The following is a 288,358-nucleotide window of genomic DNA, read 5'->3' as shown; positions in this document are numbered from 1 at the left end:
AGTGAATGGGGTGGGTTTAGTACGCAAAGCAGTAGCCAACAGCAAGGAGTTAGCATGTTCCCAGTGCAATGGTCCTCCCTCCCTCCGAGAGAAAGAAAAGGAGAAAAGAAAGAAAAAGAAATATAGAGCAAAATTTCAAAAAATAAAAATAAAAAAAATTCAAGAATCAACAACGGCCAACGTGGCCAACAAGTCCTATTCCAGTCCAAGAACTGGCTAGGCTCAATAGCACAAGCCATTCCAGAGATATCACTCTTAGGAATAGAGGTTGGGGGCGAGTCTCGTGAAACAAAGCACAACTGCCAGATGGGATACACCGGCTCTGCTGACATGCTGTAGCCAGGGCAAAAAGAGAACAGTTGCTGCGTATGAGAACCCATCCTTGTCACAGCAAGGAGAGCTGGTGACAACCTCGATCGAACCTTCTAACGCAGGAGATCTTTCAGTCCTCTTTTGTTTGGGATATTGGGGGTGACTTCTCTCCATCCATGGAGTGAAGATGATGAATAATGTCCTGCTTGGCTTGGGAGGAGGACCATTCCCCATGTTTAGTCGACTGACGCTGTCTGAGCACCCTGGTCCACTGCAGCTTCGCGGGTTCCCGTCCAGAGGAGGCAAGTGTGACGGGCTAGCTGACGCAGAGGATGCCGGGAGATGGAGCAGCTGAGTGGCCCTTGAAGAGAGCGCAGCACCCGATGTTTAGTCTCCCAGTTGAAGATGAGAGCAAAAGGATGACCCCATTGGTATTGAATACCCAGCTCATGGAGCTTATCAGTGACAGCTTTAAAGTCCCTGTGGCGTCGGAGTGTGGTGGGTGCAAGATCTTGGAAGAGCTGGATAGTGGATCCCTTGTAAGACAGCTCCAATTTGGTGCATGCTACCTTTAAGATTGCCTCCTTCTCTGTGAAAAAGTGGACCCTAGTTAGTATGTCAGGAACCAGACCAGAGCGCCCAGGGGTTACAGCTACATGGTGAGCCCTGTCAAGTGCTGGCGGGGAAGCATCATCGTCCCCCCTGATCTCGTGAAGGAACACCGCAACGAAGGTCATAATGTCCGAGCCATCTGACCCTCTAGAAACACCTCTGAGGTGCAAGTTGTTGCGTCGGCTCCGATTTTCCAAATCCTCCTGCTTTATTTGGAGCTCAACATGTTCTTTGAGGAGGGCTAGTCATTGCCAGAGTTGTTCTTGATGTCCTGTGCGAGCATCCACTGTCTTCTCAAGATCGTCCACCCTCTTCCCAATTTCTGTGACGTCTTTCCAGAGTTCCTTGATGCATGTTTGGACCTCAGTTCTGAGGGATCCAATTTCCGACTTGATCTCCTGCAGTCAATTGGCCATGAAGGATTAGGTGAGAAGGTCTGAAGAGCCCTCAGCTGAAGACACCATGGTCGCGGAGGGTGCAGGTCTGGGTTTATTCTACAATGCCATTACAGGTTTGTCTTTCAGGTCACGGCAACTTCTTTCCCAGCTTTAGTGCGTGACATGACCCTTCAGACACTGACGCATACAGTGGGGATCCAGGTCTGGAGAGTGGGGCAGGGGATCCAGCACGCCCCTGGGCGGAAGGTCAAGAGTGTTCGTGGTACAGGTGAGTAGGGCCACCAAAGCAGGCAAGGGGCGCTCCCAAACAAGAAGCCAAGCTGAAAAAGAAAGGAGACAACGACTTCACCCAACCACGTCGACAACCCCTCCAGGCTCACTCCCTCAAAGCATGTGGAGGACAAATATAGACAGGTGAACGAGGTAGTTATCCCTAGTAAAGTCCCAACAGGCCTCTAGCTGTCACGTGTCACTAATCTTGTGGAGCCGCCACCGGCCTCTACAGAGGAAATCCCCATGGGAGCAGGAGCCGGGTGTGCAACAGGGAAGAAGGGCTCCCCTCAAAGCGCCAGAAATGTGCCACAACAGAAAAGTTCTTTCAGGGAGCCAGTACCGCTCCAGGCCTGCACCCCAAACCGCAGGGGGGGCCTAGTGTGCCCCCACCAGCCAATTCCGTTGATGCAGTCCCAAAAGTGCCCACAGTACTCGTGCTCTGGGGGTAATATGGCACCGTGTATGTAGAGCACAGCCCAGCAGCCTCTGAATGTTAGGTGCCAGGTCCTCCGGGTGGGGGGGCACCCCTTCAAAACACCGTGGGGGAGGGAAGTCAAATTGTCAGCGGGACAAGGCCGGGTCCCACACCCAGCAGGCACCTCCAGACACAGGGAGCGGCGATCCCCAGGGAAGTGGCAAGCCGTGCAGAGCCGCTAAATCCATCGCCCCTCAACTGGTACCTGTTGGTTTAATGATGCGGGTCCTCCGGGGCCCTGATGCCATCAGAGGGGATCAGCAGGGAGTGCCTCAGCACCGACGTGATCCCGCCGTGGGAAGCCACAAGATGGGGGCGACAGGTCTCCGTCCTCGCAGCGCGATGCACCCCTCGTATTTCAGGGCACCAGTCGCGGGTCACCGCTCTTCCGTACTGACGTGTAGCTCTGCCCCAGGCGGCACGGTGGGATGTCTCAGGGTGCCGCCATCCTTCACAGGAGGGATGCATTCACTCACAGCCCATTCCCCAGGGCTCGAAGCGACCAAGATGTTCAGCCGCAAATACCAGTCCTAGGCCCCGCCACCATGAACGCGAGCACCGGCACCTGCAGCGCTGCGCAGCCAGGAGATTCCCAGACGCCTCTGATGACCAGGCAGGCCAGGCAGAGCTGTAATCAATTCCCCGGTGCCACAATGTAGGCCATAGAAGGCAGCGGCTGACCGGAGCTCTCTCGGTGTGTGTCTCACTGCATGCGTAGCGAGACCACGCCCCCAAGTCCCTTTTTAGGTTGAGCCTAGACAGCGCATACGCTGTCGCAAGACCTATAGTAAACAAAATATCGAGGATAATTTCTCCTGCTGCTTGCCATTGGTTAACTCTGGAATTTCTGTTATTAGCTGGCTTATCGTTGGTTTGCGATCCGTTATGTCACTTTCGTTTTACATCCGTTTTGAGGGAAGCAGCACCGACCAACTACAGTTTAGTTCCGCTGCTGGGCTGTTATCTATTCATTTAGGGACTACTTCATTGTTTGTTTCACTGCACTACTATGTCTTTCTGCTCCCTTCTCTCAGCAGGCAGTTAACTTAAACTTCTGGGGCCAAAACAACAACACTCGCCCCTTGCAGCTTAACCCCTTCCCCGCTCATGACGGAACCACTCCGTCATGAGCCACGGGTGCCGTGTGCTCATGACGGAGTGGTTCCGTCACGCTGCGGCCGTTGGCCGCCGCTCCGCCCACGCGGCGCTAATTCCCCGCCTGTGCGGGCGATTAGCGCAGTGGGCGGAGTCGTGACGGAACCACTCCGTCATGAGCACAGCTCAACCGTGACTCATGACGGAGTGGCTCCGTCATGAGCACAGCGCCACCGTGCTGCCCCCAAACCCCCCCCAGCGCTGCGGCGGAATTCCTGCCGCAGCCAAGGGGTTAATATTTGCAGTGTGTGTTATTGTTGTCTAATCGCGCCACGTCCCACACTTGGCTGTTTGCATGGCGCTGCCCATAACAGATACATGGAGCCTCGGGCAGTAAAGCGCCACTTGGCACGCACATCAGCTTTGCCACAACTTCACTTTTACTCCATTCACACATCCCCCCCATGTGCCGTGTAAGGTGGTGCAATCCAGAACGGCCGAAGGCACCCCAGCTCCCCATAGCACTGTTTCCCCTAACATATGCCAGCTCCTGGGAAGGCAGGGCTTCCTCTGCATTTATATTACAGTCATAACGTAATATTTAAGCAAATGAAAGTGTGTTTCTGTTGAATGTTGTCTTCCTACTTCCTGCCTGTTCCATCATGGTGGCCATCCTGAGCAGGCGCCCCCCGCGCCTAGCGGAGGGGCGCCCTTAGTAGCACCACGGGGCTGAGCCTCCTCCGGGGTTTGGCCCTGAGAAGAGGGGCTGGATAATGAAGGGCTGGACAAACTGATGTCATTAGGAAGAAACGAAACTTAGCAGGCTATTTAAGGGTGGGCTCTGGGAGTTTCGTTCTCTTTGTCTCCTCGGACCACAGCAGGGCCACAGGAGCGTCGTCGACCACCCACCCACCCTGCATAATGGCAAGATGTCTCAGAAGCGGAGGCGGAGTGCTGACAAACAACAAAGGGGGATGCACAACAATGGAAGTGCAACCATTCCATGGAACCCAGGAGGGGGTAGATTCCACGTGTGAACAGGGTAGGCGGGGAGGAGGGACGGACCTGACGGTCAAGATCTTTGCCAGGGCCGGTTTTCGGCCGATTTTGTTACAGGGCCGGAATCGGTCCTGTAACAAAAACGGCCCCCAGGGGCCCAAAACCGGCTCGCACCGGTGCGGCGCACCCGGGGATTGCCCGGTGCCCGCTACGGCCAGTCTGGCCCTGGCTGCAAAGTAAACCGCGGTGAATCCCAGAAAATAATGACCTCCTTCTCAAGAAGACCGCCATGAATTCTCCCCATTCCTTCGGGTAGGAGGCTTGATTAAGTGTCGGGCTACAGGCAGCGGTTGAATATCATCTGCAATCTCCGCCAGATGCAATTATTTATTGTTGATACGTACATCCTTAATTGATTCATCAACCAACTCCTAATAAGAATTTGGTGGAAAGATGAGTTAAAAGAAAAAAAGTTAATGGATGCCTGTGTGGAGAAGGAGGAAGGAGGGAGGGCTCTGTGACTGCTTTCCTAACACTTTTTTATTATAACTTTTCATTTCATTTCAGAAATCTTTATTTCGATCACAGATCATAAAAGATGCATAACATTAGTAGAAAAAAAATTTAAAAACGAATTAAACAACAGTGTGATCCAATAGTTAAAACAGTGTTAAAAGAGGGTGCATGAAGTTCAATCTGTAGCCATCAAGGAGTCTTTTTATACGAGTCTTTTTACCCATCGGCTTCGGATGTACCACATGGAAGTTAAAAATTTCGAGAGGGCAAAGACTACAGTGGGGGAGAGGTCTGTCTTTAAAACTCTATAAGCAGGTTGAAAGGATCTAAAACCCAAGTTCTTAAGTAGGGGGACTAACCAATATTTCCTGCTCCTCTCATAGCCCTTGCAGAAGAAAACAACGTGAACGTCATTCTCCTTTGGATGTGCGCACACTGGGCAAATTTCTATGGAGGAGCGGCATGTCCAGGACGCTGTAAACGATGCTAAGGGAAGTGTTCCGTATCTCCATTGTAAGAATAATTTCCTCGCTAGTACAGGAGACATGGCATCTAGAGTACTTTCAAGATGGTAAGAATCTTTTACTTTTAGGAACAAATGGGTCAAAGATCCTTCTCGTGTGGCATCGATAGCTCTGGTGAGCATTAGTTCTTGGTATGCTCTCACAAGAACCTTTTTTGGAGTCTTTAAACAGGCGTTTGTAGGATCCTTCCATAGTTCCGGATGACCAATCTCCTCTAGCATTCCCTTAACATAAATCATCCATGGAATTCTCTTGGCGTTCCGTAGGTGCAGGAATTCCTGTAACTCCTCTCTGTAGTTTATGAGATCTGGGCTGCACCACAAGCGTCTCCAAAATGTCAAGGGTTTAAGACCTAGCTCCTCAGTTATCGATCGAATTCCCATGTCCAATCTTAGGGGCAGTAGTGGAGTGCTCTGCGGTAGGGCAACGATCTGTCTCAGAAATTTATTTTCCATTGACTGTAGTTTAGACAGATTAGTATGTCCCCACAGCTCACCCCCGTATGTGACACCCGCGCGGGCTTGAGTTTTGTAAATATGAATGATTGGGGTTAGTGGGCGATAGGAGGATTTGTTCGCCAGACGCATAGTGCCACCCGCCAACTGAGCCAGTTTGATAGTCACTTTAGTCTGGTGTGACGTCCACGTTAGATGTTCGTTTATAGTAATCCCCAAGTATTCAATATTATGCACACGTTCTAATTGGACTGTGCCTAACCTAGGTGGAGCTCGGTTATGGGTATTGGGATTCAAAATCATAAATTTCGTTTTTTGAGGATTAATTTCCAATCCGCGCTCAGAACAGAACTCTAAAAAACCGTCTAGGATGCGTTGGATCCCCATAGGGGATTTAGACAACAGCAGGGTGTCATCTGCAAACATGATTGCAGGCACCCTGCTGCCCGTCAACTTGGGGGCATCGGTATTGGCAATCCTGTTCAGGTGGGCAATTACCCCGTTCACAAAGAGGCAAAACAGGGTCGGTGCAAGGACACAACCCTGTCTAACCCCTCTGCGAACGGGGAAACTATCGGTTAACTTGCCACCTTTGCCGCACCTTACGCGGGCGTAGTTGTTATAATGAAGTCTCATCAGGATTGCCAAGATATCACCAGGGACGTTTAGCTCTTCCATGACTCTCCACAACCGTGCCCTAGGTACCAAATCGAAGGCGGCACGTAAGTCTACAAAAATAGTATACAAAGTACCGCCCTCGATTACGGCTGTTCTCCAGTAAAGGAGATTCAGCCGGAAAATTTGATCTACTGTCGATACACCCTGTCTGAAGCCCGCCTGATAGGGGGACAGGATGTCCATCTCCTCTATCCAGGCGAGAAGCCTGTCCAAAATCAGTCTTCCGAAAAGTTTTTGGGATATGTCGATGAGACTGATAGGACGATAGTTGGCTGGGAGCAGAGGGGAACCCTTTTTGAAAATTGGAACCACCTCTGCTCCCAGCCAAGTATCAGGGACCTCCATTCCCCGCAGTATGGCATTAAATATTAGTGTAAGATATGGGACCCATATCCCTGGTTCCTGTTTGACCAAGTCCCCAGGCACCCCATCGAGTCCCGGGGCTTTTCCCGCAGCTAGACCCTTGATGGCCTCCCTCACCTCTTTTTCAGTAAAGGGAGCTCCCGTATGACTAGATGTCTTTATGCCACCAACTGTATTTTGTTCCCCCCCTTCCTCAGCATAAAACGTCTCAAAGTGGCGCTGCCATATCGTGGGCGCTATGTTGGGCTCTATTGCCGAGGATAAATCCTCAGTACCATTGGCGACTATGCGCCAAAATTTGCGCGAGTCTCTGTTAGTTAGTGTTTTAACAAGATTTTCCCAATAATCCTGGTCCCATTCCGCCCGCGCATTTTCCAGGAGCCTTTTGTAGGATCTTCTCCTAGCTTGGATTTCTTCCTTGCCATAGCGTCCTTTTATAGCAAGTAACAGATGGGCCTTGGATTCCCTGCAAGTGGCGTTATACCAGGATGTTTTGGACAGGGGGCCTTTCCTTTTCCCTGAGGATGAAAACAGATCCTGCTCTAAGGTGATGATTATGTCTGCATGAATTTGTGCAAGCTTTCCTCTATTGGGATCATCTTGCACCTCCTTTCCAATCTGAAAGGCCCTCTCCAGCAATGGGATGATCCTTGCATATAACTGCGGTATTCTATCTGGACTATTGACCAATTTCTCCCACTTGACTCTCCGCCGATTGTTTTCAAGTAAGAGCCCTGCTTTATCTTTATCCGGTCCGTAGGATGTGTCCTCTCCCCCTGGCAGGGAATAAGTCAATTCCAAAGTGTTATGGTCACTGTCCATTCTTTCAGTGACTTTGAAATCGACTATTAATGGCCACATGAACAATTTGACCAAAATATAGTCCAGTCTGGATTCACTACCTGTTTTATTATAGGTATACATGCTAGGGATGTCCGATTTGCAGCGGCCATTGCAAGCCCTTAGGCCTTGATTAAGAGTGAGGGCGGTTATCTGCACGGCCAAGGGAGTCCAGGCCCTAAGTGGTGGGGCCACCGTTTCTGGAACAATCCAACATGAATCTTCCTCATAGGAAGGGCCGTCACGTAGTCCAGAAAGTGGTTCGTACTGTGAAAGTCACCTCCCACCAAGCAGGCAAGTTCACAAGGAATGCCTTCTAGGAACCCGGATAATTCATCTATAGTGCAAGATTCTTTTAGCATAGGAACAGGCCTTGAATATATGTTAATGACTAACAGCTTAGTAGAGTCTGACCACTCGAGTAAGACAGCCAATATGTCATCCGAGGCGGTCTCTAGGCAAGTGGCGTGACAACCTAGGTCAGTTGCTACCCAGGTCGTAAGTCCCCCCGACGGCCTGCCCCTTCCCCCCCACTTTGCGGGTTTAGAGAAGAAGGCAAAGCCCGGAAATAATATTTCCTCACGTGCCCAAGTCTCCTGGAAAAGAAGTATATTTTTGGAGCTAATGTACGAGCCCCACTCTATGGAGTCTATTTTATTGGCTAGGCCTGCCACGTTCCAAGAGATCACAGTTATATGCGCCGATTGGGTGGTGTCTAGGCCTGCGGAGACAAAGTTATTAGAGTTAAGCTCAGTGGGCGCCATTTGGCTAGTGGGGGAATAATTTATGACAGAGGTTATATTAATGGGAGACAGGATGAAATCCGTCATGCCTAATGCGAGAGCCGGCTTGTGTTCGACTATGTCAATTGCCGTAGTATGTATATCCGGGACTGGGGGTATGCTGATCTCCATCCTGGGAGATACTATTAGAGAACTCCCCACTTCATCCACCTGTCAGTCTACCATTTCCAGACTGCTGTATCTATTGTGGGTGGGTAAATAGGCTGGGTAATGTGTTCGATGTGGCCCTGGGATTCCTCTCTTATATCCTCCACCCCCGCCCCTCCTCCGTGTAACAGTTTCCCAACCAGCCTCCCCACCATACTGGTGGAAATTATGTATAGATCTTCCCCTATGGTATTGGGGCACATTGCTCTCCCTGGGGCAATTTTCCCAATCGTCCAGCAACTCTTGATGGTGCCCGCATCTCTGGTCCTCTGAATTATAGAGGCTCGAAGGGTAGAAAAATGAAAGAGGAAGTGATTGAATGTTACTGCCAAAGTCCTCGTCAGAAACCCACGTGCAGATATATGCGACTGTATTCGGGTCTCTAAAGGTGACCAGAATGCAGTCCCCACTAATAGATTTCCTGGTGTAACCCACCCACGCTGCCCTCCTGGCCATGGAGATATCACTGGTTGTTCCTCTCGGAAGGGGTCTATTAATAGAGAGCCAGTTGATGACTTTATTCCTAAGAGAGGTAGTGGATTCGGATGTTGAGGATTTTAATTCCGGGACCCCTACCAGAACTAAGGTGTAGGGTGCTGCTTCTGGGGGGAGGTTTACAGGCTTTTGTCTGCGGTTAGGGTATGGTTTCTCGCCAATAGGTGGTGGATCACCCTTGTTATTGGTTGCGGGTATAGCAGTGGCTTTAAGCGGGGGGGTTACAGTTACTATAGGCTGGGTTGGAGTTGGGTCCTTGTTATCATTTAAGGGTTGCAAGGTCTTATTTAGTACAACTTGTGGAGTTTTGGGGTTTGTGAGTGGAGGCTTGTTAATTGTGGCAATAGGTGGTCCATTACCCTTAGTGGGCTTTGGTCCTAGACCCTCTATTGTAGTTTTAATTCCACTATTGTCAAGTTTCCTTGCGTCAACAAGTTGTACAGTGGCTTTCTTAATGCTAACTAATCTAGCTTCGATTTTAATCAGTCTAGCTTCAAGGGGACTCAATAGGGACCTTAAGAGTGTGCCTATGTCCTCCAGTGTGATGTCATCAGAGGTAATATCCACTGGTGCGGTATTGGTGGACTCTGGTAATGGAATTGTATTATTAATTCTAGGGGGAGTTGTCATTCCCGACTTCTCTAGCATAGAGACAGCGGTGGCTCCTTTCCCCCCTTTGCCTCTTGGTTGTTTGGATTTGGGGGATTTTGTCCTATTATTTTTTTCTTTGTTTTGGGGCCCCCTCTTCTTTTTTTGTATTGCCCCTTCTCTCACCCCCCTATCTCTATCTGTGTTAGGTTCTATAGCTTTAACTGCCTCAGTGTTCTCGATTAGTGTTGGTAGGGTAATTTGAGTGCTAGGTAGGGCCATTAGGCTCATGTCCTCAAGGTCACTCGGCACCTCAATAGTGAACTCTGGATTAGTAGTTGAGGTGCCAGGGAGTGAGCATGGTGCTTGGTCAATTCTACCACTAGTTGTTAGGCAGGATCTAACTTCTGGGGTTCTGGCTTGGGCCATTGGGCCCATTGAAGATCTCCTTACCCAGTCTATTTCTTGGGAGATTCTTCGCTCCAGCACCTCGATTTCCTCGATCAGGAGAGAGCCCGCTTTAGCAAAGTAGGTGTCAATAGGTCCTTTGACAGCTCCGGCCGCGGCAAGGGAAGATATTTTACTTCTGGTTTCCCTGGTGCTCATTTCGCTGGTGGTTGAGCGGCCTAAATGTGAAAATGAAAGGGGAGGGGCCCGGACCGGACTCTCACGTACTCGAACGGCCTCAAACGGCCCGCTCTTTGCCCGGTCTTCGCAGCGGTAACTCCTATCTTTAATATAGAGCTGGGGTAGGGCGGGGGGCGTGGCCGGCAGGGAGAGCGGCCACAGGTGTGACACGCAGGGACTCCTGGGCAATGGAGTCCCTGCTAGGCTGCTCGCAGCCCTGCCGGAGTGCAGATGGTCCAAGAAGTTTCCAGCTCCCCACACGAGCCTCTCACTAGGTGCAGGCGCAGCGGGACCCGCGCAGCGGGTCCTGCAAGGAGTAGAGTTTTCCGCGAAGAAATCCAGCGACGAAGTCAAGAGGGGTAAGAGCCTCCACATAGTGCTCTGGTCGTCCAAAAGGCAAGGTTTCCCAACATGCTGCACAGCAGCCACAATGCTCTACTGTCTACAACATAGCTTAAAAACATTGGCAAAGTCAATAGCTCTGGCTAAACACTTGCAAGGTACCCAAGGTGATACCTATTGGCTATGCCAATGCTTGTTAATAAAGAAATTGCATTGTTGTATCTTGGCTATTTTGTTACGAAACTGTATTGTAGTATCTTGTCTATTTTGTTATGGTTTTAATTAAGTAAACAATAAATCACTTAAATCCTTAAATCCTGGATCAGAGTGCATACCCCAGTGTGCAGTCTTTGTATAACTCCTCAATTGCTGGCGGCACAGCACCCAGGATAAGGTGCTGCAAGGCTAAACACTTATAAGGTCCCAAAGGCGAGACCTATGGCTATACTGATGTTTGTGCTTTTTTGCACCACGACTCGCGCCCTGATAATTGGATGTTGTGCAGCACGTGGTTTCTCTGAAAGGGGCGTGGCTGCTCTCCGGGCCACAGCAAAAAGTAGGAGTCGGAGAGCGGCTGTGTCACAGCATCGGCCTCCCATGGCCATCACCAACAACAGAGGAATCGCAGTGGCGCGCGCCTGTCGACGAGTTTCGGCGCAGTCTCGCTAGCGCTTGAGTGCTATCTCTGCTGCTGCTGACGTGTAAGTACGCAGCGCGTCCTGACCAGCGCCCACCGAGGGACAGGGAGAGAGGCAGGCGCTACAGGGGCCAAGGCCAGCATCAAAGCGGCCAGAGGCAGCACGAGGGGTCCTTACTAGCATGTACTGGGCGCAACCAAAGCCACTCTGCCGTCTGTACACGCCCTCCCTAGCTGCTTTACTTTGATCTCTACTTACATCAAAGAGGGTTGTGGCTAAATATAGCACCAACAATTTTGACAGGGGCCGTTCCATGTCCTGTTGCTAAGGCGGTATTAGTACAACCCGTACCACCGTGTAATAACAAGAAGGCGTGTGCATGTTGATTATGGAGTGTTTCTGTTGTGGCGGTGAAATGTTGTGTTGTGTGTGCTGTTGTGTTTTTCTGTTTTTGTGTTGTTGTAATTGTGTACTGCGGTGGTTGCACTGCATTCTCTTCTACGTGTGTTATGTTGTTGTGTGTGTATTTTTGTGTTGTTTTGTTGTAATTGTGTACTGTGGTGGTTACACTACATTCTCATCTACGTGTGTTATGTTGTTGTGTGTGTGTTTTTGTGTTGTTTTGTTGTAATTGTGTACTGTGGTGGTTGCACTGCATTCTCTTCTACGTGTGCTATGTATTGTGTGTTATGTATTATTTGCTCTGTTACTTGGTGGTGTTGTTTCGTTCAGAGAGTTCAACAAATGCTGCTACATTCCCAGCCAGAGGCAGCTCTTTTCCTTTATAGATCGCATGACAAGCACCATTCACCACAATCGGAGGCGCCACACACGCTGCTGCTCTTGCGCTGTTCAAGACCCCAGTGACCCCAAAGTGTGGCCAGTGGCGTCACTAGGGGGGTGCGGGGGGTGCGGACCGCACCGGGTGACACCCTCACGGGGGGTGACACCAAAGGGCCGGTCCGGTCGGTGTGGTGTGGTAAATCTGAGGGACAGCTCTCAGATTCGACCCTGTGACTTGCAGGCGATACGCAGACCACAGGTGTAGGCAGAAAGTCCCCCTGCCTGCCGCCCTCGCTTGGTTAACAGGCAAGCATGCTGCATTCCAGGCTGCGGTGCGTGTGTGCTCTGCTCCGTCATGACGCAGTCCACGCTGAGCCACTTCAGCGACGTGACTCCTGTTTACCAGGCCTGCGGGGCACAAAAACGTACGTCTAGATGGTCTCCGTGCCTAACTCCACGCCACAGATAAGGTTTCTTTCCTTACGCGGCATTTTGTAATAAGGGAAGCAGCCTTCGGGGCTTGCTGCAGAAATTTCAGTGTTCCAAAGAAAGCAGCACAGTTAGCTCTGACTGGGAGGTAAAGCCTTGCCTGTGTGTGGTGCACCTTAACCTGTCCATGTCGGAGGCTTGCAGCTGGGCCTACCCTGCAGGAGTCACACTGTGGGGGAGAGGCAGCCATCTCCGGGTGAGGAAGCTGACTTTTCATTCACTGCTCACTCGGACAGCCAAGTGAAACTTGCCGGCTGCCACCGAGGAGAGGATTAGAGGAATGGTCGGCTAGCACTGTTCAAGGACTCGACCACTTCTGCTGAACCGCATCCCCAGCACTGAACAGGACGATTCGGTAAGTACCACTCACATTGCCCAGCCCGTAATGAATCTTGGAACACCGGTTTCGTTCTTTGAAAATGACATTGACAGATGTCCGTCTTTTGATACGTGTCGAATCTAAAAACAGACCATGGTTCTTGTGGTATACATCTGCTTTCTTTTGGCTAGCGCTTTATACAGCCTTTTTCAGCTTATAGGCACAATAGAGGTCACTATTTAAAGAATTATGTGATACTTAATTGCCAAATATCAGGTTGTTATAGCTTGTCCAGTTAGGATACCAGTGCATTGATTGAATTAACTGCCATTGTAGGTTAGATAAGACTAAATAAAGGCAGCTTTTGTAAATTGACTATTGAAACTAAACTGAATAATTTTAAATAAGCAGGATCATTCAAGAAAGCAAGGAAATTACACAGACACTAATCATTTAGGTGACAAGCCTATTTATTGTAAAACATTCAGGGGGCATATTATCAACAAACAGCAATGATTATCGCTAAGCGCGTTAAGCAACAATAAAACATGTCCAGAGAACTGGTGATTAATGATCCTGCTGGAGAGCAGTCCTTTGCCTGTTGGTAGTTTTGAAATGCAGATAAACTGTATTTTATTTAGATAGCTCAGTGGGTTACTGCCTTTGTCACAGAGATTCTTGTGTTACTTGCAGTTCAAAAGTTACAATCCTAACATAGGACAGTGGCTATGAACTGTCATCAAAGACCTGCAGACAAACATGAATGGTATAGTTAGAACTTCACTTTTTTTGTGTTACTATAAAGTTAGAAATTCCCCAGTCTTTCATTATTTTAATGTTGCTAAAAAGAGTTTGGGCCGATATCCATTTTTATTAGTAAAGCCAAGCCCCAACCACTACGGTATGCTTTAAATCCTGAGTTTGTGCTTCCCCAGCCCAAACCCTCTTTACATTTACTGCCCACCAGTATGGATGCCATGTGATTCCTACATCTTGTAATCCTCATTGGCTCATGTGACATTCCCTGTAGATGGAATTACATACTAGCGATAAAACCTGCCCTGTCATTGCCTTTCTGTTTTTATTTAATTAGCAATCAGGTCATTAGGGCAACTGTGGAACATATTTTAAAGTGCGTGCTAATTATATTTACTGCTATATTTAATGTTTTAAGTTTGAAGGTGATTTTGCTAATGTTTTTTACGGGAATAATGAAAGTAGAGCTGGATGGGGCTGATATGGGGCTGGGGCCCGAAGGTCAGCTGTGAGATAAGGTACACAGGAGCGGGATGGTCGAAAAGTGGATAATCGGGCCTGGAAGTAAGTACTTGTGTTAAAACCTGGCCTCTTGGAATTTGAGGGTTTGCACTTACATCCAGACATCGCTCTTACTTTCAAATAACTCTCCACATGCTCTGTATCAGGGCAGGCTTTAGGGTGGTGCGACCGGTGCCACCGCACCGGGTGCTGGCTTCCTGGGGGCGCCGTGTTTGCAAGTTTATTATGTTTTTGAAGCACCTGCTGCATTTCTTTCCTCCGGCAATTACCAGGCCTCACAAAAATGTCACGATAACTCGTGTGATTAATTATCTTCCTGGAGAGAGATCAGCGTTTTGTATAGTTGAGGTTTTGACCTCTGTGAAGTTAGTGCAGAGGGTTAATATGCCTGCTGCAAAGAACGTGTACCAAGTTGATTACAGACTGCATATGATGTGAACAGATCAGCAGGTTACTGCTTTCAAAAGAGACATCCTTTTGTTACTTGCAATTTATAACTTAAAGTCCTAATATTCAACAGTGAGCTATTAACTTTCATCATAGAACTGCATACACACTGCAAAGCATACATTAGAGCATTGATTCATGTTGCATAAAGGGTTAATTTGACTAGAAATCGATTCTTCTTATTAAAGAAAACTCCCAACTATGCTGTTTCTTTTTCTGAGTGTGTGCTTCTCCACACCAAGCACTCTTAAACTATACTGCCTACCAGTATGGATGACATGTGACTCCTACACTTTTAGTCCTTTGGCTTATGTAAACATTTCGTATACTCTAATTTAAAACACGTATGATTGATTGTCTCTGTGTAATGTGTGTGTGATGCAAAGTGCTCCGACACCCAACACTAGTATGAGTGGTGCTATAAAACTAATTCAATGTATCTGAGAGAGTGTGGTTATGGAGACTGTTAAAGGGTGCTAGTGAGAGAATACGTGGTGGAGGTGGACATGGGAGGGGGGCGACAACAAACATTGTCGCACAGGGCGCCACCAGCGCTAAAGCCAGCCCTGCTCTGTATACACACAGAATTGATCCGTTGTATACTGGTGACTGTTTGCAAGTAGATATAATCTAATCTAGGGCTTGTAGGCTAGCGGACTCGGAGCGGAGGAGGTCCATGCGGTAAGTCGTGAGGGGGTGACACCATGAGTTACCCGCACCGGGTGACACCAACCCTAGTGACGCCACACCGGACCTGTCTTGACTCAGCAGCTGCGGTGCGCACTTCATGCGCCTCCACCAGGCGCTTTAAAGAAGTTCAGCACTTTGGTCCATCTCAAAGCATACAGCTGGGGCTCAGTCAGTCACATCTCAGTAGGTTGGTGCAGGCGCAGCTGTCAGTCTTTCAGTCTACATGTCTGTGACATGTCTGTTGTGCCTAACCATGATGTCTGGCTTCCTCTTGCGTGACACGCTGAGGGACGCTTTGCTGGAAGCTGAAACGTGGTACCTGCTATGACTCACAGGTTTGCATCAAAATCACAAGCAGAGCTTTCAAGGGTCGCGTACTCGCAGCTACGGAGTAGCGGCACTTTTTAATTTAATTTAAAGAGACAGCACCTTCACTTCTCTGCCAGAGCGCAACACTTTTAATGGAGGAGTACCCGGCACTTATAAACAGCAAACATATACTCGGGGGAGCGAGTACCTGCACTTTTCTATTTTCGTTTCAAGCACTAATTAATCACAAATACCGTAAAAAAGTGACGAGTTGACTTCTCGCTCCTATCACGGGGCATTTGGACTAACTTTCTTCTCTGGGCCTCGTTATGAGATGGGAAGTAACTCGCGTCAGCTGATAAGAGCAGGTGCCGGACACTTTCACATCACACATTACACGGAAGAAAGCCATGGACGGGTTTTCCAGGAAGGAACATCGTGAAATGTTTTTCAGAAAATGGGCCAGGAAGAGGTGGAAATGCATCCAGCGGGTGTGCCAGTGCCCACAGGCGGTCCCTGCTTATCAGGTTCTCAGCAGAGATCTTTAATACCGCGCCCAGGATCACACAATATGTCCGGATTCCCAGGCGCTGCATTACAGCGCTGGGTGCTACCAGGACGCCTTAATGAGGCTGCTGTCTTAAAATTCTAATTTCTTAAAAAATTATGACATTCAAGCCAAAGGACCAGATACTTCCAGCAACATAACAAGAGAGCACAAATGGCTGTGGCGGTGTGCGTTGGCCACCCCTTCTTATTTCCCCTTGCATTCCATGTTATCGGCTTTCCGATCAGAAATACAGAATCACAAATTGGAAATCATATATACCAAAATGCATTTTACAGGACACAAACGGCACAATTCTGCGAATCGGGCCATTTGAGACCAGGAAAATGCATGATATTTTATGGCCTAATAGGACAGCCCCCCCCCCCCAACCCGGTTGGAATGTTGGTCATTTGGGGTGATTGGCAGAAGGAAGCCACGAGGGGTTCCCTCAGCAGACTGGGAAGGGGTCCAAGAGGAAACCTCCACAGTTAACCTGAGTGGTGGGCGAGTCATGGAGCCACCGGACCTTAGATATGAAATCCTCTTCAAGACTAAATCTCTGGAGCGTTGCAAACAGATATCCCCACTCAGTCCTGTCAAATGACTTCTCGGCATCCAAGGAGAGGGCTAGCGTGTCTTTGCGCATATCCTTGGCGGACTACAGAGCATGAGCCAGGATGCGGAGGGGATTCCTGAGTGATCGCCCAAGGATGAACCCCACCGCTCTCCGCTTGGAAGAGAGCCGCCATAACCGTAGCCCGCACTCTGGGATGTACAAAGCCTGGTAAAAATCCGTAAATTTGTTCACAATGTCCTGCTGGTGGCTAAGGATGGTGCCACTCGCGGTCCTGATGATGAGGATTCCCAGCTCTGCCTCCCGTTGGTGCAGCTAGGCCACCAATAGCCTCCCCACCTTTTCGCCCACTTCATAGTGACGGAACTTCATCCGTTTCAATGCACACTCAGCCTTGCCATTTATAGAGTGCAAGAAGGTCCATACGGGCATCTGCCAAATGGTGCCAGACGAAGGTCGAGGAGTGGGCAGTGTAGAGGCGAGTGAGGGACTTGATGTCGTTCTGAAAGGGCCTTTTGCTGCGTCGCCCTATGGGTGTTGGCGAGGGCAGAGTGTCTCATCATCTGGCCTCGGATGGCCGCCTTAGCTGCTGCCCACAGGGTACATGGGAAGGCGACAGACCCTTTGTTGTGCTCTAGGTAATGGGAAATGTGTGACCGCAGTCGAGTTTTGCCCTGGGGGGGGACCGATTACATGAGACATTGAGGCACCAAGGTTTGTGACCTGGGGAGCATAGCCCCAAGTGCAGGGATTGGAGGGTCAAAAATGATTCGAGATAGCACCCTGTAGGATCTGCGTCCTCCATGAGAGTCCTACCACTGGTTAGGAGACTAGGAAATAGTCCAGACGGGATTGGCTGTCATGCCCCAGTGACACAAAGGCTGTACTCTCGGGCTCTGGGGTGTGAGAGGTGCCAAAGGTCCATGAGGCCATGATCTGTGATGCTGTCCCCCAGAAGAGCCTGGTCCGCTGTTGTCCACATCAAGTGGACTGGTGCAGTCGAGGACCACATCCTGGACCAGGTTACAGTCCCCCCGATGAGTCAGTGGGTGCCCTCAAGATCCATATGGAGATGGTTGAGCCAAAGGAAAAGCTGGCGTTTGAGACCCATCAGTGCGCATGCTGATTTTACACAATGTGTCCGCTCACCAAATAGAGCCTGACAAATACATAATGGCCGTCGGCGTTGGTTCACAGCTTCAGGATGGTGAAGGGCTAGGATATGCACAAGAGGATCGCTACGCTGCATTTCCAAGGCTTCCTAGGTCCTTCAGCTGCTGAGGGTGGGCAGCTGCTATGGACCACCATCTCCACCCAGTCACACCACAGTTTCTTTGATTCCTTGTGGGAGAGGTGAGTTTCCAGTGGGAGCGACACATCGACTCGTTTGGACTGGAGATATGCCAGTACCTTCTTGCGCTTGGTGGAGTGTGTGAGGCCATTAACATTCCAGGAGATAATTTCGAAGGGTTTGCGAGGATGAGGAGTGCTGCTGGCCTTTGTGTCACAGAAGCACTTAGGTGCAGAAAAGGAAAAAAGAAAGAGAGAGAGAGTCCCTGGGTGAGGGGGAGTAGGGAAGACACAGGAGGAAGAGAAGGGAAAGTTGGAAAGCCAGGCTAGAAGTAGAGGCCGTAGGGAGACTCAAGATTAAAGAAGGGACAAGGAAGCCCTGGGGAACGCCAGGGAGTGGGAGAAGGAGAGAAACAAGCCGGCAAAGAGCTGAGGTCTAGCGCCTCGACGTATGCCAGAAAACATGAATCGCGAGATTAAACCTGAGAGCCTACACTGGGCTGGAGGTCACGGGGTGGCAAGGAAGTAGGGAAGCGTGGGACCCCAAATCGAAGCTGGGGACACAAGGTCCCGGGCAGCAGAGTGCAGGCAGCATGCGAAGGAGAGGGGCCATTGGAAGCACTGGGCACAGTGGGGAGTTTGAAGCTTGATAACGGGTGGGCACAGGAGAAGAACAAGAGAAATTGAGCTGAACATGATGGGCAACAAGTCAAAACCCCTTCCCAACAGCAAACAGTGAAAAAAGATGCATGTGGGGGGCAGCATCAATGGCAATAAACAGCAAAACATAGCAAGACATAGCAGAGCCGCAACGAAGGAGATAGACATTCAGGAAATAAGGAGATACTCAGCCATCCAACTGGAGAGTGCTGAATGTCCTACGGAGCAGCAGCCAAAATAGGTATGAAGCAGCCGGGGCATGAAGGTAGCCGCCTCAGTCCATGGGTGGGCTGGATTTATAACTCCCACAATCTTGTGTGAGCTCCACCGCCACCCTTATTGCCTTGTCCTTGCCACTCTGGGATCGAACTGAGCAGTCCTGCAACCTGTCTCGAAGTCGGCCCCCTCCAGGGCACCAGCTCTGCTTGATGACAGGAGGTCGTCTTAAGAGTTGAGCACAGCTGATGTTTTCACAGGCGAGGGTGTCCATCCTGTGATCCATGAGGCCTTCCAGGAATAAGCAAAGATCCCCTGGATTGAAGAAGTCCTTAGACATGCCATCCTTCGTGATCCACATACACGCTGGTTCGAAGAGGCTGAAATTGATGTCCAGCCTCCTCAGTTGGGGCCGGAGGGCTAGGAAGGCCTTCCTCTTGTCGTGGGTCTCTCTGGAGAAATCTGCAGGAATGTAGATCTCATGTCTCTCAAAGTCAAACAGATGGAGGGAGAGGGCCGCAGTGAGGACCTATCGAACCTGTTCATAATGGAGGAAGAAGGCAATGAGGAGGCGTGCATGCATATCTCTTGTATACAGGAACTGAACAAAGTCAAAAGCATGCCTCTTCTAAGTACCTGTGAATTGATAAGCTACGTGTCTTTGTTTCACCCCAGTTGCATTTAGGGGTACAAAAGGAGGCCTGATGGCCCATTAATTTTGGCCTTTGTTTTGAGCTACCTGGAACTTAAAATAAGAAAGCCTCCTCCCCACTGACAATGTGCCGGCGCAGCTGAATATGTCTCTGTGTCTGAAGCCTACACCCTGGTGTTGGAAACCTACAGTGGAGCCCAACTTTATGGTAGGGTGGTGATATACGGAAATCCAAAGAAATCCAAGAATTCACAAAGGAAAACAAGTGTTATTGTAAAAGAAGGGTGTCTCCAACAGAAAATTATCCAGTCAGTCAAACGCCTCAACTGACTGTCACCAACATTCTAATCTGCACTCCCAGAAAATCAGGAGTTCCATGGAACACAGTATTATAGTAAAACAGAGAGGGGAGTACAGGGGAAGGTACCAACTACATTAACACTTGAAGCTGAGGAAAAATAAGTATAATAATGTATATACAAAGTTAAATTACAACACGTCACCCATCCTACAAATAGGGAAACAAAATTGAAACACAGGAAAATGAGATACTACAAGATAAAATGACATAATAACAGAACATAGAACAAGGCATGTCAATCGGAGGATTCCGTTTGATTTACCCTCTCTTGAGTCCCTGCATCGTGTGGAACAAGCCTGTTCATGCTCCACGGCTGTCCATTTTCCAATATTACCACATTTTTTTTAATCTCCTTTATCTTTTCAGGATCATAGTATTTGTTGTATGTTGTATTTGGTTTTCTTACTCAAACCCATTTTCCAACTCTCCATTTTTGATCTTTAACGCCTCATCTGGTATCATACTCCTTTTTATATCTCCTTTGATGATTGATAATTTTCATTTTATACTCATGCTCTTCCAAGTGGAAGAAGTTATCATCAAATAATCAATTTGGAGTCAGCTTAGAACCAGGTTTGCGACCTTTTAGCAAACAGAATGGAGAACAACCTGTAACAGAATTGGGAGTGGTGTGATAAGACCAAAGTATACTTTTGATGGATTGTACAATGGGTTTATTAGAAATCATAGCTAACTGTAAGGCTTCCTTTATCGTCCTGTTAGTGCATTCAATCAAATCATTGGCACAAGGACAATATAAAGGAGTGGTAACGTGTTTGATGGCCAAACTATGAAGAAAATCTCTCATCTCCCCAGAGACGAGTTGGACTCCATTATCTGTTGCAAGAGTATGCAGAATACCTTCACTGATGAAGACTTCTGACAAGAAACAAATGAGAGTTTTTGTATCAACACATTTGACAAACTTTACTGTAACCCACTTCTAAACATAATCAACCAAAACAATTATATAATTGCCTGCTAAGAAGGTTACTTTTCCTAAGTTTACACATTTTCCAGCGTTTGCCACTTTAGTTCTTTATTTGATTGCCACATACATTTGCTTCCTTGCAGCTTGTTTTGAATTCCAGGCCCTACTTTTCCCAGTCATCGAGAAAGTGTCTTCTCTGTCAGTCTGGTCCATTCGCCAGAGGAGAAGTCTGTCAGCTCGCGGGTGACTCTCTGTTTTCCCATGTTTGAAAAGTATGGATCAAACGTTCAATTTTCCTGATGTCAAGAGTTGATTAAATCTGAGGTGGTACACAAGTGCAATATTTCCACAGTGCGAAGGCAGTGTTCCATTCTGTGTATATGCGAATGACAGGTGACTGTGTTCATAGCTGGAAATGAAGCCTCTCCTCACTGTTCAGAGGACACATGCTGAAAATAAAATTATGGCCAGCTGATGCATCTTTTCCCATCATACCCAGAGCTAATCCTCAATTTGCCCAAAATAAGCTCTGCTTGTAGGGTGGCCCTGCTAGAGGAATGTACTGCCAGTATTCCTCAGAGCAGCTGTTCTGGAAAACAGGGCTCCGTTTTGTACTAGTTCGACTACAAGTTGAACCCGCGTGCCCCTAAATGCCTTCTTTTAATAGAGCGTTTTGCCATCCCGAACAGTATGTACGTTTTAGAACGTATGTCCTTCTTGAGTGTTCTGTTTACATTCTAAAGCTGTGAAAACCCAAGCAGCTAGATTATCCTCTGTATGGCACTATATTGACAAGTGTTTGACAAATAACAACCTAGGCAATCAATACTGATAAAGCTAAATGTGTGTCAAAAGGTCAATAAGTCAGAAGTAAAAACAACAATGAAAAAATAGGTATGTGTTTATTTTCTCAATTAAAATAATTCATAAAATCGATGTCTGACTACTTAACAGCCACTCTATAAAGCTGGCTCACAAGATTTTCTTTTGTGCATTTAGGAGCGCTGGTTGATTTTTCTTGCTGTGGGTAAAGGCAACTGGTTTGTTAATCACCTCACGCTTCATTTCTTTTTTTTTTTACCTGACTTTCCTTTCCGAGAGGCTTCAGAGGCAGGCATGGCTCACCGAGTCCCTCTTGGTGTCATTGGGGAGGTATTTCTTGTGTCAGAGTGTTTATTCTTAAATGCATGATGACAAGAGGAGCAGTGCTGGGGCCCAATTTTCTTGAATCCATTTATCTCAAGAACCCACTCTGGCCGACTGAACCTTTTTTACTTGCCTAATAGTGTGGAGGGAGCAAATACAATTATCAGAGAATACTTCCCGCAATTTGACATAATTGAAGACTCGGAAGTCAATGGCTATTTCTATCGAGATTTTATTATCAGGAAAAACATCTGCAGATACAAGCACCTTAGCACAAGGCTCAACAGATAAATGGGTACTAATACAAATGCCACTCTACGAAGAATCCGCATACGACTAAATATGAACAAAAGTACAGCTTCTAAAAGCATGAGGTAGATAACTACCAAGCTAATGTGATATTAGGAATCATTAAAGCAAAGCATTTCTGTCCCTACTCTGGATGCTGGATGACATCCCTGCTTAGCATTCCCTTAAGACCCAAGAAGTTGTGAAAAGGTGTCAGAAGTGAACTTCCTAAGAAGTCTTCACTTGGAGAACTTAATCTAAACGTTCCTTCTAGCTCCTCGCCTACCTCCTCTCTCTCTGAGCTACTCTCTTCTCTCCTCAACCCTCGGGGTGCTGTCCCTAATACGAAACCCCATAACATAGAACACCCCCCCCCCCCCCCCCCCCGGCATACCTCCTCGACCAGGTCTTCTTCCAGTGATTTTCCATTCGGCTCCGTCCTTCTTCCATCGTCCATCAGCTTGGCCTTGAGTCCCAGACACTGTCGGTACGAGGAGTTGCGATTGGCACATTCCAATGCACTCCCATGTCTGGCTTTCTCCATAATTCAACTGTTAGACAAAGACCTTTTTACTAACGAACCAACTGTCCTTGCACCTGCGATGAGATCATAGGATGAAGAAATACTTCGCATCTTTTAACTTTGCAATTTACTGCAGCCCAAAACCTCTACTAGAATAAATCACTTGCGGCCTACCGCATTCAGCTAACATAAGAAATGCCAGGCCTTTCTCCTCGACGATATATGTGACTTCGGGCCTCTACTAGGTTAAACACACTATTAAATTACATCCTAACATTAGTACTTTTACTTTCACATACGTGGATAAATGACATACATAAATTAATTCAATCGAGTTACACATTTAGTCTAATACATTGCATTAAACAGAAACTTATCGTTATGCATTTTGCTAAATACTTCCATTATACATTATCGCGTCCCCTAACGCCTTTACATGACGATATAACTAAAACATTTCTTAATACGTTCAAGCAGTGATAACTAAGGATACACTCGTTATATGCGGATGCCAACTAATGGTGAGTATAATGCACCCCTACAATTTTCAAACCTTTAAGCGCTACATCAGTTCCCCCCTTTGATGACAACTGTCATCACACCATCATTCTCATTTCTACTGGGATAAAGCTGATCTAAACTGCAGTTGCTACCATCCCACCATGTCGGATCCCTTCCATCCTCTTAAGATTCTGATACTGACGATCCTGTAATCTCTCCATTCTCTGCTCATTTGCTCTAAGGGCTCCTTCGGCTCTATTCCCTCTATACCACTTCCAGGCTCTTAAGAGTCCCCACAAACAGATCACACATACTACTGCAATTATGATTGGCTTCAACACAGAACCCAGGAATCCCATTCCCAAGTTCGCAAACCAAGTCCCCACTCGACCAAATCCTTGGCTAATCTTTTCCCACACATTCTCTTCTGTCAAATCTTCTATTTCTTTATGGATCGTGGTAATATTGACAATGTACTTCGCCAGGTCCTTAGTGTTACCTGGAATATACGTGCAACATTCTTGGACCTTCAGCAATTTACAGACTCCGCCCTCTTTTGCCAATAATACGTCTAGCGCAAGTCTATTCTGCAAAACCATATTTCGTATCGATAACATTTCTCCATTCACCAACAGCACTGACCTCGCCGAATTCATTGACAATTCATCCACCACAGTCGCCAACCTTCTTATCTTCACATCATTCAGAACCACTCCCAAGCTAGGTATTGTCACTCCATATATATCTCCAATCACCATTCCTACATTTACAGCTCTACGCACCTTAGAATGTCACCCCGTCTCTAATAGCTTCAAATCTTCCGTGTGATAAATCTTTGCGAAGATAATCGCCAGGTAACACGTACCATACCAATTTGCAGGTAATATCACATATGCATTTCTCCCACACACATAGAACACAGTCGGAATCACCTGTATCGTATTCTGCAAGAAATTCTTAACAGAGTTCTCCATAGTAAAGGTATGTTCGCACATACTATGCCCCACTAGAAACTTTTCCTTGGGAGTTTGAGGCCGGGCAACACACAATTTCCCCTTCTGTACCTCATCTAATGCAATCGGTCCATAGCTTCCCTTAGATTTATGCCATCTCTCCTCATCCGTCCAATCCACTGGACTATCTCCTGTATTGCGTGTCTGAGTCAATTTTCTATACCTATCCTCTATCTGACCTATGAACTTCGTTTCCGTTTCTGACAACCAGCATGTCAAATTATGTCTATGAGCATATGCTGTATCCAGCTTCACAGTCGGTCTAAAATACTTCTGAAGCCTATCCTCTGACTTGTAATAGTCATACTTATTCAAATGCTTATAGGCCGGAACTTCAGGAAGTACTGTGTCATAATTTGAGAAATAGTACTCAAACTGTTTCCTTTCATAAAACAAACTAAGCAATAGGCTGCAAGAGATCCCATATGTCAATGGGAGATGATGATACCTAATACCCTCGTCTACCGAAGCAGGCAACTGCATGCACACATAACAATCTTTCGCCTCCATCGCATCCACGTATTCATACAACAATTTTGCATAAGCATTAAGTTTAAAATCGGCTCTGGATACGTCTATGTGAAACATCCGATTCTCCTCGAGCATCTGAGCTCTCTGATCTCTAATAGTGACCCCTCCCTGTCCTAGAGTGGTAGGTGTGGGTGCTCCCTGTACCTCCCCCTCTTGTCTATGGGCCACCATGTATGAAGTTACTACTACTACTAATATAACCATTATCACTACTCCTAACAATGTGCCTATCACTAATTTGGCTCTACGATGCGTATTTCCAGGCTCCGCCATCTCTGAAATGTTCTCGATGTTTAGTACAGTCTCTGCAGACACAAGTCTCTTTCTCATCCAGTGAGCACAATCCAGCTACTCTCTTGAACCGGGGAAACCTTTTAGCAAAGTCCAATTTCTCGTTTCTTCTGATCGGGAAGGCTTCCCTAACTTGTCTTCGTTTCTTCACTGAAAAAAATCCCTAAATGTATTCTTCTTCCTCTCGGGCCTAGGTTATCTTCTTATCAAACCTTATGTACAACACTTTACAATCAATCCAGGATCACTGCCGGTCCCAACAGCTCTAGGACCGCCTGCAGTATTTCAAGCTTAAGAGTTGTCACTTCTTGGGGTGCGGGTGTGACTGCAAAGGTTGGGAAGTCGAGCGTTTCCAAAATCAGACCACGGATGATACTCAAGAATGGTGGATTCGGAATATTGATGGTCAATACTCCTGCGATCTCCAAGCCTGGGATCTTCAACAACACTTCCACTCTCGGAAACGGGAGACTGTTGACCAATGTGATCGATCTCAATCTTCCCGTGTTCAACAAGCTTAGCATCAGTCACTGTGTATGCCCACTCTGGTGTGGCGTACTTTTGGCACGGCACTCTTGTTCTCTTCGACCTTCTCAAAGTACCTTGGGGTCGATCTACGTCCTCTTGCTCTGCTTCAGATTCTTCAGAAACCGTGGCAAGATCTGTTCTTGGTGCCGATTCCGAGTTTCCCCTTCTCTGACTCACGGGCCAAACTCTTTCTGCTTCTGTGGCACCTCCGCGCTCCCTACTGATACCCTGTGCACTGCTTTCTTCTTCGGTAGAATCCGACTCGGTACTGCCCCCTGCAGCTCCTTCTCCTTCTTTTGAGTCTCTTTCAGTTTTCTCTTCACGTTCCTGGTTCAGTGCACAACTAGCTGCGTCAGCAACCCCTACAGCTTGACTTGCCCTCTCAGATGGCTCTGCCACCTCAACTGGGTTTTTGTTCTCAAGAGGGGCTGTTTCTTCCAGGGGTGCTGGAACTCTACGGGTATGGGAAGCGTGTACCCAGTTCGGCAGTCCCCCACACTTCACGGCCGTATTCATCACCAGGATTATCTGGTACGGCCCGTGCCAGCGAGCATCCAGACAACTCTTCCTCACGTGTTTGCTGACCAACACCCATTCGCCTGGACACAGGTCGTGGCACAGGTCGCTTGCGGCGGGAACCGTTGCTGTCTGCACCTGCTGAGACACAGAACGGACTGCGTCAGCCAGGCCTTTAGAATAGTCCAGTATCATATCATCAGTGATGCTAATCAAAGCAGTAGCAGGTATTGCTGGCAAGCGCATCGCCCTCCCCATTATTATCTCGTGGGGTGACAATCCAGTCCTTCTATCAGGGACACTCCGGAGACTCATGAGAACTAAAGGTAATGCATCTGGCCATTTCAAAGATGTCGAGGAGCATACTTTCGCCATTCGGGCTTTCAAAGTTCCATTAACCCCTTCAGCGCGGCGCGGATTTCCGCGCCGCGCTGAAGATTCCGTGCGCGGGCGGGGCCATGACGGAGCGGTTCCGTCATGCGCACAGCGCAACCGACGCACGTGACGGAACCGCTCCGTCACAAGCGTCGAAGGGGTTAACTTGCTCCACGATCCCAGAAACCTCTGGTCGGTAGCTGCAGTGCAATCTTTGGTCTACATTCAAGGCAGCACAAAGCAGCTTCATGATCTCGCTGTGGAAATGAGTGCCTCTATCTGATTCAAAAGAGGTCGGGAAACCGTACCTCGGGATTAGTTCCCTCAATAACAATTTAGCTACGGTGAGTGTGTCGCACCTACGTGTTGGGTAAGCCTCCACCCACCTGGAAAAGACACATACTATAACTAATATGTACCTCAACCCATTACACTTCGGCATTTCAATAAAATCCAGCTGCATCCTATTAAAAGGCCCACCTGATCTACCTATGTGACTCATCGTCACAGCGGTTCTTTTTCCTATATTCATCTGTTGACAGGTAACACACCTCTGACACACAGCCTCAGCTACTGTCCGAAACTTCGGATTGTACCACGTTTGGCGAAACACTCGCATCATTGCGTCTCTGCCAAGATGCACAGCACCATGTATCAACCTCGCCATAGGACTCAACAAACATTCCGGTAACACAGCACGTCCATCACTCGAAACCCATATATCCACCTCTCCCTTTACACATCCCGCTCGTATCCAACTGTCCCGCTCTTGGTCAGTGACCCCATCTTGCAGTTGCAACTGCTTCAGTTCCTCCCATGAGTCTGCTATAGCTAACATCACATCGTATTCTGTTTTCTCTTCACTTTCCACAACATGGTTCTCAGTAAAATTACATCCCTGTTCTGCACAAAATCGAGCAACTTCATCTTCATAAGTATTACCCAATGACACAAAATCGTTTCCTTTAGTGTGTGCAGAACATTTAACAACAGCAATTTGATCAGGGCCTTGCAGGGCTTCCAACAACTGTCGCACATAATCCCCATTTCTAATGGGTGAACCAGAAGATGTCATGAACCCTCTCTGGGACCATAGCTGTCCGAAATCGTGAACTACACCAAACCCATACTGGCTATCTGTGTAAATCGTTACACGAATCTTATCAGTGGCCAAACAGGCACGGGTCAGCGCAATAAGCTCAGCCACCTGTGCAGAGTGTACTCCTTCAAGACAAGCGGCTTCAACCACCCCTGTAATGGTACACACAGCAAACGCTGCTCTCAGTCGACCGACACTGTCTCTTAAGCATGAACCGTCCACAAAGAAAATCTCATCTGAAACTGGGAGCGGTTCATCGACAATGTCAGGTCTCGGTTTGGTGCATAGTTCAGTCACATCGAGACAATCATGGTCCTCACAATCTTCATCTACATTTGGAATTGGCAACAATGTAGCAGGATTTAAAACAGAACACCTCTTCAGCGTCACATTATCTGCAGCAAGGATGACCTGCTCATAACGAGTCAACCTGTTATTTGTGAGGTGCTATGTTTTAGTCCTAGTCATCAATAGTTCAACAGAATGTGGCACATGAACAGTAAGCGGATGACCCATCACAATGCTCTCACATCTTTCGATACTGACACCTGTTGCAGCAACGGATCTGAGACATCCGGGCAACGCAGAAGCTACTGTATCTAAAGTAGCTGAAAAATAGGCAACTGGTCTACGGACACCTCCATGATTCTGAGTTAACACTGCTAATGCGCAGCCTTCCCTCTCGCAGCAGAATAATGCAAATGCCTTGTTATAATCTGGCATTCCCAACGCAGGAGCGCTACATAAGGCTTCTCTCAGCCTCAGAAATGACCTTAAGCAGTCGTCGTCCTATGGTACCGGATCACTCACATCCTTTCGTGTCAGCCGCTGTAAAGGCTTCACTTCAAAGGAGAAATTTGGGATCCACTGGCGGCAATAGCCCACCATTCCCAAAAACATTCTGACCTCCCTCTGAGTCGAGGGAACTGGCATTCTCAGAATCGCATCAATGCGATCTGGAGACACCTTTCTTTTTCCCTTCTCAATTCGGTGCCCCAAATACTGTACTTCACTCAAACAGTATTGCAGCTTGTTTGGAGACACCTTATGACCATTCTCTCCTAAGTAATTCAACAAGGCAACTGTGTCGATTCTGCAGGCGTCTTCCGTCTCTGACGCAACGAGCATATCATCAATGTATTGCACTAAAACGGAGTTCTGTGGCAACACAAGCCCTTCAAGATTTTTCTTCAAGATCTGATTAAAAATAGAGGGGCTCTCCGTGTACCCATGTGGGATACGACACCACATTAACTCACGATTTCCTAGCCTAAATGCAAAAAGAAATCGGCTGTCCTCATGTAAGGGAATCGAGAAAAATGCTTGACACAAATCAATCACCGTGAACCATTCAGATTCACATGGGATCTGAAATAGGATCACAGATGGATTTGGTACCACTGGACAACATGGAACAACTATTTTGTTTATTTTTCGCAAATCTTGCACAATCCTAAACTTCCCACTTGTTTTCTGTAGTCCCATGATAGGTGAATTACATGGGCTACCCATAATCTCCATCAGTATTCCCTGCCTAATCATAGACTCAATTACAGGTTTAATCCCTGCAATAGTTTCAGGAGATAACTTATACTGAGGTGTCCTCGGAAACTCTACATTTGGTTTAATCTGGATCTTCACTGGATCTACTCCCTTGACCAAACCAATCTCCTCGCCACTAAGGTCCCATACGTCGATGGACACTGAGTCCCTCAGATCAAATGGAAGTTCCTCCACCGTTAACGCTGGGTACATTTCCACACACACACGCTGATTCGCAACCTTGAAGGTTGCGTCATCATCTCTTGTCTGTACCTCCACTCCCTTCGGGGTACAGTAAATCGTGCAGTTGAGCTTGCACAACAAGTCTCTTCCTAACAGGCAAACCGGACTAGAGTCGCACACCACGAACTGGTGCCGGTCACTGAAATTTCCTATCCTGATTGGAATTGGCTCCGTTAATGGACTAACCAGCTTCTTATTTGCCACTCCAATGACTTGGATACTTTGTCCAGAAAGGGCCAACCGTGGAACCACTGCCAACCTTATAGTCGATCTAGTAGCCCCCGTATCAACCAGAAAGGTCGTAGGATGGCCGTCAAGATCTGCTTCCACAAAGGGTCCTGCTTGATCTACTTCTAGAATGGCCCTAAGCATACAATCCGCATCCCTGTTAGACCCTAATCGGGCCAACAAGCTTACATCATTTCCCTCACTCACTTCAAACATTGGCATCTGCAAATAAGTGCGAGCTCCCTGCTGTACCGTCTGTATTCTGGGTAGCTGGGGAACCTGCACCTGCGGGACGCCAATCCCCCCTTTCATCATCCTAGGTCTGGTTACTGTCTGTACTGCCTCCGTCCCAGGGACCTGAGCTACCTCTTGTTCTGGCTGCATCTGATTCCAAGGATTCAGGGGACACTCGCGTCTCCAGTGTCCAATCTGGTGACACTGGTGACACGCTGTAGTCTTTTTCAATTTCGCCACATCCATCCCTGTCCTAGGGTCTATTGGTCTTGGCCTTCCTTGCCCCTGAGCATTCTGATTTCCTGCCTGATAATTCCCCTGCCTCCGTACCAGTGCTTCCCCATTAGACTGTCCCTGAGCGATTTGCATCTGAACGAGCATCAGGTTATCCTTCAATTTCCTATGCTTAGATTCAATCTCATCAGTACAGTACCTAGCGTACCGCAAAATCTCGTCGACCGGTTTATTCTGCCAGCAGATCAAATGTTGCTGTATCATGAGGCTAACCACTGGCCTCAATCCCAACACAAACTTTGAAACAAACTGTCCCATATCCTTGGTGTCCAACGCATCTAAACCACTGTACTGCTTAAACGCCTGCAAGAGTCTCTCATTAAATTCATGCACCGTCTCCTTAGGTTCCTGCACTGTCCTATCTATCTTTACCCAATCGATGTCTTGGGGTGAAACCTTCTCCTTTAACCAGGCAATCACTCGGTCATACAGCCTCATTACTGCCGGTGATGGACCGTTCGTATATACATTTCTCTCCGGCTCTTGAGTTGGCCAATCAAGGGCAGTCTTACATGCCGCCCACAAATCTCCCGGGACCACAATGTCAAACAAAGTATTCAGATCGGTCCACAATACCTTTGAGATCTTAACAAACCGATCGACTTGCTTATACCACTCTACTGGCTTCTCCCTAAGCCGGGGGAAGTCATTGGTAAATGCTGCCAAATCGCCCCTGCTCCAGGATACGTACACGTATCCTCCATTCTGCACTTCCCTTAAAGGGAAATTCCCTATCTTTACCTGCCCTCCACCGGGAGGTGGGGTCCCTCCTATCATTCCTCCAGAGCCTTTCTTCCTGGACCACTTTTCTTCCCATTTATCAAGCGTCATCCATATTCGGATGGCCAGGATCAAATCTCTGCTATGGGCCCTCAATCCGACGACCCTTTTCTCCTCCAATTCCTGGTCACTGTACTGCAACCTATGGTTTCCTTGCAATGCTTTAGTTTTAGACAAATCTACCCCATATCGCCTAGCCAAATCTGACAATTTCTCATGTGCAGCTCGTGCCTTCCGAGTCACATCCTTCGCCACAAAAAGGATTTCATCCGGTGCATATGTTACCACTCTTTCAAGGGACAAGCTTCTGCTTATTATCTCATCCACTTCTGCTTTTAACCTTACTACATCTATCATCCCCGCTCCCAGGGCTCCGCTCAGCACCTCTCGGTAGACCACCCTTCCTCTACCGTCTTCCTCACATTCCTGGTCCCGTGACCTCCCTGCTCGGAACATTTCCCTTGGAGCGGACCGATCTCCAAAACCGACCTGCTCTCTTTCTGCCATTCTTACCCTTGGGTCCTGGCCTCTCAGTGGCGGTTCCCATGATCGTAAATCTGATCCCGACTCCATCAGAGACCTCGACCTCTCTGTTCTCTGTTCTCCTTGTCCCCTAGATGAATCTGACATGGCTGGCAATGGTGTACTCCATTCTATGGGTTCGGAGTCCGGGCCATTCCACTTTCTAACCCATTTCCTCCCATAAGACCACTTTCCGCGGCCTCTCTCCTAACCCCTTCGGCTGTCCGTTCTGGGTTTTCACCCTCCTCCCTATCTCGGTGATAAATCGAAACAATGGGTCCTATGGTAACCGGTACCTTGAAGGCATCCGGTAACCTCCCCTCTCTCTCACCCTGTACGCTTGCCTCTGACTTGCTTCCTTCTACTCTCGTCTCTGGTTGGAAGGTTACTCTCCTGTCATCGTCTATCTGAACCAGCGTCTCTTCTGGGACCTCTGACAATAATCTTTCCAATAAGTCATCGTCTATCTCATTCTCATCCTTCTCGTCTGACCTTACATTCTTTACCCCCTCTGATGTGATCAATAAGGGATGAAGTCTCTCTCCCTCTAGTGTCTGTACCCTCCATCTTTTCTCCACTGTGTCCCATCTAGCATCCTGATAAGCCCTGATCGACTTTTTCACTCTTTCCTGATTTCTCCCTCTATCTCTATCATGCGCTGCTCTAATCCACGCATGTAGTGCTTCGAACTGTGTTGGCCTTGGCAAAGGTCGTAACCCCGCCATTACAGATTTCAATTGGTACAACACTGCTAGCCTGAACGAACCATACCTCGGGAATGCTAATTCCCCTTCACTTTGGTTCATTTTATGCCAATTCTCAAGCCAAATGATCGTATGCAACCCCACATTCTTTGCCATGTAATGTGCTGGAGTATCCTCGGGAGGGGCTTCTTCTCCCTCTCGAGTAACCACATGTTTATCGCCCTACACATTTCTCGAAAAACCTTAAAACACTTCATGATTGACAAATTCAAGCTCACGCTCTGTTTACCCCTTGATGTCAATCCCTCCAATAACAGCGCGACTACCACCAACTAACCTATCACAGCGCGACACTCTCTGACGTCACCTCTCCTTGTTCGCAGCAGTTCCCTCTCCTTACTGTTTACGTTTCACCCCTGCATTCGTCCCATTCATACACTGAAATAACCGTTTATCCCAAACAAGTTACTTCTCTGGCTGTCCGTCCACAGCCTCTGACTGTTCGTCCACAGTCTCTCGAAATTGTTGACCTCGGTTGGCAACTGTCTGTCCCCGTCCGACCAGACAGTTCGCCTCTGATAGGTTACAAATACTCAAATCCACATACAGCAACCCACGACCAGCGTCGAGTTGTCATGCACTCACACATTCGCTCCCCCTATCTCGGTCCAGGTGATCGATGGTACCTCACGATCTCCTTTAGGTGGTCAACAAAATCTACCACGGGTGTCTTCGACACCACATTTCCCGGGCTGCGCGTGCTCACAGCCTGATCTCACAATCACTCAACATTCACTCTAACTCCGCAAGACATCACACGAATCAACACCGCAATCTACAGCATCTCAGCCTATTCATACTCACTCCACGAACTGCTGCTTCCTGCCGCGCTGCTACTCGCAGTCTATGTTCATCATCCGCCGTCGTCTGCTGGTCACCTTCTAACGATGCACCATTACTTATCGTCTATGGGTCTCAAGGATCACTTATCTTATCTAATCAACCCTCGCTATCGGAAGTAACCATCCTCTGCTACCAACTGCTGGGGCCCAATTTTCTTGAATCCATTTATCTCAAGAACCCACTCTGGCCGACTGAACCTTTTTTACTTGCCTAATAGCGTGGAGGGAGCAAATACAATTATCAGAGAATACTTCCCGCAATTTGACATAATTGAAGACTCGGAAGTCAATGGCTATTTCTATCGAGATTTTATTATCAAGAAAAACATCTGCAGATACAAGCACCTTAGCAAAAGGCTCAACAGGTAAATGGGTACTAATACAAATGCCACTCTACGGAAAATCCGCATACGACTAAATATGAACAAAAGTACAGCTTCTAAAAGCATGAGGTAGATAACTACCAAGCTAATGTCGATATTAGGAATCATTAAACCAAAGCATTTCTGTCCCTACTCTGGATGCTGGATGACATCCCTGCTTAGCATTCCCTTAAGACCCAAGAAGTCGTGAAAAGGTGTCAGAAGTGAACTTCCTAAGAAGTCTTCACTTGGAGAGCTTAATCTAAACGTTCCTTCTAGCTCCTCGCCTACCTGTTCTCTCTCTCTGAGCAACTCTCTTCTCTCCTCAACCCTCGGGGTGCTGTCCCTGATACGAAACCCCATAACATAGAACACGCCCCCCCGGCACACCTCCTCGACCAGGTCTTCTTCCAGTGATTTTCCATTCGGCTCCGTCCTTCTTCCACCGTCCATCAGCTTGGCCTTGAGTCCCAGACACTGTCGGTACGAGGAGTTGCGATTGGCACATTCCAATGCACTCCAATTGTCTGGCTTTCTCCATAATTCAACTGTTAGACAAAGACCTTTTTACTAACGAACCAACTGTCCTTGCACCTGCGATAAGATCATATAATGAAGAAATACTTCGCATCTTTTAACTTTGCAATTTACTGCAGCCCAAAACCTCTACTAGAATAAATCACTTGCGGCCTACCGCATTCAGCTAACATAAGAAAAGCCAGGACTTTCTCCTCGACGATATATGTGACTTCTGGCCTCTACTAGGTTAAACACACTATTAAATTACATCCTAACATTAGTACTTTTACTTTCACATACGTGGATAAATGACATACATAAATTAATTCAATCGAGTTACACATTTAGTCTAATACATTGCATTAAACAGAAACTTATCGTTATGCATTTTGCTAAATACTTCCATTATACATTATCGCGTCCCCTAACGCCTTTACATGACGATATAACTAAAACATTTCTTAATACGTTCAAGGAGTGATAACTAAGGATACACTCGTTATATGCGGGTGCCAACTAACGGTGAGTATAATGCACCCCTACAATTTTCAAACCTTTAAGCGCTACATCAGCAGAAAAGATTCATTCTGTTTCTCTCGTTCTGCGAGCTGGTGTAGGGTGTGAGCACCTTGTAGAGCCTGCTAGAGCAGCCGCGTCCAGCGCCCTGGCTGATGCCCTGTACATGAAGTCGCCCCGAGATGAGATGGGGGCCCGCTCCTGCAGATTGCTCAACACCGGATGTGGTACACGCTGAGGACGCCTGCAAAGGACAGGTTCCATTCGCTCTCCAACGTGGACATGGCCAGTCCGTGTGGATTCACAGTAGCGAAGGCTCTCCTGTTGCTCACTGTAGCAGATGGCAGGCAAGTCAGCTGAACCCTGGAAAATTAATGGACTCTCACAAAGCCAGAGCATGCTAACAGCCTGCTTTCTATACAGCAACTGCCCTCTCCTATCCTCCTAAAATGTCTAAGACAAACACTAGCCACGCCTCCACATGAATGTTTGTATGAGCCAAGCACGTGCCCCTTCCAAACTAAACACGCCACTTGTTGACTCCATGACAGTTGTGTGACGACACGCTGTAGTTCAGGAGTTACCAAAATGGACTCTGGTACTTTGGCGTTTAGAGGCCGGATACTTGAAGCAGCAGTGTTGGAACTGCTAGCCCCTCTTCGGTGTCTGCGCATTTACTTGCTGGTTCTCACGCTGCATGTGTATGGACACCAGTGTCTTCTGGAGGCACTGACGTCACAGCACGGAGTGACAAAACAATAAAATGGCTGATAGTTTAGCCCCAACAATGTGAAGGTGACTAAAACGACGACTTTTAAACTAGAGCACCGGGTTTGAATCGCTGCAGGATGCTCAACATTGTGTGCGATTGCTAAGAAGAAAAAAAATAATAAAGATCAAGCATGGTGTGCCGCTCTTTTTTTTTAAAAAAACATAGAAAATAACAAGCACAAAACACCAGCATTAATTTTGTACTAACCAGGTTCAAGTCGCTGTGGGATGCTCAACATCGCGCGTGATTGCTAAGTAAAAACATGAAAGGCAATGTGTACATGAAGGGACAGGCCTGTATCTTCATCTGCGCGGAGTGCAGCTTCATTAACTTTAAAGAGCCACGCCCTATACCCATATGCAAACAAACCCTTAATAAAACTAGAAGGTGGTGACTGATTAGAACAAGCACAAGGCAGCAGGGGGAGGAGCAGGGAGGAGGAGGGGGCTGCGCGATTCCCTTGCAAGAGCGATAATTGCTACCATATGGCGGCGCTTACTCCTGCGAGGGAATCGCCACACGTGCACGCGTTGCCATTGAAGGCAATGGAACAGGTGCACGTTTTAGCCTGAAAAAGGCACTCGATGGCTACAGGTCTCTTTCCTATGCAGCGCATGCGCGCAGCGTAGGCGAGACCTAAAAACTAGAGCTCAAAGTAGACAACTTGCATGTCTTTGCCACCCACATTTCTGGGATCAAGAGGAAACCCCAAGATTTAAACTCACTTACTGAGCTGGTGCAAAAAGATCCCAACACCACACATATCGTGTGTCAATGCACTAGCACCATAGATCATTTAAAATCCATTCCCACCATATTAACAGACATTTTAGCAGAAGTAAAACCGCGGACCACGACCATATTAACCAGCGCCTTGGTCATCACAAATGTGAGCAACCGGCCTCCTCACTCACAAGGGGGACACCGGCCAATGAGAATGGAGGAAATGGCATTCCGAGCCACCCGGTCAAGACCCAACCACCCATTGATGGCCTGCAGCCTGCAATTACACCAACAAATCAACAACGTGGAGGCCCGTTGACCACAGCAGTAGACAGGAAATTGCAGGTATGTAAACAAAGTCTCCCCCCAACAAAAAGGGAGCACAAACAGTTGAGGGAATCAAGGAACAACAAATCGATAAAGCCACAAGAAAAGGCCCAGACGCCTTCGAATACACTACTCCAGGAACAAGAGGCCCCTCGAACACCAAGGGAATCATCAGGACAGCATGGGTCTGACATCCTATCTCCTGCTAGCCCCACCTTACCAGTTGATCACGGATACAGGGGCCCTTGAATTACAAAGAATATGGTCCCTCAACAAATCATTTAAGAAACTGAACCACAAATTGAGCAGCACGTAAATCCAATGGACTCCTCAGTCTTAAAAACTCTTTATGATACCTGTTACCCAGACGATTATCAATTGTTATGCACCTCAAATTCCATGCAAATTGTCCAAACAACTTTTTGCAACCCACCCCACAAACATCGGTTTGGACAGTCACCAATACCCCATTAGAACAAAGAAATCCACACAACATAAAAGGGGTGGACCACGAGTGGACACAAGATCCATCGACACACGATCAATCAAATCATAATCAAAATAATCAGACAGTTCAGTTTAGATCGAGCAGCAAACCAGGAGAGAGTCAGACAAACACAGATGAGCAACAAGCCCTTTGTTTGGCCTCCAAATACAATAAAACTAAGGGGCATATTATCAAGCACGGCGTTAAAATTATCGCCGCTTTAGCGGCAGAAAACTGCAGCTAAAGCGGCGATAATGGGCTTGATAATATGCCCTGGAGAATTCCAATAGAAGCCCATGTTGACACAAGTGCATATTATCAAGCCCATTATCACCGCTTTAGAGGCAGTTTTCTGCCGCTAAAGTGACGATAATTTTCACGCCCTTTCTTGATAATCTGCCCCTAAATCTTCTTGTAGCTGAGGAGAGACCCTAAGGACACTTACACCGCACAGATTTAAACCGTGCGGAGACCCGTCCTTCCGAAGAAGCTCATATACCATCTGAAATCCAAGACACAGATGAATTAGTAACACTAGAAATTATTCCTCATTATAAATCCAGAGGACACTATGACATACGAAACCAGAGTGCAATATTAAAACTGGCTAGCACATTTGATTCCCTAAAACATCTTAATACTAAACATATTTAAGGCATAAAATGTAAACTAGATGCATAAGCAACCAGAAAAGAAATCACGGTGGTCACCTGGATCAACCCAATGATTGCCATGTAAGTATGGCTTCACAGGGATCTCTTCTTGAAATGAGGAATAGAAATAAAAACAACAGAAAAAGAGCGGTATCCAGAACCCCTCTGTCCAAAACAAAAAAACACCTTCACCATGGCTAGTGGGGTTCTTCTGGGAGCCACAGGCCCAGTAGAATACTGCCTGGATAGTCAGCCTAATCTACGAATCCACCAGAGAGTCAGACAAACACAAAAGACCAGCAAGCAGTTCGTTTGACCCCCAATACAATAAAACCAAATCTTCTTGTAGCTGAAGACAGACTCCAAGGACACTTTTAAAAAAAACTTTATTCAATTTTTTCTTGCTTACAGTCAGTTAAGCAGAACCTTATACATAAACACAACAATACACGTGCCCTCACAATTATCATATGGTCACCACATTGGGAACAGTTCAACAATACCTTTGTATATCACCATTTGTATACACTTCTGTTCTGTGTAAGTCCATTATAATCGTCAGCTGCCTTCATCTGTAGACCTGTTGTTATTTTTTCCCTGTGTACATACTTGTGTGGGTTACAGGGCCCTCCTCAGTAACTCATTATCCCACACCTGTTCTACTGGCCGCTTCCTGTTGCGCTGCACCTGCAACTCCCTTTGCCATATAAGTTTGATAGGGCCCCCATATATCTTTAGGTCTGCATCTTTCTGGAACTAGGGCATTACAGTTATCCGATTGCGTGGAGCAATAGGCCATGTCTGTTTGCCAATTGGATAACTTAGGCAGCGGTCCCCGCAGCCAGCGCAGTGCTATTCTGCGTTTCGCTAGCAAACGGCCAATAGCCGCCAGCTTTCGTCCCGACTTGTGTATGTCTTTATCATATCCTAACAGTGCAACCAGAGGTGTCTCAGGGACTGTAAGCTCCAACATCAATGTCAAAGATGAAAATACCTAATAAGCATCATATAAATACCGTAAGCTAGCAGATGAACAAATACATTAGATCGAACTATATGTAGAACATGAACAAAGAGAAATAAAAACAGCAAATTAAGGGACATTTTGAGAGAGAAACTTAGTTAATGGCAACCATAACAAATCTTTTTTGATCAGAAGAGGAACAGTGGTAGCAAAAGCACGATCCAGCCGATGGTGGTGGCACAATAAATTCCACCATGCATTATATGAGATCTTAGAGGTGTCTTTCCAGTTGGACGTAATTATCTGTAAGGAAATGGCTATATACAAATCTATAAATTTACGTACATTAGTAGAAACATTCCATAAAGGAGCCAAACCACCCAAAAAGATATGGACGATCTCAAATGTGTGGTCGGTAGCTAAGATATCATTCAGTTAAGACCAAATACGGGACCAAAGGGACTTAACCAACGGGCAGTGGAAAAACATATGAAAAAGGTCGCTATTGTCAGAGGGGCAAGACCAACATTTTTTAGAGTCAATTAATTTGAACCTATAAAGATCAGAGGGAGTAAAAAAAAGTTTATTATAAAAAAAATACAAGGTCTGTGTGGTGCTAGCAGAACGTGAAGCAGTGTACAATGGTTGCATTTCCCCCTCCCTTCCCCTCTTCTCTACCCTCCCTGCCCACTAATCAAAACCTTAAAATGCTTTTTCCCTAAGTATATGCCCTACCTTTCCATTGGCATCTTTTCAGAGTGTAATTGATTCTCTTTTATATATTGTTCTATTACATTGCCTTTGTTTTTCTTTATTTTCTCTGTACTGATGTTTTACTTTGATTATGATATTTAATAAAGCTTTTTAAACTTAAAGATGAAAATACCTCTCCCCCAGAACGCACGAACCCCATGACACTCCTCTTTAGCCCACTTTGCCACTGGATTCAAGCAAGCCTGGCTGAAGACGGCTGAAATGCCAGAAACCGGTCCTAGGAAGCTTGTTTCCGGTCCAGGGAAGGCATGGCTTGGCAGTTCGGGCCGGACTGTTCCCATGAGGCACAGGGTCAGACTGATTTGCATATGGCCATGTCTGAACTGGGGTGGCAGAGTGGGCTAAAGAACGGTGATGGATCAAACCCAGATCTGTTGACTGGGTGTGAGTGTTTGATTGGTTCTGATGCTCCGTCCATCACCACCCCCTTTTGTATCGCTTTGTTCGCCATAAGTTGGCAGGGTATGCTCAGATGTGAGTCCCTTGCTCACTTTGCCACTGGATTCAAGCAAGCCTGGCTGAAGACGGCTGAAATGCCAGAAAACGGTCCTAGGAAGCTTGTTTCCGGTCCAGGGAAGGCATGGCTTGGCAGTTCGGGCTGGACTGTTCCCATGAGGCACAGGGTCATACTGATTTGCATATGGCCATGTCTGAACTGGGGTGGCAGAGTGGGCTAAAGAACGGTGATGGATCAAACCCGGATCTGTTGACTGGGTGTGAGTGTTTGATTGGTTCTGATGCTCCGTCCATCACCACCCCCTTTTGTAATGCATTGTCACAAGCCAGGGAAAGGCAGCACAAGTGCGCATGAGTGGGCATGGAGATTAATTTTTAGTCCGTGCCCAGTCATGCGTACTTGTGTTTTTACTGCCTTGCGCATGCCCATTAGGAGCCCCTCGGTCTCCTAATGGGCAGGCGGCGGGCGTAGCGTAAGCTGTGCCCTCAGCCAATCCTGGCGCTGCTGGCAGCGCCAGGATTGGCTGAGAGGGGTTGGCAGGCCCCTCCAATACCGTTAGTGAAGGCGCCCAGGGGATCAGAGGTCCGAGAGGTGGCGTGGACCCGTGGACCGGCTGTGAGGTAAGTTTTAAAAAAAAAAATATTTCATTCCCCCCGTGCGTGACCCCCCACCCCCGCGAGCCGCGACTGCAAAGCAGGCGTAGTTAGCCAAGTGTATAGGGGAGCGCTGTAGTCTTTTTTTTAAGGGGTTGTGATGTGGTCAGTCACAGGGAGGGAGTGCCAGAATCATTCTTCTGGCAATTACGGAGAAGAATAGAGTCATGGAACCCCATAGATGATGCCACTGCGGCGACCGCTGTTTATCCGATGCGATGAATTACACGACTGTAAACTTTCCTGTGAACATGGTAAACACCATGCCGATTTGGGTGTTTATGTCATTAAAATCTGCATGTTCCTGATTGACATGGCTTTTTTGTCTGGGAAATGTCGATACGTTTGACCTGCTGAATTGTAGTGGGTGGGTGGGTGTATGTGGGGGGAGGGGATAGCTCATAATTTAGACTCGTGTGCCATCCGGGGTTTGCACCAAGTACCAGAATGAAAGCCCGATTCAATCGCTGGGGGTTGTACTTCTATTTGATTAAATGAAATGCAGAGATCGGGATTAAAATCAAACTATTTCGCCCTGTGTTAGTGCATCAACCATGCGACCCCTGAACGTGGTACCAGCCTGAAGGAGGGTACGCTGATGCTCGGCAGTATATACTACACTTAAGGCTGGAACAAAAAAATAGGCCAGGGCATCAAAATAAAAGTGGCCCCCATTAGCGCACCAGATAGCAAAGAAAGGGCCCACATTTACAAATCACGTCAGATTAGAACTTGTAAAGACGCGTGGTATGGATATGTTGGCTGGTGTATTGAGCATGGCATGGGCACACTCTAGCCATATCTCATAGCCTCTGGATATTGTGCACATGCAGCGCTCTAAAACACAGCAGCTTCCAGGCACACTGGACTCGGCCGTATCATGCGGATCATGTGCAGTCATGCGAGCAGCCTCCTGGCAAAGCGAGCAACTTCTTTGCACAGGTAACAGCCATGCGATAAACCCAGAAATACTCAATCACACTCCACAGAATTCCACCATGTTGTGCAAGGTCTGGGCATACTGATCATCACTCTATTCCTATCTGAGAGGTTGATTCCCCGGACCATTCATCACCCATCTCCTCTTAAATGATAAATAATTAAATCGTATTGCTTTATCAACCTTCCTGCTCCCTAAAATTTGCTTAAAAATGCACCATTTGTCCACTCTTTTTTCAAAATTTTCTCGGGGGAGAACCCTCCTGACTCCCCGTAGGTTGTTCAGGCTCAATCTAGCCGCAATAATTATACGCCCACCACTTTCAAATGTCACCAGCCGCCACTGGCCGTGGGATCAGTGTATAGTACCTGAACTAACTGCAGGAAAACCTCACCCACCCCTACCCTCCTGAGAACGGCATACAAAAAAACGCCATTCCATTCAGTTGAAAGCCTTCTCCATATCTATGAAAAGGGCGGCAGCACAAACTTTTGGGTCAATATTTGCAATGGTGCAGAAAAGGGTTCTCAGGTTGCTCAAGAGGGAGCGGCCCGGGACAAACCCTGCCTGTTCTTACCGGACCAACTTTGGCAGCAGGGGAGCCAATCCGTTCGATACGATCTTGGCATAACGTTTGGCATCTGTATTCAGCAGCGATAGGGGTCTATAAGAGGAGCAATGCTCTGGCTGCTTCCCTGGCTTGAGTAGCGCGATCAGGATAGCCTCCTGATTCGAGGGTGGCATAACACACTCCTTAGCCATTTCTTTAAATAGATTCATTAGGTAGGGCGTTAGGCGATCCTGATACGCTTTGTAAAAAGCCACCGTCAGGTCGTCTGACCCCGGTGCCTTGTCATTGGGCATGTCCTTTAAAGCTGCAATAATCTCAGTTGGGCGAAATGGGCCAGAAGCCTTTCTCTGTCCAAATTATAATGCCACTTCATGGCAATATGGGCAAGATAATCCACATCTGTTTCTGCTATGTTGGGCTCCCGCATGTTATACAGTTTTTGGTAGCAGTCACCAAAAGCCTCCACTATCTTAAGAGTGCTCCCTACTAGATCTCCATTTGCCTTAATATTTGCGATATATCATTTTCACTTCTGGGAGGGCGAGTTAGCCTGGCCAGTACTGCACTGGGTCTGTCCCCTTCAGCATAAGCTCTTGCCGTGGCATATTTCCCCAGTTGTTTAACCTCAGCGTCCGCAAGCTCATTGAATTCATCTATTTGTGACCTAATGTGTGATAATAGCTTAGGGTCTCCCTTTTCTTGAAATTGCTTCTCTAGTGCTTTCAATGTTATTTCAACTTTTTAGGTCTTGCGACCTGCGTTACACTGCGCATCAGTGCTCGCGCAGGTCGCGAGACCTTTAGTAGGTGAAAAACGGGGAAATCAAGCTTACCTAGGAATCGCACATGCGTGTGCGTTTCCTTTTCAGCTCCCCCATTGGCCTTTGCGTGCATCTTATTCTAAAAGACTGCACACAATTGGCCCAAGCCGCGCGCCTAGCTCCTCCCATGGCCTATTGGTGTCTATTACGCGCACCAAGCGCGTAATAGACACCAATAGGCCGTGGGAGGAGCTATGATCGTGCCCAGACACAGGCGTGACGCGCACACCACTTGTTTTTCTTTACTTTTGGTATAAGCGCGGCACCCGTACTTTACTTTTGATGTTATAAGTAAAGCGCGGGTACCGCGAATATACCAAAGGTAAAGAAATAGAAAAAAACATCTATTTCTTTACTTTTGGTATAATCACGGCACCTGCGCTTTACTTATAACATTAAAAGTAAAGCGCGGGTGCCGAGATTATACCAAAGGTAAAGAAATAGATTTTTTTTTTCTATTTCTTTACTTTTGGTATAATTGCGGCACCCACGCTTTACTTATAACATCAAAAGTAAAGCGCTGGTTCCGCGAATATACCAAAGGTTAAGGATTTGCAATGCAATAAGTCTGCCATTACTGAAAGTTTGAGCTATTGGCTTTGCAAATAATTATGCAACACTAATAACTCAAACTTTTAGTAATGCGAGACCTATTGCATTGCAAATGCTTGTTTAGTTGTGTTCTGATCAATTTAAGGACCCCAGCATGTTTCGCAATAGTCATGCCTCTGATGTAAACCTTAAACTTTTCCCAGGTAGTACTCATCCTGGGTACGCTTCCCATATTGGTGGCGAAAACTCATCTATGGCCTTACCCAGCTCATCGTGAAAGACAGGGTCTGGTAATGAATATTTCAGGAACCGCCAGGTAGGTACGCTGTGCTGTATATCCTTTATATTCACCTGCAACAATACAGGAGAATGGTCGGAAAGCATGCTGTCCATGTGCGTGCATTCGGTCATGAGGGGCAACATTTCCCGGGATGCATACCAATAATCTTTCCAAGTGTGGTTATCGTGCACAGATGAATAGTGTGTGTATTCCATACCCAGGGGTGAGTAATATCGCCAGACGTCTACTAAATCCCCCGCCTCTGCTATGTCGGCTATCGCTCTTGCAGCCTTAGAAGGATGTCTGGGGGACCTTTCGATCTGTCCAAGTCTGGGTTTTGTATACAGTTAAACTCTGTCCCCCAGAGTTGTAGCATGCCTGAGTGTCGCGTTATTTTGCCGCGCAGCGTGTAATAAATTTGAGGGTCATCGTGATTCGGCCCATATACGCTGATTAATAACATGTTAAAGTTATCCTTATGGCATTTAGCTATTACATATCTGCCCTCTGTGTCCACTTCCACCTCCTGTACTTGCAATCCCAAATTTCTGTGCACCCATATCAGGACCCCTCTGGCGTGTGATCTGAATTCCGACGCTATTCATGTGCCCTTCATTCTTCTCGACGACAGCAGGACTGTACCTGAGTGAAGGCGGGTCTCCTGCAGTATGGCCACATTCACGTGGTGGCGCTGCAAATAGGCCACTACATTGTACATTTTTCTGTGATTAGTTAGGCCCCTTACGTTCCATGACAATAATTTTAAATGGACATTAGTAATAGTGGTTTGTTCTATGGACATAGTATGTTCCTATGAGTTTATACAGAATACTCTCAATGTAAAACCATACACATGAACAGCAGTGCTAATCACAATTAACTTAGGGTTACTAGCTAACAGCCTGACTGTGTTACTCCCCCACCCCCCAGCCCACGCCATGGCACGGAACTTACGACATGACTTGACTTCAACATCTAAAACCCACCCGTCCCCATAACCAAAAGAAATACAATTTAAACGTACTCCCCGGTGTGTGTTACACTTGGTGGCGGTGGTTGCCCTCCTAACTGTGCCAACTGATGGCCTCTTGGCCGCCCTTCTAATACATTACCATACAGGTAATTATCGCTACTGAGTACTGCCGATTATGTTTGGTACTACCTTGTACATTCTACTGCAATTATAGAACAAACACATCTTTTCGTCTTCATTTGTGATGTCTGTGGAGCATTGTTGGTATAAGCTTATCCCCTCTGCCAGATACAAGCGGGGCTTGTACCATTCCTGTACGTTTTACCATTATTCGCTTATGTAATGTTCTGAATGAGACTCAAAGGACGCCCCAAACCCGCATGTCTGGTTATTCTGAATTGCCGTGATCTTCGCCCTCCACCCCCCGGACTTCTGAGTAGGTTTCTTCTTGTTTGCTTTGCCGTGTAGGTCTCGCGAGCCAAAGGCTCGAAGAGACATTTTATAGGTCTCGCGAGCGAAAGGCTCGAAGAGACATTTTATATCTGGGCTTTTCAAAGTGCTGCTGTGGCCTAAAGCTACAGTGCACGTGAACGAGCACGCGCGCAGCGCCATGTGTTTTTTCTCCGTAGCGATCGTAATCACGATCACTTTCACTTTCGCAGGCTCCTCTGTTGCTGCCATTCCCCCCTCCCTTCTCGCCCAGCCCTTCTTGTTAACATGAGCTTTGGGACGGAACACAACTGCTTGTGTTTGGAGTAGCTGCATGCCTGGCTGCGCACAAAGTTCACGAAGAGACCGGCGCCGCCTCTCACCACGACACACCTCGCACTCCACCAACACACCATTTCTCCCCTGCGGGTCACCTCGTCGGCTCTCTGTTTTGTACCCAAAAACGGCGATCTTTCTGGTCGTTCTGCAGCAAAGTCTCAGCGCTCGTGTTCCGTCCAAAAACACATGTTTTTTCCCATTAACCAGTGTTGCTTGTTTTAGCGTGGTGCAATGACAGACTAAGTTAGTCTTGTGGAGATTCTTGTCTAATCATTGTTCGGAGGAGTTTTGGCCTCTAGTCTGTGGAGCATTTCTTTCTCTCTTGGCAGACAGCACTGTGCACTTCACAGTAACGAGACACTTAAGAATCGAATCCAGTGCTCTGTGAGTGGCGCAGCCCCTTTCAGTGAATCCACGGGCCAGACTGTGAAACCGAAAGCAGCTGACAAACATGCTGTAGCCAGCCCCGCTTTCTTGCCTCTCCATCCATCATTCTCTCTCTCCTACGCGCCTCTCTCCTCTCTTTCTGATCTCGATCTCTCTCCCCGTTCCCTCTCTGTTTCTTGAAGCTCCGTGTGCCTGCTGCTACTAATCTCTGTGAGCTGTGGAAAGAGCTGCTAGAGGTACCAGCAGCAGCCCCGGGCTTACAAACTTGGTCTGAGGCCTCCAGAGCTCCAGTCCACCTCACAGGATAAAAGGCCAGGCCGGGTGCAGGACGCATTTCAAAACAGGACCGATGGAGCACGGAGGTTTTCTGACAGGGCAGTGGGACTGGGAGAGAGTCAGCCTTATATGTCATGTTAATATATCCCGATAGGTCGGTGCCTCAGAATCCTGGTGCGGATGGGTGAGCGCCATGTCAGGCAAGATCTTTACTAGCCCCTGAAGAACCTAAGGCTCTTGAGAAATGGTCATTTTTTTTGACAGTACACAGGTCGGTGTTTTTTAAATGCCAGTGGGCTGGGTCCGTGTCAGACGCACATCAGAACGAAGAGGTATGCGAATAGACGGCTACCTCTAAATGACCAGTAGGCCTGCCACTGTGTCGGTCGCCTGCCCGGCTTTCTTAAAAGACCTCTGCCGAGGGTGGGCACATACAGGGTTCACGTACCACGGCTCATATGAAATTGTGCACTGATGCAATGTAAGAGAGACTATTTCCAACATTTTTTATGCTTATGTAAGACGAAATAGGAAAACGATCTTTGCACCATGACGAAACACAGAACAATAGCTTTTTCACTATTTTTGTTAGCATGCGTACAAAAACAACTAGGGAAAATAAATGTGATTCATTTTTAGCATGGACATGACTAGGCTCGAAAAAGACACTATTTATCTGCCACCTGGTGGGACCTTTAGTGGTATAACATGTGATCTTATTCAATTTGTGAGTGGGTGAGATTTCTTGTAGGGGGTAACAGAAGAGTCATGGACTGCACAGGTGGGCCTGGCCCCCTTAAGTCGGTTTATATACATACCATGTGTGTGAAGTGCCTGTTTATTTTCACTATGGGAGACTCTCCTAACACGAGACAGCACAATACGGGCCTCCTCCCATGGTGCTTTAATTAAACAGCATATATTTTGTTGTTGCATACATCAAAGCAGTATCTGTTTACATCATACAATAAGAACAAAGGAAGCCCTGCTGCAAAGAAATAGGCGACGAGGCTGGTAACATCTCTGTGTAAGGTGGAAGGAGTGACAGGGTGTTTCTATTTAACATCGTAAACTCTGCTACTACCGTAAAGCACAATTTCGAACTCCTCCCACCCTGCTTTAATTAAACAGCATATATTTTGGTGTGTATTATGCGAGTAAACATTTTTTTTTAGTGAAAACATTGTTGTATTAAGTTACAAAATATATAAAATTATTTAAACAACAAATACACTGCCCTTTAAAAACCAGAGCAGTCCGCAAGAGCTACTCCTTTAGCAGCATTTTGCGTTCACCTAGCACCTACTGACATTATAAATAACAAACCTTTTATTTATTTGTTGGTTTTAAAAACCAATACATAAAAGACATTGCCATTTACAATACCAATAACTTTAAACTTTGCAAATGCGAGACCTTTTGCATTGCAAATGCTTGTTTAAGATCTTGCTGCAGTTCTTGAGGGTCATTATATATCTTGGTCTTGCCATCAAATGACGCTCTCAGTCTTGCAGGGTATAACATTGCATATTCTAACTGCAGCTCTCACAGTTTACGTTTCATGGGTGCGAATTGCCTACGTGCCTCTTGCACCTGATGGGTAAAGTCAGAGAAAAGTGCCAACTCCGAACCTTAATATTTTAACACCCTCAACTCTGGCTCATTGAAGGGCCGCGTCCCGGTCCCTATAATTCAGTAGTCTTGGTACCAGGGGATGAGGGAGGGCTTCCGTAGGGGGCCTGGGGGCCAGTGAGTGGTGAGCACGCTCCACGATGAACACTGATGAGAACGTTTCGCATCCCAGTAGAGACACCAGGAGCTGCTCTGTGAATGACTCCATGCTGCCGGTTACTGTGGACTTAGGAAGGCCCAGTATACACACATTGGGACGTAGCAGTCTTGCGCCGCTTGAATGAGATCTTGGTCTGTGCCTTCTCTGTCTTCCTCATGGTTTGGCCTGTGCTTCTCTACACCAGGGACAGGCATCGCAGGAGAGATCACTATGAAGGACTGCGCGTGTGTGCCTCTCCAAGCCCCTCTGCCTGAATTCTGGTGCACTGTGGCATCCCTGGCCATGCACTTGTCTGCAATGCTATTGCTGTCTAGCCGCTTGATGTCACTGGTTAGGACTCATCCGCATTGAACCAGGCCTCCTCTACGTATAGAGTCACACAGTCTGGTCACCGCCAATACACACCACAGCAGCTGGGAAATGCCAGGGAGGGAGAAGAAGAGGGGAAGTGTGGTCGGGCTCCCGGCGATCACTCATCGCCGCCAGAGTTGGGTGTGTGAGCCACCACCATATGGTGCGCGACTCGCTGGATTGGCCCCAGGTCACCATCTGCAGACCCAGCCATTGGGGGCCCAGGATACTTTGATGTCTTCTCACCGCTTGCTGCGCCTAGCTAGAACTCAGCTGCATCGTCCCCAGGCCTCCTCTGTGTACAGCCGCGGGTGGCACAGTCCGGTCACCGCAGATCCACACCACAGCAGTTGGGCAGCACGGTTACGCGGTCACCTCCGGAGAAGTTCACCCGCTCGAGAACAGACCCACTCCTTGTGCACAAATCTTTGCCCTTGAGTGCAGGCTCGCCTCGGGCTGTTCCAGGGTTTCCAGTCGCGGCACACGACCACCGTGGCCTACGTGCTCCGCTGGGCCGCACCTCCTCTGTTCTAAGTGGCCGTAGCAGACTTGGCAGGCCGTTAACGAATTATCTCTGCTCTGGATTTGGTTAGTAACGTGCCATCCGACTCATGCAGAACGGTATGGTGTCTGGATTAACGCAGATTCCTGCAGTATATTCGGGCGGCTCCAGGAGGTCACTCAAGCCGTGGCCATCTTGTTTCTAGGCAAGCTCCGCCCCCGACTCTAAGGACACTTACACCGCTCAGTTTTAAATGGTGTGGAGGCCCTTTCTTGCGAAGAAGCTTATATACCATCTGAAATCCAGGACAGTTATGATTTAGTAACAGTAGAAATGATCCCTCATTATAGCTCCAGAGGACACAATGACATATTAAACCACTGCCTAGCACAATTGATTCCCTAAAACATCTTAATACTGCACATATTGAAGGCATAAAATGTAAATTAGATGCGCAAGCTACCGGAGAAGAATTCACAGTGGTCACTTGCAGCAACCCAATGATTGCCTTGGAAGTATGGCGTCGCAGGGATCTCTTCTTGAAATGGGGAATAGAAATAGAAGCAACAGAAATAGAGCGGTATCCAGGACCCCTCTGTCCAACACAAAAAAACACCATCACCATGGCTAGTGGGGTACTTCAGGGAGCCATAGACCCAGTGGAATATGCCCTGGATAGTCAGTCTACAAATCCTCCATTCTACAGCACCCGGACCCGTTAGTCACACAAGACAAGTCTCCATACCTACAGCTCGGGGTGGCACAATCACCAATAGAAACACATGAGTATGCCAATCCACAGCCCCAGGAAGAAGTTCTTTAAACTCTGCTCTTGGAATATTAACCGTCTCGGTAGTAAGACAGGGAGGACTGATCATATCACTTTTCTACAAGACTTCGATAAATTGCTACTTCAGGAAACCTGGGCCGTGTCTGCAACGCCAATCTCGGGCTTTAAGGAGTACTATCAACAAGCGAGCAAGGCAAAAGAATAGGGTAGAGCCTCCGGTGGACTATCCATCTTTATCTCATCTGACCTACAGTGGCAACAAGAACTGATCCATTTAGGCCAACCATGGGCCCAATGCGTCAAAATTTCACTGCTGCAAGACACAAATAAAGAAACTTCAAGTAAAATCCACTATAGATATATTCCTAATCTGCAATGTATGCATTCATCCAGCCAAGAAGGATAAACCAGAAAACATAGAGACTCTAATAGCAGTATTAAAATCACTACAATTCACCTTTGCACAAGCTGGCATCCTGCTCTCTTGGGACTTCAACATGTTCCTATTGCAAACAAGTAAAACAAAAGGAAAGCAACCTCCCAAATCACCCGTAATCAATATTCCTTCAGTTTTCAAAAACTATTGCAGGACAGATCGTTTAGGTAACACTTGTATCACATATAGGGTTCCTCACTTTAAATGGACGTTTATCTCAAGATCAAACAGCGGCATCCACTAGAAGCTCAAAAAACACTAATACCATCTTAGACTATACTCTAGTTGACACCGAGCTCTTTCAAGTGATTGCTAGCTTTCAAATTACATCAAGATTAGAGAGCGACCATTGTCCTCAGCTCATCGATCTCCTCATCTACCATCCAAGAGATCTACCAAGTAATGATCTTATGGAATTCACAAGTGCACACAACCTGAAAAGGCTAGTATGGAAGGGAAAAGATGCATCCACACTAATGAACTTCATAAAAACGTTGATTAAAACCAAATTTGATAACAATTTACGGACATTGTGGCAAAATTGGGAATCCATAAATACGACTCTCATTTCTAACTTCTCACTACATCACTCCCAACACTAAAATAGAATAAGGAAAGAAGTATCTTGGTTTTCAAACTTGCTATTATGAAAAAAAAGGAATTCACACAAGGAGATTAGAACACCCAGGAAAAATGTGTCAATGAACAGTACAAGTATGAACCAACAAATCAACACTCTTAGGCGCCAATAGAAAAAGGCAGTCTGGTCAGAAAAGAAATCACATCAATCAAATATCTGGACAAAGCTGTTGCAGACAAGTAAATAAAAACAATAAGCAGTTTTGGGCAGAAATAAACAACATAGCCAAAGGCTCTTTCCGCCACCACAATGCAAATATTTCTGAGACAGAGTGGATAGAACATCTGAAAATGACTGACGATCAAGCCCAGAGGTCGAACACCACCAAGCTCCGATACCATAGACACATGAGCCTCCCGAGGGAAAATGGCTAAACGAAACACAAGTCAAGAAAATCTTTTAAGAAACTCGGACCATATTGGGCTCCCAGACTGAAAGGCCTTTCGAACGCGCTATTCAAGCTCGACCAACCATTTTGGGCCAGGCACCTCACTCTGCTGTTCGTCACACGTCATTAACAAATAGCATACCCGCATCATGGAGAGGCAGTATCCTACATACATCCAATCTTTAAAGCTGGCAGTAGATCGGATCCTGCAAATTACGGATTGATAGCACTTATAGGTGTAGAAGCCAAACTATGGAGCCCATTAGGATGGCAGGCAGATCGCCCCCGCCGGCCCGGCAGTAGCCACCGTCGGCCCGGCAGGGGCTATCCACCTGCCATCCTCAGTAGAATGACCCCCTGCCACATTAGGATGGCTTGGGGGTCCGCAGCTGACAGGAAGACCGTCCGCCGCTTTTCCGCTGGTCGACTCGTCGACTGGCGGAAAAAGTGCCTGCATATGGTGGCGGTGTCTGCGAGACACCGCCATCCATATTAGGATGCTGGCAGTCAATGGCCTTTCCACGGCGGCGTTGCCGCGATTGAAAGGCATACGGTCCTTGCATTGGGGGCACGTTGCGGGCCCCCAGGGTGAAGGGGCATGGGGGGTGCACATGGTGGTTACCTATGGTACCCCCCTCATTGCCATGCACTACGCAGCATCGGCGGGCGGTCACGCGCTCCGTTACGGTCCGCCCGCCATCGTAATAGGCCTATTTATGCCTTGAATCTCCTTTTGGACCTTGAAGCCTGGGGTGAACAGTCAAAATATCGTTTTTTTTGTTGTTGTTGTTTTTTTTTAATATCGAAGTACATTAATATCAAATTTTAAATATCGTAGGTACAGAATATCGACATCAAGAATATCGACAACCAGAATAACGAACTGAAGGTAAGAAATATCGATGTTGCAAATATCGAAGTTAGTAATGTCCATAGTAAAATTATCAATGTTAATAATATCGATTATTATATTAGTGTTATGTATTTTAGTATGTATTTTGTATGTATGTGTTCTATATGTTTTGTTAAGTATTATACTGTTTTTTGAAAAATATGTATACATTTTTTAGAAATTAGTAAAAAATAATTAAAGTAAATCATGCGTTTTAGTATCGTAGTGGGTTGTGGGTTTATAGGGGATTAGGGTGGGAAGTAATTTAATTTTAATTAAGTAATTATTAATGATGAATTATTGGTATGAATAATTAATTTATTATTAATTATGAATTGGTTATTTTTTATTAATTGATAATTATATTATTTGTATTTTATTATTGGAGTCGGTTGTGGGTTTATAGGGGAATAGGGTGTGAAGCAATTTATTTGTAATTAAGTAATTATTAAAAAATAATTGGGTATTGATAATTAATGTTTTGGTGGATTAATTATTAAATGCTTCATTTTTATTAAATAATATTTATTTGTATTGATAGTTAATTTATTGTTAAGTAATTATTAATTGCAAATTAATTTTTATTAATTGATTAATCGAAAATTAAATTAATTGTGTGAAATTCCATGTGGAGTGTGTTGTGTTTTTATTGGGGAATAGGATGGGAAGTATTTAATATCATTAAAGTAATTATTAATTTTGATTTATTTGTAGTTTTTATTTTATTTATTGTTAATTTATTAATAAATCATTATTTAATTACAATATTTATTTGATTTATAAGTATATTATTTTTAACACCTACGCTATCTAACGCTTTCCCTACTGTTGCACTCTCTGAAGTAGGAATAGTTATTTTTACCCCTACGCTATCCAACGCTTTCCCTACTGTTGCACTCTCTGGAGTGGGAATAGTAATTTTCACCCCTACGCTATCCAACGCTTTCCCTACTGCTGCACTCTCTGGAGTGGGAATAGTAATTTCTACCCCTACGCTCTCCAACGCTTTCCCTACTGTTGTACTCACTGGAGTGTGAATAGTAATTTTCACCCCTACGCTATCCAATGCTTTCCCTACTGTTGAACTCTCTGGAGTGGGAATAGGCATTTTTACACCTACGCTATCCAACGCTTTCCCTACTGTTGCACTATGGAGTAGGTATATATATTAATGTATATGTTTATGTTTAATTTATTTTAACATTACATGTGTTAGTTATTATTTTGAAACATGTTTAAATATTTTTTAACTATGTTTCTTTTAATTATATGTATTATTTACTTAATTTTACATTATTATTAAAACATCAAAAAACGATATTTTAAATATCGATATTTTTGACAATGATATTTGTTTTCTGGATATTTTTGCACTTATTATTATGTAGATAGGACTTCGTTATTTTTGACATCGATATTTTTGTGTCAATATTTTTGTAGGTCGATTTACTGTCCGTCGATATTCTGTCAGACATTCGAAGCCTGGGTCACTACTAGCAAAATCCTTCCAATCACACAAACAGACTTGAGACCAAGCACAAGCACCACAAGCAATCTTTTGGCTCTCTGCCTCCTTGCAGAAAAACCTTTACAAAAGTCCACCAAATTGTACACCTGTTTCAAGGACCTAAATGTGGATTTTGATATGGTCCAGAGAGAGTGCTTATGGTTAAAGATAGCAAAATGGGGCGTCCTGCAGAACTTACTCAGAGCCATAGTCAATTTGTATTCACAGAGTCAAGTTAGGCAATGGCGAGAGAACTACAAGGAGGATACCCACGTACAGAGGCCTAAAGAAAGAATGTGTGCTAGCCCCTAGTTTATTCAACATCTTCACGGCAGATTTAGACGCCAGGTTATCCGAAGCCCAAAGCGATCCACCCAAGCTTGCAAATCACATAGTCAGAAGCCTACAAAATGCAGTCGACATAGTGCGATACAGCCAGACTCCAATTGGCCTACAGCGCTTGATAACCAAACTTATGGAATATACAGAGGTGCTCAGACAAACTAAATTATAATAAACAAAGGTTATCTGTTTTTCTGCAAATACTATCTGCAACAATATACATTACAAATGGTTTGCAGCAGACAACAGAATAGAGTGGGTGGGTTTCTACAAATACTTAGGGGTGGTTGTAGACTCCAAATTAACATTCAAAGAGCATCTAACAAAAAGACGAGCCCAGGCAAACTAACGGCGCTTCTCACTTAATACATTACGAAAAAAACTAGGATGCCCGTCAAACTCTCACCTTTTAGAACAAATCGTTGCAAAGTTCATTCCAACATTCAACTATGGCTCTGAAAGTTTCAAGTGTAAAGATGCGATTTTTTAAAATCAACAGCAATTCACCCTTTTTCAATGCATTTTTCGAATCCCGAAATTTATCTCCCGGTGCAGCTTCGACTGGTATTTGAGTTATTTCACCAACTGCTGGTTAGGTCAGCAGCAATAATCAAACTGTGCTGGAGAATGAGAGGGGCACACCTAAAATCCCTGGCAGCTCTCTGCTGGTCAGATATAAAGAATCAGCCCAAAAGGAGGAATGACTGGCTAGCAGAGCTTCAGCAAGCGTGAACCACCCTCCATCTGCATGAAGCATGGGGTCTAAACATCAGCTTCCCGCATTCGAAAGAATACCCAACAAAGCAGCTAAACCGGAAGCCTGGTTATTGGATAAAGCAGCGCTAGCAAAGAAAAAAACATGGATGGATGGTCCTATCTTCATATGGGAAGTAGACGCATCAGCCGTATCTTGTAAATCACATATCTCCCACAATACAGCAGTCCCTACTTCTCATTCGACTGGGAGCCTTTTCCTTAAAAGATCAGATTCCATTGTGGAGACAAACCTGGCTGAACAATTTTTGTCGACTATGCGGGAGTGCGGAAGAGTCAGTCCAGCATTTTTTGTGCATCTGTCCTGCCGTCAGCCAATTGAGACAACAATTTCTAGTTCCAACTCTGCGGTCACTCCAGATGAGATCTTGCCGACCCGCCGTGATGGCCTTGTTGAACAGCCAGTCACCGCAGCTTTCTTGGTGGACAACAAAGTTTCTGCAACAAGTCAACAAACAGTTAACAAAAGCAGCAATGGTAGAGAGGACTGTAGGAGAGTAGGGTCTGCTATCCTATGGTCACCCCAAATTTTTGCTTTTGCTTCACTGGTTTTATTACTTAGTGTGGCTGTGGGCCTGCTAATCAGACCCACAGCCCTGCTGCTCTCTCCCTAAATTAATGCCAATGCACACTAGGTGCATTACCAATTGGAACTGGTTCACCTTATTGGACCCTGTAACAGTGTACCCCAGGTACCCAGGGCATAGGTGTATTCAAGGCCTACCAGGGGCTGCAGCATGTATTATGCCACCCCTGGCCTGGCCTCACTATTTGACACAACTGGCTGATCACTCAGCTGGGGTAAGTTGGTGTAATCACCTCTTACTTAGATATAGTATATCTATATCTAACATATGTGGACACATGGTAACCTATCAGTCACTCCTATGGCAGGCCTTAACAATCCTGGAGGCAGAGTGCTTCGTTTCATGTGAGATGTTGCTCTGGCATGAGCTGAGCCTGTCTGCAGCTTTCGGAACAACGTCCTTTAGCTGTTTCATTATATTGCCATACCATATACTCTTAAGTGCATTATGTACCTCGCGGTCAAATGCTAACTTTGGTTTGGCTTTATCAAAACATGTCGAGTAAGGTGTCATACGATTTGGAATACTACCCCCTCGCCAATTCTGGCGACGGGGGTTGCATTCCACCCTTCTAGAGGGACACGACATGTACCTAACCTGAAACCCGGGTAAAGTTAGACAGAGCCTCAGCACCACAAAATGGATGCTGCCACCACAGACACAAGTCTTCCCTCCTGCTGCTGGGAGTCCTTACAGCTTGGGAGGTGTGGACAAAGGGTTTCCTGTCAGGGGAGGTGCTTGCACCACCCCAGACAGGATTTTGTGTAGTGGGTTAGGGAGGGCTGAATAGATTGAGACACACCTGGGGCACACAAGGTGTCCCTGTGCATATGCCAGTTCAAACCGGAGCTGGGGCTCTCCAGCCCCAGTCCTGGCGCGAAACTGGACAAAGGAAAGGGGGTGTAACCGCCCCCTTCCTGGTCCCACCCAGAGGAGGGACCTAGCAGGTAATCCGGCCCCTAGATTTGCAATAAGAGTAGGAGCTGTGTCCCAAGACTTCAGATCATCCTGAAACTCGACTTTAAAAAGAAGAACTACTGGACTTCGACGTTCTGCTGCACAGAAGACTGAAGAGAATCTCCCTTGTGGCCAAGGAGTGACCACCCTGTGAATACAGGCACCATCCAGCGACTCAACAACTGCTTTGCCGCCGCCTCCCGCCGGAAACTGAGCCCAGAGCCCGACAAGACCCAGACTCCCAGACATCTCTGAGCCTGATCCACAGTCCCTGCAAAGAAGAGATCCGTGGAGGCACCAAGAGACGTGGGACCGGCCATCTTGAAACTTCCATGACAAGCTGACTGCGCAGCACCTGAGGCATCCTCAATGCTGTGCTTTGGGCCCTGAGAAGCCCCAACACCGAGCAGCATTTGCACGCATCATCCCGGTTACTGGCCCGTTGGCTAGTGGCCATCTTGGCGATGAAATCTACAAACAACCCCGCTGGCCTGGTTGCTCCAGACTGGCCCTTGCTCCTGTGAAAAGGAGCAGCCCCTCTGACCTTGCTGGTTAGAGCACCAAGCTTTCTTCGACTCCTGCGTGGCTTGCATTATCCAAGGCCTGTTTGCTCCAATCGAGAATCCGACACCGCCATCAGCTAGAGCCTTTATGGGACAGCTCGTGAGTGACTCCTGGACGTCGTCGACATCTTCACTTCCACGTGGCTGCAGAGACAAGCTTACTTTCTTTACCTGTTGGCACCCGACATCGCCTGGTTCCTTCCTGGTTCCACGCCGGTCACTGGCTAGTGACTTTGAATATTGTCCCCTCTGCTTACGGGTCGTCTACTCTTCAGATCCATCCTTGGATCCACCGGAAGTCTTCCTGCCTGGCCGCCTGCAGCATCTTCACCCTCAGGCTCCATAGACCTGCACGATGAAACCCGACTCACTTTGACCCCTATGCACCCGCTTCCTGTGGGTGAGGTAACGCTGGCACTCCGGTGCTCCTGGGTAGAGAAACATCTCTAGTGTCTATGTTTCAAGTTGTTAGGTTCTGGTCCATCCGGAAGACTCCTTTTCCTTTAACTTTGTGACTTTTAGGCACCCATTGAAATCAATAGGTGCACGCGTGTAACTTTTCACACTGCACGCGCATCCTGTGGGCCTCCTGGTCACTAACTACAGTTAGCCCCTTGTCGTCCCAGCGATTCCCAAGGCCCTAGGCCTTCCTTCCTTTCTATTCATGGTTCTTATACCACTATTTTAGTATATGGTTTAGCTGGCCACCTGGCCCATCCATAATTGTGCAACTTTTGTATATTTAAACACTGCCTTGTTTTAAACAAATGTGCTTCTGTGCTCATAAAGAGTATAGGGGATACTTTTAGTAAATAAATACATATATATTTTGAATATATATCTGTGTGGTGTCCTTTCATTTGGTATTCAAGGAGGTTACATATGGTAAAACAGCTGGCTTCACATGCCCTCAAGAGTTTAGCCTGCAGACTGCACTGTCCACGTTACCACTAGGATAGCTGGTCTATCAAGGTTGACTTCAACCACCACCATAAGGGTTGTTTGGCATGGTACAAGGTGATTACTAGAATTAGTGAGCAGCATATACCAGGCCAACTTCTCACATTGGTGAGCAGCGGTTGGGATTTGAGCTTGCTGTGTTTTACCAATTGTAATCTTTGAAAATATCATTTGAAAGATCATACAGGTACCTTTAGGTACATATAAAAACAAGACTAGTATACATAAGTTCTACTGAACTTAGTTGTTGTAGAGCAAAGGGAGTAGCACACCCTGACTACAACTAACTAGAAAAGGTACAGTAGGAAAACACCAGTGTAGGTAGGTTGCAACACATCCACCTCACTAAGAGAATGGCTGGAGCAGCAGGAGCCACTGGGCTCCCAGTTGAGAGTGACCCTCAAAAGGCACCATCCAAATATTCTATGTTAAACTATCAGGAGTTAAGACAGCTGTGTAACAACAGAGGTCTTAAGCAGGGTCAAAACCCTACTATAGCCCAACTCCTAGAGCTATTAGATTACTCTGATACTCTAAGTCCCCCTGACTCAGTCCCTACAGGGTCTGGAGATGGAGGTCACCCATCTGAAGATGATAATACGAATGCCCCTATCACTCCAGAGGGAGATGATGTAGCTGAGGAGGAGGCAGATTCAGATGATAGAGATAGCCAGGTGCCAGTCAGGAGACTTAGCCAGGCTAATTTAAGCTTACATGGGACTGGAAATGGGATACCTCCCTACAGACCCCCAAGCAGGCTTAACCAGAGACAGAGGGATAGAAGATCCAGTTCGAGTGAATCTGACCATTCCACTGGCTCTAAAGGCCACAGTGCCCCTGCTCAGAGGAGGACAACTTCCCCTCAGAGAAGAGAGCATGAAGCCAAGATGAGAGAGGCTGAACTTAGGATTCAAAGGCAAGAACAAGAAGTTGCCTTAGCTAAGGAGAAACTTGCTAGAGCAAGACAGTCTAGAGAGAGTGGATTAGATTCCACTGGTGGCAGCAATATCCCTAAGGATAAAGACAGGTCCTATGATCATAGAAACCTGAGTAAGATTGTGCCCCCTACAAAACTGGGGATGACATCCACAAGTGGATAACTGCCCTTGAGAGGGCCTGCAGAGTACAGCAGGTCCTTCAGGAGCAGTGGGCAGCAATCTTGTGGCTCTCCTTTGAAGGTAGAGGCAGAGACAAGCTCCTCACAGTTAGTGATGAGGATGCTAGAAACTACCTGGTCCTGAAGAGTGTTCTGATTGATGGGTTAGGCTTAACCACTGAACAGTACAGGTTAATGTTCAGAGACACCCAGAAGACACAGACTCAGGACTGGTCTGAATTTGTTGAGTGTGCCACTAAGGCTCTGGAGGGCTGGTTGCTGGGAAGTAAGGTTGCAGATTACACAGGATTGTATAATCTAATTATGAGAGAGCAAATCTTAAATAATTGTCAGAACCAGCAGTTGCATCAACACCTGATTGACTCAGATCTGACCTCTCCCCAAGAATTGGGAAAGAAGGCAGACAAATGGGTTAGAACCAGGGTTAAGCAAAAGAACCAGAACCAGAACCAGGGTGGTGACCAGAAGAAGGCAGACCAAAAGGGTGGGGAACAGAAACCCAAAGACCAGAAGTCTTCACCAGGCCCCCAACAGAATAATGAGGGTGGGTCCCAAACTTCCAAGACGAAGAAGAAAGTAGGTCAGAAAAAGCCATGGTGTAATGTCTGTAAAAACACCTCTCACTGGACCAGTGATTGTATGAAAACTGGAGGTCCCAACACTGCAGCCCCTAAGGCACCTGCACCCCCTAGTACAGTTGGCAGTGTTGGTCCTCAGGCTAAGGGAGTAGTGGGGTTAACCTTGGGTACTGAAGGAGATTCTGGCCTAGTCAGAACTCCTACACAGGCTGTTCTGATTTGTGAGGTGGACATGGATTTGTCCACTACTGTGAGCCCTAGTAATCTAGGCAAGTACAGACAGACACCTCTAATAAACAATAAAGTGGCTCAAGCATACAGGGACACTTGTGCCAGTGTCACCATGGTGACACCTGGCTTTGTGGACCCTGGACAGATAATACTAGGTGATAATTACCTAGTGACCAACGCCAGCAATGTCTCTACTACACATAGTGTGGCAATTGTTAATTTCTCCTGGGGAGGGGTAACTGGCCTCAAAAAGGTTGTGGTAAGTGCAGACCTCCCAGTTGAATGTCTGTTGGGCAATGACCTAGAATCCTCTCTATGGTCAGAAGTGGAGTACAGGACTCATGCAGAGATGTTAGGGATTTCATCACATGTCCTTGCTGTGACCAGGTCACAGGCCAAAAAGTGCCTCACTGAACCTCAGGTCTTGGAGCCTGGAACAATGGACTAAGCACCTACCAAGAAGAAGAACAGAAGGGTCAAGGCTGTGCCTTCCGTCCTGCCTGAAAGTGAAGATCAGTCTTCTCAGGAAACTGATTTTGAGACCCCTGAAGGAACTGTCCCTGAAGAGCTTGAACCTGACCAGGTTGAGTTTCTGGGGGCAGGGGGACCTTCTAGGGCGGACTTAAGGCAGGCTCAGTTAGACTGTCCTTCCCTTGAACCCCTCAGACAGCAGGCTGCTGCTGAGGCTGCTGGGAATGCTCAAGTACCCATAAAGTATATTGGGATGATGGGCTCCTTTATTCAGAGTCTAGAGACCCAAAACCTGGTGCAACCAGGAGGTTGGTTATACCTCTGCAATTTAGGGGCTTCCTTCTTACCTTGGCCCATGATATTCCTCTAGCAGGACACTTAGGCCAGAACAAGACTTGGGACAGGCTTGTCCCTCACTTTCACTGGCCTCACATGAATGAAGATACCAAGGAGTTTTGTCGCTCCTGTGTAACCTGCCAAGCCAGTGGCAAATCAGGTGGCACAACAAAGGCCCCCCTAATACCACTACCTGTGGTGGGGGTTCCCTATGAAAGAGTGGGGATTGAAATTGTGGGTCCCATGGATCCCCCCACTGCATCTGGGCACAGATTTATACTGGTGGTAGTGGATCGTGCCACCAGGTATCCAGAGGCAATTCCCCTTAGGACCACAACAGCTCCTGTTGTGGCCAGGGCCTTACTGGGAGTTTTCTCCAGAGTAGGGTTTCCTAAGGAGGTAGTATCTGACAGAGGTGCCAACTTCATGTCAGGATACTTGACAGCTAGGTGGAAGGAATGTGGTGTCAACTACAAGTTCACCACTCCTTATCATCCACAATGCAATGGGCTTGTTGAGAGACTCAACAAGACCCTAAAGGGTATGACAAAGGATTACCTGAAAAGCTTAGGCGAAGATGGGACATCCTTCTACCCTGCCTTCTGTTTGCTTACAGAGAGGTCCCACAAAAAGGAGTTGGCTACAGCCCCTTTGAATTGTTATTTGGGCACCCTGTAAGAGGACCCCTATGTCTGGTGAGGGAAGGATGGGAGTTACCTCTCAAAAAGCCTAAGCAAGACATAGTGGACTATGTACTTGGTCTCCGCTCCCGGATGGCTCAGTTGATGGTGTGGCCTTAGGTGGCAGCCTCACTGAACATCAGCAAAATGACTGCAGACAAGTTTTACAGTCATATAGACATATGTTCTCCTTGACACCCAGTCAGACTAACTGGTGTACCCATGTGGTGGACACTGGTGACAGTCTTCCTGTGAAAAGCAAGATTTACAGGCAAGCTGACCATGTCAGGGACTGTATAAAGACTGAGGTGCAGAAAATGCTGGAGTTAGGTGTCATTGAGCCTTGAGAGAGCCCCTGGGCTAGCCCGGTGGTTCTGGTCCCCAAACCTCACACACAAGATGGAAAGAGAGAAATGAGGTTCTGTGTGGATTACAGAGGACTCGATGCTGTCACCAGGACAGATGCACACCCAATTCCAAGGGCAGATGAGCTCATAGATAGACTGGCTTCTGCCAAGTTTTTGAGCACATTTGATTTGACGGCTGGCTATTGGCAAATCAGGTTAGCTGAGGAGTCTAAGGCCAAAACAGCATTCTCAACCCCAGGAGGTCATTACCAATTTGTGGTGATGCCCTTTGGTCTGAAGAATGCACCTGCCACTTTTCAAAGGTTGGTGAACCAAGTCCTCACTGGGTTGGATGACTTCCGTGCAGCATATCTAGATGATATTGCTGTCTTTAGCTCCACCTGGGAGGATCACCTGATCCACCTGACAAAAGTACTAGAGGCCCTGCAAAAGGCAGGCCTCACTATCAAGGCTACTAAGTGCCAGATAGGGCAGAGTAAAGTTGTATACTTGGGCCACCTTGTAGGTGGAGGCCAGGTTCAACCACTGGAGAGTAAGATCCAGACCATCAAGGACTGGTCCCCTCCAACTACCCAGACTCAGGTCAGACCTTTCTTGGGCCTGACTGGGTACTACAGGAAGTGTGTTAAGAACTATGGGTCCATAGTGACTCCTCTTAATGATCTGACATCCAAGAAGATGCCCAAAAAGGTTCAGTGGACAGTAAACTGTCAAAAGGCATTTGATGACCTGAAGAAGGCCATGTGCTCTGCACCTATCCTGAAGAGTCCTGACTACTCCACAGAGTTTATTGTCCAAACAGATGAGTTGGGGGTGGGAGCTGTGCTTTCACAACTTAATGTAGATGGTCAAGACCATCCCATTGCTTTTATTAGCAGAAGGCTGACCCCTAGAGAGAAACGTTGGTCAGCTATTGAGAGGGAGGCCTTTGCTGTGGTGTGGGCCCTGAAGAAGTTGAGACCATACTTGTTTGGAACTCACTTCAAGATTCAGACCGACCATAAGCCCCTCTTATGGCTAAATCAGATGAAGGGTGAAAACCCCAAACTACTCAGGTGGTCCATTTCCCTACAGGGGATGGACTTTACAGTGGAGCACCGCCCAGGGACTGACCATGGTAATGCAGATGGTCTCTCCCGGTACTTCCACTTAGAACATGAAGACACAACTGGTCAAGGTTAGTCTAATGTCCCTGCATTTGGGGGGGGTTGTGTAGGAGAGTAGGGTCTGCTATCCTATGGTCACCCCAAATTTTTGCTTTTGCTTCACTGGTTTTATGACTTAGTGTGGCTGTGGGCCTGCTAATCAGACCCACAGCCCTGCTGCTCTCTCCCTAAATTAATGCCAATGCACACTAGGTGCATTACCAATTGGAACTGGTTCACCTTATTGGACCCTGTAACAGTGTACCCCAGGTACCCAGGGCATAGGTGTATCCAAGGTCTACCAGGGGCTGCAGCATGTATTATGCCACCCCTGGCCTGACCTCACTATTTGACACAACTGGCTGATCACTCAGCTGGGGTAAGTTGGTGTAATCACCTCTTACTTAGATATAGTATATCTATATCTAGCATATATGGACACATGGTAACCTATCAGTCACTCCTATGGCAGGCCTTAACAATCCTGGAGGCAGAGTGCTTGGTTTCATGTGAGATGGTACTCTGGCATGAGCTGAGCCTGTCTGCAGCTTTCGGAACTACGTCCTTTAGCTGTTTCATGATATTGCCATACCATATACTCTTAAGTGCATTATGTACCTCGCGGTCAAATGCTAACTTTGGTTTGGCTTTATCAAAACATGTCGAGTAAGGTGTCATACGATTTGGAATACTACCCCCTCGCCAATTCTGGCGTTGGGGGTAGCATTCCACCCTTCTAGAGGGACACGACATGTACCTAACCTGAAACCCGGGTAAAGTTAGACAGAGCCTCAGCATCACAAAATGGATGCTGCCACCACAGACACAAGTCTGCCCTCCTGCTGCTGGGAGTCCTTCCAGCTTGGGAGGTGTGGACAAAGGGTTTCCTGTCAGGGGAGGTGCTTGCATCACCCCAGACAGGATTTTGTGTAGTGGGTTAGGGAGGGCTGAATAGATTGAGACATGCCTGGGGCACACAAGGTGTCCCTGTGCATATGCCAGTTCAAACCGGAGCTGGGGCTCTCCAGCCCCAGTCCTGGCGCGAAACTGGACAAAGGAAAGGGGGTGTAACCGCCCCCCTTCCTGGTCCCACCCAGAGGAGGGACCTAGCAGGTAATCCGGCCCCTAGATTTGGAATAAGAGTAGGAGCTGTGTCCCAAGACTTCAGATCATCCTGAAACTCGACTTTAAAAAGAAGAACTACTGGACTTCGACGTTCTGCTGCACAGAAGACTGAAGAGAATCTCCCTTGTGGCCAAGGAGTGACCACCCTGTGAATACAGCACCATCCAGCGACTCAATGACTGCTTTGCCGCCGCCTCCCGCCGGAGACCGAGTCCAGAGCCCGACAAGACTCCCAGACATCTCTGAGCCCGATCCACAGTCCCTGCAAAGAAGAGACCCGTGGAGGCACTGAGAGACGTGGGACCGGCCATCTTGGAACGTCCACGACAAGCTGACTGCGCAGCACCTGAGGCATCCTCAATGCTGTGTGTTACACCTGGCACCTTGGCGTGAGTCTCCCTTCCTCTTTTTGTCGCTGTGCCTCATGTGTTTTTATGGTGTTGGCGCGCTGTGCCACTGCCAATCAGTGTCGCGGTGCGAGTGCTCCCTTGTAAATTGCATATGTTGGTTGGATTCCATGATTGGATCGTTTGGTTTACTGTCAGACCCCAGTAAAGTGCGCCAAGAGCGCCAGGGCATGTAAATGCAAACACCGCTGGTGGGCTTGCAGCACTGGTTGTGCCACCCACAGAAGCGGCCGGTAAAATATGTCTAAGGTCTGCCATCGCAGAACCTGCGTGCAGTCTGGTACTGACATGCTGACTGGCAAGTGCCCACACTTGCCGGTCCCTAAACTTTCCCTTAACTACATGTTAGTCACCCGTCTGGTAGGCCCACGGGCAGGGTGCGTTGTAAGCATAAGGTAGGACAAGCCTGGATGCGTGGCATGTCCTAGTAGTGAATGACCGCCATCTTGTTGTTCACTACTGCAAGGCTACCCTGTTCTCATAGGCCAGTATGGGCGGCTAGGATTGTTACATCCTATGATCCTAACCGACCCAGGGAACATGGTAGAAGATCGAGTTTAGTATGCCTGAACTCGGAATAATAAGGCACATCTTTTCCCAAGGTTTATTTTAATATTCCGCGTTTGCAAATGCCGCTTTTAGAAAGCTGGCCTTTTCTTGCCTAAACATTTCAGCCCGCCTCTGCGTGATCTGTATCTGATGTCTGGCTGGTGTGAGTGACAGGGCTGGGGGAACCCAGATGGGCAGGGCTAGGTAGCCTGGTGGTGAATAGGACGATCAACAGGTAGATGGGGGGAGGAGCACCCCTAGGCTCTGAATAGGACAGTGCTCTGCCACCTCAATGCCGGCTCCGCCCCCTGTGGAGCGTCTGATGACTCTGCCCTGCACTCTGAAAGAAGAAGCCTGCATCGCGTAAACAAAGTGCTCAGAAACCGGACTGGACTAGGCAAGGGCCCCCTGGCCTGGGAGAACAAAAGATTTGCTGTATAAATGTAGGAGCCCTGCTCCTAAGAAACTAGATCCGCTTTTGACCAAGAAGAATCTCTGCCTGAGGAGGAGGCACCGGGAAAGCTGTAGGAGGAAGACTGTCCCTATCCTGGGGGATTGGCCTGCAGTGGTTACCTTGCTGCCAAAGGGGAGAAGAGAAACTGTTGCTGAAGACTTTGCTTTATTTTTACTTTCAAGGCTTGTGCTTTTCAAAACGATCTCCAAGGGCCTGAGACGAACTTGCCCCCTGAACGGAGCCCCAGGACCATTGGGCTCTACCTGATCTTCACTCGCCTGCCGCTGGACTGTGGTGTCCTTTCCCTCGCCGGAGCTGTGACCCTCGTGCCCCAGTCCCTCCCTGAGCCGTGACCAGGACTGCTTAGCCGCCCCCGCCTTGGGAAGAGCCTCGCTCGATCGGAGCCGCTCCCCCTACGCTGTGCTGGGCTGCCCCTGTCACCTCGCTCGCTGGAGGCTCGCTGTGCACCTTCACCCTCCCGCCGGAATCGGCGTTGTGAGCATCTCCAAGCCTCGGACGGACCGGACGTAATCTGCGTGCCCGGCTGCCCTGCTTTGTTCACCCGCCACCTGCAACACCCCGCTCTTGTCGTGAGCCTGAAGATCAGACCCCCATCGTGAAGTGTGGGAGCCCCGGACGCCGCCTCGCCCTTCTGTCGAAGAGCCGCTGAAATCCCGCACCCGCCTTCGCGTCAAGAAACAAGGTACTGTACTTACGAACTCGAGCGCGAGCTCGCATCGAATCCAGGGTCCGCAACGTTCTGATTTCCTTGTCATCTGCCGTGTGCTTCCCGGACGCCGCCTCAGCACGAAGTGCGCTGAGGCCCACAGTCACCTTGTGCCCGCCTAAAGAACTTTCCGTAACAAAGAGACTTTACCGTATTTCCAAGAGTTGTGGCCCCATCAGTTCATCGTTACTGGGCCTTGTATTTGAATCTGCTGAATCTACATAAAAGCTTATTTTTATATACTTCCTGATTGGTGTCCGTTTGTGGTGCATGCAAGGGGTTTACTGTATGTGTAATTGCATTTGCTTAACCGTGTACGCCTGAGACTTAGCCTAGACTGCTCGCGCCACGCACCTAGAGGGTGAGCAGGGGTTATTCTGGGGAGTCATCCTTCGCCCTGACAAGAAGTAAAGGGTCCCTGCTTGTTGAGGGTACACACCTGCGTCAACCAGAGCCCCCTCATTTCTAACATTGGTGGCAGCGGTGAGGATTTACAGATTTGCATTTGTGGTTTGCGTATAGTGAACCACTGATCACCACGTAGTGAGAGCAGACCAGTAACACAGCCACAAGACTAGCAGTTGTTTTTGTTTTGCCAAGAATGTCCGTTGTTGGCACAGAAGAGTCTGCAGGGGAAGGGCCCAGCGATCCTGAGGAACATGATCCAACCGTATAAAGCAGCAAGGGCCCTTCGCTCTGATCATAAATTTCTTCTCCAGTCTTATAGAGTAAGACGAGCCCGTACCGGAGGGAGAAGGTTCTCAGTGAATACGGCCTCCGCCTGGAACTCCCTGCCACTCAGATTGCGGGCAGAAACCAACACTCTGCGTTTCCGCAAACTATTAAAAACTCACCTGTTCCCGGTTTGAGATGACATGCGCTGGGTGCTGCTCCGATCTATTGACAGCGCTGGGATGCCCAAGGGTAACCGTGCGCGGTATAAAACTCCAAATAATAATAATAATAATTGTTAAAGCCATGCCTGGTTCACTTCCCGCCGGAAGGGCAGCTTCTATAATCTCTGGATTTGAGGACATAGATTGGGAAGAAGGCGCACTTCAGAATCATACCAATGAAGAATTGAAAGGTTTTTGCTCCAAGTTCAGGATTGCCCAAACTGGATTGAAAAACAAGGCCCAACTCGTGAAGGCGCTGAGGGCCTGGTATGAGTCAAAGGCACCAGAGAATCAGGTGGAAATGGTTCCACCAGAAAGTGTCCATGAGTTTGGCAGAGGCCTGTCGCCAGAAGAGTTGGCAGACAGGGCAGCAACCCGGGCACACGAAGTGGAGATGGCAAGACTTCATGGGCAGATGGATATGGAAAAACAAAGATTAGCCATGGAAGAAAAGAAACTACAATTAGAGCATGACATGAAGCTGAGGGAGCTGGAGCTGAAAGCAAAAAGTTTGGAGCTTAATCCCTCTGGTGGCAGCACACCGCCAGTACCGGCGGAACCAAGAGTTTATATTCCCAAGGATGTAGTGAAGGAGTTCTTTAAGAATGACGACATCGGGCAGTGGTTCAGAGCCTACGAGGTAGCCATGTCTTCCCACCGGGTCCCTGAGAGAGATTGGGGAGCGGGGTTGTGGGGACGGTTCCTGACTTAAGGGCGGGACACACTGTTAGATCTACCTGCTGATGTTCATAATTCTTACGCCCATATGAAGGAAGCCTTGATGACTAGGTATGGGTTGACCCCTGAGTTATATAGACAAAGGTTCAGGGGTTGCACTAAGATTCCCAATAGTATGTATGTGGAGTATGTGACTTTCTTTTGCAGAGCGCTGGATGGTTGGGTAAAGGGTAGTAAGGTACTTGATTATCAAGTGCTTCTTGATTTAATGGCATGGGAGCACTTGTCCAGTAATTGTTTTCCTGAGCTACGCCAGCACCTGATAGATAGTAGGCTGACTAACCCTAGGAAGCTTGCTGAGGAGGCGGACCGCTGGGTCAGTACCAGGGTCCACAAGGGTCCCGTGGGAGATTCCGTCAAAGGTGGGCAGGGTCCCCAGCAGAAGAGTGGGGGGGACAGGGGTAAACAGAAGCAGTTCCAAAAAGGGCCCCAAAGTAGTCCCCAAGGGAACCAAGGGAAGGGTTCTCAGCCTCCCCCACCCCAGAAACCGACCGGGGCCCCGACAGGTCCTCCTGTTCAGAAGGGGCCCGTAAGATGTTACAGGTGTAACAATTTGGGGCATTTTGCCTCTGATGTAAAATGTCCATTGTTTGGTAAACCAGCACCCACTGGTGCTCCACCCCGGCAGGTGACTAGTGTAGCCTTGGGGGAGGAGAGGGATATCCAAGGTGGGTGGGGTCCCGCAGAGATGTCCTTTGTCTCGCTAGGAGACCGTGAAGTGGTCCCTCCAACCCAGCTGCCTGAAAACACTAAGAAGTACAGGAAGTGGGTGACCATAAATGGCCATAGAGTGGAAGCTCTTAGAGATACAGGAGCCAGTGTGACAGCTGTCAGGTGTCACCTGGTGTCTCAAGAGCAGGTGGTCCCCAATGCATTCTATCCCGTTGTTGCCGCTGACAACACAGAGAGGCACTGCAAGGTGGCTCAGGTTCCCTTTGAGTGGGGGGGGTCTCTGGTACTCTTCAGGTAGCTGTGAGGCCCGCCATGCCTGTAGACTGTTTGTTAGGGAACGATTTGGAGAGCTCACCTTGGGCTAAGGTGGAGCGGAGTGCTCACCTGGAGATGTTGGGTATGCCGGATTGGGCGTGTGTCACCACACGGTCCATGGCAGCCGGTAGAGGTACTCAAGAGGTCCTGGAGCCTGAGAGGGAGGCCCAGGAACCGGCCTCAGAGAGAAGGAGCAAGGGGCGCGGGAAGCCGGCCCCTGAAGTTCCCACGGTCCAGGGGAAAGCAGACCTTGAGGGAGATGCCCTGGAGCCTACAGGGGAGTAGATAGCGGAACTGGGAGACCTGCCGGAGCTGACCCATTGGCAGCAGGAAGGAGGTCCCACCAGGGAGGACTTTTGTAAGGCGCAAAAGGAATGCCCTTCTCTCGTGGGTATGCGGCAGCAGGCTGCAGACCAGGCCGCAGGTGATCAGTCAGGATCACATTTCGTTTACTGGGAGAACGACCTCCTGTATACAGAGCCTAAGGTTGCTGAGCCTGGGTCAGCCCGTGCGCTGGTGGTACCCCAGGACTTCAGAGCCTTCCTACTGGGGCTGGCTCACGATGTGCCATTGGCAGGGCAGTTGGGGCAGGACAAGACCTTTGAAAGGCTTGTCACCCACTTTTATTGGCCTCAAATGCGCAGGAGTTCAGATACTCGCTGCAGGACATGCCAGACTTGCCAGGCAAGTGGAAAGAGTGGAAGGAAGCAGAAGGCTCCACTCCAGCCATTCCCTGTGGTCGGTACCCCATTCCAGCGAGTGGGGATTGACATTGTAGGGCCACTGGACCCCAGGACAGCGATGGGCAATAGGTTCATCCTGGTCCTGGTGGACCATGCCACCCGGTACCCGGAAGCCATTCCTCTGAGGACAGTGACGGCCCCCGTGGTGGGACGTGCACTGATGGGAATTTTCTCCCGAGTGGGATTCCCTCTAGAGGTGGTGTCTGACCGAGGTACCAATTTCATGTCCAAGTACATGAAATCTCTTTGGCAAGAGTGTGGTGTAACCTACAAGTTCACCACACCTTACCACTCCCAAGGAAACGGGTTGGTTGAGAGATTCAACCGAACCCTCAAAGGCATGATAATGGGCCTAGAAGGACCCATGAGGCGTAAGTGGGACGTCCTCTTACCATGCCTTCTCTTCGCTTACCGTGAGGTGCCACAGAAGTCTCTGGGGTTCAGTCCCTTTGAGCTTCTGTATGGTCACCCAGTCAGAGGACCTCTAAGTCTGGTCAAGGAAGGCTGGGAGCAATCTCCCAGGAAACCTCCCCATAATGTATATAGCTACATGCTGGCCTTCAGGAATCAGACTAGGCGATTCAGGCAACTTGCTGAGGCAAATCTGGAAGCCAGCCAGGAGGAGATGAAGCGGTGGTACGACCAGAATGCCACTCTGGTAGAGCTTCAGCCTGGACAGAAGGTATGGGTCTTGGCCCCCGTGGAGCCGTGTGCGCTCCAGGATAAGTGGACCGGTCCCTTTGAGGTGGTGGAGCGCAAGAGTCCTGTTACCTACGTGGTGGACCTGAAGTCTCCTAGGAACCCCTTAAGGGTCCTACATGTCAACCGCCTCAAGCCCCACTTGGAGAGGGCCAAGTGGGCATGGTCTTGGCAACAGATGCGGGGATGGAAGAGGAGACAGAACCTCTTCCTGACCTCCTGTCAGCCAAGGAGCAAGATGGGTCAGTGGATGGTGTCATCCTCTCTTCCGCCCTGACCCCTGAACAACAGAATGATTGTCGCCAGTTGCTGGGACAATTTTCTGATCTGTTGCCCCTGGTTCCCGGTGTCACTGATTGGTGCGTCCATGATGTGGACCCTGGGGATAGTACACCTGTGCGGCACAAAGCCTACAGGGTGACTGACAGGGTGAGGACATGCATCAAGGAGGAGGTCTCCAAGATGTTTGCACTCGGGGTAATTGAGTCTTCTAGCAGTCCTTGGGCCAGCCCCGTGGTCTTGGTCCCAAAGGCTGCAGCGCCGGGAGCCACACCCGAACTCCGGTTCTGTGTGGACTACAGAGGACTCAATTGGGTCACTAGGACCGACGCACACCCCATCCCCAGAGCTGATGAGCTCATAGATCGGCTAGGGGCTGCCAACTACCTCAGCACGTTTGATTTAACGTCTGGGTATTGGCAGATCGCCTTGACCGAGGGGGCCAAAGAGAGGTCAGCATTTTCCACCCCTGATGGGCACTACCAGTCCCGGGTTATGCCCTTTGGGATGAAGAATGCCCCTGCCACCTTCCAGAGATTGGTCAACCAGGTGTTGGCTGGGCTGGATTCGTTCAGTGCAGCCTACCTGGATGACATCGCGGTGTTCAGCTCCACTTGGGAAGAACACCTGCGCCACCTCTGGGAAGTGTTGATGGTGCTGCGCAAGGCAGGCCTCACGATCAAGGCGAGTAAGTGCCAGATCGGGCAGGGTTCCGTGGTGTACTTGGGACACCAAGTTGGGAGTGGCCAGGTGGCACCCCTTCAGCCCAAGATAGAAACCATCCTGAATTGGGAGTCCCCCAAAACCCAGACAGAGGTGAGAGCCTTCCTAGGTCTCACCGGGTACTACAGGAGGTTTGTCAAGGGGTATGGCAACATGGTTGCCCCCTTGACAGCGCTGACTTCGAGGAAGCAGCCCAGGAAAGTGATTTGGACTGACACCTGTCAGAAAGCTTTTGAGGCCTTGAAAACTGCTATGTGCACGGCGCCCGTGCTCTTGGCTCCCAACTTCTCCAAAGAGTTTATCGTTCAGACAGACGCTTCAGAGCATGGTGTGAGGGCTGTTCTTTCACAGATTAATGAGGAGGGCCTAGATCAACCCGTAGCCTTTCTTAGCAGGAGGTTACTTTCACGGGAACAGAGGTGGAGTGCTATTGAGCGTGAGGCATTTGCTGTGGTCAGGGCGCTGAAGAAGCTAAGACCCTACCTGTTTGGGTCTCACTTCCGGGTTCAGACGGACCACAGGCCCCTCAGATGGTTGATGCATATGAGGGGTGAGAATCCGAAGCTGTTGAGGTGGTCCATTTCCCTACAGGGTATGGATTTCACGGTGGAACATCGCCCTGGTACAGATCACGCGCTGTGCCACTGCCAATCAGTGTCGCGGTGCGAGTGCTCCCTTGTAAATTGTATATGTTGGTTGGATTCCATGATTGGATCGTTCGGTTTACTGTCAGACCCCAGTAAAGTGCGCCAGGAGCGCCAGGGCATGTAAATGCAAACACAGCTGGTGGGCTTGCAGCACTGGTTGTGCCACCCACAGAAGCGTCCGGTAAAATATGTCTAAGGTCTGCCATCGCAGAACCTGCGTGCAGTCTGGTACTGACATGCTGACTGGCAAGTGCCCACACTTGCCGGTCCCTAAACCTTCCCTTAACTACATGTTAGTCACCTGTCTGGTAGGCCCACGGGCAGGGTGCGTTGTAAGCATAAGGTAGGACAAGCCTGGATGCGTGGCATGACCTAGTAGTGAATGACCGCCATCTTGTTGTTCACTACTGCAAGGCTACCCTGTTCTCATAGGCCAGTATGGGCGGCTAGGATTGTTACATCCTATGATCCTAACCGACCCAGGGAACATGGTAGAAGATCGAGTTTAGTATGCCTGAACTCGGAATAATAAGGTACATCTTTTCCCAAGGTTTATTTTAATATTCCGCGTTTGCAAATGCCGCTTTTAGAAAGCTGGCCTTTGCTTGCCTAAACATTTCAGCCCGCCTCTGCGTGGTGTGTATCTGATGTCTGGCTGGTGTGAGTGACAGGGCTGGGGGAACCCAGATGGGCAGGGCTAGGTAGCCTGGTGGTGAATAGGCCGATCGACAGGTAGATGGGGGGGAGGAGCACCCCTAGGCTCTGAATAGGACAGTGCTCTGCCACCTCAATGCCGGCTCCGCCCCCTGTGGAGCGTCTGATGACTCTGCCCTGCACTCTGAAAGAAGAAGCCTGCATCGCGTAAACAAAGTGCTCAGAAACCGGACTGGACTAGGCAAGGGCCCCCCTGGCCTGGGAGAACAAAAGATTTGCTGTATAAATGTAGGAGCCCTGCTCCTAAGAATCTAGATCCGCTTTTGACCAAGAAGAATCTCTGCCTGAGGAGGAGGCACCGGGAAAGCTGTAGGAGGTAGACTGTCCCTATCCTGGGGGATTTGCCTGCAGTGGTTACTTTGCTGCCAAAGGGGAGAAGAGAAACTGTTGCTGAAGACTTTGCTTTATTTTTACTTTCAAGGCTTGTGCTTCTCAAAACGATCTCCAAGGGCCTGAGACGAACTTGCCCCCTGAACGGAGCCCCAGGACCATTGGGCTCTACCTGATCTTCACTCGCCTGCCGCTGGACTGTGGTGTCCTTTCCCTCGCCGGAGCTGTGACCCTCGTGCCCCAGTCCCTCCCTGAGCCGTGACCAGGACTGCTTAGCCGCCCCCGCCTTGGGAAGAGCCTCGCTCGATCGGAGCCGCTCCCCCTACGCTGTGCTGGGCTGCCCCTGTCACCTCGCTCGCTGGAGGCTCGCTGTGCACCTTCACCCTCCCGCCGGAATCGGCGTTGTGAGCATCTCCAAGCCTCGGACGGCCCGGACGTAATCTGCGTGCCCGGCTGCCCTGCTTTGTTCACCCGCCACCTGCAACACCCCGCTCTTGTCGTGAGCCTGAAGATCAGACCCCCATCGTGAAGTGTGGGAGCCCCGGACGCCGCCTCGCCCTTCTGTCGAAGAGCCGCTGAAATCCCGCACCCGCCTTCGCGTCAAGAAACAAGGTACTGTACTTACGAACTCGAGCGCGAGCTCGCATCGAATCCAGGGTCCGCAACGTTCTGATTTCCTTGTCATCTGCCGTGTGCTTCCCGGACGCCGCCTCAGCACGAAGTGCGCTGAGGCCCACAGTCACCTTGTGCCCGCCTAAAGAACTTTCCGTAACAAAGAGACTTTACCGTATTTCCAAGAGTTGTGGCCCCATCAGTTCATCGTTACTGGGCCTTGTATTTGAATCTGCTGAATCTACATAAAAGCTTATTTTTATATACTTCCTGATTGGTGTCCGTTTGTGGTGCATGCAAGGGGTTTACTGTATGTGTAATTGCATTTGCTTAACCGTGTACGCCTGAGACTTAGCCTAGACTGCTCACACCACGCACCTAGAGGGTGAGCAGGGGTTATTCTCGGGAGTCATCCTTCGCCCTGACAAGAAGTAAAGGGTCCCTGCTTGTTGTGGGTACACATCTGCGTCAACCAGAGCCCCCTCATTTCTAACACTGTGCTTTGGGCCCTGAGAAGCCCCAACACCGAGCAGCATTTGCACCAAAGACCAGCCCTCCAGCATCCACGAGATCTGCGTGGGGCCCTTTTCTTTTTGCCACTCATCCCGGTTACTGGCCCGTTGGCTAGTGGCCCTCTTGGTGATGAAATCTACAAACAACACTGCTGGTCTGGTTGCTCCAGACTGGCCCTTGCTCCTGTGAAAAGGAGCAGCCCCTCTGACCTTGCTGGTTAGAGCACCAAGCTTTCTTCGACTCCTGCGTGGCTTGCATTAGCCAAGGCCTGTTTGCTCCAATCGAGAAGCCGACACCACCATCAGCTAGAGCCTTTGTGGGACAGCTCGTGAGTGACTCCTGGACGTCGTCGACATCTTCACTTCCACGTGGCTGCAGAGACAAGCTTCCTTTCTTCACCTGTTGGCACCCGACATCGCCTGGTTCCTTCCTGGTTCCACGCCGGTCACTGGCTAGTGACTTTGAACATTGTCCCCTCTGCTTACAGGTCGTCCACTCTTCAGATCCATCCTTGGATCCACCGGAACTCTTCCTGCCTGGCCGCCTGCAGCATCTTCATCCTCAGGCTCCATAGACCTGCACGACGAAACCCGACGCACTTTGACCCCTATGCACCCGCTTCCTGTGGGTGAGATAACGCTGGCACTCCGGTGCTCCTGGGTAGAGAAACATCTCTAGTGTCTAGGTTTCAAGTTGTTAGGTTCTGGTCCATCCGGAAGACTCCTTTTCCTTTAACTTTGTGACTTTTACGCACCCATTGAAATCAATAGGTGCACGCGTGTAACTTTTCACACTGCACGCGCATCCTGTGAGCCTCCTGGTCACTAACTACAGTTAGCCCCTTGTCGTCCCAGCGATTCCCAAGGCCCTAGGCCTTCCTTCCTTTCTATTCACGGTTCTTATACCACTATTTTAGTATATGGTTTAGCTGGCCACCTGGCCCATCCATAATTGTGCAACTTTTGTATATTTAAACACTGCCTTGTTTTAAACTAATGTGCTTCTGTGCTCATAAAGAGTATAGGGGATACTTTTAGTAAATAAATACATATATATTTTGAATATATATCTGTGTGGTGTCCTTTCATTTGGTATTCAAGGAGGTTACATATGGTAAAACAGCTGGCTTCACATGCCCTCAAGAGTTTAGCCTGCAGACTGCACTGTCCACGCTACCACTAGGATAGCTGGTCTATCAAGGTTGACTTCAACCACCACCATAAGGGTTGTTTGGCATGGTACAAGGTGATTACTAGAATTAGTGAGCAGCATATACCAGGCCAACTTCTCACAAGGACAGCTTAATTTCTTTTAACAATTAAGCTCTTGATGTTTCTAAAGATAAACTATTGAGCAAAGAGTCTCACTGAATGTTAAGCATTTGTACTGCATTGTTTTATAATTTTAGCTTGTTCAAACGCTAATTGTTGCATAGGGTAACGCACAGACTTAAAACACACTCAGAATTCTCGGCAAATGTACATAATGGCTTTAAAATTTGTAATCGTTTTAACCAACCAGACAACAAAGATCTTGAGGGCATAATGCACCCCATATGCCCAGCTATTTGCATGTAAACTAGGAACACCAACGCCTTACAATGGAGTGTGAGCTGACCCTGCCCACTTTGTACACTCAATATACTTTTAAAGAAGGGATGCACCAGGCAGCCATGTAAGAAGTAAATACGCATGGCAGTTCCAGTTAGCACAGCGCACTTTATACTGTTGGTCATATCTGGCGAAAGCATATTTCGCTTATTTGCACGCTGAACTAATTCCTCTAATTTTTCACATTGAACGCTAATCTTAGATGAAACACGTACTTTGTACGATATTTAGACTGTGGTTTGTGTTTCAGACTTGGCTAGTTTTGAATACCATCAGCTTAGACTATTTCCATATAAGGATCTCATGGACTCTACTGTGTCATCCATGTCCCTTTTTAATTAAGAAATTGCATTGTTGTATCTTGCCTATTTTGTTACGCAAACTGTATTGTAGTATCTTGTCTATTTTGTTATGGTTTTAATTCAGTAAACAAAAAAATTACTTAAATCCTTAAATCCTGGATCAGAGTGCATAACCCAGTGTGCAGTATTTGTATAGCTCTTCAATTGCTGGTGGGACAGCACCCAGGATAAGATGCTGCATGGCTAAACACTTATAAGGTCCCTAAGGCGAGACCTATGGCTATACCAATGTGTGTGCCTTTAAGGCACGGGGAGGTTAAGTGATTTGCCCAGAATCACAGGATGTTGAGCGCACGCTGAGACTCGAGCCAGGTTTCCCAGTTTCAAAGCCGGCATCACTGGTCATACCCACATCTCCCCTGAAGTGCGTCTGCAATAAAATGCTTCAGGAACAGCTGCAAAGGGATTGGTCCTCCTCCTCACTCCTTCCTTGGGTGACCTTTGAAAGCACCACGGTTTATGGGAAAAGACACAGATTTTCCTTTTTTTCAGCTTTTACTGACAGGGGTGTGCCACTGTGTAGGAGAGTAGAATCTGCACTTATGTTGCCCCCCCTTTTTTTCTGATGTATACACTGGTTTCTGGCTATAGTCTGGCTGGGTCCCTGCTAATCAGGGCCCCAGTCTCTCTGTTCTCTCTAAACAACTTGGTGTGCATATTAGATGCACTAGTGATTGGATACTGTGGTACCTTATGAGCCCCTAGTATATGGTACCTTAGGTACCTAGGGCATTGGTACTTCACAGGCCTACCAGGGGCTGCAGCATGTATTATGCCACCCCTGGGAAGCATTCTCAATCTGACACCACAGGCCTGCTACTGCAGCCTGTGTGAGGTAGTGTTAGCACTCCTCACTGATGTATAGGTTCCTATATCTCACCATACACACACATATAAACCTATCAGCCACCCCTATAGCAGGCCCTATCAATCCTGAGGGCAGGGTGCTTGGTTTACTATGTGAGGGGGTGCCTCTGCATGAGCAGGACCCCTCTGTAGCTGGCAGAGTCTATTCTCTGTGGCTGTTGGTGGATGCGGTTAAACCATATACTCTTAAGTGCATTATAACCTCGCGGTAAATGCTAACTTTGGAATTACTGCATCAAAACATGTTGTGTTTGCTGTCAAGCAACTTGGAATCATACCCCCACACCAGTAACTGGTGTGGGAGTATGATCCCACCCTTCCAGAGGGGATGACATGTACCCACAGTACTTAAACAACAGAAATCCTATAGAACCCTGGCATCACAAAATGGATGCCACCAGCACAGACACTGGGCTGCCCTCCTGCTGCTGACTGAAACTCGCAGTGGAGGAAGCCCAACAAAAGGCATCCTGTCACAGGGAGGTGTCACCACCTTCCAGACAGTATTTAGTGTATTGGGGCTGGGTGGGTGCACTCTTAGAGTGCTTTGAAGTCCTTCACTGGGGGAGCAGTAGGCTCCTCTGTGCATATGCCAGCTCAAACCGGTTCAGGGGCTACCTGTCCCTGCTCTGGCGCGAAACTGGACAAAGGGAAGTGGGTGTAACCACCCCCTATCCTGACCCTCCTAGAGGAGTGGTCATGGAGCTAGTCCCTCCCCTATCTTCACTATAAGATAGCAAGCATTGCCATTGCAAAGCAGATAACCCTGGACGACGCTCTACAAAGAAGAATCCTGGCCCTTCGCCGTTCTACTACCTTTGGAAGACAGAAGAATCTCCCTTGGAGTCAAGGAGTCACTCCCCTGCTTGGCAGGCACCAAAAACCTTAATCAACGGTTGCAAACTTTCCCGCTCCCTCCGGAGTTCAAAGTCCCTGCTGCCCTGGAAGTGGATTTCCTGACTTCTTGATGGACATTGTGAGTCCCCAGCGAAGCTGTGGCAAGTGGACCCCACGAGTGACGAGGAACAGCAATACCCGGGGACCGTGCACTATTGTTGAGTGCAAACCCTAAACAATATTCTACAAACTTGCGCATTGGACCACTTATGGCCCAAGCCTCCAGCAGGTCTTGCACAAAAAACCAGCGGCCTACCCTGTCCCAAGTGACTGTGGGCTCCTGTGAAGCATTTCCTGAGGAGGCGTCTTTGCGATCACTTGCCCGTTGGCTAGTGGGTCCCCCGAAGACTTTCTCATCAACTAAAAGGGCTCCCCTGGTTGCGCCAGTCCTACCCTCACTCACCCTTGCTGGGTGAGTCCATCAGACCTTGCTGGTCTGCACCATCAACTTTCTTCAGTCTACACGAGACTTGCAGTTGCCAAGGCTTGTTGGCTCCAATCTGGTTGCTGATACCGCCATCAGCTGCAGACATCATGGTACACTAGGAATCCAGCTGCTGGTCATCGTTGATCCTTCCTGGACCTCATGAGCGAAGAGTCAAAACAACATTGATGACCTGAAATCACACAACATCTGTGGTCATCTATCTTGCGGGCCACCGGTCACTGGCAAGTGACCTTGAACACTGTCCCTTCAATTTTCAGGTCTTCTGCATCTTGAATCCACCTTCGGATTCCACTGGACACTTCTTCAGTCGACACAAGCAGCAAGTCTTCTTTGGTCCCTATAGAAAACAGCTACGCGACCCGACACCAAAAGACACCTATGCACCCTAGTGTGTGTTGGCCCTCGAAGTACTTACCTGGTAAGTGGCTTGCTTGTAGACTTCCTCAAAGTACCCTAGAACTTTAAAAATCAAACCACGACTTGCACCATTATAATCAATGGGGATCCAGCGGCTGTGTTCACACACTGCACGCGTCTCCCGTGGGCTTGTAACTTACCTGCTAACACTGGAGTAGTGAAGCCCCAGCGATTCCCCAGGCCCTTTTGCAAGTCGACATTGTTATACAATTTTTTTAGTATATGGTCTTGTACGCCCCTAGAGCTCCAGCCATATTTGTGCTTAATTTATTGTGAAACGTTGACATTTGAATGTGTACCTGGCTTCTAATCTCATAAAGAGATTAGTAGAGTGTGTCTAGTAATAAATACATATATATTTGATATAAATACCTGTGTGGTGTGCTTTCATTTGGTAATTCAAGAGATAAGGTAAAACAAGCTGCTTTACATTCGTCTGAGACTTAGCCTGAAGGCTGCTCTCCACAGCTACCACTAGGATAGCTTTCTTTAAAAGGTTTTCTTAAACCTATCTACCATAAGAGTCGAATTGGACTGGTGCAAGGGGGCCACTATAACTAGTGATGGGTTTTCATCAAAATACATCAAGGGATGCACAGGAACACCCTAACACCACCTGTGTAATGCCTACCTGACATAAGGTAAGGCAGGGCAATGTGCTGTCTTGCATTAAGTTTTTTTTTTCAAATAAACCCACTTAAATGGGATTTGTGTGGTACTGTAAATCACAAAATAGATTTTACGTCAGGGTTGTGCCAGAAAAAAGAGACAACCATGACGCAAAATCTGGGCCTTACCATATGCTTTTTTTTGTAACCTCTGCCACAAAGAAAGTGGCAAGAAGGAGAAAACTGCCAGTAAATCTCTTCTGCTTAATTGGTTGCAAAGACTGTATTTTAAAATAGCTTATGGGGTTAAGGCACCTACCTGCTGCAGAGATGTGCGTGTTCCCAGAATAATAATGGTAAGATACCTCTGGAGGTTAATGCACTTGCCGGACAAATCTGTGTTTTGTCTAGCCTTAGTTTTGACTGAAAGTAGCATAGAGGATTAATGTGTCTCCTGCAAACCACATTATGCAAGATGCAGATGACAGATTTTATTTTATGTAGAAAGGTCAGTGAGTTACTGCTTTAAACACAGAGATCCTTGTGTTACTTGCAGCTGCACTGTAATCCTTCTAATACAGCACAGTGAGCTATGAAGGGTGATATGTGACTTCTACACCTTGTAAACCCCACTGCCTTATGTAACATGTCCTGTATATTGATTCACAAACGTATATGATTTAATGTATATGTGATGTGTAAGTGTGATGTAAAGTGCTCTGACACCCTGCATTGAGATGAGTAGCGCTATACAAAAACAAATAGTGGTATTTAAATTATTTTAGCACCTCCTCATGGGTAGTAAGCGCTATATAAATGCAATGTATTTTGTGTAAATACTGGGAAAGACCAACACATTTGACATTCTTACAGTGCATGCATATCTCATAAACAGGGACTGAACCAAGTGAAAAGATGCCTCTCTGAAGTATGTGTGAAGTGCTAACGAGGTTTGAGCCTTCGTTTTCCCTCATCTGCATTTGCATCTGGGTGTGAGGCTCCTGACTGCTCCCAGCCAGAAGACTCTACCAAAAGGAGGCCTTTAGTTATTACCCCTCAAATTTGGCCCAGCAGGAGTCTGAAAGAAGTGAGCCCCCCCATCCCTCCCAGCCTGCACGTCGTTGCTGATCTAAAGCAGACAATCTACAGGTGCTGCAGAATGTGTCCCGGTGTTTGAAAAGTACACCAGGAAGGGATCAGCACATTATTTCAGTGGGGCCCAAATTATTGGCTGGGTGGACAGCGTCCTCCCAGTGAAAATAGTGGGTGCACGCCGTCCATCCGCGTGCACCCCCGACTTGTGCTCTGATTATTAGACGTGTGCAGCACGTGGTTTCTCTGAAAGGGGCGTGGCTGCTCTCCGGGCCTCTGCCTAAAGTAGGAGTCGGAGCGCGGCTGTGTCACAGCATCGGCCTCCTCCAGGCCATCACCAACTACAGAGGAAACGCAGTGGCGCGCGCTTGTCGACGAGTTTCGGCGCAGTCTCGCTAGCGCTTGAGTGCTATCTCTGCTGCTGCTGACGTGTAAGTACGCAGCGCGTCCTGACCAGCGCCCACCGAGGGACAGGGAGAGAAGAAGGCGCTATAGGGGGCAAGGCCAGCATTTAAGGCTAGAGGCAGCACCGAGGGGTGCTTACTAGCAGGTACTGTGCACAACCAGAACCACTCTTCCGCTTCTCCACGCCCTCCCTAGCTGCTTTACTTTTACCTCTTACACCAAAGAGAGTTGTGGCTTTATCACGAAAAATTTAGACAGGAGACGTTCCAAGTCGTAGTAGTAAGGTGGTACTTAGTGCAACCTCCCCGTACCACCATGTATAAACAAGAATGTGTGTGCATGTTGATTATCAAGTGTTTCTGTTGTGGTGGTGAACTGTTGTGTTGTTGTGTGTGTTTTTGTGTTGTTTTGTTCTAATTGTGTACTGCGGTGGTTGCACGGCATTCTCTTCTACGTGTGTTATGTATTGTGTGTTATGTATTATTTGCTCTGTTACTTGGTGGTGTTGTTTCGTTCAGAGAGTTCAACAAATGCTGTTACATTCCCAGCCAGACGCAGCTCTTTTCCTTTATAGATCGCATGACAAGCACCATTCACCACAATCGGAGGCGCCACACACGCTGCTGCTCTTGCGCTGTTCAAGACCCCAGTGACCACAAAGTGTAGCCCGGACTCAGCAGCTGCCGGCACACTTCATGCGCCGCCACCAGGGGGCGTTAAGTAAATTCAGCACTTTGGTCCATCGCAAAGCATACGGCTGGGGCTCAGTCAGTCACATCTCAGTAGGTTGGTGCAGGCGCAGCTGTCAGTCTTTCAGTCTACATGTCTGTGACACGTCTGTTGTGCCTAATCATGATGTCTGGCTTCCTCTTGCGTGACACGCTGAGGGACGCTTTGCTGGAAACAGAAACGTGGTACCTGCTATGACTCACAGGTTTGCATCAAAATCACAAGCATCATAGGTGACCAACCGTCCATAAATTTCACGGACAGTCCGTAATTTCGGCCGTCTGTCCGATTGTTTAACGGACGCCATTTGTCCGTAATTTTAAACGGGCACCGATCGCACCACCCTAAAGCCGGCACAGCTTCCACCCACCTCCCTTCTTGACTCCGATGCTGTTGAGGTCGGGTGTAACCGACTCCGATGCAGTACCAAAGCTCAGATCCCCAGCAGCATTGGAGAGGCGCAGCGTGATGGCAGCCCTCACACCTTCCGCCCTTGATGAGCTGTTAAGAGGTGCTTGAAGGTGACTGAGAGGGAGGGGCTGCAGCTTAAGGCGCAGGGGCATCTATTCAGATGCAAACAGCCTTGAATGCGTCATGTCGCTGCAATTTAGAGGGGCCTCACACATTCCCTTTCTGCCCACGGCCCCAAAAATCGTAGAACCGGCCCTGATTACACCGAGGCAGCAGGTGGTTCTCTTCACAGAGCTTAATTACTGTTACTAAATTGTAAGCAAACCTCGGTACTTAAAACATGCAGTCTATAATGTAATAAAGTAAAGAAATGGCACAGTCGCACCCACATGGATTAACAAAGTATGGAGGACAATCAGTTAAATCCGTTCTCTTGGGGTATCTCCTTTAAGTACTGTACATCACAGTGGGGGATGGCAAAACTAACATTTTGGAAAGAGAGCCTGTCGTCTCCTTGTCTTGTCCAGGGGGAGGTGAGGAGCCCTACCCCACCCTGGAAGAGACCAAGATGATACTAGAATACTGCATGCCCACCCCTGTGCCCATGCTGGTGGATCCTGTTCCCCTCCTGTGATGGCTCCTGCCCCCCCACCCCCAGTGATGGCTCCTGTCCCCCCATGTGGTGGCTCCTGTCTCCCCCCCCCGCCTGTGATGGCTCCTGCCCCCCTGTGGTGGATCCTGTCTCCGCCCTGGGTGGCTTCTGTCCCAGTCCTGGAATGGCTCCTGCAGCGAGGGTGAAGTTCTTGATGGGCCTCTTCTCAAAAAGGATCAGCTCAAAATTAATATGAAAAGGTGAGCGAGTGAGTAAGTGAAGGGATGGGTGGATAGCTGGATGAATTAGTGAAAGGGTAAATGGATGAATGAAAGATTGAATAGATGGATAATGAGAGAGGATTGATGAGTGAGTGGAAGGATGGATGAGAGAAAAGGTAAATAGCTGGATGTATGGGTCGGAGGGTAGCTGGATGGGTAAAAGGGTGGATGGATGAGTGAAAAGGTGGAGGATGAGTGAGTGGGTGGATGGATGGGTGAAATGATGGATGGATTGATGAATTGATAAGTGCAAGGGTGAATGGATGGACGGATGAGTGAAAGGGTGGATGTAAGGATGGATGAGTGAGTGAAAGGGAGGGTAGGTGGACAAAAGGATGAATAGATGAGTGAAGGAGTGAAAGTATAAATGGATGAGAGGATGGATGAGTGATAGGGTCAATGGATGGATTCATGAGTGGATGTGTAGATGGATGGAAGGAAGGATGGCTAAGTGAAAGGGTTGATGAAGAGAGAAAGGGAGGATGGATGGATGACTGAAAGGGTGGATGGGTGGAAGGATGAGTGACTGGGTGGATGGATGAGTAAGTGAAAGGATGGCTGGATGGGTGAAAGGGTAAATGGCTGGATGGATGAGTGAATGGATGGATGGGTAGAAGAGTGGATGGATGAGTGTACAGATGGATCGGGTGAAAGGGTGGATGAAGGGATGGATGAGTGAAATGATAGATGGAAGGATACATGATGGATAGATTTGCAAATGGTTGAATATGTTTAGATATGGCTGGGCTTACTTATATACTATTGCGCGACCTCCTCTGTCTGTAAAACGTACCTATTGTCCTGAAGTTTTGTCCTGAATTTTGACCTCTTGTCCTGAATTTGTGTCCTGAATTTTGACCCTTTGTCCTGAATTTTTACACTCACCGTCCTAAATTTGCACCAATGCCAGTTGGTCACCCTACTTTCAAGGGTCGCGTACTCGTAGCTACGGAGTAGCGGCAGTTTTTTAGGTCTCGGGACCATCCGGTCAGCAGACCGGAAGCCCGGAGATTTAATGTCTTGGAGAAGAGGGGCTTGCACCCGCCCCTCTTCTCCTCTGTTCTCCATTGGCTGGCCTCTTGAATGCTGGCCAGCCACTGGAGAACAGGTCAGTCACTCCGTTGAAGCCCCGTCTTTTTCGGATCGGGGGGCGTGTTTTTTGCGTTCCGTTTCATTAAACCGCAAAACACGCCCCCGAATCCGAAAAGGACGCTGCCTTTCTCCGAGGCATTTCTGCTCTGCCTCGGAGAAAGGCGGTGGTGTCTTCCGGTGCCCTCGGCTTGTTTTTAGTTTAAACTGTGACCTACTTACAAATTAACTCAATAAATGCGTCATTACACCTCAACCAAAAAACATACCGGGGCAAGCTATGGCGACGCAGCGGTAATCTATATGGATGAGTGTGTGTTTGGGGGGGGAGGTCAGGGATACATCTGAACCCTTGGAAAAGTCTTCTTCTTGGATAGCTTTATTTCGGTCGTTGACCATAAAAGCACAGGTAAAATATGTACATGCAAGATAAAACATAAATAATTATTCATACAAGTAAAAAGTTATTAAACAGCAGTTATCAAAGATGAAATTTACACATAATTAATTTAGTTGATAAGGGCGGACCTCCTCCGCCACATACTATGTAAAAAACGGGAAACAGCGAACACAATTGGGGGTGAGGTATCATAGCGTAATATCCTGCATGCTTGTGCACAGTGTTTTAAGCCTAAATTTCTACATAGAGGCACAAGCCAAGATCTGCGTATTTCTTTGTAAGCAGGACAGAAGAATAAAATGTGGGCTAAATCTTCTTTAATTGGAAAAGTGTTCACTGACTATATATCAGTTTACTACGATTTAATGTATTCCACTTTTTAGTTTTTTCACGAAGACGCGTGGGAATCCAAAAATCGTAATTGTTTGGACAACTTTCATTTTTAAATGCTCAATCCCGTTTGACTGCTGCGCTGTCAAACCAAGACCTATAAAGACACTAAGCAGAGAATATAAAGAATATAAGCCATGCAAGGAGTGCAAGTGAAAGAACACTAGTCACACAACAAACAATAACATTTGTTCTATAATGCGTACTAACAAGACTCGCCACACCAGCCATGCACTATATGTGCATATACATACAGGCCGTTGGACATTTACCAGGTATACGCGTATCCTGACTCTACGGACACTCTACGTGTAAACCCTGAGGGGGCCGTACGGGCAGCGCGTCGCACATACGTGTGTGCGTAGACGTGTGTGAAAACGTACGTGTGCCAGCGTATGCGTACAGCGCACGTACAGACAATGATGCCGTGTCTGCAGATTCCGCTGTCAGGGCAGTGATTATGTGGCTATGTACATGTAAACACAGCGAGTGCCGCAATTACTGCACGTTTAGCGAAAAGGTTTAACTGGGCTATTTAAACAGCTGGAGGGGCTCCCGGCTGGAAGCGTTTGCAGCGTGTGTCACGGGCCACCTTCACCGCAGTCATTACGGTTTTAAAATTATTTGGTGTCACAATTGCCAGCTGCCCCGATTCATCCCGCCCTCCCACCATATCTCACACGGACACCGGAATGTTCTTAATTAAAACTGGATTTCTGTAAAAAGGGTGTTTCACGAAGAGGACGCCATGTTCACCGCGCTCGGCTTTCTTCGTGGCTTCTTCTTCTCTGCAGACCAGGGACATCTTAAGGATTTTGGGGGCCCTGGGCCAAACATATTTTGGGGGCCCCTGTTCAGAACAGCTTTGAATTTATGATCCAATTTGAGCCCCTGTTTAACCACACAGTTTCCGCTTCCTCAGCGGCGTTAGCGATCCTGTTTGCATCATAGGCACCAGCCTATATATTCCAGATCGAAATGGACGCGTGCAGCTGACAGCGGTAGGAATTAGTGTTTCCTGCCCTGCTCGTAGTTTTTTTAATACTTTTAAAATGTATATGTGTGGCTGAATTACTCTGTGCTTTTTAACGATTTCTCCTACCTACGAGCACTTGCACTTTACTTGATTCTGCTTACCTACACCTCCTCAGCTGCTTCGATCCACATCTCTCTTTTCCTCCAGTCCTGGTCCGCCACGGCTGATATGCCGATTGTGCGGAGGGCTGTGGCTACTATAAGGCTCCTCACTTCCACGAAGGCGCACCAAAGGCAAGCCCGTCTGCGCCCGGAGGCTTCTGGCCCCGGCCATGCTGCCCAGTTCCCCTCCAGTGAGTTTCTCCCACTATATTACAATGGGGAAACACTGCTTAGCCTTAGGTGGCTACCATTATGTCAGTGTACAGCGGCTGATCCGAGCTTGGAGGTAGACTTTCGATGCAATAAGTGCAACTGGTCTCTCCTCCATCCCAGGAAAGCCACACCCAAGATCCTTCCAAGCAACAATAAGTGTAAAAACAATAAGAAAACAATGGACTTAAAGGCCACCCTTTTAAATTGTCGCTCTATGCAAAAGCATGAACCACACATTTATGGTCTGCTTTTAGACGAACAGCCTGCTCTTTTATTTCTCACTGAGACCTGGCTGTCTGAAGCCTCCAACCCTACTATCACCTCGGCCATCCCTACGGGTTATAAAATCCTTAGGAGGGACCGACCGAGTGGGAAGAGGGCGGTGTCGCCATAATTTACAATCAATTACTAGACTGCTCTCCCATCCCAATGGAAAACATTGAGGGCGCAGAGTCCTTAGACTTCGACTGTACCTTCTTCCCCCATCATAGCATAGCTGATTTTCTAATTTACAGACCACCCAGTGCAATTGGAAATGTTATTACTACGCTTAATACAGCCACCACCTCCCTGGCCTTTAAAATACAACAACTGCCTTATTCTGGGAGATTTCAATATACATATGGACAATGGAAAAGACCCTCAACCAATTTCCTTGTTGGAGACGCTGCAGGCCTGCAACACGTTTCCATCTATTTCTTCGGCCACCCATGAAAAGGGCCATACCATACCCTAGCCAAATGTTTCACAACTTTGACATATCAGTAAACCTACCTCTTCCCATTATCTGGTCTCACCACCTCCTATTAAAATTCGTCATTCCCAACTCTGCCACAGCCCCTCGGGCTAACGCAGGGAAGAGGGTTCCTAATTACAGGACGTTCCATAAAATATCCATCCCGATGTTAGCAGACACCCTCGGTCGTTCCTCACTGGAGCTGTCTGGCTGTCGGATGCCCTCTCAATAGATTCATGGCTCCGAACTAACATTGATGCACCTGTACCGGTTGTTTCCTGCTCCTTAAGGAGTTCGCCCCCACCAGCTCCATGGTTTAACAATTCCCTCAGATCTAGCAAAAGAAATTGTAGAAAAATGGAACGTAAATGGCGTAAATCCTATCTACCTGTGGACAGGAAGGTGTATAAAGACAACTTAAAAGCTCATTAGATTCTCATGAAGGCAGCCAAGAAAAACTTCTTTTGAACCAAGATAGAAAATGCCCAAAATAAGTGTAAGGTAATCTTTAGCATAGTTAAATCCTTTAACGCCCCGAAAGCTGGCACAAAGGAAGGGCCATGCACGCAAGAATGGTCTAAGCAAATAGCTCAATTCTTCCACAAAAATATCCCCGTGATCGAACAAGCCTTCACTAACATCTCAGAGGAAGAACTGACCTTCTACCTTATTTCTGATAGCAAATTTCACCTCTTGGATCCTCCATCTTTACTAGCTTTCCCTGAGTTTCAGCTTGAAGAGTCACTGACCCTTCTCCAAAGCATTAAGTCTGGCTCTCCTACCGACCCATGTCCAGCGAATATCCTGAACCTATTAGCTTCCACCATAAACCCCACTGTAAACCAGCTCTTTAATGCTTCCCTCTCCTCAGGCAACACGCCGAAATTATGGAAGAATGCTAAGATTCTCCCACTGATAAAAAAGACTAACGCCAAACCGACGGACCCTGCCAACTACAGGCCAATCTCCCTTCTTTTGGCCCTCTCCAAAGTATTAGAAAAGCATGTAAACAAGGCCCTCCAAAAACACATTGAAGATGGGAAGCTCCTTCATGTGTCCCATTCCGGTTTTAGGGCTAACTACAGTACGGAGTCCGCTCTGCTGGAATTGACTCAATATCTTAAGTGTAAGCTGAACCAGGGAGGCAAGGCTGTTCAGATACTGTTCGATCTGTCGGTGGCCTTCAATACGGTCCCAATTGAGAGGCTCCTGGAGAGACTTGCTAACATCCAGGAGCCATAACATGGATGTCATCCTTCTTGGCAAATGGATCTCAGGACATCTGGCTCCCCCTTCCTCATCCCCGGTTCCAGCCATGAATGTAGGTGTCCCTCAGGGCTCCATTCTTAGTCCTACCCTTTTTAATCTATATCTATCCCCCCTTGCATTTCTAGTAGAGGAAGAGGGCGCCAAAATTGTTTCCTATGCTGATGACACTCAGCGGATTTTTATGTGTGAAAAAGGAACCAACTTTGACGGGGCAGGGATTAGGTCTTGCCTCACAAAGGTTTTTAACTGGCTTAAGATCAATCAGCTGAAGTGCAATCCTGACAAAAGTGAAGTTGTTTTCTTTGGTAATCCAGGAACTTCTGACTGAAGCTCTTGGTGGCCAAAAGATCTGCCATCCCCACCCGCGGAAACGGAGAAAGTCAAAAACTTAGGAATTGTCATAGAAAAGACAATCTCCATGCGCTTTCAAATCCAAAATCTAACTGGCGCTTTGTTTGGCATACTCCGGATGCTAAAAATATTCCTGCCACTGTTGCTGCTTGAGAGCAGAAAGATCGTGATGCAAGCTCTGGTGACATCAATGCTTGACTATGTCAACAGCTTGTACCTTGGTCTTCCCAAATCCCTTATTCAGCACCTACAAGTGGTACAAAACACGGCGGCCAGGGCCATCCTGAGACCTAAACCCAGATCTGGAATGACCCCTATTCTCAAGTCTCTACACTGGCTCCACATAAAAGAACGTATCGACTTCAAAGCGAGGACCATCTTCTTTAAAGCTTTCCACTGCTTAGGAGCTATCTACCTAAATAAGCGCGTTAATCGCTATACAACAGCTAGACCCCTAAGATCTTCCAATGCCAACCTAGCCCTCGTGCCTAACAAATGCTGTGCCCGCACTGGAGGCAGATCCCTCGGCTTTCTAGGCGCAAAATTGTGGAATATAGCCTCTCTGAGTCTCTGAGACTAACCAAAGACCTACTCTCTTTCAGGAAGAACTTAAAAACCTGGATTTTGCTAACTGATGGGTCTTTTACGCACGTTTTCCTCCCGCTGTCACGTCTCAGGACACTCTAGTCTGAGTAGTTGCGCACTTTATTAAATACACTATTTCATTTCATTAGTTCCCTGACAGTGCAAAGGAACACTCGTTCAAATTCTAAGGGCCTTATTTATGAGGCCTTGCTTCACTTTTATGCTGCAAGTGCGTCACTTTTTGTGACGCACCGGCAGCGTAAAAAATGTGCCATGTTGCTCTATATTTGCAAAGTGACGCATCTAGGCAGATAAATCACTTTGAAACTCCTGCACCACATTATACATGCACCAGGTATAATGTATGCAGGGTGGGTGTTGCCCCTCAAAAAGCCTTGTAGAAGTTGCGCATTGAAATCTATGAGAACTCAGTGCGCCACTTCTAGGACGGCATTACCTCAATATCTTACACCTGCCTCACAGCAGGCGTAAGACCGACGCAGGCAAGCCCATGTGAAAGGACACACCCCAGCAATGCATCACTTTTGCGCCTACAGATACGTCAGAAATACTGACATATCTGTAACATGATGCGACATGATGCGTCATACAGAAAATATGACTCATCCATCATGTCGCAAGGAGGGTGCACTAAGAAGTGACGCATCTCTGTTTTCACACAGCCATGCATCACTTCTCATATATAAGGCCCTAAATGTGTTTACATCCAATATTCAGGGATAGTTATGTGTGTTTTCAATATTGTAACACAGCAGCAGCTCAGCAATATTACTGCAAATAATCTTTGTAACGCCCTCCCATTTCTTATATGTAAGGCCTTGTTTTGATCTAAAAGAAACTTTTTTATGTATATTGCATGAAACATAAACACAACATTTCTCTGCAAAATGGTTATACTAGACTCACTAATAAGATACATAAAAAATAAATTAAAGGAAAAAAGTATTTAAAACAATCTGTTTAAGAAATATTCAAGGTCATTAGGGCAAAACTCTGGAGAATGGAGCTGACTCTGTCAGGGGGCCCCCTGAAAGGCTGGGGCCCTGGGCCAGAGCCCACTTTGCCCATGCATTAAAACGTCTCTGCTGCAGACCAACGTGCACTCTCATTCCAGTCCTTCTCCATGTGGCCTTTTTTAAGCAGGAGTAACTGTGCATTGACTTTTCATGTCGCTGCATTGTCATAAAAGCTGTAAGTGTGTAAATACATATAGCACACGGAGGTTCGCGTGCACGAAGCTAGTTACACAACTGTCAATACAAAGACAAGCATTTACAATGCAATGGTCTCGGCATTGGTAAAGTTAGAGCTATTGGCATTGCTCATGACATTATTTTTGTTTATGTTTTTAAAACATTTAAAGAAACGGCATTGTCATGAGCAATGCCAATAGCTCTAACTTTAACAATGCCGAGACCGTTGCATTGTAAATGCTTGTTATTTTATTTAAAGGGACAGGGGCAGATTCACAAGCCCCTTGCGCCACCTTTACCATGTTTAAAGTGGCGCAAGGGGCTTGTAAATCTGCCCCACAGTACGTTCACCAGAGCGCAATACTTTTAATGGAGGAGTACCCGGCACTTATAAACAGCAAACAGATACTCGGGGGAGCGAGTACCTGCACTTTTTTATTTCCATTTCAAGCACTAATTAATCACAAATACCGTAAACAAGTGACGAGTTGACTTCCCGCTCCAATCACGGGGCATTTGGATTAACTTTCTTCTCTGGGCCTCGTTATGAGATGGGAAGTAACCCGCGTCAGCTGGTAAGAGCAGGCGCCGGACACTTTCACATCACACATTACACGGAAGAATGCCATGGACGCGGCGCCAGGAAGAACCATCGTGAAATGTTTTTAGAAAAGGGGCCAGGAATAGGTGGAGATGCATCCAGCGGGTGTAGCAATGCCCTTAGGCCTTCTCTGCTCATCCGGTTCTCAGCAGGGATCTTTAATACCGCGCCCAGGATCACACAATGCCCTGATTCCCAGGCGCTGCATTACAGCGCTGGGTGCAACCAGGACGCCTTAATGAGGCTGTTGTCTTCAAACACACCTTTCCTGGCGGGCTGATGGGGTTGTTATTGGTAAAGGAGCCGAGTAAACATCACCACCTAACCAAGTACTCCAACCACGCACACCTACAGTGTTACAAAATAAAATCTAAATGCTTTATGACAGTAACATTAAAAAGAAAAATCACTATTTATCGGGGCAGCCGAAGTGTAAAAAATACATATCTGATACTTGGAATTAATAAAAAAATACGTAAGTAAAATAAAATGCACTTTAAGCCAGTTTTGTTACTGAAGAGAAAGGAACTTCTTTTAAGTGGATGTGACGATGGGCACAGACTTGTGAAGGTGGCCAGTTGATAATGTAGGCTGACCAATCGCACCATGCTATATGCTGTGGTGGGCGGAACCCAAATGTGAATGTCAATTTACCTGACCAATACGTGAAGCGCCCTAACCAAAAGCCCCTCTGTGTGTGTGCACTATGTATGAATATTTGGAACAAAAATGGTCTGATGAGAAAGGCCAGACCTAAGACCTAGACTTGCTGATCAGCTTGCACACAAAGGATAATAGACTGCCTTTCAAAGACCGTCGAATACTCATATTACCTACTGATAATTAATATTTTAAATAAATCATGTATCATTTTACATTAAACCTGTTTTATTTATGATGCTGTTCACAGTGCACTTTCATAGAATCCAATAGTTTTGTGAAAAATAAACCGCAGGGTTTGGTGGAAAAGCTCTCCAACCCTTTATCAGCGGTTTCCGTAAAACAACCCGATAGCATAAAGTGTGGCCAGTTCCACCGCTCCTGCCCCTTCCAGGGCAACATTTAAAACCTCTTTTTAAGGAGGCTTGTGGCCTCTCTACCCTGGTGTCGCCCCTGATACCCTTTATAAGCAACCCAGATTATTTCCCCCCCCCCCACCCTTGGAAGGGAATAGCCACCTTAAGTGCCGAGAAGCCAACAGCAAGAGAATAGTGGACTGTCAAAAGTTTTTAGATATTCGAATAGAGTTTTTACGGCCGATTTTTAAAAAGTATGATATTAAAAACAGGGCACAGGCATTAAATCTTTTCACTGAAATGAGTCACTTAGATATAGCCTGCGCCATGGGGAAGTTCATCCAAAAATTCAAAGTATTTCTTAAAAGGGATTAGAACTGAATTGTCATACAATTTGATGTATAATGTTAAGGGTAAAGTTGAAAGGAAAGCTGAATGTATAATATGACATTTTACGATGTTTTAATAATGTTTTGTGATTTTAGATGATTTTTAACGTACCTTTTAAAATTGTTTAAGGATCTTTGGTCCAAATAAACTTTAATTACTTTGATGAAAAAGGGATTATGGACTTCCCCCAACTGGTTTTAGGCTTCGGAATCCCTAAGGAGGCTTACTGGCAATAGCTAGCATTACGGCATTGAGTTACCCAGCCACATATGCAACCCCACGCAGGTCGCCCCCTCACAAAATTTGAATTGTGGTCATAACCCGCACCTCAGACAAACACTTGCTCTCGGACGTATATGCATTCCTGAATAAACCCAAGGGAAGTCACAAATCCCCAGCGCAGCGCAGATGGGAATCCGAGATTGAACACGAGTTTTCCCCCAAAGAATGGCAGGACCTTTTCCACAGAGCAAGGACCTCCTCTTGTAGCAACGCAGGAATGGAGATGTTTTTTAAAATTGCGCATTACTTGTACTATACTTGGGCTAGAAATGCGTGCCGGAAGCCGGGGGGGAATGACCAGTGCTGGTGAAATTGTGGGCAACGGGGTACACTCACACACATCCTTTGTCAGTGCCCGCAAATACAGGCAAATTGGGATACAATCCTAAATGATATTGACATCAAACCGAAATTCCAAGGCTTCCTAGCTTCATCCTACTAGGCCTCTCTAACCCTCTTACCTACCCTCTTAAGTCAGACTGTGGGAAAGCAATCCCCCTAGCGTTAGGCGCTGCCAAGCAGTCACTGGGGTACGGCAGAAATCCCAACCAAGGTGGACTGACTACACATGATTTGGGAACAGGTAGGCATGGAGAAGATTACAGTAGGCCTCTCCCGCACTTTACCCAGATTCGAGAACATGTGGGGCTCCACCGTCTCCTTTATCTCCACAGAACTCCTGGACCTCACCTGCCCACGATACCTCCGGGTCCTCAGACTCTCTAATGCGAACACACCACCCAAAGATCAGCCCCAGGTAACACAAACCTCTATTACAGGAGCTCCCCCCTCTCCCTCCAGACCCATCGAAACACAGAGCACGCCCAGACACCTTCACTGGCCCTCTTCCTCTTCTAATATGTCCTATCTTTTGTTCTCTATCAACTCTTCTTGGATTCCCCACCGGCCAGTGGATGTAGGTGGTGGTTAATGTAAAAGTGTATATCCATATAAAATCAATAAAAACAATTTAAACCAGAAAACCTCTTTGTATAATTGTGAGAAGTTGGCCTGGCATATGCTGGTCACTAGTTATAGTGGCCACCTTGCACCAGTCCAATTCGACTCTTATGGTAGATAGGTTTAAGACAACCTTTTAAAGAAAGCTATCCAAGTGGTAGCTGTGGAGAGCAGCCTTCAGGCTAAGTCTCAGAGGAATGTAAAGCAGCTTGTTTTACCTTATAATCTCTTGAATTACCAAATGAAAGGGCACCAAACAGGTATATATATGTATTTATTACTAGACACACTCTACTAATCTCTTTATGAGATTAGAAGCCAGGTACACATTCAAATGTCAACGTTTCACAATAAATTAAGCACAAATATGGCTGGAGCCCTAGTGGCGTACCAGACCATATATTAAAATAATGGTATAACAAAGTCGACTTGCAAAATGACAAGGCCTAGGGCCTGGGGAATCACTGGGGCTTCACTACTGCAGTGTTAGCAGGTAAGTAACAGGCCCACGGGAGACGCGTGCAGTGTGTGAACACAGCCGCGGGTTCCCTATTGAATACAATGGAGCAAGTCGCTGATTGATTTTTAAAGTTCTAGGGTACTTCGAGGAAGTCTACAAGCAAGCCACTTACCAGGTAAGTACTTCGAGGGCCAACACACACTAGGGCACCGGAGTGCACGAGTTACCTCACCCAGGGAAGCCGGGTGCATAGGTGTCTTTTGGTGTCGGGTCGAGTCGCTGTTTTCTATGGAGACCAAAGAAGACTTGCTGTTTGCGTCGACTGAAGAAGTGTCCGGTGGAATCCGAAGGTGGATTCAAGATGCAGAAGACCTGAAAATTGAAGGGACAGTATTCAAAGTCACCTGCCAGTGACCGGTGGCCAGGAAGATGGATGACCACAGATGTCGTGTGATTTCAGGTCGTCGATGGTGTTTTGACTCTTCGCTCACGAGGTCCAGGAAGGATTGACGATGACCAGCAGCTGGATTCGGAGTGTCCCATGACGTCTGCAGCTGATGGCGGTATCGGCAACCGGATTGGAGCCAACAAGCCTTGGCAACTGCAAGTCTCGTGTAGACTGAAGAAAGTCGATGGTGCAGACCAGCAAGGTCTTATGGACTCACCCTGCAAGGGTGAGAAGGGCAGGCCTGGCGCAACCAGGGGAGCCCTTGTAGTCAATGAGAAAGTCTTCGGGGGACCCACTAGCCAACGGGCAAGTGATTGCAAAGACGCCTCCTCAGGAAATGCTTCACAGGAGCCCACGGTCACTCGGGACGGGGTTTTGCCGCTGATTTTTGCTGCAAGCCCTGCTGGAGACTTGGGCCACAAATGGTCCAAAGCACAAGTTCGTAGAACGTTGTTAAGGGATTGCACTCGACAATAGTGCACGGTCCCCGGGTATTGCTGTTCCTCGTCACTCATGGGGTCCACTCGCCACACCTTTGCTGGGGACTCACAATGGCCGTCGAGAAGTCAGGAAATCTACTTCTGGGGCAGCAGGGACTTCGAACTCTAGCGGGAGCAGGAAAGTTTGCAACCGTTGATTAAGGTTTTTGGTGCCTGCCAAGTAGGGGAGTCACTCCTTGACTCCAAGGGAGATTCTTCTGTCTTCCAAAGGTAGTGGAACGTCGAAGGGCCAGGATTCTTCTTTGTAGAGAGTCGTTCAGGGTTATCTGTTTTGCAATGGCAAAGCTTGCTATCTTATAGTGAAGATAGGGGAGGGACTAGCTCTATGACCACTCCTCTAGGAGGGTCAGGGTAGGGGGTGGTTACACCCACTTCCCTTTGTCCAGTTTCGCGCCAGAGCAGGGACAGGTAGCCCCTGAACCGGTTGGAGCTGGCATATGCACAGAGGAGCCTACTGCTCCCCCAGTGCAGGACTTCAAAGCACTCTAGGAGTGCACCCACCCAGCTCCAATACACGAAATCCGGTCTGGAAGGTGGTGACACCTCCCTATGACAGGATGCCTTTTGTTGGGCCTCCTCCACTGCGAGTTTGTCAGCAGCAGGAGGGCAGCCCAGTGTCTGTGCTGGTGGCATCCATTTTGTGATGCCAGGGCTCTTTCAGATTTCTGTTGTTTTAGTACAGTGGGTACATGTCGTCCCCTCTAGAAGGGTGGGATCATACTCCCACACCAGTTACTGATGTGGGGGTATGATTCCAAGTTGTTTGACACCAAACACGACATGTTTTGATGCAGTCATTCCAAAGTTAGCATTTACGGCTATGTTATAATGCACTTAAGAGTATATGGTTTAACCGCATCCACAAACAGCCACAGAGAATAGACTCTGCCAGCTGCAGAGGGGTCCTGCTCATGCAGAAGCACCCCCTCACATAGTAAACCCAGCACCCTGCCCTCTGGATTGATAGGGCCTGCCATAGGGGTGGCTGATAGGTTTATATGTGTGTGTATGGTGAGATATAGGAACCTATACCTATGTGAGGAGTGCTAACACTAACTCACACAGGCTCCAGTAGCAGGCCTGTGGTGTCAGATTGAGTCTGCTTCCTATAAAGAGGCCCCTCTTGCTGGGGTCACCACCTCCAAGTGACACTACCGCAGGTCTGGAGCGGTGCACATGAAATACACAGAAGGTAGACTCGAGAAAGGTACCCAGTATGTGCTGTCAAACTAACCTGAGATTTTTCTGTTTGTGGCCAGGGCCAAAGCGGCACTCTAGCACTTCCCCGGCAGCTTTCTGAGCCAGGTGGGCTGCCATGACCCAAATACGCCCACATAACCCCATTCAATTTGTGGCCTCCTGCAGAAAGGAGGTGGTTTGACCATTTTTCCCAGGGTTGATTGTAGATTCCAGTCTGACCCTGCCTATGGCGGAGCACTTATGTGGGAGGGGAGATGTTTTGTGAATGAGCGGAGTTTGGGATGGCCACCCTTTTCTTCTTCTGTGCCCCAGTGACAAAGGTGTTGCCAGCTTGCTGGCTCTGTTCCCTCCCTCCACTTAAAGTCTAGTGCCTGGGAGAGGTTGGCTCAAAGCTGGTGGGCACTATGGCACAAAAGCCAGTAGGTCGCGTCCCTTAAGCCTACCACATGACTCCTTGGCACCAGGACACAATGTTTGCAGCCCAGGGCTTTTCTGTTGTAAACATTTATTGTACATGTTATTTCAAAGCAGTCACTAGAAGAAAACCACAATGCCAACTTCAAGAATGCATTTATTTCAAACGAAGTACCAGCACTGAAAACATCACGACTTTCATCGATTGAGGTTGCAACCCTAAACATCTTGGCAAATGGCAGTCCCTCCCTGCCTGTATGCCTACAGCCTGGGTGGCACGAGCTGACATGGCACTGGGTCAAGAGAGACGGGAGACAGCATCTGCAGGCCACTCTGCTCCCCCAAGCTGTTAGATGGCCGAGCCTGTAGGTTGGCACGCTGTGGGGTCCCTCCCTGGCACCACTGACGTTTCAAATCTCCCGGAAACCTCTGCCTTTAAGGCAACCAGGAGGTTTTTAGGAGTCCAACCCCCTAAGCTTCCATCAACTGCTTTATACAGGTTGGCACCTTCTTTTAGTGAGAGAGCAGGGACAGTCCTGTGAGAAATTGGTCTGGTATATGCTGTCCACAAATTAAAGTAGGCACCTTGCACCAGTCCAAACAACCCTTATGGTGATTAGGTCAAAGATAAACTTTATAGAAATCTATCCTAGTGGTAGCTATTGAGAGCAGCCTTCAGGCTAAGTCTTGAAGGAATGTAAAGCAGCTTGTTTTACCAGAACAGAACCTCCCGAATGATCAAATGAAAGGAGAAACACAAAAGTGTTATGTAAAAAATATGTATTTATTACTAAACACTCTTTACTAATCTCTATACGAGATTAGAACGTAAAGCACACAATACTTAATCAAAAGAATATCAGTGAATAGCACAATACACAGCGGGCTCCAGGGGGAGACCGAACCATATACTAAAAAAAAGGTATAACAACAATGACTTCAATAGACACAGGGCCTAGAGCACTTGGAATCGCTGGGACCCCAAGGAACCACCCAAAGGAGTGACACAGTGAGCCCACGGAGGGCGGGTGCAGTGTGGGAACACAGACGTGTGCTCTGTACAACTCTATGGGAAAGTCGCGGTCGGAAAACTACAGTTTAAGTACACTTCGGAGAGGACTTCAAGCAAACCCTTTGGAACATAGAAGGTTCTAAGGCCAGCACCCTTGTGTGTACCGCGGTACTGTGTTACCCATCCCAGAGGAGCCGGGTGCATAGTGGTCAAGTGGTGTCGGAAACCCTCGTCGTTTTCAATGGCTTGATGCAAAGAAGTGCTGCTGCCAAGAAGAGGAAAAGTATGCGGTGGAATCCAAGCCTGGTTCCCAGTTGAGAAGAACCTGAAAGCAGAGGGGACTGAGTCTGTGTCACTTCAGGGTGACCAGGGACTCGATAGATGAATGCCCACCGATATCGGGTGCTTCAGGTGTGAAGAGAGGATGCTTGACTCTGCAGCCACGGGGACCAGGAGACGTCGACGATGACCAAAGTCTGGAGGTGAATTGTCCCACAAAGAATGTCGAGTGCTGAGGTGTCAGTGTCCAGATTGAACACCAACAAGCCTTGGCAAAGGCAACCCACACGGGCAGAGGAAACAGGTTACGGTGTGGACAAGCAAGGTCCAGGAGATTGTCCAAGCTATGGGGAGTCAGGGCACGTCTGAACCCACCTCCTGTGTTGCAGAAATCTTCGGAGTCCTCAGGAGCTTGAGAGATGCAAACTGGTCAGATGCATTTAGGTGCCTTCTGCTGCAGGGGAGTAACTCCTTTACTCCAAGGGAGATTCTTCTGTCGTCCAGCGACGTGTAGACCATTGAAGTACTTGGTGTCTGTTGCAGAGTTTAGTCCAGGTAAAATCCAAAGTCTTGGAATCAGGTTTCCCACTTTTTACCCATGAAGGGGTTGGACTGACCCTGGGGATCCTCCTAGGGGAGGGGCAGGACAGATGGGTGGCTACACCCATGTCCTTTGTCCAGTTTCACGCCAGAGCAGGAGCAAATGGCTCCTGGAACTGGTTTGAGCTGGACTAAGCATGGGTACACCAAATGTGCCCCCAGTGCAGACGTTCTGGCCCTCTGAGTGCACCCACCCAACCCCAATACACTAAAGCCTGTCTGGGAGGTGGTCACACCTCCCTGTGACAGGAAACCTATTGTCAGGCCTTCCCCTGCTCGAGATTGGCTCGGCAGTAGGAGGGCAGACTCTTGTCTGTGGCTAGCAGCATCCATTTTGTGATGGACAGGTCGAGAAAGCTGGTACCAGGTAGACCGGTGATCCACATAGGTCCCTCTAGGAGGGTAGAATCATACCCCCCGCCAGTTACTGGTGGGGAGGTATGATTCCGAGGTGTTTGACACCAAACACAACATGTTTCTAAGCAGCCGTTTTAAAGTTAGCATTTACCGTGAGGTTATAATGCACTTGGGTATATATGGTTGGCTGCATCACAGACAACCCCAGAGAATGGGTTCTGAAGGCTGCAGAGGGGCCCTACTCATGCAGGGGCACCCACTCACACAAAATTCAGCACCCTGCCCTCAGGATTTATAAGGCATGCCGTAGGAGTGACTGATAGGTTTATATGTGCAGTGATTTAGAATAGATATAGGGAACCTATATCTAAGTAAGGGGTGCATGCACCTCCTTAGACAGGCTGCAGTAGGAGACCTGTGGTGTCATTTTGAGTGGCCTCTCAGGGGTGGCACAATACATGTTTCAGCCCCTGGGAGGCCTCTGGAGTACCTATGCCCTGGGTACATGGTGTACCATATACTAGGGACTGATAAGGGTACCCCAGAATCTAATCTCGAGTGTACCTAAAGTACATGCAATCAATTTAGAGGAGAAAGCAGATTGTCTGACTGGGATCTTGCTATTTAGGACCCCAGTCTAAGTCAAAAACAGTGATCCATCAGCAAAAAGTGGGGGTTAACATAAGAGGCAGATCCTACTCTCCTACAGGGCACTAAAAGGGGGGACTCCTTGCAAAATACTGTAGGTCCCTGAGCTCCCTGGAGGAAAACGCTCCTTAACATTTCAGAGTTTTATTCCTCTGTACCCCCTCCTAGCGCATTTTTCTTCACTCGTGATTTGTTTTCCTTGTCTTCCTGTGGGGTGTGTCTATCATGGGTGCAGTGGCACCTAGGCACAGAGGTCCGAAGCCCCACTGCACCTTGATTATTGCTGCATTTCACAGTTCGTTCAGCAGGGGGCTCTTTTCCTTCCTTGCACAAGGGCCCAGTGCATACCTTCTGTTCTTTTCTTTGGACCTCAGGTCACGCCTAGAAACATTTAACACAAGGTTAGGGGTCTCATAGGGGAACCCTAGGAGGGTAGAGAGGTCCTCGACTAAGAGGATTGAAGGATATGTTCTCCCAGAAATATACTCAATAACACAAGAGTATCCCCTCTCAACCAAAATGGCTCCTTTGGAAACTGCAAGGATGAGGAATTGTCGGTATGCCAGGTGGCAGCACACCCACTACTGTGGGTGGGAAGGGAAAGGGATCCCACTCTAAGAGTGGCATGCTTCATCAATGGGTTCACCCCAACTCCCAAAGGTCGGGTGGGCTCAACCGTATTCCAGGGAGCAGTTATGAAGATTGGATCTATGGGGGCGTAACCTTAAAGATAAAATTCCTTACCCACTCCAAAGGTATCCTTTATTAGTGGGGTGGGAGGGAAGGTTAAAAAGTATCTATATAGGACTAGAAGGACGTAATAGTTCTATGACCCTAAGTCACCAACATGTTTCAGCCCTGTCCTATCTGCCTGCGTGATGCCCTGGGCTTCCGTCAGGATGGGTAGCGAAGAAGTCACTCACCCGAAGATGTGATTGACGAGCACATGCAATTTGCATGTGAAAAATTAAGTAAAGGGATATACTTGCCGCAGCATTATAGGGAATTACCCAATTTCAAAGGGGCAACAGCTCCCACGGGGTCATGAGAGGGAGGCCTTGTAGTCACACTTTCGTCAAGGTCCCATGCCTGCTCCTAACCTAGTTTCAGCTCAGCTCCCCTGCTTGCAGCCTAGAAACAGCCAGCACAGAGTGTGCATCCAGGAACCAAATTCACAACACAACAAACTAAAGGTGGATGTTCTCATGCAAATTCCTTGAGTGCTGCAATTCCACACCTGCTTTCACTTTGGAGAACGCGAACTCCAGAGCTTGGAAATCTCCCAATTCACGCAGCCTTCAAGAAAAAGACTCAAACCCTGCACCTTCACTGAGGGTTTCACATCTCTCCATGATCCCACTTTGTTGCTAAGGGGCAGAGCCACCGGGGGCGTAGCTAGCTGTCAACAGTGCAGCAGGTGCAGTAGCACCGAGGCCCAGGAGTCTTAGGGCCTCCTTCGCAGCAAGTACTGCTCTCTTGTACTGCCAGACACAGGGATGTCTATGCCTCTGTATTTACGTTTTCAGCCCCTTGCATAGGGGTCGGCAGTAGTAAAGGGCACTGGCAAAGCCAATTAGTCTGGCTTTTTGTTGGGGGAAGTGTTTGATAACAGATCAGTGGCTGTGTCTCATCACCAGCTGTTGTAGGGAGAAAATCTCTATAACCAAGCAACATCCTGGGCAATTTTTAAGCTGGGAGTAGGGACCCTTAACAGTCTTTATTATCAGGGTTAACCTATATCCTGAAAAAGGAGTGTTATGAAAAGGTGTCAGAAGAGAAAGTTTGCATTGTGAGTGGTGAGCTTAAATGGCATAAACAGCAAAATATTTCATGCTGAGAGCCTGTGCACACTTCAACGTAACAAAGTGGAGTAAGTACTCCTTCTTTCATAGTTCTTTCATACCACAAACAATCTATATTTGAATAAAAACAGAAACAAAGTGAACAACCTTGTGTGTTGTGTTCTTCTTTTACTGGTGACCGTTTGCCCAGCCAACACGTGTTTCATCCGGGGAGGTACCCCAAGACTTCTTCAGGGCTATGAGGCAAAGCCAGGAGGTATAAGGGTTCTCTGAGCCGGTAGCAAATCTGTCCCGGCAATCTAAAAGAGGGATGCGATCCGCTGAAAAGTAGGGTCCTGTATATGGGACACAGCGGTGGAGCCAATAGTATGCTTCACTCTAAACCGGATGTACTTCCGTCCCAGCTGGGAGCTAAAAAATACGGGGGCTTGAGGGTCCTGGAGGCGGGGCCCTGCGGTGTAGCCAAGAGTGCGCTTCACTCCAAACCAGTTGTAATTCTTTCCCGGCTGGGAGCTACTGAATAAGTAGTATGCATGAGTCCACAGTGGGGGACCCCCTGTATATGTCCAATGGGGTGATTCTGAGACTAGCGAGTACGTTGGCAGAAACGATGACTGCAGCAGAAGGAACCAGACCAGCAAAATATTTCATAATGGAAACTTTTGACAAAGGGTCAGTATTTTCAATCCATCTTTAGAAAACCTATGTGCATGCATATCTTTAGTGTGTGAGCAAATAAGTTGTAAATTCAACATGTTATCTATCACACAAAGCTGATGAACATGCAAGGACAATACGTGACTATCACTGTGAAATTCAAAAAGGTCAACAAACAGAAATCAAATTGTCATTGTGTCAACAAAGTAAATGTATATAAAAAAATAAATAACACAACATATCTGCAGTTTAACAAAAGGCAAACTGGATGCCAAACCCTATGGAAACACTAATGGGACAATGTAACCATCTTCGAAATGCAGTGGCCTGGTGGAGAGCCCCATTTAACAATGATAAACCATGCAAAACACATGAAAACCAGTGGATGAATGGGGTTAGCTCAAAGCAAACTCTTCTGTTTTGCTTCCCATTGTGCTCATTTGAAGAATAGATGACCTGAGGTCTTTCAGACAATGGAAGCTGTCTGCAGCCAGACCTAAACACTGGCTCTGTCTAGTTTACAGTCCTACGAAGCAGCTTTCTATCTCACGCTAAAGCTTTACGAAACAACAAAATAAAACTAAAAAAAGAAACCAACTCGGAGCATGCCCATGTAATCTGGTTTAGCCAGCTCAGGATGGTCTGGATGATGGTTTTCATTACTTTAGAAAGATCCAACAGCATCAGGACCCATATACTGCGGGAATCAATCTCAATTCCAGTTTATTGTAAATAGTGGTGGCGTTTAAGTTTGTCCTTTCGTGCATAGCAAAGAACGTTGTACAACATAGCACTGAATGTTGTAAATTGCAACAATGGCTTGGAGTTGTTTTGTTGCATCACACTTAAGTAGCTTCCTCGGCGAGGGACACTGCCAGAATCCGCTGGGCTCCAGGGGGATATCTTTTGACAGGAGGGCTACTGTTGCTTGTCTAAAGTGATAAACATCAAGCAGGAATAGTTTAATAACTGCAAGATCTCTTATTGTTACACGGTAGAGGTGTAGGAAGCTGTCCCTTTATGTGATGTATCAAAAATCTGATATGCTATGTAAAGAGTCCAGGGGTTCCCTTATGAGTGGACAGGGGCTTGCTATGCAATCCCAAAGTGCTCTGTTAGGGGGTAGTGTGGTCATGCTGCCTTGAGCTTAAAACGGAGGAGTGCAAGACATTTGCAAATCCACATAATGATCTGTTAATGACACACACGACTAAGATCCACACCAATTTATAAAAATAGCAAGTATCTTTATATATGTTTAGACAGCAGAGAAAAATCATTCAGGTAAGTATGTTTTTAAATATAAATACTTTTCAGTTCAAAAAGTGGACACAGTGCAATCTGTGAGTTCTGCAATGTTATCCTATGAAAGGAAGAAAAGGTTCTGCAAACATACAGTACAGCGACTTATGGGACCAATCTCCAAGGCAGCACCAGCAGTACACCACCAGGGGTACAGGGGTGCTGGGTGCAAAAAAGCATTGGGAGCCCAATATTGTGTTATAAACCCCAATGTACCGCAATATAGGCCTAGGTAGTTACACAACCGTTTACCTGCATCTGTCCTACCATTGTTCTACATAACTGGTCTGACACTGACCTTTTACCTAGTTAGGTGCTACATGACTGTCATGTGGTTTTCTCAGAAAACTAGCTTCATGTATTATGCATGGGGATTCTCAGTATCACAGCAGGATTACCATCTTCTGCTAATAACTATGTATACGGGTCACGTATATCGTCATCCTTGCCCGACATGCCCAAAGTACACTTCTAGGTAGAACCCCTAATGGTATCTTTTGGGTATATAAGCACTACATCTTCGCTGGGTAAACCAGAGGAGAAAATACTTCCATGCTGAGTTGCTGACCCACTGAGGCGAGACGCTGAGGTCCCTGCATGCAGACACTCCAGCAAGCAGTGGTCTGACGTCCCTTGCGGGATGTACATCTCGAGACCAAGATGGAGTCCTTCGTTCTCTGACATCAGGTAAGGGGGTTGGCTCTATCCTAAGGGGATTCTTGGCTATACACCTACATACATGCTAGGTACTTCTAGTTAGGGTTTACATTTTAGGAGTACACATTATTAATGTCATGTATCTACATGCCTGCACCTATCCATTGGTTTAGCACTATGGTAGAATTCTACCTCTTCTTTACTTTGTTGATGCTAATAACCGTATATATCTGTTTCTGTCTTATGGTTGTCGCAGCAGACGTATTTTATACTAGAATGACGCTAGTTCAATAAATGCTTATTGAAAACGTCCTGGTCGTTTATTCTGTGTATCTCTCTGAGACACAGTGAGCATAAGGGACTGAGCAAAAATATGGACTATTTCCACGATCCCTCAGGGGTCAGGGTTGTCATGTTCGATGGTTACCAGAAACTATTCGCTCCTTGATAAGAAAGGCTCATACTGGCACTGTAAGATAGCTGTTCTACTGACTAACCTATCCTCTGGGGGTGTCTGAAATCAGTCTGGATACCAAGCCCTCAGTTTATGTTGTCTGAGCGCGCAGATCCTATATAGATTTTTATGAAATACACAACATGGTGCTGCCAACTTTGGTTTGGTTCTTAATTAACGGTCAAATCTAAGTAGTTCAGTCGTACGTTCTCAAAGACCCCTATTCACATCTACCCAGAGACGTCTGGAGTGGGAAGGGAAAAATCTGCCACAGCTGAGTAGGTATACCCTATGTACTGGCTGTAGGTATATTCAAGCGTGAAGGATTATAGTTCTCTACATTGTGCATAAATATCTATATTTCCTTGAGAAACCTTTGAAATGTCTGTCCAGGGCGAGGCTGCGCCTGCATTAAATGCAAATGCAGCAGGAGAGGTAGAGCAGGAAGGTGTGATAAACATTTCAGAAAATGTCAGAAATGCACTTTCTTTAAAATTTGCAGATTTTGGAGTCCCAGCATTAGGTGGGACTATTACCTTCGTGGTTGAGGCACACAAAGGATACAGAATGGAGGTGTTCTATTCATTGATTAAATTGCCACCTGCGGATGCATGTACAAATACATTTCATTCTTACACTCCGGATGAAATACCAGAAGAATACAATGCATATGAGGACCAATGTTCCCTCTAATTTTTTTTCTCTGTGTGCGGCAGTGTGAGGTCTCTGTGCGCTCCAGCCACGGCAATGTGCGCCAAGAACCAGACCGCGTGTGTGGGAGCAGCGACAGTGGTTCTGCCTCGGGGTTCCTGCTTTATTGCGCAGATAACTGACTTTGGTACTGGAGCGGACGAGGCCCGTTTGATGGGGCAGGGAGAGTCTGACTGGGAACCCAAAGTAGCCCTGGCAATTTTGCCTCACCGGCTCCCACCCTCCAGTAACAAAACTGGCCCCACTGCTCCAAAACTGACCCCCACCCTTCCAGCCTCCCAGGCAAGCGCCTGATGCCTGCTAAGGCCAGTCCAGCCAGGGGGAAGGCCTTCGTATTGGTGACTGGAGTACAATGGATGTGGTCTGTCGGCTACGCTGCCGACTTTGGTGCTAGAAACCAGAGTTCGAGCCTCGAGGTCGCGTCCACATCCTGTGATTCTGGGCAAATCACTTCCCCGTGCCTGAATGTGTAATGTAAATACGGTGCTATGTAAAGCGCTCCAATACCTTCGGGTCGAGTTCGCGCTATATGAATATGCAACAACAAAAAAAAAATGGTACAATGGTTGTGTCATGTTCGACAATTATGGCTGTTGTATGAAACAAAAACACATTTGTCATAAAATGTCTGTAATACAATCTCACACATTACCCAGATTAAAAATAAATTAAAGAAAAATGCTATTTGCAATATTCTGTTTAAGAATTATTCAAGGTCATCAGGGCAAGACTCCTCAGAACAGTGCTGGCTCTACCAAGGCGAGGGTTACACCACTCTTTAAAACTGATAATCATAGTTCACTTATCCGCTCCGACGATGGTTTCTTGGATACGCAGGGGGGGAATGTACATAGAAGTCCACCATGTGTGCATTCTGAGTCACTAATATAGGTTAGTGATTCCGAAAGCACACGTGGTGCTTTTAGGCCTGCTCAGGGCTTTAAGTGGGATGAAAAAAACTGGGGGGGTCTTTCAAAGGGACGTGCCTGATGTAATTAAGGGCCTGGCTTAAAAGCACGTAAGCTAAAAATCTGTGCTTAGCATAGTGTGCCGCCCGACTGTTATTGTGCTGCCTCTGTCATTGCATCCAGATATTTAATACAACAAGTATCATTCTACCTACAACAAGCCAGGACTATTGGCTTTGTCAATGGTTGTTAGCTGCATAAGATAAATAAGCAACAACTACCGCTTTGTTGAATATAATATCGAAGATGCCTCAGTTCTGAAATGATCAGACTGTGAAAAAACTATAAAAAGTCCTCTGAAGTTACACCAAAGGCTTTGAGCAGTTGCACTGCTTCAGAGTTGAGATTTTATTTTTTACCCTGAGGGTGAGGGCAAAAATGAAGAGCCTGATAGGGACCTGTCTCAGCACCGGCTTTTAAAAACTCAGCATCGGCAGGACCCAGCCGACTTGCTGCACGCTTTTTGTTAATAGAGCGTGGCTGCGGGCAGATTGTGTACATTTTTGAAAGTATACATGCGAATTGCAGCAATTAACATGAATACTTTAAAAAATGCACACAGTCTGCCCGCAGCCATGCTCTATTAACAAAAGGCATGCAGCAAGTCTAGAAGCAGGATGTTTGCTTTCAGAATCACTAACGTATATTAGTGATTGTAAAAGCACACATTGATGTTAGGATATGTAGCAGAGGTGTTGTGTAGCTAATATTACTAGTCACGCATAGGCCAGGTAAAATATAGATGTAGGGCTCTTCCCCAAAAGTTCAAGAAAAGCTGAGATACATATGCAGGTGCTTGTGGTGAAATGGCGGCAACCTGCGCAAAATATTGCAACAGATTAGAGCCGGATCTAATGATGGGGCCCGTTCAGCAACAGTTTGGCAGATAGTATAAAAGCTGAAGCAGGCACTACTTGAACAAAGGTGGATTTTTCTTAATATCTGTCATCCTTGTCTGCATTTTAGGTATGATGCTTGATTTAAAAAAAAAAAAAAAACTAAGTAAGAAAGAGCAGTACTGCTCATGCACTTTCAACTTCTGACAGGCACCTGAAAGTTTGACTACCTCACCTCAGCCCTTACGTGCCTTAGCCGGCATCATTTAAAAGTCAAAATCAAATCCCAAAGCTTAGCACACAGTATAGTGTATGTCTCACACTCTTCCAAGGATCACTGAAGCCAGCCGTCGCTAATTCTGGAAATTGTGTTTTTAAGGCGCGGTGGAAACAGTTCAGAAATTCATGCCTTCGGATCCTTGCACTCGCACCACGCACGTGACATTCTGAAAACACCTAAATAAATTACTCCTCTGAATTTCTTTCTAAATAAATGTATTTGCGATATCTTGCTATTAAGTATCACTGCCTTTACATCCCCTTGATGAATCCGCTCCTCTGCCTGCTCCCCTGTCCTAATTTACATTTACTGAGTGTGTTGATGCGTTTTTTTGTCCTCTTTTCTTTTGATACCTATCTCTTCTTTTTCACCATGCAAGTTCAAAAGCACGACGTGTGCGCTAAATGTTTTTTTTGTGCTTGCTGCATTTATTTTCTTAATAAAGCACGGCTGCGATCTGATTGTGGGCATTTAAGAAAGCATTCTTGTTATTTGCAGCACCATCATGCGCTGCAATTAACAAATATTTTCACAATGGTCCCCATTCAGGCCGCATCCGTGCGCTATTAAGAAAAGACATGCATCCAGTTCAAAAGAACGACGTTTAAAACACACTTCGTGCTTTTGGACTTGCTTTTCTTCTCTTAAAGGTGCGAGGCTGCGGGCTGATTGTGGGCCATTGTGAAAATATTTGTTAATTGCAGCGCATGATGGTGCTGCATTTAACAAATATTTTTACAAAAGCCCACAAACAGCCCCCAGCTGCGCTTCATTAAGAAGGAAACGCAGCGAGTGCAAGAGCCGCGATAACCAGGAAATTACCACTTTTCGCGCCACTCGCATTTTAAATGCGGCGGCGCGAATTCTCTCCCGGGATCTACAGTGAGTGCGCGCTCCAAACACTGCACTGCGCGCTCATAGGAACAGACGTGAGCGCGCGCGCAGGCGCGCACCTTCCTGGGAACACAGATGAGGACATAGATGTAAAAAGAAGAAAGTAAATGGCCTTGAAATAATAAATGCCCAGGCTGCTGAGGACTCAACTTCTGAATGGTGAATGGGCTCTGATGATGCTAGACAGCGTAGCAGAAGTAACATTAGCTCGCCAGAACCTGATGGAATGTTTGGTGACCGCGGCGTTGAATGAACATATCATAGTGGAGAAACCTGATACTGGGGTAAGTGTCCCACACTAGTTATACAAAATAACACTCCATTAGGAGGGGGACATACCCAGGAAACTTAAAGATCTCTTTTAGGAGAACCTGTCCTTTGGATACGACATCCTTTTAGCGGAAAAAGATTGGCTGCCTGAGTTTGTTATGGACTACCTAAGGGGAGAAACGGTAATTTTACAAGCCTTTACCGACCTCGTTCCAGAATCACTGAAACATTCACTCGCATAAAAGTGGGCAGTAGCATTAGCTCCTGCATTATACCGCAATCATGTAGGGTGGGATGCTGAGTCACCTCACCATGGAATCCCAGTAAAAAATACTCCATCTCAACAGAGCCAGTACCCAATAAAACATGATGCGAAAAAACAAGTAAGGGAGATCTTAGACCAACTTGAAAATAACAAGGTGTGATTGAAAACTGCACTTCTTCTTTGAATAATCCTTTGTTTCCCGTAATGAAACCCAATACTTCATATCGTCTGATTTTAGAATACAGACATTTGGACACATTCACAAATATATTTGCAGTACAAAATACACACAGTGCCGCATTCATGAATAACAATGTGCGGAAAAAAACAAAACCAGGCTAGATATCTCAAATGGATTCTTTTGCCAAAATATAGTGTCCGAGAGCAGATATTTGACAGCATTCTCAGCCCTAGGCTCTCAGTATCAATTTTGTAGACTGCCCCAAGAGTATAAGAATAGCCTTGGGTTGTTCTCAGCAAGAGTATCAGAGTTACTTCAACATTTTTATGATGAGGTAGATGATATTTACCTGACAGATGATGAACTATTGGATCATTTGGCCAAGGTGAACAACAATTTTGGGGTACACCTCAGAGGGCTACAAATATAACTTTAAAAAAAAAAAAATTGCCCATCTCAATGTCCTATCTTTGGGATATGAAATCTCAAGTGAAGGGAAAAGACTTGCAGCAAACTTTTTAGAAAAATGTGCGCTGCTCCAACCTCCAAATACTCTGAAAAATCTGCAATCCATTTTAGGATTACGCTGAAAGAGTGAAACCTTTCTACAACTTAATCAGACCCGTTTTCTCAGTTCAACATTGGACACAGGAACACACAGAAATACTTTGTTCCCTGCAAGCTGACATGATGGCTTCCAAGCACTTACACACACGTGTAAACACTCCAAATTTGGTGATCTGTATAATAGCGGGTCAATCTGGATACACTCACCCCATCTTCAATGAAGGCAAAACTGTACCCATTGCATACAAATCTCATTTGTACACAAATGCTGAGATGCGATTTGCATCCACTGTGTTTTTATTTTAACAGTAGTACAGTGAGAGAGCACTGGCTCAAGGGAAACGATTACTTTTCGTGACTCCGATACCAACCTTGGAGGCTATTACAAAAGCATGGGTTCCTAATGCTAAAGCTCTACATCCACGTTGGATACAATTGGCTATTTCTCTCACTGCAACAGATGTAGACTACAAATTTGATTCTACATTAAAAAATAAATGCAAGCATTTCTGCAGTACGAGCAAGAAAATCCTCTCCCGAATAAAATAATGCCTCTAGATCAGTATGATAATTTACACTGATGGGTCAGCTCATCCAGCCGTAGGCAGTAAACAGCAATACAGCGCAGCATGTGCAATTGTAAAGGGTTGTATGCGGGACAGCAAGTTCCTCCTAGCAATACGCTGACGCAGTCTCTAGGAGATTGCACGGCTCAGCTGGCAGAACTCAAAGCCTTAGTACTGGCACTAAAAAACACAGATCGAGAATTCCCCACACTTATTGTGTGTGATTCATTTCATTATGTCCAGTCATACAATGAATAGCTTCACTACTGGTGTCAGATGGTTTTAAAGACTCAAAAGATTGCACAATAAAGCATAAGTTGCTCTGGGAACAAGTGGCAGAGCTGAAAAAGGCTTGCTGGGGGCTCATGTGATTTATACGCTGAGTCATCAACTTTTTGACATGCACGTTGAAGGGAATTCATTGGCTGACGAAGCCTCCAAGGGAACAGTGCGAACTGCTGCCGTTGCTGCAATCACTTTTTCTCGCACGAGAATAGACTTGCAGATAATGGTAGCTGTCATGGCTTCACGCAAAAAATGCTCCTCCGTGCCAATAGATTTTCTACTCCAGTACTCCTACAAGTTAGATGCACAAAATATTCTGTATGCTCTAATTCCAGGAGTGGGGGATAGAGTAATACCAAACATGGATTGCAGATGAGGTCTAATTGTAGCTGCACACGAGGGTCACTACTAAAACAACGCTATTGGTGGCCAGGTTTAACAAATCAAACTTAATCATTTGTCCTTAAGTGCGACATCTGTCAGCAGATGAAGGGTTCCACTGTAGCACGTCCACCGCAAACACCGCTACTAATATCAGACAAACCTCTCTCTTGTGTTTATTTGGACCACTGCGGCCCCTTACAATCTGATGGGGCTTACAAGTATATCTTAGTGAAGCAAAACCAAAGGAAATGATGGACGGAGTGTTGAACATTGCAAGAACTCACCCCCAGTCAACTGATCTGGGTTTAATCCATCACCGTTCCGTAGCCCACTCTGCCACCCCAGTTCAGACATGGCCATATGCAAATCAGTCTGACCCCGTGCCTCATGGGAACAGTCCAGCCCGAACTGCCAAGCCATGTCTTCCCTGGACCGGAAACAAGCTTCCTAGGACCGGTTTCTGGCATTTCAGCCATCTTCAGCCAGGCTTGCTTGAATCCAGTGGCAAAGTGAGCAAGGGACTCACGTCTGAGCATACCCTGCCAACTTATGGCGAACAAAGCAAAACCAAAGGAAATGATGGACAGAGTGTTGAACATTGCAAGCACTCACCCCCAGTCAACTGATCTGGGTTTAATCCATCACCGTTCTTTAGCCCACTCTGCCACCCCAGTTCAGACATGGCCATATGCAAATCAGTCTGACCCCGTGCCTCATGGGAACAGTCCAGCCCGAACTGTCAAGCCATGTTTTCCCTGGACCGGAAACAAGCTTCCTAGGACCGGTTTCTGGCATTTCAGCCGTCTTCAGCCAGGCTTGCTTGAATCCAGTGGCAAAGTGAGCAAGGGACTCACGTCTGAGCATACCCTGCCAACTTATGGCGAACAAAGCAAAACCAAAGGAAATGATGGACGGAGTGTTGAACATTGCAAGCACTCACCCCCAGTCAACTGATCTGGGTTTAATCCATCACCGTTCTTTAGCCCACTCTGCCACCCCAGTTCAGACATGGCCATATGCAAATCAGTCTGACCCCGTGCCTCATGGGAACAGTCCAGCCCGAACTGCCAAGCCATGTCTTCCCTGGACCGGAAACAAGCTTCCTAGGACCGGTTTCTGGCATTTCAGCCGTCTTCAGCCAGGCTTGCTTGAATCCAGTGGCAAAGTGAGCAAGGGACTCATGTCTGAGCATACCCTGCCAACTTATGGCGAACAAAGCAAAACCAAAGGAAATGATGGACGGAGTGTTGAACATTGCAAGCACTCACCCCAGTCAACTGATCTGGGTTTAATCCATCACCGTTCTTTAGCCCACTCTGCCACCCCAGTTCAGACATGGCCATATGCAAATCAGTCTGACCCCGTGCCTCATGGGAACAGTCCAGCCGAACTGCCAAGCCATGTCTTCCCTGGACCGGAAACAAGCTTCCTAGGACCGGTTTCTGGCATTTCAGCCGTCTTCAGCCAGGCTTGTTTGAATCCAGTGGCAAAGTGAGCAAGGGACTCACGTCTGAGCATCCCTGCCAACTTATGGCAAACAAAGCAAAACCAAAGGAAATGATGGACGGAGTGTTGAACATTGCAAGCACTCACCCCCAGTCAACTGATCTGGGTTTAATCCATCACCGTTCTTTAGCCCACTCTGCCACCCCAGTTCAGATATGGCCATATGCAAATCAGTCTGACCCCGTGCCTCATGAGTATATCTTGGTGGCAGTGGATTCATGCTCTAGATTCCTGTGGGTTTGGCCTCAGCGCTCGGTTGCTGTCCAAACTGTTTTTGCGAGTCTTTATAGGGACATATACAAATGACATAATACATTCTGATTGTGTCCCCGCATTTAGCTCTCAGGCTTAAAAGGAAGCCATGGTAAATTTGGGTGTTACATTATGGTACTCATCTCTGTATCATCCTGAGTGAAATTCAATTGTGAAGAGTAAAAACCGGTACTTAAATCAATCCTTAACAGCAAGGGTATTAGGCTTGTGTGGTAGTTGGGTCACTCACCTATATGGGGACCAGAGGGCACTTGATAACATGCTAAGAAGCTCCCTGGGAGGCTGCACTCCTTATGAAGTCCAGATGGGACTAGAATGTGGGTACCCAACCTTGATTGTGGCAGCACAGTGGCGGATTTGACATAAATGACCGTTTGGCTGTTTTACTGAAACTCCTAGAATTCTGGCAATTACAAAGCAAAGTCCAAATAAAACACACTGCCACTGGGGAAGTAAAATCAGTTACAGCAAGACCTGTCTTTGTCCCAAACGTTGGGGATCTGGCCAGGGAGAAAAATAGTGGACAAGAAAGAATTTGGGCCATCTTACAGAACGCCCGTATCTGTCCTGGCTGTCGAAGGAACAAGAACAAAACTTCTTCCACCTATTGCCGGCAGAAAAGAAAAGAGATTAATCTCCAGTGATCTGATCAAACCAAACTATGTGGCTGATACTGAATAGCAGGCCGCTCCGGCTCCTGGGTAGCCGCCAATCTCCTCTCGCTACTATACAGGAGGTTCAGACAGAAAGCCTAAAAACATTTGAAAAATCTACTCTAGGAAGTAATGGACTTGCCAACAATATCCACATTTGTAAAGCTCGAACACTCACCTGTAAGGGTCTCTAGGCGCTGGGGGCCGTCGGGAAGATTAAGCAAGCTATTGCCCAGAGTCACAGGGTGCTGGGCTAATCTGGCGCCGGGGATCGAACCGTGATCCCCAGATTCCAAAGTCAGTCGCCCTGGCCGCGGCGCCACACCTCTTCCAACAATGGAATGGAACTCGTGCCTATTGAAATTGAACATCAAAGCACAAATGAAACACCGATCTCAATTCGGCCTAATACCGATATCTATGTGAATACGCCTCAAAACGAGTCATCTGCCAGTTCAACAAAACCTGCTGAGCTACCGAAGATAGATCGAACTGCATCTGGCTATTTCATCAATTTTGATACCTTCTCTCTGGATCCAAGTGAACTTGAGTCAACGCCAGTGGCAGTTTTCCTGCAAAAAACAACTTCAGGAGTTCTACCTTTTGGTTGGGAAAGAGTCACCCTGGCTACAGCTCTGAATAGCAATTGGTCTACTGTTCCTAGTCTTCTGGATAGGTTTAGTAACTGACTTTCCCCTGCTACTGAATGGACATTATCTTCCAGAACGCTCCGCAGTATCACCTGTGAACTTTGTACTGAAATCACATCATCACACTGTGAACAGAGAGACCTGTCCTTTGTGAACATTACTGCAGTTCCTGAAGGAATAGTTTGGAATCTGGTTTCATATGATGTATTTGGTCCCACTGAACTTTTGAAAATGCCACATGTATTTAAAATTCCTTTGAATGATATCCTCACCTCCAGTACATTCCCTGACGATTGGGATTTTGAAACTGTAAATAGTATGCTGTCTGATTTAGAACAATCCGCATTATCCTCAAAAAATGAAATGTATGTTGATACGTCTGATTTTGACACCATGTATGTTACAAGCATTATGGTCATCATTTTCTGCTTAAAACAAGTACTGCACGTAATGTTTTCACATACCACCAATCGGAACATTACCTAACACCACAGAAAGGTAGTTCACAAACGTTTGCTTATTTTTCTGGGTTTAACACATCAGATCTACGCTCATATTATTATAAGCTTGCAACTACATCTGTGAAGAAAAATATGCTTACTAACACGAAACAGATATACTCTGCATCCTTCATTTCCCAACTGTCTGAACAGGGTTTCGATTTATGGAAAGAGACTATAGGCATAAAATCAGTCTGGGTGACTAAGGAATGGCAGGTTCAGGGAACTGAGGCACTATTTAGAGCATGTCTCATATCAAAGCAGATTATCTTCCTGAATGACCCTGTGCAACAGACTTCCCGTCTTGGGTTAGCCAAGATTAAGGACTTGAACACACCTTGTATTCCCTCGCCTCCACACTTTGGGGGATGACAAAATTATACAGAACACATTGAGGATACATTAGATGACGTCATGCATGATGTTTCATACAATTCGTCAGACCCCAACTGGAAGGGATGGTTAGTTTGGCCTATTGACCCAAACAGGTTTCAGTCAAGATTCAAGGGTACCACAGAGGGGTTAAGTATCCATAGACCAGAACTTCAATATGAACAATGAGATCATCCATGGGTGGTGACATCCTACAGTGTTGGAAAGCTATGCCTAGATTGGCTGAGAACCTCAACACTGTCCCAGGTGAAACAACACTTGTTCTCACTCTCAGATGACATGGATCTTAAGGATTTTTTGCTAGGTCCCCAGAAGCCATGTCGTAAACGCTTCTTATACGCTATGTACAACGAAGTGTGGAAAACCTCTCAACAGGAAGCTGCAGAGAGATTGCATGAAATTGACAGTGTTAACTTTGAAAAGGCTTTGCCAGTGGTTTTCAATGTAATGACCACACTAACATCTAAGATTTATTCACTGGGCAACATTGTATCTTCTGCTATAGATATAATGGAACAGGATCTGTCCATACTACAACATTGGCAATTGCAGTTACAATCAATTCTATTATTAAACTGGACGCTACAATCATTGCGCTCTCATCACATGCCCTGGCGGTAAATTAACAGTACGTCTCTTTACTCTGCTTATAGTCTAACAGAAAGGCAGACGACAATGGCACAGAGATGCAAAATATAAAATGCTGCACATTGAAAAATTGTACCAATTACCTTTTACCATAGCAGAGTCACCATCCACAGAATGGTTAATTCATGGCCATATACCATTGCCAGTAACAACTTTCCAATTCCAATATTGCCTAGAAAAATACAAGGTAGGCAGATATTAAGTAATGGGTAAGGACTTTATCCATGAATCATGAGAATTGCCATATAGATTTAGGTGCAGGAATGGGGACACTGAAGTGTTTCTCAGCAGTACAGACAGTGAGACTTCATTAAGTGGGTCTCTAATTTGCCAGGACATTATGCTTCATCATGGCCTGTCATTTGAAGGGATCTCCGGCTGCCGTGATTAATCCAGTGTTCAGGCTGCTCTCGAATGGGAGTTACTTAATGCTGAATGATTAAGGTTGTTGTGGGATGCTTCCAGGCATCGCATATATAGTCACAGTAAGTTCCAGGGTTACTTGATGTATGCAAGCATTGTTTCCACCAACCCACACAGTCAGGGATGCGCCATTATGACCTTAGTTGAATGTTTCCATTATACGGTTTGATTTTCTGAGCCGACTGAAAGACAGGCTTTTACAGGAGGATGTGCACTTAACCTCAGCCCGAGAGACTTTTGATCTTTGGGTTGCAAGGTCCTCCGCTGAGATACAGGCACTGGTATGAACAAATTGCCCTTACCATTTTGGAGAAATGGTACAACGTATCTTTAACATGTCAGATACGAAGGGTATAGTACACCTATTTAAGACCATAGGTTCAGGACTGTTAAGCACCTTTCAGACAGTCTTCGGAGTGATTCAAACTTTTATACACTCCGTGTTGGGAAGCGTTTTTGTCGGGCTGCGCTAATCCTGCTACTGGTAGTGGGTACCCTGATTTTAATGTTTCTGCTATGCAATGGACGTCCCAGTCACCAAGGAGATGGAAAGAATGCTCTTGCAGCGATGTTACTGTGACCGCATGGTACTCCATCTAGGCACACCTTGACTTTGGGAGCTAAGCGAGTCTTGGTTCCTATCATTCCGACCAGTCTGGATTGACTGTGTTTTGCCTGTTCTCCGCTGCTTGTTCTGCGGACAAGAATTCTTGTTGAACCTCTGTCAAACACATCCATCAGTTGCGTCTCCAGACCTGGGTGTATTGCTGGACCCGTTAACGGCCCACGTAGTGCAGTGTCCTCAGCATATGCCCATGTTTTTTTCAGCATTCTTAGAGCCACCACGGGACGCTTCATCTCCTGTTGAATTGGATATTCGCTCTGTTGCAGGCACAAAGACTTTGGATTTTTCAAATGCTTCCTCAACATCTACTGTGGGAACTGAAGAAGATTGCTTTGTGAGACACACTGGCAGTTGCCAGTAGGTTTTTATAGTTAGGACCATGTTTCCATAGGAAAAGCATTTTTGACTTTCCTCTATTTTTGGCGCTGTTTGACAAATTTTCACGAAATTACTTTCAAGAAAGTGCGTTCAATTAAAGATCGATTGGTGAGGTCACTTCATAAAAAACAAGCATTGGCATAGCCAATAGGTCTCGCCTTTCGGACCTTATAAGTGTTTAGTTTTCCAGCACAATATCCTTGGTGCAACAACATCAACTGTTGCATGGCTAAACACTTATAAGGTCCCAAAGGCGAGACCTATTGGCTATACGAGAGGGCAGAAATATAGACCTCACATGAGTTCTAGTCTTTATAGTGTGTAAATAAATAACTATTTTGTCTGATCTCAGAGTTTTGGGACAAGGTTAAATTCTAATCTTGTTTAATACATTTTACATCAATTTTCTCTATACAAAGTTCCTCATTTCACCAGGTATCGCAACTTTAATCACAATTTTAAACATATTTGATTTGGGAGTCCAATGAAAGGTGCAGTTTCATATTGAAATGTTTTAATAACACCCCAGCTGCGGCATTACGATGGCTTCGTACTTAATCTCTGAACATTACTTTGCTAACGAAGTCTCGCCACTGAACAGCACAGGGCCTATTTGGACAAATGTACACTGAACACGTGCTTTGCCTATTTCGTACAAACTAAAACATCACATTGTTGGGATGAAGTCGGAAGTAATCTGGAAACCGAAAATAAGCTATTTCGGTTTGCTAGATTAGTCTTCCAACTGCACCCAGATAAAAGATGAAGCAAACAGGTGCAGCAGGGTGCCGCGATTTATATTTCACCGACCAGAAAATAGCCAATTTCACTATTCCGAATACGTGGGGATACCGTGGATTACTTGCTGTTATTCATAGAAATAATTTACCCTATTATACAGCTGCCCATATGTGTTCGTTTTTTTAAATTCTAAGATCTAGATTAAAATGAGCCATGTCGGTCAGGTATTTCAATGACAAATTAGGTCCTAGGAATGAGAAGAACTTGTATAAAGTCGATCCCTGCAGCATTCTGAACCCCCTAGTCAGGACAGGCTCACAGCATCAATTGAATATTTCATAGAGCCCCCTTTAAGCAGATCAAATGATTTCAGTACAGAAGGTCAAAGCATTACTGTGCATGTGTAGATAGAAAATGTGTGTGTTTGTGTCTATATATCCTAGCTGCTGTGTGGAGGGAGGCCCAACACAATGCTGAAGCTTTGATCTTGCAGTCCTCGTGTGGGTGCTCTCTTCCTCCGAGGAAGTAGGGTGTTGTATGGACATTTCTGTGCGTTTACACACACACACACACACACACACACACACACACACATACACACACACACACACACACACATTTATATACATCACGCAAGCTGCAGAACGTTAATAATGTTGTTGATGAAGCGGGGCTATTACCTTCCCGGTGGAGACACTAGGTCTACTGTATGGATTTCCCCAACAGCGACATGCTCTCTCTGCTCAAACCTGCAGAGTGCACACCATTGTATATGCTGTGTGTGAGTGTGATGTATGCCTTAGTTCGAGTCGCGCCTTATTGATCGTATCTGGAAGAGAGGCCTAGATGAAACGTGTAGCGCGTCTCTTCTTTTGCTGCCGGGACTCACTTCCGCTTCTGCAAACGTACCCTAAAGGTTTCTCGGAATGTATAGTGTGCGCGTTTTCAATGGTATTCTATGTTATTGACGAAAAAGAGAACAGCTTTTTACACTGATGGTGACGTTGCAGCCTAGTCCATATAACATCATAGGCAATATCAAGTTTAAAAGAACGCACTCGTGGAAAGTGCTGTTTGGGAGCTTCCTATGCTTACATGTGGTATTAAACAGAAGGTAAAGTACTCACAGAGCAAGTGTGCTTACTTACACGATTTTATTGATGTGTATACATAAGTATGTCCACTTGATTATTTCTTTTCTCCGATGTGTAAGACAAAACTCTAGGTACCAACAAGTCAAACAGATTAAAGAGCGGAAGGCAATGTCTCTAGCTATTGTTCGGGATTCCACTGGTGTGCTACAAAGAAAAAGCGAATGACCAAATCATCTTAGTAGGAGAAAGTGGTTCAAGAGAGGCAACGAGAGAGAAGACAGGAGGGTGCCGTAGGGTTGGAGTGGAAATAAAATAATAAAAGAACAGCATTCAAACAGTTAGTACAGAGAGTACATAAAAACAAGCGCTAAAGGAGAGCGCTGATTAGAGATTGGCAGGGACGCATGAATTCATAACAACAAAAGGAACCGTACCTGTAGGTACCAAAAGAGAGAAGATACACGTGACTTGGGTAAGAAGAGAGAGGCTCAACAAGCTAGATTAAGCACCTATAAACTGGGCGGGAATACATGCTGTTTCTCACACAGTGTAACTGATTAAATGTTCTTAGTCAACACGTGTACTGTACTGCCACAGAGAGTGATCTGTAACTACCCCGTGTGTGTATATTAGCTCAAAAAATATCCATCTATGCCTCTGCGATGTTAGTTTAAAGGGCAGGAGTCGGTTGACGTTTACAGAAAAAAAACTAAAAACAGTAAAATTCATAGCTTATTTTAATGTTCATAAACACATGGTGGTTGTATCGATACATGTCCCCATATCAACAAACTATCGAATTGTGAGTATCTCCTCCACCTGTTTTGAAAGCATGATGTGTTCTCCGCAAGATCATTTAAGACGCAGTACCTCCAAAAACAAGCATTGGCCGCACGGCAGTAAAAGTAACGCCATAAAAGCGAAAGTGATCGCGATCGCTCTGAAAGCGAAAGTGATCGCGATGACACGCTAAAGCACAGTTTTCAAAGTGCTGCTGGCGGCCGGCTGCACGCGTGCACGATCGCGTGAACGCAAGCGCTAGGCCAGCCAGCAGCACTTTGAAAATCCCACATACAAAATGTCTCTCCGAGCCAGCGCATGCGCTGCGCTCAGCGAGACCTAAAAACGGGCACTGATGATTTTAGTTGTGCATGGAAAGTTTCAGGGCGATCTGTCAAGCTGGGGCTGAGGAAAAAGGGGAGGTCAAAAGTGTGTTTCCCATGTTAATTCTAATAGGGATTTTGAACACGACTACAGCCTGAACCCTTTGACGAAATTACACCATGTTTGTCAGAAAGCTAGCTCTTGTTCCCAAAAGAGTGCTTTTTGTATTTGGTGTAAATCTGTTCTGTAGTTTTAGACTTTATAAAAGAAATCCAAATGTGTATATCTACGGATGTGGCTCCTTCTCAAATCCTACGCGAACTCACGCACTAACAGAAATGCTGTAATTGGCTGGCCACAACCTGAGTGGAAAGTTGCAACTGCCATTTTAGACATCGGGAAAAGGTCCCTTGTAGAAAAATTAACGATGAAATACAGTAGAAGGGGGTAGGGTAGAGGTACCCTGATCTTATTGGGAGCTTACAGGGGCCTGTGAGGGATCTGTGATAGAGAAGAATATGCCCAGAACCCTATTTTTCCCACATATGATGATTTGTGAACTTGTTGCAACACTCAGCGGCTCCCTTAATAACTTTGCAGTGGATTCACAAAGTTTGCTGAAAAAAAATGTATACTCAAACATTCCCTCAGACACACATGAAAACACTCACAGACCCCCTCAGACACATATGCACTCATGGACAGACCCCCTCTGACACTCTTGCACCCACTCGCAGACCCCTTCAGACACTCTTACACCCACTTGCAGACCCCCTCAGACACTCTTGAACCCACTCGCAGACCCACTCAAGCACTCTTGCACCCACTCAGACACTTGCACCCACTCACAGACCTACTCGGACACTCTTGCACCCATTCACAGACCCACTCAGACACTCTTGCACCCACTCGCAGACCCACTCAGACACTCACGCACCCAGTCACACACTCACTCAGACACTCACGTACCCACTCACAGATCTACTCAGAGACTTATGCACCCACTCAGACATTCATGCACACATGCAGAGACTCATACAGCCACTCACACACCCACTCTCTAAGGTTACAGGTTACTGTTAGGTAATAAAATTCAAGAAAAACTTTGATATTCACTAAAACAAACAAAGGTTACAGGGAGGTTATAGTAAGCAAATAACATAAAAAACAATAAAATTTAACTGAAAAAACCAAAGGTTACAGGGACATTATGGTTAGTAAATAGAATTAAAAAATAAATCCTTAGAAATTCACTGAAAGACCAAAGGATACAGGGACGATACAGTTATGCTCACATTGCACTCGCACAAAACAATTAAAATTCAGCAGTTATAGTTAACGGAGGTAACTATACCTTTATACCCTGCAATGCACTGCTTGTAACCCATTTGTAATTCTCTTGACCCATAAACTGGTTTTAACTTATGTGATCATGGGCAAATAATTTATTGTCTACATTTTTTTTAGTATCACATATGTGAGCACCTTCAAATGCGAGAGTTCAGCATGTCTGGTGTACAAAAATATCTTTTGTTTGATTTTATAGACTAAACATTTTTCCCAAATCTAACCACATATAGGATACACATGACCCCTTACTTGCCTCTTAGTTCATTAACAGCATTTTCATCAGGGCGGGAGCAGGAATATTTGTCAAATCATGTTTCAAATCTATCACTTTTAATAGATACATAACTAAAGTATGAAGTGGTAGCACACTGTCATTTGTAATCAGAAGATTTTACATTCAAATGGCCATACACATTCCCACTGACATGCACTATATAGTGTACAAACAATAATGTTTTGGAATTGAGTTTCTGAAAATGTGCCATTTGCACATCAGAAAGTAAAGTGTTCTGGTTTGTTTTGCTCCTATTTAACTCTTTGTTTGCATCACACTTCTTAATTTAAAAAAAGTGCTTTTGTAAATCCTGATATATTTGGAAATATTTATAATAATTTGCAGGCTATTTATTTAAATGTTGTGTTAGAGAAAAATAATTTACATATTCAGACAGCTCACTTGACAAAAAAGAAGAGAGAAAAAGAAACCTAATTTTTCAAGCATCAATTAGTTAAAAGACAAACTGACATTTGACCTCTTTCCTTGAACAGACAGCAAATGTGTCAAGATAAAAACAACATTTAATGCAATCTTTATTGCTCATTCACTTTCTGGATGAACAGAACAACAGTTCCTTTTCAGCCTACTACTCATGGGACTAGTAGGTGCTAAAAATAGATCAACCTGATAACATTTTACTCACAAAAGAGTGGGCAAGTTGATTTTTTTGAGGCCTAGACCTCACATATTACTTTACTCATGACGGTCAGTGACATCACTGATGACATAATCCAGTAAGTGAAAGTATTTTGTAAATGGTTTTGATGCTTAAATATATATATATAGTAAGCTACTGTACAAGTTGTTACTATTGTTTCTTTTACTACTAATGAGTGATATTATTTCTAGCATATGTCATCTGAGCTGCTGCAAAACTGTCTGAATCTGTGTGTGATTGACTGTATGGGTGTCTGACTAGGTGTGTTAGTGTGTGTATGGGTGAATAATGGGTGTGTGAGCTGCTGGGTGGGTGAGTGAGTGGCTGTATTAGTGAGTGGCTCTATGGGTGGGTGAGTGGGTGTTTGAGTACCTATATGGTATGTAAGTCACTCCCCCTCCACACAGCTCCGCCTGTGCGTCCAGTCCCTGCTCCAGCTGCTGCTGCTGAGGTAAGTTCTGTCCCCCCGTGATCTGTGCCCCGTTTCCTTCCTGTGCCCCCATGATCTGTGTCCCGTTTCCTTCCTGTGCCCCCGTGATCTGTGCCCCGTTTTTTCTTCTGTGCCCCCATGATCTGTGCCCCGTTTCCTTTCTGTGCCCCCGTGATCTGTGCCCCGTTTCCTTTCTGTGCCCCCGTGATCTGTGCCTCATTTTTTCTTCTGTGTCCCCGTGATCTGTGCCCTGTTTCCTTCCTGTGCCCCCGTGATCTGTGCCACGTTTTTTCTTCTGTACCCTCATGATCTGTGCCCCGTTTCCTTTCTGTGCCCCGTGATCTGTGCCCTGTTTTCTTTCTTCTGTGCCCCCGTGATCTGTGCCCTTGCCCCGTGCCGTCCACCGCTCCCGTTCCCGCCGCTGCATCCCCTGGTCGAAGAGCCAGGTCTTGAGGAGTCTTCTGAAGGCCAGCAGGTCCTGGGTCTGTCATAGTATGGTGGGGAGAGTGTTCAACGTCTTGGCGGCGAGGTAGGAGAAGGATCTGCCGCCGGCGGTGGTTTTTCGGATGCAGGGGACTGTGGCGAGGGCGAGGTTGGCTGAGCGGAGGCTTCGGGTGGGGGTGTGGAAGTTGAGTCGGTTGTTGAGGTAGGTGTGTCCGGTGTTGTGCAGTGCTTTGTGTGCGTGGATCAGGAGCTTGAAGGTGATCCTTTTGTTGACGGGGAGCCAGTGCAGGCCTCTCAGGTGGAGTGTGATGTGGCTGCGGCGGGGGACGTCGAGGATGAGTCGGGATGAGGAGTTCTGGATGCGTTGGAGTCGTCTCAGGAGCTTGTTTGTAGTTCCTGAGTAGAGGGCGTTCCCGTAGTCGAGTCTGTTGGTGATGAGGGCCTTGGTAATGGTTATCTCGGGTCGAGGGGGATCCATTTGAAGATCCTGCGGACCATACGGAGGGTGTTGAAGCAGGACGCGGAGATGGCATTGACTTGCCTGGTCATGGAGAGAGTGGAGTCGAGGATGACCCCCAGGTTGCGTGCGTGGTCCGTGGGTTCCGGGGCTGTGCCTAGTGACGTGGGCCACCAAGAGTTGTCCCAGGCTGATGGGGTGGGTCCGAGAATGAGGACCTCTGTCTTGTCTGAGCTCAGCTTCAGTCTGCTGTCCTTCATCCAGTCGGCTACGGCCTTCATTCCTCTGTGGAGGTTAGCTTTGGCTTTGTGGGGATGTTCGGTGAGGGATATGATCAGCTGGGGTCATCGGCGTAGGAGATGATGTTGAGGTTGTGTTGTCGTGCGACGTGGGCGAGGGGGGCCATGTAGATATCGAAAAGCGTCGGGCTGAGGGAGGATCCCTGTGGGATGCCGCTGATGATCTCGGTGGTTTTGGAGCGGGTGGGTGGGAGGTGGACGCTCTGGGCTCTGCCGGAGAGGAAGGATGTGGTCCAGGCCAGGGCCTTCTCTAGGATACCGGCGTCATGGAGGCGTGCTGATAGGGTGCGGTGGCAGACCGTGTCAAAGGCTGCTGATAGGTCCAGGAGGATGAGGGCGGCTGTTTCTCCTTTATCCATCAGGGTCCGGATGTTGTCAGTGGTGGCGATGAGGGCGGTCTCGGTGCTGTGGTTGCTGCGAAAACCGGATTGGGAAGGGTCCAGGATGTTGTTAACTTCGAGGTAGCGGGTCAGCTGTTTGTTGACAATCTTCTCGGTCACTTATGCCGGGAAAGGGAGCAGGGAGATGGGTCGGAAGTTCTTGAGGTCCTTGGGGTCCGCCTTGGGCTTCTTCAGAAGGGCGTTGATATCGGCGTGCTTCCAGCTTTCAGGGAAGGTTGCTGTCTCGAAGGAACAGTTGATTGTTTTCCGGAGGTGAGGCGCGATGGTTGCGCTGGCTTTGTTGAAGACGTGGTGAGGGCAGGGGTCCGATGGGGATCCGGAGTGGATGGAGTTCTTGGTTTTGATGGTGTCTTCGTCGCTGACGCTGGACCAGACGGTCAGGCGACTGGTGTGAGTGGTAGTCGCAGGGGTGGTGGACTCGGTGGTGGGTGCGGGGGGGGTCGGAGTTGAAGCTGTCATGGATGTCGGTGATCTTGCGGTGGAAGAAGGTGGCCAGGGAGTCGTACAGGTCTTGAGATGGCGTGATGTCGTTGGTGTTGGAGCTGGGGTTGGAGAGTTCTTTCACGATGCTGAAGAGCTATTTGGTGTTGTGTGCGTTGTTGTCTAGGCAGTCCTTGAAGGCGGTCTTCTTGGCGGTCCTGATGAGTTGGTGGTGTCTGCGGGTGGCGCTCTTGAGGGCTGTGTGGTTGTCTGGTGTTCGGTCGTGGAGCCATTTCTTCTCCAGCTTCCGACAGGTGTGCTTGGAGATCCGGAGGTCCTCGGTGAACCAGGTGGCTTTCTTGTTGGTGTGGTTGGTTGTAGAGGTCTTGAAAGGGGCGAGGGTGTTGGCGCAGTCGTTGATCCACTGTGTGAGGTTGGTCGCGGCGGTGTCTGGGACGGTGGGGTCGGTGGGTGGTCTCAGGGCGAGGGCGGTAGTCAGTTGGTCCTCGGTGACCTTGCCCCAGCAGCGGCGTGGTAGCTGTTGGGTGCGGTGGTGTGTGGTGGGTTTTCTGAAGGTGAAGTGGACGCATCTGTGGTCGGTCCAGTGTGGTTCGGTGGTGTGGTTGAAGGAGACGTGGGGGCTTGCGGAGAAGATGGGGTCGAGCGTGTGTCCAGCGGCGTGAGTAGGTGTCGTTACGAGCTGTTTGAGTCCAAGGTTGGCGAGGTTTTCGATCAGGGCGGTGGAGTTGGTGTCGTTGTTGTTCTCGAGGTGGAAGTTCAGGTCCCCGAGGAGGATGTAGTCCGTGTAAGCGAGGGCATGGGTGCTGATGAGGTCGGCGATGGTGTCACTGAACTGTGGGCGGGGTCTGGGAGGTCTGTAGATGAGAGTTCCTCTGAGGGTGGTGTTTGGGTCGGTGTGGATCTGGAAGTGCATGTGCTCGGCGGTGGTGAGGGTGTCATCGGTGTTCGTTGAGATTTTGATGGAGTCATTGTGGATGATGGCGATTCCTCCTCCCACTCTGTTGGTGCGGTCTCTGCGGGAGATCTTGTAGCCCTGTGGTATGGCTATGGCGATGCTGGTGTTGAGGTGGCGTTCAGCCAGGTCTCCGTCAGGAAGGCGACGTTGGGGGCGGTGGAGTTTAGGAGGTCCCAGAGTTCGATGGCGTGCTTGCGAGTGGAGCGGGTGTTGAGGAGGATGCAGCGGAGGTGGTTGGGTTCTCTGACTGGTGGTGTGGAGGGTTGGATGCTGGTGAATCTGCAGTTCCGGCAGGTGAAAGGACCCTGGGAGCGTTTCGGGGTGGCCCGGTAGCAGGGGTGGTCTCGTCTGGTGTTGAGTGCGTGGAGGGTGCTTGCGTTGTAGTGCAGTCTGGCGTTGCAGGGGGTGCGGGGTCCAGGGGTTCTGGGTGCAGTCCAGGCGCAGACGGGCTTGCCTTAGGCGAGCCTTCGGCGCGCCAGCGGCGCACCCGTTGCGCGCGTCCACTGCGCGGCCGCTTCGCGGCCTCCCTCTGAGTGCAGAGGGAGGGAGGAGCAGCTGGGAGGTGGGAGCGGGGCAGCCAATGGGAGTGAAGGGGGCGGGGCCGCAGGGGCTCAGTGGCGGGGGAAAACCCGGGGAAAAAACGGCGGGAAAAGACGGCGGGAGAGGGACAACAGAGCACAGGAGTACAGAAAGCCAAGTGCAGGGGTACAGAATAAAAAAGGGAGCGAGCAGTCAGGCGGCAAAAGCGGCAACGGAGGTTCAACCCACGGGGGGCTGCATGGCGGATGGGGGCAGCGGCCTGCCTGGTGAGCAGCCTCCCCATATATGACGGCCGCTGTGCGGTCGCGCCGCTGGTGCTCCAAAAGCACGGACTGCGCCCAGCGCCAGGTCCCCTGGCCCCCGCGAATGCCATGACGCCTGCCTCTGCTACGACTCCAGCAACCTCCACGCACTCAATGACAGCCGATCACACACCTGCTGCCTGGGCGCCCCGAAGCGCACCCAAGGACCCTTCTCCTGCCGGAACTGCAGCTTCACCAGCATCCGGCCCGCCAACCCGCCTACCAAAGAACCCAACCACCTCAGATGCATCCTTCTCAACACCCGCTCCGCACGCAAACACGCCGTGGAACTCTGGGACCTACTGGACTCCAACACCCCAGGCGTCGCCTTCCTGATGGAGACCTGGCTGAACCCCTCCGCGGCACCCAACTTCGCAATAGCCATCCCGGAACGCTATAAGATCACCCGCAGGGACCACACCAATGGAGTAGGAGGAGGAATCTCCATTGTCCACAGGAACACTCTCAAAGTCTCAACCAACACCGACGACACCCTCAGCACCGCCGAATACCTGCACTTCCAGATCCACACTGATCCCAACACCACCCTCAGAGGAACCATCATCTACAGACCCCCCGGACCACGAGCACAGTTCAGCGACTCCATCACCGACCTCGTCAGCTTACACACACTTGCCTCCACGGACTACATCCTCCTCGGGGACCTGAACTTCCACCTCGAGAACAACAACGACACCAACTCCTCCACCCTGATCGACAACCTCGCCAACCTCGGACTTAGACAACTCGTCACTACACCCACCCACTCCGCCAGCCACACGCTTGACCCCATCTTCTCCGCAAGTTCCCACGTCTCCTTCAACTACACCATCGAGCTCCACTGGACCAATCACCGCTGCATCCACTTCACCTTCCGGAAACTCACCACGCACCACCGCACCCAACAGATGCCACGCCGCTGCTGGAGCAAAGTCACCAAAGACCAGCTTTCCACCTCCCTCCCCCGAAACCCACCCACAGATCTGACTGACCCCGACACCGCCGCTCGCAACCTCAAACAGTGGATCAACGACTGCGCCAACACCCTCGCCCCCTCAAGAAGCCCTCCAACACCCACACTAGCAAGAAAGCCAGCTGGTTCACTGAAGACCTCCAGGCCTCCAAGCGAACCTGCCAAAAACTCAATAAAACCTGGATCCGTGAACGAACACCAGAAAGCAACGCCACCCGCAGACACCACCACCTCATCAGATCCGCCAAAAGGACCTCCTTCAAAGACCACCTAGACAACAACGCACACAACAGCGAAGAGCTCTTCAACATCGTGAAGGAACTCTCCAACCCCAGCTCCAACACCAACGACATCCCACCTTCACAAGACCTGTGCGACTCGCTGGCCACCTTCTTCCATCGCAAGATCGCAGACATCCACGACAGCTTCAACACCGTCACCACCCTGGCAAACACTGAGAGCCCCGCTCCCACAACCACCACCCGCACCAACCGCCTGATCTCCCAGACCAACATCAACGACGATGACACCATCAAGATCATGAACACCGCCCACTCCGGATCCCTGGAAGACCCCTGCCCACACCACATCTGCAACAAAGCCAGCAGCACCATCGCACCCCATCTCCGGAAAACCATCAACATCTCTTTCGAGACAGCGACCTTCCCGGAGAGCTGGAAGCACGCAGAGATCAACACCTTACTCAAGAAACCCAAGGCGGACCTCAAGAACTTCTGACCCATCTCCCTTCTCCCGTTCCCGGCGAAGATCATTGAAAAGGCAGTCAACAAACAACTGACCAGCTTCCTCGAGGAGAACAGCATCCTGGACCTGTCCCAGTCCGGGTTCCGCAGCAGCCACAGCACCAAAACTGCCCTCATCGCCGCCACCGATGACATCAGGTCCCTGCTAGACAACAGAGAAACCGCGGCCCTCATCCTCCTGGACCTGTCAGCCGCCTTCGACACGGTCTGCCACCACACACTACGAACACGCCTCTAAGATGCCGGAATCCAAGAGAAAGCCCTAGACTTGACCTCCTCCTTCCTCTCCGGCAGAACACAGAGCCTCCGCCTCCCCCCTTCTGCTCCGAAGCCACCGAGTTCATCTGCGGGGTACCCCAAGGCTCATCCCTCAGCCCAACGTTGTTCAATGTCTACATGGCACCACTCGCCCTCATCGCACGACGGCACGACCTCAACATCATCTCCTACACCGACGACACCCAGCTGATTCTCTCCCTCACCAAGGACCCTCACACCATCAAAACCAACCTCCACGAAGGAATGAAGGCCGTCGCCGACTGGATGAGGAACAGCCGACTGAAGCTGAACTCGGACAAGACGGAGGTCCTCATCCTCGGTTCCACCCACTCGGCCTGGGATGACTCCTGGTGGCCGACTGCACTAGGAACACCCCCAACACCCACGACCACGCATGCAACCTAGGGGTCATCCTCGACTCTACCCTCTCCATGATGAAGCAGGTCAACGCCGTCTCCTACTCCTGCTTCAAAACCCTCCGCATGCTTTGCAGGATCTTCAAGTGGCTCCCCACCGAAACAAGAAGAACTGTCACCCAGGCCCTCGTCCGCAGTAGACTGGACTACGGAAACTCACTCTACGCAGGAGCCCAGGCCAAACTCCTGAAACGGCTTCAACACATTCAGAACGCCTCCGCACGCCTGATCCTCGACATCCCTCGCTGCAGCCACATCACACCCCACCTGAGAGACCTACTCTGGCTCCCTGTCAACAAGAGGATAACCTTCAAACTCCTCACCCATGCACACAAGGCACTCCACAACACCGGACCAATGTACCTCAACAGCCGACTCAGCCTCTATACCTCCACTCGCCAGCTCCGCCCTGCAGACCGCGCCCTCACCACCGTCCCCAGTATCCGAAGAGTGACCGTCGGCAGCAGATCATTCTCCCACCTCGCCGCCAAGAAATGGAACACCCTCCCCATCCGCCTGCAGCAGACCGAAGACCTTCTGACCTTCGGAAGACTTCTCAAGAACTGGCTCTTCGAACAGTAGCAGCTTCCCCCCTCACCCCCCTAGCGCCTTGAGACCCTCGAGGGTATGTAGTGCGCTTTACAAATGCCATAATTGATTGATTGATATGGGTGAGTGAGTGGCAGTATAAGTGGCTGTATAGGTGTGTGTTTGGCTGTTTGAGAGGGTGTTAGGTTGAATTTGCTATTGTGTGAGTGGCTGCATTGGAGAGTCAGTGTCTGTGTGAGTGTCTTTTATGGGTAAAGATACGGCTGTGTAGGTGCTTGTATGGATTTGTGAATCGGTACGGAAGTAGTTGTGTGGGTATGTGGGTGGGTATATGTGTAGTTGTATAGGTGAGTGTACAGCTGTGTTCAGAGGTTGTAAGGGTGAATGAATGGCAGGTCCGCGGGCCAGCTCCACCTACTATTGTCCTCCTGACCAGCTTGCCCACAGTCTGCTACCCTCTGCTGCTTTCGGTTTTGTGCACACTCTGTTAATTGTTCTGCCTCTTTCTGCTCATTTCTGACCTTTATACTGCCGCTGTTACCATCATTTTGCCTTTTTCTGCCCATTTACCCCCTCTTCATGCTGTTTCCCTCCTCCTGCTGTTTCTTTCCTCCCAGCGCTCACCCTCCACCCCCAGGACCTACGTAGTGGAGGCTGCAGCATGACCCCAATGAGCAGGTCCTCTAGCCAGCTGCCCCTGCGATGGTCCTCCTGCCAAGCTTGCTTGCAGTCCACTACCCTTTGCTCCCTTCATTATGTTCCTCCTCTACTCGTATTTCTCCTTCTTTTCTGCTCCTTCTGTCCTGTACTTTGCCTGTTTCTGCTCGTTTTGTCTGTTATTTTGCCTTTCTGCTCCTTTCTTACTTTTATTCTGCTTCTTTCTGCTCCTTTCTGACTTTTATTCTGCCTCTTTCTGCTCATTTCTGCCCTTTATTCTGACATCGCATCCACAGCGACCAGATACCCCTAGGCGTGACAGTGCTGCACTATACAAATGATGATTGATTGACTAAAATGGCCTTGTGAGTGGTTGTATAGTTGTAGAAGTAGGTGTGTAAGTAGCTGTATGGGTGATTGGGTAGCTCTATGGGTGAATGTGTGGGTGTGTGAGTTGTTGTATGGGTGAGTGAGTGGCTCTGTCAATGCCTGCATAGGTGAGTGAGTGGCTCTATCGTTGACCTAGTGGCTGTGTATCATTAATTGTATGGGTCTGTCAATGTGTGTGTGAGGTGTGTATGGGAGGTTGTATGGGGTGGGAGTTGGTGTTTGAGTGGTTCTGTGGATGATGTCATAAGTAATGTCACTGACCCTGTCATGAATGATGTAATATGCAAATTCGTAAGCAGTGCACTACGAGGGCGTAAGTTACAGTTGACCCGGGCAACTAAAACTGCTGAATTTCAATGGGTTTGTATGAGTGAAATGTTAGCCTAACTATAACGTCCCTGTAACCTTGGTTTTCTCAGTGAAAATATATATTTTAAATGTAGCCTGTTTTCCTTAAAGGAAATAGGGTTGCATTTTAATAAAAACATTTCAAAATGTTGTTTGAGAGTAGACAGAGGTCCCCTGGATCACTTCCTGTTCCACAACAAACTTTTGTTTAAATTTAGATTAACAGAGGGGAACAAGACCTAGGGGATCATATTCCTTTTGTGAAAGGCTTACCACACCATGCTGGAAGTTGACAAAATGTCTGAGTTTTGTAAACAGATTTTGGTCATAAACATTGATACATACCATACCAAATGGCTGTTTGGAAGGGAAGCCCTTAGCATGCCCCTTCCAAATAGCGGTTAGTTCTACCCTTGTAGACCCATTGTGCGATTCTGTAAATTGTTGCCAAATTTCAAAATGGAGCGATACCAAACTATGTGATTTAGTCAATCTCCAGTTTTGCGACTGCTAAATGTTCCTACTCCTCTAAACATTTTGACAGAATAGAACGTAGAACCATATGTTTCTAGTAAGTTCCTCCTCCAAGGTGAGGTAGTGTAGTAGCCTCGTTTCCACCCACAGGTTCAGATTCTGTTAAGAAATAGTGATTTTCTTTGACCGGGTGAGGCCTATTTATTATGGCGGCCAATGCCTTTCCCAGAGCTCCTCTTCCCTCATCCTGACAAAGATGGCCCGTCCTACCAACACATATTCCCCCTTTGGCTCACTGTCTTTGAGTAATACACAATAGCCCACTGTCAGCTACACCTAGTCATGTGACCCAGGATACAGGCTGCAAGCACCAGAAGGTTGGGACAAGAAAATGCCAACTTTCCAAAAGTGGCATTTTCAGAATTGTTACTTAAAATCCAACTTTACAGTTAAAGAGGGTTTTAAATTTCAATTCATTAGAGACCAACATAGAATTTCCTACCAGCTCCCAGTTGAAGGTTAGCACTTTGTATAGACAAATGTAATAAGGTGACCCAATGTTATCCTATTCGAGAAGTAGGCTTCACAATAGTGAACTACAAATTTAGTAGTTTTTCACTACCAGGACATGCAAAACTTTAAAGAGTACATGTACAACCTTTTAGATTCACCGCACCCTGCCCTATGGGCTGTTTAAGGCCTACCTCAGGGGTGACACATATGTATTAAAAAGGAATATTTAGCTCTGGCAAAAGGTATATTTTGCCAATTTGAAATGTCAGTTGAAATCTACACACACAGGATGGCTTTAAAGGGCTACTTATGTGGGTGGCTCAATCAGTGCTGCAGACCTACAAGTAGCATTTAAATTACAGGCCCTGTATACGTGTAGTACCACCTCATTAGCGACTTACAAGTAAATTAAATGTGTCAATTGGGTGTTAGCCAATTTCACCATGTTTAAAGGAAAGAGCGCAAGCACTTTGTGTATTTTACCACTGCTAACCTGTGCTAGAGTTCTAAATACGAATTGGTCAGAAGTAGGAGAAGTAAGGCTAAAAGTCTGGAGGAAACCACCCTAATGCTGACAAGTTTAACAGAGCAATTTGGACTTATATACAGGTTGGAAAGCAAACAATGTGTGTAAGGCAGGTATTGCATATTCTTATTGTGGGATGCTGACCAGTACTAGCAACTGGTTTCAACTAGTCTTCTATGATCTCATTACATTTCATGTCTCGCGTCTTGTTAAGGTTTAGTAAAGAAATATCTTTTTTGGATTGCTATTGACTGTCACTTCTTGAGGGGGTGTGGTGAAATCCTTTGTAAGAAATGAGCACACAAAATCTGTCCGTGGGCATCCAGGTAACCCTAGCTACCAGGAGGGACCCATGTCATGTATGGTACCATCATCTGGTCCTTCTTTAAGCTAACAGCATGTTGCAACCTGGGATCTTTTGCTATTGCTTTTAACAATATATGAATAGGCTTACATATCTTGGTGAAGGGATGCTGCCTAAAAATCCTGGACTGTTGGACAATGTCACCCAATACATTAGACTGCATGCTAGTTACAGGGGTAGTTTGACATGTTCCACCCTTCCCTAGTTGTGTGTGGCTATAAATGGCATGATCGGCATAAAGAATTACCAGTCATGCATTCAGGGAGTTTTAATCTTCACATGCGGTAACTGAACTAATTGGACTAATGCCTGGAACAGTGTCTCATGGTGACATGGAAACAACACCAGGACAACTCTGTTTGCCCACAAGAACAAGGGTAGATATAATAAAGCCCCCCAATTATCCTGTGGGACTCATTCATCAACATTTGTGCATCTGCTTTAGAGGTGTGGAAATTCAATAACATATATCAACCTAAATATTTTCAAGAAGGGTATAGGACAAAATATTTTGTATGATATAAATTCTTCTGTTTGTGATAGAGAAACAATATACACTTCTTACATTCCAGAAATAGTGCTGACGATGTAGCGCTCAGAGAGTGAACAAATATATATATACAACAAAATAGAGCAAGACGCTGAATAGTTGGCAAGGCTACATATAATTGCATGACATATAAGTGGAGATCTTATCTGTATATATCTCTAAACAAACAATGAAATGGTAGCAAGCAACTTAGGGAGGGGTGGCGTTGTTTTGACCTGTAGTTATTATTCAGATCTTATCTGGTCATGTCATCTGACTAAAGTAGCCTAGAAAACATACATTTTAGGCTCTTCAATAAATCCTTCTTTTATCAATGTACAGAAAAAAATCTCTCAAAATGAATCAACAATATACTTTGGGCTGTATGTTCTCTTGACAGTCCCGTCGAGGTTAGCAAATTAATCATGGTAGATACACTATTCCTACTCTGTCATGCTGTCGCCATGTTCGCAAAAGGCTGAGGTTCGGAGCAGTCTAGAACCCCCCCATCTCATCAGGTATAGTGGGTCCAGCCCCTATTTTCTATACTGAATGCAGTGGGTCCAACTCACCACCAAGTTGCACTAAATCCAATAACCTCAACTCCTGTGGAGATGCACTAGCTTCAACTCCTGTGGAGATGCACTAGCTTCAACTCCTGTGGAGATGCTCTAGCTTCAACTCCTGTGGAGATGCACTAGCTTCAACTCCTGTGGAGATGCACTAGCTTCAACTCCTGTGGAGATGCACTAGCTTCAACTCCTGTGGAGATGCACTAGCTTCAACTCCTGTGGAGATGCATTAGCTTCAACTCCTGTTGAGGTGCACTAGTTTCAACTCCTGTTGAGGTGTACTAGTTTCAACTCCTGTTGAGGTGCACTAGTTTCAACTCCTGTTGAGATGCACTAGTTTCAACTCATGTTGAGATGCACTAGTTTCAACTCCTGTTGAGATGCACTAGCTTCAACTCCTGTTGAGATGCTTTAGCTTCCTCTCCCCATTGAGATGCACTAGCTTCCTCTCCCCATTGAGATGCACTAGCTTCCTCTCCCCATTGAGACGCACTAGCTTCCTCTCCCCATTGAGACGCACTAGCTTCCTCTCCCCATTGAGACGCACTAGCTTCCTCTCCCCATTGAGAGGCACTAGCTTCCTCTCCCCATTGAGACGCACTAGCTTCCTCTCCCTATTGAGATGCACTAGCTTCCTCTCCCCATTGAGACGCACTAGCTTCCTCTCCCCATTTGAGACGCACTAGCTTCCTCTCCCCATTGAGACGCACTAGCTTCCTCTCCCCATTTGAGACGCTCTAGCTTTCTCTCCCCATTTGAGATGCTCTAGCTTCAACTCCTCATTGAGGTGCACTAGATCTAATAGCTTTGGCTCCCCATTGAGATAAACCAGATCCAAAACTTGAGCTCTGGATTGAAATGCTCTACATCCAATAGCTTCAGCTCCTCTTTAAGCTGCACCCAATGCTGTGGGTTCAACTCCTAACTGAAGTACTCTCGGTGTTTGTGAAAGAGAATCATCAATAACAGAGTATGGTCAATGGTCAGTGTTAACTTATGATTCGTGCATTCTAAAGGGGACAGCTTAGAGGTGAGAGTGACTCCCAGAAGGTTGAAAAGATTTCTAAAGAATAGATCACTGCCAACATCCGGAGCCTGTCACCAAGGAATCCATATTAAGAGCTTCTCAGCTAGTGAACAAGCATTAGCGAGACTCTGAGAAGGGGGTGATGAGTGAGGCTCAGATGAATCGTGTGAAGCCATTGATGGGAAATGAGTGCAGCTTAGAAGAAGCTTGAGCATCTGGTATTTGGAAATAGCTCAGGTTCCTATGAAGCATTTGCAGCCTGTGATGGGCACTGAGTGAGACTCCCATGAAGCATCTACAGCCAGCGATGAGGACTGAGTGACTTCTTTGATGAATTGTATGGGGCCAGGAGGATGGTTATTACTCCTGTAATGTGAGACCAGTTGTGTGTCTGGTCCCCTTCAAAATGGATTTGATTTCACCTACTGACCTCTCTCCACAGCTCCAGCTCTGCATCAAGGTGGCCTAAGCAGAAATATGTCAAATACATCACATCAGAGTTCCGGCTCCACTTTCCTCCATTACCTCAAGGGACTATTGATTCTCCAAGGTATGTCAGATAATATGAAGGAGGGCAGGGAGACATTGTAAGGTATACAGCTACTGTGTGATATCAGTGATGCATGGTACAAGGGTTGTCATGTCACTGATGCACCAGTAACAAATCATATAATTGATGAATAGGTGACAGCGTTGGGAGGGAGTTAGGCAGACATCAACGTTCCTCAGGTACAGAAGGTGCAAGGGCACCTGGAGATTATTTTAGAGATGCACAGGATCAAAAGATGCTAGTTCCTTTTGGGGTGCATGTGATTAACAAGTATTAAAGAAGTAAAGTCCTGGGGGTGATATTGGTGATCACAGGTAAAGATGTGCGGTGACAGTGGTGCATCTAAGTGGCTGTTTCGATATCCGTGATGCACAATTAAGAATGATCTCACAGCCTCCGCGGGCAATGTCAGTGACACACAAGCGCAAAAGGTATGATGATTGGTCATAAGAAACACATGATAACTTTAAACAATTTCTGCCAAATGAACATCATGTTTAACTTTTTGGTGAGACTATGCTTGCTTCTCTAGTCATGCCTCGTATGTGTTGATTATTATTATCCGTGGAGCTACTGGATGGTACTCACCAGTTTGCTCACTCCCAGTAGCTCCATGGATGGTGCTACGTGAGGCACTTTCTGACCCACCTCACATTTTTCAGTTACACTTTTTAGTTACATTTTGTTAGCCCATTGGGAGACCATTGGCTGATGGGCTTGTGACCTGCACTGGGTGGTTAATGAGTTTTTAATAATAACTAACTCATCCGGGTGGACTAGATAAGCAAGCATAGTCTCACCAAAGAGTTAAATGTGATATTAATTTGGCAAAATTGTTAAAACCTATCATGTGTTTCTTATAACCAGGTCTTTCTGCTTTTTGAAGTATGTGAGTGGAGGGCGTCCAGGTTATAATTACCCTCTTATGCTCCTTATTTAATAAATGATTATTGATCTTCTCAGTAATGCCCAGGTACAGGAGTAAGGGCCAGATATACCAAATTCTTATTATGCATTTCCCATATAGCAATTCCATAGGATTTAGGAAATGCAAACTGGTATGTACAAAATTTATGATTTCCTAATAAGGATTCCTACAATCTGGGAATCTTTATTAGGAAATCGCAAATAAAAAATGCTATTGCATTCCCACCTAATGGCCAAATAGGAAATGGTTTGAATTTCCTAAACTGCGATTTCGTAATAGCAAATTGCAATTTAGGAAATCCACACCCAAGGGTGCTTCTGGGTTTATTACCTCCCCCCCCCCCCCGGAGGCATCCCAAAATTCGTTGTGCACATGTGAGTGCTCATACGCCGTAGTGGCATATGTACGCTTCATGTCACATTAAAAAAATGCCTTTTTCAATTTAACACTGGGTTACCATCGACTTTGAGTCGATGGTAAATGCATTTTAGAGGCATGTGTGCTGTAGATACACATGCTTTGCATATTCCTGCGATCTAGTGAGGGTCCGGATGTTTGCAAGTTGTTTTTCTTCGAAGAAGTATTTTCCAGTCATGAGGTAAGGTGACTCCTCCTTTCGGTGATAATAAGCATGGGCATCAACTCCATTGTTAGATTGTTTACTTTCCGACATCGGATTTGGACATGTGTTTCAGCTCTCCGATTTGAAACCGTTAATCGGGATTTCTTCGGTGCACAATTCACTCTACCCTCATCGGTATTGTTTATGATCGCGTCTCCACCTTTTTGTGTCGAAATCTAAGAAAAGTTTATCTATATTATCGAAAAACTCTAACTGTGGCCTTTGGACCTACCTCTTTCCTCGTCTTCTACTTCAAGAACCAGTTTCCAGCCTTCCGCTGATGGAACCAATGCCATTTTAATTCTGTAACCTCTGTCTCTTCCCGGAACATAAAGAGGAGGACTGCGACGCGTGTCGGTCATTCCATTCCCAAAAGACTCTGGGGGACCGTCGGCTCGACGGAGAGACATGCCGCAACAGAGTATCCAAGACACTCCTAATATCTTCGGTGAGGACATTGAGCAGGAAGAAATGGCAGCTGAGGATTCTGAATTGGAGATTGAACTCTAGTCCCAAGACATTCCGGCTGAACAGAGTGAAGTATGAAAGCCACTTTGCCCACTAAACCTACTCCAACAAAACAAAAGGCTATTGGGCTACCACTGCCAACAGACCATGGTCAACACCTAGACTGATTCAAACGCCCCGCCTTCCGGGTCGGCACCTAAACAGCAAGTCAAGCCTTCCGGCTTGGGCCCGAGCTGACATGATACCCCTCCGGTACCGAAACAACATCTCGGATCAAAAGGGAAAGACCAAAATTCCATCTCGACACCGAAAATTTCAGTGCTGAAACAAAAAGACGCTCCCTTGCAGTCACCGGAGCCGATTTTGGAGGAAAAGCTGGATCCTAAACAAAAGAAGATTCACATAAATCCTAATGCTGTACACATAACAGCTAAACCAGAAATACCTTTAGAAAGGAAAGTGGAGACGTAATACAGATTCCTTCTCAAAAACAAAAAGGACATAGCTATTAGCTCTATTCATATTCACCAAACCCCTCCACCTTCTTCACCAATACCCATAATACCAGATACAAATCCTTTACATATTACAACATCAGGTTCTCCTAACACAAATCCAGATATGGAAGAGGATGATGGCAATTATAATCAGCCATCACCAGATCCATGGGATGGCTATACTATAGATCCACTAAGATATAGACCCTGATCTATATGCAGCAAAACATTCCCCTACTGATGATAATACTGCATATCAGGAATTAATTGCTAGGGCAGTTAATTACCATGGAGTGCCTTTACATAAGGATGCACTGGAAGAAGATTTCCTATTTGAAACCTTAGGAAGCCCACACAAAACAACACAAATGTTGCCTATGCTTCAAGGTGTTAAGGCACGCCAATGTTATTTTTTAAGACCCAGTTAGACCACGTATACTGACACATAGAATGGACAAGAAAAATAAACCCCCTCCCTCTGACCCATTTTTTATTGGGGGTTTGTTGCCTTTAGATTGCTTAGTGGTGTCTAATGACCGTAAAAGGGCGAATTCACAAACATCAGGGGAGGCTCCACCTCCAGATAAAGAATCCAAACTCATAAATTCATCCGGGAAAAGAGTAGCTGCTCAGTCAGCCAACCATTGGCCTATAGCTAATACACAAGGACTCTTATCCAGATATGACAGAGCTCACTGGTATTAAATGGAAGAATTATTCAACTATCTCCCAGAAGAACACAAAAAGAAGGGGCAGGCAATAGTACAAGAAGGGAAACCTATAATTCCTCAATCAGGTGTGCATTAGATGCCGCAGATACTGCAGCTAGAGGAATCAACACTAGCATTAGGCTTAGGAGACCAGATTGGCTCACAAGTTCTGGTTTCAAACCTGAGGTGAAACAAACCATTCTTAGTGCGCCCTTTGATAAGGAACACCTCTTTGGGCCTCAAATGGATCAGTCCCTAGAAAAAATGAAAAAGGATATAAAAGTAGCAAAATCTATTGAAGCAGTTCAATCTCCTTCTAACAGAGGTTCCTTTTGTCGTTCCTTTTATAGAGGAGGCTCCAAATCTAACACTAACACCCCAGATGCAGCCTCTTCCTTATACAAAACAAAAACACTATCATCCCCCCTCTAGAGGATTCTACAAGGGTGGATATAGAGGAAACAATTTTAAAGGCAGAGGTACACCAACACGTACGTCCCAGTCCTCTAACAAACGGTGACTCACAAGCACTTTCCCCCCTGCCATTTGTCACCTGTCGGGGGAAGATTACAACAGTTTCTTCCCATTTGGTAATCAATAACCGATAGATGGGTTTTGGATAATATCCAACATGGTTATTGCCTGGAGCTTACCAGCAATCCTCCCAATAGTCCACCTCGCATTCACAAACTCTCGCTACAACACCAACAGCTTCTCAAACAAGAAGTAAGAGCTCTTCTAACAATAGGAGCTATAGAACCAGTTCCATTATAACATCATGGGTCAGGAGTTTTCTCACTTTATTTACTAAGTCCCAAAAAGGACGGGTCTCCACGACCAATCTTAGATATCAGACATTTAAACCTATGCATACTGTCAGAGCACTTCCAAATGGCCACCTTTCAACAAGTGCTTACACTTCTGCAATAAGGCGATTTTATGTCCACAGTAGACGTAAAGGGTGCATACTACCACACCTATCCACCCTGCACATCGCAAATGTCTCAGACTTGTGATAGCAGGAAAGCACTATCAGTTCAAAGTATTTCCATCTGGGGTGACTACTGGATCCAGTGTATTCACTAAATGTCTAGCAGTAGTAGCAGCTCATCTCAGAAGACAACAAATTCATGTGTTTCCGTTTCTGGATGATTGTTTCATCAAAGCCAACACACAATGTGTCTACAACACACTCAAGATACCATAAACCTTCTTTATCAATTGGAATTTACAGTCAATGCACAAAAATCCCATCTTCAACCCTCACAACAGCCAACCTATCTGGGAGCAACGCTAAACACTTTCACAACTCTAGCCTTGCCCAATATAGCCAGAATTCACAACTTTCAAACTATAATACCACAGTTTCAAAACAACCAATACCTAACAGTGAGAACTTTCATGCAACTGTTAGAAATTATGGCATCATGCATTGCAATAGTGCCTCACGCAAGATAACACATGCGTCCTCTGCAGGAATGCATAGCACATCAGTTGAATCAATCACAGGGTCAATTCACCAATCTAGTGTTGGTAGACCGCTTCACGCACTCATCTTTCTCTGCAGTGGTGGAACACACACAAGCTAGCAAAAGGGCAGCCGTTCATTAACCTCATTCCACAAGTCGTAGTAAAAGCAGATGCCTCTCTCACAGTTTGGGGTGCCCATCTCCATCATCTACCACTTCAAGGTTTATGGGACACCAAACACAGACGTCTCAACATCAATTATTTGGAGCTTCTAGCAGTACAACTAGCTCTAAAAGCTTTTCAGCCTCACTTAGTAGGGAAAATTGTCCTAGTCCGGATCTGCACTATGACAGCCATTGTACCATGTACAAAAACAGGGGGACACACACTTTTTACAGTTGTCACGCCTCTCTCACAACATATGTCGTTGGGCAATACATCACAAATGTTATCTTCTAGCAGAACACGTTTCAGGCATGCACAACCAATGTGCCTACCTCCTCAGCAGGATGCAGCAAAAAGTACACAATTTGGAACTTCATCCCCAGGTTCTCCTTCCATATTTCCAGAAATGGGGATTCCCACAAATAGACCTCTTTGCCATAACAGAGAACTCAAAATCCCAAAACCTCGCCTCCAGATTCCCACACCATCTACCCAAAGGCAATGCCTTATGGATGAACTGGTCAGGGATATTTGCTGACGCTTTTCCGCCTCTCCCTCTCCTTCCATTTCTAGTTTGGAAACTTAGACAGATATCACTCACACTAATTCTAGTGGCTCCCACATTGGCTCACCAGCCACAGTTCACCACACTACTAGAAATGTTGGTAGTTCCACACCTTGCAGCAGTAGCTGCAAATCTACAAAACTGTCAACATTTATCCTAATTCGAAGTCCCAGTAATTAAGGCTTTTATGGAAGGCCTAAAAAGAATAATACCACCCAGGGTACCACCTGCACCTGTCTGGAACCTCTACATTTGTCTCACAAGGCTTATGGGCCTACCTTTTGAGCCATTATACAATTGTGCACTACAATTCCTTTCATGGAAGGTTGCTTTTCTAATTGCTATCACTTCACTAAGACGTGTTGGTGAACTACAGGCATTAACCTTAGAAGAACCCTTCTTTCAACTGCATAAAGACAGAGTAGTTCTTCGTACAAACCCAAAATGCCTTCCAAAAGTAGTTTCTGCATTTCATATTACCCAATCAGTTGAGTTACCTGTGTTTTTCCCTCAACCTGATTCAAAAGCAGAAAGGGCTCTACACACACTTGATATCAAAAGAGCACTATTATACTAGACTGATCCAACAAAAGATTTTCATAAAACGAAAAACTTTTTGTTGCATTTGCTCCACCTCATAAAGGTAATCCTATCTCTAAATCTGGTATATCTAGATGAATCATTAAATACAAACTTGCTATGTTAAAGCTAAAAGAACTTTAACTATACCTCCTAGAGCACATTCTACACGCACAATAGGAGCATCTATGGCCCTTTAAGGTAACATTCCTACAGCTAACATATGTAATGCAGCTACATGGTCTACACCACACACATTTACTAAACATTATTGTGTGGATTTATTAGCACGTCAACAAGCTAATGTAGGAAAAGCAGTGCTAAAAACACTTTTTCAAACAACTGCAACACCCACTGGTTAGCCACCTCTTTTGCAAAGCATGTGTATCTATAGCACATATGCCTCAAACAGTTTGTTACTTACCCTGTAAGCATCTGTTCTTGGCATGTAGAGCTGTAGATTCACATGTGCCCTCCTTGCTCCCCGGACACCTATTGTTGCTGCATTTCTTATTATACACATTACATACACGTGGCCATCTCTATACTACACTTACTCCATTCCCAACCTCTTGCGAGAAAACAATCTAACAATGGAGTTGATTCCCATGCGCATTATCACCCAAAGGAGGACTCGCCTTACCTCGTGACTGGAAAAAAACTTCTTCAAAGAAAAACTTGCAAACATCCGGACCCAACACTAGATGGCAGGAGTATTAAAAGCATGTGAATCTACAGCTCTACATGTCAAGAGCAGATGCTTACAGGGTAAGTAATATAATCCTTCCAAAATTTCCAATTCACATTTAGGAAATGCCTGGTACATGTGCTTTAGGAATTCCAAATATGTAATCCTCATTTGCGTTTCCTAAATCACAATTTTCAATTTCTACCTGCTGTTTTAAGCCTTTGTACATATGAAAAAGCAGTTTTGCATTTCTTAATGGACCAAAATTGCAATTTGGCCTGTTAAGAAATGCAAAAAGCTTTCGTTCATCTGGCCCCAAATGTCCCAGGGATTGGCACCAGTGGTTCATTAATGCTGATAACTTGAGCGCCCCTTGTGGATGATATAGTGATGTGTAGGCGGTATCTGTGAGGCACTTCTACTTACAATCAGAGGGTCACTGCGAGCAATTTATGAAGCAGAGGTACGGTGATATCATGACCTGACCAAATGCAGGGTCATCTCAAAATTCCAAACTCATTTCTGTACAGAAAGCTGTTCCAATGCTTGCAACACATTCCATACTCGGCCCAGCCCAGTCCGCGTGGGCTGCTGCACAAATAGAGCTGAAGCAGCTAATCTCTTTTTGGCCCAAACTTGTTATGCTAAATATTCTTGGTCTCCCCGCGCTTCTGGCAACTTTTGACATGGTCATCCAATCCATGTTAATTTTCAGACTAAAGAACCTGAAAATCTAGGGTTTTGTCTACTTATGAGTCCTACCATTCCTCACAACACGTGGCGTCTTTCTCCTCTGAAGCTGGCAAACTTCCATGTTGAGTAGTCATGTGTTAAACACAGTTGCCCTTCTTTTGCACCTGCAGAAGATTATTGATCTTATAATAATATTTGGCCTGACCTCCTCCCCATATGCAGACAACAGTCAACGCAAAGAAAATGGGGGAATCGCAATGCAATTTGTGTTCCCACTAGGTTTCGCTCAGCCACCTATGATATTACACCAGTGGACATTATCCTGTACATCGTCCTAACAATAGGTCAATGCGAGGGATAACGTTGAAAGGGAACCAATTAGTATTTTGAACCATGACATAGGGAACCTCCAAGATTGGGATTTTGAGAGAACATATTTCAGGGAAAAGTAAGAAACATAGAAAGAATCCAAATTTTTAGGATTGTACTTAAACAAAACCTAGCTATTGTAGTGTCTCGAGCAGCCTTGAGAACTGCTTGTGTTGGACATGTACTGTGATCAAAAAGAGGATTCTTAGGATCAAAAGAGGTTTCAAGCAATTACTTGATTTATGATTTGGTGAAATTCTAGTGAAGATGATAAAAATTCATATTATGTGATGTTATGTTAAGAGCCCTTATAACACTCAACAGCTACTCCAAGGAGTGTCCCGGCGCAAATCCAAGAGGAGTCCCTGAACTACACCACCCTCAATTACGGAAACAGATAGGTTTTTAAAAGTTTCTTGAAGGCTAACGGATCATGAGTATTGCGCAGTGAAAACAGAAGGGCATTCCAAGCCTGGGCAGCTTTAACAGCCAGGGAGCAGCCACCCATCTTAGATTAACACGAAGTGTATATTTTTGGTGCCTTTTTGTTTCTTTGCTCTATTTCCGTCATCACTCACATTATCTTCAGACCAAAGCACGTGCAATCCCCTGTGACCTACAGCCTAAACTGTCCGCATTTGCTCAGCTTTATGATAATTAGGACTCACCTGAAAACTAAACCCATGAAAACTGCAATTGTCATGTATGGCAACTCAGAAGCCCTTATTCTGGCCCTCAAGTCCAGACCCAAGCCCTCTGCAGCCATTGCTGTATAGAATGCAAGAGTCATCCGTTGCGCCCTATCTCCGGAGCCACCAGGAACTATGCAGACAAAGCCTCTTTCATGCACGTCTAGGCACTTCATAGTTACCCACAAGTTTTGCTTACTAACAATGCATTCAGGTGGTTATTTTTTGGTTCTTTTACTCCTGAATGGGTCCAAGGATTACATCTTGGGCCTCCTAGCCTCTCTCGCCTGAAAAGACTAGACCGTTTAAAATGCAGTGGCCACACCTGGGGTTCAGGGAGTAAATTTTGAATGTGGAAAGCCATTATTCCATCACAAACCCTTCAATTTTCAAAATCACAGGCTTTGCGAGAATAAACAGTTTTTTTCTGGTTATTAAACCCATTTTACGAGTTCAAAAATTCTTTAAAATGCAACTGTATTTGGGTTTCAGTTACCAACAACGGGGGGTGGAAAGTGGTATTCATCTTCCCCTTTGTGATTGAAGTCAGGAGCTCTCAAACAGTAGGCAGATTTTTCTCTAATGGAAACCTCTTTTTCTTTTTTTTTCTTTTCTTTTTTTTTTAAAGCGCCACCAGTTTCTTTATGAAACACTTGCTACTTTAGAAAATGTTTCCACCTTGCAAATGCGAGAAGGTGGGGCAGGAAAACTTTCTTTGATAGCTTTATTTCGGTCGATGACCATAAAAGCACAAATAAAATATGTACATACAAGATAAAAGATAAATAATTATGCATACAAGATAAAAAGTTATTAAACAGAAGTTATCAAAGATGAAATGATACACAATTGTTGTACACCATTATTAAGAGCAATCAGATTTTACAGTCAGTTAATCAGGGCACACCTCCTACGCCACATGCCATATAAGAAACGGGAAACAGTAAACACAATAAGTGGTGAAGTATCATAACGTAATATCCTGCATGCTTGCGCACATTGTTTTAGGCCCAAATTTCTTCACAGTGGCACAATCCAAGATCTACGTATTTCCTTATAGGCGGGACAAAAAAATAAAATATGGGCAAGGTCTTCTTTAGATTCGCTGCAACCAGGGCAAACCCCCTCACCTCTCCCAGCCCATTTGCAGGTCAGTTCCCCAATTGGGAGGCAACCATACCTTAACTGGATATATAGCTTTTTTGCCATAGAGGGCTGGATCAAATCTAAGAACTCCTCCCTACTGGGTGCCAATTTCACTTGTAGAAAGTCTGTAGTCAACCTGCCCATGGACTGTGAACGGTATAACAGAGCTAGGTTGTGCTGTCTAAATAGGGCTAAAAGCGTTACAACAAACAAATGATGGACGGAATGCTGACAATGCAGACATTCTCCCCCAGTCAAGAGATCTGGGTTAAATCCATCGTTCTTTTGCCCACTACGCCACCCCAGTTTAGACATGGCCATATGCAAATCAGTCTTGACCCTGTGCCTCATGGGAACAGTCCAGCCCGAACTGCCAAGCCATGTCTTCCCTGGACCGGAATCAAGCATCCTAGGACCGGTTTCTGGCTATCAGCCGTCATCAGCCAGGATAGCTTGACTCCAGTGGCGCAGTGAGCACGGGTCCCACGTCTGGGAATACCCATCCCACTTAGGGCGAAAAGCGTTACAACAAACAAATGATGGACGGAATGCTGACAATGCAGACATTCTCCCCCAGTCAAGAGATCTGGGTTAAATCCATCGTTCTTTTGCCCACTACGCCACCCCAGTTTAGACATGGCCATATGCAAATCAGTCTTGACCCTGTGCCTCATGGGAACAGTCCAGCCCGAACTGCCAAGCCATGTCTTCCCTGGACCAGAATCAAGCATCCTAGGACCGGTTTCTGGCTATCAGCCGTCATCAGCCAGGATAGCTTGACTCCAGTGGCGCAGTGAGCACGGGTCCCACGTCTGGGAATAACCATCCCACTTAGGGCGAAAAGCGTTACAACAAACAAATGATGGACGGAATGCTGACAATGCAGACATTCTCCCCCAGTCAAGAGATCTGGGTTAAATCCATCGTTCTTTTGCCCACTACGCCACCCCAGTTTAGACATGGCCATATGCAAATCAGTCTTGACCCTGTGCCTCATGGGAACAGTCCAGCCCGAGTGGGAAGGGTATGCTCAGACGTGAGTCCCTTGCTCTCCATGCCACTGGAATCAAGCTATCCTGGCTGACGAGGGCTGAAAGCCCGAAACCGGTCCTAGGATGCTTGTTTCCAGTCCAGGGAGGACCTGGCTTGGCAGTTCGGGCTGGACTGTTCCCATGGGGCACAGGGTCAAGACTGATTTGCATATGGCTGGGTTCAAACTGGAATGGCATGGTGAGCAAAAAAACGATGGATTTAGGCCCAGATCTCTGTACTGGGGTGAATGTATGACATTGTTCTGCATTCTGTCCATCAATTGTTGTTTGTGCATTTGTCACCCCGAGTGGGAAGGGTATGCTCAGACGTGAGTCCCTTGCTCTCCATGCCACTGGAATCAAGCTATCCTGGCTGACGAGGGCTGAAAGCCCGAAACCGGTCCTAGGATGCTTGTTTCCAGTCCAGGGAGGACCTGGCTTGGCAGTTCGGGCTGGACTGTTCCCATTGGGCACAGGGTCAAGACTGATTTGCATATGACTGGGTTCAAACTGGAATGGCATGGTGAGCAAAAAAACGATGGATTTAGGCCCAGATCTCTGTACTGGGGTGAATGTATGACATTGTTCTGCATTCTGTCCATCAATTGTTGTTTGTGCATTTGTCACCCCGAGTGGGAAGGGTATGCTCAGACGTGAGTCCCTTGCTCTCCATGCCACTGGAATCAAGCTATCCTGCTGACGAGGGCTGAAAGCCCGAAACCGGTCCTAGGATGCTTGTTTCCAGTCCAGGGAGGACCTGGCTTGGCAGTTCGGGCTGGACTGTTCCCATGGGGCACAGGGTCAAGACTGATTTGCATATGGCTGGGTTCAAACTGGAATGGCATGGTGAGCAAAAAAACGATGGATTTAGGCCCAGATCTCTGTACTGGGGTGAATGTATGACATTGTTCTGCATTCTGTCCATCAATTGTTGTTTGTGCATTTGTCACCCCGAGTGGGAAGGGTATGCTCAGACGTGAGTCCCTTGCTCTCCATGCCACTGGAATCATGCTATCCTGGCTGACGAGGGCTGAAAGCCCGAAACCGGTCCTAGGATGCTTGTTTCCAGTCCAGGGAGGACCTGGCTTGGCAGTTCGGGCTGGACTGTTCCCATGGGGCACAGGGTCAAGACTGATTTGCATGTGGCTGGGTTCAAACTGGAATGGCATGGTGAGCAAAAAAACGATGGATTTAGGCCCAGATCTCTGTACTGGGGTGAATGTATGACATTGTTCTGCATTCTGTCCATCAATTGTTGTTTGTGCATTTGTCACCCCGAGTGGGAAGGGTATGCTCAGACGTGAGTCCCTTGCTCTCCATGCCACTGGAATCAAGCTATCCTGGCTGACGAGGGCTGAAAGCCCGAAACCGGTCCTAGGATGCTTGTTTCCAGTCCAGGGAGGACCTGGCTTGGCAGTTCGGGCTGGACTGTTCCCATGGGGCACAGGGTCAAGACTGATTTGCATATGGCTGGGTTCAAACTGGAATGGTGAGCAAAAAAACGATGGATTTAGGCCCAGATCTCTGTACTGGGGTGAATGTATGACATTGTTCTGCATTCTGTCCATCAATTGTTGTTTGTGCATTTGTCACCCCGAGTGGGAAGGGTATGCTCAGACGTGAGTCCCTTGCTTTCCATGCCACTGGAATCAAGCTATCCTGGCTGACGAGGGCTGAAAGCCCGAAACCGGTCCTAGGATGCTTGTTTCCAGTCCAGGGAGGACCTGGCTTGGCAGTTCGGGCTGGACTGTTCCCATGGGGCACAGGGTCAAGACTGATTTGCATATGGCTGGGTTCAAACTGGAATGGCATGGTGAGCAAAAAAACGATGGATTTAGGCCCAGATCTCTGTACTGGGGTGAATGTATGACATTGTTCTGCATTCTGTCCATCAATTGTTGTGTGTGCATTTGTCACCCCGAGTGGGAAGGGTATGCTCAGACGTGAGTCCCTTGCTCTCCATGCCACTGGAATCAAGCTATCCTGGCTGACGAGGGCTGAAAGCCCGAAACTGGTCCTAGGATGCTTGTTTCCAGTCCAGGGAGGACCTGGCTTGGCAGTTCGGGCTGGACTGTTCCCATGGGGCACAGGGTCAAGACTGATTTGCATATGGCTGGGTTCAAACTGGAATGGCATGGTGAGCAAAAAAACGATGGATTTAGGCCCAGATCTCTGTACTGGGGTGAATGTATGACATTGTTCTGCATTCTGTCCATCAATTGTTGTTTGTGCATTTGTCACCCCGAGTGGGAAGGGTATGCTCAGACGTGAGTCCCTTGCTCTCCATGCCACTGGAATCAAGCTATCCTGGCTGACGAGGGCTGAAAGCCCGAAACCGGTCCTAGGATGCTTGTTTCCAGTCCAGGGAGGACCTGGCTTGGCAGTTCGGGCTGGACTGTTCCCATGGGGCACAGGGTCAAGACTGATTTGCATATGGCTGGGTTCAAACTGGAATGGCATGGTGAGCAAAAAAACGATGGATTTAGGCACAGATCTCTGTACTGGGGTGAATGTATGACATTGTTCTGCATTCTGTCCATCAATTGTTGTTTGTGCATTTGTCACCCCGAGTGGGAAGGGTATGCTCAGACGTGAGTCCCTTGCTCTCCATGCCACTGGAATCAAGCTATCCTGGCTGACGAGGGCTGAAAGCCCGAAACCGGTCCTAGGATGCTTGTTTCCAGTCCAGGGAGGACCTGGCTTGGCAGTTCGGGCTGGACTGTTCCCATGGGGCACAGGGTCAAGACTGATTTGCATATGGCTGGGTTCAAACTGGAATGGCATGGTGAGCAAAAAAACGATGGATTTAGGCCCAGATCTCTGTACTGGGGTGAATGTATGACATTGTTCTGCATTCTGTCCATCAATTGTTGTTTGTGCATTTGTCACCCCGAGTGGGAAGGGTATGCTCAGACGTGAGTCCCTTGCTCTCCATGCCACTGGAATCAAGCTATCCTGGCTGACGAGGGCTGAAAGCCCGAAACCGGTCCTAGGATGCTTGTTTCCAGTCCAGGGAGGACCTGGCTTGGCAGTTCGGGCTGGACTGTTCCCATGGGGCACAGGGTCAAGAATGATTTGCATATGGCTGGGTTCAAACTGGAATGGCATGGTGAGCAAAAAAACGATGGATTTAGGCCCAGATCTCTGTACTGGGGTGAATGTATGACATTGTTCTGCATTCTGTCCATCAATTGTTGTTTGTGCATTTGTCTAAATAGGGCTAGCAGTTCCAATTTCTGGACCGCTTTACAACTTTCCCCAGGGGTCTCCCATAATCGTGGCAGGCCTATCTGATATGCTACAGCTTTGATATGAGATAGCCAAGGTATATTTTTAGTCTTTAATTGGTCCCAAATTGCTGACAATTCAGCTCTATATTCATTGAGCTCGGGCACTGTCCATAGCCTTCTCCAATACAGAAGGGGTCGACTCGATAAAAGTTCAGAGATGGGCTCTAGATCCAAGTCTAGTCTCAATGGTGTAAGCGGTGTGCTGTGGGGAAGCCCTAACAAGTTTCTAGTGAATGTATGTTCAACCTTAGAAAGGGTCGATACGCGAGTATGACCCCACAGTTCTGCGCCGTATAAAGCGGCAGGTCCAGCTTGAACCCTGTACATTTCAAGAGCTGGCGAGACTGGCTTGAATTGTGTTTTCCTATGGAACTTGTTAATGCCACCCGCTATCTGTGTGAGCCTCAGGGCTGATTTGACTACCTGGGGGCCCCAGCTGAAATCTTCAGTCAGGGTAACACCCAGATAAACAAAAGTTCTAACCCTTTCTAGCGGGGTGCCATTCAAGAGTGGGCAGGGACGGGTGCGTTTTTGTGGACCGAAGATCATATACATAGATTGATCTCAAGTCCCCTCGAGGCGCAGAATGTTACAAAACCGTCCAGAACCCTCTGGATGCCTGTTGATGTTCGCGACAGCAACAGAGTGTCATCCGCGAACATCAGAGCAGGCACCCGCCCAGATGACAACCGGGGGACATCGCTATTTCGGACAGCATCCAGATCGCCCACCAAGCCATTTATATAAAGGCTAAAGAGCGTGGGAGCTAGGGCGCAACCCTGGCGTACCCCTCTGGTAACGGGGAAGGGGTCCGATAGATCGCCGTTCTTCCCACAGCGTACCTGGGCGTAGTTCCCTTTGTGGAAACGCTTCAAGACTTCAAGTAAGTATGGTGGGAGCTTTAGATCTTCCAGTACCCTCCATAGATTTTCCCTGGGCACAAGATCAAAAGCAGCCCGTAAATCTACGAATACCAGGTATAAGCTGCCACCCTCCAAGCTTACAGTCTTCCAGAACAGAACCTGTAATCTAAAGAGCTGGTCTAGGGTCGAAATTCCAGCTCTAAACCCAGCCTGCAGGGTAGTTATTATTTTGTTCTCTTCTGCCCACCCTAGTATTCTGTCCAGAATAATCCGCCCCATAAGTTTCTGTGTGGTATCCAGAAGGCTTATCGGCCTGTAGTTAGAAGGAACTAAGGGGGAACCTTTTTTGAAAATAGGAACAATTTCGGCCCCGGCCCAGGTGTCTGGGGTATTAGCTCCCAGTAAAACTGCATTAAACAGTACAGCTAGGTAGGGTGCCCAGATTTTGGGTTGGGAGCGAAAGAGATCGCCGGGCACTTTATCCAAACCAGGTGCTTTATTAGGGGGCTGCCTGGCGATAGCGTACTCTACTTCCTTGATTGAGATCCTGTCAACGCTTTCAGCAGCCAGCCGAGCCCCAATACCTGTGTGGTCTATGTGGTCCGCACAGTCTGTGGGCCTCCGCATTTTGCACTCACACGGGGAATCCAGGTCCAGTGTGGTACAAAAAGAGCCATCTAATTGGGATACCCTGTCATCATCCGGATACACCAAAGTTGCCCCCGGGGAAGAACTATACAGTGTGGCAAAGTGTACTTCCCACACTGAGGGAGCAAAATTTGGCAAAAAGGATTCCTCACTATCTCTCGTGGTACTATTCACTGTTGCCCAAAAAAGTTTAGCGTCCTTTAGCATTAGGGCTTCCCTCAGTTTTTCCCATATCTCCTCTTCCCATTCCATCTTGCTCCTATATAGTTCCTCCTTATATGCCTTCCTAAGAACTCTAGTGTTCTGTTTATTTTTTAGCTTGATTGCTGTTAGGAGGTCCTTTTTTAAGTTCCTACATACGGTATTATACCAGGGGTGGTTTTTTGGTACGCGCCTCTTGGCACGAATTACAGGGTGGAAAACATCAGCCAGTACCGTGACTAGCTGTTTGTGTGTGTCCAATACTTGTGCATGCCCATTTCCTTCAGCCATCTGGGGTATAAATGGTATCACCATTTGATAAATTTTTGCAAGCTGCAGGGGTGACTTTGCCAGGTGTGGCCATTTCACCCTCCTTCTATTATTAGTTAATACGAGGGGGGGCATTGCCAAAGTTAATTTGGTCTCGCTGTTTTTCAGGCCAAAAGACCCTGGCTTCAAGGTTAAGATCAGTGCATTATGGTCACTGTCCTGTCTTTTCTCTATTCTAAAGTCCTGCAGCTTGTCCCAATTTTTAGCCTCAATCATTACATAGTCAATGATGGATACCCTATTGGTCCGGTTAAATGTTCCAGTTGCTGGGCGATCAGAATCCATTCTCCCGTTGCATGCCCGCAAGGACATTGCAAGAGAGAAGGATTTTATTTGTAGCACCAAAGGTGTCCAGGCTCTTACGGGAACAGTGTCAGGAGCTGGGATGTGCCACAGCTCATCTACTTCATCCTGGTCACCCAGCTCAGCTTCACCAAGCGGTTCAAACTGGCAGTTAAAGTCCCCTCCAATAACTATAGCAATAGAAGGGTCAAGCCTGCAATAAATGAGGTTAGATCACCGAATACGGTTGATTCTTTGCCGTTTTTAGTAGGTCTCGAGTAAACATTTATTATTGCTACTGGGGGATTACTTGGAGGTTTTAGTAGAACGCACTGAAGATCCAGGGATTTTGTTGGTATTTGCATGGCCTGGATTCCCAAGTGCGTAGCTATCCATATTGATAGTCCACCAGAAGGCCGACCTTTGCCTGCGGATGATGCCAAGATGTCATAAGTGGCAAAGGTCGTGCTGGCACTATTTTCTAATGCCCAGGTCTCTTGCATTAGGCAGATATCAAATTTAGCCATAAATGCAGCCCACTCTGGGGTCAACCATTTGTTTTTCAGGCCAGCTATGTTCCACGAGACCAGTTTTATGCAGCATTGTATCGAGTCATTAGAGCCCTTGGTAGCCCAAGAGGTTACATTATTTGCCCTCTCCTTAGGTGTCTGGTCGGATGGTAGGTTGGCTGTGGAGTCTATTGATGGAATTTTCCCGGCTAGAGCCCTTGCCCACCTAGGGGCCTCGTTGTTGGTATGCGGGTTTAGCTTTTCAACTGAACTAAGTCAATCTACCTCCTCCAGCACGCTGAATCTATTCCAGTGTGGTTGTATCGGAGAGCGAAAAGGGCGAATAGGCCTACTTTCCCTATATGACCCTCTATTTTCCGGTGTATAAGGTAGACGGTAATACCCCCTGTTTGCAGGCCTAACTCTATGCCGATATGGTTCCAGGCTAGGGGTGGGATAGAAATATGAGAGGTGTAGTGCAGATATTTGGGTGTTTTGCCTATAAGTATCAGTGCTGCATATGTGTTGCACGGCAGTAGCATCCCTGAAGTTTAAAATTATCACATCCCCAGCTATAGTCTTTGGGTTCCTCCCAATCCAACCCACTCTTCTAGCAAGAAGGATTTCACATGAGATGTTTCCTGGTAAGGGCTTATTTACCGTGAGCCATTGAATACACTTGTTTTTCAACTCGTCCTCCCTCTCTCTTTTTCCCTCGCTTAGGGGTGGTACACCCACAAGTGCTACAACAAATGGCTGGGCTTCTGGGGGTAGGTTTATTGTTGGCAACTGGTGGGAACTAGTTCTTATCATTATATTACTTTTCATAGGTGTATTGGTTTTAGGCCCCTGGTCACCTTCTATTGTCTTAGTTACAGCTTTGTCGACTATGCTTGGTAAATTTACTGTAAGTTGGCTACTCTTACTCTGGGAATCAGTATTGGGTAGAGCTTGGAGTGAAGCAGAAGTTAATCTTTGAGTGTCGATACCTGTGTCCATATCAGTATTCTGTATTACGAAATTATTAGTTCCGGCCATTAGATTACAGGGGGCGTTACATGGTTCAATTTCCACAGCGAGGGGCCCCGTACTTCTTTGGGGATTAGCTACCTCAACTTTACCTCCACCTCTAGCGTTCATCACCGAGATGAGTTTATCGAGTTTTGACACCAAGGGTTTGAGTTGCGTAATTATTGCCCTCTCTAGGGACGCTTGTAAGTCCGCAACCATGTTAGCAACCCAACACGGTATCCCTGACATGTATTCGGGTAAATTATTAGATGGGGTCACCAGATCATGGTTTGCATGGATATTTTTACTCGACTTAGTTGAGATGTTATTTTTCCTGTTTCTAGGACAAGGTTTACGTGCATCTAGCTTTTTCTCTGCAGCTGTGGGAGGAGTCAGAGTGGTAGGTCTACTATGAGGGTCTTTAGTATTTTCTGCAGGCAACTGGCTACATGGCAGGTCTATGTAGGATGATGTCATAAATGAGCTGGCCTCCAGCACTTCATTCATATTGATTGAGGTATCTATTTCCTGTACTGGGATACATAAAGAAGGAGTGATAGAGAGCCGTCTCTCTGTGTTCTCAATGGCGCTTGCCACAACCCCAATGGTCTGCTGTAACATTTTATCTATGGCAGTCAAAGTTGGTAAGGGTTGGGATTCAACGGTCGATAATCTGGTGTGTGACCGTGTAACTGGAGATTTAGTTTTAGCTTTCTTGCCCCGTTTCATCATTTTCTTGATTAGTGTACACTATAGGTACAGTACAATATGATGACAGATCTAACGCTATCAGGGAGTGAGCTAGATATTATCACCAGTGGAAATAATTAATCTCTATGCCTATCATGAGCGCCAGTAATATGAACTAAGCTGAATATATAACTAGCTCACACAATACACAGCAGTTCGTAAGATCCGGAAAGAGTCACTCAAATGCGAACAGTACTGACCAGATAGTACAGGCCAAGAGGTGTGGCCCAGCCCGGCCTCGATCGGCCCCGGACGGCCACAGACGGTCCCGCCCTTGTCCCGGGCTTAACCCGGCGCCCACCCGCGCGCGTCCCGCGATGCGGAAGGAGCAACGACCTTTTATGCGCCTCCGGGCGCGTAGGTCTCGTCAAGGGGCGCCGGGGCACCTGGGAGGTGTAGTCTTCAGCGCTTCCAGGCCGCAGAGTGGAATTGCGGCAGCGGCAGGCCTGACATCCAGCAAGGGAGCGACAACAGAGTCAGCGGTAAGGTTTCGAGGGTAACAGCAGCCCCCCCGACCACACAGCAGGTCACTCTGGCAAGGATTCAAAGTTTTAGCAGGAAAACACCCAACTTTAAAAAAAGAACGAAAAAACGCAACCAGTGACAACAGAACATAGTGATACAAGTGCTGGGATGTGGAAACCGAATTACTGACACCCGGGCCTATTTTACAAATGGGGCTCCTTTCCCTGGCCTGTGCTGCGGTGCGTCTTTAACCGGGTGCACGTGGCGCAGATTGGGCAGTCCACCCTATTACAGTGAATGTGTTGTCCCCAGCAGAGCTGCAAACCCATGCTTCCCTTGGGGCAGCGCTTTAGTGAAAGACAGACTGGCTCTTTGAAGCTGTTGGTCCACCTTTCACAGTGCAGAGAGCAACCCGGCCTGACTTGGAAGGGGGACCAGATATTCCTCTGTTGGCGGGTGCAGTGAGTGGAAACACCCACCTACCGTGAGGTGCTTGGGAGTTCCCGAATCAACTACTTTCCTCCCATCCAAGGACACCCTACGGGGGCGCACTGACTGTGCACCACTTCTGTGTGGCTCACAGTTAAGGCTTCTCCCGACAGTTCATTTGCCTTTACACACACATCTGTAATACAGAGCAAAGGCATGGTCTTTCCGCATTTGCATGGGGACAATACCCCCCCATGCAAATAAGGCAACATCCCCTTGTGTTGGTGCCACAGTGAACTGTATGGAAGAAGGTGTCACACAAGCATCAGCGGCCCCTTCTATAATACCAAAGTGCTCTGGTGGTGCAAGAAGCGGGTACAAATACTTGCTGCACCTCTGGGGCACCTAGTCTAATTTGGCCCCTGGTCTGAAAAATTCATTTGCTCGCAGATGAATAAAGAGAACTCTGACACTAGGCGAGGAAGCCACAAACGCAGTCTGCAAGAACTCACTCCTAGTTTCACTTGGCAGGGAGACAGGCAATCCTAAACTATGACATAAATACACTGGAACAAGGGGACACAACTGAAGTACACAGGGATCACAAAAGTCCCATAGGGGAGCCACCACTGGGTCAGGGAGAGATGCATACACACTTGCAGACACAACGGCATAAACAACACCAGGGAGTCTCAGGCTTGGGAGACAAGAGTACCAGATCATTGAGATACTGGGACAGATGAACAGAGAGACGAGCACCTGTACCGGGAGATATAGATGTTGGAACGAGAGAGGGATTTTCAAATGAAATGATAATACACTTTTGCCCTCCCAGGCACCCAATTGGGGAAACGCAAAAAGAGCAGCAATACCTGTGCTGAGATGGAGACAAGGCCACCAGGCTGTGTAGGCTGCAACCAATTCTGATATAACTGCATGTGTAAATCCTCTGTATCAATCCCAAGGTCTACAACATGGGTGGGAAAGGCAGTGGAAGAAGGGAGCCAGAAGGCACAGATGCTTGCCGGTACCTAGACAGTTCCACACAGTCCCTCACTTTGCAGTGTCTGCAACAACAGCAGCATATGAGGTGCTCGAGACTGCAGTCTATTGAAATATCAAAGGGAAAGACCACAAACCTGAGGCTGAAAGAGGCATCCTGGAACTCGTCCTCACTCTGCAGCTCTGGCTGACAGTAGGCTAAACCAAGTGGTGTTCCACACAGGAGTTTTGAATGGTATTAGGATATTTCAGAATGTGTTGTGCTGGCTGACTTGTCAAAGAAAGGGGAGATCTTGAGAAGAAAAGGGCTAAATCCTGCTACCTGCTGACTCCTTGTGGTCCCTTGTGTAGCACAACCACTCTTGCTGAATGCCTCCATGTTGGACATTTCCATATCTATGCAAATTGCAGTGTTCTTTGGAGATACTCATGCTAGATTCTACCATGTTGTCTCTAGTTAACCCACCCCAAATTCCATGAAGTTCCCAGTGCCCTGCACGTATCCTAGAGTGGTTAGCAGCATGTTTTCCCATCCCTCCAGCATGAAAATAGTCTAGGACAAGTTGCAAATATGAAAGTGTTCTTGTGGGGTCCTTCACAGCCATGCACAGCTCTACAATCAGTCATCAACATGAGCCATGCATCAAATAGCAACGTTAGAGGTATATTAAACGGAAGCACCTTGTGATACTGATAGTACTGAGTCTTACCTGAGTCATCTCCTGAGCTCATTCAGAACTTTGAAAGTATGTCACCCTCAGAAGGAACAGAGGGTCTCCAAGGCGAACCCGCTTAAGATCTGATCTGCAGCACCCATTATGGCCACCATGAGTGGACAGAAATGCAAGCCACCACATCCTTTTCAACCACATCTTCAAGAGTCCAGTTGAGGTCCTCCAAGCTGCTGTTCACAAAGACCTGTTACGTCTGATATTTATGATATCACAGGCTGAACCTCAGGAACAAGTCCAAAAATACATACATTATCTGACCCTACACAATGCCAGAACTCAGAGTTCCATCCATCCAAGCAGATGAAAGAGATGATAGTGGCAAAGGAGAAGGGGGAAGACCCAGGGCAGCCAGTGTATACGCGCATCAGTCTTGGAAAGGAATGAGACTAGAATACAGAGCGGAAGGAAAGAAACTTGGAAGAAGAGCTTCACTAGGGGAAGATTAGTTGGCAGGACATTGGCAACTATCGTTCTTTTAGAATTTGGACCCATTGAAAAAGGCAGCTGAGACACTGGGTGCAAAGGAAGGAGTGTAAGTAGTGAAAATAAGGCTGTAGAAATGCAGGAAAGGTAAGTACAAAAGGAGAGGGCAGAAGAAAGGACGCTCTTTAGATTCCAGCCAAGTGAGATCCAGACTGAGGCACACAGAGGACCCAAATACAACTATACAACTGAGCAGAAGTATCCCACGAACTCTGGGTGTGCTCAGTGACTCAAAGTATATATACAGAGCAAAGGGGTAACCCAGTCTACCTCAGACCTGGGAATATATGATACAAACAACAATTGGTTATGTCGGGTTGTGCAATGTCATGTAGTTTTACACATTTAGGTAACGTAAAGTAATGAATCTGAGAATGGCGCTAGAACACAAACACAATAACAGAGTTATTCATGATTTAAAAAAAGAAAGGGAGTATTTTACTTACATTTTCAAAGATGCAAAAGAAGCAAGTTTTTTGGTTCACAGTACAAAATTACCATGGGAACAGGCTGTCTGGTAATTCAATTAATGGAACGGCGCAAGTGAAAGTGATTTACAGTGACATGGTGAATAAAGTGACAAGCTGGCAAAATCGGTGTATTATACATATAAGTGACACAATCAGCAATGTACATATATTTACAATTGAGAAAATATTTTGAAAACCGGTCCAATTTCGTGATATATCAAAAGTGTCTCAGGCATTAAATCACATTAATTTGTAAGCTAGGAGACCTATTGAAGTATGGACAGATAAAACTGTCGATGTTTCGACCCTGACAGGAGCATTAATGGGGGATTGTCAAAATGGGTCTTCTTCAGGACAAGGAGTTAGACGGACAGCCGGTTCTTCAGATTAATCGAATCGCATGCGTTGAGTGATGCGGTGGGCATGGAATTCCTAAAGCCTTGGGATGAAGGGAAAACCTGAATTGAGTCCAACTAGGCGTGTGAGGCGGAATGGTTGTGGCTCCTGGTAACGGGATAGAAACCAGGAAATCCTGCGCTCCTAGATGTCAGAGCGGGGTCGGTTTTGCCTCCTGTTTTGCTGGCGAAAACCGAAGTCACAAAAAAATCGTGAAATTTAAGGCTTATTGGCCGAACACCGCAGATCATAGGATTTCGTTAAGGCTCTAGAGGTTAAGCGCGATTAGTGTGCAACCCACGGAGTCGGCAATGAATCATGGCAATGTGATTACTTGTAAGCTGTAGGCCGTAGAGCCATCATTCTGCATCTCTGATCTGTTTTGCATGTTGGTTAAGAACTCACTGCCCTCTTTTGTCTGGTCTTCAGCCATAATTCTTGTTCTATTCCTCTTTATTGGCATGGCTGGACCTCATTCACAGGGAGGCCCCTGTCACAGTGGTGCAGTGTGGGTGGGGCCTCAGTGGTGGTTTGTTATAATTCACCCACTTTAATTCGCCCTCTTTCACCAGTTGCACTATTGTATTTCCATGTACCTTCTTTGGTCTCTCTCTGCCCGCCCGCCTTCCTCTTTCTACCCTTTGGAATGTTCCTACAGTTGAGCCCGAGGCTGCCTTGGAATGTTGACAAGGCAGCCTAACTGGCAGAGTTTGTGCGCTGTGATTGACAGCGACATGTTAGAGGTTCCACAGTGGAGGCCGTAATAAAGAGTAACTTAACTTCACCTACCTGTGCTAGGCGTCTTTGTTACATGATTGCTTCATGCGCAAAATTTAAGGGCACTAAATTTTAAAATAAAAAGAATTGTGGTGGAAGGGACTCTGGAGTCACGTCGGTGCTGTTGACTGCAAGTGAAGATTATGTTGTTTCGCCCGCCCTCACCCACAGAAGGGTTGCACGGAGCCGTGCACTCGCGCATCTCAAACAGCCTTAGGGCAGGCAGAGGGCTGTTCGTGATGCATCGGTCACAAAATCGGGAGCAGCACAAAAGAGGAACGTGTCTTGTAACACGGTCCTGTACAAGGAATTTGCTTTCTGTATTTTGGTAGGGTGGAGGAGCATTTCGAGCCACAGTTCCACGCTGGCTGACTGATGTCATGTGTCAGTTTGGGACGGCTGGTTGAGTCACCTTTGGGTGTAGCGTCCTGAGTGGGAAGGTTGTGATGCGGCACTATACTCCGGGAGCCGGCCGCAACGGCTCCCATGGAGCTCTTTGTTTTCCAACCCCTCGCCAGCAGTACTTGCCCCTAAGAGAAACTGTCGCTTGTCATCCTGTGGAGTCTGTTTCACATGAAAGGTGTTTGTTTCCTGGAGAGTGAAAGTTGGAGTCTAAGGTGAGAACGGAGGAAGCGAGAGGGCAGAGAGGGCAGCCTCCGCACACAACTTTACTGTGTGAGTACAGTCCCAGCTTTACACTCTGGTGGCAATGGGCATGCTTGTCTGGTGGACACCACAGTCCTGGCTGTACACTCTGCCTTACGCCCCCTGGCTATGGGATCATAGGGCTGGCGGACAATGTCTACCATCTTGGCTTTGCACACTGCCTTACCCTCTCTGTCTGTGGTCACGCGGGCTGATGGGCACTGTCTACAGTTCTGGCCATGCACTCTGCCATTCTCTGGGCACGCGGGACTAAGGGCATACTATCTAATGGGTTCTGGCAGCTGTCACCATCTCATCACAAATTTCATTGGTGTTGCTGAGATTTTCCCACATATGTCCCTAGGCAAGGGCTGCCTCTGGCAGGCACATGCCTGCTGTTGCTGTCTGTAAGGCGTTCTAGTTATTGCTATACTTCATGTCATTGGTGGGCAATCTCTGGTTTCTTTCTCCAATGCACTAAGGTTTTAATGGGTAGATATCCTCTCCATTTTAAGGTACCTGCCAATAAATCAAAAGCTTACATGGCCTGGATATTTCTCACTTCTTCGTCCAGGGCTTCTTGGAGGTGTACATTCTGCTCTCTGGCATTTTGTTGAAGGGCTCTAGGGGCGGTACAATGTGGCGAATCTGTAATTCACCCCACACTCTTGGTTTTCACGCAGTTGGACCTGAAGTTTGTTCTTTCCCAAGAAAGCTTACATATGGAGAGTTCAACAAGAGTAAGATGCACCGAGGGCTCTGCTACTTCAGGTTCATTAGTGCTTTCTAAGAGTAACTAGTGGTGTAGTTCATTAGAACAAGAATAGTATTATTATGAAGGGAGTCGGAGCATGCAGCGTACCTAGGTCAATCTTTATCCTTTTAATGGTGAGTCCTACCACTTGGCAGAAGTACAAAGAGAGGGCTTGTCATCCATGCAGGCATGCCTGACACAACCTCTTTATATCTACATCCCTGCCAGGCCAGAATAATTATGTAACCTTTCCCTTACTATCTTAACCCTGAGGGCCATGCTGAGGGTCCCTTGGGGGCCAACTGCGTCAGGAAATTCCTCTGTACCTGAAGGATATTTGGGCTCTGGGTGACAGAAGCCACAGAAGTAGCAGCTGGGTATGAAGTAGCCCACATTCCCATGAAACAGCTTCACCTTCAAGCTATGCTTCTTCTGTGCAGCACAGTTCAATGAAGATGTAACACTTCTACCTGTGCCTTCCAAAACTACTCTTTGGAGGCCCCTCACTGCAGCTCATGGTCACAAAAGGATCTGCATATTCCTCTTTTTTTAGAAGAACCGACAGGCCTGAAACCTACATTGACACGCCCACTGAATGCCTCTGTGGAAACTCAAATACCTGCTCGTTGTGGGCTTCTTTTCTCAGGAATCTGTTCCTGGAGGCCCTGCATGAGACTGAGGGAAAAAAATGATCAGTTAAATGCTTTAATTTATTCCAGTCAGAGTGAGAAGCACTTTCTGGGGATATTGGTGATGCAGGGGATGGGAGGTGAACGTCCTGGGGCGTTAATATACGTGATGGATGGGGACAGAGGGTGTGAAGGTCATGGAATGTTAATATCCATGATGCACAGGGACAGAAGCTGTGATAATCCTGGAGTGTTAATATCAGTGATGCACAGGGACAGAAGGTGTAATGGTCCTGGAGCATTAATATCAGTGATGCAGGGGACAGAAACGTGAAGGTCCTGGAAGGTTAATATCCGTGATACACAGAGACAGGAGGTGTGAAGGTGCATGAGCAGATATCAATAATTTCCTGGCAGAGAAGGTGTGAAGGTTCTGGAGTGATATATCAGTGATTGAAGGGTCTAAAGATGTGATGGTTCCCAGAGAACTACAGTAGTGCTGTCAGGGTACAAGAGTTTTGAAGAAGATACACAAATGTTTGAGAGTATAAGAGTTATTTCAGTGATGCTCACGTTTTAATGGTGTGATGGCCTGAGAGGTGATTTTGATGATGCACGAAAATGAATGGTCTGAGGGGCCTGCATGTCTCTCCAAATATCGATGATAAAATATTCTTGGACCAAAATGTCGAGTCCTAAATATGTAAGACCAAAAGATCACAAAGGTAAGAGTTAGTAGGAAAGCATAGATTTACTATCCTCAGCTCTACGTACCTTGATGATCTATATATTTTGTTGATTGATATATGTCAAGTTAAATATTATAGTGTAACTCATGTATCCACTCCGAATCTCCTTGAAGAATCAGACACCGACACAGGGTTCACATAGCAATTTCATCTCTGCTTTATTCCTTGTACGCTGTTACGCTTTTCGGCATACCTGCCTTGTTCACACAACAGTCTCCATTATCAATCCTCATTTAAAAAGCAGAGTAACGCAGTCACATGACACACGATTTCCAATAAGCAGTGAAGACAGACTATCAATGCAAATTTAGAGAAAATACTCTAAAATGTGTTCCTACTCGTTTTCTCAAAAAATGTTTTAAATACATCCAGTTTTCCCCAATTGACAGGACCTGATTATAGCATTAATACAGGGTTGAAACAACAATTAACATTTCATTGTTATTCAAAATGGCTAAGGGCTGGTTTTTAATATTTCATTGTGCTCTACTTATTAAAATCCTACTTCTCACGGGCATGTGCCCTATGTCCATTGTTTTCACAAAATGATACATTTCATCAATGATTCTTTCACAATGGCAATATCCTACTTTATTGTTTTATCTTGCTTATCTCATTAAAATGGCATAGATAATGTAAAACCCATTTGTCACATCGTACTATCTTATTTAGCATTATACTCCCAACCATGTCAAAGTTTGCTCTATTAATGCGACCATGTTGAATCAAAAAGGGAAAAAAACAATAAATTCGATTTCAAGTATACAGTAATTCAATTAAAGTGCATGTGCAATTCTTCAAGTTTTTTTTAGGAATTCCATTCATTTCATTTTTACGGATTTCCGATATTTTCAGTTTTCATTCACGATGTATCTAAAATTTAATGAAAGTGCAAATGCTTCATTAGAGTACTCTCATTTCATAATCTGGGTTTTAGTGCAATAATCACGTCACAAAGTGCAAGTGCATTACAGTACCTAAATATGTGCAAATATATGCAATAAAGTGCAAAATTGTTTACAGTTCTTGATGTTTTTTTGGGGGGGTTTTAATTAAACCAAACTTCAAAGTGCAAGTGCGCCACTCTAATCTATCCATTACGAGTACATCAATTATTTCATTCGCCTCCCATGACATTTCCTTGAACTGAAAACCTCCATTATGAATTTACTTTGAATTAATCATTCCATCACTCAAAATTCATGTTCAATTTGAGTCCCCTTACTACTGCAACTTTCATATACATGATGTCCGTCTCTGCTACTTACTCTTATTTATTCACTCTGCTGAAATTAAAATTCACTATAAAAACAATCTGCAATGGATACCTCTCTTAAGTTAAATGGACATGCAGATCTTCTTCAGCATTAAGTCCAGTAGGAATTTTGGAGTTAAACAGCAAAATATACTTTGACTCTAATATGCGGAGTTTACTCTCTCGATTTTCCCCCCTCTTCTGGATTTAGGTACTTGGTCTATAGCAAAGTATAGCAGGTCATTGATGTTACCATTGTGTATCTCATTGATATGTCGGGCAACCACATAACTTTTATCGTTATTTTTTACTGCTCTCAAGTGCTGTAGAATGCGGATGTGCACCATATGGATCGTACTTCCAACATATATTTTTGGACATGTGCACTGTAGAATATACACAATATATTCACTCTTACAATTCAATGTACTCCTGATTTCCCAAGGTCTGTTAATCAGTGGTGAGATGACCTGTTCTTGATTTTGACCAATTTTACACGCCTTACACTTAAGACATTTGTGAAAGCCCGGGCTTGCTTTCAACCAGCCTTTCTTTTTGCTTACTGGGCTGCTGTTGAACAAGTCCTTCCTCATTGACTTAGCCTTATGGAAGGTGATCATGGGTCTAAGGGGTATTAAGCCACTCAAAATTGGATAATTTTTTACTAGATGCCAATGCCTACACAGACTATCTCTCACTTTAGACTGGTAGGCATTGAATCCAGTGATCATCCTGATTTGTTCTCCAGTTGTCTTTTTCTTTATTGTTTCTAGATCATCTTTCAATAGTGTGTCTCTGTCTATTTTACTCACTTTTTCACGTGCTTGGTTCAGTACTTCAGGCTTGTACCCTCTCTGGAGAAATCTTTCTGTTAATAAGTCTTGTGCGTCATCCAAAGCCAGTGCCTCCCTGCAGTTGCATTTCATCCTCAGATACTCAGCATAAGGAATACTCATTTTGAGTCTCTGAGGATGAAAGCTACCTGCATGCAGGACGGTGTTGCCTGCTGTTTATTTCCTAAAGGTACGAGTGTGGATAATCCCCTGTTCGACGTATACTTCTAGGTCTAAGAATGTGACACTGGACTCACTGATGTGGTCCGTGAATCTCAAGTTTAGGTCATTATCATTAATGTCATGAACAAAAGTTTTTGCTGAATCACACGAGCCATCCCATACAACAATGAGATCGTCAATAAATTGGATCCAAGTTATGACATGATCTTTCCATTCTCTGTTGTATTTGGTATTGAGCACCTGCTCCTCTCACCAGCCCATATGCAAATTAGCATAGCTGGGGGCAAGGCAGGTGCCCATCGCTGTTCCTTGTAACTGTTTATATGTGTCTCCTCCAAACATGAAGTGGTTATTATTCAAACATAACCTGCACATTTCCACTAACATGCCTGTGTGTTGATATAGACTGATAGGTCATGTATTCAAGTAAAGCCTTACTGCACGCAATCAGTCATCATGAGCAATGCTCGTGTATAGGCTTACCACATCCAATGTGATCAGGAGATAGGAATCGTTCGAGACCACATTGGCAATATCATTAAAAAAAATCCCTTGTATCTTAGATATATGCGGGTCATGCCTTTACATATGCCTGCAAGAAGGAGTCTAGGTACCTGGAGGTGGGCTCAAACAAATTACCTATTGCAGAGATGATGGGTCTGCCGGGCAGAGTTTCCTTGTTCTTGTGTTTCTTTGGGATTAGATACAAAATCGCTATGACTGGATCTTCTAATCTCATAACTAGATATTCTGCATTTGAAATGAGCCCCAGTCCCCGCCACCGAGCTAGATCCTTCAGAAATGTCTGCTTTACTTCCACCAGATTACTGTGTGGTACTTTAAGATAACAATTGTGGTCTCTTAATTGCAATTTGGCTTCTGCATTATAAGATTCAAGGGGCCAGAGCACCACATTGCCCCCTTTGTCCGCCTGTCGGACCACAATATCCTTTCTGTTTTTTATTTTTGTTACTACAGCATGATACTCTTTTTCAAATTGATTGCCAGTTTTCAAAAATGTCTTACTTGAGACTAATGATAATTCGTTCAAATCTTTGATAACACGTTCAGAGAATAAATCTAGGGCATCTTTCGGGGTGTTTGATGTAAAAGTGGATTTTGGTCTAAAAATATATATATAAACCACTCCTCTCTCCACCAAGACAAGAATTGGGTCGCACTCCATGGAATGTTTAATAATTACTTTTACTTTCAATTTAACCAAAATTAATTCATTAAAACATCAGAAACCAACGCGTTTCGGTCTCACTGAGACTTTGATCACGGTAACGCCTACATATGCATTACAACCATCTACACTCTAATGCATTACATCATTTCCTGTTAGACAAAGCTAGGTGTTATAGGAGATGCAGTTTCGACAAGAGGGATAATAGTATGTGTAAAATAAATTAAAAATTAAAATTAAAAATGTGCCCATGAGGAAAATTAATTCGTTTAAAACCCCATCTCTGATCAAGCTCATGTTCTTGACAGTCACAACCATATTAAAGGCAATTTTATAACAATTCATCTCTATAAATCATTGGTCCTAACACCAGCGTATTGACTGAACCCTCCAGTGGGTTCAGCCCCATTTGTTACACCATTGTTTATTACATTTATATATCTTGGTATTTTCCTCTAGTGGAGATTTTCATTGTGAGTAGCACCATCCGGCAACCATATGCTTGTAATAGTTAATCAAAAATGATCGGACTCCCATTTTTTAGGTCGAGCTTAGACCGCGCATCTGCTGTCGCAAGACCTGTAGTTACCAATATTTAGAGTGTAATCCCACCTGCCGCTTGGCATTCGCTCACTCCTCTGTTGCTCAGCTTTCCTGGGTCATTATTGGCTCGCGCTCGCAGACGTCACTTCTGTTTATTCCAGGCAGCACCGACCAAGTAAAGTTTTGTTTTGCTGCTCGTCCGTATGTTTTTATTTAGGGACTACTTCATTGGTTTTGGCGCCTGGTTCACCCATAGCGGCCCGTGCCTTTCTTTACTCTATATTTTTTTAAACAGTATATGTTTTTTTCTGATAACGCGTCACGACGGTAATGGCGCCTGTGCATCTTCTTTTCAAAATGTGTGGCTCGCAATGGCGCCTGTGTGTGTGTGTGTTTTGTTTTTTTAAATGCGGGTTAAGTTAACAAAAAATATACATATTTATTTTTGCAGCACGGGATGCTTTAATAATAGTATCCACGCGCATTGCTTTTGTTCGGCTTTTAATATGCGCACTCCAGGATCCTGCTCTATCCGGGTCAGCCGACGCTGCCTCACAGCCCCCCTCCATGCCTATTCCACAACAAGAGGGCGTGAGGCACAGGATGTAGCGCGCTTGGCTCTTTCCCTCCACCAAAGGATGTAGCTCGGTCCCCCTAGCTCTGTCTGGCTCGTTCCCTCCCTAGGATCTCACCTCCCCTTCTTCTTCCCTCATAGCACGCAGTCAGCTCAAGTCTTTGCCGGAATTCTTTCTGAAGGGAGAGAAGATACCGCTTAATGGGAACTGTGCATGCATGTTTTTTTCCTGTTGCTTTTTCTGCCTTTCACAAGATGGGAACCCCTGTGCAGAGTCTGCGCCTTCTTCTATGTACGAAGGCATCTTTGCGTTTGTACACCATATGCATGTATTCGCTCAAAGTTTGAATGGTGATTTTCACAATACTTATTTATAAGCAGGATATGTTTACTAAATAGGGAGGCGACTCCTGTTATAAATGCGCACTGTACGCAGTATATGCAGTTTATGCACAGGTGTCCGTATGACGAGTGTGCCCAGAGCCTGCGTGTCGAGTGTGCAAGCAGATCTGTGTGTTAAATGTAAGGCTGCTGTGTATATTGTGTGTTTTCGGCTGTATTTCTATGTAGAGTACACAGGCGAATGTGCATACTACATGGGAGACCGTACACTGAGTACTCACACGGTCCATAAGCTAAATTAAATGTGTCTGTATACTGGCTTATATTGGATGTACACAGGGGTATTGTACTAGGGACAGTGTATGGGGGATCAGCTGGGCGTGGCCAGCTTGACGGGAAGTCCATATTTTACGTGTGCATGCTGCTCTGTATTTCTAAGCGTTTCCAGATGTCTGCTGAGCGAGTTGACGTCTGTATTCTAATATACCGATTGTGACTCAGTTTGTATATTGATTTCCACGACGTTCAGTATACTTACTGGATAAACACTCTACACTACCCTTAGTGTGTGATGGGGGTGTTTGCAGAGGGCTCTGGATACTTTTAAGCACGTGCCTGGTGTCTCAAACTCTTGCAAATGCAAGACCTATTGCATTGCAATAGGTCTTGTAATTGCGTGAGTTTGAACTATTGGCATTTTAAAGGACAATGCCTTTTATTTTTAAAACATAAAAGGTATTGTCATCTACAATGCTAATGGCTAAACTCTCGCAAATGCGAGCCCTATTGCATTGCAAATGCTTGTTATGGATTAATATGATCTATTTGAAATTTAGATGTATGAGCTTGGTATGTTCAAAATTATCTTGGTAATAAAGTAAAAGACCTAAAACAAGGGGTGAATAACCAACTCATAATAAATTGGATTAAAAATGTAGATATCAGTAAGCAAAACTTGCCACCATCCATTGCAAGTCATTATCTTGCAAACTTTCATAAATGTACAACAAATGCGACACTACACACACAAAGTTTTCATCAGCAACCTCTAATTCAAAACATTCCATATGGTGAATTCTTAAGAATTCTAAGAATTTGCTCTGAAACCACTGAATGGCAAAACATAGTAAAATGACAGCACAAAGATTCAAACGAAAAGGATATCTGGAAAATTTGCTTAAAAAAGGCTGATAAAAATCTGACCAAAAGATTGGGTCAGAATGATAATCCAGAAACAATTCGGTTCATCACCATGTATTCTAAAGAATCTAAACAAATCAAAGAAATATTGAAGAAAAATTGGAAAATCCTCCAACTTGATCCAAACGCAGCTAAAATAATGAGGACACATCCGAATATAACATTCAGAAGAGCCACTAATCTGAAAGATCCATTAATTCACAGCTACTTCTGAAAAAAGAATAACAAACCAACTCAAAGGCTGAACACAAAGGGATTTGTGATATGTCACAGTGCAAAGTGTGTCAAATTGCAAAAAACACCCAAGAGGTAAAACTGGCAAATGTAAGGATTTGGAAAATTCAGGAATTAATTACATGCAAGTGCCAGTTTGTAATATATGTGATTGAATGCCTGTGCCCTTTGAAACACGTTGGGAGCACGATATGCAAACTGTAAAAACGCATTTTGGAACACGTTAGAGCAACTATAAACAGACCGCAGCAATGCGGTAGCCAAACATATGTAATCACACGACAGAGGAGACTGGAAGCAACTAAAATTCTTCGCCATTGAAACTGTGAATCGCCTAGAAAGAGGCGGTGATTGAGAAAGGAGACTAAGACAGAAAGAATCTCGCCACATTCTTGAGTTAAGGTCTTTTACACCACATGGTTTGAATCAAAGTGAAGAACTCTATGTACATTTATGAACGTTTGCAAGATAATGACTTGCAATGGATGGTGGCAAGTTTAGCTTACTGATATCTCAATTTTTAATCCAGTTAGTATGATTTGGTTATTCACCCCTTGTTTTAGGTCTTTCACTTTATCACCAAGATAATTTTGAACATACGAAGCTCATAAATCTACGTTTCAAATAGCTCATAATAATCCATAAAAAATGGTAGTCCAATAATTTTGGATTAACAAATGCAAGCATATTTTTGCTGGATGGGGCTACTCATACTGAAAATCTCCACTAGAGGAGAATAACAAGATATATTAATGTAATAAACAATGGTGTAACAAACTGGGACCCAACCCACTGGAGGATTTGACTGGCCACCTTGTATGAGAATAAATACGCCGGTATTAGGACCAATGATTTATAGAGATGAATTGTTATAACATTGCCTTTAATATGGCCGTGACTGTCAAAAACATGAGCTTGATCAGAGATGGGGTTTTAAATGAATTAATTTTCCCCATGGGCACATTTTTAATTTTTTATTTCATTAGCAATACTATTAACCCACTTTTGTTGAAATGACATCTCACATAACGCCTAGCTTTGTCCAACAGGAAATGATGTAATGCATTAGAGTGTAGATTTTGGTTGTAATGTATATGTGGGCATTACTGTGATCAAGGTCTCAGTGAGACCGAAACGCGTTGGTTTCTGATGTTTCCATGAATTAATTTTGGTTGAATTGTAAGTAAAAGGAATTATTGTACCTTATTTGGAGTGCGACCCAATTCTTGTCCTGGTGGAGAGGATTGGTTAATATCTTACGGCTGGGCTATCTATCTATCTATCTATCTATCTATCTATCTATCTATCTATCTATCTATCTATCTATCTATCTATCTATCTATCTATCTATCTATCTATCTATCTATCTATCTATCTATCTATCTATCTATCTATCTATCTATCTATCTATCTATCTATCTATCTATCTATCTATCTATCTATCTATCTATGAGTTACCCCTCGAAAGGACAAGCACTCTCAGGTAGGTATCGCTAACACGGCAAGAGCAGCTCATGCAGACTCAGTCCCCATCAAAAATAACGCTTTCTACTCGTTTCGGGCAGAACACCCTTCTTCATGGACAGCTTTATTTCCATGATAAACATCTGGTGAATAATCAAATTGCATTGTGGGACTGGTAGTGCAATAACAGCCATGTGGGGCGCCACCGTCGCATCACCCATAAAGTTCTATTCTGGAGGAAAAACAGTGTTCCTGCAGAGTCGTCCTCAATTCCATAGAGCGCCTTCCTGCTCCGTTCTCACTGGCCAAATAGGCCGCAAGGACCCGCCCAGGTCTTGCGGTGGTGCTTAATCCGTGGCCTGGGCCGACCACATTATGTACAGAAAACAGAGTTACCCCTCGAGAGGACAAGCACTCGCAGGTAGGTATCACTAACACGGCAAGAGCAGCTCATGCAGACTCAGTCCCCATCAAAAATAACGCTGTCTATGAGTTTCAGGCAGCAGGCCCTTCTTAATGGACAGCTTCAAGTGAAATGACGGCAAACAGTACATCACCAGTGTATTCCCTTCTTTTATTTCCATGATAAACATCCGGTGAATAATTGAATTGTGGGACTGCTAGTGCAATAACACCCATGTGGTTCGCCGCCGTCGCATCACCCATAAAGTTCTATTCTGGAGGAAAAACAGTGTCATGCAGTCGTCCTCAATTCCATAGAGTGCCTTCCTGCTCCGTTCAATGATGAAGGAAGGTTCAATGATGCACTGGGACAGAGTCTGAGAAGGTTCTTGGAGCTATAGCTGTGATATCCAGGTGTGAAAGTTCCTCAGGAGACATGCCAGTGATGCACAAGGAAAGAAGGTGTGATTGTTCCTCAGGAGACATGCCAGTGATACACAAGGAAAGAAGGTGAGAAGGTTCCTCAGGAGACGTGCCAGTGATGCACAAGGAAAGAAGGTTAAGGTTCCTCAGGAGTCATGCCAGTGATACACAAGGATAGGAGGTGTGAAGGTTCCTTATGAGGCATGCCAGTGATACACAAGGAAAGAAGATGTGAAGGTTCCTCAGGAGACGTGCCAGTGATACACAAGGAAAGAAGCTGTGCGGGTTCCTCAGAAGACACGCCAATGATACACAAGGAAAGAATATGTGTAGGTTGTCAAGGGGAATCCCAGTGGTACAATGTAATCCTGTGCACACATATAAGTTAAAGCCAGTAAATACTGCAGTAGAAGAAGCAAGATATACAAAATTCTTCAGTTAAAATGGATGTTCTTTATACCTTTGGGAAACGCAACCAGCCGACACGTGTTTTGCCAGGGAAAGGTAATCCCACGACTCTTCAGGGCTGAGGAAGGTAGCGTGGACGTAGTGGAGGCCCAAAACCGGTGATAATTCCAACCAGGCAGGGTACACAAATTGGACAGTAGAAGAAGTAATATGAGTCTGTAGGATGTCTCGTAGGTGTGAGGTATTCGAAATGCCGGTGATAATTCCAACCCGGCAATCAGCACGTCTCATCAATCATAAAAACGGGTGTGAATTGGTTAGCTTGGTTGTCAGAAACAAAAGAGAATGGTGCCGCGAGTAAAGGATGAATATGAATCTAAAAGGTAGTATATTCAAGTATTATGAGGTCAATGCAACAAAAGTGCGGTAGAAAGATCGATCACAGCGATGGTAACGAAGGGGCAAAACACGAGTGTGTGTTCATTACGTCTTTTTGAAGGAAGGAATAATCGCGTGTCCTGGCGGCACCCGTGCTGACATGTGTGCTGGGAAGGGATATCTGCTCTTGGGCTTGAGTGCAGAAATGTGAGAAGGTCTGCCTTGAGCTCTTTCCTTTTTTGAGTCATTGTGTCTCCAGTCTGAGTTCTGGGCTTCTGTTATAACCCTGTTCCCAAATGTCGTTCATTTCTCAGCCAGGCACGGAGGGTGTCATTTCTGAATGCCCAGGAGGAGATGCCGCTGGTCCAGGGGACATTGTTGGCTTATAGTGGGGAGCAGCTTAGTTCCTTTGGCGTTGGGATGATGTAGTCACCTTTCTTCAGGCTGTTGATGAGATGCGATGCACCATGTAAGAGGCCTGTCAGCAGTCCCAATTTGTTCTCTGGGCACTGACTGAGCATAGCAGGGCCTCTGTTATTGTGCGAGAGGTCCAAGACTGGCACTGTTGATCTGAAGTTTGTTTCCGGTAGAAATCGTTTTGTCCTTTTTCAGGGGGGGAAAGTAATTGCATGCACACTTGTATTGGTTGGTGATTTGCCCATTAAATGAGTGGTCCGAGTGGAGGAAGAACTAAAAAAACCAGGTCATGAATATGAAGACAGTGCCTGCAGCCTGGGTAATGGCACAACTTTATAATCCCCCTCTGTCTAAGCAGGAGGAGGATTCTGCTCATGAACATGAATAAGGCGGTAGCCACTGCTACCCGTGTCACCGTAACCTGGTCGTTGATCCCCTTTGCGCCACTTTAGTAATCCCTGGTCTCTGGAACAAAATGTAGGATCAAAAGTAGATTGAGCTGTAAAGAGCCCTGACTTTTTTCTAACTTTCCATCCTTTCCCTCCCCCTACCCCTCAGTAGCTAATCAGGGTGTATTGTGGGGCTAAGGGCAAACACTGTGATGTCATTGGGTTTGTAGGGTGCGTGATGTCACTTCTGCTACCACTGGCATTTTGGTGAATCTACATCATGGCGGGGCACGGGTTGGTGTTCAGGAAGAGGGGACAGGGCTTGGTTTCCTTGGTTGGGATCACAGTACACAGCAGGCCTGAAATACAGAGGGGCTTATCAGAGCATGGATCTTGTCTTCAAACCTACCTTTCTTTAACCTGATTTTCTTTTCTCCTTTGCAGTGTCTGCGATATTCATCACAGCAGCGATGTCCATTGCAAGCATCGGTGTCGGTGAGTGGACCCTGCCCTGTGCTGCCCTGATACTGTGAGTGCGGAAGCTGCTGCATGTGTTGAGCTACACCCTAGAGTGCTTTGGGGTGCTATAGGAGGGTAGCCATGATGTGTCTTCCTTTGCCAGGAGGAATCCAACTGAACTCTGGGCTGCATGATGCCCTGATGTACTTGGTCCAGGATTCTTTGTTTTATTTTGGCAACAGTCCAATCCTAAAGCTGGGAGTTCATTGCCACCAGTTGTATCTGGCCGTTATTCCACCAGTAGAGCCACTAGTTAATTGTTGAGATAAATAGTAAAAATAAGCAAACATTTATTTTTCTCCCCTTGAACCTTTATCCTAACACAGCAAATACATGGAGAAAACACTTCAAGGTATTTTAGCACTGCCTAAACTATTACTACATGATTTTTTAAAGCAGATAGAGGCAGAATTACCATGATATAAAGTAATAGAGGATTTTACAAATATCCTGTATATAAGAATGACTCTCTTTCCCCCAGGAGACACAAACCTGATAAACACTGCTCAGATTCAAGGGGCTTTGCAACTTGTAATCCTGCTGGGAAAAGAAATGTGTCTCAAGAAATCAAGACTCTGGCCCATTTTTGGTGCACGCTTCTTCAGCCATGAAACCATGTAACTTTCAGCTCACTGAGCCATGAAGCCCCTCTACCCGGCTATCAATCACACCATCAAAAACATTAACTATCACTGCTTCAAGGTACCAGTGAAGAGACATTCGACCTTGATGCTCAGCTGCTTGCATTTCAAACCTCCATTCCCCCAAAGACAGTCCAAAATTTGAACAGAGTTGCATTTGGTGTTGAACTGCAGTATTTGTGTAAATACTATACCACACCCAGAAAACCACAGAATAAAGTAAGTAAAATGATGCACGAGCCGATAAGAGAACGAACCGCCTCTGCAGGCGCGTCGCGGCACAGTGATGTACACCGTTCTAAACCAGGATCCTGGTTGTGCAAGTATAATCAGCCATCACTAAACAATATCTTACTCTGTTCCAACCTTGCTGGCCTCAATCCCAAATGATTCCCCATCTGAACAATAGGAAACCGAATTAAATGCAAATTCAGCAGTCGGTGAGCAGTGAAGAACCGCAGAGAATACCAAGATATGGGTATACTCCATGCCCATTTCCTGCTCTCCTGTCTCTGTCATCTGTTGATTGCCCAGCATTTGAAAAATAATGTGTATCTGTTTTCTAAATTCAAGTGTTGGAAGTATTGAAATGAAGCAAATGACGTAAAGCAGGGCATGCCTGTTTACATTCATCATTTCAAGCATTAAGTGATTGTCTGTATTTGGGCACTGTTTACATCAGCACCATCACTGGCCAGCAGAGGAGGGAAGAATGAAAAGGAGGTGTGAAGGATGAGGAATGAACAACCGAGGGATGAGGGTGTCCCAAGGTGGAGAGATCAATGTAAATTTGAAGTCACTCTAATGTCCTCATTTCACTCCTCACTCTTTTAAATGCATGAGGGACAGTGAGAGAGGGGCGATGGATGGTGAGGGACAGTGAGAGAGGGGTGATGGATGGTGAGTGCCGGATGATAAATGAGACTTCAGGGGTAAGGGGGAAAGGATGAGAAATGAGGAGTAGGTGAGAAATGAAGTGTGAGTGAGAGAGGGAAAATTAGTGAGGAATGAGGGTTTATGAGTGAGGAATGATGTGGGAGGGATGAAGGATGATGATGAGTGAGGGATACATGGAGGTAGAAGAGTCAGGGTTGATGAGCAAAGGAAGATGATCTATTTCACAAACATAGATGATGTACACTGGTCCATGGCACAGCAGAACATGTTATCTTCCGCAAGCATCTCTGAGCTGGACAGGAGCAGCGGTCCAGGATCTTCACTGAACTGGGCAGCATCACTTCTTTAAAAACATTACCAATGGATAGGGCTTAGCAGGAACTGAACCATCCCGATAACTTACAGGTGATACCAAGTTCTGCCTCCAATGAGAGCTCAGATCCGGAAATTAGGCCAAAATCCCAGAGTGCTTGGAGCACATCAAGCATCAGTGGAAAACTTCCTCTGCCTCAGTGCATCCAAAGTAGAAGTTTATAGGGAAAACAGCACCTCAGCGGCCCTTCGCCTTGTTCTTTGGTGGTAGCCTCAGCGGCGTTCCTGAGTGTGGTATGGGATTCCAAGCTTTCCTTCACCTAGAAGAGCACACAGTCAACTAGACTTGCTCTTGCAGGGTCAACCCTCCCTCCAGGCCCCACTCACACTGGAGCTGAACAGACCCTTAACTGTGCAACGATACAACATAAGTTCAGGCACGTCTGGCCAAAAACACATTCAGAAACAACTGCATGCAAGACTGCCCCTAAATTGCTACACTGCTTACCAGTGGATCAAAGAACAACATTCAAGAACACATGCATCCTCACTAAATGCTTTAATCCTGGCTAGAGTCTACAGTCAGGCAGGCAGGTAGGTGTTGAGTCTAGGCAATATGTGACGTTACAACGCATACTAATAACACGCGTGCCATTAGAACGCGAGTATTACTACGCCAATACTTTTACAATGACCTACCATTACAATAAAAAACTTTTACCTCAAATATGCCTTTACCACGCATGCCATTACAACGCAAAGACGTGTGGTAAAGGCATACACTTGGTAAAATTTGTTAAGGTACGTAAATATAAAGATAAAAATAAATATATATGTATGTGTATATATGTATGTGTATGTATGTGTAAATATGAATATGTGTGTATGTATGTGTATTTATGTGTGTGTGTATGTATATATGTATGTATGTGTGTGTGTGTGTATATGTGTGTTTGTGTGTGTGTATAGGTTTGTGTGTGTATGTGTTTATATATGTGTGTGTGTATATGTATATTTGTGTGTGTATGTGTGTGTGTGTATGTGTGTATGTATGTATATATATATATATATATATATTTAATACCACCTAAAATTACCCTTGCCACCCTAATACCCATACCCACCCTGACCTCCAAAATTACCCTTACCCTTCTAATACCCATACTCACCCTGAACCCCAAAATTACCCTTCCCACCCCAATACCCATATCCACCCTGAACCCCAAAGTTACCCTTACCACCCCAATTCCCATACCCACCCTCAACCCCAAAATTACCCTTGGCACCCCAAAACCCATACCCACCCTGAACCCTAAAATTATACTTACCCTTTACTTACATGTAAAACACATATGCCTTTACCATTCATGCCAAATTTGTTGTAAAGGTATGCGTGGTAAATGCATTGCGTTGTAATGGCATGCTATGTAATAGCATGCGTTGTAACAGATTCATTGTAATTGCTGTTTCCCAAGTCCAGGGCGGTACGGCACAAAATTATGAAATTTTCACCAAGTGACTTTCATATTTCTCCTCCACCAGTGCACAACATGGAGACATTACTGCAACCAGATTTGTTGCCATTAGCCCGAACCTTCCCGGCGTAATAATTGTATATTATGAAGCCATGCAAATTTAGGGTAAAACCTCATAAAAATGGGTGTTCAAAAATTAAAAAAACAAGACAAATGGTTCCATTCAAAAATGAGTACAATTTGGGGGACGGCTGCGTAGGCTCCCGGCTCCGTGAACCTCCGCATCCCGCACAGATATCCTGCATGAGATCCTTAGCCTGCGCTATATGCCCGTGTTGGTGAATGAGAGCGGCGACCGATCGTGTGATCCCGAAGTTTCTGGCAGCGGTACCGCCGGAGAAATGTCCGTTTGAAGTTTGCGGCCTGTGCAACCCTGGAACCGGGACCTCGAGTGGACAACATGGCCGGGCGGCAGTTCAACAACAGCGGCCTTTGGTGACTGGGTGGAGTCGGACTACCGGAGCGGTGCGAATATCGGCCTACATTTCGCCGTGGTCGTTCCTACCACTAAGCGTAGCGGAACGAGTGCATGCCCGAGGTGGCAACTCCAAGATTCTCCGGTGATTGCCTCAGCCTTCGCCGGTGAGCTGCCCGGACGCCGCCCGTAACTCGCCCGACTCTTGCGGGCTGCTCCCGGATTTTCGCGGGCGCTGGTCCGTGGTGGGGATGACTGTGGCCCGTGACCACACACCGGATACATTTTTTGCCTACCCCCGGAACCCTGTTTCCAGTGACATGGAACCCGAGGCGCTTGTGCCTGAGTCCCGGTCCCAATCTGGGTTGGACCTACCCGGCGGCCATTTTGGTAGGACGAAGTCTACCATCCTGTACACTGGGTCGCAGCAAGATTGGGAGGGTGCGACTATGAGGAGCGTAGCGGAGCGAGCGCCGGGAGCTGTACTGGGGTACGGTGACCTTCTCGAAGCTCTCGGTGCCCTTTATTCCACCTTGGTTCACGGCGTCTGGGTGTTGGGGAGTAAGCTTGATGGAGTGGCATCAGCGTCGGAACAGTTGCGGCCTGCCTGTCCCCAGGTACGCAGAGACTTCCAACACTGCACACGGGAGGACAGTGTCGTGGCCGCCCCTGTGAATAGTGCACAACTGGAAACTCCGGACAGTATACTAACGTGCGATCGGCTGGCTGTGGGTCTGGTCTGTTCCGGAGGTTTTGGGGTGGGGGGTGGTGGCCTTGTCCCGTGCGCAGCCTCCGGCGACTCAGGCAATATTCAAGCAACGGTCGCCTGCTCTGGCTGATTCCGCCTTCCTGGACCTTGTGTGCAGTGTAAATCCTGGGGCAGCACTGGGAAAGACGACCCCCCATAAGGCTGACTGTGTCGGTATACAGAGACTTCCACCCTACCTGTGTGTGTCGCTTCCTGATCTTTATGGGACGCTCCTCTTCCTTGTAACATTGGACATGGCACTGGGTCGATGGGTATGCATGGGTAGATTTGCAAAGAGTGGCCAAGGATAAGGCTGATCCTTCAGAGGTGGTCATCTAATCGGCGGGCGGGCTCGGGGGTTGCGTGCTCTCACGGCATAACTGTCAGTGTAATAGGTGCGTAATGCTCCTTACTTTTCTTTGACAGGGTCGATTTTGTGTTGTTTATTGTTTGCTGTGCGGGGAAACATATGGTGCGGGAGGGAGAAGCCGGGGGCATGTTTTGCAGGCCCTCCTCAAGTTTATTACTACTCTCTCTACCCCCCCATCCGGTGGGGGTTCTTTTCCTACTCCTTTTTCTCTGTTTCTTCTATATTTCGGGTCTGGTTCCGGGGCGACAGGCACACTGCTGGGGGGGGGGGGGGCGTACTCATCTGCAGAGGTGCAGGGTGGGGGGTTGGGGGAGGGGATTCTTTAGTCTTTCCATGGCCTCCTTTTTCTTCTCTTATTCTTCTTTGTCTTTTTTCTGGAATCAGCATGGTGGAACTCCTTTGTTGTTAATCACTGCTTTTTCTGTGTGCCATAATTTCCGTGGTGTTTCCTGGGTCTTAGGGCAGGGGGTTGCAGGCGCAAATGGCCGTGATATTCCTCCACATCCTGAACTTCCTTTTTCAGCGCCATTGCTTAGATAGACTGCTGTTTATTGTTTACGTTCATCGTTCTGCCTGCCATTTTTCGCTGCTGGGAAACTGTTTGGCACCTGATCCTTCCATCCTCCCTTATTATAAAATGTAAACCTTTATTATCCTGGTCTCCTACTGGGGCTGTTCAGGGACTGAGAGTATACTAGCGTGGAGATTCTGCTCCCCGAGGTGCTGACTGTGATAAAATTGCTTTCTGTTATTCTGACTGCTTAGCGGCCGGCCCCGGGGGTTGTAGGCCCATACGTGTAATTGATTGAAATGTCAATAAAGGTTTTTCAAAAAAAAAAAAAAAAAAAAATGAGTACAATTTGTACAAACGATATTTGTTCCTGTTTGACACACTGCGTATTAGGAGATGAGCACTCATTCTACTTACGGCTGTTTGCACTTCACCTCAAATTATGCCAAAACCGTAATCAGGAGGTATTAAGGACTCTGTGAGAAGCTGGGTTAGTATATGTTGCTCACTTATGTAAGTTTAGCACCCTGCGCTAAACCATGAGACCCGTATGTTGATTTTAGTGGTTTAGATAATCATAGAAAGCTCTCTAAGTGGTAACTGTGGAGAGCAGCCTTCAGGCATAATCTAGGAGGAGTGCAAAGCAGCTCGGTTTACCAGTATCTAATCCTTTAGTATAGACTAAATGAAAAAGAACCGCACAGTGTACTTACAAAAATAGATATTTATTACAATCACTCACTAACACTTTATGGTATCTCCTACCCGGAGATATACACATTGCACAAAATACTTTGGTCATAGAACAGTCAGTAGCACCAATTTCAGTGGTCCCCAAGGGGAGACCAGATCATATGTCAAGATAGGGGATTATGAACCATGACCTAAGTCGAGACTGGACCCAGGAGGCGTAGAAGAGTCAGGGACCCAAGGAACCACCCCAGGTGAGAGTCTAGGAGCCCCAAGACGGTCATGTGCAAAGAGGATACACAACCACATACTCGGTACTGATCAGTGGGTACGTTGCGGTTGCAGTCTTACCAAAGATGGATGAAAGAGTCAGTTGGAACCTAGAAGTGAGTTCAAGTCGAAGAGTACCTGAAAGCAGAGGTGACAGAGTCTATGCCACTCAGGTTTGACCAGGAGGCATGGAAGACAAAGGCCCCTTGAGTTCAAGGATGCAGGTAAAAAGAAATGAAGAGGAGCTTCAAACACTGATGCACCAAGTCAGTAGCTCTGACTGAGCTACCGTGACGTTGAAGACAGCAGAGTTCGCCAGTTCCAACCAACCTCATCAGTGTGGGACAGTTAAAGCGGGGACAGACTTGTTGACAAACCCTTCAGATGCGTCCAACTCTGTTGGCATGAGTCGGTTGGGACAACCGATGCGGTTGCCGTGCGATGAAGCGATGCAGCGGCGCAGTGCCCAGGGGTTCTGTTGTAGAGACCCAAACTGGGGATATTGGCTTCAAACTTCGATGAGAGGACAGGTCAAGTCTTGGAGGACTGCTGGACCACCACCTGTGTTGCTGAGCCTTGTGGAGTCCGTGTGAGCCTAGGATCGGCAAACCCGCGAACTGTGTTGTGGTGCCTGCGGATGCAGGGGAGTGACTCCTTCAACCCAAGGGTGATTTCTTCATTTGTCTTTGATGTCCACAGGCCTTGGACTGACCAGAACGGAGCACTGGCATGGATGTTGGAGTGAACTTCCAGGACGAGGAGGCCAGAGCAGCAGGGATCTTCCCAGGTGTGGTCTCAGTGCCCAGGGTGAAGTTCAGCAGTGTTCAGAGCACCCAGATGGTCGAAGTAGAAGTGGAGTTGGATCTAAATTGAATCCCACGACAAATCTAGGAATCCACCCACAGGTAAGCCCGTATGTACCCTAAAGTGAGGGTTGGGACAATACAGGGATCCCTCCCAGAGGAGGGGTTGGACAGTTGGGAGGATACTCCCATGTCCTTTGTCCAGGTTCGCACCAGAGCATGGAGCCAATGGCTCCCTTATCTGGTTTGAGCTGGAGTATGCAAGGAGGGCACCAAATGTGCCCTTCTAGCAGACTATGTGGCACTGGCAAGGGCCCCCACCCCGGTCTAATACACTAAACCCTGTCTGGGAGGTGTTAACACCTCCCTGTGAAAGGAAACCTATTGTCCTACCTTCCCTTGCTCGGTCTTGGCCCAGCAGCTGGAGTGCAGAGTCGTGTCTGGGGTCGGCAGCAGCACTAAGTTGCTGTCAGGCTCTGTAAGATCTGTCCCGGGAGCATGGAGGGCTCCCCAGAGGGGCCCAACCGTGGATAGAATTATACCTCCAACACCGGATATGGTGTTGCGGTGTGATTCCAACATGTTTGATACCAAACATGCCCAGGTTCGTTCTAGCAAGTTTAGTGATGGTCATCGTGTAATGACGCATGGCATCTCTATATTGTAACGGCGGATTCACTTACAAACCTCGGAGAATGGACTCCGGGGTTTGTAGGGGTGGTCTGCTCGTGCAGGGCCACCCTCACTCTCTAAACCGAGCAACCTGCCTTTGGGACTGAAAGGCCTGTTAGAGGGGTGACTTATAGGTTCCAAGTGCAGTGACGTTAGATATAAGGAAACTTAAATCTTTCGTGAGGGGTGCACGCACCAATTCACACAAACTTCAATGGCTGGCCTGTAGTCATAGTTTGGAGGGTCCCATCGTGGGTGGCATAATATATGCTGCATCCCAAAGGGTACCCCTGGGGTACCCATTCTCTAGGTACCTCAGTACCATTTACTAGCGACTTACAAGGGTGCCCCAGTAGCCAAATAGGAATGCACCAGATATACACCATAGCCAGTGTAGGGCAGAAGCACAGTGACTAGGGTCCTGATTAGCAGGATCCCAGTCAGACTAGTCAGAAAAGTTATGACGCCAGCAAATAGTGAGGTTAACCATGAAAGCAGATCCTACAGTCTCAAAATGAGTCTTAAACAAATATTGACTGGCCACGCATCAGGCCGAAGAATGTTATAGAGCAGAATCTTTTTTGGTTGTTGTATTGGTACAATATTTCACTACTAGTTGTAGATGCAGGTCATGGCTGTGTATGAGGACTCATCTATAAGCACCTTTCTGAGTAGGGATAAACTGAACTTCCTGTCTCCACAAACAAACCAGAAAGGGACAGGTGCATACTCTGGATTAAAATGAAAGGAGTCGAGCAAGCACAAATTACCATTGTGTGGTTATCCCCCCCAACTACCCCTCTGTTTAACATGTACACTATAGGGAAGCACTGCTGCCACTTTGCTGTTACACTGCTTTGCCTTTATATAGTGGGGCATATTCTCAAGGATCTATCGCCAAGTTAACGGCACATTATCCCAGCCAAAGTTGCGATAAACGTATCGCCCCAATCACAAGCTGATGTTAACAGCCAACAGCACCAGTTTACCCGCGATAACAACCACAAAAAACATCGCCACAGATGACCTCCGCAACTATCGCTAATGAGATGCAGAGTAGGCGTTCCCGGGCCAAAACCCACGACAACACCACTCCACAACATTCACAACCACCAGACAGAACTGTGATAAGAACTCAAAACAGGCAAAAAGGAGCGTTAGCACCAGGAAAATAACACCTGCTCTGACCTGGTGCAAAGTCAGACCACAGCCTGCACCACAAAAGGGAGCACAGCCCAGACCCACACCTGAAGAACAACAGATGCATCCGGGCAACTGGACATGCAGCCCGGAGGGCCGAAAGGGCAACAACACCTGCCGCCACCACCGCCAGGACCACACCTCCCCGGCACCCCCGACCAAAGACATGCCACATCAGCTACACCTAAACATGTACAAAATAATCCGCTTGATGTCGCACAATGTGGTACTCAGAGAGTTTAAAGAAACAAAAGTTAGAATGTAAAAAATCAGAACGACTCTGGAGGAAGGAGTACACCACTACCAGCAGGGAGGCCTACAAGAAAGTTTTGGCCAATTAAAAGAAATCATTACACGAAACTAAAAAGCATTACTATGGGGAACGGATTAGAAGTGCCAGCTCCTCTTCTAAAGAGCTTTTTAGAACCATCTCTCAACTAGCGACCCTTGCTAGTCCTAAAATTGAAAGTACCACAGAACTATGTGAATCTCTGGCTACTTTCTTCTTACAAAAGGTCGAAAACATTTTCTCGTCTTTCACATTTTCACCTACACTATTCGACCAAGATGAGCTGATGGGCCACCAGGAGTGTAACGGATCTCGTCCTAATTTTGACCACTTTGTTCCTCTTGAACAGCCGGCTGTTATTAAACTTCTCTCCGAGATTCGTTCTGGATCTCCGCTTGATCCTTGCCCTGCATCGGTTCTGAGACTGGCTCCGGATATCATCGGAGAGGCCTTAACCCCATTTTTTCGGTCTATTTTTCAATCTGGCTGCTTTCCCACTCTCTGGAAAACTGATTCAGTTCTTCCCCTACTAAAAAAACCCAACCTGGATCCAAAAGACCCGAGCAGCTATAGGCCCATTTCTCGTCTTCCCTTTCCAGGCAAAATGATTGAGAAAAATATGAATATTCAATTAAGCCAATTTTTGCAACTGAGTTCATCCTTGGATCCCACACAGTTTGGGTTCCGTGCTGATCATAGCACCGAGCTCGCACTGCTGAAGTCCACCGATGAGATCAGAGAGGCCCTGGATCAGGGTGGAGCTGCCATTCTCATTCTTTTAGATCTGTCGGCCGCATTTGATACGGTCCATCATCAAGTTCTGATGGACCGTCTGACAGCGGTAGGGGTTAGAGGTAAGGCATGGGATCTTTTAAAATCCTTTCTGACTGACAGATCACAAACGGTGGATCTCGACAGATATAGCTCTAGGCCTTTTGCTCTTTCTTGTGGGGTCCCTCAGGGGTCATCACTTAGCCCTACATTATTTAATCTTTATGTCACCCCGTTGGCCACTTTGGTTAAATCTTTTGATTTCCAGTTGTCATCGTATGCTGACGACACACAAATTGTGCTGTCCATCAAAAAAGGGGCAGAAGCTGAAACAGCCTCCAAATGCCATAATTGTATCCAGGCTATTGCTACCTGGATGAAAGCAAACTGCCTTAAGCTTAATGCGGAAAAGACCGAGGTTGTACTCTTCGGGAATATCACCAATCTTTGGACCCCTGACTGGTGGCCGACGTCTATGGGGAAGCTTCCTGTTCTAGTCACTAAGGCAAAAAACCTCGGGGTGATTGTAGATGCAAAATTGTCCTTTGAAGATCAGGTTAGCAGGGTTGTCTCTTCTTGTTCCACTCTTAAACTTCTGCGGAAAATTAGATCCTTTCTCCCAGAAGACTGCCTAAGAATCGCAGTGACGGCACTTATCCTCTCACGGCTGGATTATTGCAATGGTCTTTTCATCAACATGCAAAAGAAACATCTTTCCAGACTCCAGACCGTGCAAAATTCTGCGGCCAGACTCCTTACTGGTATCCCCAGATTTACCTCAGTAAAGGATGGAATTAGATCTCTACACTGGCTTCCGGTAGCGGCACGAATTCAGTTCAAGGCACTATGTCTAGTCTTTAAAGCCCTTAACGGCATTGGCCCAGACTTTTTAAAACAATCCATTCAATGGTATGTGCCAGGCAGAACTCTGCGATCAATGCAGTCTAAACTTGCCATCCTTCCTCGCTACCGCAAACTTAGCTGGGGTGGCAGAAGTTTTTCTCACTGTGCCATCAAGGCCTGGAATGGCCTTCCCTTTCATCTTAGGAATTCCTCGGAACTTCTTGCCTTCAGAAAGGGGCTAAAGACTTGGCTTTTCTCATAAACTCTCTTTGTGTTTTACTCAGCTGTTTGGGCAGAAAGTCCGTAGCGCCAGGACACCTCAGGGTAAAAGTGCGCTTTAGAAATCTTGTTAACATAACATAACATAACAATCCCAACTGGTGACATGCATGTGTCGTCACAGAAATGAGCATCACACATTCACTTTTGAAGCAACAAATGAAACTTTATTAAAATGAACACTGAAATGAAATGAAGACATGTCGGCTCCCCTCGGGACATATCGTAGGTCACAGCCTGCAAGACATCATGATGAGAAGGTGTGTCCTGCGCACATCAAAGGACATAGAGAGAGCGAAGGAGAGAGAGAGGAAGAGAGAGAGAGAGAGAGAGAGAGAGAGAGAGAGAGGAAGAGAGAGAGAGAGATAAGAAGAGAGGGGGGAGAGAGAGAGAGAGAGGAGAGAGAGAGAGAGAGAGAGAGGAAGAGAAGAGAGGGAGAGAGAGAGAGAGAGATAAGAGAGGGGAGAGAGAGAGAGGGAGAGAGAGAAGAAGAGGGGGAGAGAGAGAAGAAGAGGGGAAGAGAGAGAGAAGAAGAGGGGGAGAGAGAGAGAAGAGAGGGGGAGAGAGAGAGAGAAGAGAGGGGGAGAGAGAGAGAAGAGAGGGGGAGAGAGAGAGAGAGATAAGAAGAGAGGGAGAGAGAGAGAGAGAGAGAGCGAAGGAGAGAGAGAGAGAGAGAGAGAGAGAGAAGAATAGAAGGGGGAGAGAGTGTGCCGCCGCTGCGCACCCAGGCGACACTGCTCACCTGCTGCAACCGGTGTGTCTCCAACCTCTTGCCGGTACGTATAGCAGTACACCAGGTCACACATCTGAGACAGAGACGTAATCGAAAACAGAGTCCTGAAACATGTTTGGCACAGTTTTCATACTTGCACAAAACAACATCGCCTGCTCGCCCATGCACACCCAGGCAGAGGCACCCCAGCCCCTCCTGTCGCCCATCGGAGCATGCCTGCCCATGCACACCCAGGCAGAGGCACCCCAACCCCTCCCACCGCCCATCGGAGCATGCCTGCGAATGCACACCCAGGCAGAGGCACCCCAGCCCCTACCGCCTCCCATCAGACCATGCCCGCCAATGCACACCCAGACCACACTGCTCACCTTCCGCCACCAGCGAGTAGACAGGAGGTCCCACCACGTGCCACTGCAAGCCACAAGCCCGGGGCCCTCTGACATGGCACCCTCCACACCATGCAGCCACGCTCCGCAGGCCACCAGGTCTCACATTTGGTGCTGGGTCTTGATTACTCCATGGCACAGGACATACCAATGCACCCGGCATCATCGCAGGCTGCACACCCGCTCAGCCCAATGGGTGCCACCAACTCTGTGACCCCGGAAGCGACGCCAGGTGGCGGTAGGCCCGCGCTGCCTGCTGGCTCTGGCCTACACTGCGGTCCAGCAGGGTACACAAAACCTGAGCTGTCTAGACCGCCGGGACGGGGCATCATCGCAGGCTTCACACCCGCTCAGCAGCTTAAGGTGCCACTGACTCAGTGCAGCCAAAGTCACCCTCCTGTGGCGTGGTGCCTGTGCTGGCCGCAATGCTCTGGGTGCCACTAACCCTGTGCAACCCCAGTCAGTGCCACATGGTGGTAGGCCCGTGACGTTTATTGCACATCCAGTGCAGTTCTGCAGCTGGAGCGGTACAGGGCAATGCCGAGCACACTACACAATATGTGCCCGTGGAGGGCCAGCCAGAGTCCATCCAGGGATGATAAGTACTGCCAAAGAGGAAGGGTACAGTCCGCAGTCTGGTCGCCGTGTCATTGGTCATCAAACAGGATATGGCAGTCCATGTTGCTGTCCAAGGTGAGTGCATCGGAGTGTATCGGATGTCAGTGGGAGGTCATGAGGCCATGTGCGGCACCAAGCAGAAACAGTCCAGGTGGTGGAAATGAATGCTAGTGCCTCCTGATCACAAACCCATCTACGTCCTCATCCCCGGATGTGTGCTCTGCCCCACCTGTGGGTGTTGCAGTACCGGCTGCGGCACTGTGTGCCACTGACACATCAGGTGCTGGAGTGGATACGTCTGCCGCACTGTGAGGCAATGGCACACCAGGGGGCGGAGATGTGGATGGTGTGGGGGCAGCAGCATTCATCAGCGCCATGCCTTGTGGCAGCAATACCATGATGATGGTCTGCAGGGCATGGTAGATCCCAGCTACTTTTTGCTGAGGTGTAGCGGTGGCTGCCATCCTTTCCGCCTCCATCCGCACCATGTCCTCCATGAGCCTCCCCATGTGTACCAGCTAACGGCTGCTATCACTGGTGCCCCTCTGAGCGGACGGGTGTTCCTCTTTCCGTGTCAGGACTCCAGCGATGTCAGTCAGGGCTCATTGGAGACCATGGAGCGGGTCTAGACAGCCATGGATGGCGTCCAGTTTGGTGGCCATGAGGTCGAACCCCACCCGCACCTGCTCTGCCGTCTCCCTCTGGGCCTCCAGCACACGGCGTTGGAAGGCCGTGTGTTGTTCCTGGGGGTCTTGGAAGACTGCTCTGGCCGTGGGTGCCTCCTGCTGGGTGGTTTGGCTGGTGGGTGGGGTCTCCTCGATGCAGCTGGTCAGCCCTGATCCTGGAGGTGAGTCGCAGTTGATGTCAATGATGTCTAGGAGGGCTTGTGCGTCGATGCTGGGGTTGTCCTCCTCGTCATCAGTGAAGAATGGCTGGGACTGCTCTGCAGGGGGTGTTGAAGGTGACCCTGCAATGTGAAGGGGAAATGGTGTATTGCAATGTGTCCACATGTATGTAGCCGCATGGTACATGTTGACATTCAGACAGCATGGCATTGTACATTGTGACAGTCTATAGATCTGGACGATGACCCGGAATCATTGAGGGTGTGCACTGTGCTCTGCTTGATTGTGCATGTGTGCCATCGTGGCCATCTCCACCCGTCCCCCCAGTACCTGGTGGTCACTCACCCTGTTGTGGTTGTGTTGTGTCCTGTCGAGCAGTGTTCGGTCCCCCAACTCTGGCCACAGTATCCACACTGATGACTGTCGACACCAGCTCCTCCATGTCATCCAGCACGAGCTGTGGCGCTGGGCCCCCACCTCCAGTCTGCATTGCTGCCTTCTGGTTGGCTGCGAGTTTCTCCTTGGTCTTCCGCTTGATGTCATTTCATAGCCACTTGACCTCATCCATTGTCCTCCTGTGCACTCAGACGGCATTCACCTTGTCCACGATGTCCCACCATATTCCAGTTTTGGTGCCCAATGACACGTTGGAAGTGACAAACAGTTGTTGAAGGTGTTCCATCACCTCCGTGACTATGATCCTATTCGCCTGCGGACTGAACTTTGTCTTCCTCTTCTTCTTGTCCTTGCCCTTACCTGTCCCGAGGTCCCGGGCTGGTCGTCCAGGATGCTTGTGGGGTTGCGCTTGTCCTCTGTGCATGCTCCGGCAGCCTCCATGGTGCTTGGGTGTTGGTCAGTTTGTGTTTGGGTGTTTTTTTCTACTTTTATGGTGATTTTTCCCGCCTGCCAGGTGTGTGTTGCAGGCCTGGTGCTGCCTATCGCTGATTTCCTCATCGCGCAGTGGCCCATCGCAGGTTTTTTTGTGTTGTGGTTTGTGTTTTTATCTCCATTGAGGTGGTTGTATCGCTGACAATGTCCGCGGTTTCGGCAGACATTCGCATGTTACCACCTTGTTGTGAATTCCACGTTGACACTGGGTCATTTTCCCGTGATGGGCTGCGATATTGAGAGTTGAGTTAAGCTACTCTTGCGGTAGTTATCACACGTTCTTGTGAATATACCCCAGTGGCTTTTAAAACCAGTCAACACATTAAATGAAAACCCAACTTGGCCACTTAAATACATTTTATTACACAGATGCTCGCCTCCTCCCTCTCACTGAAAGAAGCCGGCATGAAAGGGGGCGAGGATGGAAGGTGCACGAATACTTGACTAATGATGCTCTCTTTTTGCTCCCACAGGGTCGCTGTACTACCACAACTGCCCCGCACAGTACCTCATCCCCAACTATCTGATCATTTCGGGTATCACCAGCCTCCTGCTTCTCATTTCAGGCTTCTTTCTCTGCGGAAACAGAGAAAAGCTTTCCATTCTGATCCACGTCTTCAATTTGATCTTCGGCCTCTTCCAACTGGCGCTCTTCATTGCAGGTCAGCATTAATCACTGGGTGGGACATAGTTTTCAGCTTCATAGAGGTTCAGCTGTGGAGTATCATCGCAGCTCCACATTTCAACATTGCCACTACTGACCACAGCCTCAACAAAAATACTTCTAACATACCATTACCTCATTTGCTTGTAAATTGTAATCAACTAGATACATTTTTAACATACATTTATTTCAGATTAATTAAATGCAATTACATATAAATGTAAATTCTATAAAGGATCCAGTCACAGCATTCAAGAACCAGATGCCAGCACTCCAAGGTCCACAGTATTTCAATTTATTGCATTGTCACCAATTATGAGCTTTGGTTGGTATTAGCCTTGTTAACATTAAGGGAACCATTGTTATTATTGTGTTATTTACGTGCTTGCATGCCACACAGCTCAATGAACATAGTAAAAATACTTGTGACAAGCTTATTGCCTATTTCATTTCCAAAATATTTAGTGATTTTTCAGAAATACAGCCATAAATGTAAATTAATATATTCACATAACTATTGGTTGTGGTTAGTTTTAAAATTCACATAATAGGTATTTGTATATTAATTAATGGGACAGTGTTAATATTAGTGCTATGGTAACAGCACCATATTTCATTAAAAAACATGAATTGAATTTACGTCAATTATATATTTATCTTTGGTTAGCGTTTGTATTGGGGGCTATAGTAAGAGTTGCTTAGTTTGATCTATCAATATAAAAATAATTATACAGATTTAAATTCCCAAGTCTTAGTGCAAGTGTTGGGCACAAAAAACTTAAGCTCAATCATATTGTACGTTCGAGGCATGTGTGCTAAAGATACACATGCTTTGCATAATCCTGACATCTAGAGTTGGGCCGGGATGATTGCAAGTTGTTTTTCTCCGAAGAAGGCTTTTCCAGTCATAAGGTAAGGTGACTCCTCCTTTTCGGGGATAATGAGCATGTGCATCGACTCCATTGTTAGATTGTTTTCTTTCTGCCATCGGGTTCAGACGTGGTTTGCAGTGCTCCAGTTCGAAACCATTTTTTGGGATCCCCTCTGTGCGCAACTCACTGTACCCTCATCGATATTGTTTCATTCATGTTTCACCATTCTCCTCATGTTGAAAAAATAGGAAAACTCTGTCTTCAGTACAGAAGACATCGTTGGCCGCCTTCTGGCCTAGCCGCGTCAGTCGACTTACAATCCGTTCTGTATTATCCAGTCTTCTGCCGAGGGAACGGACTCTTTCAATTTTGTCCTCTGTGCCATCCCAAGTATCCATGCACTGACCTGCAGAAATCTGCAACTTGTGCCTCTTACTGGAGCACAAGGAAGTAGGTTGTGACGCTTGTCGATCATTCCGATCGAAAAAGACTTTGGGGACCGTCTAACTCAAAGAATGGACATCCAGCAGCAGAACATTGAACACACCCCAGATATCTTCGGAGAAGATACCGAACAGGAGGAAATGGAGGCATCAGCAGCGAAAGAGGAGGCCTTCTCTATTCAAGAATCGGACTCAGAACTGGAGATTGAGTTGGAGTCTGAAGAAGTTCCAGCGGTACAGTGTGCCGTGAGTAATAAAGCCCCTTTCTTCCACCAAACAAAAGGCTTCTGGGCCACCACTGCATGTTGGCGTTGGTCGGCACTGAGAGACTGCTTCCAACACCCCGTCCTCGGGCTTGGCACCGAAACAGACAATCAAGCCTTCCAATCGAGCCAAAACGATACCCCTTTGGTTCCAAAACATTCTGATCGAAAGGAAAAAAGTACAAATCCAGCTTGGTACTGAAAAGGAAGCACTAGAAGAAGATTTTCTATTCGAAACCTTAGGAAACTCACAAAAAACAACACAAACGTTGCCTATGTTAAAAGGTATGATGAGGCATACTAATGTTATTTTTAAGACCCAATTAGATCATGTATAATAACACCTGTGGTGGACAAAAAATGTAAACTCCCACCATCTGAACCAGTTTTTATTAGGGGTCAGTTGCCTTTGGATTCCTTTGTGGTCTGTAACGCTCGTAAGAGGGCAAATTCACAAACATCAGGAGAGTAACTACCTCCAGATAAAAAATTAATTATTAAAACTAATAGATGCGTCAGGGAAGAGAGGAGCTGCTCAATCAGCCAACCATTGGCGTAAGGCTAATACACAAGGTCTGTTGTTCAGATACGATAGAGCTCACTGGGATGAGATGCAAGAATTATTGCAATATCTTCCAGAGGAACACAAAAAAGGAGACAGGAAATAGAGCAGGAATGGAAACCTGCATGGTTCAGAATTTCTGGTTTCAAATCAGAAGTTCAGCAAACCATTCTTAATGCGCCCTTTCATAAGGAACACCTCTCTCGGCCTTAAATAGACCAATCACTTGAAAAGATGAAAAAGGATACTGAAGTGGCACAATCTATGGAAGCACTTCAATCTCCTTCTACCAGAGGATCCTTTCTTCACTCCTTTTACAGAGGAGGCTCCAAAGACTAACACCACAGCTGCGGCTGCATCTTTATACAAGACAAAACGCAACCACCCTGTAGGAGAGTAGGATCTGCACTTATGTTGCTCCCACTTTTTTTCTGATGTTAACACTGGTTTCCGGCTATAGTCTGGCTGGGTCCCTGCTAATCAGGGCCCCAGTCTCTCTGTTCTCTCTAAACAACTTGGAGTGCATATTAGATGCACTAGTGATTGGATGCTGTGGTACCTTATGAGCCCCTAGTATATGGTACCCTAGGTACGAAGGGCATAGGTACTCCACAGGCCTACCAGGGGCTGAAATATGTATTATGCCCCCCCGGGGAAGCAGACTAAATCTGACACCACAGGCCTGCTACTGCAGCCTGGGTGAGGTAGTGTTAGCACTCCTCACTGAGGTATAGGTTTCTATATCTCACCATACACGCACACATAAACCTATCAGTCACCCCTAAGGCAGGCCCTATCAATCCTGAGGACAGGGTGCTTGGTTTACAATGTGAGGGGGTGCCTCTGCATGAGCAGGACCCCTCTGCAGCTGGCAGAGTCTATTCTCTGTGGCTGTTTGTGGATGCGGTTAAACCATATACTCTTAAGTGCATTATAACCTACCAGTAAATGCAAACTTTGGAATGACTGCATCAAAACATGTCGTGTTTGGTGTCAAACAACTTGGAATCATACTCCCACACCAGTAACTGGTGTGAGAGTATGATCCCACCCTTCTAGAGGGGACGACGTGTACTAACTGTGGAAACACGGTAGAAATCTGAAAGAGCCCTGGCATCACAAAATGGATGCCACCAGCACAGACACTGGGCTGCCCTCCTGCTGCTGACTGAAACTCGCAGTGGAGTAAGCCCAACAATAGGCATCCTGTCACAGGGAGGTGTCACCACCTTCCAGACAGGATTTAGTGTATTGGGGCTGGGTGGGTGCACTCCTAGAGTGCTTTGAAGTCCTGCACTGGGGGAGCAGTAGGCTCCTCTGTGCATATGCCAGCTCAAACCGGTTCAGGGACTACCTGTCCCTGCTCTGGCACAAAACTGGACAAAGGGAAGTAGGTGTAACCACCCCCTACCCTGACCCTCCCAGACGAGTGGTCATAGAGCTAGTCCCTCCCTTTCTTTTAGTATAAGATAGGGAACCCTTGCCATTGGAAGTCAGATATCCCTGGTTGATGCTCTACAAGAAGAATCCTGGCCCTTAGACATTTCACTACCTTTGGAAGACAGAAGAATCTCCCTTGGAGTCAAGGAGTGACTCCCCTGCTTGGCAGGCACCAAAAACTTGAATCAACGGTCGCAAACTTTCCCGCTCCCACTGGAGTCCGAAGTCCCTGCAGCCCCAGAAGTTGATTTCCTGACTTCTCAATGGCCATTGTGAGTTCCCAGCAGAGCTGAGTTGAGTGGACCCCACGAGTGATGAGGAACAGCAATACCCGAGTACCGTGCACTATTGTCAAATGCAACGCCTTCACGACATTCTACAAACTTGTGCATTGGATCACGTGTGGTCCAAGCCTCCAGCAGGATTTCCCTAAAAAATCAGAGGCCTACCTTGTCCCACGTGACCGTGGGCTCCTGTGAAGTGAATCCTCATGAGGCGTCTTTGCGATCCCTTGCCCATTGGCTTGTGGGTCCCCTGAAGACTTTCTCATTAAACCAAAGGGCTCCCCTGATTGCTCCAGGCCTGCCCTCACTTACCCTCACTGGGTGAGTCCCTCAGACCTTGCTGGTCTATACCGCTGATTTTCTTCAATTTCCACGAGACTTGCTGTTGCCAAGGCTTGTTGGCTCCAATCCGGTTGCCGACACCTCAGTAAGCTGCAGACTTTGTGGGACACTCCAATTCCAGCTCTTGGTTGTCCTTGACACCTCCTGGACCTCGTGGCTGAAGAGTCAAGACACCCTTGATCACCTGAAATCACCCGACTTCCGTGGGCATCCATCTTCCTGGCCCCGGGTCACTGGCAAGTGACTGTGAACACTGTCCCTTCTGCTTTCAGGTCTTCTTCATCTTGAATCCATCCTTGGATTCCACCGGACACTTCTTCAGTCTTCACAAGCAGCAAAACTTCTTCGGCTTCCATAGAAAACGACAACGCGACCCGACACCAAAAGACACCTATGCAATCGGCTTCCCTGGGTGAGGTAACTCGTGCACTCCGGTGCTCCTGTGGGTGTTGGCCCTCGAACTGCTTACCTTGTAAGTGACTTGTTTGTAGACTTCCTAGAAGTACCCTTAAACTTTAAAAATCCAACCGCGACTTGCCCCATTGAAATCAATAGGGAACCCGCTGCTGTGTTCTCACACTGCACGCGTCTCCCGTGGGTCTTTTACTTACCTGCCTTGGGTGGATTAGTGAAGCCCCAGCGATTCTACAGGCCCTAGGCCTTGTCCCCTTGCAAGTCGACTTTCCTAAACCTCTTTTTTAGTATATGGTCTGGTACGCCCATGCATATGTTCCTGACTTCTAATCTCATAAAGAGATTAGTAGAGTGTGTCTAGAAATAAATACATATATATTTGATATATATACCTGTGTGGTGTCCTTTCATTTGGTGATTCAAGAGATTATAAGGTAAAACAAGCTGCTTTACATTCCTCTGAGACTTAGCCTGAAGGCTGCTCTCCACAGCTACCACTAGGATAGCTTTCTTTAAAAGGTTGTCTTAAACCTATCTACCATAAGAGTCAAATTGGACTGGTGCAAGGTGGCCACTATAACTAGTGACCAGCATATGCCAGGCCAACTTCTGACATTGGTGGGCAGCGTGTGGGATTCCAGCTTGCCATTGTTTTACCAGAAAATCTCTATTTGAATTACTAACTGAAAACCACTAAAGGTACTCAAGGTACTCATAAAAGTCAAGCTTAGTATCAATAAGTTCTACTGAACTTAGAGCTGTTTGTGAAGGGATAGCACACCCATGCTACAGCTCAAGCTAGGATCAGTAGGCCACAAACTAGTGTAGGTAGTACAACACTGCACAACACTAGAATGTCCTCGAAGGGTGGAGTCAGTGGGTCCACTCAGCCTCAGTATAAGGACATGACCTTCTTTGACCTGAAGGCCATGTGTGTTGCAAGACACCTGAAGCTAGGACAGAGTCCCTCCACACTAGGCCTGATAGATCTGCTAACAACAGATGATCTGAGGTTGGCTCTAGGAGCTGATAGATCTGAATCAGGGAGTGGGTCAATTACAGTGTCTGGGTCAGATGATGAAAATCATGATGACCAGGACTCTGTGATTGAAGGGCCAGATCCAGAAGTGTCTGAACAGAACAGAGGAATTCTCCCTAAGAGAACTGACAGAGTAGAAGAGAGGGTTAGGTCCCCTTCAAGGGAATCTGACCACTCATATCACTCTGGAAGAGAATCTGTTCACCAGAGGAGCTCATACTTTAATAGAAGAGAGACCTCCACTGAAAGAATGTACAAACTGCTACAGTATGAGGAAGCCAGATTTGCCCTTAAGGCCAAGCAGTTGGCATTAGATAAAGAAACCTTGGAGCTCCAGAGAGTTTCCAGGAAAGAGGGATTAGAACCCCCTGGGGGCAGCAACAGTGTCCCTAGAATCAGAGATTATATCCCAGACCATAGGAACCTGTCCAAGGTTGTTCCTTCCTACCAGAGTGGGGATGATATCCACAAGTGGATAACTGCTATGGAGAGGGCCTGTAAATTACAACAGGTCCCCCAGAAACAGTGGGCATCAATCTTATGGCACATCTTTTCAGTTAATGGTAGAGACAAGCTCCTCACTGTTAGCGAAGAGGATGCTGATGATTATGAAGTCCTGAAAAGTGCATTAATAGATGGGTTTGGCTTAACAACTGAAAAGTACAGGTTAAAGTTCAGAGACACCCAAAAAGCACAGAATCAGGACTGGACTGACTTTGTTGATTGTGCAACCTAGGCTCTGGAGGGTTGGCTGGTTGGTAGTAGAGTTACTGATTTTAAGGGATTGTATAATCTTATGATGACAGAACAGATCCTTAATAATTGCCAAAACCAGTTGTTGCATCAGTACCTGGTGTACTCTGATCTGAACACTCCCCAAGAATTGGGAAAGAAGGCAGACAAATGGGTCAGAACCAGGGTGAGGCAGAAAACCCAGAACCAAGGGGGTGACACTACGAAGCAGGATCCTAAGGGCTCTGAGAAAGGTGGGGATAAGTCAAAAGACCAGAAGTCTTCACAAGGGCCCCAAAAATGTGCATCTGGTGGGGATTCACAGTCTACAAAGGGAAAAGGCCAAAAGAAGCCCTGGTGCAAATTCTGTAAACAGAAAGGACACTGGACTTCTGATTGCACCAAGTCCAAATACCAAACCACCACCACTCCTGCCCCTAAGGCAACTGTTCCCCCTAGTGCAGCTACTAGTGGAGGTGGTAATCAGAATAAGGGTGTAGTAGGGTTGACCCTGAGTTCTGAAGTGGACTCTGGCCTAGTCAGAGTACCCACTCAGGCATTGCTGGTTTGTGAGGGAGACATTGATATGTCCTTCCTAGTGAGCCCCAGTAATCTGGGCAAATACAAACAGCAGCCTGTAATAAATGGCAAACAGGCTTTGGCATTCAGGGACACAGGTGCTAGTGTCACCATGGTGGCAGAGGATCTGGTGGACCCTGAGCAGATCATCCTGGGTGAAATATACCAGGTTACCAATGCAAGCAATGTCAGGACCAACCATAGCATAGCAGTTGTGAATTTCTCCTGGGGAGGTGTAACTGGCCTCAAGAAGGTAGTAGTCAGTGCAGACCTCCCTGTCGAATGTCTATTGGGCAATGATCTAGAGACTTCAGCCTGGTCTGAAGTAGAGTTATGGACTCATGCTGAGATGTTGGGCATACCTGCAGAGGTATTTGCAGTGACCAGGTCACAGGCCAAAATGCATAAAGCTGAACCAGCTCTGGATCCTGAAACTATGGACAAGATGCTACCCAAGAGGAGGAGCAGTAGGGTTAAGGCAGTGCCTTCCCCTCTGTATCAGATCTCAGATTCCCCTCCAGAGGGAGGAGAAGCAGATCATGAAGGAGGAACTGCCCCAGAGGGACTTGGGGGCAGGGGGACCTTCCAGGGAAGATCTGAGTAAGGAGCAACAGTGCTGCCCCTCGCTTGAACCCCTCAGACAGCAGGCTGCTGCTGAGGCTGCTAGGAGTGCTAGTGGGTCCCATAAAGTTTATTGGGATAAGGGACTCCTATATTCTGAGGCTAGAGATCCTACCCCTGGAGCCACCAGGAGGTTGGTAATACCTCAGAGGTTTAGGGGGTTCCTCTTGACCCTGGCACATGATATCCGATTGGCAGGACACTTGGGTCAAAACAAGACCTGGGATAGGCTTGTTCCACATTTTCATTGGCCACACATGTCAGAGGACACCAAGGAGTTTTGTTGCTCCTGTGTCACTTGCCAAGCCAGTGGCAAGTCAGGTGGCACAACAAAGGCCCCCCTGATACCACTACCTGTGGTGGGGGTACCCTTTGAAAGGGTAGGGATTAACATTGTTGGTCCACTTGACCCTCCAACAGCATCTGGGCACAGGTTTATCCTGGTGGTAGTGGATCATGCCACCAGGTACCCAGAGGCAATTCCCCTCAGGACCACCACAGCCCCTGTGGTGGCAAGAGCCCTCATTGGAGTTTTCTCCAGAGTGGGTTTCCCTAAAGAGGTTATATCTGACAGAGTTACAAACTTCATGTCAGGGTATCTAAAAGCAATGTGGAAGGAGTGTGGTGTAAACTACAAGTTCACCACTCCCTATCACCCACAATGCAATGGGTTAGTTGAAAGGTTCAACAAAACCCCTAAAGGGATTGATTAAAGGCCTCCCAGAAATGCTTAGGCGAAAATGGGACCTCTTACTTCCCTGCCTTCTGTTTGCATACAGAGAGGTCCCACAGAAGGGGGTTGGCTACAGCCCTTTTCTTTTTGTTCTCATTTGTCAATATGCAAAAACCATCAGGAAAAGAGTCCATTTCTAGTAGGGCAGGGAACACCCAGTCACTCCATAAGGAGGAGATGTTTTAACCATCCCGGGTAACCTAGGGGAAATATCCCCCCTGCCCGGTCGAAAGGGGCTAACTTCGTTGACACAGGCAAAGGTTGTAATGCAGACAAATATGTGCGAAAGCCTATAGAGCATATTCGTAATCATAGGACCAGATGATTTTGGGGAAAGGGAAATAAATGAATGACAGCAGAGAGAAAATATCCAGAATCCAATACCTAATTCTATATTCTGGTTTAATGGCGGCCATCTATCTAATTTCTATAGGTTCCTAACCATTTATCCCATAGTTCCCAAAATGTTGTCTTTTTACTTAACCTGATCGCTCGATCGAGATTAGCCACCCTTTGTACTGAAAGGATCCATTCCACCTCTGTCGGGGGGCATGGAAGTATCCATTTAATACACAATTCCCTTCTTGCCAGCAGTATTAAGACAAAAATAATAGATTTTTGAAAGTTAGTGAAGCTCCCATTATCTGCCGTACCTGTTAGAACCCCAAAGAGGTGGCTCGCCATAGCGGAAGCCTGGTCCCAGAGACTCATTGTTACGGAGATTTGGCTGGGGGCATCTGCAGTAGGCTTGGTCAGTTTCGAGCTTTGCTATTCTCCCGTGCCTGTGCTTTGATTGAGGAAGACGGCGTCTCAGCGCCATAGTGTGTGGGTGGAGGCAGCTAGCCGGCTCAGTTTGGGTCGGCGCGCTGCTGCAAGAATAGGACTCAGAGGTGGGGGAGGCGAGGGGTGCTGTTCACCGGAGTGCAATCGATCCAAGTTTGAAAGATTTAGGTGCCTCTCAGCTGGAGAAACCCAGAGAGATAGGAAAAACAGCAATCTGTGGAAAAACTGATGACTCCGGTAAGAGGGGGAAAAGGTCACAAATGTAAAGTTAAAAATGCTCTAAGTCTTTATAATTATATAACTGACAGCATAACTGATAGCTCCACCGATAGATACACTTTACGGAGCAGAGAGGTAAAGACAAAAAACCCTGTATTACTGTTGTCTCCTCAAAAAGAACATAACAAAGGAAGTTCGAGTTGTTTTCAAACAGTCTCCCTTGATAAGGCATAAAAGGACCCCCTGATAACTAGACAGGTACCAGAACTGCGGTTGGAGGTTAAGAAAAGGCACAATAAGAAAAGTACTGACTGTGTAAAATTTACACCTTCACTTCGTTCATACTTTAAAGCCCAGACCCAAATTGTGCATCTAACCCCTCCCCTTCCCACCACTTTAAAACCTACATCTGCACTCATAGCAGGGATTAAAAAGTCGGATTGCATAACACCTATGCAAATTATGGATGGCACTGACACCATAACCAGTAAAGATATGGAAAATACAATATGTTTAGAAAACAGATTCGGCCCCTTAGTGGCTATATCAGAAAGCGAATAAAGCGCACAAGCTCAAGCACAAGGGGAGACAAACCCAGTTGATATTATCAACGGGTCCCCGAAAATAGTCTCTGTAGTCTCCGTAGCGATGGAGTCACCAGACAAGCTAGTACAGTCCACTCAACCAGGTATTGCAAAATTAATATCTACCCTATTAATAGAAGTTAGAGAGAAAATCGCTATTTCAGAGACAAACCAGCAAAAGATTCAATATACCTGTGAAACACTAGAAAATAAGTTAAATAGCTTGATGGACAGAGTCGGAATAATTGAGAGCTCTTTGATAGAACTCTCAGGAAAAGTTGATGAAAACAGGAATGAGATCGCTAAGTTAAAGGAAAATGTTAAAGATCTGCGGAACAAGCTGGAGGTCCTTGAAAACAATGCCAGGAGAAATAACATTAAAATTTTGAATGTGCCAGAGGGCTTGGAAGGGGATGATATAAAGAGCTTTATAATTAAACTTTTGAAAGAATACAACATGGATATCGATGAGTGCACCCTAGAAGAGGATATCCAGAGAGTTCACCGAGATCCCTACCTTAGGAGACCAGGGAAAAAAAACCCTAGGAAAATCTTGGTCAACTTTAAATCTTATTCACTGAAAGAGAGGATTCTCTCAGGAGGACTTAAAGCAAACATCTATAAGAAGGGTGATTGGTCTTTCAAGGTGAGATCCGATATTTCCCGTGAAACCCAAGATAAACAATGGGAGATGGGGAAGTTTATTCCAGAGCTGAGAGGTTTGGGTGCCTCTGCTAACTTACGATTCCCAGCCGCCCTCAAAGTGATGTGGGACAACAAAATGCATAATTTCAGGGATCCAACTGAAGTCTGCAAGTTTATCTAACGAATAAAGGCACAACGCAAATAAACACTATACCTTTTTTTCTTCACCCGGTGTAATGGAGTTCAAAAAGGGGGTAATCTCTTTAGACATCTCTAGTAGTAGTAGGAGGGTTCCCTGGGGTGTGTAAGGGGGGGGGGAAAGGAGGGTCACCAGCAAAATATAAAACACAAAAAAAAAGTTTTAAGTGCACATATGGGGGGGGGGGGAGCATAAGGGTAAAAAATGAAAAAACCTAATTAGTCAAAATGATTCAGCTAGAATTTGGCATAATCCAGTCCTTTTAAAGAACTATAATTATCCGTACTACACCAAAATTCCTGGAGTTACATGGCCAATTTAGACAGACCAAAGAAACTAAAAATTTTATCGTGGAACATCAATGGTCTTCGAGTAGCCTCAAGGAGGAAAAAGATTTTAGAATTTTTTAGACTTTCAGATAGCGAAGTGCATATAATACAAGAGTCTCACTTACTGAGAGATGAATGGTCTGAGATACTTAAAACACAAAAATGGGTAGAACATTATGTGTGTACCACCCAAACATGTCCGACTAAGGAAGTTGCACTATTGTTTAAAAAATCTAATCAAGTCATTCTGGGAGAATGGAGGGTTGACCCTCGTGGCACATGGGCAATAGCCACAGCTAAAATACAGGGGTCTTGGCTGACTTTTGTGGGGTATTACGGTCCCAATACAGACAACTCTGCCCCACTACAATCTCTACTGTTGCATCTGGTAGATATTAAAACCCCCATTATACTTGGTGGCGATTTTAATGTGGTCTTAGACCCAACCATAGATACTACATCAAAAAGAAGAGCGGCGACCCATGAGATGAGGAGGACCCTAAAACAACTAATGTCTGACCTGAGCCTCATAAAAATATGGAGGTTGATGAGATTCAATGCTCAGACATGCGGGGGTGCCTTCACTTTTCATAATAAAAAGTATAGCCATCGATCTAGAATCAACTTTTTCCTTGTAGATAACTACATTAGTAAAATAACGAATAAAGTAACTCATGCCCCAGAACGCTTCTCTGACCATTCAGTGGTTACCCTAGAGGTTACGCTGAAAACGAGATCACTCTCTAGTAGGTGGACAGTAAATAGATCCCTGTTATTAGATCAGAGGGTAGTAGAACAATTAAAAAAGGCCACTAATGAATTCTTTTTATTTAACATAGACTCAGCTCCACTTGGGATTGTTTGGGATACCTATAAGGCTTATATAAGAGGTATGGTAATGTCCCTATCATCTGAGCACAACAAAAATGTCAAGGCTGTTATAAATGAATTAGAAAATGCTATCCAAAGTATAAAAGAACAAATTTAACAACATTTGGGTGACTCCAGCATGGCACAGTTAAAGAAAAAATTGCAAGAGGCAAAATCGGAGTTAAGCGACTATTTTGAGATAATTATAAAGAAAAAATGGCAAGCCAGTAAAATGTCGAACTATGATTGTGGAGAGGGATGTGGTAAACTGTTGGCATGGAAAACCAAAGCTAATCAGACAAGAAACCAAATAAGAGATCTTAGATGCCAAAACTCTGGTGACATAATCTCAAATGAAGAAGAGATCGAGGACGCATTTGTTTCCTTTTTTCAAGATCTTTACAAGGAAGATGTTAATGCTGATAAAAAAAATTGAAGAATACTTCAATGACATTGACCTTCCATATTTGCAAGAAATGGACAAAGAGAGACTAAATAGTCCTTTCAGTCTTGAAGACATTACTTTAATCATTAAGGGCCTAAAAAAGGGGAAAGCTGCAGGACCAGATGCCATCCCTAACGAAATCTACTCCTTGCTTAAAGAAGAACTTGCCCCGATTCTATTATAGTTGTTTAACTCTATCTTTTTGGACAAACAGAGTCTCCCATCGTCCTGGGATATGGCCACAATAACTGTACTCTTAAAACCAAACAAAAACCCGAGGGCATGTGAATCTTATAGGACAATATCTCTCTTTAATAGTGATTATAAAATCTTCACTCAGGCTCTAACCAAGAGACTGCATAAGGTGATAGGGTCTTTAATTGACTCTGACTAAAAAGGTTTTATAAGGGGGAGGCAACTTCATGAGCTAACCCACGAACTTATTGCTGCCATCGATTTGATGAAAGAGAGTGGGAAACCCCTTACAATAATGACATTGGATGCGGCCAAGGCTTTTGACAAAGTTAGTTGGGTTTTCTTGTATAAAACGATAGAACATCTTCACCTTGGAGAAAGCTTTCTAGCAACAATTAAAGCAGTGTATGACAACCCAGTTGCAAAGGTGTTGGTAAATGGGAATCTGACTAAACTAATAAAAATTGAAAGAGGGACTAGGCAGGGCTGCCCTCTTTCTCCTCTCCTTTTTAACATTTATATCGATCCTTTGTCTTGCAAATTGAGGGCAAATCAAAACATCCACCCCTTCTCTTGTAACGAATGGTAAAAAAAAATTGGTCTGTATGCTGATGATCTAATGATCTTTAGAGGTGATCTTCCCAATTCTCTTCCGGCTATCTGGGAAACATTAGATCTTTTTACAGGCGTTTCAGGGTACTCTGTAAACCAACAAAAGACACAGGCGCCGATCACGATCCTGTAAAAACCGGGTACGAACCATCGGACGGAGCATATTCTCCGTCCGACGCGTACCCGGTCGTCAAAATCTACCAACATGGAATTACGATTCGCACGGAAACACCATTTCCGTACGAATCGTAAAAAACCCCGACCGAACAAAATAAACCTACAAATGCGATCCGGGAAAGCGCCGACCTGACGTCGGGACGCTCGCAGCCTGCCATTCACGAACCAGGAATTACGATTCGCACCGACGTCATCCCGCATGGTGAATATTTTCCGGCTGCCAAAAACTGCCGGGAAATCAGGACGACGTGAACAAGGAGTACCAGTACGCGACGGACAGACAGGACGACGCGAACAAGGAGTACCAGTACGCGACGGACAGACAGGACGACGCGAACAAGGAGGACTAGTACGCGACGGACAGACAGGACGACGCGAACAAGGAGTACCCGTACGTGACGGACAGACATGGACCCGAACCTTCGTGTCATCCCGGCCCTCATAGCAGTCGACCTCCTCTACAGGTTACGACGCAGACGCCGCAGAAGGTCAGAACAACTAAGGGAGGGGGGAAAGGGGGGGAAAGGGGGGGGGCAGGACCAGGGGCAGGCCACAAAACCCCCACCATAGTCACACAGCACACATGCCCTGGACATACCTGACTCCCAGGCCCTGGTCACTACGAGGGGGTGGGGCCGTGTCCAGCCAAGCCAGCGACCGCCACAACGGAAGTCCTTGACGACGCGAACCTGCAACACAACCAGACAGGTACGTCCCATACCCACGCCTTAAGAGCGTGGGTACGAGTCGTACCACGCCCACACCTACGTCACCCCAACAATGGCGGGACGGCTCGTACCCACGTGGCAAAGGCCTGGGGACGGCCCGCACAAGCATCACATAGCGTGGGGACGGATATGTACGGACTGTACCCCCACCCCGTATGCATGGAGCGGACCCCCAACCCCAACAGTGCAAGTACGACACGTACCCCCACCCGTGGACGTATGGAGCGTACCCCCCACCCCAACAGTGTAAGTACGCCCTGTACCCCCACCCGCGGACGTATGGAGCGTACACCCACCCCAACAGTGTAAGTACGACCCGTACCCCCACCCGCGGACGTATGGAGCGTACCCCCCACCCCAACAGTGTAAGTACGACCCGTACCCCCACCCGCGGACGTATGGAGCGTACCCCCACCCCAACAGTGTAAGTATGACCCGTGGCCTCACCCGCGGACGTATGGAGCATACCCCCACCCCAACAGTGTAAGTACGACACGTACCCTCACCTCGAAGGCATGGAGCGTACCCCCCACCCCAACAGTGTAAGTACGACACGTACCCTCACCTCGAAGGCATGGAGCGTACCCCCCACCCCAACAGTGTAAGTACGACCCGTACCCCCACCCGCGGATGTATGGAGCGTACCCCCACCCCAACAGTGTAAGTACGACCCGTGGCCTCACCCGCGGACGAATGGAGCGTACCCCCACCCCAACAGTGTAAGTACGGCACGTACCCTCACCTCGAAGGCATGGAGCGTACCCCCCACCCCAACAGTGTAAGTACAACACGTACCCCCACCTCGAATGCATGGAGCGTACCCACATCCGTGTATGTAATGAGCGTACATATTGTGAAATAGGAGAGGTGTGTGCAGAGTCCTCCCAGCAGTGCCCAGAGACAGGAGGGGTATGTGCAGAGTCCTCCCAGCAGTGCCCAGACACAGGAGGGGTGTGTGCAGAGTCCTCCCAGCAGTGCCCAGACACAGGAGGGGTGGGTGCCTATCACTCCCAGCAGTGCCCAGAGACAGGAGGGGTGGGTGCCTATCACTCCCAGCAGTGCCCTGAGACAGGAGGGGTGTGTGCAGAGTCCTCCCAGCAGTGCCCAGAGACAGGAGGGGTGTGTGCAGAGTCCTCCCAGCAGTGCCCAGAGACAGGAGGGGTGGGTGCAGAGTCCTCCCAGCAGTGCCCAGAGACAGGAGGGGTGTGTGCCTATCACTCCCAGCAGTGCCCAGACACAGGAGGGGTGTGTGCAGAGTCCTCCCAGCAGTGCCCAGACACAGGAGGGGTGTGTGCAGAGTCCTCCCAGCAGTGCCCAGACACAGGAGGGGTGGGTGTCTATCACTCCCAGCAGTGCCCAGAGACAGGAGGGGTGGGTGCCTATTGTTAGACCCGGCCCTCGTAACATAGTCAGACCTGACCCCTGCACCTCACACCAGCCCCGAGCCCACGGCCTAGCCGATCCTTCCCACCAGAACACACACACCCGACCCGGACTTCCCCCATCCGTGGCCTTCCTCCTTCGGCCACCCCGGGCCCGCGTGCCCATTTCCTGCACCAAGATGGCCGCCCGGCCCCAGCGTGACCCTGGCCTAGAGGCGCCACTCCGGCTGGAGGACATCGCGCTCCCCTTGGGATAAGAAAGGGAGGAGCAGTTCCCATCACACCTCTGCGCTTCCCTGGGAAGGTGGGTTTCGATCGACCCGCCGGCCTCCCCGAGGGCTGGCTCCATGCCTGCTGGGTGTCTGGGGCTCCTCCCGACCCGGCCCTGAAAGGATCAAAGGACAATGGCAGGAAACCCCCAACAAGCGACCCCCAGGTGACAAGACCCCTGCCTGCACAGACTCCGGACATCAAAGAGGAGTCGCCCTATAACAAGGGGTGCTCTGGGACCGTCCGGCAGATTCGCCCTGGAACACCTGAGCCCTGCTGAGTGACTCGCGGCTCCCCTGAAGATCGTAAGACCTCCGAACTTGTGCTTGAGTCCTGCTGAGTGACTCGCGGCTCCCCTGAAGATCGTAAGACCTCCGAACTTGTGCTTGAGCCCTGCTGAGTGACTCGCGGCTCCCCTGAAGATCGTAAGACCTCCGAACTAGTGCTTGAGCCCTGCTGAGTGACTCGCGGCTCCCTGAAGATCGTAAGACCTCCGAACTTGTGCTTGAGCCCTGCTGAGCGACTCGCGGCTCCCCGAAGATCGTAAGACCTCCGAACTTATACTCGAGCCTACTGAAGTGACTCACCGCTCCCACAGACTCTCTTGGTCCCGCCGGACCCCACGACGACAAGCGTATCCCCCAGCTCGAGGATTGTGAGCTGTGCGCCGGGTACGCCCCTGCATTTGATTCTTATCCCCAAAGACTGTCCCGCTACCTCCTAACCCCCCTCCAAGACTTTGTGAGCCCGCGCTCTACTTGTATATATTTTGCCTTGCTGATCATAAAGATCCTACAACTCCGATCTGATAAAGATTTGCTCTTAACAACTTCTCGTGTACAGTCTCTCTGTCGTGTCGTGCCGAGTGTACGATCCTAGATACGAGGTTCCTCCCTTGAGGAGTCTCCCGCCAGTGCCCGGCTACGATACCTCGAGGGTGGGTCTCAGGGCAGTCAGGGCCCCTTCCGGGCCCCTCTGAGGTCGCCTTCTAACATTGGTGGCAGCGACGGCATTCGGGCCCATAATCTAGAGATCGTACCGTGAACGGCTGACGCACTACCGACAAAGATGGCAGAAGGAAACACCGTGGTTCTTGTAGAAGACGACGCCAGTACCGTGTTCCAGGTGGAGCAACTGGAAGAGTACACTCACAAAGAACTAAAGCAATTTTGTAAGGAACTCAGAATCGCTACCACTGGTCTCAACACCAAAGAAGATATGCAAAAGGCACTGAAAGCTTGGGTGGATTCTGGAGCCTCCCGCCCAGAAGGAGCGGGGGAGCCCCACAACGAAGCTGGACCCTCCCAAGGAGAACGCAGCAGCAACCAGGTGCGAGGCTTCGTACCCGACGGGGGCCTATCCCCGGAGGAACTCGCAGACAGAGAAAAAAGTCGCCATCACGAGCTCGAATTAGCCAAACTCAAAATCGAGGGCGAGTTGAAATTAGCCGAGAAAAAGCTAGCAGTAGAACAGTTGCGAGTACAGGGAGAACTAGAAGAGAAGAAACTCCAACGAGAACACGAGGGAAGGAGACTTCAACTGGAACATGAACGCAACTTGAAGGAAATAGAACTGAAAGCAAGAAGCGAAGAAACGCGGCCCCCGGGGAACCGGGAGGCGGCCGCCCCGACGGAGCAGAAGGTCCACATCCCCAAGGATGTGGTCAAAGAATATTACAAAAATGATGACATTCAGCAGTGGTTCCGGGCCTACGAGGTCGCCCTGACCTCCCATCGGGTCCCACAGAAGGATTGGGGGGCTGGGTTATGGGGACGATTCCTGAGCGAAGGGAGAGACACCCTGCTCGACCTACCCACCTCCATGCAGACCTCCTATGAACACATGAAAGCGGCCCTCCTCACAAGGTACGGCCTCACCCCGGAGATGTACCGCCAGCGGTTCTGGGACTGCAGGAAGATCCCGGGTACCACCTGGGTGGAATATGTGAATTTCTTCAGCCGCGCCTTCGATGGGTGGATCAAGGGCAGCAAGGTAACCACCCTGGAAGAACTAACCGACCTTATGTTGTGGGAGCACCTGGCTGCCAACTGCTTTGTGGAACTACGCCAGCATCTGCTCGACAGCAAGCTCACGGACCCGAGGAAGCTGGCTGTCGAGGCGGATCGCTGGACCAACAACCCGGGTCTCCCGGGGCCCTGTAGGAGAGTACCCCCGAGCCAGTCAGGGACCACCCCGCCAGAGAGGAGGGGGGAACCAGGGAGGGCAGAGAGAGTCCCAGGCTAGTCCCCCAAAGTCCCAATCTTTACCTTTCCCGGCACCCCCACCAGCTGTATCCGGCCCCCCCTGAGACGGGGGCACCGGGTAACCATCACTTGTTTTCGTTGCTAGAAGCCCGGGCATTACGCCAACGACCCTGAATGCCCCATGGCCCCACGCACCACCCAGGCAGCACCCCCCGCTAGACAGATAGCCAATGTAGCCCTGGGGGAGGAGGTTGAGGAGGCCGAGGAGTGGGAACCCGCCGCTATGGCCCTAGTATCCTTAGTAGATAGAGAGATGGTCCCTGGGAGCCTCTTGCCCTCTAACACAAAGAAATATGGGCAGCTCGTAACGATCAATGGCCACCAAGTAGAAGCCCTCCGTGACACAGGGGCCAGCATCACCGGGGACCTCAGCCACTTAGTCCACGAAGACCAGGTCCCCCCCAAAGTATTTTGCCCTGTCATTTCAGCCGACAACACAGAAAGCCTATGTAAGGTAGCCCTGGTGCCCTTTGAGTGGGGAGGGGTGGTCGGCAAACTGAAGGTCGCAGTGAGAACCTCCCAGCCCGTCGACTGTCTCCTGGGGAACGACCTGGAAAGTTCCCCCTGGGGACAAGTTGAGCGCAAGACCCACCTAGGGATGATGGGTCTCCCTGAGTGGGTGTGCGCCACCACTCGATCCATGGCGGCTCGACTGACCCCCCCTGAGGGACGTCGACGACGCCCCGGCCCCTGGAGATGGGATGGTCCCGGCCGAGGGTCCCCACATCCCCCCACCAGAAGAGTCGATCGCCAGTGACGAACCCCCGCCTTCCGACTCCACCCCAGACACCGAGTTAGGCGATCTGCCCGAATTAGCCCAGTGGCGCCACGAGGGGGGCCCCCCCGAGACGTGTTCCGTTACGTCCTGACCCTCCGAAATCAGACTAGGAGGTTCCGGGAGATGGCAGAGGCCAACCTGGAGGCGAGTCAGGAGGAGATGAAGCGCTGGTACGACCAGAACGCCGCGCTAGTCGAGTTTCAGCCGGGCCAGCTGGTGTGGGTCATGGCCCCCGTGAAACCCTGCGCTCTCCAGGATAAATGGACCGGGCCCTTCAAAGTAGTTGAGCGGTAGAGCCCGGTCACGTACTTGGTAGACGTCCAGTCACCCTGGGACCCCCTCCGGGTCCTCCACGTGAACCGCCTCAAGCCCCACTTTGTGCGGACGGAGCTGAGCCTCCTACTGGCCACTGACGACGGGTCCGAAGGAGAGTCAGATCCTCTCCCTGATCTTCTGTGCACCAAAGAGAAGGACGGCTCCGTAGAGGGAGTGAAGCTCTCCCCGTCTCTCACTCCCCAGCAACGTGAGGATTGCCGCCAGCTCCTAGGGCAGTTTCCGGACCTTTTCTCCTTGGTCCCCAAGGTCACCGACTGGTGTGTCCATGATGTGGATACCGGGGACAGCCCGCCAGTAAGACACCGAGCCTACCGAGTCCCTGATCGGGTCCGGTCCTGTATCCAAGCTGAAGTCTCAAAGATGTTGACCCTAGGCGTGATCGAACCCTCAGACAGCCCCTGGGCCAGCCCCGTGGTCCTGGTCCCAAAAGCAGCTGCCCCCGGGGTCGCCCCAGAACTCCGCTTCTGCGTGGACTACCGGGGACTCAATGAAGTCACCCGAGCCGATGCCCACCCCATTCCCCGAGCCGACGAGCTCATTGACCGGCTCGGGGCTGCTCGGTTCCTCAGCACCTTCGATCTCACCTGCGGCTACTGGCAAATTGCGCTCACACAGGGAGCCAAGGAGCGGTCCGCCTTCTCCACCCCGGATGGGCACCATCGCTTTCGCGTGATGCCCTTCGGGATGAAAAATGCCCCGGCCACCTTCCAGCGACTGGTAAATAGAGTCCTGGCCGGGCTGGAAAAATTCAGTGCTGCATATCTCGACGATATTGCAGTTTTTAGTTCTGAATGGAGTGAGTACCTCCAGCACCTCCGGAGGGTGCTAACCGCCCTACGCCAGGCGGGCCTCACCGTGAAAGCCAGCAAACGCCAGATTGGGCAAGGTTCGGTAACCTACCTGGGGCACCAGGTCGGAAGCGGGCAGGTCGCCCCTCTACAGCCCAAAATCGACGCCATCCTAGCCTGGGAACCCCCCACTACCCAAACAGAGGTCCGAGCCTTTCTGGGCCTCACGGGCTACTACCGGAGATTCATCCGGAATTACGGCAGCCTGGTCGGCCCCCTCACGGGACTTACGTCCAAGAAACAGCCCAAGAAGGTACAGTGGTCCCCTGCCTGCCAAGAGGCGTTCAATGCCCTGAAAACGGCCATGTGTACGGCCCCCGTCCTCCAGGCCCCCGACTACTCCAAAGAGTTGTGGTACAGACTGATGCCTCCGAGCATGGCATCGGGGCAGTCCTCTCCCAGGTAAATGACCAGGGCCTAGACCAGCCCGTGGCCTTCCTCAGCCGAAGGCTGTTGCCCCGGGAACAGAGATGGAGTACCATCGAGCGCGAGGCGTTCGCCGTAGTCTGGGCCCTCAAGAAACTACGCCCTTACCTGTTCGGCACCTGTTGTGCTTGAGCCCTGCTGAGTGACTCGCGGCTTCCCTGAAGATCGTAAGACCTCCGAACTTGTGCTTGAGCCCTGCTGAGTGACTCGCGGCTCCCCTGAAGATCGTAAGACCTCCGAACTTGTGCTTGAGCCCTGCTGAGTGACTCGCGGCTCCCTGAAGATCGTAAGACCTCCGAACTTGTGCTTGAGCCCTGCTGAGTGACTCGCGGCTCCCTGAAGATCGTAAGACCTCCGAACTTGTGCTTGAGCCCTGCTGAGCGACTCGCGGCTCCCCGAAGATCGTAAGACCTCCGAACTTATACTCGAGCCTGCTGAAGTGACTCACCGCTCCCACAGACTCTCTTGGTCCCGCCGGACCCCACGACGACAAGCGTATCCCCCAGCTCGAGGATTGTGAGCTGTGCGCCGGGTACGCCCCTGCATTTGATTCTTATCCCCAAAGACTGTCCCGCTACCTCCTAACCCCCCTCCAAGACTTTGTGAGCCCGCGCTCTACTTGTATATATTTTGCCTTGCTGATCATAAAGATCCTACAACTCCGATCTGATAAAGATTTGCTCTTAAGAACTTCTCGTGTACTGTCTCTCTGTCGTGTGGTGCCGAGTGTACGATCCTAGATACGAGGTTCCTCCCTTGAGGAGTCTCCCGCCAGTGCCCGGCTACGATACCTCGAGGGTGGGTCTCAGGGCAGTCAGGGCCCCTTCCGGGCCCCTCTGAGGTCGCCTTCTAACACCTATCACTCCCAGCAGTGCCCTGAGACAGGAGGGGTGTGTGCAGAGTCCTCCCAGCAGTGCCCAGAGACAGGAGGGGTGTGTGCAGAGTCCTCCCAGCAGTGCCCAGACACAGGAGGGGTGTGTGCAGAGTCCTCCCAGCAGTGCCCAGACACAGGAGGGGTGTGTGCAGAGTCCTCCCAGCAGTGCCCAGACACAGGAGGGGTGGGTGCCTATCACTCCCAGCAGTGCCCTGAGACAGGAGGGGTGTGTGCAGAGTCCTCCCAGCAGTGTCCAGAGACAGGAGGGGTGTGTGCAGAGTCCTCCCAGCAGTGCCCAGAGACAGGAGGGGTGGGTGCAGAGTCCTCCCAGCAGTGCCCAGAGGCAGGAGGGGTGTGTGCCTATCACTCCCAGCAGTGCCCAGACACAGGGGGGGTGTGTGCAGAGTCCTCCCAGCAGTGCCCAGACACAGGAGGGGTGTGTGCAGAGTCCTCCCAGCAGTGCCCAGACACAGGAGGGGTGGGTGCCTATCACTCCCAGCAGTGCCCAGAGACAGGAGGGGTGGGTGCCTATCACTCCCAGCAGTGCCCTGAGACAGGAGGGGTGTGTGCAGAGTCCTCCCAGCAGTGCCCAGAGACAGGAGGGGTGTGTGCAGAGTCCTCCCAGCAGTGCCCAGACACAGGAGGGGTGTGTGCAGAGTCCTCCCAGCAGTGCCCAGACACAGGAGGGGTGTGTGCAGAGTCCTCCCAGCAGTGCCCAGACACAGGAGGGGTGGGTGCCTATCACTCCCAGCAGTGCCCTGAGACAGGAGGGGTGTGTGCAGAATCCTCCCAGCAGTGCCCAGAGACAGGAGGGGTGTGTGCAGAGTCCTCCCAGCAGTGCCCAGAGACAGGAGGGGTGGGTGCAGAGTCCTCCCAGCAGTGCCCAGAGACAGGAGGGGTGTGTGCCCATCACTCCCAGCAGTGCCCAGACACAGGAGGGGTGTGTGCAGAGTCCTCCCAGCAGTGCCCAGACACAGGAGGGGTGTGTGCAGAGTCCTCCCAGCAGTGCCCAGACACAGGAGCGGTGGGTGCCTATCACTCCCAGCAGTGCCCAGAGACAGGAGGGGTGGGTGCCTATCACTCCCAGCAGTGCCCTGAGACAGGAGGGGTGTGTGCAGAGTCCTCCCAGCAGTGCCCAGAGACAGGAGGGGTGTGTGCAGAGTCCTCCCAGCAGTGCCCAGACACAGGAGGGGTGTGTGCAGAGTCCTCCGAGCAGTGCCCAGACACAGGAGGGGTGGGTGCCTATCACTCCCAGCAGTGCCCAGAGACAGGAGGGGTGTGTGCAGAGTCCTCCCAGCAGTGCCCAGACACAGGAGGGGTGTGTGCAGAGTCCTCCCAGCAGTGCCAAGACACAGGAGGGGTGGGTGCCTATCACTCCCAGCAGTGCCCTGAGACAGGAGGGGTGTGTGCAAAATCCTCCCAGCAGTGCCCAGAGACAGGAGGGGTGTGTGCAGAGTCCTCCCAGCAGTGCCCAGAGACAGGAGGGGTGGGTGCAGAGTCCTCCCAGCAGTGCCCAGAGACAGGAGGGGTGTGTGCCCATCACTCCCAGCAGTGCCCAGACACAGGAGGGGTGTGTGCAGAGTCCTCCCAGCAGTGCCCAGACACAGGAGGGGTGTGTGCAGAGTCCTCCCAGCAGTGCCCAGACACAGGAGCGGTGGGTGCCTATCACTCCCAGCAGTGCCCAGAGACAGGAGGGGTGGGTGCCTATCACTCCCAGCAGTGCCCTGAGACAGGAGGGGTGTGTGCAGAGTCCTCCCAGCAGTGCCCAGAGACAGGAGGGGTGTGTAAAGAGTCCTCCCAGCAGTGCCCAGACACAGGAGGGGTGTGTGCAGAGTCCTCCCAGCAGTGCCCAGACACAGGAGGGGTGTGTGCAGAGTCCTCCCAGCAGTGCCCAGACACAGGAGGGGTGGGTGCAGAGTCCTCCCAGCAGTGCCCAGAGACAGGAGGGGTGGGTGCAGAGTCCTCCCAGCAGTGCCCAGAGACAGGAGGGGTGTGTGCCCATCACTCCCAGCAGTGCCCAGACACAGGAGGGGTGTGTGCAGAGTCCTCCCAGCAGTGCCCAGACACAGGAGGGGTGTGTGCAGAGTCCTCCCAGCAGTGCCCAGACACAGGAGCGGTGGGTGCAGAGTCCTCCCAGCAGTGCCCAGACACAGGAGGGGTGGGTGCCTATCACTCCCAGCAGTGCCCAGAGACAGGAGGGGTGTGTGCAGAGTCCTCCCAGCAGTGCCCAGACACAGGAGGGGTGTGTGCAGAGTCCTCCCAGCAGTGCCCAGACACAGGAGGGGTGTGTGCAGAGTCCTCCCAGCAGTGCCCAGACACAGGAGGGGTGGGTGCCTATCACTCCTAGCAGTGCCCAGAGACAGGAGGGGTGTGTGCAGAGTCCTCCCAGCAGTGCCCAGACACAGGAGGGGTGTGTGCAGAGTCCTCCCAGCAGTGCCCAGACACAGGAGGGGTGTGTGCAGAGTCCTCCCAGCAGTGCCCAGACACAGGAGGGGTGGGTGCCTATCACTCCCAGCAGTGCCCAGAGACAGGAGGGGTGTATGCAGAGTCCTCCCAGCAGTGCCCAGACACAGGAGGGGTGGGTGCAGAGTCCTCCCAGCAGTGCCCAGAGACAGGAGGGGTGGGTGCCCATCACTCCCAGCAGTGCCCATGGAACGCAAAGGGTGGAGTAGCCACAGATACCATGCCCACAAATGTCAGTCAGGTGCACAAAGACCCTGCAGTACATGTACCACATATGTGCGAGGCTGGGAGTATACGCATGCATAGGGCCAAAAAGAAAACATGTCCACATGAAGTCATGTCAATAGGCCACATACACAAGTACAATGACTACCAAGGATGCCACGAATGATGCAGGTGGAGAATGGCTCAGCATGCATGTGCAAAGGTGAAGGACTACGTCACACACCCAGCTAATGGACACACAGCTCTGCGGTAAAGTCAGGGGACACCCTGCAGGGAAGAAGTCAGGGTACACAGAGGAAGGAATACACCTTGGGACAATTGCAACATGCAGCAACTGCTTACATGAATGGAGAAAGGTAGCTAACACCGTGTGATGGCACACAGATCCCAGGGTCCCCCCTATGAGCAGCACACTACTACATTTCCCACACACCCAACACATGACCAACACCCACAACCATGTAGCAGCCCCACCAACAGCAATGCCAGCAAAGCAGGAGTGTTCCAAGGGCAAAAAATAAATAGCTTTATTCAGCATGAGCAAAAAACGAGTATGATGTAAGTCCAATATTAACAAAGCCCATAGGGCAGTCCAGGAGTCCCAGCTGGATGGGGGACACAGTGGGATGCGTGTCCCTTAGCTTGCTTGCACAGTTACAAGCCGTTGTCTTCCACAGGGGTCAGGGCATGATGTTAGGGGGAAGGAACAGGCACCGCAGGGACAGGAGGGCGAAGGGTAGGCGACGTGGGTGCAGGGATGGCGGACTCCACCACAGGGGGTGGGGCAGGGCCAAAGGTGGATTCTAGGAGCGCGCTGCACACCTCAGCAAGGTCCTCCAGGGACTCCCCTGCACCCGAAGGAACCACAGGCCCCAAGGAGGGGGGGGGGGTCAGAGGGATGGGTCACAGCGCCACTGGGGGAGGGTGTGGACAGGGGGGGGGACTCAAGCACCCTGACCGTGGACTTCCTTGACCGCTTGCGGGGTGGTGTCACTGTGGGGCTCAGGGACAGAGCGGCCATGAAGGAGTCTTTGGGGGAGATGTGGCCAGGAGAGCTGAGGGGAGGGGATTTGGAGGGAGTGGATTGGGTGGAATGCAGACTCCCACTCTGGCTGCGTGTCACACGTTTGCCCCCCGACCCAGTGGGTGTGCCTACTTCACCCTGTGTGTGCGTGTCAGGAGGTGTGCGGCGGACCTTCCCTGCTGGTGTGGTGCCTGTGTCTGTTGTGGTGGGTGCATGCTTACGTCTGGGTGTATGTGGGACAGGCATGGGAGTGGGAAGTGTGGAAGGAGCAGGGGTAGGGGGTGGGACGTAGCGCTGCAGGAGACCCACTGCTGCAGTCAGTGTGGAGTCTATGGACCTCAGCAAGTTGCGTTGGTCAGCCTGCGATGAATGAATGCCCTCCAAGTATGCCTCCATGTTGTTGAGGATCTGGCTGTGGGCATGGAGGACATTAAGGATCGCAGTCTGACCAATCTGCAACTGCCGCTGGATGTCCACAGACTCAGCATTGGCGGCAGCAGTGGAGACAGGGGCAGGGGGTGCTGTGCCTGGCAGGAAGGAGACATGTGGTGACCGGGCACGTTGGGAAGGGACACGAGCACGTGGGAGGCGGCTGATGCCAATGGAGGGGGCGGTGCCAGATGTAGGGCTGCTGTCAGATGGTGGTGCAGCCACCGCCCACTCGGAGAGATCATCCTCGAACCCGTCAGCTTCATACTCTGTTGTGCCAGTCGACAGGTCCCCGGGTTCACTCTCCTCCGCCTCAGTCCCACTCGAAGTGCCAGCCCCGATGTCACCGCTGGCACTGGTGCTCGGTCCCTCCGCGCCGTCTGTGTCCATGTCTCCCTCCGTGTCCCCCGACGATGCTGTGGGCAGGGTGAAGAGACAGAAATTAATCATACACCTGTATACATATGTCACATGAGTCAAATCTACTTAGGTTACAGTGCATAGCCTGAAACAAAGGAAGAGTTACAACTACAAAACAAGGTACATATGTAGGCCCTGCAAGACACAGTTGTGTGACCCACCATGCCATGGAAAAACTATGGAGAGCATGACACAATAGCAAATGAGATGACATGGAATTTTGACTGAGGAGCAAGGCCCTGGGGACAATACAGCACTGCATCTGCACCACACAGCGTGGCAGGAAAATGGGATGAGCAGGGACCATATCCAGGAACTAGAGGCACATGCAGCATAGGTAATACTGATAACATGCCCACCCTGACTGGCACGCTGCACCTTGAGTGTATGTCCAGACAAACATCACACACTGGCCAGTCCGAGCAAGGAGATTACAGGTCTTGACATGTAGGCCATGGCGGCACCACCCACCCCCTACATGAGACAAATCTGTGGAGACACAGGAAGCACTTACATCTCTTAGTCTGGGTGAAATACACATGGGATGCAATAATTCAAGATTGCACACCAAATACCCAAGGTGCGCCTGTCCAAATAATCATGTACAAATGGGCATCATCAGATGATTGCTACAAGACACACAGGCAATGGCCACCGTGAGTATGTACTTGGAAAATCAGGTCAGGCTGGACAGTGGACACTTGTAATACATCTCACGTCAATAAACATGGTGCCAGGGGACAATGGCACAGAGCACAACCTATGCTGTAGACACAGAGATTGTCGACATTCTCGGATTACACACATGATACCTAGGAAAATATGCCCCTGGGGACAGTAGTGGCCACACAACTCCATGCTCCTGAATGGGAATGACTGCAACACACGCTAACATCCCTGCACTATGCGTAACGCACACTCATGCACATCATGTCACAGGCCACCACATGGGACATGCCTGCTGGAAGGCCTGCCACTCGAGAGATTAACTCCCATGTCTGGACTCAGCATTAGTGCCAACTGACATGAAACCCACAAGTCCAGAACTGGACAGGGCACAGGCAAGGTCCCAAAGCCTGTTACACACCACCCCCACACATGATGCTGCAGGCATTGTACACTTGTAGAAGGTGTCAGGCTACATAACCTTGTGATGGAGTGACTACACACAGACCAGGGAACACATTGCAAGGAGGGGAAGGGAGGCAGGAGAGCACTGCAATACTGTGGGGAACAGGATCTGCACAGCACCATAAACCCTGGAAGTGTATCCATGGAACAGTGCACTTACAAATGCTGGTGAAACACAACAAACACACACATGTACCTACCCCCTTCCGGCTGCTGCATCTCCTGTAGACGCCTGTCCAAGTCTGGAAAGACCACCGCCAGCACACGTTTCTGGATGTGGGAGAGACGGCGGCGCCCGCGGTTCTTATGGCTCTCAGGTGAGTCCCCCAGCAGGACCCGTGCAATCCTCCGCGTCCAGCACCGGATATCCTGCCAGCGTTTCCTCACCTGGGACAGGTGCCGCCTCCGACCATCCGCACTCCTCACGGCGCTGACGGCGTCCAGCCATATCTGCTCCTTGGCAGAGGCGTCTACCTGTGAGGATGAACAAGTGACACTACATCAATACACCTGGCACATGTCACAGGGACACAGATTAGAACACATTTGCTGTTTACAACAAGGCATAGTGTGCATTCAACGCATTGCACCTTTGTCATAGGGACATGATCCTCTGGGGGAAGGCCAAAAGCAGTACGTGCCATTGAAAGGACACAGGTGGAATGAGGGCAACTACACAATCAATGAGCCAGGCTCACACTGTGCATCACACCTACCCCTCCTGTCTCTGGGCACTGCTGGGAGGACTCTGCACCCACCCCTCCTGTCTCTGGGCACTGCTGGGAGGACTCTGCACCCACCCCTCCTGTCTCTGGGCACTGCTGGGAGGACTCTGCACCCACCCCTCCTGTCTCAGGGCACTGCTGGGAGTGATAGGAACCCACCCCTCCTGTCTCTGGGCACTGCTGGGAGGGCCCTGCACCCACCCCTCCTGTCTCAGGGCACTGCTGGGAGTGATAGGAACCCACCCCTCCTGTCTCTGGGCACTGCTGGGAGGGCCCTGCACCCACCCCTCCTGTCTCAGGGCACTGCTGGGAGTGATAGGAACCCACCCCTCCTGTCTCTGGGCACTGCTGGGAGGGCCCTGCACCCACCCCTCCTGTCTCAGGGCACTGCTGGGAGTGATAGGAACCCACCCCTCCTGTCTCTGGGCACTGCTGGGAGGGCCCTGCACCCACCCCTCCTGTCTCAGGGCACTGCTGGGAGTGATAGGAACCCACCCCTCCTGTCTCTGGGCACTGCTGGGAGGGCCCTGCACCCACCCCTCCTGTCTCAGGGCACTGCTGGGAGGGCCCTGCACCCACCCCTCCTGTCTCAGGGCACTGCTGGGAGTGATAGGAACCCACCCCTCCGGTCTCAGGGCACTGCTGGGAGACATCAGGCATTCCCCCCCCTGGGACCCCCCCTACAGTACATAGCATGTGTGTCACACCTGGACACAATGGCAGAAGTCACAGTCACAAAAAAGGGACACAGTCTGTGCCAGTGGACACTGAACTCACCTGATAACCTGGTCGCCCATACAGCATGGGGTACCGTGGGAGGATCACATCCACCAAAGCCATGTTCTCCTCCAGGGTGAATGGCTGTGACCTCTCCACAGCCCTTGACATGGTTCCAGGGAATCAGTAGCAGCAGCTGGGTCGTGGAATACAGAGATGTGCAGGCAAGTGCTCCCTCATGGGACCTGCCTGCCTTATATCTGCCTTGCTGGCCCATCTCATGCACAGGAGTACAGAGTGATTGGTCACTCACATTTGCATCCTATGTTTCCTCCAATCCCTTCAAACCTAGCAGTCAGTGGGTTCTTATTGTGTTTTTTTCTTGAGCATGATGTCAACTCCACAAACACATTGCAACAAAGTAGATTCATTCCAACTGACTTCTGCTGTGCACCTTCCGGAAAAAAATCAAACTTTAAACTTGGTCTCCATGACAACCAGCATGCATGTAGGCCTTTATACTTGTCCCTCATGTGTCCCCTATGTAATTTGGAGCTTCACACACAGGTACGGTGCGTTCCGGGGCCCTAGGGCACCCCAAATGCATAGCAACGGCCCGTACACGCGTGCCTACGTTCACTATCACTATGGGTGTCCTCGCGTATGCGTACTCGTAGTGGTACGGGACGTACACACGCCTGTACGCTCCCTATCACTATGGGTGTCCTCGCGTATGCGTACTCGTAGTGGTACGGGCCGTACACACGCCTGTACGCTCCCTATCACTATGGGTGTCCTCGCGTATGCGTACTCATAGTGGTACGGGCCGTACACACACCTGTACGCTCCCTATCACTATGGGTGTCCTCGCGTATGCGTACTCGTAGTGGTACGGGCCGTACACACGCCTGTACGCTCCCTATCACTATGGGTGTCCTCGCGTATGCGTACTCGTAGTGGTACGGACCGTACACATGCCTGTACGCTCGCCATCACGATGGGTACACATACGGCAGCACTCCCATAGTGATATGGGAGCAGTACGGCGGCTTTTCACACATCACAGTGGTGACAGGCAGCACACAGGAAGGAATAGGGCGGACATACTTGTCCATGGATGGACATACTTGTCCATGAATGGACATCAAGGCATTGTCTGTGCATTACTACATGTGTGGGGCACAGGTGTAACAGGCTGTGATGTGGCACATTACTCCTGAGTCGAGAAGGCACCAGATGTATGATGAGATGTGTACAGATGTAATGTGTGATGGTGCAATGTGTGCCAGGCATGCCCTTGACTCCTTGGACATGTGTGCATGTCGTACTGCACACTTGGGATGACCGACACTGGCATGGCACGGACACCAACACACGGAAGTGTCCCCTGATGCCCGTTACAGGGGTTACCACACCTGACTTGTCACTACCCACGGTGCACGATGTGACTATGTCATGTATGTGTGGGGGCTTCCCATTTGGTTGATGTTGGAGCACCCTCAAAAGCTGCAGCTGTTGCAGCAACCAACATGTGTCTGTGTGTAGATTGACATTGCACACTGTTCCGCACACCATGCCACATGTGGTTTCAGATGTGAGGTGCGCATGTATGCATGGGACACGGAGTAGCGTGACAAGGACATGTCTGCATCCTCTCAATGAATGTGTGGTGAGTCATGACATGTGCACCTTCATGGCAAGGTGTGTGGGCTGTCCTAGTGTAATGTCATGTGACCTGTGGCTCTAGTGTTCCGCTACCAGTCTCTGCAATTGGCCTCCTACTTCTGCTGATGTGTGGGTGTATGTCACTCCTGTCTTGCGTCTGGCTGTTCACTTGCACTGGGACACAGCTAATCCCATGGCATGGCATGGGGAGGTTCTCAATCTCCGTGTGTAGCTGGGTATTGGTAGGAGTGTCACCTGGCAGGCATACGTGTCCAGGGCATGTGGCACATACCTCACTCCGTATGTAGCATATGTGTATAGACAGATTAACATGTGCTCAGTACAAATGATTTGTTGTTGTGGTGCACTCACTCTTCCTTGTCACTTCCAAATTACTGCAGAGCGCCACCTCTTCCCTGAGCAATGCCGGACTTGGCTGCCATGCGGGAGAATGATCGGATCCGGTGCTACCGCTTCCCACGACGGTTGATTCTGGAGTTGACGGCGAGACTGGCACCACACCTGCAACCGCTGCACAGGTATCCTACGGCACTGACACCCAAGCTGAAGGTAATGGCAGCCCTACATTTTCTAGCCACGGGTACCTTTCAAAATACCATAGCTCATGTTGGTGGCATGTCCCAGAGCATGTTCTGCCGTGTGCTGCATGATTTCTTAGAGGCCATGTTGATTCACCTGGATGACTTCATCAAGTTCCCAACCCCTGAACAGATGACTGGGGTCAAGCGTGGATTCTATGCCCTGGGAGGGATGCCCCATGTCAATGGGTCCATAGATGGGACACATGTAGCTTTGGTACCACCACACGCACGGGAGGTAGCGTACCGCAATCGGAAGCACTACCACTCCATCAATGCCCTTGTGGTGTGTCTGTCCAACATGGTGATTTCACATGTCTGTGCTCGTTTTCCAGGATCAGCATACGATGCCTACATCATGAGGCGTAGCAGGATGCCTGAAATGATGATGCAGCTGCGCAACGAACGAGCATGTGTTGTTGGTGGGTACAGTCTGTCTGTCCTGTATTTTGCATAGCCTACCAGCACGACCCCTTCACCACTTCTAACGATGTCCATGTGCTTCCCATGTAGGGGACGCTGGCTATCCCAACATGCCATGGCTGCTCACACCTCTCCGCAACCCCATCACGCCGGCCCAGCTCCGCTACAACACCGCCCATGGCCGGACAAGGCGAGTGATAGAGAGGACGTTTGGCCTGCTGAAGAGCCGATTTCGGTGCCTCCACAAGACCGGCGGCGCGCTCCCATATGCCCCTGCGAAGGTCTGCAAAATCTTCATGGTCTGCTGCATGCTGCACAACATGGCAGTTGAGAAAGCTGTGCCACTCATCCTGGATCAACATGACGAGGACCATCCACCTGTGGAGGACGAAGGGCTTGGCAATGGGGCTAGTGATGTGGAGGATGTGGAGCCGCAAGAGGACATCCGGACTCGGCTCATACGCGACTTCTTTGCTTAGTGGTGAGTGCCAGTGTCTGAGTGTGCACACATTGCTCCACGTGTGGCATGTGTTGTGATGTGTGTCTCCACCTGCATGTATGGCACGTGAGTCAGATGTGGTGTGGGTGTGTCACTGGAGTGATGGTGGCAGTGATGGTTGTATTTCCACAGTCATAATTGTGACCTAGCATGTTGTCATCCATACATGTGTCGAGTACATGCACATGCAAGTGGCTGTGCTTTTTGTGGCTGACTTCTTGTGTGTCTCTCATCCCCAGGTACTTGCGCATGCCGTCTGCTGGTTGCATTGTTGTGGCACTGCTATTCCTCATGGACACATCATCGTGTGCTGACTCAGCGTTACAGGCACGGACAAGTTTGGAAGTCTCCTTAGGGTAAGGGATGCATCAGGGGTGTATTGGGTGTGGCAGTTGTTCACGATGTATGCACACTGCCCCTGTCGATGTTTGGTTCCTCTGCAGCCATGTAGCATCACCATGGGACACGACATGCAGCTGTGTACACCTGAATAGATGGTCTGACTGGTTGACAGTCATCAGTGATGGGATAGTGGATTGTGATGATGGCATCAATGTGTGTAACACTGCCCTCTGACACATACGGTTTGCATTGGCTTGACATGGTGTGGGACTTCTACATCAGCGGATCAATGGTGTATGGCAGTCTCTCCGTGAGCAGCTGTGGGTGTTTAGCTGTTGGCCGACAATTGTGTGCCAGTTCCATGGCTATCACGCATTTGTGATGCAGAAGGGGGGTGCCAGTGTTGGACCCACATGTTACTCCACATGAGGTGTTCATGTGTACTTCAAGTTGCCTCTGCAATCCCGAATACATGACTAATAAAGGTGTCCCTATGCCTCCAAGGTGCCTCTTCTCAGTCAATGCTGGTGTGTTGCCACGGTGCATCCAGCATGTCTGGCAGGGTTTCCCCTGATAGTGGCTATGTGTCTATGTGTTGAGTAGCAAGATGCAAGCTGTGTGTGTGGGCTGAGACTGTGTATTATGCATGATGTCCATGACTGTGTGGGTATTGTGACATGTGTCATACCCATGCATCCAACGTTGGCCAGGCCCCCATTCTCTGCATCCACCGGACTCAAGCTTGCAGGACATGGTTCTGCTACCTGTCTACACATACCTGGGTGCCCCCCAGGACACTGGACTGGATCCCTGACCTCTGCGCATGACTGTTGCTGTACTCAATGTGTCTGTCAGCATGGTTGTGCGGCCACCCCCTCAGCTGGTTGGGCCCATCACGGGTGTGTATGGTGCTCCATGTCTGTCTTGCCTAATACACTGTGGCCCGTGTGTCCTGTGCCAGACTCAGGCCCCAGGGTGTGGATGGTTGAAGTCAAAAGAGAACTCAGGCATGTTTAGACTTTACAAGACACATGTAAGGTAATAATGCAACCAGCAGGCATCTTCTCTTAATGGTGTGAATTTTTATTTTTGTGGGGGGGTGGGGGGGGGGGGTATGACGTGAGGGGCTTTCCGGGAGTTTGGAATCCAAAGTTCAGTAGGGGAGTTGGTGTCCTTGCCATTGGAAATCCTCAGAGTCCATGCCACAGTCTTTGTCCACATTGGTCAGACAGTGACCAGCACGGCCATGTGGCAGAGAATGTCTCGTGATGCTGTGATGCTGTTGCTCCAGTGGGCCAGGTGCCAGGCCAGGTGTCCTGGGAGATGGTGATGTAGCGCCGGCCCTCACGGTCCTTTCCGTGGACGACCCGGCCTCCTGCGGGGACCCTCAGAAGCAGGCCGTGACGATGTTTGGGATGCTCCATCGGATGTTTCCTCCTCCTCCTGATCCCTCCCTGTGGGTGGTGATGTTCTACGCCTTCTGGCACAGGGAGGGTTGCCCATGTTGTCGGCCATCCGACGGAGTGTATCGTGAATCCCCTGGAACACCGTCACTTGCTCAGCCTGTCTGTCCTCCATCCTCCGTTGGTGTTGCAGTAGACAGGCATGTTGCTGGGCCTGCTGGGTCTTTATCTCATCGAGGGTCCCCTTGATCTCATTGAGGGTGGACACAACCTGGGCCATGCCCGTGGTGTCCTGCCGGTATGTGCCCAGGATGTTACGGACATGGGAATATACCGGTTCCCCAGCCAACTGGTCAGGCTGGCGCCTCCGCCGTCCTCCACTCCCACCACCCCTGCCCACTTGCACCTGGCCTGCCCTTGTGGGCACATCGGGTCTCCGGGACCCCTGAGGGGTGGCATTGGCGTTGTCGCCTGCCTCCTCCTGGGTGCTCGGGACACCGTGTCCCTCCTGGCCAGCCTGGCTGCTTTGTGGTGGTGGGGCAGGGATCCTGGGTGTCTCCTGGGATGTGGCAGGAGTGGAGGTGATGGTTGGCCCCGTTGTACCTGACGCAGGTGCTGCAGGTGGTTGGACACCAGAGGTGCCAGGTTGGTCGGGGTCGTCCACAGAGTGGTGCGAGTCGTCGCTGCCGGTGGGATCGGGCTCCCGCAGATCCGGGTCCTGTGAGTCTTCCCCCCCAGTGTTGGGGGGTGAACCACGATGTTTACCTGTGTGTGAGAGAGACAATGTTAATTTTGGTCCATGCAACATCCATGTTTCATCAGTTTCAACGTTGGCACATTTCCTCTTGCAATTAGGATCTGTCTTGCATTCCACTCACAGTGCACTTGTGCATGGGTGTGTCCCTTGGGCACCACTTTGGCCCCTTTAACTATGTGTGGCACAGTCTTACTTGCTGCGTCAAGTGTGACTGCAGTCAGCAGTGGAGTGGGCAGGTGTGGCGAGCCATGCATTGGTGCCTTCCGTGTAGCACTGTACATGTGCACATGGAGTGGATCCACACACTTATATAATGCAGGTAGCTGTCGTTGTGCTCGTGAACAGGTTGTGACATGGCCCTGTGTTTTGCCATGGGGAAGAGGGGGGGTTCTGGCACTGGCCACCCTTGGCTACATGCACGCAGTCTACCTGCTGACGAGCAGACATTCCCACACACCACACGGCTGATTTGCTCTCCCTGTGTCTCCCTCCCTCTCTGTCCCCCTCTCCCTCCCTCCGTGTGTCAGCCTCCTCCCTCTGTCCGTGTCCCTGTGTCTCCCTCCCTCTCTGTCCCCCTCTCCCTCCCTCCGTATGTCAGCCTCCTCCCTCTGTCCGTGTCCCTGTGTCTCCCTCCCTCTCTGTCCCCCTCTCCCTCCCTCCGTGTGTCAGCCTCCTCCCTCTGTCCGTGTCCCTGTGTCTCCCTCCCTCTCTGTCCCCCTCTCCCTCCCTCCGTGTGTCAGCCTCCTCCCTCTGTCCGTGTCCCTGTGTCTCCCTCCCTCTCTGTCCCTCTCTCCCTCCCTCCGTGTGTCAGCCTCCTCCCTCTGTCCGTGTCCCTGTGTCTCCCTCCCTCTCTGTCCCCCTCTCCCTCCCTCCGTGTGTCAGCCTCCTCCCTCTGTCCGTGTCCCTGTGTCTCCCTCCCTCACTGTCCCCCTCTCCCTCCCTCCGTGTGTCAGCCTCCTCCCTCTGTCCGTGTCCCTGTGTCTCCCACCCTCTCTGTCCCCCTCTCCCTCCCTCTGTGTCCCCCTCTCCCTCCCTCTGTGTGTCACCCTCTGTCACCTCGGCCCAGCTTCCTGGGCACACACTGTTAGCAGATCTTTGAATGGCCCTTGGCTTGTTGATGTGAGTTTGTTTCTGATCTCCAGGCACCCATTGGGTGTAGTGTCTGTCTCTGCGCTGCTGCTGTGGTGGTGTGTGCTGCCACTCTTTCACAATGTTGGCTGTTCATTAGCTGCTGTCATGTGCAAAACAGTGCCTTCACCCCCATGTGTTGATGCAAGGCGTCCGCCATTTGCTGGCGGGTCTTTCCTGTGTGGGGACACAGTGTTTGTATGGCTGTGACCTAGGCCATACGGGCACAGGGCATTGTTGTCTGCTTCTGAGTTGCACTATGTGAATTTTGGGGCCCACCCTCCCGCCATCCGGGTTACCGTGTCATGTGTTGGTGTCCTCTGTGGCCTGTGACTTGACATTGTCCAGCTGGGTGCATGGGGCATGGTGGCGCCAGTGGCATGTGCGTGTTCATGGAGTGTGGTTGAGTCATGCGATAGCTTGGGGTGGTTGCGTGCCTGTTAGTGATTTTGGTTGTGGATGACGTTCCCCCCATGTGAGGTGCGTTGTTTGTGTACTCACCCAGGTCTCGGAGTCCTCCTAATCCTTCGACTGCCTCCACCGGCTGTATGGCCATCAGCCTCTCCTCCCAGGGCTGGTAGTGTACGGGTCTGCGGGAGGGCCCTCCTCCAGTGGCGTTGGCCTGGTTGTGTTCCTCCAGAATCTTGGCTCGACCCTCCTCCGCAGATCGTACCACCTGGCTTGGCATTCATGCCTGTTCCTTCTGGTGTCCGCAACAGCATTCACAGCATCGACGATGGTCTGCCACATGGCTGTTTTTGCTGCCATGCTGGTCTGTCTGACCAATGTTCCAAAGAGCTGTGGCTCGACTCTGAGGATTTCATCAACAAGGACCTCCAACTCTCGGTTACTGAACTTTGGATTCTTGTTAGTGGGCATGGTGAGGGGTGTGGGTGTGGATGGTGGGGGATGTGTGTGGATGGTTGTGGGTGTGTGGGTGTGGTTGTGCAGGTGTGTGTGTGTGTGAATGTGATGAGGGGGTGTTTGTGAAGGTGGTTGTGTGAAGGTGTGCAAGTGTAAGGTGTGGTGAAGCTTGTAGTATGGTTCTGTGGTGTCTGGCAGCAGTGAGTCTGTTGCAAAGGTTCATGGTTTGTGTGTGTGGGCCCTTTTTATTGGTCCATTGGTGGGTGTGGCTGTGTTTGAAGTTTGGGTGGGTGTGTTATAAGGAGTGGTGGTGTTTTGGGCCTCTGTTTGTTTTTGGCAGTTGCAGGTCAGTGAATGTGTTTTTTTAGTGTTTGTTGGACATGTTTAGTGGCTTTGTGCCATTCGAATGGTGTATTCTTGTGTTGTTTTGTTTTGTCCTGGTTGTGTACGTGCGTTTTTAGCGTGTGTACGGTGTGTACATGGGCCATTTGGTTGTACGGTGCTGTCCTTGTGTGTGGCTTGGTACGACTCGTACATGCGGTTGTGATGTTGGGGCCTGGGGTGCGCTCCGTACTTAGGAGGTTGTGGTGGGGGTGCGACTCTGACGTACACAGGTGTACATACAGGGGGGTACGACACGTACTGGGGTGTACATACACGGGGGTAGGACACGTACAGGGGTGGGGGTACGACTCTAACGTACAGGGGTGTACATACACGGGGGTAGGACACGTACAGGGGTGGGGGTACGACTCTAACGTACAGGGGTGTACATGCACGGTAGTACGACACGTACAGGGGTGGGGGTACGACTCGAACGTACAGGGGTGTACATGCACGGTAATACGACACGTACAGGGGTGGGGGTACGACTCGAACGTACTGGGGTGTACATACAAGGTGGTACGACACGTACAGGGGTGGGGGTACGACGCGAATGTACTGGGGTGTACATACACGGGGGTAGGACACGTACAGGGGTGGGGGTACGACTCTAACGTACAGGGGTGTACATACACGGGGGTAGGACACGTACAGGGGTGGGGGTACGACGCGAACGTACTGGGGTGTACATACACGGTGTTACGACACGTACAGGGGTGGGGGTACGACGCGAACGTACTGGGGTGTACATACACGGGGGTATGACACGTACAGGGGTGGGGGTACGACGCGAACGTACAGGGGTGTACATGCACGGTAGTACGACACGTACAGGGGTGGGGGTACGACTCGAACGTACAGGGGTGTACATACACGGGGGTATGACACGTACAGGGGTGGGGGTACGACTCTAACGTACAGGGGTGTACATACACGGGGGTAGGACACGTACAGGGGTGGGGGTACGACTCTAACGTACAGGGGTGTACATACACGGGGGTACGACACGTACACGGGTGGGGGTACGACTCGAACATACAGGGGTGTACATACACGGGGGTAGGACACGTACAGGGGTGTACATACACGGGGGTAGGACACGTACAGGGGTGGGGGTACGACGTGAACGTACAGGGGTGTACATACACGGGGGTACGACACTTACACGGGTGGGGGTATGACTCGAACGTACTGGGGTTTACATTCACGGGGGTAGGACACGTACAGGGGTGGGGGTACGACTCGAACGTACAGGGGTGTACATACACGGGTGGGGGTTCGGCACGTACACGGGTGTACATACAGGGGGGTGTGTGTACATTAACGGGGAGTGCGACTCGAACGTATGGGTGCTGGGGGGAGTGTTGGGCGCGTATGCGGGGACATGTCTCCATGGTTGCAATGGGAGTTCGGTGCGGACGGTGTTTTTACCATACGGTTGTGAGATCGGACGCACGGGTTGGATCGTGATTCCTCGGTCGGACTTCACTTTTCACATTTGTACGGTAAATCGTACGAGGACGTGTCGGACACATTTTCTGACCCGAGGACATGTGGGGAAATATTCCGAATGCGGTTCGTATGGACTTTTTACCATGCGAATCGTGATTGCCAGTTTGTACGGCACTTGTACGATTCGTACGGTAAAAAGACCGGATACGAGTCGTACGGGGAATTTTTTTGCCGGATCGTAATTGGCACCACAGTTGATACAATGGAACACACAACACTGTAGTAGCCTGGCAAGGAAAGAAATAAAATATTTGGGGCTACAAATCGTCCACAATCTGGAAAAATTAGCACAGACAAACTTTGATAAGCTAGTTGCATCAGTAAGCAAACAACTGCAGGCTTGGGGTGCGCTGCCATTGTCCTTTCTTGGCAGATCTAATCTTTTAAAGATGTCGGTGCTTCCAAAATAGTCCTTTCTTTTTAACACTATCCCTTTGGAGTTCAATAAAATATGGTTTAAAAAAATTCAAGGAGAGTTTACCAGATTTATTTGGGGAAATACATTTCCTAGAATTGCCTTTAAAAACTCAGAAGGAAGAAAGAGCAAGGCAGTATAGCTACTCTTGACCTATATCAATATTATCGAGCTTTTAACTTAAAGAACTTTGATCAGCTTTTAAACGATAGTTCGTGTCTAGCCCCCTATCTAAAAGCTCTAGTAAAGGATTCCCAAGTTCATCTTGAATTCTTTCTTTGTAAATATGGTCACCCCAAATTTTTCAAAAAAGTTACATTAAAGATTCTTCAGAACGCACCTAAGATTTGGTACTATAAAAGACTTACCTTACAAATACCTTATTACAGTGATTCTGCCCCTATCTGGGACTCCCCGGGTACGCCAGCCTGTCTTTTGGACTCCCTAGCAATTCCGCTCCAAGAGAACGGGATTAAGTCCTGGGGTCAACTTCTGGAAGATTTCAACTTAATTCCATGGCAGAGATTGTCCGAGGGAACCAATAACACTGTCTCTAAATTTAAATACTACCAACTAGTTAGTTGGATAAAGACAATAGAAAAAAAGGGTGATCCAAATTCCGAGGCTGAAACAAGAATAAAATCACGACTCAAGGCACCTAAAGAAATCGCAGAATGGTATTGGCTGCTTATTCAGGAAGAAGAAGGGCCCCAGAAGGTATCGATGGAAAGCTGGAAGAGGGAACTGCCGGAAAAACGCGAATGAAGCATATATGTTCTGGCAGTGTCCCTCGATCCAGTCCTTCTGGGAGAAAGTGGGTAAGATCATATCAGAGGTTATAGTACAAGAACTAGAGGTGAGCCTAGCTACAGCCCTTTTGAACTTCTGTTTGGGCACCCTGTAAGAGGTCCATTATGTTTGGTGAAGAAGGGCTGGGAGTTACCTCTCAAACCTCCCAAACAGGATGTGATGGACTATGTACTTGGTCTCCGCTTCCGGATGGCTGAATACATGAAGAAGGCAACCAAAAAAATCTGGAGGCTAGCCAAGAACTACAAAAAGCTTGGCATGACTAAAAAGCTGTGCTGACTGTCTGTCAGCCAGGACAGAAAGTGTGGGTGTTGGAGCCTGTGGCCCCAGCAGCTCTCCAAGACAAGTGGAGTGGCCCCCATACAATTGTTGAAAAAAAGGGAGAGGTCACCTACTTGGTGGATCTTGGAACTCCCAGGAGCCCCTTTAGAGTGCTCCATGTCAACAGATTAAAGCCATATGTTGACAGGGCTGACATGGGCTTGCTCATGGCAACTGACGAGGAACAGGAGGAGGAGAGTGACCCTCTCCCTGACCTGCTCTCACAGAACCCTGATGATGGGTCAGTAGATGGTGTTGCTTTGGCAAGCAGCCTCACTGACCATCAGCAAACTGAGTGCAGACAAGTTCTGCAGCAGTTCAGACATATGTTTAGACTGACCCCTAGTCAGACTTCCTGGTGCACCCATGAGGTGGACACTGGAGACAGTCTGCCTGTCAAGAGTAAAATCTACAGGCAACCTGACCATGTCAGGGACTGTATCAGGACTGAAGTCCAGAAAATGTTGGAACTAGGTGTGATTGAGCCTTCAGATAGCCCTTGGGCTAGTCCAGTAGTCCTTGTGCCTAAACCTCATACCCAGGGTGGTAAGAAAGAAATGAAGTTTTGTGTAGACTACAGAGGCCTCAATGCAGTCACCAGGACTGATGCCTTTCCAATTCCAAGGGAAGATGAACTGATAGATACTTTGGCCTCAGCCAAGTATCTTAGTACATTTGACCTAACAGCTGGCTATTGGCAAATCAAGTTAGCTGATGATGCCAAGGCCAAAACAGCATTTTCAACCCCTGGTGGGCACTACCACTTTGTGGTGATGCCCTTTGGTTTGAAAAATGCACCTGCCACTTTTCAGAGGTTGGTGAACAAAGTTCTGACAGGTATGGAAACTTATTGCTCAGCTTATCTAGATGATATTGCTGTCTTTAGTTCCACCAGGCAGAATCACCTGGTCCACCTCAGAAATGTTTTGGAGGCCCTGCAAAAAGCAGGCCTCACTATCAAGGCCACTAAGTGCCAGATAGGGCAGAGTCAGGTTGTGTACCTGGGCCACCATGTAGGTGGAGGCCAGGTTCAACCATTGCAGAGCAAAATCCAGACCATAAAGGAATGGGTAGCTCCAACCACCCAGACACAGGTGAGAGCCTTTTTAGGCCTGACTGGGTACTATAGGAGGTTTGTTAAGGGATATGGATCTATAGTGACCCCCTTAAATTATCGTACCTCAAAGAAAATGCCAAAGAAGGTTCAGTGGACAGCTAGCTGTCAAAAAGCATTTGATGACCTAAAGCAGGCCATGTGCACTGCCCCCATCTTACAGAGTCCAGACTACACAAAAAAGTTCATTGTCCAAACAGATGCTTCTGAGCTGGGTGTGGGAACTGTACTGTCTCAACTGAATGATGAAGGTCAAGACCAGCCAGGAGCTTTTATAAGCAGAAGGCTGACCCCTAGAGAGAAACGTTGGTCAACTATAGAGAGGGAGGCCTTTGCTGTGGTGTGGGCCCAGAAGAAGCTGAGGCCATACTTGTTTGGCACTCACTTCATAGTTCAGACTGACCACAAGCCCCTCCTATGGCTCAAACAGATGACAGGTGAAAATCCTAAACTGCTAAGGTGGTCCATTTCCCTACAGGGGATGGACTATACAGTGGAAAATAGACCTGGGACCCAACATGCCAATGCAGATCGACTCTCAAGGTATTTCCACTTAGAACACGAAGACTCAACTGGTCAAGGTTAGTTTAGTGTCCCTGCGTTTGAGGGGGGGTTGTGTAGGAGAGTAGGATCTGCACTTATGTTGCCCCCACTTTTATTCTGATGTTAACACTGGTTTTTGGCTATAGTCTGACTGGGTCCCTGCTAATCAGGGCCCCAGTCTCTCTGTTCTCTCTAAACAACTTGGAGTGCATATTAGATGCACTAGTGATTGGATACTGTGGTACCTTATGAGCCCCTAGTATATGGCACCTTAGGTACCAAGGGCATAGGTACTTCACAGGCCTACCAGGAGCTGAGGCATGTATTATGCCACCCCTGGGAAGCAGACTAAATCTGACACCACAGGCCTGCTACTGCAGCCTGGGTGAGGTAGTGTTAGCACTCCTCACTGAGGTATAGGTTCCTATATCTCACCATACACACACATATAAACCTATCAGCCACCCCTAAGGCAGGCCCTATCAATCCTGAGGGCAGGGTGCTTGGTTTACAATGTGAGGGGGTGCCTCTGCATGAGCAGGACCCCCCTGCAGCTGGCAGAGTCTATTCTCTGTGGCTGTTTGTGGATGCGGTTAAACCATATACTCTTAAGTGCATTATAACCTCCCGGTAAATGCTAACTTTGGAATGACTGCATCAAAATATGTCGTGTTTGGTGTCAAACAACTTGGAATCATACCCTCACACCAGTAACTGGTGTGGGAGTATGATCCCACCCTTCTAGAGGGGACAACATGTACCCACTGTGGAAACACGGTAGAAATCTGAAAGAGCCACCAGCACAGACACTGGGCTGCCCTCCTGCTGCTGACTGAAACTCGCAGTGGAGGAGGCCCAACAATAGGCATCCTGTCACAGGGAGGTGTCACCACCTTCCAGACAGGATTTAGTGTATTGGGGCTGGGTAGGTGCACTCCTAGAATGCTTTGAAGTCCTGCACTGGGGGAGCAGTAGGCTCCTCTGTGCATATGCCAGCTCAAACCGGTTCAGGGGCTACCTGTCCTTGCTCTGGCACGAAACTGGACAAAGGGAAGTGGGTGTAACCACCCCCTACCCTGACCCTCCCAGAGGAGTGGTCATAGAGCTAGTCCCTCCCTTTCTTTTAGTATAAGATAGGGAACCCTTGCCATTGGAAGTCCGATATCCCTGGATGATGCTCTACAAGAAGAATCCTGGCCCTTCGACATTCCACTACCTTTGGAAGACAGAAGAATCTCCCTTGGAGTCAAGGAGTGACTCCCCTGCTCGGCAGGCACCAAAAACTTGAATCAACGGTCGCAAACTTTCCTGCTGGAGTCCGAAGTGCCTGCAGCCCTGGAAGTTGATTTCCTGACTTCTCGATGGCCATTGTGAGTTCCCAGCAGAGCTGAGGGGAGTGGACCCCACGAGTGATGAGGAACAGCAATACCCGGGTACCGTGCACTATTGTCGAGTGCAACCCCTTCACGACGTTCTACGAACTTGTGCATTGGACCACGTGTGGTCCAAGCCTCCAGCAGGATTTCCCTCGAAAATCAGAGGCCTACCTCGTCCCGAGTGACCGTGGGCTCCTGTGAAGTGAATCCTCATGAGGCATCTTTGCGATCCCTTGCCTGTTGGCTTGTGGGTCCCCTGAATACTTTCTCATTAAACCAAAGGGCTCCCCAGGTTGCTCCAGGCCTGCCCTCACTTACCCTCGCTGGGTGAGTCCCTCAGACCTTGCTGGTCTGCACCGCTGACTTTCTTCAATTTCCACAAGACTTGCTGTTGCCAAGGCTTGTTGGCTCCAATCCGGTTGCCGACACCTCAGTAAGCTGCAGATTTTGTGGGACACTTTGTATCCAGCTCCTGGTTGTCCTTGACACCTCCTGGACCTCGTGGCTGAAGAGTCAAAACACCCATGATCACCTGAATTCACCCGACTTCCGTGGGCATCCATCTTCCTGGCCCCGGGTCACTGGCAAGTGACTGTGAACATTGTCCCTTCTGCTTTCAGGTCTTCTTCATCTTGAATCCAGCCTTGGATTCCACCGGACACTTCTTCAGTCTTCACAGGCAGCAAAACTTCTTCGGCTTCCATAGAAAACGACGACGCGACCCGACACCAAAAGATACCTATCCACCCGGCTTCCCTGGGTGAGGTAACTCGTGTACTCCAGTGCTCCTGTGGGTGTTGGCCCTCGAACTGCTTACCTTGTAAGTGACTTGCTTGTAGACTTCCTAGAAGTACCCATAAACTTTAAAAATCCAACCGCGACTTGCTCCATTGAAATCAATATGGACCCCGCGGCTGTGTTCTCAGACTGCACGCGTCTCCGGTGGGTATTTTACTAACCTGCCTTGGGTGGATTAGTGAAGCCCCAGCGATTCTACAGGCCCTAGGCCTTGTCCCCTTGCAAGTCGACTTTCCTAAACCTCTTTTTTAGTACATGGTCTGGTATGCCCCTAGGGCCCCAGCCATATTTGTGCTTAACTTATTGTGAAACATTGATATTTGCATATGTTCCTGATTTATAATCTCATAAAGAGATTAGTAGAGTGTGTCTAGAAATAAATACATATATATTTGATATATATACCTGTGTGGTGTCCTTTCATTTGGTAATTCAAGAGATTATAAGGTAAAACACGCTGCTTTACATTCCTCTGAGACTTAGCCTGAAGGCTGCTCTCCACAGCTACCACTAGGATAGCTTTCTTTAAAAGGTTGTCTTAAACCTATCTACCATAAGAGTCGAATTGGACTGGTGCAAGGTGGCCACTATAACTAGTGACCAGCATATGCCAGGCCAACTTCTCACAATGCTGCTCATTGAAAACTGGAGAAATGGCCCTTTACTGTAGCAGAATCACCGTCTACGGAATGGTTAATTCATGGCTATTGTATTAAATAGAGTATATAGTCCTAATGAAGGAGGCAGTAAATAGGGAGGATGCTAAGGGGTATGTTCTCTGGCCCCATGGTGGAGACAGGGTGTATCCCAATTTGGGAAATAGGGCCTTCACACACCCCGGCTGGGTGTCATGCTTCATCATAGGGCATGCTCCTTTTCAGGGCGGCGCGGCAATGCCTGATGGGCACCCTATGAGGGGCGCTTTATCTGAGATCTTTTTATCCCAAGGTGCAGTGCGAGTAGAGGGCCTAGAGGTGTAGATGTGTATGCACAGATGTGCAGTGTGGGGGAGAGTATTAAAAAGGAGTAGCCAGTGGTGCTCCAAAAAATCTGTTTTGATCAGGAGAACCACTGCTCCCGGTTAAAACCACGTAGTGGATTGTGTCTACCACTCCAGGAATAATGTTGATTAGTGGCTATGGATTTGAGGTCGACATGTTTCTTGCCGGGTGTGTCAAACCAATCACGTGGCTATTCTTCAGGACCAATTCTCTATATCCTATCTACACAGTGTTTGGATCACTGATAGTGTTGTGTTGTGGACCTAACAAGTAAAACCTAACAGTGAGGTACCTTAATTATGTAGACCAAACAAAAAGAAAGACGCAAAATGGATATTAATTAAGATGGCATCATCAACTCATGCAGTATACAATAAACATCATCTGATGTTAGGTTAGGCCTTGTGTGCCTGTAATGGGTGTGGTGAGAGATGGCAAAACTAGGCGCCATATTGGATATGGGGACGTTATCCATGCTCGCATGGGTGGGTGTTACAAAACCCCCGTATGTGTTGCAGTAACCCCCATGAATATCTTGCATTATGAAATAAAACCTGAGTGTGCAAATCGAGTTATAGCTCAGTATTAGGCCATAATACCGAGGCAATAGTAGATGTAAATGGCAGTGACCAGCTACCGACACCATATGACATGTCTGTGATAAATGGTAGTGAAGGTACCTGGTTGTGTAAGTGTCTAACAGTACACTTCTGAGTAGCTCCAGGGAAGTAAAATGGATACTCCTGTCTCATGTGCATTCATGACCCCCCCAAGTGGAAGGAGGTGTAAATGGAGCTATGCTAGGTGCACCTCTTAAAGTCAAATGTGGAAGGAACGGGATAGAGGAATATAGGAGCTGAAGTCCCCTATGGGCAATTACCCCTACTGGAATGCCCTAGTGTCTTTAGCTATTTACTTCACTCCAAGGGATATTTTCATTCAGTCCACCAGTGTCACTTGATAACTGGAAAATCCAGCGTTGTTCCATTCTGAACAGGGCTAGTTTACACAGATTTGGGTGTGCTTCCAAAATCATCCATTTGAGAGTTTCTGGTGCGTGGCCCATTTAGTCAAAATGTAAATAAAGTCTTGTGTGGTGTTTATTGCATCGTATGTTACTGCAGTGTTCCATCATTCTTGTCTTGGCCAGCGAAGTGGTCATCCCTACGTAACGTAGATTGCACGGGCATATCAGAATGTAGATGCAATTGCTTGTGTGGCAATTTGTGTGTCTTTTTTGTGTCCATCTAAATATGGGGGTTTGGTGCAGTTCTTTTGTAGGCTCCGTCAGATTGCACACTGTGCATGATCCACAGGGAAAATGGCCCATAACCCAGGGAAGGTTCTAGAGAGGACGTTGGGCTGTCATGGTGTTAGGTCGTGGTCTAGTGTGAACTAGGAGATCCTTCAGGTTCCTGGTCCACTTGAATGCAAACCATGGTTTTTGGAAGGTGAGTTCACGTGTTTGGAGGATACCCCAGTGTTTTAGTATAATAATTTTGATTCTGTTAGAGTTAGGAGTGAATGTCGTAACACATGTGAGTTTGTCTTCCGTCTCAGATTTGTTTGTGTTGTAATCTAACAGTGCCTCTCTATTGTTGTCCGGGCTCACTTTTCAGCTATATTAGTGGGATGGGTAGGGTAGTCTCGTTGTTTCAGTTTTTTAGCAAGTTTGTCAGTCTTTGTGTCATAGCCATGGACAGTGCTGCAGTTACGTCATAGTCTTAAGAACTGATCGAATGGGAGGTTTTCTCTTAGTGCCCTTGGATGGTGACTACTGCACTGCAGGAGGCTATTGCAATCAGTTGGCTTTTTGCAGACTGTAGTGCTCAATTGGCTCTCATTAAGGGTGATCAGTAGATCAAGAAAGGGTATGCTTGTCTAGGATATGATGTTTGTGAAGTGGAGAAATGTGTTGAAAGTTTTCACCTACCCGCAGAACTCCTCACATGACGACAAATCGCCTTTCCAGAGTATTAATATGTTGTCTATACATCTCCACCATAACAGGATGTTGGTGTAAGGGTAAGATGTATTAAAGATGACCCTTTTATCAAAAGCCACCATATATAGGCATGCCAGGATGGGAGAAAATGTGCTGCCCATGGAAGTGCCCGGGGTTTGGTGGTAGAGTTGATTTTTGAAAAGAAAGACATTTTCAGTCAGGGCTAAAATGGCACACTCCATGATAAAGTGCACTGGTGTCGGGGATTCCCATGTCTTAGCTAGAAGTGCGGCCTCTATCACCTCTAATGTTGCCATTTGGGCGATATTACAGTGTCACCAGTAAATCGATTTCCATGGCTGTGTCAAAATTTTCAATCAGGGGCAGCACGTCTCTAGTGTCCTTTAAGAAGGAAGGTGTTTTTTGTACAATGGGCTGTAGGAAGTGATCGCAAAAACGTGATAAGGGTTCGAGGAGTGAGTCAATCCCGAAGACAATGGGTCGTCCTGGTGACGGTCTTTGTCCTTTATAAATTTTGGGGAGGATGTAGAAGTATGGTGTGCTTGGTTCCTTTTTCACCAGGAGATCTGCTTCTTTTTGAGTGATCCAACCCTTGAGTTCTGCAGTAGCGACCACGGAGGTGTTCCTGGTCTTAAGGGCACCGGTAGGGTGATGTTAATGGGAGTGTAGTAGTGGTGAGTAGCCAACTGATGGGAACATGTCTAGTCATAGTCAGTGGTTGCCATGATTACCGTGCCGCCACCCTTATCTGCTTGTTTTATGGTGATAGTCTCATCGTTGGTTTAAGAATTTATAGCCATTGTTTCAGGGGTGGACAGATTGTGGAAGGTGGAATTACTATTTTCTTTAGCTACTTCATTGAGAATTGCCTGTTCATAAGTCAAGATTTCATTAGGAACTTGGCCAGTTTAGGGTGTGAACCTAGAAGGATTATGTAGGCCAGTGTCCTCTTGTGTGGGGTCTGGTTGGTCCTGGAAGAAAGTTTTTAGCCGTATCTTTCGAAAGAAATTGTGTAGTTTACATGTCTCATGGAACTTGCCCTGTTTAGGGGTGGGTACAAAACCGAGACACTTCTTAAGGATTTGGGTCTTTGTAGCAGTCAGTATTCTTTGAGACAGGTTGACAATTAGTTTCTCTTCCCTGTCTGGCTCTGAGTCTGTATAGATTGCCGCGGTGGGTCTTGCCACTGCACTCGTTTGTTTCCTCTTCTGCGCCTTCTACCCCAACCTCTGTCTAAAAAAGGTGGAGTGGGAGCATGAGGATAGAATTGTTGGGGACCTGAGGGAACGTAGGATACTGCCAGGGAATGGGACCTTGGAATGGCGGTTCCTCATATCCCAAAAATGCTGGGCATTGGCCTCGTCTGCTGCCATTTCTGCCCCAACTGTCATTGCTCGAGTTGTTGTTAGAGGAGTTTCTCCTGCATGATGGTTGGCTTTTGTCTGAGGAGACGTCCCCTCCCATTGACGTAAAGTCATCCTTGAGATAGGGGTATACCATCTCCCTTCTAAATTTGGTAATGTCTTTTTGTAGTTGTGTTGTTTCATCAAGTACTCCTTATGTTCTGAGATATTGTTATTAATCTCAGCCATTTTGTTTTTGAAAGCAGTGATCTGAATGCTGGTTTTAGGGGCTCCTTTTTAGATTTGAATTTTAATCATCAGTGCATCAGCCAGGCGCTTTGCTGTGTTGATGATCAAAATGAGCCAATCCTTGGTGCACTTCCATGCAACCAGGAACCATTCCTTCTTAAAGGTGGCATCTTCCAGAAATAACCTTGGTAAATTGCAAACTGTTAGGCCATTTGGAGCTATATTAGCCCTCAAGTATTCAGTCACAATCGCTCCATGGAGCGTGCTCTTGAACCATTCTTTTTTCATTACAGCAAGGGTTTGTCAATTTCCGTATTGGGTGCCTGAAGCAGTACTACTATCAGCTCCCAGAAGTGAGGGGCCCTGAGGATTTCTGAAACCATTTCTTCACCAAAAGTTAGTCCTTGGTGGTCTTCCATAGTTGTTCACAGTGTATTCACACAAAGTCAGAGCAAGCCAGAGCGAGAGAAAAGAAAACTAAAAAGCCGGATATTCAGGGTCCGGGAGTTATGGAGGAATACCAGTGGGTTATTCCTAGAAATAATAGTCCCACGGTTGTGAACCGTGCTCAAATATATCAACAAAAGGAGAGGGACTGATGGCTATATCACACTGTCAATCACGACATTCCAGTTCCAATGCTGCCTTTAACACCACCCAGTAGGCAGTTATGAAGCGTTAGGTAAAGGGTTTATACAGGAAACCTGGGAGTTACCATATAGATACAGGTACAGGAATGAGGACAAAGACGTTGTCTTAAGCAGTTCAGACTGTGAGAAGACTTTAAGTGTGTCATTAGTATGCAAAGAGGTGTCACTTCACAGGCGTGTAATGCGTCAATAGCGAACCTGTCTTACTACTTGAAGGGCTCCCCAGCTGCTGTAATTCATCCAGTTTTTGAGTTACTTTTAAATGGAATTACTTGATTCCTGAATGACCAAGGCTATTGTGGGTTGACGCCAGGCATCGCTCATCCACGGACTGTAAACTCCATGGTTATTTGTTGTAAGCAAGCATTGTTTCCCCTGGCTCGCACAGTTAGGGAGGCACCACTGTGGCCGTCACTGAATGTTTCCAGGAAAGGATTTGATTCTCTGAGCACACTGAAAGCCATCTTGTTTCAGCAAAATGTGGCCTTAACTTTAGCCTGAGAGACATTTGATCTCCAGTTTGCAAGGTCTTTGGCAGAGATACAGGCTTTGGTCCGTACAAACTTCCTGTTCCATTTCAGAGAAATGGTCCATCATATATTTAACATGTCTGATATTAGGGGATAGTACACTTATTTAAGAGCATTGGATCAGGACTTTTAACCACCTTTCAGACCATCTTCGGAGTGATTCCATCTTTCATACACTCCATACTTGGGAGTGTTTTTGGAGGGCTTCCTATGGTTCTGCTTTCTGTGGCGGGCATTCTCGTTTTAATTCTATTGCTTCGCAATGGATGTCACCATCACTGGAGACATGGAGAGAATACTGCTGGAGCGATGTTGTCATTAGCAAATAGTATTCTGACCCTCACTTCCCCCAAAAAATTAGAGGAGAATTCCTTCCAGGCTGGAGTGAGGTTCTGCATTCTGATTCTTTAAAAAGCAGCAATTTGACATCCCTTGCGGGGGTGTCGTCCTTGGAGCAGAGACGGGGTCCTTCGTTCTTCACTATCAGGTGAGGGGTTGTTAATTCCCTGAGGAATCAGGGTTATCATGTATGTTCAGTGGTTTCCAGAAACTACCTACACCAAATATAGCATGTAACAATGCATGCTATTACCACACAGTAGGTTACAATGCGGTTGTTACAACGACCGCATTGTTACCACGTGTGGCTTTACATTGCAAGTCGTTTCTATGACTTGCGCTAAATGGCACGCTGAACTTAAAAATTTTATAAAAAACTTTTCCTACTCCAGTTTGCGCAACAGCAGGGAAGGTGTTGGATTTAATAACCAACACATTCCCTGGTGTTTCACGCCGCCTAGCGCAAGTCGTAGAAACGACTTGCGATGTAAAGCCACGCGAGGTAACAATGCGGTCGTTGTAACAACCACATTATTACCTACCTGCGTGGTAATAGCAGCGTTGTAACCGCTGTTTCCCACCTACACCACTGTAGAATACATGGGGAGTTGGTAGTGCCACTGTAGAGATAGCTGGTCTAGCGGCTGACATATCCTGTGGGGGTGTTCAGAGTCGGTCTATACACCAAGCCACCAATTTAGGTCACCCAAAACGCACAGGTCCTGTGGATTCTCAGGAACTACACAACAATGTGTTGGTACTAGATAATCCACTCATTTGTTCCACTGTTGGATGATGAAATGTATCTGTGATTCCAAGAACAGGTGGGATCGGTTAGAAGTCCTTATTCCTATAAGATGGCAGCCCCCATGACTTACAAAATGTTATTCTGGAATATTAGGGGAATGCACACCATGGACAAGAGGTATAAAGTATTTGCATACCTCCTTAGGCGAGGGATCCAAATAGCACTCCTCAAAGGGACGCACCTGATAGTTAAGGAAGGAGCACTACTGCAGTGAAGATGGAGGGGTCAAGCCTCTATACTACCTACTTGGCCCATGCGAGAGGCACAATGGTGTGGATATGCCCAGGGGTTCCCTTCCACTATTCCGGTGATTTGATTGACTCAGCGGGAAAATTAAGAGACTCTCTGACTATTAGAATAGCCCACGTATTTTCTGACTGGCAGACGGAATGGGGAATTATTGACTCCTTGAACTTTCAACAACCCCTGGAGCGAGATTACTCTTTTTTTTCTCGCCTCTCCATGTGCTCCTGGATGCGTTTCTTTGCACTTCAGACGTCCATGGATCGGTGTGAGCCACTGATTATCTATCTAGGAGCAGATCAGATCATAATATGGTCCTATTCACTTTGAGCTGGGGGAGGACGCTACCCTGCATCCCAGCATGGAAACTGAAAACAAGGACCTCAGAGGACCTGGTATTTTCGAGATACCATGGGTAATAGCATTCAGCAGCACTTCGAGGCATTGCGTTGTCCACTCAGGTTAATTGGGATGCCTTTAAGGTCCTGCTTCGAGGGACGTGTATTGCAAAGTCAGTGGGAGTAAGACGCACTTTGCAGGCTGAGGTATTAGCCTTTGAGGAGGCATTGAGAGTAGTTAAGCAGCATAGACCTGGTCATCCAGAGTTCCAACCTGAGCTATTAGAGGCCATAAAAAGCTTGCTGAGCAGAAAAAAAGGCGGAGAAGCTTTGACTAAAATGCCAATATGTCTAGAGCACATGCGCAGTAAGATTGCACCGGATCGTTGTTGGCTTGGCCCGTGAATCCTGCAAAACAGGGCTTAGTTATAGTGAAGCTTGAAACAGACCAAGGATCCAGAGCTACTGACACGCAGATATTATCATTAATTCTCTACTTGCTACACTAACCTATACCAGAGCGCCACTGTCCTGTCCGATGAAGATACTGAAGCATTTTGTAGCACCCATGACTTTCCAAGCAGTGTGACTTGAGGAAACTGAACAGTTGGGAGGGGAGAGTAGTACCCTGTCAGAAATCCAGGGGGCTATAAGATGTATGGCACGGGGCAAAATGCCGGGAATGGATGAGCTCCCGCTTGAGTTCTATGCTGCCCATGTAGATGTGCTGGCTCCAAGGCTAGAAGCCCACTATGAGGTGGCTAAGGATACAGATCTCCTGCCCTCCTCCACCCCCACTGCCCTAATAGTACCCCTACTAAAACTGGGTAAACTGACCTATGACACGAGGGCCTACTGGCAGTTATCGATGTTAAACATCGATTACAAGATCCTCAGCCGGATCCTTGCAACTAGACTTCTTCCCCACATACCCACATTCATACACTGATCAAGTGGGATTCATCCATTGCCGCATCACGGCACTCAACATACAGTGATTACTCACATTATTAGAGGCCGACACCAATGATCAAGCAGAAGCAATGATCATTGAGGTCCATATAGAGAAGGCTTTTGACAGACTGGAATGGGCCTTCCTCTACGCTTTCATGGAGCACATTTGACTGGTACAGGGGTTTGTTGCCTGGCCTAGGTTACTATGTGCGGACCCCACTGCCAGAGTCTGTGCGGGGTACACTACATCTGAAAGCAATCGGGTGGATTGCGTTTCCAGAGAGTGGTACCCTTGGCCATCCCTGTTATTCGCCTTGGCTATGGAGCCTCTGGCCTGCTACACCAGAACCGTGAATGCTTATCGAGGCATGGAGATAGGGGTACAAACCCACTATATTGTGCTATATGCCAACAACCTTTTGATCTTTTTACAGAATATGACAACGGCTCTTGCGGGCGCTCGAGGGCTACTGGAGCAAATCGGATACATTTCTGCTTTGAGTTCCCTGCATTAGCAAATTGTGACCCTCTGGGAGTAATGATGGTACTGCAATGGGAGCCTCAATGTTTGCAATTTTTGGGAGTACGGATTTTCTATTGCCCAATTGACTTACTTGAGGGGAATGTCACAAATGCAATTTGGGCCCTCCCCTTTTTGGTTGCGGGCCGGGGTGCAAAATTGAAATGATTGCACTCTCCCAACTATTGTATTTATTTGTGGTTCTGCTGGTTTTGGTTCCTCAAGCACTGTTTTCATGAGATTGATTCCCTTGTCATTGCTTTTATCTGGGGATTGGGCCGCAGACGAGTGTCGCTGACCATATTGCAGAGACCAGTGGGAGCCGGGCGGCTAGTTCTTCACTTTGAGCCTTATTATCTGACTGCACAGCTCCAGTGGTTGATGCAGTGGTTGGCAGGCAGACTGACAACTGAGAGGGAAATGGGTCCTTTTGTTTCAGTGCTCTGTCCATCCTCTCCTTGTGTATGCTTTGTTCACCCTAAATTGGCAGGGTATGCCCAGATGTGGGTCCCTTACTCACTTTGCCACTGGATTCAAGCTAGCCTGGCTGATGAGGGGTATTACCCCGAAACCGGTCCCAGGATGCTTGTTTCTGGTCCAGAGAGGACCTGGCTTGGCAGTTCGGGTTGGACTGTACCCATGAGGAACAGGGTCAAGACTGATTTGCATATGGCTGAGTCTGAACTGGGGTGGAGAAGTGAGCTAAAGAACGATGATGAATTCAACCCAGATCTGTGTCTGTGGGTGAGTGTCTGAAAAGTTTTTGTCTCTGAACTTTACCGTTTGATCTACTACATCTCAGGTGCCCTAACGATGATGATACCACAGAATTTCAAGTGCTGCAACGATGTTGGGCTCGATGCCTTCAGAAAATGCATGTGAAAATCCCATACTCCCCTGATATTCCTATGGAACTGCTGGAGGTATTGCCACATGGGGGAGACTAGAGAGAGCTGGCAGAGTGGGTGGCTGTGGGAGCATCTATACTCTGTGACTTGTGTGAAGCAGAGATACTCCTCTCGATTGAAGATTTCCGATCGGGCATGAACTGCCTCTGGGCCACTTTCTGCTCCATCGGGCTGTGACGGCTGCAATACGTAAAATACATAAACACAGGGGTGTGGGCATGTCAGACCCTTCACACCACAAGAGCTGTCAATATATGGTTATGTCATTGGGGACCATTAAAGTCATCACGTCATCATCATCAAGAGGAGATGGGCTGTAGACTTCCTCCTCGGCCGTCACCTACCCAGCTGGACTTTGAGCAGACTCTCCTTCGTCTCTCTATCCTATCTACCTCCTACCCCTTTACCCCACACCTTTACCCTTCTATGCTCGATTTATTTTGTCTTCTATTCTCGTGAAATGTTTTTCTAGTAACTGATGTAACGTGTAACTGATGTAATTTTGTAATTTCTGTGGAACCTTATGTAAAGCGCTCTGATACCTCCGGGTCTAGCCAGCGCTATATTAAACTCTCAAAATAAAAATAAAATAAAATAAAATCACCTGCCTATATACGATGGTAAGGGGGGGATGTTGCAGTCCCTTGCCACCCTCCGAGTTCGATGGGAGAAAGACCTGGGGAACCCTACACCTGAAGGAGGCTGAGCAGGCATATTTGAGAGAGTACCCAAAATCTCGAGAAATACCCACCTTAAACTTACAAATTTCTATGTTAAACATAGAGCGAATCTCACCCCGGGCACATAAATTGATATTTTCACACAACAGATGCAAAGTGTCCAAGATGCGAAAAAAAGTGAGTGGAATTTATACACATGTTCTGGTATTGCCCGATGCTCACTGCCTACTGGAAGGAAGTCACTGGTGTTCTTGCTGAGATCACAGAGAAAGAGAGCGGTCCCCTGCACTCCAGAATACACTTCTAAAACCAAAGCCAACAGTAGGTTTCAGGACCTAGCTTTAATTCTTGCAAAAACGGAAATCACAAAGAATTGGAAGGTTCCAGGGAGACCTCAGGTGATATATGTGGCCGGGGGTCAATGGATATGGGCAGAGCTAATACTGTATTTAGACACTTATTTGCCCATGTCTTCTTCCATACATTTTTAGCTATACATATATTACAAATATTTTTTTTCATAAAGACACATATGTCATCAGCAGAAGATTGCGGTCGCGTGAGTTATAGTTGCCAGCACTAACTATAACGGGGCAATTTCATTGGTTTTTTATCAGTAAAATTTCCGCTAACTATAACATGTGTGAAACCTATGGTTTTTTCAGTGAATTTGCAAGGTTTTTTAAATGCTAATTCCTAACTATAACGTGTGTGAAACCTATGGTTTTTTCAGTGAATTTGTACGGTTTTTTAAATGCTAAGTTACTTTACGCCATTCGTGGCGTGCGCGCCCACTTAACGCAGTTCGTTCCGTAACACTCATTGGGGACTCCCAGGAGAAGACTTTTTATCTACATGGTTGACTTTCCTCAAGCAGAAATTGGTGAAACTGAAGATCCAATTGGACACCATTGGTTTACAAGGGACTGCTCACGCTGTGATAATTTCATTTCAACTGTACTTCTGACATGTGTTATGTACCCAAGTGACACAACAGAGGGAGATGGTTGGGCATTGAGGGGTGGGATTCTACAGTTTGCATAGCAACTATTATTTCTTTGATAACATGCATATAGAGAAGATTATTGTATTTGACATAACAATTTGATGTTGAGTAAAGATGAAAACTAATAACATTTGTTTAAAAAAACAATAAAAAGATTAATTCTGGACTAATATTAGGTCAATCTCCAAGCAGAGAGTGGTATAGGGAGCCTTCAAGGCCCACCTCAGGGGATTTGCATAGCCAAACCATTATGGGTCCTAAAGTAACTCGGAAATAGCTAAATATCCTAAAATCCACAATTTAGGATCTTGAAAAACAACATGCTCCAGCTGGTGAGGGAGCTATGCTGTTGAAATTAAATACTGTACTTCTTGAATTTAGAAACAACACTGAGCGTGAATTTAGATTTTAGGGGAAATTATCCACCTTCAGCACCTATGAATAGGGAGAATGCCCTGGTAGGACCCTGGCCTAAATGCGAAATCCCTCCTGTGCTGCCACTGATAATACATTGGTAGAAAGGGCAGAAGATGTGCATGTACATGATGCCCCTTGAACATTATTCTGCTTCAGATAATATTATGATACTCCATACTCCTCTCAAGTACAATATTGAGAGATATTGACCTCCCGCTTACTTAGATAAAACAACTATGGCCTGGCTGGAAATAGGTAGAAAGGAAGACATGTATACCTTAAAAATGTGGTTAGGCGCATGCTTCTGGAACACCAGGGGCAGATGGGCGCACAACTGAATTGTGTATATTTGCCACATATTGGTCGCATATTTCAAGGGTGAACTCCCCCAGCACTTCAGAGGCAGTGATAATAACTCTGTTGAAACTGAGCAATTCAGAATCATCCTGTACATTATACAGAACGTTATTATGAATCATCATTGATGATAATATACTTGCTAAAATCATTATGACTTGACCTAGATTTGTCCCCGATCACTCAGCAGCTTGCAATTTACAAGATTTCTTCATGTCTGTAGAACTACTTGCACCAAGAGGTTAGGCCGCTATGGTCTTTTTTTGACATAGAAGGCTTGACTCCCTGAAATAGGGCTACATTTGGCCTTGATGGTGAACTCCGCTCGCTGAGTTTATGGAGTTTTCCACACCCCATGTAGTATTCTGATTTCCAAGAGTTTTTTTTCCTCACTTGCACTCGCCAATGTCAAGTTGGCGAGATTGAGCGAGGAAAAAACACCTCCAGGTGAGATTTCTCAATGTGGGTGGTCATATTACTCAAAGCAGTCGGTCGCGGATGGCCATGACTGCTCGCGTTGATGAAACCTCCCAATCACATTGAGAAAGCCGCCGCTCAGTTAGAAAATCTACTCAAGCAGCAAGAAAAGAAGCAGCTCCCTCTTGCACTGTGCATTGTGCCATTTGGGCTGATTTTACAGTGCAGGACAAATGCCCAGGGCTGAAAATCAACACTAACGGCATAACCAAGATGCAATCCGCCACTTGCTAAACTCCGCTTAGCTCAACTGAGTTTTCAATCTCCGCCTAGGACTAGGATACATAAGTGTGATGCTGCGTAGAATGGGGATCGGTGTCAGGTTGGTATCATGGATTACTCTGCTCTTTACAAGCCCCACCACTAGATTTAGGTTTAATGAGCAGCACCTGTACCTTTTGATATTACGCAAGGTACTCTGCAGGGATGCCCCTTATCCCTGCTGCTGTTATATTGGTCAACAAACCACATTCAGAGAGGAATGCAGTTTGCAGGCTGGTGTATTTTGCTGCCTTTCTGTGCAGCTGGTATTCTGCTCAATGTGTGTGATGCAAAACATGTGTTTAAACAACAGGGTAACATTTAACATATTATTTCACTTTGTCGAGCAATGGATAACATTGTCTCTTTTCTTGGCTCAGCATATTGCCCTTATAAGTGTTGAGATTCTTCCAGACTTATAGCTGTTCACGAACATCCACACCACTCCACCACAGTCTTTTTTCATGAACCTAAAATACCTTATGATAATGTTGTCATGGGCAGACAAGCAACACACAGTGGAATGACCAACATTGACCCTACCTGGTGGACTCTCAGCTCCACATTCAGAACTTTACTTTGTGCTGCTTCAGAACACATCACACGCTTCCGGTTTAATTGTTCCAGATAAACACTACTTTGCTGCTTCATTGTTGTAACTCCACACCAATGATGTTGTCAGTGCACGTCTGAGGCACAAAACTAGCTGGCGAACAGATAGCTTAATATAGTCTCTCTTCTTCTCGGGGCAGACGGCTTTGGGAAGAGACATCGAAATTGTGCAGGCAGATGAACAGTGGGTCTTGGTTTGTGCTCAGCTACACGGTGTGGCATTGAACAGTAGACATGGACTCCTCCAGGTCAGATATGTTGGTTGATTAAATTATACCCCAGCAAGGTTGAAGCCATTGAATGCAACAAATCTCAGATGTTAACGTAGTGTAGCTGATTTCATACACTCGCCCTAGGAATGCCAGGAGTGACCGCTTTTTGGAGCGAGCTATTCAATAAATTGTACTTGATGATGCAGCTGAAGAAGGACCCTCACTCCTGATAGTGCTACTAGGATATGTCTGAGAGATCCTACTCCCCAATAGATGCACAGCCTTGTGTTGTTGGTTGCTAACCCTGGTAACTTGCTGGGGTACAGGTTCTCTGCCTGAGGTCCATGTGCGACTAAAGACCAGTCTTTCTGCAGTGACTCATCACACACTTACACATCTCTCCTTCCAATCTCGTGATGTCCAAAGGACATCTGGACCCTAGGAGACCAGACCTACACCAAAAAGAGGGGGTCTCCTAAGCATCGAACAATTATTGATGAAGACCTGACCTATTCTATATCCTGTATACTGACCCAATGCTCAGAGTTCAATACATTTTGCAACGAATAAGGCCCATTACCATTACATTACCCAACATAAATTCCTTCACTCTGGGTTCAGTGTATATGCAAAGTTCAGCCCTAAGTTACCAATCTACAACAGAACCTGCATTTCTCATAGAAAATAATGTGGTGATTACATCTTTTTATAGTTGAATAGTTATAGGCAATAATCTATACACACACCCTAAATAAACACGGACACAGAGTGTATATTTGTAATGTTTATCTAAATAATGTGAAAGAAATGCTCATCAAGTACCAATATACATTACAAATCATGAAATATCACTGAGTGAGTCATTAGCAAAGAAATGATAAAATTCACATCATCTTGACATTGCATTGAAGGAGTGGAAAGGTGAAGAGAGAAAAGGTTCAGAGACAAAACCACCTCACTCAAACCCGCACCGCACCCGCCCCAAAGGAACTGGAGCAAGATCACAGAGGAACACCTCAACACCACCCTCTTCCATGACCCCCCCATGCCACGACCGACACCAACTCCACAGCCAAAGAACTACACCGCTGGATCTCCAGCTGCGCTGACAAGTTTGCACCCTTCCGCCACCCCATCAATCAACGCCCCCTGAAGGCCACCTGGTTCACCACTGACCTCCTAGAAGCTAGGCGCTACTGCAGACACCTCGAGAAACTCTGGTGGAGCAAGAAATCCACCAAAGACCTGAACAACTACAGCAACGCCATGAATGAATACTACCAGCACATAAGAGCCACCAAGAGAACCTTTATCAAGAACAAAATCCCCTCCAATGCAAGTAACGCAAAATAACTCTTCAACATCATACAGCAATTCACCAAACCCCCCAGCGAAGCCACGGACGTCACTCCATCCCATGACCTCTGAAACAAGCCTAGCTCCTACTTCCACCTCAAGATCAAGGCCCTCTACGACAACTTCAGCGTACAAACTCTGGACACCACCTCTCTCTTCACCACCAACAACCGGCCGCACATCACCACCTGGAAACCTGCTAGCACTGAAGACACCACCAAGACCATGAAGAACACCCAATTAGGGGCCCCCAAGGACCCCTGCCCACCGCACATCTACCACAGAGCCACTGCCGCCATAGCTCCTGAACTTGGCCGGACCATCAACGCATCCCTCGAATCCGGCATCTTCCCCGTCGACTGGAAGCAGGCAGAAGTCAAGCCCTCCTCAAGAAACCCTCAACCGACCCGATGGACCTGAAAAACTACTGGCCATCTCTCTCCTTCCCTTCGCAGCCAAAGTCACAGAGAGATTTATCAACGCCCAGCTGACCACCTTCATCGAAAAGAATGCCATCCTTGACTACTCCCAGTCTGGTTTTTGCAGCAACTACAAGACCTTCAAGTGATTACCCAACAAATGCAGAAAGACCGTCACCCACGCACTCGTAACTAGCAGAAAGGACTACTGCAATGCCCTCTACGCCGGAATCAACAAAACCCTGCTACACAAGCTCCAAACCATCAAGAACACCGCTGCCAGACTCGTCCTCGGAACCCCATGACACAAACACATGACCCCGCACCTACGTGACCTCCACTGGCTCTCCATCGAGCAGAGGGTAACCTTCAAGCTGCTCACCCAAGCCTACAAAGCCCTCCACAACATCGGACCCAAATACCTCAGCAAAAGAGTCTCCTTCCACGTACTCAAAAGGAACCTCCACTCCGCCGACCTCACCCTGGCAGAGACCCCACGCATCCGCAGAACCAGAGCAGGTGGAAGAACCTTTTCCTATGTCGCAGCAAAGACCTGGAATGAGCTCCCAGTCAACCTCCAATGCTCCCCCACTCTGCACACCTTCAAGAGGAGCCTCATACCTTGCTTTTCGACTAATCCGGAGCTGGACCGCCCCCCTGGCGCCTTGAGACCCTCATGGGTGAATAGCGCGCTTTATAAACCCCTGATTGATTGATTGAAAATACATTTGAAAATGATTATGCAAATTCAGATTTCTATCTATACTAACCCAATAGGAACAGGAAATCCACTCTCTGGCCACGAGAGCGGAAACGCCCCTCAAGAAGATTTTGAAAGGGCAAAGACTAAGTCAGGAAACGGAACAGGTAGGCTTCTACAGCAAACTGACGACAGCAACGATCTCCCAAGGATCTGCCTAAATGCCTTCCACACCCCCTCCCACCCACAGGGCACCTCAATTATGCCCCAAAAACCTAAATGTCCAACCCACGTTTGTTTCAAATAAGAGACAAATCTACAGTTTGATTGGTTAAGGAAGTGGGTGTACTGTCACAACACACTCGACATGTCCATGTTACTCAATGTTCTATTGTTTTGTTTTTTCCAACTTCATGACTACATCATCTCAGGAAATACAAGTATACTAATATCAGGATTCAGCTTCCTCCTCTCCACTAATGTTTCAAGTTCTGTTACTTCTTGTTCCACTCATGCGCTTCCAGAGGAAACGTTCATCACTTGCTGATTGTTTTTCGACTCCACGTTTAACTTCTGGCAGGCACACATATTTTCGAAGGTCGCTCACCTTCGCCTTCCCTCCACATTCACTTTTGCTTTTTCAGTTAATAAATTATTTTCTTTCCTTAACCCATGCTTCTACGGAAAATAAAACAAGCGTTAATACTCATTTTGCAATGTTTTTTCTTTACGGACCCTCCAAATGATACATCTAACCATGCGCAACCCATGTTAATATTTTTCCTAGCAAACGTCAATAAGGTTCACAAAAGCAGCATTACTCCCTTCATTTTCATTAGGCAAGCATTTGCGGCCTAGTTCAGTGCTTTAGTACACGCTTGCACAGAATTATTTTCCTTCATGTTAGTCTTTTAAACCACGCATTTCTCACTCCAGACTGTTAGAAAAAATGTTAAATGTTACTAGAGTGTTTCAATCTGGACAGGTTTCATTTAACGAAAACCCTGCTCCATCAATCCCCCTTTTGATGGCGCCTTTGAGCCATCACCAAATACCCACCAATACAATTTGTCTCTTAGAAAGCTGTTGTTCTCTCTCGTTTTACCATTATTCCATCTACATTTTTCATCATTTCATAATAATTTCCTCTTCTATCTTCTAGTTCTATCTCTTCTCTTTTCTTTTTCTTGCTCTTCGTTTATTATCAGATGTCTCTTTCTTGCATTTGAAACACTTTTATATATTAAGAAAATCATTATTAATACTGTAACCACTGCAATGATAGGTGTTAATATTCTCGCTAATAAACTATTCCCAAATGTAGAAAACCAATTTCCCACAGAGGAAAAACTCTTACCAAGTTCCCCAAGCACCATCAACCTTCAATTCAGATAAATCTTGATGAAGATTTGTAATATTCTTAATATATTCCTCAAGATTATTACTGTTGTCAGGGATATAAGTACAATATTGTTGTATTTTGAACATATTGCAGACTCCACCCTCTATAGCCAATAATACATCAAGGGCAAGTCGATTTTGTAAAACCATAGATCTAATTGCAACCATTTCAGTATCAACCATTAAAAAACCAGCGGCATTATCTGTTGATAAACGATCAACTACTGTGGACAATTTTCAAATTTTGTTTGAATTCAGAATAACTCTAACTGAAGGTATCAATGCTCCAAAAACTTCCCCTATTATTTCTGAAAAACTCGCTCTTTTATCATGTATTAGTCCATTCTTTATTTCATTGATTCTATGATTCTTATCCAGAAGATATACCTTGGGAAATACTATTGCTAGATAACAACACCCATACCAACCTAGTAGACATTCTTACCACACACATAATAAATTCACAGAAAGACAGGATCAGTTCCTCCTATTATCCCCCATCCTCCATCCTCCCGTTATCAGAAAGGTATGATCACATTCACTAGAACCAATGGTATAAGTATTATAATCAGTCTTTTGTCTAAGCAAACAAAGCTTCCCACTATAATACCAGTCTAGGGTCATGGCAGCGTAAGTCTCGCCATTCTTGTAATCTCCTTCTCTGAAAGCCTATGGAGGTACATGAGACTTTTGCTCAGCAACTTTTCTCTGAAACTCTTGTCTTCTATCTTCAACCATGTTAATGAATTCTTTTTCTTCAAATCATAATCTACAAGTTAGATTATTTCTATGTGCATATACTGTATCTATTGTTTGTGTAGAATGAAAAAATTCTCCCATGTATTCCGCATTTCTAGCACTATTTATTTTATTCATATTCTTTCTGATAGGAATTACTGAAAATACTAAATCGATATTAAAGGGAAATTATTGGAGACTTCCACTCTGGTAGAATAAACTTGTTAAGAGACTGCAAGACATACCATATGTTAAAGATAGGTGATGGTCTGTCACCCCCTCAGAGAGAGACAACGGTAATTGCATACACACATAACAATCTCTTGCATCCATTACATCAACATACTCCTACAATAACTTGGTAAAGACATTTAACGAAAAATCATTAATTGATTTATCATGATGATAGATACTGTCATCTTTTATCTTTTCTATTTTAGTATGTGAATATTCCTCTAAACCTTTAGTATCTACTTTTTCACTCATCACACCATTAGTGTTATTCTTGTCATTAGTTACCATTAAAACAGGCCCAATGACAATTAGTATTAACCATACCATCATTAGTATAAATATACTAAATAAGCAAGCATTAATACATTTACTTTTAAAACTACGATTCTGAAGTCCAGTTTCTACAGAATTTGCCATTTCTAGTTTAAATTTATACCAGTTCAAAAACTTAAAGAAAAACCTAAGAAAAAATTCAAAAATCTAACTTAGAATGACAAATATCTAAAAATCTAATCTATAAAAATATCTATCCCAAAAATATCTATCCAAAGTAGTGTATCCCCCTCACACTTAATAGCTTTTCTTCATTACCCCCTATTTTTCTTTTTTTTTTATATAACTACTTCTTCTTCAAATCTTTTGAATGATTCAGAATAATTTTCTCAAAACTTGTTGCACCTTACTTTTCAAAGTTCTTTTAAGGTAGTTCGAAATTGTCTCCTCTACTTTGCTCTGTACCAGTGTTTTCTTTGATCTGATCTGTGTTTTCAATTTCTTCCAACACCATATATGTCCATTCTGGTGCTATGTATTTCTTATTTGGAATCCTCACTTTTTATGTCTTACGAACTGGTTCTTCTTCAGACTCACTTTGCTCAATCTGATCTGAAACTTCGATTATTGTGTCAGGTGATCTTTGTTTCAGAGTGTATTTCAGTCTTTTTACTACTTCTGGCCACACATCACTTTTTCTTGCTTTCTTATATTGCACATCTTCCGTTGCTTCGTTGGCAAGTTCTTTTATTCAGTCCTTTTTAGGTCGAGCCTAGCCAGCGCATGCGCTGTCTCTCCAAGACATTCTGTAATTAGTATATCTAGTGAAACTCGACCTATTGTGCTTGCATTGGTTCCTTCGCTTGTCTGTTAAATTTCCTGTGTGTTGACAGGTCAATATGTCTGTTAGTTCCTCCTTTTTTTTGGGGGGGGAACGCCTTTACAGCACCGCCTAACTACTGTAAACATGCTATTAGTGGGAATAAGTCTTTGTGTTGGAACTCTTTTGTTTAGTTTTGTGCTTAATTGTTTTGCTCATGGCAGTCGGGTTGGGCCGGGCAATCTTCCACAGTCTCCCCAGGCTGTTATAAAAATTAACCGCAGGCCTCACGGGCGCGATCGTGGCAGCTGCAGGCAGGCTGTCTGATCCCATATCCTGCCACTACCACGGCCCCTCCAGTCTTGTTTACTTAGTTTATGCCATTGCGCTTTCGGAATGGACGCTGCGCTTTGTTTTTTAAAATATGCTCCCTTCTAACTTCACGGCCAACCGCAGCTGTTTCATCGCAGTGGATGGGATCCACGAAAGGGATGGGCGTGTGCGGTATCATCAGCAGCTCTCCTGTGGCCTGGTAAGGGCATATTATACCAGGCTTATGGCGTAGCTACATCCGCCTTTATGGAGCTTAATGTGTAACAAAAAGCTTGCCGGTGCCCTTTTCGAGCGGCACTTCAGCAGTATTAATGAAAATATTTTGTTTTGTTAGTTTGCTTAACGGAGAGCCCAAAAAAGTGCAAATAGGGAGGGAAATTTGTTTACACTCTAAAACGTCTGACGTAGTGGTTTGTGTTCAATCAATTTCACAGTGCTTAATTTGTAACAAAGAAATTGATGGTGCTTTTATTAGGCAATAGCATTAATCAATATAATTTTTGTGTTATCCTGTTTTATAGAGAGCATGCAAAACGTATAGAATGGGAGGGGATGCTGTTTAAAGGCCAAAACTGCTGAGATAAAAGTTTTGGAATTTTGTTTCACTCAACTTGAGTTGTGACCTACAGTTGGTTTCAAAACTTTAGCATCCTGCTATTTGTTGCATTGCATCTCATAGATGGTGCCGGCTAAAAGATTACAATCTTCACTACAGGGCTTATTTACGCTTAATTAGGTTGGCCATGTTTCCTTTTGCGAGTGTTGGAAACATGCTAATGTTTCACACTGCTGCAGACTTTTAGTCTCCCTTTTTTCCCCAGAAGGATTTGTTAAAACATTTCAATATATTAACACACTTGCAGAAACACGGGGAGAGGATGTAGCCTTACGGCTAGAGCAGTCGACCTCAAAACTGGGGAACCAGGTTTAAGTCTCGGCAACAACGCTTTAAATCCTGTGATTCTGTGCAAATCACTTAATCTCCCCGTGCCTAACAAAAATGAATGTGTCCATCTGTAACGAAACTGGTGCTCATGCAAAGGTCTCTGATACCTGATATCTTCGGGTCTTCTGACGTAGTGGTGTGCGTTCAATCAATTTCAGTGCTTAATTTGTACCAAATAAAGTGACAGTGCTTTTATCAGGTGTATGGTGTAGCTGCAGCCACCCTCATGGTGCTTAATTTGTAACCAAAATATTGTCGGTGCTCTTATGGAGCTACACCTCAGCAGCATTAAAGAACATGTTTCTTTTGTTAGGCTGCTTAACAAACAGCAAAAGGTATGTGCAAATATGGAGGGGTAGTTGTTTGAAGTATAAAACTTCTGACAGAGGGGTTTGCGTCCAATGAATTTCAAGGTGCCAATTTTCAAGTGCTTAATTTGTAACCAATAAAGTGACATTATTTTTATTAGACAATAGCATTAATCAATATAAGTTTTGGGTTATTCAGTTTGACAGAGAGCAGGAAAAAAGTATGCAGTGGGAGGGGATGTTGTTTAATACAAACTAAATTGTAGCGTAGCTACAGCTGCCTTTATGGAGCTTAATGTGTAACAGAAACCTTGCCGGTGCTCTTATCGAGCGGCACTTCAGCAGTATTAACGAACATTATTTTTTGTTTACCTGCTTAACAGGGAGTCTAAAAAAGTGCAAATACGCAGGGCAAGTAGTTTACACTCTAAAACTACTGACGTAGTGGTTTGCGTTCAAACAATTTCACAGTGCTTAATTTGTAACAAATAAAATGTTGGGCCGGGCAATCTTCTGCAGTCTCCCGTGGCTTTTATAAAAATTTGCCGTGGGCATCACGGGCGCTATCGCAGCTTCTGCAGGCAGACTGTCTGATCCCATGTCCTGCCGCTGCCACAGCCCCTCCAGTCTCGTTTACTTAGCTTATGTCATTGCTCTTTCCAAATGGACACTGCCCTTTGTTTTTTTAAATATGCTCCCCCCCCACTTGACTGCCGGCTGCAGCTGTTTTATCGCAGTGGATGGGACCCTCTTCTGACGTAGTGATTTGCGTTCGATCAATTTAACAGTGCTTAATTTGTAACAAATAAAGGGACAGTGCTTTTATTAGGTGATAGCATTAATCAATATAATTTTTGTGTTATCCTGTTTATAGAGAGCATTAAAAACTTATAGAATGGAAGGGGATGCTGTTTAAAGGCAACAACTGCTTAGATAAAAGTTTTGGAACTTTAACTCAACTTCAGTTGTGACCTACAGTTGATTTAGTAACTTTAGCATCCTACTGTTCGCCGCGGGCCTCACAGGCTCGATCGCAGCTGCTGCAGGCAGGCTGTCTGATCCCATGTCCTGCCGCTGCCACGGCCCCTCCAGTCTCGTTTACTTAGTTCATGCCATTGTGCTTTCCAAATAGACGCTGCTCTTTGTTTTTTTAAATATGGTCCCTCCCCACTTCACGGCCGGCTGCAGCTGTTTTATCGCAGTGGATGGGACCCACTTCTAACGTAGTGGTTTGCATTCAATCAATTTCACAGTTCTTAATTTTTAACAAATAAAACAATGTTGCTTTTATTAGGCGATTAGCATTAATCAATATATATATATTTTTTAGTTATTTTTTAGTCCTCATTTGCCTTGCTTACACCCTTTGTCTTTCTATCGATGCCAGCCTTGGGTTATCTGACCTCATTCGCTATGACAAGGGAAAATAAGGTCTAGGCTCCCAGGATAGTGACCATGCTACCTTTTAACGAGAGCTCCTCTTTCTATCCAACATAGACCCTTCCCCATATCCTTCTGCCTGCGCAGCAAAGACTATACACAGCAGAGGCAGAGAAAAGGCTTAATCATTGGACCGTTTCCTCTAAACATGTAGTTACCCTAGACAAAAGGGAGTCCAAAATTTATATCCTCTTTTCCCCTGATCCGAAATGTCCAAATTAGCAGTATAACTCATAGATTTTAACAAATCCTCCAAAGTTGGAGGTGTCAGAGATACCCACAGTTTACATATCTCCTTACGCGCTAAAAGCATAGCATAGAAAACTAATTTTGCATTGTCTTTAGTAATAAATCTTTGGCATTGCAATACTCCAAAAATAACCGAAACAGCGCTTACCTTAATCTGCAGGTTTAGGGAGCTAGCCAGACATTTACTTACTGCCTCCCAGAAAAACTGTAACTCTGGACAGTAGAAAAACATATGTAAGTCATCGGCACTCTGACTGCTGCATTTTGGACATACCACCGTTCTTCCTGACCCAAATTTAGAAAGCCTTCATGGAGTCCAGTATGCCCTATGTACAGTAAAAAAAATATTCCTCCTGAGATATGCAGGTTTAACTGTTTTATAAAGTGTAGTCATAGATACTTGCCATTGGTCTTCCAGCTCGGTCTCTGGCAAGCATCTTCCCCACAGATCCGCCGGCAAGGTAAATACACCATCCTCCATCTGCAGGATCATCCAATACCATAGATTTCTTTTTTAACCGCAGTAGTGGAGAAAAGTTTTTCCTCTAGCTCATTTGGTTCTCCTAACTTTTCCCCCATAGTCTGAAACTAACTTTGAACCTGAAGGTATTTAGACCTTGAAGGCCTTGGGACCACCGCCTGCTCGCACCAGTTCCACGGCACCAGCTGACCATCCAACAGCAAGTGCTTCCATCTAAGAATGCCTGCTTTTTTCAAGGGTAAAGCCAGTGAGTCTTTTGTCCATTCTGGAGAACTTGGGGCATCCCAGATTGGGGCCCAATGACTAAAATATGGTATATTTAAAACCTTTCTGATTTTAAACCATGTTTTCACCATCTCCCTCAGAATCTTCAAACTAATCTTCCTAAAGTATTTAGAATCTGCGAATTTAAACATAAAGCCAACTCCTGCTCCCTTCTCCTTAATAAGCATCACTCTAAACATCCTACCTATTTCTGAATCTAAGGGGATATCCAATAGCATTCTACCGTTTTTTAGAGAAAAGGCCCAAGAGTAAAGTCTAAAATCTGGAAGAGCTAAACCACCCTTCAGCAGCCTCCTTCTTAGTTTGCGCCAGGAGATTCGCGGCCCTTTTGATGCCCACATAAACAAACTTATATCATGAGGGGATAGAGTCAAACAAAAAGGTTAATTTCAGAAGCAAGATCATTTTTACTAAATTCACTCTGCCAAACAGAGTTAGAGGAAGATGCATCCAACCCTGAATATTAGCACAAATCTCTTTTCTAACCCGGTCAAAGTTAACTTTAGTAAGGTCGGCAATATTTTGTGTAATCCTTACCCCCAGATATCTCATTTCACTTTTAACAGCAATCCCCGTCTCCCCCATGTTCCAACTCATCACTTCTGTCTTTTCTTTGTTAATATCATAACCTGACACTTTGCCAAACTGAGTTGTTAATTTCATTACGACCTTCATGGTTTTTGCAAGGTTCGTAGTAAAAATTAAAATGTCGTCAGCGTACAGCCCAACCTTCTTTGTCCAGCCGTTAAACTCAAAAGGCAAAATATTATAACTCCTAATTTTTCTAGCCAATGGCTCGATATAAAGATCAAACAGTAACGGTGAGAGGGGGCACCCTTGCCTGGTACCTCTCATGATTTTTACTGGAGAGGTCAATATCCCATTAACTAACACTCTGGCTTCCGGAGCGGCGTAGATACTATTTAAAGCTCTATGGAAGTTAGGACCTAGATTAAAATGTTTAACCACCTTCTGCAAATAGGTCCAGTTGACTCGGTCGAACGCTTTAGCTGCGTCTAACGCTATCACTGCCAGGGGGAGGCCATAGGCAGTTGCCATGTCTATAGAGCCAATCAATGAGTATGTCAACTCTTTCAGCGCCCTTCCTCTTATGAACCCTGTTGTAATTTCATTCTCCTTTTTCCGTTTTTGGTCTTCATTCACCATCTGAAACATATAACCATTCAGCCTTCCTGCCATAACCTTTGCAAACACCTTATAATCTGCATTTAGCAGAGAAATGGGCCTATATGAGTCCACTTTTTGGGGGGGATTTCCCAGGTTTTGGAATTAAGGTTATAATAGCTTCCTTCCAAGAATCAGGAAAGGCAGTGTCTGTCTGAAATATCGTGTTAAAAAGTTGTCTACAAATAGGAATTATGGTCCCAGCCAGAACTTTGTAAACCTCAAGAGGGAGGCCATCCGGCCCTGGAGCCTTCCCACGCTTCTCCCCCCTTATTACCTCTTCAAGTTCTTCCGAAGTAATCTCATCATCTAGGGCTTCCATTGCCTCATCAGGAAGAGGCTCTAAGTACTCTAGCCAAGGCGACACAACCTCCTCATTTATAACCAGATGTTCTTTATATACACTCCTAAGCGACTAACAAAAGCTGAACTAATCCCTTGGCTATCACTCAACACTTCCCCTGAATCTTCACAAGTGATCTCTTTTATATGGTTTCTAACCCGATCACTCTTCGCCTTCCATGCTAGTAATTTACTGCAACCTTCGCCATATTCGTAATGTGCCAACTGGCTGGCCTCCCACTTTTTTCTGACACGATCACTTATAACTCCTGACAGCTCTGCCTTTAGCTTCGAGATTTCGGCCAGCAACCTCTCGTCTTCCTCCAGTCCACCTAGATTATTCAAAGCCCCCTCTAACTTCTGGATCCATTCTTCTAGTCCCAATACTTTTCCATGGTAAGCTCGCCTTTTATTTGCTGCTAGAGTGCCCAGTCTTCCCCTTAAATAAGCTTTATAAGCATCCCAGACCATCCCAACCTTGGCTGAACCTAGATTACTTAAAAAAATTCTGCAGTCTCGACTCTTAACCTCTCAATAACCTCCTCTTCCAATAAAATAGTGCGATCAAGCATCCAACTAGAACTTATACTCCTCTCTCCTAACCTCAAGTGAAGGAAAATGGCTGAATGATCCGACAGGTGTACACCAATATGTTTAACTTCAACTACCACATCTTTAAGTACCCTGTCAATCAAAAAGTAATCAATACAAGATTTATGTTTATACTTATTATTGTAGTAAGTAAAACCAAGTTGCGACCCTGCCATGCGCCTCCATATATCACAAAGACCGCACTGGGCCATCAACATCCGAACTCTATTCGACATTTTAGGATTACAGGCCGCTCTACTATGCTGGGATCTGTCTATTTTATGGTCTAAGACAGTATTAAAATATCCTGCCATTATAATCTGATCTAGGAAACCTAAAATCTCATTTACCAGCTCATCTAATGGACCTATTTCATCCTGATTCGGACTGTAATACCCTACCAATGTAAAGTTTTGACCAAAAATATTTAACTTTGCTACCAGCCACTTTCCTGCAATATTAGAGACACTTCTTTCTACTGAAATATTTGTCCCTTGCTTAACCAATAAAGCTACCCCCTTCGTAACCAATGTCTGCTTCATGTAGACAGCATGTGCAATCCACCTCTGCGATTTAACGAACTCCCTGATTTCTTCTTCTGTGAAATGTGTCTCTAACAGGATAATAACTTGCGTTGGACATTCTTTTAAATACAACATTATCCTATCTCTCCTACTCTTTACCCGAAGCCCATTTACGTTCCAGGTTAAAAAATGTATCTCATTGGCCCTATTTCTAGACATCCCTTAAAAAAAGAAAAAATTAAGAAAAGGCTAGCATTGCTGATTGATTTGGTGTATAAAGCAAGACATTTGAGGTAATTTGTTTCCCCTTTATGCTCCCCAACCTGTGCTCCCCCCAAACTACATCCCCACCCTTGGAAAACCCTAACCAACTTCCCATGGCCAGTAAAGCCATATGGGAGAACCCCAAGGTGTGCAAATGGGTTCTAATGTAGTACATGCAAATATATACAAAGTGGAGCAATTTAAGCGGGATCTTCTTACTAGACCTCGGATTGGAGCTCCTCTGTAAATTTGTCAACCTCCTCCACAAATCAGAAAGAATGCATTTTATTGTTTAACATCACCTTAAGCAAAGCTGAAAACTTCAGTAGAACTGAAGCCCCCAGCTTTCTCAAGGGCTCCATTTTTTTTATCCAACTCCCATTGCATGTTACATGTTGCTATTGAGAGGTCTGATCTCATTTCAATTTTTACCACATCTAGATCAAGCGATTTATTCTTCAGGGCCGTGGCCAGGATCTTTTCTTTTAAGGAGTACAAAAGGAAATTAACTAGAATTCTCCTTGGTGTAGACCTGTTTGCATTTAACCTAAATGGGTCTCTGTGAATCCTTTGGATATCTCTAGCTATTTCCTCTTCCGATTCCTCCAGCTGAAGCTCCTTTTTGAACAATTGTACCACAAAACTCTTGATATCACTACCTTCCTTACCCTCAGGAAGTCTTTGGATTTTTAAGTTGTTTCTCCTTTGAAAATTCTCCAACCTCTCCACCCTTTTGTCCTGATCTCTCCCCCTTGCTTTCAGATTTTCTATCTCATTTCTGTTTACTTGCACCGTTGCCTTAAGGTCACTCACTTCTGCTTCTAAAGCTAGAGTCCTTCCACTTAGGTCATCTATCTTTTTCTCCAAAACTTCGCAAGCAAACTTTATTTCTCTCTGGTTCAGCTCTGCAACTTTAAATCTATTACGAATCTCGAGCATGAGAGAGGCAATCAAACTACTAATTGGAGGATCTCCATTCTCAGAATGGACAGCAACAAATCCCTTCTCATTCTGCACAAACTTTACTGGTCCCCAGATAGTTGTTCGGGTTGGCTCGCTTTACTGTTTCGAGATCCACCCTGTAAATCATGGGGCGACTGAACCAAAAAAAACGTACCAGTATCTACAGAAACTTCCCCATCCGGAGATTCCCCCGACCCCCCCGACTCTGAGGTCAGCACCTGAAAATGATTCGGGCTCAAATGCTCTGTCCATTCTATTGAATTTGGACTTCATCTGTGAGTCCATCTCCTGCTGGTTGTTGTTTTTGAGTGGGGTGGCATTCCATTTCTGCCATATTAGGGTTGCCCCTTAACACTAAGGTTTTTGGTACTGTTTTAAAGTAAGACCTTAAAGAAGGGGTCACTTTGATCTTATACTCCGTACTATCTCCTTTTACATTTTTTTTCCCGACCTCTAACCTCTTTACTCAATAATCCTCCCCTAGGTTTTACTTCTTTTACTTCTCTCTTGTACAGCCTCCGCTCTTTGGCACATTTAACAGAGTTCTCCTGTGGCTCGGGAACTTCCAACCTACTCCTGTTTTCCCCACCTGCACTTCTCAGCACATATCGAGAGATAGCAATAGGTTTTAGACCAGTCGCATTGCCTCTTCCTCCGCTTTCTGTGCCTACTTTATTAGATGCCTGACGTTTTTCCTTAACCTTTATTTTCACAACTGGAGCCTCTGCAGGTTCATGCGGTTGCGCCTCCGTTATGCCAGAAAAAGGGGGCTCACTGTCCTCCACCCCCTCTTGCCTCTCCGCACTTTTACCAACCCCCCTCCACTCCCCCAAAAGAAAACCCTTGCCACTGCCCGGCGCCCTCTACGGAGCTCCAGAGCCGCTCTCTGCCACGTCTGTTCTGCCGTGATTGCTTCAGCTCCTGCTCCTGCCGTGGAGACCCAAGAGACACTTCTGCCATAGTCCCCCGCCTAGCCGCCTTATGTAACTGCAGAATTCTTGCTTTCACTCTATGCTGCCATAAGCACGGTAAAGGCTCACCCGGAAAAGAACTCTCAGATTACTGCCGCGTTGATATCAATCTCGTTCCGGCCACTAAAAATTCCAGCTCCCGCTCTCCTCTCGAGCAGTAAAATGAAAAAATCACCCGGTCTCAGACAACTTGACTCTCTGCTTAACCGCGCATCGGTAGCGTTCTCATCCAGACCGCGGTGCAGTTTCAGCTTCCCGCTGTCGCTCTCCTCTCCGGACACAATAGAATTTTAAATGTGGCCCCAAACTGAGTTACTCACGGCTTTCCATTAGACTCCCTTCATGTTCGCGAACCACAATACCCGCTCTGCTCTACGCTGCTCTCCTCTCCAAACGCCCGCAGCACACCTCTCAGTTTACCCGCGACCTGCCGCTAGCCGGCCGCCATGTTTTCCGTCGTCACCAGTACTGACAAACAAATCAATATAATTTTTGTGTTATCCTGTTTAATAGAGAGCATGAAAAACGTATAGAATGGGAGGGAATGCTGTTTAAAGGCCAAAACTGCTGAGATAAAACTTTTGGAACTTTGTTTAATTCAACTTCTGTTGTGACCTACAGTTGGTTTCGTAACTTTAGCATCCTGCTGTTCGTTGCTTTGCATCTCACAGATGGTGCCAACTAAAAGATTACAATCTTCACTACAGGGCTTATTTACGCTTAATTAGGTTGGCCTGGTTTCCTTTCGCTAGTGTTGGAAACATGCTAATGTTTCACACTGCTGCAGACATTTAGTTTCCCTTTTTTTTCCCAGAAGGATTGTTAATACATTTCAATATATTAACATACTCCCAGAAACACGGGGAGAGGATGTAGCCTTACGGCTAGAGCGGTCGACTTCGAAGCTGGGGATCCATGTTCAAGTCTCGGCAACAACGCTCAACATCCTGTGATTCTGTGCAAATTAATTAATCTCCCCGTGCCTAACAAAAATGAATGTGTCCATCTGTAACGAAACTGGTGCTCATGTAAAGCGCTCTGATACCTGATATCTTCAGGTCTTCTGACATAGTGGTTTGCATTCAATCAATTTCACAGTGCTTAATTTGTAACAAATAAAGTGATGGTGCTTTTATCAGGTGTATTGCATAGCTGCAGCCGCCTTCATGGTGCTTAATTTGTAACCAAAATATTGCCAGTGCTCTTATGGAGCGACACCTCAGCAGCATTAAAGAACATGTGTTTTTTTTGTTAGGCTGCTTAACAAACAGCAAAAAATATGTGCAAATAGGGAGGGGTAGTTGTTTAAAGTATAAATCTTCTTACAGAGTGGTTTGCGTCCAATTATTTTCACAGTGCCAATTTCCCAGTGATTAATTTGCAACCAATAAAGTGAAGGTATTTTTAACTGGTTCATTATAAGTCCACAAGTGGAAAACTTGGCTGATGAATTAATCAAACATTTCCCAGTCACATTTGAAATGATTTACATCAGTGTATTCATTGTACAAGAAATTTTTAAAGATTACAAACAATGTACATATGTTGCAGAAAACAACATTTTCATTCCATTTGATTAAAGCACAAACTTAAAAATGTTATAATAAAGTACATATCGATGTATATCTGGTAGAATTTAAAAAATATTTCATTGAAACAGAAAAAAAATTCTTTTAATAACTTTTTTAGAGGTACTTCATAAACAAACATCTATAAGTGCAAAGTGCACCGATTATAAAAAAATTACCCGGATAAAGTCTGTTAGAATAATAGATTATCATTTAACAATATGCTTACTCAATACTCTTTAGTATCACCTTGTCTCTTCTTATAACATCCTATGAGGGAAATTGCACACCTAAACAGGCAGAAGCTCTCTCAAAGCTCAGTGCACACCAAGGCAGGTGTAGGCTCTCAACGCTCAGTGCACACCTAGGCACATGAAACCTCTCTCACCACTCTATGCACACCTAGGCAGGCGGAAGCTATCAAATCGCTCAGTGCACACCTATGCAGGCGGAGGCACTCTCGCTGCTCAGTGCACACCTAGGCACACAAAGACTCTCACGCCACTCAATGCACACCTAAACAGGCAAAAACTCTCTCCATGCTTACTGAACACCTACCCAAGCGAAAGCTCTCACCGCACACCTATACAGGCGGATACTCTCGCCACTAAATAAACACCTATGCAGGCGGAAGCTTTCTCAACGCTCAGTGCACACCTAGCCAAGCAATCGCTGTGTCAATGCTCACTAAACACCTATGCAAACGGATGCTCTCTCAACACTCAGTGCACACCTGCACTGTAATACAAGGTTTTTTTTGTTAGAAACAACACAAACCCGGTCCTGAAGATGATCCTAAGTCACTGGATCGAAACGTTGTCGACCTGTCAGTGCACTTGATGGCGCTTACCTCATGTGGTTCAAAAGAAACTGTTTTCTAATTGTCTAAAAAGATTGTGAATTATTGATTTGAACCACAATATTCACTGTACATACTTTCACTTTTTTCACCTTGCGCCGTTCCTTGCTGATATCACATTGTCACTTGCGTCGCCACCTGTTGTGTCACAAACACAATTGAGCACCAAGTACAATTCGGGTTGTTCACTCAAATTTGCTTTGCCCGCAGTGCTGTTACAACTGTAAATTTTCTTTTTCCTTTTTCATATCTGAATTTGTTTCAAAATATAAGATGCCATGTGCACATTCTTTACAAAAACCTACAGAGAGTCTCCTTTTCTTTCATGTAATGTCTTGTACATGCTTGCCTAACTGTCCTGCCTAATGATACCAGTTGAGAAATGGTTGCTTGTTTCACAGATGTTTCTATTAAACATGACTACATGTACACTTTGTTCATGAAGGCTGTTTATGTTACCGCTATGTCAACTCTGGTGTTTTCGTATCATTGTTGCGATACCTCGACGTCTGTCAGTGACAGGTTGTAGTCTATAGTAATACTTTATAAAGTAAATAAAGTTGAAAGAAATATCCAGTTGGCAAGGAATGGAAGAGTGGGAGAAAGTAAAGATGAGATGAGAAGGTAGTCATGCATAGAAGTCTCATTCCAACAAATAACGCCAGTGGGCACAGCCCACAGACTTCACTTGTGTGTTCAGGCCTCTGGGGGCTCTGGGTGTTTCTGATGAGCTGTCGCAATCTCTTTGATGCAGCCATCCTGCAGTCATATTCCCCCTCTCTTCTCCTCATTCAGTCCCCATTGTCTCCTGCGTTCTATACTTTCCAGTCCCTTTTTCTCCCCTTTTTGCCCTCTGATCCTCTTCCTTTGTGCCCCCCGTCTGCCTCATTGTCAGCTTGTTTACTCCTGGACAGTTTTTCTCCTTTCCTTCCGATCTCTCCCTGTTTGGTTCTATACTAGCGCCCCTTTTGTTGACAGGATATTTTTATACTCTTTTTCCCTAAACTCTCTGAGGTCTTGACCCTATACCAAATACAATCTGTTTTTATTCATTCATTGTAATGATATGTTTATCTCTCTCTTTCTCTCTCCATCTCCCAGGAAGCGTTTGGATTTACTCCATTTATGCCCCAAATTATACAGACCCCAGTGCTGCAAACTACTGCTACACGGTGCCGTACCTCTATGCCTTCTGGACTACGACGTTGGTCTACATTTTTATGGCACTGTCCCTCACCATGGCATGCTGTGTGCCTCTCTGCTCCTGTTGTTCCGAGGACCTCTTGGAAGTCTCCGTGTAGAAAGATAGCGCTGCGCTCAACTCCTGATCAACTTTTCAGTAAACTTGCTATTGTTGGATGTCAGATCCGGTGACATCATCTAACAAGCATTTGCATTGCAATAGGTCTTGCTTTTTCGATAGTTTGAGCTATTGGCATTGTAAAGGACAATGCCTTTTATTTATGTGTTGTTTTTAAAACCAATAAATAAAAGGCATTGTCATGTACAATGCCAATAGCTTAAACTCTCGCAAATGCAAGATCTATTGCATTGCAAATGCGTTTGGCGCTCGTGCTACAAAGATTTTGTTTTTTAAATGTTCTGAGAGAGCGTGACCTGCCTGCAACAGTAGGCAGGACAAAGCTATTTGAGAAAGTACTCCGGGGCTGTAATTAAAGCCTACTGAGTAACAATACACGTAACAGGGGGTGTCCTCATGGGAGGTTACAAAATGAGACAAGGCAGTACTAAGGAGGGACTACTAAGCCTATTGACCAATGAAAAGCCACAGTTTACAATGACACAAGCCAATAAAAAGTATGGGGGGAAAGTGGGTGGAGCTTCAAGTCCAATACCTGAATACGTAAAAGACGTTTCCTTACATTCTCTGATGCCTCATCATCCTCGGGTACCTCAAGCGAAAGCGAGGGATCTTCTACCAACAGAAACAACCAACAAAGACCATTTTACCAGCCGGCACCTTTTTTAGACACAGGAAACATCCGACCACGAGGCAGGTCACGAGCCAGCAGATGGTACAACCACCAATCCAATCAATACCAAGGGGAGATCACGACTCGGAGGAATGTATACCGTTGGTAGTTGAAGACACGGATTGCATATACAATTTATCCGATTACAATCTAACCGTACATGAAATTAAAGTACTACAAAAAGGGTTATCATTTATCCCCACTGTGAGACCAGATCTCAATCAAACCAAAATGGAAATAGTACAACTATTCTGTAAAATGCGACTCAAAATATTTTTTCAGGAAAATGAAGATACATCATCTCGAAATTTTTCAGGCTTAAAAAACCCTTCGACATTTTTTCCAAGTGCATCAAATATGCCAATTGAACTCTTGACATTCGAAAAAAATGTACTAAGAGATTTGAGTGAATTAGAAAAAAAGAAAGCATTCACTAAATGGAACCTCACAAAAGACGAAAAAAATGCACTAGAACATCTATCACTCAACAAGAGCCTTATAATAAAGCCGGCCGATAAGGGAGGAGGACAACTAGCAGACAACAGATACTATCGGAAGACCAGTGAAGATTGGAACAAAAAAAATAAAGAGAAACTACTGCCCATCATAAATATTGGAATGGAAGAAGGATGGCTAACAAAAAAAGAGTCACAATTTTTGATTAACAACAACCCACGAACACCAATGATGTATGTCCTTCCTAAGGTGCATAAGGATTCTAATAACCCGCCAGGTCGACCCATAATTTCGGGAGTCAACTCGATCTTAGAAAGACCGGCAAAATACGTTGACACATTTTTGAAACCGCTAGTCTGCAATACACCAAGCTACATCAAAGATACGATGCAAGCAATCACTATACTGGAACACTTTCTCTTTGATGATGAAAATGAACTCCTAGTGACACTAGACATTATGAGCCTGTACTCCAACATTCCCCAGGAAGCTGGGTTGGAAGCTCTTCAAGTGTTTTCGGACAAACGCATCCGTCCACACAATGTACCAACGCTTTTCCTAATCAAGTTAGCAGAAATTTGCCTGAAAAACAACTTCTTCACCTTCAATGATGTACAATTTTTACAAACCATGGGTACCGCAATGGGTTGTCCATTCGCCCCAGAAATGGCCATAATGTTTATGGCTCTCTATGAAGAAAAATGGATATACAACAACAATCCTTTTGATGGACACATCAAAATCTGGCGTCGATATATCGACGATGTGTTCCTACTTTGGAGAGGCGATCCACAACAACTTGCAGCCTTCGGGGGTTGGTTAAATAACAGAAACCCGAATATCCAATTTACCGTCAACTACAGTAATGTAGAAATGAATTTTTTGGACCTCCTAATCAAACATGAAGAAGGACACATTTACACTACACTTTACACTAAAAAAACTGCCAGAAATACATTTTTACATTTCACAATTTTTCATCAACGCAATCTGCGCGAGAATTTACCACTCAGTCAGTTCCTGAGGTTAAGAAGGAACTGCTCAAAGAAAGAAGACTACTTTAGCAACGCGGCAGAACTACTTGAGAAATTACTGATGAGAAACTATCCCAAAAAACTCCTCAAGAAGGCTCTCAAACGAGCTTTGTACACTCCACGAGACTCCCTTCTTACCCCAGGATAGAGAAAAAAAGTACACCTTTGGTATGTGTCACTACATTCTCGGGATGTACAACAGAGATGCAAAAAATCATCTGAAAAAGTTGGAATACAATAAAAAATATACCAGTCTTTGCGCAAATCCCAATATTTGCACTGAAAAAAAATCAAAGCATTAAGGAGAAACTTGTACGAGCCAACACAACCATGAAACAACCAGAAATAAACCTGAGGTCCATGCTGTCATTACCACCCATCAAAGGACACAGAAAATGCGGAACATGTGTATCATGTGACAGCACTATAGAAGGCACCAGATTCGTGTATGGCCAAAAATACATAAATCATGACGATTTCACAAATTGCAATACCCACAACGTCATATATTGCGTTGTCTGTCCATGTCCACTGGCTTACATTGGGAAAACTACTCAACCTGTAAAAAACCGTATTTCCCAACATCGCTCCAGGATTAAATGCAAAACACTTAATGCCCCCATGGTTTCTCATTGCACAGCGAAAAACCATGGCCCAACCGATGTAAAATGGACAGTTCTGCGACATATTCAAGGCAAAAACATCGATGCCTCTCTATCAAAAAGTGAAGCAAGAACTATAATGTTCCTAGGAACCATAGAAAACGGATTGAACGAAATGACAGAGTTAATACATATCGTATAAAAGAAGAGTTCCATCTGTCTTCTCATCCAGATGCACTGAGTTTGAGGTATTTTTTTGCCTATCAAAGCATCAATTGGTCAAAACTTTATTAAAAAGAACAAGTTCAGTGAACGCCTGCTCAATAACATACATTTAAGAAATGGAAATGAGTGATGGGATCCTTGTCATAACTTATGCACCAGTCTTAGAAATTTAACAACCAACATAGGATACCACCATACAACCTGACTAACAAATAAAGTGAAGAAAACACACAAGACGAAATGTTTCCTATCACAATAAATGCCCACCTTTCGGCAATTTGATACATGAATGCCACACGACATCGTCCTCTCTCAAAAAAACGGTGAAGAACACACTGAAAGAAACAGAAATAGAGAATAGAAAGTTGAGCCCCAAGAGACGTAGGAAAATACATACGTAAATATTCTAACGTTGCCATAGCAATGCAAAAGCGCCAGACGTAACCACGCCGGATATAAAAACGAACCAATCACAACACCTCTTTGAAACGGAGCGTTTTCCTAAAGCTGAGGAAGCAGATGAAGGAAGAACCGGAGAAGAAATATATCGGCGTCCCAAAAAACTCCAAAAACAATGAGGTACGAAAACCATCGGTGACCACATTTCATCGTCGTGTCATTAAGAGGGGATCTTTGCCGGGCACTAAACACTAAAAAAGATAGATAAGGAGCACTTTTAACAACGTGATGACTTCGTGATCTTAACCATATAAAATACGCCCTTTCTTTCTAACCCACGCAATGCATGAGGCACACTCCGACCGTTTCACCAGATACCGAGAGCACGGCTTCAATAAGTCCTTACAGCACGAGAATAAGACGCCACAAAGAGATGCTTCATAATTAAAGTCTCCCGTAACGATAATGAGCACCTCCCCTTAAATAACTCATAAAGCCAGGTTTTACGTATGCAGCGCATAATGCGGGCCAACGAAGCAGAGTCAGCGCAGGCTTAGTGAAGAGTACCATCACTGTAACATGACCTGAACGGATAGATAGCCAGAAGGTTCTGCCTGCTTGCTGAAACAGCGTTGTCTTCCATCTGCATTCACAGATACCCCAGCCTGCACGGGTAGAATTGGATCAGGAACATACGCCAACACCCTTGTACGTTGGAATACACTCATTGGTACGTGGAAATTAATTTTATAGACATGTGGTGCAACCTACACAGTAGTGATAAGAATACTAGAAGTTTTCGTCTGTCCGTCAATATAGCATTTTTTCCATATGCATTTACAGAGACCTCAGTCAGCACAAGTAAGACTGGATCAGAATTACACGCCAGTCCCCCTGTACGATGGATTAACCCAACTGGTATGTGGAAATTAATTTTAAAGAGATGGGCTGTAACATATTCACCAATGACAATAACATCAGGGAACCCCGTACCTCATAGATCCATCCTTTTTGTATTATAGGTTAAAAAGGCGAAAACAATCCACTATCGTTAGTACGTAAGTTTTTTCAATTAAAAAAATTCTGTTTTTTAAAACTTAAAAAAACATATATAAAAGTATGTATAAAACATTTTTTTTTTTTAAACTAAAAATGAATATATTATTACTCCCACAGGATAAAAGATGTCCACTTGGAAACACATATGAGCCCTGACGAAGACCTTATGAATACAGTATAGGTCCACCTTAACACAGGTCGAAACGCATTGGCTAACAGAGAAAGAGACACGTTTGAGATAAAAATTAGACAACAACGTCCTCAAGAGCGTAAAACAGCATACATAATCAATGCTCTTAACAAATATTACGAAATATTCCTCTCTGACTCTGCATAGGACCACAATAAGTAGCTAACGTTGAGTCAACAATTTTTTTGAGTTCCCACACTGTACAAGATAGGATATCTGAGTATTGTAGTGTAACAGATTTACTCGTTTGTGCAAAACATTTAGTTTATGTTTGTTGATTTGTTAAAGAAAAAATGTAATGTTCTTGATGTTTTTATGTAAAGGACATATACTTGTTGCAATGAAGAAGTGTTCTGTCTGTTTCAAGGAATTAATAATTGCTATAATTGAACTATAACTCGCAGTCAATAAATAGTCTTGCTGAGAAAAGAAAAAATCTTGATTTATGGTGTCAGAGGCTTTTGCATTATATAAAAACAATACCTGAATACAGCATGCTTCGCAGAGCAGCGCATGCGCAGCTCAGGCGCACCTAAAAAATAAAGATGGGCTACGCTAAAATCTTAATTAATTGCACCATATCAGGGATACCAGCTCACAGCACCATCCGTAAAAAACAATAACACCTCATAGTTGAACCTCCGCAAGCTGATGTCAGAACTCCACTCTCGATTAAACAGCAGAACATGCACAGGGTCACCTAAACCAACCGTGACAAGCACCTATGGACACCGCACAGCACGTTGTGTTTGAAGGGGTACAGTGGACACCAACAAGAGGCCATGGGATTGCTTGCCTCATACACCCATCTCAACCTGGCAACTCATCTACCAATTCTCACAGATGGCAGGGACCGAACTGATAAATACCTCCAGTGACACACATAGAAAACTAACCAAAAACACACACACACACAACCAAAGATGCCAGCAACAGCCTCGAGCCCAGGGAGTAAGTAACCCAACAACTAGTATCCAGAAGGCGCTATACATAGGTATGTGAGCCTAACATGAAAGGTAGTGCATTGGTTACTGTTGCAGCCAGGAGCAGATTCAGAAACTACTCTGCACCGTGCACAATCCGTGTTGGAACACGAGGATTCCTGCAAACACTACACCCTGCAGGACACGTGCAGAAAGACCCACACTGGAAGTACACTGCACTGTGCACACTGCATGCTGGAACACGAGGATTCCTGCAAACACTACACACGGCAGGACACGTGCAGAAAGACACACACTGGAAGTACACTGCATTGTGCACACTGCATGCTGGAACACGAGGATTCCTGCAAACACTACACACGGCAGGACACGTGCAGAAAGACACACACTGGACGTGCACTACACTGTGCACACTGCGTGCTGGAACACGAGGATTCCTGCAAACACTACACAGGCAAACTGCAGGACACGTGCAGAAAGACGCACACTGAAAGTGCACTGCACTGTGCACACTGAGTGCTTGAACAAAAGGATTCCTGCAAACACTACACACTGCAGGACACGTGCAGAAAGAAACACACTGGAAGTGCACTGCACTGTGCACACTGCGTGCTGGAACACAAGGATTCCTGCAAACACTACACAGGCAAACTGCAGGACACGTGCAGAAAGACGCACACTGAAAGTGCACTGCTCCATGCACACAGCGTGCTGGTACAAGAGGACACATGCAGAAACTATCCACAATGGTAGGGCAGACACAGAAAGACATAAACTGCCTCTGATCACACTGGAAGTGCACTGCATCGTGCACACAGTGTGCTGGTACAAGAGGGCAGATGCAGAAACTACATGCACTGGCAGGACAAACACAGAAAGACACACACTGCCTCTGATCATACTGGAAGTGCACTGCATCGTGCACACAGTGTGCTGGTACAAGAGGGCACATGCAGAAACTACACGCACTGGCAGGACAAACACAGAAAGACACACACTGCCTCTGATCACACTGGAAGTGCACTGCATCATGCACACAGTGTGCTGGTACAAGAGGGCACAAGCAGAAACTACACGCACTGTCAGGACAAACACAGAAAGACACACACTGCCTCTGATCACACTGGAAGTGCACTGCATCGTGCACGCAGTGTGCTGGTACAAGAGGGCAGATGCAGAAACTACACACACTGGCAGGACAAACACAGAAAGACACACACTGCCTCTGATCACACTGGAAGTGCACTGCATCATGCGCGCAGTGTGCTGGTACAAGAGGGCAGATGCAGAAACTACACGCACTGGCAGGACAAACACAGTAAGACACACACTGCCTCTGATCACACTGGAAGTGCATTGCATCGTGCACACAGTGTGCTGGTACAAGAGGGCACATGCAGAAACTACATGCACTGGCAGCACAAACACAGAAAGACACACACTGCCTCTAATTAACACTGGAAGCGCACTGCATCGTGCACACAGTGTGCTGGTACAAGAGGGCAGATGCAGAAACTACACACACTGGCAGGACAAACACAGAAAGACACACACTGCCTCTGATCACACTGGAAGTGCACTGCGCGTGCACACAGCGAGCTGGAACAAGAGGGCACATGCAGAAACTACAAGTGCACTGCACCTTGCACACAGCATGCTGGAACAAGAGGGCACATGCAGAAACTACACGCACTGGCAGGGCACACACGGAAGACATAGTGTCTCTGATCACGAACTGGCAGGGCACACATGGAAAGACACTGTCTCTGATCACGCTGGAAGTGCATTGCACTGTGTACACAACGTGTTGGAACAACAGCAGCATTGAGTAACCAGACGCCTGGGCCCGAGCTTCGAAAACCCTTTACAAACTACCTGTCCCTGTAGTTTAACAGTGACCTTTGCCCCCTGCCAGTGACCCTCACCAGATCCCAGCACATGCCACCGATCTCTTAAGCGGTACAAAAGGGGGTGGTGATGGACGGAGCATCAGAACCAATCAAACACTCACACCCAGTCAACAGATCCGGGTTTGATCCATCACCGTTCTTTATCCCACTCTGCCATCCCAGTTCAGACATGGCCATATGCAAATCAGTCTGACCCTGTGCTTCATGGGAACAGTCCAGCCCGAACTGCCAAGCCATGCCTTCCCTGGACCGGAAACAAGCTTCCTAGGACCGGTTTCTGGCATTTCAGCCGTCTTCAGCCAGGCTTGCTTGAATCCAGTGGCAAAGTGAGCAAGGGACTCACGTCTGAGCATACCCTGCCAACTTATGGCGAACAAAGCGGTACAAAAGGGGGTGGTGATGAACCTTGAGTGTTTGATTGGTTCTGATGCTCCGTCCATCACCACCCCCTTTTGTACCGATCTCTTAAGGCAACAGAGGAACCTCACAATCTATACCAGGCATGTGGCTTTCAGCCTCCACCGTATCCAGCTCCATAGCGCTAGGAGGCTGCCGTAAGGAGACTACAGGCACGATATAAAACAAGGAAATAAATTAAAAAAACATAATTTAACATTTCTTTTTTTTTGTTTAAGAATTTTTATTGAGTTTTCAAGAGAAACAAAACACAATAATACAAGAGGAATACAATCAATCAGGAAATCACAATCATACTTACAAATTATAAAAGCCAATTAATAAGAAACAATATAAAAATCCCATAAAATGATCAAACAGTAACGGAAAAGAAGAAAAGAAAAATAACTAAAGAGAAAGGGGAAAGAAAAGTAAAAGGAGGGTAGAGACCAAAGAAATAAAGAACATAAATCATAGAATAGCAAATGTCCTAAGACCACATAAGATACCAGAAAAAAGAACCAAATTAGGGTAGAGGAGCACGTGAAGAAAGGTAAGATGTAAAAGGTAACCAGAGAAGATCAGATTTAATTTTTTGAGAAAGGACAGAAGAAGAGACACTGGCAATCCGATGTTCATTGCAAATAAAATTCCACCACATTAATGAAGATATTTTCGAATTGTCTTTCCAAGAAGATAAAATGACTTTGAATGCTAATGCAATAAAAAGATCAAACAATAAAGAAATAGAAGTGGAGTCATCCAAATCAGGTGATTAGGAACCTAAAAAAACATTATGAAATGATAAACTCAGATTACAATTAAAAATGTTCATGCAAGTTGACCAAACCGATTCCCAAAAAATCAAAACATTGGAACGATCATAAAGTAGATGTCTCAAAGTGCCGGTATGCTTAGAACAAGACCAGCATAGTGGAGACGAGGAAGGGGAGATCTTGGATATGCAAACAGGAGTAATAACAGCTCTATTGTAAATAAAATACAAGGATTGAGTTATACGGGCAGCAGCAGAAATTTTAAATAACTTAGACCATCATTTATCCCAGACATCGATAGTAAATGAAAGGGATAAGTCTATTTCCCAAGCAAGTTCAGTAGGAGATTTAGGTCTCTCGGTTATATGCAACAACAATAGTTTATAAACAAGAGCGGCTTTAGGTTTATGCACAGGAAATAGACTGTATAAAGGTGTTGGGGGAGTAAGGGATGGTAGGGTTGCAGGAGAGTCAAAAGAAGCTAACTGTAATTGTAAAGCAGCTGAAACTAAAAGATATTCGGTAAGAGAGGTATCAGGTAGTTGAAATCGTGTTTGCAAATCAAGGAAGGGAATAACAGAGTGTTGAAGGATTAATTGATGCACAAAAATAATACACTTCTCCTTCCAGTGTTTGTAATAGAATGATTTACCCTTGTATTTAAGAAATTTATTATACCAGATAGTAGAAGATAGAAAGCATTGAAATGGAGTTAAACCCTTAGTGAATATATTATGCAATACATTTTGGGAATATTTTATAACAGGGTTATTAGAGATGAAAGTACAATTAGACATATAAAGCACATTCTGAAAAGAAAAATCCTTTAGAGAGGAACGCTCAAAAACAATCCATCTTGGTATAGGGGTATCAGCAAAATCAAAGGATAAAGCAAAGGACTGTTTGATTAGAAAGGCCGAGAGATAAGCCTTAAAATCGGGAAAACGTACTCCACCTTCAGACTTAGGGCGTTTAAGTTTTATAAGGGCAATACGTGGGGGTAAAAATTTTACACAAATGGAATTAATTTGTGACAAATATGAAATGGGAATGCAAATAGGCAACTTTCACCCTTATGCATCAAGCCAAAATCCAGTCGGTAAAATACCGATTCCTTATTAGCTCCCGGTATTAAGTAAAAAATACCCAATCCCAATGCATCAACCCAAAAGCAGAAATCGGTATTTAAGGAATCCTTAAATAGCGATTCTTTAAATAGGGATTCCTTAAATACCGATTCCTTAAATAGCTCTTGCATTTAAGGAATCCCAAAGTGAGATTCCTTAAATGCAATGCATCAAAGTTAAAAAATTAGCGATTTCGCTAATAAGGGGAGCAAATTACCATGAAGATGAACTGCATGGTAATTTGCAAAAACTTTGAAAAATGCACTTTTGTGCATTTTTCAAAGTGTCATGTTGCGCACACACATGCCCTTAGAGCATGTGTGTGTGCAACATATGTGCACATATCATTTTCAGGGGTGCAACAGGGTGTCCTTTTGACACCCTGGCACCCTTGAAAGTGCTCCAGCTATTAGCGATTCGGTAATACCGAATCGCTAATACAGAATGGCTTTACATTCATTCCTATGGGCCTCCAAGCCCATAGGAATGAATGGGTAGGTATTCCTTATTACCGATTCGGTATTACCGATTCGGTAATAAGGAATGTTAAGGAATCGCTATTTGAATAGCGATTCCTACATGCATAGCCTTTTGCTATTCCTTATTAGCGATTCCTTATTTTTCGCTAATAAGGAATCGCAAATGCTAATGTTGATGCATATGCCCCATAGAGAATATATAAAGGACATGAGGTACAATCATCATTTTTATAGTATCTAACCTACCCCACCAAAAAAAGATAAAGTGGGGTCCAGGTAAGAAGCAAAGATTGAATTTTAGTAATTAATGCTGCAAATGTATATCTAATTGTGGCAGGTAGGGAAGCAGACAACCAAATACCTAGGTATTTAATTTTTGTGGGGCACCATGTAAAATTAGCATCATTAAACATATATTGATAACATAACGAGTTCAGGGGTAAAACTTCTGTCTTAAAGAGATTTAACTTATAACCAGAAATGCTGGAGTATAACCGAACCTCATCCAAGAAGGGGGGAAGGGATGAGGGAGGATTAGCCATATATACCAATATATCGTCCGCATATGCTGATAATTTAATTTCTAAAGAGTTATATGTAAAGCCAGATACATGAGCATTAACCCGAATACGCTCGAGAAAGGGTTCAAGGCAAAGAACAAATAACAAAGGGGAGAGAGGGAAGCCCTGACGCGTACCACGAGACAAAGAAAAAGATTTTGAAAAGTGATTATTTACAAAAATACTGGCCCGTGGACAGGAGTATAATAATTTAATATAGGAAATGAAAGATGGACCAAAACCAAACCATTGGAGGGTTCTAAACATAAATTGCCAATTAATACCGTCAAAAGCCTTTTCGGCATCTAGAGACAGCGCTGCAAGAGGAGATTTAAATTTTTTTGCATGAGAGATAACATTTGCAAACATTCAAGCATTATCTGCTGCTAACCTACCCTTAATAAATCCAACTTGATCAGTCTTAACCAATAATGGAAGAAGACTCTCAAGACGAATAGCAAGAATCTTTGCAAATATCTTACAGTCATAGTTAATTAATGAAATAGGGCGATAGTTTTTACACAGTGAGTGATCTTTGTCAGGTTTGGGAATAATAATTATTAAAGCATCCATAAAAGAGCCAGAGGCCTTCGCATCATTAATAAAGGAATTAAACAGTGCCAGCAGCTTAGGAACAAAAATCGATGCAAAGGTAGAATAAAATTCAACCGAAAAGCCATCCTGTCCTGGAGCCTTTGATTTTTTTAAGGATTTAATGGCATTAATAATCTCTTGGGCAGTAACCGCATCCTCCAATGAATCAAATTCACTGGGTAAGGATGGGGGAGAAGGAAGGCCAGAAAAAATAATATCTAAATTTTGATTAGAAGGATTCGTGTCATCAGAGTACAGGGCCTCATAGTAATCATGAAAGATATTAGCAATGTCGTCATCTGAGGACACTAAACGTTTAGTGGATTCATTTAAGATGGGACCAATATTTTTACGTTCAGATTTGATCTTTAAATAGTTAGCTAACATCTTACCGGCTTTATTTTGGCCACCATGATATTTAGATTTAATTTTAAGGAGGATATTACAAGCTTCAACTGTCGCAAGTTTGTTAAATTCAGATTTGGCCTTAATGAGCTCATGGAGTGCCGAGGGTGATTTGGAAGTGAAGTAATTATGCTCCAATAATTTAAGCTGTTGTAGTAAAGCTAAATATTTATTCCGAGCAATTTTATTTTCTTAGATACATAAGAAATAGCAAATGCCCGAAAGGAGGCCTTAAAAGCATCCCAATTATTAGAAACGGAGGTTGCTAAGGGATTGTTAAACATGAAAAACTCTTTAACAAAGGAAGTAGCTTCTGTAATGAAAGTAGAATCCGATAGTAAAACATTATTAAGCTTCCAACGACTACATTTTTGGGAGCTTAACGAAAGATCCAAAACAGTAAGGACTGGTGCATGGGCAGAGATGAAAATTGACCCAATCTCTGAGGATTGAATAGACAGGAGTAGGGATTTACTGACTAGAATATAATCAATCCTGGACCGTGTATGGTGAACATTGGAAAAAAACGTGAACTCAAGAGAATCCGGGTTACATGTCTTCCAAACATCAAATAAAGGATGAGAGGCAATGGCCGATTGAAAAGCCTTGTGGGATTTGTCTGGATGAAACTTGGACTTAGATTGTCTATGAGAAAAGGGGTCGATCCATTGGTTAAAATCACCAGCAATAATAATATTAGGACAGTCAAAGGTGGAAAGTAGAACCTTAATGTTATGCCAAAATTTAGGGGCAGGTTTAACCGGACCATAAATATTCAATAAGACCAAATCCTTGCCCTGCACAACAGCCCTGGCCATTACCCATCGTCCATCAGCATCATTTTGCGTAGATACAATTTGCACAGACAAAGATTTATGAAACAATATAGCAACACCCCCTTTCTTACTAGAGGCAGGGGAGTAGACAACTTGACCTACCCATTGTCTTTTCAACTTTAGTGATTCCGCTTCAGTACAATGTGTTTCTTGAATGAAAGATATTTGAGAATTTAATTTGGATAAATGAGAAAGTACCTTCTGTCTTTTGATGGGGTTGCCAAGACCACGAACATTCCATGTGACAAAATTACACATAATGGAGGAGCGGAGGGGTACAATACGTAAGGAGATGATACACTTCAGGGATACAGCTAAAAAAAACAGAGACACCAAAATTGATCAAAATAAAAAAGTATACAATAAAACAATACACATTTCCAAAGGACATAAGCGATAAACAGCACATTATCAAATGAGTAAAAGGACATGTAAGAGAATAAAACAACAAAGCGAAGAAAAAAAGAGAGAATAGAAAAAGAAGTGAAAGAAGATAGATCAAGGAAAGATATCCAGATCTAAAAGTCAACAACAAAAACAAATGCATGGGAGACAGGGCTAGCGCGCAACCAAGATGGCCGCGTAGGTGCGAGGCTCCCGAGGACCTCCGCAACCTCCTACGTTTATCCTGTCCTCATCCTGCATCGGTTGAGGGGACTGTGTCGGTGAGCCTGAGCCGAGGTGGTACCCGTTTCCCATTTTCGAATCGGACCTCGGGTGCCGGAGTGAGCACCGATTGAAGTTTGCGGCCTACTTCTCTCCTGACCCCGGACTAGCGCTGGGGGGCGACCCAGTGACAAAGTGAACAACAACGGCGGGCTGGACCTGGCGGGTCGCGTACCCCGCACTTTCACTTTATCTTTCGCACCCCCTTGCCGTCTCTGCAAGTGAGATCGCGGAACTCTTTGTGTCGGGGTGACCTCGCTGGGAGACCCTGCCTGTCTGCCTGCTGTGGCCTGCTCCACCGTCCTGGGGTGGGCCCCCGGAGCTTGTGGCCTTGATTGCTTGCTTTTTACGACGTGGCTTGTGCGGGTGTGAGAACCTGCGACGATGGCCTCGAAACAAGATGGAGATCGGTCGAAGGCCAAGTCAACCCGGCGTGGCGCCGTACATCAGGCCAACATCATGGACCGCTACACCCTCCAGAAGGGATCTCCCGGCGGACCGCACAAGTCCTCTGAGTGGCCCCCGGATGCCCCGGATTTGCCCACGGATCTAACTCTGCAAGACGTCATGCGCGCCATTGCTGAGATGAAGGCCTCTGTGGGCCAGCGGTTCGACACCTTGGCGCATAAGATCGACGCGGTCCTCGTTGATGTCAGCCTGGTGAGGGCTGATCTCTCCAAGACCAACGACCGGGTCGACTCCTTGGCCCACACCGCGTCGGGCCTCACGATTGAGGTGGCGGCCCTCCAAACGGAGGTGAACCGACTTCGTCAGGCGAGTGCGCTCACGGATCGGCGCCTGGAGGACTCCGAGAGTCGGGCCCGGAGGAATAACATCCGCATCATTGGAGTGCCCGAGGGACGGGAGGAGGCGGCGGCGGATCTCTTTGTGGAGGACCTGATCACTACCCACCTCCAGCCTCGGGGACTGAGTAAATTCTTTGCCGTGGAGAGGGCTCATAGAGTTCCCGGGGGACGGCCGAAGGTCGGAGCCCCTCCGCGGCCTCTTATTGCCCGTATTTTTAATTTTCGGGACAGAGACGCGATTCTGCAAGCCTCTAGACTGCAAGGGCCAATTAAACTGGATAACATGGAGGTGAACTTTTATCCGGACTTCACCCAAGCGGTCCAGAAGCAGAGACTGAGTTTCCTGGGCGTCAAGCGGCGGCTTCGGGACATGAACTTAAAATACGCCATGCTCTTCCCGGCCAGACTGCGGATAGAGGTGGATGGTCGCACGCACTTTTTTGATCGTCCTGAAGCGGCCGGGGACTGGCTTGACACTCTGTCTGGGGGTTGTGATCGGGATGGCGGGGGGGGGGGCAGCGGGTGGAGACGGCCCACTGGACCGGGACTGAGGTGTTGACACTGGGCCTCACTCTGGACGGATATGGTGCCACTCTCGGCCAAGCTTAGGGTCTTTTGTTCTGCTGTATTCTTTTTTCCCTCCTTTGGAGGTGGTGTGGGGTCTAGAAGGGGTACTCTTTCCTCCTCCAGGGGGTCTAGTTAGTTTCACTATCTAGGGGCGACAGGCACACTGCAAGTTGGGGGGGCTGTCTGGGCTCATGCAGGGGTGCAGGGAGGGGGGAGTTTTGTTGGGGCGGTTGGGATGGGGTGGGGTGTTGTTTGTTTACTTCACAAGGCAAAACCATCGTTGTGCTGTTTCTAAAGTGCTCTCTGGGGGACGAATGATTGCTTTTGTTTATGATGGGGGGGTAGGGGACTGAGTCTTTTGTCCTGGAATGTTAATGGACTGGGGGACAGGATAAAACGAGGTGTGGTCCTGCAGTTCCTGAAACGAATTTCACCCGATATAGTTTTCCTGCAGGAGACACACCTCATTGGCAACTCCTTTTGTGCTATGAATCGACGGGGCTACCGCCTTGTGGCCCACTCGGGCTTCACGTCTGGTTCAAGGGGTGTGGGCATCATGGTCAAGAACTCGCTCCCGTTGGAAATTGATGAGGTGCTCCATGATGACAGGGGACGTTACACAGTTTTGGTGGGTAGAATGGAGGGCAGAGTGGTCGTTTTTGTGTCTGTCTATGTCCCGCCAGGGTTGCAGACGACCACCTTTGCGGATTTGGGGCGCCTCCTCCTTGGCCTTCCGGAGGGGATTCTGGTGGTTGGGGGGGATTTTAACGCTGTGGTTTCCGGAACTGAGGATCGTCACCCCCCTAGGGATCTCCCCCGTGCCCAGGCGTGGCTGTCTGGCCTCCTGGACACCTTGGGGCTGGTGGATTGTTGGCGTTTGAAACATCCCACGCAGCAACAGTACACCTTTCATTCTGGGGCCCATGGTAGTCTTTCAAGGCTAGATTATGTCCTGGTGCCGGCGGCGCATGTGGGGAGGATAGGGGAGGTGCGCCATTTGCCGCGGGGTATTTCAGACCACTCCCCGCTCTTGTTGCACTTTGATATTCTCCCGAGGGGAGAGGGTAGGGTGGTCCCGATTAATCCCTGGTACCTGCGTGACCCCACCATTCGCGCAGAATTGGTTAAATCCCTTAAGCGATACTTTGACGATAATGTGGGGTCTGTGTCATCGGCGCTTTCTCTGTGGGAGGCGTTCAAGACGGTACTCCGGGGGGAGGCCCTGTCCCTCATTTCCCATTCCCGGAGGCGCGAGCTGGAGGAGGTGACCCGTGTTGAAACTGAGATAACCGAGTTGGAGGGTGATCTAGAATGTGGGGTGACGGATGACAAACTACATGTTCTCCGACTCAAGCAAGCGGCCTATAAGGCCCTCGTCACGGAGGCGGCCAGGGGCCTCAGTAGAGAGCAACAGGGGAGACTGTATGATGTGGGTGATAAGGCTGGTAAATTGATTGCGTTGCTGGACAAACAGGAGAGAGCGAGTCGAGTTGTCCCAACGATTGAGAAACAGGACGGTGTGTGTGTCACTGAGCCGGAAGAAATTGTTGACTGCTTCGCAGAATATTTTCGTGGGGTGTATTCCCCGGTGTCTTCCCGCTCGGAAGAAGATTCCCATGCCCTGCTCAGGGACATCGCGCTGCCTTCCCTCTCGGAGGAGGACAGAGTGTCGTTGGATGCCGCCCCTACATCTGAGGAAATTGCCCTTGCCATACGTTCGGTCGCTTCCGGCAAGGCCATGGGTCCTAATGGTCTTCCCATTGAGTTGTACAAGCTGCGACCGGATACGCTGGCGCCGCATCTCCGTGCTATGTTTCTCGAGGCACACTCGGCGGGTTCCCTCCCGCCTGACCAGCGTCTGGCCACTATCGTGGTTATTCATAAGGAGGGGAGACCACGGGACCGGGTCACATCCTATCGGCCAATTTCACTGTTGAATGCGGAGCCCAAAATTCTCGCCAAGGTGTTGGCTAATCGGCTGGTTGGCGTGGTGTGCGACTTGATTCACCAGGATCAATCCGGCTTTATCCCTCATCGCAATACAGCGCTTAACCTGCGGCGTCTGCATGGGGTGCTCGCACGTGTCCCGTTCATACGGGAGCCGGCCATTTTGGCGTCTCTGGACGCCACTATGGCGTTTGATACACTTGAGTGGCCATATATTTGGGCGACGCTCGCGAAGTTTGGGTTCGGCCCAGGATTCATCGGTTGGGTAAAATTGTTATATTCTGGACCGTTGGCGCAGGTGGTTGTGAACGGTAGAGTGTCGGCCCCGTTCGAGCTGGGCAGGGGCACGCGGCAGGGCTGCCCGTTATCGCCGCTTCTTTTTGCGCTTGCTTTGGAGCCCCTGGCGGAGTGGCTGCGGTGGCATCCTTCTATCCGCGGTCTACACTGGACCCCTGAGTATGAGGACCGCGTATCTCTATACGCTGACGACATTCTTTTGTATCTGGCTTCCCCACGTAAATCACTGATAGTACTGGTTGATGTATTGCACTCATTTGGCCTCAACTCCGGTCTTGTCATCAGCTGGGCTAAATCGTGTGTGTATGTTCTCTCTGGGGAGGATCCTATCCTTCCGCGGGATTGTCCTATTCAGATCGCCCCGCGGGGCTTTAGGTACCTGGGCGTCTTCATTACTCTGGATGCGGAGGCCCGCTATAGTCAGAATTTGCTTCCCCCCCTCCATCGCTTGAAGGAGGACGTCGTGCGTTGGAGGCGCTTGCCGCTCTCGCCGCTCGGCAGGGCGGCATTGTTTAAGATGATGTCGCTGCCACGTTTCCTGTACGCTTTACAGAACACAATGGACGTCGTCCCGGCGCACTACTTTCGCGAGGTGGAGAGTCTGCAGCGCCGACTGTTTTGGGAGGGTAGACCGCGTATCGCCCTGGCGAAGCTGACGCTCCCTTGGTACGACGGGGGGGTCGCCCTCCCGGATATCAAGCGATATTATTGGGCCTCCCAGCTGGCTGCGATCAATCACGGCCTTTACGGGCCCGCTCTAAACCCTGCCTTTGAAATCGATAAAATGTTACTGCCGGGTGGTGATTATAATCGGGCGCTTTATTCTAATTCGCTCGATGCACGTCTGACGGGCCCCACGCGGGTCATGGTGCGAGTGTGGCACGCGGCTAATGCGGCGATGGGGTGGAGGGACCGCTTGACCCGGGCGACGCCACTATACGCGTCTGAGCGGCTGGGCTCCCTGTGGACCTCGAAGGGCTTTGAGAAGTGGGACATGATAGGCATTAGCCGGGTGGGCGATCTCTGGATGAGGGGGGGATTTAAGAAGTTCGATGTGCTGCAGACAGAATTCCAGCTGCATGATAGGGAGTATTTTCGATATCTGCAGATTCGTCACGCGTTGTGCTCCGTCTTTCCGGACGTCGCCTCCATCCCGGAGTACTCCCCTCTGGAAGATAGAGTGCTGGATGAGCATGTCCCGGACGGCACGATTTCGTTCATTTATAAAAAACTTATTAATGACCGTTCGGGACTGCTGACTACCCTTTGTGAGGCGTGGGTTGCTGATGGATTGGAGCTGGATGACGAGGACTGGGTGTCGGCGGTGGCCTCCCCGAAAGAGGTGGCCATACCGGCCCGCCTTCGTTTCGTCCAGCTCAAGATACTCCATAGGGTCTATGTTACGGGGCCGAGTCTGATGCGTATGGGCTATGCTGTGGATGGGTTGTGTAAGCGTGGGTGTGGTTCTTTGGGGACCTTTCTTCATATCTTGTGGGAATGCCCGGAGGTGGCGCGATTCTGGCGTGGGGTGCATGAGGTTTTGCGAGTAGTCACGCGTGTGCCGTTGCTGCCCGAAGCGAGGAGATGTCTTCTGAATGTGTGGGAACCAACCGACTATTCGGTGCCGCAGACGTGGTGGGTGACTCTGGGATATATGGTGGCCAAGCGTGATATTGCTCAACTGTGGGGCTCCCAGAGGTCGCCGACTGTCTCGGCGTGGAAGGATAGCATGGATTGGTGCATGTTTCGGGAAAAGGTGGTGTATGTTGCGAGAGGTAAGCCTGGTACGTGGATGAAAGTATGGGGCCCCTGGAACGCCTACCGTGGGGGAATTTGTACCCCGCCGTTATTGCCCGACCCGTCACCGGCCCCGTCTCCCTAGCCAGTTTGTCCTCCAGGTTTTGGGCAATGAGTCTCATTAGTCCCCGTCTTAACCTCTTCCCCCCCTCGATACTCCTAGGGATTGCTGGGATCCCCCTCTTAGGGGAGCACGTGCTGCTGTTTCCGATTGTGGGTTGCCTTGTGGGTTTGTTTTTTGTTGTTATTTCTATTAAAATGAAGCCGTTATGTGGGGTCCGAATGGTGTGGCTGCCAACTTTTCTCCCAACTCCTGTGAATTTTCCTCTGCCGCAGCATGTGTGCTACTGTTTGTATCAAATGCTCCTTCTGCTTGCTAGCGGCCGGCCTGAAGGTTGTAGGCCCATCTTTGTATATTTTTTGGATTCTGTAATAAACGGTTTAAAAAAAAAAAAAAAAAATGCATGGGGCGTAACAGCACCGACGAGAGATGGAACGACAGAGAAAAAGTTAAGAATAGAAAACTAAGAAACAGCCATACTAAAAGAGAGAGCTAAAAGATTCGAGGACATTAAGGGAGGGAGAGCCAGTTGCAGGGAGTGAAGATAGGTTTTGAAGAAACGATTTCAGTTTAAGAGGATCATCAAAAGAACAAGTGGAGCCTTCATGTGTGATTTTACACAAACAAGGATGGAGGATGCCATAACGAATATTCAACTGTCTCATTTGAGGACGAAGCGCCAGAAATTCCTTCCTTCTTGCGTTGGTAGCATTAGATAAGTCTTGTGAAATAAAGATGTTGTGACCCGACCAAGTAAGTTGACGTTTTATTTTGGCAGCTGAAAGGACTCACATTAAATCAGTAAATTCCCAAAACAACATGATAATACCTCTATGTTTAGAAGCATTATGTTGAAAACGACCAAGTCTATGGGCACGTTGAATATTTAATGCAGGATCAGGGGAAATGCCTAAGAGCTCAGACAAAAATTTCTTCAGGAAGAGAAGCAAATCAGGACCCTCCAGATTTTCTGGTAAACCATAAAGACGCAGGTTGTTACGTCGATTGTGATTTTCAAGGTCCTCAGTGTGAAGCTTAAGACGTTGGATTTGCTGTTCCAAAATTGGAATTTTAGTAGAAATATCCTGAACATCACTAATACGCTGCTCCATATCGAACACCTTAGCTATCATAGTAATCCATCTATCCTCGATTAGTTGGAGCTTCTTATTAGTAGTGGCCATGAAAGATTTCAGGCCCCTCACTTCATCCAAGATAGTGTCTAGAACAGGATTTTGAGAGGATAGTATGGGTGAGGGAGGGTCATTCTTGGCTCTCTTGGGTTTGGTACCAGAAGAAACTGCTCTAGCCGCATGTGAAGCTTAACTAGCCATCTTGAAATGATAAGACGGTCGAGAGGTGATTCTCAATAAGGACTTCCGTCTGCCCATTCGTCAGAAGAAAACACCACACTCCTCAACAAGTCTTCGGAGACCAAAGAAATGAAAAAAGCCAAAAAAGATAGCATGTGCAGGTGAAGAACGTCACCTTCCGTCAGCACTCTGGTGATAGTAGACACTCGTGAGCAAAACAACGTCACAACTAAAAATGACATATCACCAAGAGGCTAGGAAATGTGACAGAAATAAATCAAAAAGATTAAAATAGGCACATACTAAATATAAAACAGAGAGCCAGAGAAAGGAGAAAAGAATGCAACTGGCAACACCTCTGAAGAGTCTCCGAAATTATATTAAAAATAACATGCTGCGACTTGAGCACGAGGTGATGAAGGGAAGAGCATAATCACTATCTGCTGCGAGGCATGGTAGCAGGCAACAATCGCTCCTTATTTCGATACAGCAAGTGGTATGGAATAAAAAATAGAAGAAAACGTTGCCGCGCGTTCATGTCCTGAAACGCCGGATTACCTCACAACATGCAGCAATCTGCGAACGGCCAGCACAAAATGGCGGCCACCGCTCGCATTCCACTGAGGTGAAGACACCGCCACAGCTACTGGGTCCGGGAAAGCAGAATCCAGGGTCGGAACGACCAAAATCGCCGCACCGACCCTTCAGCGCTCCAAACCCATCCTCGAGGAGCCCCCAGGGGCCAAATAACAGGCTGCAGCAAGCAGAATATCTCCGCGTTCGTGCGGAGCTCAAAATCAAGCCGCCATCTTCTCGCGGCGCGAGACCACGCCCCATAATTTAACATTTATGTATTAGACTTGCCAACCTTCAGCAGTGGAATATGAAAATAGGCCTCAAAGCCTTCCTCTCTACAGCGACCTTCCACAGAGGGAGGTCACTCTGTGAACGGTCATTAGAGCTGGGGCAGAGTCCTGCATAAAAGACATGCCACTTCCGTGAGGCGAGGGAGGGCGCCCAGCTAAAGGTCAGATTATTGTCTCTAAACTCTGGTGGTGGCTCCAGCAGGCGTGTTTTCATTTTCCATTGGTGCTGAAAGTTCTCTTGCCCATACTGTGCACATCACCGATGCCCCTCACTCTCAATAAGCTGATCAGACAGGAGGCGGCTATCAAACCAGGAGCATCAGAGGGAATTATAATCAGGCCATCCACTCACATGATTTGCAAAACAACAAGACCTGGTCACAGAAAAACACATGATGGATTTACACAGTCTTTATCCAATGGTATCATGTATTACTGCTGGGCGAGGCTATGCTTTTTTATTTAGTCATGACATAACATAACATAACACGTGTATTTGTAAAGTACACTTTTCACCCATGGGTCTCAAGGCGCTGAACAACAGATGTTTATTGTTACCCAATTCAATGGGACTCATTTTATCGACCTCAAATGGATGAAAGGCTGAGTGGACCCGCCGGGATTTGAACCTGTAACCAAGAGATCGAACATGCCCCCCATATGTGTTTATATATGTAAACAAAAAAAGAGAAAGGTGTGAATAATGGTGTTCACACCCAATTAAAAAGGCGGCATGTTTAGGACCATTTTAACCCGAACGACCAACATGTTTCTTTCTCCTAAAATTTTGCTGCAATTTCATCAGGGCACGGGGACACATCTCCACCTCAGTAGTACACTGGACCTGTAGTGGTTGATAAAAATAAAAAAAGGAAATATAGTGCCAGAGATAAAGAAATACATATGTTTTTAAAGAAATTCTTTTGATGAGCTTAACAGCCTCAAGTGTTGACAAGTCTCGCAGAAAAATTAATATCACAGTCCCGGCAATCAGAATCTGGGCAGGAATAACGCCCCCAAAAACGCTTCTGAGCACCAAGGGGCATATTATCAAGACAGGCGATAAAATTATCGCCGCTTTAGCGGCAGAAACTACCGCTAAAACGGTGATAATGGGCTTGATAATATGCTCTATGGAATTCCAATTGAAGCTCAGGTTAGATGTCCTTCACATCTAACATGGGCTTCAATTGGAATTCCATAGAGCATATTATCAAGCCCATTATCGCCGCTTTAGCGGCAGTTTTCTGCCGCTAAAGCGGCGATAATTTTATCGCCTGTCTTGATAATATGCCCCCAAGTGTATAAAGGATGGGATAACTCCGAAAATGAGCTGGAAGGTACTAATCAATCCAGAGAATATACATTTAAAAAAAGTGCTCTATTCCTGTTGTATCAGACATATTAAAAATATGGGGGACCAGCTTCTCAAAATGTAGTGGGATGTTAGTATGGAGTAGCTACTATATCTCTGAAGGGGAACTTGCAACCTGGAGACCACATTTCTCTTTTGCAGATGTTAAGGCCTCATTTTTTTTTTAAACAACCAGGCTTTCAGTTTGCTTAGGGTGTCAAAGTGCACGTTTGAAAGATTTATTGAAGGCCAGGGCATTGCCTCCCTAACTTTACAGGCAGATAGAAACAGTACTTGCGTACAACAAGTAACTATGGATGAAACCGTCACCTGATAGGCGATGTGTGGTTTCATTCCGCAGCAACCTTGATTGTTACATCAAATAACTCCCATTAGAGAGCAGTCTGAAATCTGGACAAATCACGTCCACTGGGGAGCCTTTCAAGTATTAAGAAAGATTTGCAACAGAAGCGCTCCAAGCCTAGTGAATTGAAACGTCCTAGAAAACTAAGGATCCACTTAGATTTCTCACAGTCAGAACCTCTGAGAAAGACTTCAGTCTCCCTATTTCTACACAAAAATTTGAACGGTAATTCCCAATACTCATGTACAAACCCTTCCTCTAACACTTTGTATCTGCCCACTTGATGATATTTAAGACAGTATTGAAAATGGAATGGTGAAATTGGCTAAGTGATATACCTGTGAACTATTTAATCTCTGGACTTCATTTCCACTATGGTGAAACCTAATTTCTTTAGTTTTTCTATGTGTAACATAGCGTACCTTTCCTCTTTTCATGCCATCAGTATTTGCTATTTTGTGAGGTGGCCAGAATGTAGTGTCTGAAGTGTCCAGCTCAATAACATAATAGACCGAAGTTGTGACTACCCATGTTGTAATGCAGACATATCTTGTTGTATAATGTCTATTGCTGATGACACTATGTTCCACAAAGAGTATATTCTAAAGGATAAGGTGTCATACTGTTCTTAACCACTGCCAGAGCTCTTTCTAAATTGGCCCTGTCAATTTCACACAGTCTTTCTGCAGCTTCCTGCTGAGAAGCGTTCCATAACTCATTGCATATTGCATAGTAGAAGCACTTTTGACGTTGCTTCCGAGGACCTAAGAAAAAGTTCTGAAGTTCCAGGTCATCAAATAGAAGGGACAAGTGGTGTTTCACCTGAGACAGCATTGAGGTTTTCAGCCAATCAAGGCACAACTTCCCAACACTGTAAGTTGTCACCACCCGAGCATTCAGATTGAACATAACACAGGTCAGGCCTACTGATCTTAAAACCCTTGGTGTTACATAGGAATCGTGCCTGACATCCATTAGTATTTAATGGCCAAACTAACCATCCCTTACAATTAGGATCTGAAGAATTGTGTGAGCCATTGAGTAGCATGGTGTCTAATGCTTCCTTCTTGTATTTTGTAAACCATGCCAGTTTTCAAAACGTACAAATGTGGGAATGCGTGGTATGTACAAATCTTTTTTCGCTATTCCAAGACATGATGTCTGTTGAACAGTTATTTTCAGGAAAATCATCTGTTGTGGTATTAGCATGCTCTAAACAAAGCCTCAGTTCCCTGAACCTCAAGTCTTTTGTCCACCAAATAGATAATACATATATAGTGTCCCTCCAAAAGTTGAAACCTTGTTTGGATAACTGGGAAAGAAAACAAGCAGAATATATTAGCTTGTTAGCACATTTTTCCTTGCAGGTGATTGTGCAAGCCTATAATAAGAAGTTTAGTTTATTCTGTCGTAACCAGAAAAATCAGCAAACTTCTTTGCGAATGTTTTTGAACTTCCGCCTGGTGTTGTAGGGCAATGTTCACATTGTGTGCAATTAAAAAATATCACGTGGAGTACTTGATTTATGCAGAAAATGATGATTGTAATGTTGAAAACAAAAAATGTCATCTTAATTAGAAGTACCATCATACAATTAATCGGACGAAAACACAGTAGAATGCGCTAGATCTTCTAGCATTTGATGCACTGTATCCATATCCATAATGATGTCATTCAATGATAATTTAAACCGATAAAGAATTTGTAAAAGACTGTCACCAAGCCAATCCATAGGACAGGGAAAAATAACACAATTGTAAACCAAAGGTGTCACCATGGAGAAACAAAGTATGTCCTTTTCAGCTTAAGATAGAAACCACACACTTTCAGCCTGAATGGTAAAGGAGGCAGTGGTGGTGGATCCGATGCACCGGATGAGAAATCATCAACATTGATGAACTAGCCAGAGGCTGTTTGATCAATTTTTGGCAGCTCAGCAGATTTTGTAGAACTGGGAGATGACTTGATATGTGGTACATTGACGTAGACATTATTCTTGTCAGGATTCCGAATTGAAATCTGTGTTTCTGTACTGGTTAAGTGTACAGTTGTGGTAGTTGTAGCAACCGGCAGAAGGTCATTTCATTTGTTATTAAAGCTTCCATCTGAACTTCTTGTATGCTAGAGAGGAGGCAGGTAGCTACCCAATATCCATCACTGCTTAATGTTGAGAATCAGCCACATAGTGTGGTTTGATCAGATCAATTGAGACAAATCATCTGTCTTTGCGGCCAACATGGATCGGGAGAAGTACAGTTCTGGTACCTTCAACAGGCAGGACAGGAACAGGTACTCCGCAGGATTACCTGAATTCTTTCTTCTCCAGAATCTTTTCCCTGACCAGATCCCCCTACCTTCTGGATCCAACCAGGCCTCATCGCTACTTGCTTCATTTCCCCAGTAGTAGTGCATTTTACTTGGACGCTGCTTTGTTCATCCCAGAAGTCATTCAGTTCCTCTAAAACAGCCAAATGTTCAGTGATGTCAAATGATGTTTCCATCGCCACTGTGCTGGGATTGTTGAAGTATAGGACCCACATCTTTACCCCAAACGGGATCTCATAGGGAGTTCGACCACCCAAGGATTTTCTAGGCAGGTTGTTTACTGCCCTCTGGATCCCATATAGATGATAAACCCAAATGCAGACTAAGCCTTTTGCCCCCGCTGTTATAGACTGCTTTAAGTCGTGGTTTTTCCTCTCCACAACTGAATTTCCATTAGGATGGTATGGGGAAGAGAAATACAGGCTCACACCCAAACTTCCCATGACCTCTTTGTAAGCCCTAGAGCTAAACGTTGGCAACTGGTAGCAATGTACTGTGCCTTCTGTGTATGTCCTGATGAAGACTCACACTTATAACAGTCTGGGTGTCAGCTGACCACTGTGGCCATACCCATAGGAATCGAGAGCACAATTGCACTGCTACAAGGATGTACTTGTAAGCCCCATCCGATGAGAGAGGGTTACAGTGGTCCAGGGCTACAGTGGTCCAGGTAAACACAAGCCAGAGGCTTGTTTGAGATTAGTAGAGTTGTCTGTGCTGGGCATGCATTGGCGTACCCCTTCATCTGCTTGCCTATGTCACATTTAAGTACAAAGTCCTTGGCCTGTTTGTAAAGACTAGCCCATCAGTAACGTTACTGAACTAAAGAAATTGTAGCAGCCACCCCTGCTTGTGCAGATGTCAGACCCTTGTGTGTCAGTGTTTCGTATTACTCTATTCCCCACTACAGGAATGTGAGTATATGATATATATTGTACATCTAACTTGTAGGAGTACTTGAGTGGGAAGCCCATTGGCATGTGGGTGCCATCGTGTTCAGCGTTGACAGCCACCATGATGCCTCAGCAGGGCGAACTTTTGCTTTTGTGGCTTCATTAGCCAAGGAATTCCTTGCAATGTGTATGCCAGTGCGTTGATGGCTCAATGTGTGGATGAAATGAGTCATTAGCAAGCAATCTCAGCTTTGCCACCTGTTCCCAAAGCATCTTGTGCTTTATTATGCAACCCTTTGAATCTCTGAATACATT

At 47.1% G+C, this 288,358-nt stretch overlaps 1 protein-coding gene across 1 annotated transcript; it reads left to right on the top strand.

Annotated features, from left to right (window-relative positions):
• The first annotated feature begins 79,921 nt into the window (after positions 1–79,921).
• LOC146782630 (transmembrane protein 272-like) lies at positions 79,922–262,542 on the top strand. Its single transcript, XM_085637257.1, has 5 exons — positions 79,922–80,045; positions 134,028–134,135; positions 170,851–170,901; positions 186,115–186,303; positions 261,903–262,542. Exons 2-5 carry the CDS (start codon positions 134,063–134,065, stop codon positions 262,100–262,102), a joined length of 513 nt encoding a protein of 170 aa, XP_085493383.1. The 5' UTR covers positions 79,922–80,045; positions 134,028–134,062; the 3' UTR covers positions 262,103–262,542.
• Positions 262,543–288,358: the final 25,816 nt, after the last annotated feature.

This window comes from Triturus cristatus, chromosome 12 (genome assembly GCF_964204655.1).
Source record: "Triturus cristatus chromosome 12, aTriCri1.1, whole genome shotgun sequence".
NCBI classification, from domain to species: Eukaryota; Metazoa; Chordata; class Amphibia; order Caudata; family Salamandridae; genus Triturus; species Triturus cristatus.
The sequence above is the reverse complement of the archived record's forward strand: the minus strand, read 5'-3'. Positions and strand labels throughout refer to the sequence as shown.

What these genes read in the sequence shown, in the direction of transcription:
- LOC146782630 (XM_085637257.1), top strand. Translation starts at nt 134,063, where the DNA reads ATGTCAAATACATCACATCAGAGTTCCGGCTCCACTTTCCTCCATTAC. An exon ending in CATTGCAAGCATCGGTGTCG is followed by an intron (nt 170,902 to 186,114) that starts GTGAGTGGACCC and finishes TTGCTCCCACAG; the next exon opens with GGTCGCTGTACTACCACAAC. An exon ending in ACTGGCGCTCTTCATTGCAG is followed by an intron (nt 186,304 to 261,902) that starts GTCAGCATTAAT and finishes TCCATCTCCCAG; the next exon opens with GAAGCGTTTGGATTTACTCC.